The following is a 259582-nucleotide window of genomic DNA, read 5'->3' as shown; positions in this document are numbered from 1 at the left end:
CCTTCAAACCCAAGTGTGCCTGGTTTCTTGAGGTAAACCTAATTTAAAAATTGTATTGTTTTTCTTATATGTAACACAGTTGAAAAAACCAGATCACAAATCTTTGAAATACTCAGACCAATCCTTTGATCTACCACAATGTTACCTCATCATTTTGGAATCCTTAAAGCTATGCTTGGATTTGATGACCAAATCGCTGTCGGAATTTGGTCCTGAATGTGTATAATTAAAAGCGTTTGTATCCTAGTCATAAGGCTGACTCTTTATCAGTCAGTCTTGTAATCATAATCGTTAGTCAACTTAAGGGAAATCTAAGATATAATCCTGAAGTGATGAGACTGATTCCTAAACAATGCCAGGTATATAGTAGGCACTCAATAAATATTTGTTCAGTGAATTAATTTATTCACCTAAAAAAGAGTTTGACTTCAGGTAGCCCTCTGATTAGGATGGCATAATTAAAATAAACCCATTAAAGCCGAAGATACTATAGAAAGTCAGAGACAGTGATAAGATAAAGCCCATCTTATTTCTGTATATAGAAGAAACAGCCACAAATCCCTATAGAGGCTGGAATACTGATGCTGCCTGGAGTGAGATAAGAAGGAGGGTTGGGACTGGGGTAGCTAGAGGGCACACTGTGTCTAGAGGGAACAGCCGCTACTCAGCTGTAGCCAATTGTCGCCATGCAGAAATTTGAACCTAATTGGCCATTCGTCTTGTATTTTCAAGAGAAGCCAGAAATATAGACGAGAACACTTGCCATTTTAAAAGTTGGCAATGCGTTCACTTTTTTAAAAAACGCTCTGTGGTAGCCAAACAAAACACATCTGCTGGCCAGATAGGGCTAGAGTCCGCCAGTCTGAGTCTCTGCTTCCCAGCATCTTTCCCTTTCTCTACCTCCCTTGGGTTTCTCTCTATTTCCTCCTTCTTTTGCTTTCTCTCCTCAGCCTCTTGAACCACTAATTGTCTAGAAACTAGCGTCTCGGATAAAAGTGGTGCAGGGCAAAAAGACCGGAGAACTGGATGGGTTCGTAATGTCAGAACAAGGCTTACCTTGTGCAAGTCAGAAAACAGACCAGGAAGCAAGTAAATGGGCTTTGGATGTCATAAATGTTGGGGCTTATTTCATAATCTAATGAATATCTAATCACTGGAACATTAATTCTTTGGTTCTTGGTTTCTCCATCAATAAAATGGGGATAATTGCACCCATATCAACTGCACTATTATTGCAAAGCCAAATGAGATAATAGTTTTAAACGAACCTCGTCAATGTAAAGGGCCATGCAGTTATTACCCATGCAACAGTTACTAATAATGAGACACATATTTGCCCTGTGTTGCATGTTTGTTGTCACACGGTAGTTATATTCACAGAGCACCAGAAATGTGGGTAGCCAGAAGTCAGATAGTCATAAATCAAACATGCTCTAGTGAATTCTGTAAGACAGTATATAATTCAGTGCTAAATTATGTGGTAGAGACAAAGTGCTATAAAATTTCAGAGGAGAAGATTGATGACAACTAGAGTAATAAGAGTCTTCGAGCAAGTGAGACATACTAGACTTTGAACGCTGCAAAGGATACTCATAATATTACTGGGTTGTTTCAGATGTTGAAACAAATTTCACTTTAGAATTACGTTTTTATGACTATATCCTATGTAGAGCACCAAACAGATTTAGTTGTTGGTTTCCCAAACTTCATTCATTCATTCAGCTGATACTTATTGACATTTATGTGTGCCAGGTACTTTGATAGGTGTTAGGAACACATTGTACCCTTGGGGAGCTTACCATCAAGAAGTTAAGTTTAGAAAATGCTAGATTAATCCAGGTAAAACCTTTTTGGGTGAGGTTACTCTGTGTGTGTGTGTGTGTGTGTGTGTGTGTGTGTGTGTGTTTAACTGAAGGATTTCAGATCTTTTGATATCCTTGAGTCTGAAAATACACAGAAAATGGTGTATTGAGAATTATTTTACAGATTAGCAATTAGACCCAATGTTTAGACACCTGAAAAATTGTCTAGAGGTTGAAGAAAAATATTGTTAATATCATTTGAAAACATAATATTAGACTCTTCAAACATAAATTGATCTTCTGTTTCCTGCATGTATAATAATAGCCAATTTGTAGATTACAGAGATATTTGAAGGTATCCAGGAGCTCATCTAGTCTCACTGGTTAATAGGGCTTGTACGTACATAGGACCACTGTGATCAGCAAAATACAAAAACATTTAAAATTATTCAGTCATGTTGTTATTACATACTTTATCAATTTTTAGGATGTCTATCACGGAGTTGTGCTCAGTTTTTACATTTTACGTTAGACAAGGATTCCCTGATGTATGTTACCACCAGTCTTACGGACACATTACTTGTGTAGTTTAACTATTTTGCTCTATTGTTTTCTTACTAAAAGAAAACCTCAACTTAGGAGCTTCAAAATTTATTTGAAAAAATATTGGTCTCACATAAAGGTGACTACAGTGGCAGGTCTATATCTTACCAATAACTTAAATTTTGATACATGGGATTTCTATGAGAGATTTTCAATGAAATTATTGTTTCATTCTCCTCTAAATCCATAGGTCATTCATTATTCCATGCAATCCCCAATAAACAATCACCTAGTATGTGCAAAGAGTACCAAGGTTCAAGGTAGCTTTATTTCAATAACGACTGCACTTTTAAATAAGCTTTCTACTTGTTTGCTCTAATTTCATCTTCATGACTTTTTTTTTATAAAAAATGCCAAGTATCTATCCATTTTTGAGGGATTAAGTAAAAAAGCATTTAAGTGATAGTGTTTTTAAAGTAGAAAAGTCAGGTAAATTTAAGAAAAACAGACCTTCAGGAAAAATACGAAGAAAAAAATAGGCATGAAACATAAACAGCCTAAGCCAATGATTTTCAAGCAAAACTGTTTTCCAATAAAATAATTCACAAAGTTTTCCACAGGCATCTAGGTTTTTTGAAGGCAAATTATGTGTTATAACATTTAAGGTAAAATTCAGCTGCTTTTTGTACGTTAACCTTTATCCATTAACACAAATATTAATTTAATTTGGGTTGGTAAACTAACATTTTTTTGAAAATTTAAAAAAATTTCAATTAAATTTAAATAATAGAAAGCTGTACAATTTCTTCAGTAATTTAAGCTACTTTCAAGCATAGGTAGTATTCTCTTTAAATTCCTTTGAGAAATTATCTTGTTTGAAAGCAGAATGCAGGAATGCAGGAATTTTTGTCTCTACTTCTTCCTGTACCTGCAAGCTCTTTGCTCTAGCTATCTCCATATCAGTGATGTAGATTTCTAGCCATGCAGGTTTTTATTCCCACTTAACAAATATTAGTAGTAGCGATGGTAATGGCCAATACATAAAACAAACAAGTCCACAAATCAGACCAAAGCTAAACAACAACAATAACAAATAAAGTTTTCACCCACTGAGCCTAAGGGTGGAATATGGGCTAGTAATCAAAGACGTGCTTATTAAAAGGAGAATAAACATTATTTATCACCTAAATCACTGTATATCCAGACAGAAGCTTAAAGCATTTTTTAACATGTTCAGTGAAGTTGGTTTTTCATGAAAAGTAAGTTCTTTTCAAATAATTGTACAGATGACCCAGTTTGCGAGACAGAGATAGAGACACAGATGTAGAGAACAAACATATGGACACCAAGTGGGGAAAGTGGGGAGGGTTGAGGGGAAATGAATTGGGAGATTGGGATACCAAATTGTACACTCTAAATATATGCAGTTTATTGGAAAAAATAAAAAAATAAAAAGGTTAAAAAAAAAATAATAATTGCTTTACACTCCTGTACCAGCTCAGTTGCTCCACAGCATGTGGGATCTTCCCAGCACAGGGCTCAAACCCGCATCCCCTGCGTTGGCAAGTGGATTCTTAACCACTGCGCCACGAGGGAAGACCCTTCTTTTCAAGTTATTTTAGTTATTTAATATTACTATATTATTATTATAGTAATGATATTAGTATTTAAATAATTTTACTCAGTGTAAACTGAGTAAAACTAAAATGCTTAGAGTCTTTAAGATGCTAAAGTACATTATGGATTTTCAAAAGGAAGGTTAGTATTTACTGTTTATGGGATCAGAGAATCCTTTTTTACAAGACATAGGTAATGGAATTAGTGCCCTAGGAAACTAGTCTGGATTCTCTGCTTTCTACCATATAACCTCTTCTTTTAATTTTATGTCCCTCAGTTATTTCCACATTTTCAAAATTATAATATTTTTGAAGGTAAAAATAAATCATAAAACATTACATAAGGTGTAGTATTTTTGTTATTTAATGCACTTAAAATATATGAAATATATATATGAAAAAATATGTATATACACATATAGAAAAACGTAAATAAAAATGTCTAGAAAGCTATGCATCAAAGAATTTGCAGTGCTTATCTCTGAAGAGTGGCATGACTAGTAATATTTCTTTTCTTTGTTATAGTAATATTTTCCTGTAAAGTATATGTATTGAGATAATAATTTATTATTTACGTTCTTTAAATAATTATTTCAAAAGTATAGCATATATAGACTAGAAAGGTGAGAAGTATGGGCTTAAACTTGAGATTTAGAGCAAAGCATTAAGCGACCCATAAGAACAAGATAGGGGGTATTAAGATGAGGGTGTCAGAGGGGAAAGCTGTATCTCTTGCAGAAAATGTATAACTGATTCACAATGGAACAGTGGTTCGGTTGTATCCATTTGTGAGCTGGATCTGGCTTGTACCATCATCACAGGGCCAATTGTGTGCACCTCTTCCCAGGAACTCATTCAGTGACACCATGCTGATAACTCAAAATTGGCCATGGTGAGAGTATTTAAGCCACAAAAATTGGGAAACACTATAAATCAGGGATCCTGCACATCTAATCTAGAGAGCCAATTGTTAAACACCATCACCGTACTGGTTATATCCAAGTTGTTCATGCACCTGAAGTATGCATTTCTTACTGCTGCCTACCATACGTGTATCTCTTATAGTAAATCACCTCTGCTTACACTACTTAAAATCTTTAGAGGAAATGATTAGGTTAATTTGATCAATTTCAAGTTGATAAAGCAGGCTGAGGAAAAAACTTTGAGGAGTGCTATCTACTCAGTATAGAGATACTTTTTCCTCCATCTTGACTCCATCCAGCTAGCATTATAACCCTCAGAAGGAAAGAAGGAAGGAGTCACTCAACACACAGACTAATCACCTCAGATTATTTCAACCTGGAATACCTGAGGAGCTAAGGTGTTTTCTTTTACTTGGCTCTGTGAATTGACTCCTATTTTAGATTCAATTTATTTCTGTGGCCAGAGATACTTATTTTATTTCTATATTTCGTGTTAATATTGGTATTTAAACTACCAACAATCCTAAAAAAATTAAGAAAACAATTCTATTTACAATAGCATGAAAAAATAAAATACTGAAGAATTAAGGAGGTGAAGATCTCGTACAATGAAATCTGCAAAATGTTGCTGAAATAAATTAAAGATAGATAAATGGAAAGACATCCCATTTTCATAGATTGGAAAACTTAACATTGTTAAGATATCAATCCTACTCAAAGAAATCTACAGATTTAATGCAATCCCTATCAAAATCACAATGCCTTTTTTTGCAAAAATAGAAAAACCTATCCTAAAATTCATATGGAATCTCAAGGGACACCAAGTAGCCAAAAAATCTTGAAAAGGAAGAGCAAAGCTAGAGGAATCATATTTCCTGTTTTCAAAACTTACTACAAAGCTATAGTAATCAGAGTAGTGTGGTATTGGCATAAAGACAGACATTCACTTATGTGAAGTACAGAGAAGAGTCAAATTCATAGAGACAGGAAATAAAGTGGTGATTGCCAGGAGCTGGGGGCAGGAGGGGCTGGGGAAGGTGGACAGGAGAATGAGAAGTTATTGTTTAATGGGTATAGTATTTCAGGTTCGCAAGATGAAAACAGCTTTGGAGATGGATGGTGATGATGGTTGCGCAATACTGTGAATATACTTAATATCACTGAACTGTACACTTAAAATGGTTATTTAAAATAGTACATTTTATGTTATGTGTATTTTACCACAATACAAAAATTGGGGGAAAACAGTAAATTGATTTTTCAATAATTACGAAACATTGACTTTGTAGTTTTTAAAGACTTCAGCCTACACCACTTAAGCTTTCTCTTCTTTCTCACTCTTCACTCTTTATTGTTTTTGTCTTGCCTCACTTCAGGTCCTTCGGATCCAAAAAGTTCATGTTTGAAACTCTTGAAATGTGGGCACATTTATTTACAGGCCTTTTACACATAGTGAGGGTTTCTCACTTGCCCAGTTCCATCACCAGCCTGAACATGCACTGGAGGGATTTATTACAAATGAACACTTGTAGTCAGTGCCCCCTCTTTGCCTCGGGACATTCACCACCTTGAGAGGCTCCCCCAGAGATTGCTCAACCTTCTGGGACCCATTTTGCTTCCCCTAAAGGGCTGCCACTTTCCACCCCCCCATCTCAGATGTGTGCATGTCAGTGGTTTCACCCAAAGCCTAGAATAATTTTCTCCTCTGAATTGGCTTTCATTTGAAACAATATAAAGATGGAAGAATGACATGAGGGAAACGGATACTTAAAATGTGCACTAATTAGAACCCTCAGATCCACAAGTCCATGAACTCTCCACTCTGTGACTTCCCAGGAAATGATAGCCAATGACTCAGATCAGAGCATCTCAGGGGTGACCTTCCTTTTGAGTTGTTGGAAAGCGGCATTGAACTTGCACTGACTCCCCAAAGCTAGGAAATATACTCTTCACAGACGAAGCACCCTGCTGACCCCAGAAAGATGTGAAGCATAATGTGATATCTGTTAATCAGCCACCAGAGTGCCTAGGGCAAGCAGGTTCTTTACAAACCCTATTTAATGAGAGTTGCTTGATAAACTGCATCAGATGTAGAGCATAATAAAGTGAAAAGTCCTTAGAGGTCTCTCTTGCAGTTCAGCTGATGTATCACTGGGTTTCTAAGCTACCCATCTTCATTTATTAAGTTCTTACAATTGACTGGGTGCAGCGCTTTTTCATTTACAATTCTGGATCTACTAATATATTTGTCATTTATATTTCAGTAAAGCTGTTTGAGGATGGGGTAGGACAAGGAGGGGGAGAGATGGGGGAGGGGGAGTGATGGGGGAGGGGGAGTCACCACAAAGTAGGGATTTTCTTCTCAGCTTTTAAAAACGAAAATAGATTATTAAACACTAGCCTGATAATTGGTCATTGTTCCCATATGCTGGTCCTTGGGCAAAGTCCTCTGTGTACATTATATCCTTCAATACCCACAAGAACCCTGTAAGGTAAAAGTATTATAATCCCTATTTTACAGATGAATTCATTGAAGACTTCTCTTTTGGGGAGACAATAGAATTAAGTTACTTTTCCAAGTTTCTTTAGCTAGTAAAGTAGTGAAGTCACATTTCAAACCCAGGCAGCCTATTGCTATTTCATCCTTTGTATGTCCATGAATAATTTTTTAATGATGACAAAATAGGTGCACTAAAGAGTTTACTTCATTTTGAGAACTGAGAAGGAAACAAAAGAATCTCTGAAATTGAAATCAGATGTGTTCTTTCTCATCATTTATGTTTTCACCAAATAATTTTTCAGGATATCTAGATGTCAAGCACTGCTCCAGAAATCTAGGATACAAGTATAAAACAAAATAAAGACAAAACAAACAAACAAAAAGCCATGACCCTTGCTTTACAGTCTTATGTAACCCATGAACTGTAGAATTGTAGCCTTCTGGGATAAATGTAATCATGGAAGTGCATACAATTTATAGTAAGTACCTCTTCTGAGAGGCAGCAGAGGGGTATAAGCTTAATCCAGGTCTTGAAATTTTGGTCAGTTTTTTCCGGATAAACCAAGGTGAGAAGCAGAGAAAGAACTTTGCAGGCTGTAGAGACTACATATATGAAGGCAGGCAGGGTGTTATAAAAGAGCAGATGTTTTCAGAGGTAGAAGCCGCAAGGAAATTAACTTTTAAGTCAATTTGTTATAAGAAAAACCACCCATGGTAGAGTTGGAAATTTCTGGAACATGAAGGGTATCCATTAGGCTTTAGTAATTTCGAGAAATAAACATGAAACCCTTTGTGCTTTGTGGTTGAGATGTTAAAAAAAAAAAAGAACTTGAGGAGGTTAACTGTGATAGACTAGACACTTCAGGTCACAGTGTGTGACAGAGGATTGCTCAGTGCGTGGTATCTCTAAGTGGTATATCAGTAAAATGAAAATAATTTAGGTCTGGACTAAACTTTTCCTGGTAAACTAAATTGTACATGGCAACAAGACCACCTCAAGGATATTTTAATAAATGAACTAATGTTTATTAAACCTGCTTTACAAACTGTACTGTTTTATGAAAATGTCATAAACTACTTTTTTTAAATCGCACTTTCTCTTTATTTAGGAAAATGGAGCACTTGAAATGCCCAAACTTTTAATGCTCATTTTCCCCTTACAGAGTCTTATTCTTGTGAAATTGCTGTCTTACTTTTGTTGAAAAATTTTGTGTATCATTTTCAGTACCATATAAACAGACATTTCTTAGTTATCTTCTTAAATAATTTCTGGTTTTATTTTTATAGATTATTGACTTAATTTGTAAACATTGCATTAACTTTAAAGAAACTCCAAAGACAGCTTTTTTTTATTCCTAAGGCCAGAATTTCCTGAAGATTTTGAAGCTTCAGTTCATGTTTATTATGACTACCTCAGGGACTGATAGGAGTCTGAGAACATGGATAAGTTATTACAAAAAGTCCTATTGAGCTTATTTCAAGAACATTTCTATCTGTGAGGGCTAATACCCAAGGCTGATGCTATCACGTCCTGTTACTTTGAAGCATGGTAGAGGAAAAAAAAAAGGTAAAAAGAGCATTTAATTGACTGAAAGCAATGGAACAAAACACCGATTGATTTTTCTGTGTTCTTACGTAAAACTGAATGAGGTAGAAGACAAATTATCAAAATCAAAATAATATGTCCCCAGAACAGAGTTTATCATTATGTCCAGGATGGTAAGGATTTACAGAGCACTTAACTAAGCCTGAGGCCACTTAAATGTGATAAGCAGTTTTGCCACACACTTCCCTCCCTTTTTTTCTTTTTTCTTTTTTTTTTTAAGAGGGTGGGAGTAGGGCAGTCCCTGTTCTGTTCAGCTTCAGTTTAGAAAAGAAGGGGGAAGAAGTGGTCCCCTATCTAAACAGTAAGAACTTCCTAAGAAAGTGAAAGAATACTTATTCTTCGGAAATTCAATTGCAGCCTTTTCCTAGATCAGGTTTTGCTTTGGACCAGATGGTATCTCAGGTCTGAGAATAAAAACAAAATGTGTCACAATAAATCCACACTGTCATGCTCTCATAAGACATATATGAGCCTGCTTGCTGTAATCTCACTCTTGTTCTCTCTGCCCTCAGTCCCTTTTTCTGTCTCCTCCAAAAACGGTATAGAGACATATATGGTATGTTGTACAAGAAAGTAGCAGGGAGGATCAGTCATATCTTGACTGCTTGAGGTAGTGTCTTTTCCCTCTGAACTTCAGGTTTCCCTTCTGTAAAGCTAGAATAATCATATCTACTCTTCAAGATTAATATGAAGATATGCTTAGCTTATATTAAATACTCAACAGTTGGTGGCCATTATTTCTGTTATTTTTATTATTGTCATTATTGTTTTTATTACCGTCATAGTCATGTTTTGGCGAATGAATGAAAGAAATTTAGAGCTCCTCTGAGATTGTAGCATCTTTTGTATCTTTTAGACAAACACTTTCCTGGAAACAAAATATTTTGGTTTCCATAACGGGAAGATAGTATAGTGATTAGATTTGTCACCAAAATAGAAGAAATCAATGCCAACCTTGTACATTTACTTTAACCAAGAAGAACATCCTTTTTCAAACCTAATGGTGGTTGTCCCATTCAGTTTAAAATCTATGACTGACTGTAAAGTTTTTCAATGTAACTTCAAGTGAACATTTTAGGTTCAAAGTGTTCTAAAATGTATTATTTCAAGATGGCTAACAGTACTGCCTCATGTCAGCCACCAGTAGCCGCATGAACCCAGCACTTCCAGGGTCCTTCACCTCAGGCCACAAGTCCTCCTGCTTCCCTTCTCGCTCACAGGAAGAAACGGAGACCATCTCAGCCATAGAGCACAAACGCCAAGCTAATTTTCAAGCAATATGAGAGTATTTGAAAGCACTTCTACTAATTGCAATTTATGATCTCGTAGGTATAGCAGTATTTTGTTTATAGTAATACAGCACTAGTTAGGGTAGGAAAACTTCCAAATCAATAAAGAATGCTTCCTTTTAAGACTATTTCATTTCCTATGGAAGGTACTTACACAAAAGAGAAAAAAAGGTGACTTTTCAAGGAAGGGGAAAACTTGTGAATTAAACTATGAATTTTAGGGCGTTTTTAGAAAATCATCTCTTAGGTCGTGGAGGCAAAATTCAATTTTGCAATTGCTACTATTATGCACGTGTGTTCTAGAGCAACTGGCAGATAATTGCAAAATTTTGTTACAATTCATATCAAATTTTGACACTATTTTTCTTACAGCTGCAGAGTTGATATGATATATCCTACTGATAAAAATGATATTTTGTACTTGTTTTCATGTTTCAAATAAATTGTCAATCATCACTTAACTACATCTCCCACTTAAAGCACAATTTTAAGCACCAAAAATCAAATTGAACCCTTCAAATAAATGAATCCCCAGATATCACATGTTCTAAATAAATTACATTTGAATCCAATATCTAATCTTTCTGTCATAAAAAAGTCTCTAGTCATTTATGTCAAAATTGGGCCTCCCAAATGGAGTTCCTATGTACCTATTTCCATCCTCAAACCACTCATTTGGTTCACAAATCACGTAATTATGAGTACAAAGGGATCTTGGGAAGTGCAATCACTTTACTGGCACATGTAAGTAAAGCATGGATGGTCTGCTTCCATCTTAAAGCATATGCAAATGACAGAGCCACACAGCCAGGCATCATGCCTGCCCCTGTGCACAGCCTGTCATGTTGGCTATTGAATTTAGGGAGATAATCCTGTTCCTCTGAACATATTGAACAACATTTAGCAGAATTGTCTCCAATTCTATTTTTGTTTAAATGTCTTACTTTCATTTCTAAGTATGTAAACATTGAATTCTAGTACTGAACATATTTTTATCTTTTGCCTAAGAAGGTTGATGTGTTACTATATTTTATTTTATAATGAAACTGGCATATTATCCTCCGTAAATTCTATAATCCTTGTAGGGCTTTGAATCTAGGATTTGCTAAATGCGTGGCCTAACGTCCTTGAGCTTTCCTGTCCTCACCGGAGAAATGGGACTGTATTCGGGGCCGCCATGTGCAGCACAGAGGCTGTGCACTGTGCAGTGTGAAAGATGCACACTGGATACCGCAGCTCAACTATCTAGGTTAAGATACAGGTTTAATCTTTGTAACAGAGGCTCAGAATTAGTGACTGAACAAGCTATGAGTTGATTTCTCTCTCATGGGTCTATCTGATTAATTGACTATAAGCAGCTCAACATTGGCATGACAGAGTCCCAGGTCCCAGGTTCTCCTCCCTTGCTTCCCTGCCATCCCTAGGCTGTTGTCCTTATACACATGATCCAAGAAGGCTAACAGCCACATCTGCATTTCAGGCAGTGGGATGAGGAAGGAGGGAAGACAGGCCATCTTGCCATCCTTGAAGGACACATCCTAGAATTTGCTCATATCATTTCCCCTCCTGTCACATTGCCCAGAATGTGGTCATATGGTCCTTTGTGATTGCCAGAGAATCTGGGAAATGTTGCCATTTTCCCAGTAGTGATGAGCCACGAATGCAATGAAAGAATGGGTGACCTAATAGACAGACATCTAGGGGAAGTACGTTGACTATATTTCCTCATTTTCTATACTCTTGATGATCTGGTGTTTGGGGCCCTGATCCTGGAGAGAATGCTTCCCCTGCAGCTAACTAATTCCTAGAGATGGGCATGCCTTCCAATAAGAAACCAACCAATCCAGAGCCCATACCCTCAACCATCTCTTTTATCAAACGCTCACACACCAAGCTAATATCTACCCTAAATCTTCCCAGAGCCAGGGGCCAGATGACTAGGGACCACCTCTACAGCCCAGAGCCTGCCAAACTATTCAAACTATCCAACCCCAAAGTTACCCACTGAACCTACCCTGTCTTGTTCATACCTTCCCACAACATAATAATAATAACAACAACAACAACAATAATAATAATAATAATAATAAAAGGCTCTGGGTCGTGTCCTGCACTCACTCCTCTTCTGGCTTTTGACCATCCCTGGTCCTTCCCCAGGTGACCCTGTGGGGCATGTGCATCTGTTTCTAGGAATCTGCGAGTACAAACTTCTTCCTTCATGACAATCATCTCCATGTCTGCTGTCTTACCACACCTGAGTACAACAAATTCTCGGTACATTTTTAACATAGGGAGCAACTAGGGGTCTCTGCCAGAGGGCCTGTTACTATCTTCCACATACAGTACACAGGGATAGTTCAAGGATAAAGTGACTAGTGAATAATAACTTTGTAACTTTGTAGATATTAACATTCTATACAAATATAAAGACAGTTATACAATCCCGGAATAAAAGATCTTTAATATGAAAAAATTTAATTTTAATATTTATTGTGTTATGCAGTTAAAACTAACTAGCATCCCTCACCACTAACTTTTATGCTGATTTAGCCAACACTGTAAAAAGAATGGCCAGATTTGAGATGTGGAAGATGAAATCTCATCCCAGTGGTTGATGGTGAAGGGGCAAATAGAAACTACATCTTCCAAGTTTCAGACGCTGTCCGGAGAGTCTTCTTGTATTTACTTTGGTTGATTATGAGGACAATGGTAATAGACATTTCTACCATAAATTACTGAAATTTTACTTGGTTTTCCTTTTATTACCTTTAATTTTTGTCACTGAGCACACTAATAAGAAAACTAGAAAGACAGAATCTTCTATTTAGTTGCTTTTCACTATTAACACTGAGAAAAGAGTTTTTTTGTCCAAACTATTTCTCAACTGTTGGACTTCAGATGCACATGTATTGCAAGGAAAAATCTCCCAGCAAAAGCTACAACGTAAATATAATACAATTCATTTGTAGGACAGACCGGTTGTGTGGTTGACCCACAATACAAAGGAGAATGACCCAGTGTACTTGTTCATAGTGCACATTCCTGAATTCCATGCACAGAAATTCCAGTGCAGTGCATTCGGAGAAGGGCTCAGGCACCTGCAGTTTTACAAGCATCACAAGTAATTTTTTTCATGTACATTTTTGGTAACACCTTTTGAGATATAATTCATATACCATACAATTCACCCATTTAAAGTGTACAATTGAATGCTTTTTATTATATTCAGAGTTCTGCATCCATCCGTGGTAACATAATCCATAACATTTTCACTACCACAAAAAAGAAACACCATACCCATTAGCAGTCAAACCCTATGTCCCCATGCTCCCCAGCTCTAGGCAAAGCACTAGCCTGCAATTTCTCTCTATACATTTGCCTATTCTGGGCATTTCATGTACGTGGAATCATACATTATGTGGTCTTTTGTGTCTGGCTTGTTTCCCTTAGAGTAATGTTTTCAAAGGTCATCCATGTTGTAACATGCATTCATCAGTACTTCAGTCCTTTTTACTGCTGAATAATATTCTTTCATGTGGATATACCATATTTTAGTTATTCATTCATCACTTGATGGGCATGTAGGTTGTTTCCACTTTTGGCTATTGTGAATAATGCTTCTATGAACATTTGGATATGTGTTTTTGTGTACATATGTTTTCATTTCTCTCAGATATAGACCTAGGAGTGAAATTGCTGGCACAAATGAATAACTTTATGTTGAACCTTTCAAGGAGTAGCCAGACTGTTTCCCAAAGTGGTTGCACCATCTCACATTCCCAACACCAGAGTATGAGGGTTCTGAATTCTGCACATCTCACCAACACTTGTTATCTGACATTTTGGTTTCAGCCACCTTAATGGGTGTGAAGCAATATTTCGTGGTTTTGAATAATATTTTCCTGATGGTTAATCATCATCTTTTCATGTGTTTAGTGGTTATTTGTGTATCTTCTTTGGAGAAATTCCCATTCAGATACTCTACTCATTTTAAAAAAGTAGGTTATTTGTATTTTTCTTATTGAGTTGTAGAAGTGCTTTATATACTCCAGACACAAATTCCTTATCAGACAGACGATTTGCAAAATTTGTCTCCTATTTTGTGGACTGTCTTTTCACTTTCTTTAAGCACAAAAGTTTTCAATCGTCATGTAGCCCCATGTTTTAATTTTTCTGCTGTTGCTTGTGATTTTGGTGTCAGAGCTACAAATTCCAAATAATCTTTTGCAGCACAAGACATATCTTGAGAAATGCTGACCTAGCTGCAGATGGTCCTTGACTAGTTCATTCTTTTGGAGCCTGCTCTTGTGAATGTATTAAGAGCTACCCTCAAAGATAGCTGGGAAGGTTAGCCTAAGCACCCCTGTTACAAGACAGTCTTCCGTTTAGTCATTCATCTAGTAGCTATTAAAGTATTACAGACATTGTGAAAGTTAGAAAGAGGTGCCAGCTGTGGGAAGAAAGAATCTTTGGTACAAGTCTCGGTGGTAGATTTGTGTCAGAGGTGGTAGACAACTTCCCCCTCCTCCTGTCCTGTGTAGCCCTGTGCTGGGTCAGTGGCTTAATTACCAGATCTTGGGATCTATTTCAAGCCCTGCTCATTTGCTTGGCTGGACACTTGTATAGTGCACAGATTGTACAGCTGTACATGGTGGCCTGGCCACTTTATTGTGTGCTTTACTTTGTTATCTCATCAAATCCTGGTGCTAACACCTCTGTTGGATAGACATTGTTACCCTCATATGGCCCATGAGGAAATGAGCAGGTCAGTTGGCTTCCTCAAGTTTACAAAACATAGTAGAACTGAGATTTGTGCCTGTGACTTCGATTCTAACAGTCTTCCCATTATGCCACTTTCTTGTATTCTCTGTGTCACTCAAGTTTTAAGACTTTAAAGCTTGTTAAATTCCTCTGTCTGAAACCAGATGGGGAACTACGTGACATGCTGAGAACCTATTTACCTTGCCTGAGTCTGCACTCAGATCACGACTCCCTTCCCATTGCTTCCCTACATCAAACACCTGCACGTTCCATTCAGGGGCTTGGCAGGGTTCCTCTTCCTGTGCTGCGAACCATAAAAAGATCTCTTCTACCTTCACGGAGTTGCCAAAATGCTGTGAATCAGAAGAAATTCTGGAATTTGGTATGGGATTACCTGATCACTGGCATGCCTGGAAGGTTTTTATTCAAACGAGCCATAAAGGTCTCAAATATGAAGCTCGTGAACACACACAGGTACACAAGGGCACAGGTAGAAAACCAAGGGGCTACGGCAGAGGAGACTGGAGGAGAGGCTTTCATAATTCCTTCTTTGCAGGCAAATCTTTTTTTCACCCGTGAGATACATGTGGCTGTATCTTTGGACAACCTGACAACTTGTTTTTCACCTCACTGATATCTCTCACACAGCATCCTATATTTCACTGTGTGTGTGTGTGTGTGTGTGTGTGTGTGTGTGTGTGTGTGTGTGTGGAGGGAGGGCTGTCTGTTTTCTCTCTTCTCTTCAACAGAGAAATAAAAAGGAGGCCACAAGAGAATAATTCACAGAAATCCAGGATGTCTATAAGAAGTGGAACTCAGCATAGGCAGTGGATTTATTGCTCCTCCTTGTACCTACCTGAACGGGAGCAAAGGTTTTTAGAGAGAAGCGATTGGGAGGGTATGGGTAGCCTGTGTTCCCACTATGTGGTCTGGCAAGAATCAGGGTTTGGGGTATTTTGATGGGCTAAGTGATAGAGCAGAAAGTAGCTGCACTACGCTGCCTTGCTGGTGTCCCAAGGGTGGCCTGTCAGACTAGGGGACCACAGCACCAGGGGCTATGGGGCACATTAAAACTGAGATTGAGTGGAAGAGGATGAAAGAAGCACAGCTGCATCTCCTAGGGCAGCGAATTGCACAGGGGGATGTCCCTTATAGACTCTTGGAAGGTACACACGTGTCCTCCGTGGCCAGTGTTGGGACACCTGCCACACCAAGGGCATTGGCTGTCAGTCACTGTTATCCAGGGAAGCTTTCAGAATTGCAAAGAAGATTATAACAGCAGCCAGTAAAGTAAGAGGATCTTGTCCCTTTCCTTCACCCTCACTTCTGCCACTTCATAACAGAGATGCTGAAGCCAGGAAAAGACCACGAGCAGGGTTCCAGAGCAGCCTGCCCGGCCCTGTCTTGCGCCTGCATCAGAGAGGAGCAGGACGAGTATAAAAGCTGACATCCTCCCCTCCCCCGTTCATGTCCCTTGAGCTACAGAAACAGAAGCTTTGATAGAAAGAAAGCCTTAATTCACTTAAGAGATTAGTGTTTTAAACTATGTAAAAATCGGCATATATTAATGAAAAGCGTACAGATTGTTATGAAATCTGCTCAAGATTCGAGAAGTTTATTCTCCATGGGAAGGGGACATTTGATATAGTAGCTTCGGTAGTGACTGGAAAAGTAAAACCCAATAACTTCCAGGTTTTTATTTTTTCACCTCACTGAGTAGTCTGCCAAATAACCTAATTTTAAGCAGCCCAATTGTCTGCTTACCTCTGCTCTTTACTACTCCCTCTCCCAATGGTTTCTAAGCATCATCTACTCGTCTGTTCCCAAGTTAACACTGTCCTCCCTCAGGTTCTTCTGTTTGTAACCCATGCCTTCTGTCTTCGTCAGGCATCTCTGGGCCATGTTAGGAAAAAATTCCCAATTACAATCGAGTCTCTGGCTTATTCCTCAGGTGTGAGCATTCTACTTCTCCACTCCTTCCCCTTCTAAGGATGCAATTATCTTTCCCACAGGAGGTATCCTCTTCTATTTTGTTTACAGTCTGATGTGCCAGTCTCTACTTATGAATAATGTAAAATTGTTCTTTTAGATCTCAGGATACATTGTCTCAAAGAATTTAAATCATGTGGAGCCCACTCATGAGAGTGTACATTGAGGAGTGCAACATTAATGGTATTATTGTTTACAACTCCCTTATGAAAATACAACCGCTGGTTCCTCTTGGTTTGCTGGGGATTTGGATTCCTCAACTGCAAGAGGAAAAGGGATTCTCTTAGCCCCTGGAACTGGGGCCCAGGTGGAGTCAGGGCTGCCAATGGCACATGGGGAGGACAGATGGACCCAAAAAAGGGAAGCTGGGTAAGTATGGGGAATCTTCCCTGCCTGCTGCATTTTTATCCCAAGCTTCCTTATTTCTCAGGGCATTTAGAACACACTCAGCAGAGTGTTCATTCCAAATCTATTCAACACATATATCCGAGTACCTACTGTGTCCCAGGCACTGGGCTAAAGAACTGTATGTACAGCGTGACCCTGACACATAAAGGCTCTATTCTCACAGAACTTCCACCATTGACAACGTGTCTAAAGTAAGAGGACTTTGCAGAAGGTGAATTTATAGTCCTTCTAGACCATAACTTCCATGAATTTAAGATTCATTTATGATTCCCTGGGAGTTGAGATGTATGAGGGAGTCAAATTAGATTTGTGGAAGGGAGAAGAGGCACTGAGATTCAAGCTGGGGATCCTGTTAACAAGGCAGCACTGGGTGTGGGAAAGGTAACAGCAGGCATGATGCCAGTGTGGGTGGAACGTGGCCTAAGAAGGAGGAGCTGCCAGATGGCTTCACACTCCTCCCCGATATCCTAAGACTATCATCTCATCTTACCCCAACCCAGGTAGAAAACCTGTTGTTGCCAGTCCTGCAGTCCTAGCCCGTGCAGGTGGTGATTAGAATATTGAGAATTACAGCAGCTGTCATTGGTACCCCACCTGTCTCCCCTCACTGTTATTATTTCTGCATATGCTGGAGCACCTTCTCATTGCAGACCCAGCATCGTGTAGCCTGAGCCCAATATGCCTACACCCATGCAGACGTGGCAGACTTACCCCCTTGGAAATGCCCTCAGCCGACGACAGGTGTATAAATACTCCTGCTCCCTCTCTCTCAGACATGGTACCTCTGAAGTTCATGTTCTCCACGGTTTCTCAGCAACTCTTGGTGGGATGCTCCAGTTGCTTGTAGTGGCCATCTGCTGGAAATGCACCCTTCACTAGCCTCCTTCCCGGCTCTGTCTCATTCCCTGCTTCTCTGTAGATGTTTCTTGGCCTTGCCTCCCAAATAAACTTCTTGTATTCACATCCATGTTTCAGGGCTTGTCTCAGTGAGAACCCAAGCTAAGAGAGACATTGTGTTGTTCCTGTTTCTGTTAAAAAATGCCATTGGAATATGGATAGAAATCCCATTGAATTTATAGATATCTTTGGGTAGTATGAACAATATCAATATTAACGTTTCTAACCATGAACACAGGACACCTTTCCATTTATTTGTGTCTTCTTCAATCTCTTTCCCCAATGTCATTTAGTTTTCAGTGCATAAAGCTTTCACTTCTGTGGTTAAATTTATTCCTAAGTATTTTATTGTTTTTGATGCTATTGTTTTATTTATTTCTATTTTAGATAGTGGTTACTGTGTAGAAATGCAACTGATTTTTGTGCATTGATTTTGCATCCTGAAACTTTACTAGTTTATTAATGCAACAGTTTTTTAATGACGTCTTTAGAATTTTCTATAAACAAGATTGTATCATCAACAAACTGAAACGATTTTACCTCTTATTTTCTGATTTGTGTACCTTTTATTTCTTTTTCTTGCCTAATTGTCATGGCTAGAACTCCTAGTACTATTTTGAATAAGAGTGGTGAGAGTGGGTACCTTTCCTGACCTTAGTGGGAAAGCTTTCAACCTTTCACTTTTGAGTATGATGTTAGCTCTGGGATTATCATATATGGCCTTTTCATTATGTTGAGAGTAGGATAGGGATTGCCAGTGGCTGAGAAGTGGGGAAAATGGGGAGAGATTTGTCAAAGGATATAAACTTTCAGTTATAAGATGAGTAAGTGCCAGGGATCTAATGTACAGCACGGTGACTATAGTTAAAAATACTGTACTGTATGCTTGAAAGTTGCTATTAGAGTAGAGCTTTAATATTCTAACCATAACAACAATAACAAAATGGTAACTATGGGAGTTAAAGGATGTGTTAACCAAGCTTATTGCGGTAAACATTTCACAGTATATACATGTATCAAATCATCACATTGTACACCTTAAATTTATACAATGTTATGTGTTATTTCTATCTCAGTAAAGGTAGGGGAAAAAAGAGATAGATACTGTGTGAGATGGTATGGGAAAAAGAGGTAGTCACAGGCAACTACCAACAGAGAGAAAAAGAGATAAACATTCCCCAAAGGAATTGCAGAAATAGGGGATGGCAAGGGCCACTATACATTCCCAACAGCATTTTTGAGGGAAGCTTTAAATTGGGTACTATATTTAACATCAAATTATTTCAACTTTCTGAGGACTAAGAAGAATAAGAGTCTTTAGCACAATGTTCTTTTCTGTAGTTTTCTATCTACATTTGATACTCATGTCCAGCAGCCAGAGACCCTAGTGTCCTTGGAGTGATCAATTTCCTTGAATTCTTTTCTTATTAGAATGACATTTAATGCTTTCCTTCCACCATTTAACCTTGGTTTGATTTATCAACTCTGGAAGACTTTCAGAAACCTAAAATAAATTCTGAGTACATATCATCTAGCCAACTATTTTTATTATGAGAAAATAAGAAACACAATCTCTTCATCTAGAACAAAGCTAATGCCCAGGATTCAATGTCAGTAGAATATGTGTGTGAAGAGATTTTCCAGTAAAGGAAATAGGTTTGTTGGGCTACCATTCTTCCCTGATCCATTTGTAGTCGGTAACATGTTTTTAAAAGATGGCTGAGTGGTCCAACCACACACACAAATGGACACACACACACAAATACTTTGTTCCCCTCTAAGTTCATTTGCCATTGTGTAGATCATAAGCTTGACTACTCTAATAAATTAATTTTTTTCTATAGAAATTATAAACTTCTTTAGGATGGGAAGCAATTCTTACCTTTTGAATTATGCCTGAATACCTAAGGTCTAAAACAGTGCACATAAAAGGTGCTCAGTAAATGTTTGTGGAACTGAACAAAGAAAATAGAAATGAAATTGAGAGCAGTCTGTTTGTGACAAGTATTTGCTGAGTCTTATAGATGTTCCTCTCTTCTTTTTTCTTGATGAGTTATAGCAAATATTTGATCTCGTTTGTATCATGGGGTTAAAATGTGATCACTCATATTTTGTGACAAGAGCAATAAGTCCCTGACAGTCAGCTGGTCCTGCAATTCTTCTTATTGATAGAATAAAAATAGTAACTGCTGTTACTTCTGCTCCCTGTTCTGATACCTGCACTAGAGTTCTCCAAACATTCTTCTCACTGTGCAGAACTTCCTTTGTTTTCCGTCTTGCTTCCACCTTTGCTCACAGGAGGCACTAATGATGCTGTGTTGGCTTTTTGCCCCATCCTTGGTGCTTTCATTAAGCTTCTTGTCTCTGGGTCCCATTGTCCTCTAATTAAATAAATGGAGCCTGGTACTCATGGAAAATACACAGCAACTGCTAAAGTTCTGCCTCTTAAGAAAACCTCTGCATTGTTCTCTGCCCTGCCGCATAGATCCTAAGATCTCTACCGCTTCCTTGTGTTCAGAAACCAGATTCTTCCGTTTGTCTTGGTTCAGTCAAGACAGATGCTTTATAAAAAACAAAACAAAAACAAAACAAAAACCACTTATATTTGTCAGTCTGTGGGGAGGAAAAGAAAACAGTTTGAGAAAGTGACTAAGGAGAAGAGTAAGGTTGCTATCTTTGACTCAATTTAGTTGGACTGCTTTATTTATGCCTTGATCTTTTCCTTTATAAAAATGATGGCATTTTTGTTACTCTGCTCCAGGACAGCCTCCCCGGGGCGAGTGCAGATGTGCTAAGCCATTTGGATGCCGTGTGGACCGACTCAGAGAGGCTCTCTTCTCCCTAATGAAGTCATCTCCTCTCGGCAGCCCAGCCTTTCCCATCACTCTATGTTGGAACTTGGCTTTGGCTTGCATAGTTCCGTCATGATGTAGATGGTCTTCCATTTAAGTTCTGGAGAAATCTACCCAACCATGAACAGGACATTTACAGCAAAGAAAAAAAATAACTCTTTTATTGAAAGAAACATTTTACTGTAACATTTTGATTTGGAGGTTGGAGAGAAAAGGCTTGGTATCTGATTTCTGGGAAAAATCACAATTTTCATGGCTTTCTAAGGATATTTGTCTGTATTTAATTTCTCTGAATAATTTATATACTTCAGGCTAAAGTGTAATGAGATTGTCACCATCACTTTACCTTTTGTAGGATTTCTTTTACTTTTTAAAGAAAGCAACAGAGACTATATTCTTGAATACTTATGCATTTCCTACAAACCAAAGAAGATTTGAAGTGTTGGATAAAATGTCTTTCCCTAATTTGTAGAGTAATTTTTTTTTTAAATAAAGCAGTCTTAGAGGGCTGACTTCCCTTTTCTGGGGTCTTTGGAATTCATGAAAGGTGAATTTTTAATCTTTCACATTGTTTTACCATCCAGAGAGGATATGTGCTTCATTGTCCCTGGGATCAGCCAGATCAGGGACATGAAATGTGAACTCTATTTTCTGAATGTGGATGGGACTGGAACCTTGTCATTCCTACTGCAGCAGCAGATAATACGATGTCTAAGAACACTTTACTTGATCAATAAAAAAGAAGACTGAAATGTGATCCTAAAGGACCTCAGAAGGAGGTTTAGATAAAGATAATGAAATTCCCTGGAGACCTACCTGATATCTACACCCTTCTTCTCCAAGTCTTTGGCTGGCTGCCCCTGACCTCAACCAAGTTCCTAAAGACAATATCAAGGCAATGAAGCAAGGCATGAAGTTTCTGGCTTCTGGTGTCTTATAGACACCAGCACTGGGAATGAAGAGCTTGCTATATCTACACCTGGGACCATGGAGTTTACATACAGAACATCCCCAGTACAAGGACATGACTTAAAGGGGGATGCACGGAATGATATTTTCACTACTGCTTGATTCAGACAAGTGTACTGGACAAATGTTTTAGTGATAAAAGCTACAAATATATGCTTTCTCATTCAAGAAATTTTGATGGTTTTGCACACATAGGAGAATAAGAAATAACTGTTTTTTATTCTCTTTTTCTTGATGAAAGAAAGAGAAGGAGAAGAAAGAAAGGAAGAAAGAAAGGAAGGAAGAAAGAAAGAAAGAAAGAAAGAAAGAAAGAAAGAAAGAAAGAAAGAAAGAAAGAAAGAAAGAAAAGAAAGAAAGAAAGAAAGAAAGAAAGGAGGGAGGGAAGAGAATAGAAGAAAGAAGAAGGGAAAGAAAAAGAAAGAAAGAAAAAGAAAGAAAAGAAAAAGAAAGAAAGAAAGAAAGACATAAAGACATCCTCAAGGACAGTTACATAGAAATAATATAGCTGTAGTTTTGTCCTGAATGTACCATGGATGCTTTCCTTTTTATTCCTTCTTTATTATAAATAGCTAAAAGGGGAAATCTGCCTTAAAGAAAGAAAGCAGATATTCAAGGGTGTCATTTCATTCTGGTTATTTGACAGCTTGAAGAAGTGTTTAATTTTCTAAATAATAATGTTACAAGCCAAAGTAAAGAAAAGTCATGCAGTATAAATCTTTTCAACATTGTCCATGTTCTGACTAGTTATGTCTGCCTGAGAAAGTGCCTTTGCCCTGTAGAACTACTCGATCAAGGGTTGTAATGTCTATGGACATTACAAGGAACTATAAACGTTGGAGGGCTGGAGAAAAACATTTGGCAAGATAAAGGAAAATATCTCAGGATGTAAGGAGTAGCTGACCCATAATTTTAATCATGTTCCACCATGTACAGATGGTATTATTTATAGTGAATGTTAACCATTAACATTTGCTTGAGAATGGATATTAATCTGCTATTAGTTGCTTGTTTCTGCTCTAGGTCTCCTTTGTAGAAAAGTTTTACTTGAGTGTATTATGAAGGGAGAGTAGGGTAATGGAGCGATAATAAGCTTTTCAGAATGGCAGATCTACCACTTGAAAAGTGGCTTTGGGCAGGACAGTTAAACTCTTTGGAAATCAACTAGGTTCACTCACATTTAAAAATAAGAATAATAATACATATCTCCAAGTGTTTCAGAGAAAGATCTAACCAAATACCTGGGGCATAAACTTCAATAAAGGCTCTTTTATTTCATTTTTCTCTCTTTCTGAGTGAACTCATTTTGGTCATGAAGTTGCTACAAGGAGCACTGAAAAGACCACTGAACCAGGAGTCAAGAGTTGTGTGCTGGTAACAGCTCTGCTATTAATCATGTGATTTTAGGAAAGTCACTTCCTGGGCCTTAGTTTGCTTATCTGTTAAATGTAAAGGTTGAACTCCAATTCTGTTCTATGACTCCGTTATTCTAAATATATTTTAATGGACTGGAATCTCAGTGTTGGAAATGGTCATATAATAACTGTACTAAAAATAAATAAATCGTGAAAACAAATAAGTTGATTTCCAAATCCTATAATTAATGGTTATATCGTTCCCTGTAGTGAGCTCATAGATAGATAGATAGATAGATAGATAGATAGATAGATAGATAGATGATAGATAAATATAAATAAATAAAGCACGTTTTGAGGACTGAAATCCTCCTAACAAATCTTCTACCTGTTTATTAATTAAAATCGATGATCATGCAGAACACATACAACTTGCAAAATAAACATTATAACAAGGGTCTAGGCTGCTACAAGTTTTAAACTATGAGCCTAAGCCAACCTACTCAAAGAAATTCAGAGCGAAAATGAACTTTCTCCTTCAATCATCATTAATATAATTTTATAAGTAGGGACTTCAGAGAGAAGAACTATCTCATTTTCCATATTTGGAATACTTCCTATTTGTGTCAAAAGAAAAGTTTGCTCTCCACTCCACTATTCCCAGTGTTAAGCTGATGTGCGCCTTGGATTTATTTTGTTCTCATTGTATGAACTCATACTTGACTTCAAAGAAAAGGAAGATACAAAGTCCCTCTTTTCTAAGGGGCAGAAATCCTTTGTGTCAACTGGTTGACCCTTGCTCTGTCAGATCCTATTGGAAGTCTTTTGTAACACAATGCAGGGGACTCTTCCATGTGTTCATGTTGTTTACATAGTCGGTTGGGCCTGGCTAGATATAAAAATCACATAAACTCGTGAAAGATTATGGTTGCATTTCCTGACCACAAGGATGGTGACTGATATATCCAAGGAACCTCTGTTATTCAGAAAAATTGTTAAATATTCTACCACGAGGGACACTTTGAAAGATCGAGGGAAAGAGAGAAAGAAAAAAGCCGAATCTAGACTTCTGTAGGTTTGTGGCAGGGGAAGAGGATCTGTTTGAATCCGACAAGGGATTTGCTTCGGGGAATTTCCTGTCCAGCCCATTATTACCGGGGTCTTTGTAGATTGCGCAATGACGTTGGGCTCCCCATTGGGCAGCTCCCGGGAGAGGCGGTGGGGAATTCTCACACTTTCCCTCTAGGTCTCAGAAGGATCTCGTTTTCTCAGTGTCTCTTTCAGGTTGGCAGAAGCCAGGAGCCTGACACTTCTCTCAAATGGGACAGGCAGGCTCGGTGGCCGCGTGAGCACACTGTATCCAAGTTCTTTGCTGATTTTACAGAGTTTCATTTGCTCCCAAGAAGAACTGACGGTACTCAATTGTCTAGTGCTGGCCTGCCCCACAAGAGCCTGGGGGCTCCTTTCCCCTAACCCAGAACTGGCAGCACGGGGGGAGGGGAAGTGGGAGTGGGGAGGGGTGGGAGGGCAGTGGTTTCCTTGCGCACAGCGCGATGTTACTTAGTGAGTCGCTGAATGGGGAGCGCTGCTGTCCCCAAGCCGATTGGTACTTCTTGTCAGGAAGAAACGCCGAGAGGTGGGAGTGCCTGGGGAGGGAGGCAGGCGGTCCCTACCGCAAGCGCGGGGAGCTGCCTTTCCGCCCCTCTGCCTGCTTTCCAAGCCTGGGCTTTTAGGAGTGGCTGAAGCTGCGGAGCGCTTGAGGAGCCTGTGAATGAACCCTCCTCCTCTTCCTCCTCCTCCTCCTCGCTGAGTCTCCTCCTCGGTGCTGACGGTACAGTGATATAATGATGATGGGTGTCACAACCCGCATTTGAACTTGCAGGCGAGCTGCCCCGAGCCTTTCTGGGGAGGAACTCCAGGCGGGCGGGCGCAACAGCCGCGAACATTAGGTGCTGTGGACAGGCGCTGGGACCAAGATCTGCGGTCAGTCCCGCATCCTTCCGCATCCTTCAGCACCATCCCGCATCCTTCCCTAGGCCACCGCGCTTCCTATGTGACCCGCCCCGGCAACGCCGAGCCCATTCGCGCAGCGCTGAGGTGAATTTTTCCCCCAAACTGCAGTAAGCCGCCTTTCAAGGTAATCACGTTTCTTTTGTTCCCCCTTTAAAAGGAAAAAAAAGAAGAAGAAAAGAAAAGAAAAAAGAAAAAGAAAAACTTATAGGGAAAATATTGAGTTTAGAAAAAAGTACGTTGTAATTGGTAGACGGTTTTAATTAAGGCAAAGAGAACTAGCTCTGAGAAGTTGAGAATTTATATGCACTGTAAAAAATGCAGGTAACTTTCAGAAGGATGTTTGGAGAGAGGAATAGAGGGACCTTGGTGCTGAAAAAGATCCAGACAAAAGAAGCCCAGGGTGGGGTGGGGGTAGAAGGGCTAATGGAATTGGGGGAAGGGAGGGAAGGGAATGCAGAGAACCCCTAGAAATGTCGTGTGATCTTGAGCTGGAGAGGAGGGAGGGACCCGTGGCACCTTGATCCTTTTTTTTTTTTTTTCTTCTTTTCTTTTTTCTTTTTTTCTTTTTTGTTAACCTGCTCGAGGCAAAAGTTTGAATGGGGACTCCCGAGACTTGCCGACATACAAGTCCCTGAAGCTGCCTTGGTGCAGGCCACCTGGTTCCCGTCCCCTGGTGTGTGGTCAGTGCCCGGCGTTCCTGGAAAGCTGCTCCCGGGCAGTTCCTGACAGGGCGATCCGGGACCTGCGCGGACGTGACCCCCTCAGCCCGCGGGCGGTCTGGGGGGAGGTCTGGTCGGGGAGGTGCAGAGTCCCTGGTTCGCGCGTCTCTTTGGCAACTTGGGGGCTGTCAAGTATCTCTCTGGTGCCCCTGGGTTCTTTTGTCCTACGCGCGGTGCGCCGGAGCCTGCCGGGAGGGAGCAGGGGATGGGGGTGGGGTGTTTGGAGCGCCGTGGAGGTCTGCTGGGCGCCAGGGCGGGAAAAGCCTGCTCGGAATCAGTAGGGATGAGCAAGAATTTTATCTCACCCTGAGAAGCGAAGTGGAGGCTTTTGCTCGCGTCTCAACGAGCAGACCAGCGCTCAGAGCGCTCTTCAGACAAAGGTGGCGCGGGGACCCGTATCTGGGGCCTCTAGGACCAGCCCTCTCGCCCGGACTACGGCAGTCCTCCTTTTCCTTCCATTTCCCCACCCCCTCCCAGCTCTTGGCCCTAGTTGAGCAACTTTACTGGCTGATCTTGCGGCTGCGGAGAGCGAATGCCTGCAGCTCCGGGGGACGCCCTGGGTTGGAGCGCCCCACCGCCCTTCGGGGGCGGGGGCGCCGGCGGGCCGCATCCCTGGTGCGTGCGGGCTGGGGGGCATCAGGGTTGTCCAGGCTCACTATCTGTGTCACTGGGCGTCGAGCAGTCAATGGGGTCAGGCAGCGGAAAGCGAGGTAGAAAACTAGTGTCATAGCTTAAACCATTTGCTCTCGGATCCAGCTGCGCCCTAAGCAAGTCTTGCAAGTCCCCAGGAGATGCTACGGAAGGGAAGAGAAATCTAACGCGGCGCCTGGAGAGCTGTCCCGCCGTGTGCACACCCACAGGCGGAAAGACAGTCTCGCTATGTGTGTCCCGTTTCTCATCTTTGTCTCTCCCCCTCTGTCTCCATCTTCTCTGCCTCTCTTCCCCTCTCCCAGCCTCGGCCTCTTTCGCTCCTGCGTCCCCTCCCCCAAGGCTGACAAATGAATGGCTAGTGTGAAATCCCTGCCTCCCCTGTCCGCGGAGGCTGGCAAGGAGGGAGGAGCGAGGGAGGCGGTGCGCTCCTTCGGATCTGCCCCCAGTTGGAGTGCTTCAAGCTTGCAAAACCCAGATGTCTAGGAATAGGGAGTTTTGTGGTGGGTGTGGGCGCCCCCTGATGGAGAAATCCAGCACAGGTGGAGGAAAACGGGCCCCGCCCCCCCATCCTCAACCGAATCAGCCGCTTTCACAGCCCTGTATTCAAGGATGGAGGACCCTGGCTTCCCCTTTAGTGGTTAGTTTTCTACTTCGGAATCTGCGACGTAAATCTAGGGGTTTGGAGAGCCCAGGAAATAGACTTGCCTGTGCAGAGGGCCGAAGGGCCTTCTGCCAGGCAGCTGGGAGTGCGCGGCTCCCTGAGTCAAGCCTGCAGTCTGGTGGAGTCACACACGTGGCCAAGGGAGAATCCAGGTTTCAAGGAGGATGGGGGTGGGGGGGCACTTGGTGCTCAATCTTGGGCGTCACTTTAAGGAAGATCATACAGAATGCCTTACTTTCGGAAATTTTATTAAGGCCCACGACCACTAGAACCCAATGCTAGGGCCCCGCCCCAGACCATTGCCTAAGAAGGGACCCTAATCCAAGGTTTAAACTTCCTCAATTTCACAACGCTTGTCGAACGTGGAAATTTGGGAGGAGGGCGCCGGGAGGAAAAAAGAAGGGAAGGAAAGGGGCAGAGGGAAGAAAGGGAAAGAAAAAAGGAACAGAAATGGGGCACATACACGGAAACAGCCGGGAGCGGACCGGCCGGCTTCCTTTCAAGATTTTGGACTAAATTTCGTGTCTCCTTTTAAGCCATTGTCTTAATCCCAAGAGCGATAACAAACCCTACGGAAGCGGCGTGCTGGGAGGGAAGGCGGAGGAACCATCCCGTTAGGCTGGGGCTGGGGGCATCTCTGCACTCCTCAGCCCGCGCGGAGGGAAGAACCTCCCCGGGCGCTTCCCGCAGCGCCGAGGTTCACCAGCCGCCGCCACGTGGGCTGGGACTTCAGCTCCCGGCCCGAGACGGGTGTGACTTCTTGGGCTCGGAGACAGCTGCACGGCTGGACCCGCAGTCGCTCAGCGCGGAGGCTGGCGGGGCGCCTCCTGGGTCCCCGCCCGGAGCCCAGTGGGGGCGTGGCCTCAGTCTCAGCGGGACCCGGGCGGGGCGGGGCGGGGCGGGGCGGGGCGGGGAGGGCAGATCCGCGGCTCACCCTACGCTTAGGCTGTGGGTGGCTGCTGGAGCCGACCCGACTTCTATCCTGACGGTGCTAAACACTCTTATTAAATAAAAGACCACTTGAATTTTTTTCCCCCTTGCTTCTTGGAAGTGGTAGGAGGAGTTTTTGCCTTGCGACAGGAAAGAAGTAAAGATTTACTCCAAGCAAACATTTTTGGCAGAAATAAGAGACGAGTTTATCCTGTGATCCATATATTGACTTTTTAAAGATCATTTTTAGTCAATTACAGGATAATCACGTTCCAGATGTCATAAAGAGTTCGTCCAGCATGGCAAACAATTGACATTGACAGGACGGATAGATTCCATGAGCGCAAACCTTAGGGGCTGTGGGTGTAGCTCTGGTCGCTTCGCATCCGGAGCTTTAGCTCGGGCCCAGCCCATAGTGGGAGCTCAGCTCATATTTTTGAAATGACTGAGTGAGTGACTTGGGGGAATGTAGCTCAGAGTAGACGCAGCCACTTGGAGATATATTTTAGACTCTCCTACTTCCTCGCTTTATCTTGAAAAACCAGTTTTAATTATCTGTTCCATCTCCAATTCTGACATCTAATTGATTCACTTTCCGTTCCTTTTTGACTCCTAAAAGCTGAGACCTGAATTCTTTTAAGCACTGCTTGGCAATTGTGCCAAACCTATAGTGAAAATATTCCTCTAAAGACCTAAACTAGGATGTTGTGAGTCTAATATAAAAATAGGAAGGCGTCAATGGAAGCAACAACTAGTTTTCTGAGATAAAATCTGTTCCAATTTGGAGAACATGTAACTTGGAACGTGAGAGCATATCAAGCAGAAGGTCTCAGAGACTGACTTCTGGTTCTGAGTTCTCTGTAAAGAAAAGAAGATATTACAATTTTATGTGCCTGTCCCAACTAAACTGCAAAGGGTTCCATGGATTCCAAAGTGGTTAAGCAATTACTTCCTCCAGCAGGAAGTCCACAGTCCTTAATCTTGTGGGTGTGGGAAGAGGGATGAGATTCGAGACAATCGTTCAAGATTTGTGCAAGAATTTAAAGTTTTGTTTTATTTTCCTTAGTAGATAAAAAAAAAGAAATATAAACTTAGCCCTAAATTGTATTTCCTGCTTTTAATTTAAAGTTTAAAAAGAATTTTAATTTAATTCAAATTTAAAGTTTGAAAAGAATCCCCCTAGATTTATATATGTTTATCGACATAGGTTTCCTCTTTTCCTCTGTGCCTACAAACTGGAAGGAAATACCTGTGATTTCCTAAGATACCTATATCTGCACCCTTGTAAATTGTTTGGAAAGGACCTAAAAAGTTAACTTAAGGCTGAATATGATTAATGTTAAAGATATAGTCATTGTTCTTTCTTTCCTCACATTATTATGCTTAAGTACTTTGTGGTTAATGTTTGGTCAGTAACTGAACATCAGAGCCTTGAGAGCACAAAGATCAACCAATACTGTCACCCAACAGCCATATAACTAAGCTCTTTTTTCCTAGTGGGATTTAAACATTTTTGTTGACTTTATTCATGGACAAACATCAGTAGTTACCGTATTTAAAATGGGATATTGCCCTGTGACTGAACAGAACTTCTCCAGACACATGGTTCTTTTGAGGAAAAGAATGGATGACTATAGTAGGCTATTATTCCACCACCCACCTAGAGAAACCAGTTAGGACTCACAAACACTCATTGTTGGGGGTTACTGGCTCTGGTATGAGAAAACATGCTCATTGTTGCATAGGTCTGTACTTTACCATAAAACACAAGGCCTGTACTCTCTCTGATTTGGAATCAGAACAAGGAGAAGTAGAGATAAATGTCTTGGCCAAGCTCCACTTCAGTTAGTGAACGTTTGCCAGTTTCCTCTGGTAGCCTAGACATGGTTAATTACATATATATACATTTATACATTTATATTATGTATATGTTCTCCAGGGTTTTTTGACTGCCATGTTCTTATCACTGAATGTGCCAGGGGTGTTTCTATTTCAGTGGTCACTGCAAAGCATCTTCATGTAATGTTTTTATTTGTTATGCTTCCCTGAAATGCCTCTGGATAGATCTATTATCTTTAAAAGGGTGTAAATGCAGATCTACATTTAAATTGCCTTTTTTTCTGTATCTATATACATCCTACCTCAGTCTTTTAAGAATTTTAAGAGGTGTTTATGTCTATAGATTACACAGTTTGTAATAAACACATAGAATATATAAGTTATAATCTTTTTATTATTAAATTACCGAGTTGGTATTACCTGTAGTGTAGTGGAAGGAGCACTAGGCTTGGAATCAGAAAGCTTGAGTTGCATTTCCTAGTTGAGAAAACCAGGTTAAGACACAACTTTTAGACATTTGGTGTCAAAATCTATTAGACACCAAATCTGTTAGTTGGATATGCAGTTATAAACATCAAAAGGGTGAATACCTGTGAAAGGGCTTTAGTAAATGAGAACTCCACAAATAAATGGTGTTAGATATATCCCTGGGGCCCATATTGATCTAATTCTATAGTCTTAATAATTATAGCATTAACCAAATCATGTATTTCCTACTACACCTATAAAATGAGTTAGAGAGGGACATACTGTTTTAAGAATTGTCTAGTTTCACACTTGTATATGGAATCTGAAAAAAACAATACAAGTGAACTTATTTACAAACAGAAATAGACTCATGGACATAGAAGACAAATTTAGGGTTACCAAAAGGGTAAAACCCAGAAGCCGTACTAGAAAAGATAGATAAATCTAACTAATAACAATTAAATTATTTATACAAAAACAAATACATGTGGAAAATAGCAACATATGAGCGACAAAGAGCTAACAACTATTTTGATATGCCAGGAAATTTACAAAAATCTAGACCACAATCTATCAAAAAAGAAAAAAATGGCAAATGTTTTGTGCAGGCTGCTGACAGAGAAAAATAAATGCCTTAAAATCATATGAAAAATTGCTTAGTCTTATTCATAATTAAAGAAATAGTAATTAAAACAGCAATGATATTCTGCACCATTTTTTCATCAATCAGAGTCATAAAGATAAAAAAGTTTAATGAAAGTCTGTGTTGATCAAGTTGTGGGGAAACCGGATCTCTCATATATGTAAATAGGTTCATCTTTAGAAAGTGATTTGGTAATAGCTGTCAAAAAATTTTTAAATGCATATACCTTTGACCCAGCAATTCCTCTTCTAGGTATTATCATATAGATATTGGTACAAATGCCACCCAAAACAAATGGCAAGGAGGCTGTTTGCAGCATTATTTCTCATAGCAAAAATCTGGAAACACCTTAAAAGCTTATCACAGGAACTGGTGAAATAAAAGATGCTATATTCATCTAGGGGAAAACTATGCAGCTGTTAAAAATAACACAAACTGTATTGGCTGATTCAGAACATTCTCTGAGATAAACTGTATTATTTTTTCAAATCTTTTTTGGAGTATAATTGCTTTACACTGTTGTGCCAGTTTCCACTGTACAACAAAGTGAATCAGCTGTATTTACACATATATCCCAATAAATTGTATTTTAAATGTATCAAGTAGTGTATAATATGCCCCTAATTACATACAAAATGGACATATTCATCCATTCAACAAATATTTACTGGGTGTCTTGGGCATTATGGATACAGCAGTGAACAAAACATGAAAGACTGCTTTCCTGGAGCTTACATTATGAAGGCAGAGAAAGGCAATGCCCAAATGTACATATACAACGGTGAGATGTGCTGTGATGAAGAGAGAACATGAGAAAGGGAATGGAGAGTGCAGTCTGTTTTAGATCAAGGAGGAAGGGGTTCACCAGGCAGAGAACAGCAATACTGTTGGAGCAATGACACAAAAAACTTAGCCAAGTCTGGGTGCAGGAACCCAGTCACATGGTGGTGGTATATTCACATGGTACTATTATTCCTGCGAAGCAAATTCATGACACTTCATGTTTAAACCATGATATCTCTCTCAGCATTACAGCGATTCCTCCTTTGAGAAAGTACTCCGTAGCAACATGATAGACAATGCTCTTTACATCTACTTTGTGGCTGAGGTATCCTGGACAATTGGTTGTCTAGGGTAACTAATTCGAAAACTGGAAGACAAACCACTGGGTCTGCACCCTTAAGTCACCCTTTGCTCAGTGGAGCTTCCCCAAGATCAAGGGAGAATGCGAAGCATCTGTTTACTAGACCCTTGGCTCTCTCTTTCTCTGAGGCAGCCTATCACTGCCATGACCCTTATCCCCTCTGCAGACATTTCTCATGGGTAGGAATCCTGTTGACCTTGTCTCTTGTGTCTCCCAGGCAATTAAACAGCCTCAGTGAGCTGTGACTTGATTGTTCAATGACTTTTTTCCTCTTCTCATTGACTTCCCTGGAATAGAAGACTAAATATAGGCGCGGGCTCTCATCTCTCCCAGGTCTTTCTATGCAGACAGACTTGTTATCACTAACAGATAACGCTTACAAGACCCACACAGAAGAGCAGAAGAATAAAAATGGGGGTCGGAGTAGTGCTAAAAACAAAAGCTTCATAAAGTTTCATTTATTAAAATCAAAGAAGGCAAATTGGTGTGCTTTAACAACCATGACCATGAGCACAGACCTATGAAAATTAGAGAAATGGAATGATGTCCATGGACTCTAAGGAAGAGGCAGTGGGAGTATAGTTCTGAAGTCAGAACTTTGGGCATTTGAGGTGCAAACTCCGGTGGCTACAGGGAACAGGCATGGAGTGGGAATGGATGAGAGGCCAAGTGGGGCCAGCGTTAAGCTGGAGCACACAGAGCCAAGGCCAGAGGCTGCTACCTGCTTATTGCTAATGATTGGCCAGCTAGAATATGGACCTCAAGCTGCTAGGTCTGATTTTTCCAAAAGAAGACCGAGATCTGGCACTTAGTGTGAGCACTCCCATTTTTAAATGTTGGCAACTTATTTAAACATATTTATGTAAATATATTTAAAATATGACTGATTTCTCCCTTGCACTTTTAATGCACTGGCTTCCTTCCCTAGCCTTGTCTTAGTGACAGTCTTACTTGAGCAAGTGATGAGTGTACTTGTTATATAGATGAAGAACTGTTTCCTCCCCTTCCTCAAAAAAAAGTCCACTTTTATAAGGATAAAGTATGGCACAAAGAGTTAGACTTTTGAGTATCTGCCTTGGATAGGAAATCAGGATGCAGGAGACCCATTCCTGGTCAGGATTACATCTTTTCCTCTGGTTTTATTACGAGATCTGACACTCTAGATATTGACAAACATCAGATATTGTTGTCATGGTAAGTATTAAATGTATTTCAGGTGTTAATTAGCCCACTCACCCATGTTTAAAGAGATTGTTGACACTTCTCTTCAAAGTGTATTTCTAAATAGGAAATGGGGGCATTGTTCATGCATTTGGTCAACCAGCCTCCCTCAAGGGTCTACTCTGAAGCTGGCACAGTGGAAATATTGTGGGAATTAGTAAGTTGAATATGATACTGGCTCTGCCTTCCAGAAACCTACTGTTCTACTTGGGAGGTAAAACATATTTCTAAGTAATGATTCAGAGCACATAGCAATAAGTTATAGGACAATTCACTGTGAGCATGCAGTTGTACACAGCTATAATAGTAACCCAGGTTATAATTTCCAAGTCCAAGAACTTTAAATACTTTTCTTTTTTACTACTAATGAAATGAAACCGGGAAGAGAACACTGGTAGAAAGCTTGAATTAGAAATTTTAATAATAAATATTGAGTACTGAAAATACTGTATATCACTGAGCTGTATTTCATATGCATTGTTTTTTCAATTCTCATTGTACTGCTTTTCACTATTAAATAGCTACTGGAAACGAGAGTGTTAGTAACTTACCCAAAATCATGGAGTATAAGCAGAAGATTCAGAACTTGAATTCAGGGCTATTTGACAATGGAGCCCAGACTTTTAATATTAAGCTTATAAAAGACCCTCCTCCAACCCCCCCAAAAAAGAGAGAAAAAAATTAAGAAAAAATTTTCTTGAAGGACAATAGGAAATTATTGTTTTTAAGCACAATTAAAGAGAAGTTTCTTATATGAATTCAGTTAGTATTAATGGAATACATTGTCTATAATAACATTCTGTGATCCAATCTAAAATTTCATTTTGTTGGAAACTGTAGGCAATGTGAAATTGATATCTTAATTTTTCCCTGAAATATTGTTATAGTATTGAGATATAGATATATACTTCCTGCTTGCTGTGGTATCTTATTAAAAAAAGTCAGAACTGTCGAAACCTAATTTCCCAGTTAGTGTGTAATAACATCTATTAGCATATCTCAGTAATTATATGATAAATAATAAACTTAATTATTAAGGTTAATTTAGGATTATCAACTGTATACTTTTCATTATAAGTTGTCAAATGGCCTATTGATGGAAAATGTAAATATATAATGTATTAGGTAAAAAGATGGTCTTCAGGACATGTCTAGAATTTTGTAATTTTGTTTTAGAAAGGTTCTAACACATTTCAAGATATATAAAATAAAGCAATCAAATGGAGAAGAATATCAAGGGAAAAGGAATAGCTGTCGTAAATTATGAAATTGAATTTGAGCCCAAATTGGACTTGGATTCTTACAGCATTTACTTCTTTTTAATCTAGGTTTTCTTAATCATACAGAATTTAGATATTTTCTAAGGAAGTTATATAGGGCACCAACTCAAATATGTATCAGTTAGGATGCCTTCAGCGACAAGCAACAAAAAAACCCTGATTTTATTGGGTTTAAATAATAAAGGAATTTATTATCTACTATAAAGTTTGTTCAAGGGTATGGTTGGCTGTAGGTCTAACGCTTGAGCACTTCAGCGCTGCCTCTCCTGATTCTTTCTCAGTTTCATCCCAGAGGGTATCTTATATACTCATAGATGCAAGATGAATACAACAGTTTCACAAGGCATATCCTGTCTTGATAATGTCCAGTGAAGAAAACCAACCATCACTTCCTTTTTTCTCTTCTTAAAATGAATATATCTTTCCCAAGAGCAACCCCTCCATGCAAGAGCCTCTCACATCTCATTGGCCTAAATTGCATCATATACTCATTCTAAAACCAGTCATTGGCAAAGAAATGAGACCAGCGTAACTGACTTAGAATAATCAGGATCATCCCCTGGACTGGGATTTGACCCAGGTTTCAGTAAAGTATATGGCTGTGTGAAGGAGGGCAGATACGGAAATGGAATTCGAGTTTTGTTAGAAAAGAAAAAGAGGAATGGTTACTGGGTAGCCAACCAATGATGGCTGTTATAGAACAGTTCTAAATGTAACTGAGAAGGGAACAAATGTGGAGATCAAATAGCCTTTTGCAGTTCTTCTGAGCTTAGCTCTTTGATTTCTAGATGGTCCCCAACAATGGTACTTATCCTTCTCGTAATGATAGCTTCATAGAAATTTGAGCTGGAAGGGACCATTCAGAGACCCAGATCTGTTAAATGTCTTCCCCAAAGTCACACAATAAATTAATGGCAAAGCCAGGGCACAGTTTCTTGACTCTCAGTACAGGGTGTTTTCTTTCATTCTTTTCCCTTCAGACAGTTGGAATTGCTTCAAAACTCATGGCAAGCACTGGCCTTTTCTGTAATCAACAGCTTCTTATAATACATTTATTTTGTTTGTTCAGCCTCCTAGAAAGTAAATTGAGTTTGTGCTTTAAAAAGCTGCTGAGATCCTTGTTCTCTGTTCTGGTACCATGTGCATGAACCACCAGAGGGTTTCCTCCTACCTCACATTTGATGTGAATCCCTTTCTTTCAACATCTCTCCCAATTGTTTCCCCATCTTCTCTTGCTCCATCTATAACCAACTTCCTGTTTCTAAATAGATTTTGTGGTCACCCCTCCCTCCTTTGCCAGCTCCTAGCCGCTAGTTACTTAGGCCGTGGTCTATATTGTTCTTCCAACAGCCTACCCCATTGTGGTTGCCCCACACATCCACATTGTTATATGTCCCCAGTTTGGGTTCTGGAATTATTTTGGTAACTACCACATTGGGTGAGAGTCAAACTAATAATTAAAGTGTTGGGACAACTTCTCCTATTGCAAATCTCCTCCTATTTTTACAACCCAAGAGGAGCTGCTTCTTGTACTCTCAGTACATATAATGCACAGATAGCATGTGATGTATGGCCTCCCACAAACCTGAATGCTTATGACTTACTTTGTGTTTTTCTTCATTTTTAGGACAAGATGTTGATAAATATAAAAAGCATCTTATGGATGTGCTCTACCTTAATAGCAGCCCATGCACTGCAGAAAGGTGAGTGTGGTAACAAGTTTTTTAGGACTAAATGAAATAAAAATTGAAGTAGTGGGGCATGGAATGGGAATATGGAATTATTAAAATAAAGGATGAATTTTTTATCAATTCATTGCTGAACACTTTTAGCTAAAATATTATTAGGCTGAAAACAGTGGTTTTAAATAAATCAATCATAACAAAATAATGAACCAGGTGCTAAAGAAGCAAGTGGGCTTTCAGTAGCTTCCCAGATTACTTTCAGACTGCAAAAAGGCTCACATGTGGGGCTGGGCATATTTTTAAGTTCTACTTTCTTTAACACCACTCAAAAACTTTTCTATATTGAAAAAAAGACAATCAAACATTCAGGCGGATAGAGTTTGAAAAAAGTCAAGAAGATAGAGAGAGGGCTGATAGCCAAGTTTTTGCCCCCAATTCCAATTCTTTTTTTCTTCTCTTCTCCTCTCTCTTCTCCTCTCCTCCCCCCCCCCCCCCCCCGTTTCTAGTAACTGGATAAGTACACATCCACTGTTTTTCTTAGCTTTAAATTATATATCCATCTAATGAGGGTTCTGTGATTCCAAATTTGTGGACTCTGGTCCATGAAGAAAGATACTGTGCTGAGTTTCAGTGATCTGCTCCCATCAAGGATCTCTCCAGACTCAGCTTGCATTTCTTTCTCATACTCCCTTTATGCTTCAGAGTCTCTGCAGGAATTTACAATTCCATTCATAGACCTTCTTATTCCCCCTTTTTTTTTTTACATGCAATTCCTTCTGCTTGGCAGTCCCTTCTCTTGTTCTCTACAGTTCCGCTTCAGTTCATTCTTAAGACTCAAAGTTTAAGTATCACTCCATCTATTCATCCGTCCATCCTTCCACCTATCCATTTATCCATCCATCGACAGTATTGTTTGAATACATTCTATGTGCTACGTGTTAGTCTGGGTCTCCAAGGATATATCAGTGGATAGTCAAACATTGTCTTGGATTTCATCAATCCTAATCTCCTTAGTTACATGAGGTAGGCAATAAACAAGTAGACAAACAATCCAAGTACTTCTGAATAGATGAAAATAAAGCAGAGTGACATCATAGGAAATGGCAAGGGGGGAGGGGCAGGGGAGGGGGTAAGGCGTCTTTGAGAAAGTAATACTTAAACTCATGTGGGAATGATGAGGAGGAGCCAGGCAGTTAAGATCTGGCCCAAGTTAGGTATGTGTTTGAGCAACAGAAAGGTCACTGTAGTTGGAGAGCAGTGATCAAGACGAAAGTAGGAGACACAGACAGACAGATAGGCAGAGATCAGTTCATGTAAATAGTAACAGTATCTAACACTTAGAAGAGAGCTTCCTAGGAGCCAAGAACAGTTTTAATTTTTAACATTAGCTTGTTGAAACATTCATTATCCATAGAGGAAACTGAGAACCTAAGCGACTTGCTCAAAGTCACATGAACAGTAAGTAGCAGAACTAGGAGATAAATCAAGGCTGTCCAAGGGTTTGTGTGAGAGCTTTACCTCTGTTACATTTCTTATCCATATAGGGCATCCAGTCTTAGAAATGACTAGATTTTATTCCCAGGAAACACTAAAGGAAGCGCCGAAGGGTTTCAGCAGGTGCAAGACATGAGTTGATGAATGTTCTCAAAGTTCCATGTTTGCTATTCTATGCAGATTTGATTGTAGAAGAGCAAGAGTGGCAGCAGGGAGATCACTCTTAGGAGGTTATTATGGTCTCCCATGTGTGAAATGGGGCGTTTCTATCAGCCTGTGGCAGGAGAGCTGGAGAGAAGTGAATGGGATACATGGAGATGGAGGATTCAGACCAAGAAATGAATTGGATGTGGTGTGGTGAGGGCGAGAGAGGAATCAAGGAAGATCTGACTTCTGAGGTGGCTCCCACCTCTCATTCCCCTTTTCAGCCAATTTAAAAATCCTTTCTCTATGTTCCCATTGTTCCCTGTGCTGGGACAGCTATTGTAGCCCATATCACTTGCTTATGATGTTACTCTGTTTTTCTTCTCTCTAGCTTCAAGAGAGCTGTTTTTTTATTTTCTAGCAGAGTTCCTGACACACTGCTAGCACTTAATCAATTTATGCGTTGAGTGAGTAAGTGAATGAATAAATAAACAAAGTGTGAATCCCACAATGCATGACCTGGGTGGCCAGCAGAGTCTAGGCTCCACCAATCCTAGAGCCCAGGAGCTGTCCTTTTCAGCATTTTCAGGAAGTAAAGGTGAAGCTCACAGAGAAGAAAGGACAACAGCATCCAGTGAAGAGGGAAGACATAGAAAGGAGATAGAGAAAAGGAGTTGGTTTGGGGGGATAGTAATAGGAGAGAATTAGAGAGAAAGTAGTGGGAGAACCTTGAGGAATGGGGCGATTACCCCTCCACGTAGAACAAAGAAAGAACTCATAAAAGCAATAGGGAAACAAACAAACCCTTATGGTATAGCTCCTTGATGGTATTTTTAAATAGTAACAATAGCTAACAATATTGAGTGATTTTTATGTTAGGCCTTGTTCTAAGTATTTTACTTTGTTAGCCTTTTTTAATCTTAACTCACTGATGGGACAGATGCTTTTATTCTCCCCATTTGGCAAATGAGGAAACTGCAGTACCAGAGGATTTAGAGACATAGCTAATGTAGAAGATCATACATCAATTTAGCTATGGAGCCTGGAGGTGAACCCAGGCAGTCTGGCTCCACAGTCCATGCTCTCAGCCACTGTATTGTACTTTACCCCGAGCATCAAGTTCTTTGTAAATCTGTGATCACTATTAAGAGATGTCATTAGTTTGGGGCTAATTTCACAAGAATTTTTACTTTTTCATATGAGGGGTAAAAATTGAAAATGTAAGATCCATATGAAACAGACTTGCCAAGTTCATAGTGAATCCCAGAGCAGTAACTAGTTGAGTCAACACAGGTACTCTCATCTTAAGGTTTTCTCTGTTTATGTCTGGGCACTCAAAAGGTCAATAACTAATGAACACTTTGTCTATTGGTTATTGGCTTTATTTTAATGTATGAAGAGCTCTTTGCTTTAACAGTACTCTTTATATTGATTATCGAACATTGACCCAGTGATTTGGATATTCCTCTAATATTAGTAAATGGAGCCATGCACAGTTATGAGTAAATGAATGAACGAGAGAGTGATATTAATACTTGAGAGGGTGGTAAATTCTGCTATACTCACTCTGACATTTATTCGGCCAAGGTCTGTGTTTGATCAAGTTGTGTAGATAGCATTTGCATCATCTTTGCTCTGCAGAATTTATTGACAGAGAATGAAATGTAATTGATCATTCATTATTTAGACATTTCTCCCTTATGTATTCATTTAGACCACACACTGTCTGGTGGGAATAGTGAACTTTTGTTAGCATTCATTTTTATTTCTTGCACTGTCAGAATTTCAGACAAGTTCTTGCAGGTAGCAGTTTTGGGTTTTGTTTTGTTTTTTTAAACATGTGTAGTCTGTAAACATTATCCTCTGAACTACTAAATTTCTTTCTTAAAATATTTAGATTTGGTAAACTGAGTTCTTGTTACCCAGTGCATTAAGACCCAAGATTTCATACACAAAAGACTTGGCCACACAGCTTTTTGTTAATCCTGTTGTTAAGACTGTTAAGACATGAATATATACTTACATCCAACTGAAGCTTTTAATTTGCTTGTATCTGTAAACATCCAGAACAACAAACAACCCTTGGGAAATTGCCTGTTGATGTAATTTTGTTCTAATATATTTTTTCATTACAGCACAGTTATTGAGTAATGCTCTTAAGTGTCAGAAACCTCCCAATCGAATAGATTGGGCTGAATCTCCTATCTGTCCCTATACCTCTAAAATTATGAAAAGAACTATAATCTAGTAATAAATATTAAGGTATTGAAAGTCACTTATCTTAAACTCATTTTAAAGGAAATCATACAGAGTCTTACAATTTACAGCGTAATTGATGTTGATGGTAAAGATGTTTATTCCATTTAAAAAGCAATCTTTTTTTTGTGAAATTAATCATTTATAACTTTCAGGAAGGAAGATGGGATTTCCTAGAACATATGATGAATATAAATTATGAGATTTTTTGTTTGTTTTTTTGCTGTGCTTTCATTTGTTTTTTTGCTGCGTGCAGGCTTTCTCTGGTTGTAGTGAGTGGGGGCTACTCTTCATTGCAGTGTGTGGGCTTCCCATTGTGGTGGCTTCTCTTGTTGCAGAGCATGGGCTCTAGGCATGTGGCCTTCAGTAGTTGCAGCACGTGAGCTCAGTAGTTGCGGCACACAGGCCCTAGGATGTATGTGCTTTGTGGTGCTTGGGCTCAGTAGTTGTGGCTTGCAGGCCCTAGAGTGCAGGCTCAGTAATTGAGGCACACAGGCTTAGTTGCTCTGCAGCATGTGGGATCTTCCCAGCCCAGGGATCGAACCGACGTCCCCTGCATTGGCAGGCAGATTCTTAACCACTGCATCACCAGAGAAGTCCCCAGGAGATTTTTAGTTCATAAAATTTTCACCCCTTCCCTTCTCAGGACCCCTATTCTTGGCAAAAATGTACAAGATATCTTTCTGTTGTCTTCATCTCCGGAATGGGATCCAATCTTTGTGAAGTTAAATTTCAGTCTTTAGCATCTGTATCATTTCTGATGCATGTCTATGTTGAGATATGTGTTACTGATAATGCCTTTAACCACGAACACACCAAGTGTTAGATATGTATCATTTTGTCAATAAAGAAACATTATTTTACTCCACCTAGAGGCTACTATTAATGGTCATGGTATTTGCATGAACTGGAAGTTCCTTGTGCACTAATGATAATTACTATTTCTTATTACCAACAGGTTGTCTAGCCAACTAGTAAAGACTAGAAGTTGGGGGCAGGAGGGAGAGGAGAGGTATAGATTCCTATAAGAGTGAAGGAATGTGGGGTTTTTTTGCTTGTAATGGTGTTAAATTGTAGTCAATGTGTTCTTTCTCATTAAAAGTTTAAGGGCTTAAACAGAAAGGCACTCTGTGGATTAATACCTTAGAAGGGTTAGGTGAACAGAAGCCAGTTCCGCCGCACCACCCCCACCCCTGCCCCAGGATATAATCGGCAGGTAACGTTTCACTGCAAAGCGATTGCAGCTGGATTTGTCATTACAATGAAAGCCTTTGGTTCAAACACTGAACCAAAGAGGGCTCTTCAAGTGTTGGACTTCCCCCTGCTCCAGTCTACTGAAGCACTTTTTAAAATTTTCACTCCTTCTTTGAGTTTTGTTTTCATTTCCTCTAAGGTAACGTGGCAGTGATCTTACTCAGTTTTCTTCTTCTGACCTGTAGACTTAATTTTTTTCACTGTTCTTCCTAACACTGGTCCAGCCTTTTAAACCTGCACTGCTTAGCCTAGTCTCCTCTTGCCCTTGACTGCTTGCCTTCCTACACTCGCCTTATTTTATCACTTATTTTGTTCATGTTAAACACGAAGTTACAAATACTTTAAAATGAATGCCATATTTTTAGCACATAAAAAATAAGCATTATTAATCCCTGTCTTTGTTATAAAACATTATTGAAATCGTATACTATTCTCTGTATATAAAATCATTCTAATTATCTCACATATTGAAGATGTAACCAAACCCCTGTAATGGTTCTTATCCATTCACATATTTAATAGACTCAGTTTGTTAATTTAGTATTTTCTCTTTTCTCTAGTCAAAGTGGAAAAAAGCCCACCTGTTAAGGGCTCCCTCTCTGGAAAAGTCAACCTACCGTGTCATTTTTCAACCATGCCTACCTTACCACCCACTTACAACACCACCAATGAATTTCTCCGAATCAAATGGTCTAAGATTGAATCGGACAAGAGTGGAAAAGATTTAAAGGAGACTACTGTTCTTGTGGCCCAAAATGGGAATATCAAGATTGGTCAGGGCTACAAAGGGAGAGTGTCGGTGCCTACACATCCCGAGGACGTGGGCGATGCCTCACTCACCATGGTCAAACTGCTGGCCAGTGACGCAGGCCACTACCGCTGCGATGTCATGTACGGGATTGAAGACACTCAGGACACGGTGTCATTGGCTGTGGAGGGTAAGGCTTTGGGAGTCTAGAAGCAGGTTGTATAACACAATACCTGGTTCAGAAATGTGGTGAAACAATATTTTAAAGTAGCCATTGCTCAGGGTTTGGACAAGGGGAAAAAACATCAACCCAACGGTCCATGTCTTTCACCAAGAATGAACTGTTATTTGTTCCGGAGTCAAGGAAGGTGACTTTATACTAGATGTAACGAATACCTCAAGACGGTGTATAGCTCAAGAATCATTACTTCATTATTGAGACCTATCAGCGACTATTTTTTAAGACTGTAAAAGCTGATCTACATTTTAAGTTTTACTTATGTGTATATGTGCATATATATGCACACGCATACGTGTACACACGTACATATATATACATACACAAACACAGAAAAGCCCTTTTCCTCCTTTTTCTCACTCCCCTAGAATGATTATTAAAATCTTTGAATTTGCTTTTAAGAAATATAAATTATATCTTAACTTACATTGAAGAAATAAGGCACCTAATAGTGCTTTGAAAAGGCTAGGACTCAATAAACATTTGAATTGGATCAAAACAGGAACTCAGTGAATTTTTTTTAAGGTCAATATGCTAGTTGTTATCCATTGTCTTGCAATGAGATATTTTAGTTTTAGCTCCCTTTCAGTGGTGGTTTGTATGTCATTCAAATTTAAGTTAGGAGACAAAGCAAAGAAAAATTGCTTTAATTGGGTACACACATAATGCCATAGCTCTTGGAAGCAGAATATTTTGGCAAGTTATTAAGCAAAATTCTAATACCCAGACATGATGGAACAGATTTTTCTTCCAACCCTCCATTTCCCTATAAAATATTTACCTTTCAGAAATACACACAAAGGGTTTTATTAAAACTCTTTCTTGTGTAGCCAAAAGGAAATACTTTGAATTTCAGATGTGACAGATTAATTTTCTAGACATCCTTTTCCATTCAGACTCTATTGCTCTCTTCTATAAATCTATTTTTTTATGTTTTCCAGGCATCCACTAAACACCTCAGGCTCTTTGCACTTTTAACCTTTTTATCATTTACTTTGGTTAGTCTAGGATTGTTTTTTCTACTGATCTCTCTCTTCCTCTTTTTGTATAATGTAACATGCACTATATATATGTGTGTGTATATATATATGTATATATACATGGTGTCAGATACACATTACATATAAATATATATATATGTATATATGTTTTTAAAATCCCCAAAGAAGTTTAACAACTTCTTACAATTTTCATCATTAAAGAATTAGCAGTAGGTTTGCCCCTTGCCCCTCTGAAACAATGAAAATCCTCCACTTAATCTCCTTAGCCCCATGAAGTCTTCAAATTATCCCAGCAATTGCAGATACTTATACAGCCTGATATTCCCTGCCTTGGTCATGGAGGCCCCTTTGTGCCCCCTTACTGCCAATCTTCAGTGCACATGGAAGGTTTTTAATTACCAGGAAGGCTATTTGAAGCTTTGATCAACATAAAACTAGTTTAAAACCACTCAAAGTCTTGCTTAAGCCTTAGAGATCATTATAAACTATCTCTCATACTTACCATATATACTTCCTGGTAATTTTAGAGTCGTCCTATAAAGCTACAGATTTTATGAAAGGCATTGGATCATTTTTTTTGCTTTGCAATATCAGAAATGGGAAAATGAATGTTAGTTGTCAATACATCTAACTTGGTCCCTGTGCAGGTCTTTTTGTATTGACGCTGATCAGAGGTGCTTATCTGTGACATGGCTAGTCTGTTCCCCGTAGATACTTTATTGGCACATTGGCACATACCTGTTTTGGAAGAGAGACATTCTAAGGATAGGCATGTGGGAGATAGTCTTATAGCTAGAAGTCAGGGTGTTGGGGGGGGGGAGGGGGGCAGGAGAAAGAGAGAGAAAGAGAAATAACTAGGAATAAAAAGAGAGTGGAAGATATCTTGGAAACCAAAATTAATTCCGCATAACAAAAAGTCATCTTAAATGATATGACTCAATACAATCTCATCCATAAGACCGAATTACCCCAATTTCTATTTTCCAGTGACTTACTAGGCACATTAGCTTGACTCACTTTGCTGTCTCATGAAAATGAGTCACTGTATTTACTCCAGTTAAAAATGGAGTTGCTCTTGCTGAAGTGGGAGGAGAGGACCAAGGCTCCACCCCCTCAGCTGCTCTTTCCTCAGGCCTTTGGCAGTTCTTTGAGCTCTGAAGCACGGTTCAAGAATCATTAGTTTATGTAAATCCTAAAATGCAACAAAGTGGAATTTAAGGCACATATCAGGATGCTTCTACCCATGGGAGTCTGGAGAACTTTATTTCAGGCCTTCTTCGGGATAAAAATCATACATTTTTCCTGTCAAAGCTGAGACCTAAATTATGAATATGATAAACACTTACCATAGTAACCTATCCAACATTTTGAAATCCGTTATCTAATTTGATCTTCATATCAATCATATAACCTAAGCAATATTAGTTATACTTTATGGAGGAGGAAATTAAGGCTTATATATGATTAAGGTGCAAATTAGGATTGGAACAGGCCTTCTCACTCATACACAGTCTAGTGTCTTTTCCATTTTAGTATATTGTCTCTGAAAGTAAATATCAGAAAGTTTCATGTTTGGAGGAAGCAGTCTTGATGAAGGCTCCATGTGCTTCTATTGAGCTGGCCCTGAGTAAAAACATGAAGTAGGAGAAATTGATCTTGTGGCCCCCTTAATTCTTTATATCTCTTGCAGCACCTATCCCCTTTAATTGTCCAGGGTTCCCATGATAGCCTGAACACTACCTGTAATTAGGACAACTAGTCACCATTTAGAATTTAGTGGCTTAAATCTTTTGTTTTTAGATTGTTTCCATGGGAACAGAAAATTCCTGACTAGGAAACTCTCTCATGGAGCAGAATAGGACACCTAAGTTAACACCATTAATGGGGCTCCTCAGATCACTGTAATTTTGCATAGTGCTACATAAAGTAAAAATAAAGAATTATTGTGATGCTATTACCATGCGAGCAAGTAATTTGATGTATTGGTCCAATAAGAAACTGCAGAGTATGGTGGGAGACTTGAACTTGCCTGTAATTGTTTGCTGCTATCTTTGCAGGGGTTGTGTTTCACTACAGGGCAGCGACCAGCAGGTACACTCTGAATTTTGAGATGGCACAGAAGGCGTGTTTGGATATTGGGGCCACTATAGCAACCCCAGAGCAGCTATATGCCGCCTATGAAGATGGATTTGAGCAATGTGACGCAGGCTGGCTGTCTGATCAGACTGTTAGGTGAGCGGTCTGGTGGCCACCAGCTTTAATTCGTCAGTTGGGGAGTGAGAATAAAATGCTACTTACTAGTCCTTTATTTGCCCAGGTATCCCATCCGGGCTCCCCGAGAAGGCTGTTACGGAGATATGATGGGGAAGGAAGGAGTCAGGACCTACGGATTCCGTGCTCCTCATGAAACTTATGATGTGTATTGTTACGTAGACCATCTGGATGGTAAGATCTTCAAATTTCTATAGCTTCATTTGACCTGAGAAAATTGAGGAAAGACTGGGAGCGCGTTGGGATAGAGCAAGCCTTCATGCTTGTTTGGATTCCAAAGAGCAACATTTAGTTTGAATAACCGTATGATTCTGTGGTGAAATAAGCTTAAATTAAAGTGGAAAGAGAAGGAGGGCTGTGTAAATGGTTATGTAGGTCTGAAATGTCTTTAGTTAATGGCAGGTTTGCTTTCAGTCATGCTGCCATTGGACTATTTCCAATACACTTTTAGAGCATTAAGAATAGAAACTTGTAAGGGTGGTACCTATTCTTGTAAGAACTTCAGGTAAAATCCTGTGATGACAAACCACTGTGAATCCAAGTGCTGATAAACACCCCAAAGTGCAACTGAATAATGCACACTAGCCCAGGAAGGATTTTCATGGTTTGCTTCTCCTTGTGTTCACTTTGCTACACTAATATTTAGAGCAATCATTCATTCATTCAACCAATCAACTCATTGAAAGAAAACACCTACTGTGTGATAGGTACTCTGCTTATTGTTAGGACTATGAAGCCAGGTAAGATATAAACCTCACTTTGGAGATGCTTAGAGTCTGAGTGATTCTGGTGCCATCATTTCTCACTTAGCATGAGTTAGATTCTTAGAGACAAGTTTCAGTTCTCTTGTGATGATGTTATCTAAGGGCACAATGCAGTTTTAAAATAAGACACATTGAATAGAAATTTCTGTGACTTTCGAAATGGCATTTCATTTGTAGCAACAGGTATCTTAGAAGCCTAAATATATAAATAGAAGTAAGGCATTGAGTTAGACTTTTAATTTTGGCTGGATACACATGAAAAAATGATCTCAATTTTCTTATGTGTAAAATGAGGAGGTAGGACTAAATAATTTCCATAATCCCTTCCAACATTAAAATTCTATGATTCTATGAACTGAATAAAAAACCCCAGAGACTGAAAGCTAAAATATAAGCGGCTTATATTTGCCTAATGCCCTGAATTTGAATAGTATAACCTGCTTCCAAGAAGGCTGCTTAAGTATAGCTCTCTAGCACCTTAACATTCTTATTATAACTATTGCTTCAGGGTGATAAATGTGTTTTCTAAACCATAACTTCAGATACTAACAATTTCCATTTTTCACAAGGACAAAGGGAAAAGATATGTAAAATCCGTGCTATAAGATATAAATAGATATAGCTTAGCTCCTTCTTTTAAATTTAATTTTAAGTTTAGTTAACTTTTTTCATAGACTAGGAGATGGTTGGTAGGGGATTCTGATAATTAATTTGGTTATTGCTATCTCAGTAAGATGGAAATTTGTATTCAAATTCAGTAAGGTGGAATTTGTTTTATCACTGTTGTTTTCATTTGGAATAATATCTGTTAGAGTGATAGTATAAAAATTTCTGAAACACTGATAATACTGGAACTAAACCAGAGATAGTTTTTGAAAAAGTATACGTAAGATCTAATTACCTAAAAGACCTTTACCAAATATAATTGAAATGGTGGCTTTCGGGTATAAATCCATGGCTAATTTGATCCCAATATGAATAAGTATCACAAGCCAGCCTCCTTGATGGAAAGACAGGCTTATGTATTTACAACGCTACCAGAAGGAGTGCCTGGGGCCCCTCTGCGTGTCTCTTCTTCAGGCTTATCCTGAGGCAGCTACTGAAACCCCACTCTCTAAGGCTACAGAATTCCTAACTTCTTTGAAGCCCAGAGGACTTTCTGCTTCTGCAGAAGTTCCAAAAGTTCCATGCCCTCAACAAATACTGTGTGAAATCCTTTTGACAGGTCTTGGTGGTAAAAGCCCTGCCAAGGATTCCTAGCCACATTGTACCCCTTGAGAGCTGGCTTCCCCAAATCTGTTCATAGTATCATAACTAGTGTTTGGGGAAAATTGGGCTCTGTCAGAAGAGTCATTCTGAGGATGTACGTATGCATACACCACAATGAGAAGGATTTATTAGTCATATAGGAGTTCTCCACCTCCATAAACATCTCCACTTCCAGGGCAACTGCTGTTGGTAAAACCAGTCTCCGCTCCAGTATAACCCAACTGTATTTCACACACTTGTATATTTACTTGGGATAAATGTTCCTTGTATTTGATAACTGAAAACTTGTAATGTGTGAGATAGCATAACTTTAGTTGGAGTATTTATACCAAAACAACAGAATTTGAATTTTTTTGTCTTATCACATAAATGTTGAAAGAAAAAGACAAAAGAATAAGTGTAAATACAAATTCAAGCACGGGCTGAAATTTGTGTCAGCAGAGCAACAAGGTGCCCTGACGTGGACAACCTTGGGAACCTATAGCTTACCCTTCTCTGGCCTGTATTTTTCCTGTGGCCCTACCCTTTGGCTTTTCCTTCACCTGGAACAACTACCACCCTACTATTCCAATTCCCTGACTTCCACACAAGCTTCCCAGCACTTGGATGTGTCTGTACTATGGGCTCTCGTGTTCATCCCTGATCCCCCTCCTAAGTCCTAGTTGGTCTCTCTCACCTTCGCCATCTCCGATCTTTGAATGTGTGACTATAATCACCCTCCTGCAAATGTTTGCTTACTCCTCCATCTCTCCTACTAGACCATGGATTCTGGGAGGGAAGGAATCATGTGTATCCCCACTATGTCCTTGGCACATAGCAGGTGCTCCATGGATGAAGTTGAATAAAATGGATGAATTAATAATTTAACCTCCAAACTAAGTGCCCGCTCTACTCACGTCACTTTACACTTGCCCTTTGGATAACTTCACACCTCTCTGGGCTTTGCCACAATTCTGCTTCCCAGTTTTTCATTGTTCCAATGTCCCCCAATGTTCATTTAATTTCATTGCCTGTGGGAGGAATGGGACACAAAAAGACACCAAAAGAACACAAAAAAATGAAAATGATAATTTTTAATCTTGCATGTCTACCCTAATCCTCTTCTGAATTCCATACCCACATTTCTAGTTTATGAATCATTTTTGTGTCTCATCTCTGGTTTTCTGTCTTTTCTCACAAATAATCCCAGAGCCTTTAATGGTTCTTCAGGGGACCTGTTTTATAACCATCAAAGCACGTAAACACCGTGGCCATATCATTCCCCTATTAAACGTTGTGTAGTATGAATTTCCTGTTGCCTCCTACCTCAAGCAAACTGTGCCTGACCTGCAAAGCCGCTCAATCCTGGGTCGGGAGTAACCTATTCCAGTTTCCTTCTCTCCAATGTGACCCTGCATAGGTGCACCAGTCATCCACAGACCCTCTGCTAGCTCCTGCCAACAGTTCTGCTTTGATCCTCTCTGAAAACACAAGCTTCTCATCTTTCCAGCATCCTACTCTTCCCTGTACCTGTAAACAGACTGCCTCCAAGAGCCTGTCTTTGGCTTTTCCAGCTCACACTGACATATCTGATTCTGAACTCCCACTTTTCTTAGAGTTAGTTCTACATATCTGGTGTTTAATTCTTCTCTGGTTGCTTCTATAAGCTCCTAATAGTGATAAGGCCATAATCTTCTGTAACTCTCCCAACCACACCATAAAGAACCTATTCCAATAATAGACATGTAATAGTTACTAAAGAACTACTTGGTGGTAATTGCAATATTTCTCCAAAACTTTGTCTCTTTCAGAGACTGCCTCCACCACCCTACCATTTCTACAGTACTTGAGAAAAATGCCAAGCTTTGTCCACCAAACGTACTAAGGATCTATTTTTTTTTTAATTGGATCACCATGTTACTAGTTTTTCTCCTTGAATTTCTCCCTTTACTCTTTTCTGTGGTGTCTCTTAGAAATAATTCCTTCCTAGAGATATTCCTTTCTCCTTTCCAGCCTCACACAGTCAATTCCCTTCGTTGCCTTCCCAACCAATTTTGTCCTCTCTGGGATTGGTTCCTTTGTACCTATTCACAAATTACAGGTTTATTTTTCTACTGCTTCCTCATGTCAAAATCCAGGATAGCTCTGTCACCTCTATGACTTGTCTAATGCCTCCATGTCATCCTTGTGTCTGACCTAGAATGAAAAACAACCTTTTCTTTTTATTTTAATGAGCGCCTTTATATATGAAAAGCTAAAAATTTAGGTAAAAGACTGAATGTCATTAAACAGGTCTTAGAGCAGGACTTAGTTCCAGCTTCTTTAGAGGCTTTGATATGATCAAAATCAGGTATCAAATCTGAAAATTGTGTGATTTCCTGCCTGTGGATTTTCAGAGTGACCTAATTTTAATGGAATTTACAGCATGTAACCTACAGAGTATTTCACTGATGGGAGTTATTTAAGAATTAGTGGGAATTGGGTTTATTCAGTTGAAAAGCCCCATGTCAACTAAAATAGCTTCCTGCACACTGTGGTTCAGCAGATGGATTCAGGTATTGATTCGGGATTATAGAACCTCTCCACATTGGTTGAGGCTGGTGCTAGAAGATGCTGAAACTTTTTAGTTATTCTCTGTAGAACTCACAGAATCGTAGATCACAGTTATGGCTGTGGGCTCCCAAATAGGCTTTAGATATTGACACACGTTTCTAAGGATTTGAAGCTGAACTTGGAGTTGTTTTGGTTTTTTTTTTGTAAAGTATTTGAATGGTGTAGCTAAGAGCCACTGAGGAAGGTGACCAGGCATGGCACCCTGGCAGCCCCTCTGGGAAATGCGTCCCCATTTAATATGGTGACTTGAATAAATTGACTGTGAGGTAGCTCCATGGGTAGCGTAAGAAAAGAAACTATTTATTGTACGGTTGTATTGTCATTTAACTTAATTCTCACAAAAACCTTGATGGGCATTTTTTTAAAACCTTCATTTTTACACATAAGGAAACTGAGGCACAGAGGTTAAGTGACTGTTGCAGTAACTTTTCAGGACCACCAAAGATTCATTGGTAGAGCAACAGGCAGTCTTACAAACCAAGAGGGTGCAAAGTGCTCTTAAAACTCCCCCAAATCTTGGATTTCTCACATAAAAATATCCTAATTCTTATTTGAGTAATGATTGCATTCCTGTTTGGATTACAGTGATTGGAATTGCTGGATTAAATGGTAACTATATTTTTAACTTTTTGAGGAACTATTTTAAAATTCTTACTATCAGTACGTTAGGATCCTGATTCTTTCATTCTTGTCAACATTTGTTTTAATCTGCCTTTTTGATTATAAGCATCCTAATGTGTATACAATGCTATCTCACTGTGGTTTTGATTTATAGTTCCCTGATAGCTAATCGTGTGGAGCAACTTTTCCTATGACTGTTGGGCATTTACATATTTTCTTGGAGAAATACCTATTCAGAAATTTTGCCCATTTTAAATTGGGTATTCATCTTTTTCTTATTGAGTTGTAAGAGTTCTTTGTATGCTCTAGATTCAAGAGTGTCTACTGAGATATATCATTTGTAAATATTTTCTTCCATTATCTGATCTGCATTTTTACTTTTTCAATAGAATCCTTTGTCATGCAAATCTTTTAATTTTGATGAAGTCCAATATCTACTTTTTCTTTGATAGTTTGTGCATTTGGTGTCATATCTAAGAAAACAGTGCCAAATCCCCAGGCATGAAGACTCATTTCTGTATTTGCTTCTAAGAATTGTAGAAGTTTTAAGTTTTACTTTTATTTTTATCTATTTTGAGTTGTTTTTTGTACATGGCATAAGGTAAGAGTCCAAATCCATTCTTTGGTATGTGGATATTCAGTTATGGCAGCACGATTTGTTAAAAAAGAGTATTCTTGCCTCATTTAATGACCTTGGCACCCTGTTGAAAATCAGTTGACCATAGACATGGATTTATTTCTGGACTCTATTCCATTGATCTGTATGTCTCTACTTATGTCAGTACCACATTGTTTTGATCACTATTGCTTTGTAGTAAACTTTGAAATTGGAAATTATGTGACCTCCAACTGTGTTCTCCTTTTTCAAAATTGTTTTACCTCTTCCGGGCCCCTTGAGTTCCCATCTGATTTTTAGGATCAGTTTGTCAGTTTCTACAAAAAAGCCAGCTGAGAGTGAATTGAATCTCTAGATCAACTTGAGGTGTATTGTCATCTTAGCACTATTAAGTCTTCTGAAGATCCATAAAAGTGTGATGTTTTTTCCATCTTTTTTTTCCATCTTCTTTACTTTCTTTCAACAATGTTTTATAGCTTTTATAGCTTTCAGAGTGTAAGTTTTACAGTACTTTTGTTAAATTTAATTCTAAATATTTTATTCTTTTGATGCAAATGTGAATGGAATTTTCTTTATTTCTTTTTCTGATTGTTCATTGGAAGCGTATAGAAATGTAATTTATTTTTGTATATTGGTCTTGTGTATTGTATCCTACAACCTTGGTGAAATTACTTATTAGTTCTCATAGATTATTTTAATGGAATCCTTAGGATTTTCTACATACTGTCCCTTTTATTTTATAATCTTACCTTAAATAAGTAGAAATGTCTTGACATAAACCCCTTGAAACATGTGACAGTCGTTTGCTTTAAGGTTTTGATGTCAACTTCTGAAATTCTAAATCGAAAGATTTTGGAAATACAGTGGCCATTTAACTCTCAGCTGTGAAAAGTGAAAAAACCTAGGCTGATTCTCCTGTGTTGACCTGCAGCCATACTGTGCCTGTCAAACCAAATAACACATTCAATCTCATATATTTTGAAGACTCAGACATCCAGAAATTTTTTAGAACCTCTTTCTCACTCTAATTAAAATCTTACTGCTCTGTCATTGGGAAAGAATGAGATCTGACATCCTGAAAACCATAAAAATATGTTTAAATTTTAGTGGGATTTCCTGTGTCTTTAAACCTTTCAAATGACATATATAAAATCTTGTGTAATAACACATTGGCAAGTATGTGGATTCCTTTTCCCGTGAATATGACCTTATGTAGATAATGTTAACTATCACAGCAGACTGATGACAGTTCTCTAAAATTAATTAGAGGTTAAAATTTTCAAAACCCAGTGTCTGTGCTTTAAGCCACATTATGCTTCTACTTCAGCCTAAAACAAGTGAGAAATCTGAAAGGGACTGACCTGGCTTTCCAGTCTCATTACCTCCCGGATGAGAAACATTACCAGCCTAACACTAGAATTGGATGAAGTTACCTTGGCAGTCCCAGAAGTTTTCTTGTCACTGTTAACAGAAGGCTGGTTTCTGTATAGGTTAAAGGGTTAGATCTTAGAAGGAACTGACACGTTTTTGCATTACCTACAAATATTGGCTGTCAAACACTATATAGCAGTGTATGTTAGCTGTTAACTAACCATGGACAGCTGATGGAGTTTGTGATCCAAGATAATGAGTATTAGTCTTTATTGCATTGATCTTGTGTGTATAGACACAGGCCAAAAAGAGAAAGAGACAGAAAGACAGAGAGAGAGAAAGACAGAAGGAGAGAGAAAAGAGAAAAAAAAAGTCCAAAACTTTAAACTTAGTAGTAATTATGTTGGTCTTTACCACCGTAATACTTGCCATATACTCTAAGTGGTTTTATCCCATGGGCGTTTCATGTGACTACTTCCGGCTCACACACCATATCTACTTCTGTGCACATTTATTACTCGTATACCATTTTGACCCAAAAAGCAAGGAAATGTAGTAACGGTCACGAGTCTTGAACTTCCTTACAGTGAACAAAAAAAGTGAGGAAGTTCTCTTTTTAAAGGGGCAAAGAGATTCATGATTAGTTTATAAGAACTGATTTTCAGACCAGACAGTTCAGGATAGAAAGGTTATGAGCACAAACAAACAGAAGAAACGTAAACATTGATCACACTACCCAGAAAATAGACCCATCTAGATAATTGTGATGAGATCTCCTCTTTGACGACCATAGAGAGCAGCCCATCAGCTGCAGTCCAGGAAAGAACTGAAAAATTATCTGTGATCTGCTGAAGCCAATTCCCCATCTCACCTTGGTAATCTCAGGGGATTGTCAATGGAAGAAAAAGATCCTATCTTAGCTTTGCTCTGGACCCAGGCTCTTTCATAATTTTTCTGAGTTACTCCTGAGTATAAACTCTAGCTTTTGAACAGTGTAAATCATCTTGATATTTTGCTTTGTTTTCATCATTGCTTGCCATTTTAGTATGTGTCATTTTTAAGTCTGCCAAGAAATAGCTTTTCCATTTAGCAATCAGAAGTGTGGAAAAGGAACAGGCATGGTCCACTTTCCAGGGAGTCTTTTAGCAGTTACTTGTCAGATTTAAGTATTTTTTTTCCTTAATGTCTCTGATGATGTTAATTCCTATGATTAAGATGAGTTTAGTTTGTAGAATGTCACCAGATAGTAAAGTTTCACCAGCAGTGTCTTCCAGTTTCTTCTAGGACATCCCTGGAAAGTTGGAGTAACATGAATAATTCAAAGCCAGAATATTTAACTTGAAATTTTAGAAAAATAGAGGTTAAGCTACTGCATGTCTGTTTTCCATATGAACAAGCAGACTATCCTGTGTGTGAAATCCTCTATTCTGCATCCTAGTTTATATGTGTACTGATGCAAATGTATATGCGTACATGTCAGTGAATTCTTACACACAACTTAACTTGACATTTTACCCCAAGGCTAGAACACAGCCTTGTTCAATGCTAATAACGTAGGCTTTTGTTCTCTCAAGGAAGGCTTTGCTCTCTTCTCTCACTCTTCTGATAAAACTCAGAAGGAAATTTTATTACTTACATCAGAGGTCAAAAGATGCCTTTAAGATACCCTCAGGGTAGGAATTTATATAGCCTGACCAATGAAGTCCGGCTGGAGAGAGAGAAGCTAAGCAAATGCACTGAGTTGCTTTGCTTGATTCTCCGTTTGCCTTCTCTTTCTCTGTTCCTTTGGTTCCTGGTTTGGCTTTGCCTCTGGACTTTAGATTTTATCTCTTGATACATCCTCATATGATCATTCATTTTTGGAGCAAGCCTGGATTTACATTCCTGCTACTGGCCCAGACTTAATTTCTGTCTAATGTCATTAATGCTATGAATGACTAATGTTATAGTTTAGAACATGTAATTTAACCTATAAATAATTCCTGGCTATAGATTTTAAAACTGAAAGTAGATCAATAAAATCTTTGAAAATCTTAACCTCTTAACTGCTTTGCTCCGTGTAAAAGTGGTCAGTGTTTAGCCTAAAACCTGCATTTTTCTGTGGGATATGGGATTGAAAGACTTGTGCCTACAGTTAGTGACTAAGGAGAAAGCCTGCTGCTTTTATGTGCTGTACCTTGCTTGGCTTTTTGCAAAATAAGCTTCTTTTTAAGAAATGTGACACTTCTATGTTAGCTTAAATATGGTCTTGGACACTTTATCAGGGTCCCTGCTCTGTTCCAGCATCCTTTGCTCACTTGCAGTCTCTGACACAATCCTGGGAGGCAATGGACTTCATATGCCCTTTGCTTTGTTTTTTTGGCTCCTGCTTTCGTTCTGTCTGATTACCTGGTCTATGTACTCTGCTTCTATCTCAAGCAAGTTAACACATAGGCTACCAGAAACTTAATACTAAGTTATCTTTGTTATGGCTCAATTGAGATTCCTTTTCTTGATTGAGGCATACGTGTCTCTACAGCAGTGTTTTTCATACTATTCCATGAAACAGATCCATGGACTATTAAGTAATCTTCTGTGAGAAAAGGAGATTACTCTGGTCAAATGGCTTAAAAATCCTGACTTCTTTGCAGGGACTCCCAAATAAATACTACAGTATTAACTACTCTGGGAAGTCTTACAGAAATGAAACCTATCAGATAACTTGCATTTGTTTACTAAATGCCAATGTCCACAAAACCTCTTTTCTTTGGAATACCTAGTCATGTCTCAAGGATCACCAGTTTTCTGTAGAAGACATTTTTGGAAATTATATTCTTAGAACTTGGACCATAAGTTAGTAATCTTCCCAATCCACGTCTTCAACAGCAAGCTTTGAATAGGTTAATTCCGATTTAAACATCAGGTCACCTTACATTTCTATTATGTTATATTGAAAAATATGTAATGTCAAAGGATTATCTATTTAAAACCAGGCAGCTAATGAATCAAAAAGTACTTGACATGAGGTTATTTTAGTTTTGTCAATAAAAAGTAAAAATAGATGTCAGAAATCAAGGACACTTAGTAATATGAATTAGTTCAGTTATTGCTATCTGTGTCTAAGCTATTTTCTCTGTGTGTGTGTGTATTAGCTATTAGTTTAATTTTTTTTTCTGGTTTGGGTTTTAGTATGAGACTGGTGCCAGGATATTCTGGCGCATTTGAGAAAAGTATAAGATGTCTGACCTTAATATTTTGAGGTTGAAACATAGGAAGGGCAAAGTTTAGACATTCAACATGCTGCATTTGGTAGAGACTGAGTGTCAATTCTAAAGGCTTTAAGACTCAGTAAGATAATTCCATAGTATGGATGCCTCACTGTACCATCAGGTTTTTGACATGGACAAGGTAATATTTATGTTAAACAGTTATGATTTAGGAAGGCTTAGACTTTATTTTTTGGAACAGAGTTAAAGTAAGTGTTTTTCTTTTCTTTTTCTCATTCTTTTGAAATAAAACAACAATTACGTGATATATGATGACAGGCCACACATTATGTTTAGAGATGAATTGTTTTGATTCTCACCTTAAGGTAAACTCAGTTAGTGGCAGTTAAATCTTCCTTTTCTTCATCTGAGTTACATGAAACCCAATGGTGATATTGCTTTCAATAAGTTTCTAAAATTTTATTTGCAATGTTTGAAAAAATTTTACATATAAATGAAAAGGAAAATAGGTGGCCTTGGGGATAATGGAATTCAGTTAAATAAGTAAAATCATTATTTTTTGGAGATTGGATAGATGGAAATTGTATCCTCCAAAGATGTGAATTAAATAATTATTTTAATATAAAGTCAGAGTTAACAAGAGTTTTTAATGAAAAGTTCTATAAGTAGATCTTTATTGATTTAATAATAATAAGGGTATTCTCTTTTTAATCTGCCAGCACCTACTGAAACCTTTCTTTCCTTTAATACCCCAAACATGTTTGCTGTTTAAAACAGAGAAACCAGTTACCCAGAAAATCATGCCGTCATTTTTATTCATTAGCCCTTTGATCTGGCTGTATTTGGAGAAGTGGATTTCCCCCATCATATGGACGAAAATTGCTGTTTGGAGGAACAGAGTTTTACTCAGTTAATTATATTTCTCTGCCCTGCTCTTGTTGGCTGATCACTCTTGTTACTGAAAAGGAACAGTCCTCTTGCCTCCATGTAGAAGTACCTCACAGTGCAGGAAACGAAGGCATCAAAACTGATATTCCAGCTGTAATAACAAATCCAAGTGTTCCACCTTGGAGGGAAGTGTGCTGGCGTGCTGCCGTCTTTCACACTTACATTCCTTTCAGGCCAAATGCAAGTGTGATGCTGAGGTGAACGAGACTGCTGAGGCTGCTTGGGGCGACACGGTCTCTCCGTCTGCCTTTCCCCGGGTTGCTTTGAGATGAATTGCCTGTCCCAGACTCTGCAGCAGAGTTAGCGCTCTTTAATGTGCTGCCTGGGAATGGTGGAAGAAAAAGGCACCTTGTTTCTGAACAAGAACTTGAAATGCCATTTATTTAACAAATTATCAGATACATACTATGCAAGTGGTTCTCTGACCCTTAGGCTTTTAAAACGTATTAGGAGGGGAGACATTATAGGAATGGGGAGGGAGAAACTTTGTTCTTATCGTGTATTTTTGGATTTGAGATGACTGTCCTTTGCCAGCCTAGATAATTAAGGACAAAAACCCATTCTCACCCCTACCTTGCTTTTTCCAGTCAGGTGAAAGTTACTTTTCTTTCTCTTCTTCAAATAACTCTTATTGGGATTTGGCCTAGTTTCATTGGTAGTGATTTTAGATTTGTAGTGAGAAGAGTGCATATGGGTGAGTTGGCCTTTTCCCCTAATTTTTTTTTTTTTTTATGTTATAAAGCTAAGCACAGAGAGTAACGGCTCTGTTCATTTTAAACAATCGCTTGTTACATATGGATTTAGTCAGCTGAAGAGATGCTGTCTAATATATCATAGAATCGGAAAGTAACCTCAGTGGGATGGAAACAGGACCCACGTCTGCTATAATACTGGGCTATCAGTATTTTAGGTTCCTCTCTATCTCATTTTATACTGCTCCTCCTGCCTGCCATATTTGCTTAGGTATTCTCTAATTCCACCTCTTTTAGCCACTTATGTGCTCATATGTGAAAAACATCATTTAATTCACATTGCATTTATTTCAGCCAGTTGTTACATTAGTTACCCAAGTAAAATTCCAATTCAGCAAACTCTCTGGCATTTCCAGAGTATTTTATTGTGACGTGTTAAATGGTAATGAACATACTAATTGGGTATAATTGAGCCTGGCGGTGAGCAAAGGAGATGTTCCGCCTGTCTTTGTTAATCAATAAGGAGATGTAAGAAAGTCTCCAACCTAGTTAAAGCCCCTGCTGGCACATATGGTAACTTTGTGAGAACTGGAAAGGAGGCTCCTTCTGGGCAGACAGATTGCAAAAGGTATCCACCCTGAGCAGAGCCAGCAGAAAAAGAGTACCCCTTCCTCCACGGGGGCTTTGGTCCCTTTGGCTGGCTGAATGGGAGCTGATATTGGCCCCCATACCCTCTCAGCCCTGCCCAAGTGCAGGCCATGTCCTGTGTAACTATCAAGACTGCCCTGTGCCTAGGACAAGAAGGATGGAAAGAAAGAGCATTCCATTTCTGCCTCTTTCCCTTTCCCCTCTTCAAACCCTGGAGGTCTTCTTGTTTTGTTGTTTGCTTTGATCTATATTCATGGTAGAGACAGATGAAAGAGTCAGAGAATTACTATTTGATTTTAGGATAAACAAAGAAAAATAACATCAGTGACATTTCAACGCAGCTTTCTCTTTCCAGCATTCAATGTTAATAAGTACATCACAGTCTCTTTCATTCAAGAGAAAACCCCTTTCCTGGACGGTAAACCAAAGAATCAGTTGGAAAAGCTTGTTCATTTTAAAAAATTTATTGTAACTTTAATATCAAATGACTGTTTCTAAGGCCTATGGTAATATAGGTATATAAAATGAAACTTTTCTGGTGTGTGTTATTTCTTTTTTTTTTTAAATTGTGTTACTTCTTACCATGCACTAATAGTAACAAAATTAGGTAACATTGTGCTTTCTGCTTTAAAGTATCATGAAAAAAGCATTACGGGCTTTTCCCCATCTCCCATAAACAGGAAGGGACTGAATAATAACATTTAGACCCTTTCTCCTCTTCTTTTTTGCAGGTGATGTGTTCTACATCACTGCTCCCAATAAATTCACCTTCGAGGAAGCTGGAAAAGAATGTGAAAACCAGGACGCCCGCCTGGCGACGGTGGGGGAGCTCCAAGCGGCGTGGCGGAACGGCTTCGACCAGTGTGATTACGGGTGGCTGTTGGACGCCAGCGTTCGCCACCCTGTGACTGTGGCCAGGGCCCAGTGTGGAGGTGGTTTACTTGGGGTGAGAACCCTGTATCGTTTTGAGAACCAGACAGGCTTCCCTACCCCTGATAGCAGATTTGATGCCTACTGCTTTAAACGTAAGTGTTCGATACCTTCTTAAACATTACAGATTTGTTGTAAAAGTACTTCGAAGACATGCAATTGTTGTTCAACTAGCCATTGGAATGATTCCAGGTCTTGCAGTGTGTGCACGGAATGGAAACGGTTCAATGACTTTCAAAAACAAGGAAATGGAACAGCGGTGATATGGTTAATACAAGAAGTTTGACAAATGGTTTTTTAGAGAGGATGGGGCAGTGTCAGGTGAAGGCCTTAGCTGTGCTGCATCACACTTAGAACCACAGAACATGTTTCTGAGTACTTATTTTATGGTAATCCTAGTCCTTCAATGCAATTAGGTGGTTAGCGCTGTAATACTGGGGCCAACTGGGGCCGAGTTGAATCCTTGAATTCTGTTTATCTTGTCTTTGTTTGGTAACACCCTTTCTTTTAAATGCCAGAGGATTTAAATTTCAGTAATTGCAGGTGAGTACTTGGAGCTGACATGGATAATACCTAAAAATGAACCATGCTATAAATAAAAATCTTATTTTATCTCATTTTATTTCAAATAATGGAAATATGTGCCTTCGAATGCTTAATTCTCTAGTATCATATTGATGTACAGTATATGTTTTCTGCAAGCTCTAACATAAATAGGCTATCTTCAGTCAGGTTTACTACCGAAAATGGATGTTAAGTAACATTTCTCAACATTCATGATATAATTATTTTAATTTTTCAGATGTCCTTAAATTATTTTAGCGCTAGTAGTCGCATACTGTAGTGCCATGCTTGTAGAATGCTTAATTAAACAAGCAAGCAATCCAGAGTCTCACTGTGATATTTACTGTAGCATCTATATTGTGCTAGCAAAACAAAGATCTTGAATTGTTGGTGACCTCGAGTCTGTTCAAGATAGAGCCATGTTATATTGAAATACAGTGAGAATTTTTTACTAAGTTTCCAATATGTATTGTTATAGCAATACATGCAGTCATCCCTTGGGTTCAGGGCCTTCGGGGATACCAAAATCCACAGATGCTCAAGTCCTTCATATAAAATTATGTAATAATTGCATATAACCTACACACACCCTCCTGTATACTTTAAATCATCCCTAGATTACTTATAATACCTATACTATGTAATAGTATATAATACCAACTATGTAAATAGTTGCTGGCACACAACAATTTCAAGTCTTGCTTTTCGGAACTTTCTGGAGTTTTTTTTAATCAAAAGTTCGTTAAATCTTTGGATGCGGAACCCATGGACATGGAGGGTCAACGGTAACTGAAGTGAGTAGAAAATACACTAGCTTGTTTTGTAATTGGTTTCTAAAGTGAAATATACAGACATTCTTCATCAACCAAAAAGACACAGAACTGGGATGTCTGAGTAGTCAGGAAAATAGATGTTAGTGCAGCAGAAAGATGTGATTTCACATCTTGCTCTCTCCCAGCTGAGATTCCTCTGTTTGGATCTGCTATAAACTCAACTTTCTGAGTGTTAAAGCCATGTATTGTGATCAGTGTGATACAAGCTGGGCATGAAAAGCCATTGCAAATATTAGTTTTTGTTCCTAGGCCCTGAAACTACAGAAAAAGTCTTAATCATTCTCAGGAAAACAAACGAACATCAACAATAAGAGCAAAACCTTATCCCTAGAAGTAGAAAGATATTCCTTTAAGCCACCTACCCATAACAGTAGTTACAGGTATATTTTCAAGTAGTTCAAGCTTTAAAATCAATTTTACATTAAGTGACATGATTAAGGAAGAAAATCAAATGTGTGTGTTGAGAAGGGGGGGACAGGTGGGTTGGAGAGGCTAAATTAAGGAAGGAGTTGAATTATCTAGCATGACTGCCTTGTTTGATTTTATTTTCTTGTGCTTTATAAACCTGGCACTAGAAAACTTTTAAACATTTTTGTTCTCTTTGAGGGTAAAATTTAAACCAAAGCCTGTCTGTAGCCATAAAGAATTCATCCTGATGTGTTTTAAATTGTTTACTTAAGGAATTCACATGAATGTACAAAATAACAAGGTCATTACATTCAAATAGAATAGCTACCTATTAAAAATCTATATAAAATCTGAATGAAATTTGAAAGTTTAGGTCCATTTTTTTCTCCCTAATTCATTTGAATCTATATAACTTAGAAATATTATAACTGGAAAATATAATGAAGTCAAATTTTTGTTTTCTTCCCTGCCTAAGCTAAAGGCTAGATTCTTATTTAGTTCTTCCCTAAGACTCTACCATACTCAAAATGTATTCACCACATAAAATGTCAAGAAAGTTTATTCATACATAAAAGCCTTCCTTAAGCCACACACAATGTCAACAGCCTCCCCAAATTTCTAAGTCATTTTTCAAAGATTCTTTTTAAATATACAGTTTTTTTAATTTGAAAAATATTCTCAGAATGACTTGCCTGCTGTCCAGTTTCCCATGTAGTTGAGTAGTTGCTAAATCTGTGGAGTTAAAGTTGGTAAGAGTTGTGGCCTTAAGGACAATTCCAAAAGTGATTTCAGGGATGTACAGCTGGTTGGTTAAGTAGAAGAATTTAGAAATATAATCACATTTTTCTTGTTTGCTTTTACCAAATGGAGAAAGCGTTTTTAAGGCCACTTCATGGTGAATAAACAATACCAAATCTCACTTTGGTATAATTCCCTTTTCCTTCTAAAATCACTGAATAGAACTTTAATAATAATGGCTGATGATAAACATAATTAGAATCTGTTCTTGTCAAATAGATTTGGAAAACAAGTAAATTGATGTCCTTGTGAGATAAAATTTTCCTGTGCATTTCCACTTGATGATTAAATCGTGCACTTTTCATTTTTCTTTGAGCTCAGAGTTAAGCAAATTCTGTGAAATAGAGTTATACAGGGCTTTGAAGGACCATGCACACTCCCTAAGTTTAAGTGAATCAAAACCATCGAGACTCATCATAACTTCTCATTAAATATTATTAAAGATCTCCAGGACAGGGAGAAAAAGGAATGTTTCCTAGAAAACCCGTTCCAGTATCCTATTACTACCACTCAGATAGTTTTTCTAATTATCTAAATCCTTTGCATTAGAATTTGAGTCCATCTTTCCTTCTTATGTTGGAGAAAAAATCTAAATAACAGCATTTCTACCATTGAAAACAACTGTTCAGTTGTCCCTCAGTATCTCCCTGACACTGAAACAATTTCCTTTGTTTTGGAATTTCAATTTCTAGGCCTCTAATCACCTATGCCATCTTGCTTTGCACCCGCATTGTTTTTCACAGCCCTCGGTTCTATTAAACTTGAAGCTAGAGATAGTCATCTAGAGAAGGCTAAATAAGTACCCACCACTTCCTATGCTATCTTTCTAATATATTTGTTCACTTTTACAACTGACCTTCCCTTCTAACCTACGGTCAGTTTATTATCTTTTTAGTGCCCTAGATCATAATCTGACCATAGGTGTCAAAACTTATCCTTCTCTAATGGGTATTTTTAAAATGTTTTCTGTTTATTGAATATGAATCAGTTAGTTAACATTCAATCACTCAAAAACCTTGAAAACTTTAGTCTGAATTCTAATCCCATTGTTCCAACCTTTTTACTCTTTCCGCAGCCATGAACCCAGAACCAACTGATTGAATATCCAATCATTTCCCTATAACGTAGGCAGTATGGGTATCAGTTAAATCAACTATCATGCTGTTAGTAGAGATTTCATATTATATTAGGAAAATCTGCTTCATGTCTCACAATAGAAGCACTGGAGAAGATAGTCCGTAGGATATAAAATACCATAAGGACAGTGATATGAAACATCTGTGTGGCAGACAGCTGCAAATGTTGGAAGGGAGCTTTTGTGGGAAAAGAAGCCTGCTGCTTTCTGTTGGCTTCCTCGATAATGAAGTTGAAGGGACACTGGTAGTTTTCCAGGGCAAAAACGTCCTCATGTGAATCCTCCTTCTGGACAGACACTTTTAGAATAATCTGGAGTTGTGTTTTCACCTTTGTAATGGCCACCTGTGTAATAGTTATCATCAATACACTGGCATTTATTCTTAAGATATTTCTTTGTAGATATTTGTGGTTTTTTTAATTAGTTTCTTTTTTTGGAATGGTTGAAGCAAATGGCGTAGATGCTCAGATAGACTGAGTTGTGATGGAAATCAGCTGTTAAGTTGATGAAAAAGCAACCCAACCCCAAAAGGAAGTCTGAGGTTTTCCATTCCAAGTAGTAGAATTAATCAACTTAATTACAAGCAGACTTTTAAACAGGGTTCTCAAATTATTAAAAACCCTTGTTTTTGAAAACAAAGTCACAGAGACCCAGCTTTGTAAAGGAGATTCTCTGAGACATGCTACTGTCATATTACTATGGTCCAGGCCTAGAGGAAGGCAACACCAAGCAGTACAGTAATCATTCATAATGACATACAGTTATGTAGTTTTTGAAATCTGAGTCCTTCATTTTTAAAACACTCTAAAAGTATTTTCATAGCACTGTAGAAAGTTTCTAGCATAGAACTTGGGTTGGAGCATAGGAAGACCTGATTCACAGGCCCTCTTTCGGCCCTAATGCAGTTATCACCTCCTTTTAAGTGAGTTTCATCAGCCATGGAAATACTCAGAGGGAAAAAGCAAAATTAGCTTTTTTGTTGTTATAATAATAATATGGTTAAATTTTCTCTAATGTGCAGTGTGCTAAGTGTTTATATTATGTTTCCATGGGAACTTTCTCTGTATGTACATTTTACTGTTTCCCCAAAGAATGCAGTTATAAAACAAACATGATATTTGGCAGTTAAATGAGGCAACAGTTATGGAATTTCAGAGGATAGAGAATTGAATGAAAAGAAAAACAGTCAACCTTACTTTGGTTCCTTAAGTTGTTCATGTCAATCAAAATGACCAAAGCTTCCTCCAGGAAATGAGTGCAGGAAAAGCTTTCTTTAAAAAAAAAAGGGGGGAAAAAGTTGTTTAACATTTTTCTTGAAGAGTCCAATTCTTTTCCGTTTTTGTTATTTAGTTTTGTTTAATACAAAGGGATAAATAGTGACAGACTAAAGAGTTTTTAAATACATCATAATGAAATGGCCACCAAGTTTTTGTTATAAAACTGGTGCATCTGGGCTTTAAAATGGTGTGGGGAATGACCACAACTAATAACAGCTCATACCAGACAAAAAACGAGGAATCTGTTACGGCTCAAGTATGATTCACAACAAAATCACATCATTTTATCATTAAATTTTTAAAGTAGACTTTATTTATTAGAGCAGTTTTAAGTTCACAGTAAAACTGAGTGGAAGATGCAGAGATTTCCCATGTACGCCCTGCCCCCACTCATGCATGGCCACCCTCTTATCGACATCCCCCATTAGAGTGGTATGTTTGTTGCAATTGATAAACCCCATGGACGCAACATAATCATGCAAAGCTCATAGTTTACATTAGGTTTCACTCTGCGTTGTACATTCTGAGTTTGGACAAATACATGATGACATGTACGTGCCATTCTAGTATCATACAGAGCAGTTTCGCTGCCCTAATATCATTAAGTTTTGACAGAGTAGATGGAGCTCAAAAGTATCCAGCTGTGTTTTACAAGGAACTTGGTTTGGGAATTATTAAGAGTAAGCCACAAGGTGTTATAGATACTACAGTTATTACAACTTCTAACAGAAGGAGTAGGCGTTACCCATACTCGTTTTAAATCATACAGTATGTAGCAAGACAATGACTACAGATTTCCTCAGATCAGTTCCTTCTGAATCTAGTGGCAATCTGTTTTTGATTTTTGAAAATCTGATTAAAACACACACACACACACACACACACACACAATCTTTATGTGCTAAACTGCAGCATTTTCTTTGTGTTGAGATAGAATCTTATCTACAACACTGTCGCTTTCATGCATAACTTAAATGTCTTTAAACAGGCCAGGCCTTTCTATGTAAATCTGGAGGCATTATAATGTAGCATTTTTTGATGACATGTTACTTTTTATTGCCTGAGCCCGGTTCTTTCTGATGCTCAGGGGTGTTTCCAGTGATTTGTAATTACAGAGCTAAAATATATCGTGTGGGTACTTTACTTCCTGTTCTATGTTTGCATTTCCTGCTAAAAGGAAGCCTGGCACCAAGACCCTTAAGATTTACAAACATGATGTGTAGAACATAGAACAAGAGGTAGAACTACAACAATGCCAAGCAGCCTCTGCCAGAGGCATTTGGTGATGTATTATAAACGAGGCTACACTGCAGAGTTGAAAGGAATATAAAGACAAATGTCTAACACCTGGGATCAAGTGAATAGTGGTGTTAAAAAGTTTAATATCCTGTTTTCATGAAAGCCTCCACATTATGGACAATGTAATCATTGATACGTAACTTGGGTACATTTGATGTGGCTTTTTTGTTGTTTTGCAATCTGAGGCACTCCCTCTCCCCAGAGACATTATGTAGCTAGAGGCAGAAGCCTCCAGAATAGTAGTGCCAAGTTCTCCTACTAGACTTCAAGTTGGTGCTGTAGTTTCTGATAAATAACATCTCCACTGTTTCCAAACTCTGCATTTTTTTCAAGTTCTCCTTATCTTAAAACTACATAACATTCACTTACTTTAACCAAGAACAGCCATTCATACATATGGGTAAAAGCAGTGTTAACCCTTTTCAATATAAAACAAGTGATCAATTTGTTTGTTTGTTTGTTTTTGTCTTTGGTATCACTTTAAGTGTGCCTTCTGAAAATATCAGTTTGTGTTGATTAAATGTTCAATTGTCTGTCTTTGGGTTAATTTAAGTTTAGTTTTTAGACCCCCCCCAATCATAAAACACTTTTGGGTCACCCCAAAATACACAACAGCACTTAACAAACACTGGACGTACAACTTTTTATTAGTGACTTGTCTAATCAACTCTTTGAAATTATTTTTCTAGCTAAACAGAATATATCAGAGGCTACAACCATCGAACTGAATATGCTTGCAGAAACTGCCTCTCCCACTTTGTCAGAAGAACTACAAATGGGACCCGACAGAACTACACCAATTGCCCCTTTAATCACCGAATTACCTGTCATTCCAGCAAAGTTCCCTTCTGTGGGAAATATAGTCAATTTTGAACAGAAAGCCACAGTGCAACCTCTAACTATTACACACAGAGTAGCTGCAGAATCACCCACACCTGATGGGGGTACCGAGAAGCCTTGGGATGTGGACTATTACTCACCTTCTGCCTCAGGACCTCTTGGAAAGCCAGACATATCCGAAATTAAGGAAGAAGTGCCCCAAAGTACAACTATCATCTCCCATCATGCTACTGATTCATGGGATGGTGTCAAGGAAGATATACAAAGACGAGAATCAGTTACACAAATTGAACAAATAGAAGTGGGTCCCTTGGTAACATCGATGGAGATCTCAAAGCCCATTCCTTCCAAGGAATTCACTGCAACGGAAACACCGTTTGTGTCTGCAACAATGACCCTGGAATCCAAAACTGAAAAGAAAGCAATAAGCACAGTCTCTGAACCAGGGACCACAAGCCGCTACGGATTCACCTTGGGAGAAGATGATAGTGAAGACAGAACATCTACAGTTAGATCTGGTCAGGGTACCTCGGTCTTTAGCCAAATACCTGAGGTCGTTACAGTGTCAAAGACTTCAGAAGACACCACCCACACTCAGCTAGAGGAGGTGGAGTCAGTCTCAGCAGCGACTATTGTTTCACCTGTAACTATGCCTGACCGTGATGGGTCATCCATGGACCACTGGGAAGGGAAACAAACTCATGGTAGGATAACTGAAGATTTTCTCAGCCAGTATGTGTCCACCACACGTTTCCCATCACAGCACCATGCAGAAGTAGAGTTGTTTCCTTATTCGGGTGATGAAAGATTAGTTGAGGGAACATCCACAGTTATTTATCCCTCTCCACAAACAGGAAGAGAAAGAACAGAAACGCTAAGACCAGAGATGAGAACAGTTACTCATACGGATGATGAAATACAGGAAAAGATCACCAAAGATCCATTTGTAGGAAAAATAGAGGAAGAAGGATTCTCTGGAATGAAGTACTCTACAGCTTCCTCAGAGCAAATTCATCATACAGAGTATTCAGTGGGAATAACAAAATCTTTTGATTCCCCAGCACTGACAACAACAAAGCTCCCTGTGGCACCAACAGAGGCAACAGATTTGGAGGAAGGCTTTACAACAACAACTCTGATTGGATTAGAAACAGATGGCTATCAAGATACCACAAAGTATGATGAGGGTATTACAACAGTGCATTTGACCCAAAGCACTTTAAATGTGGAGGTGGTTACTGTGTCAAAATGGTCACTAGATGAAGATAATACAACATCAAAGCCTTTAGGATCCACAGAACATGCAGGCTCTCCAAAATTGCCCCCTGCCTTCTTCACCACTACGGGAGTGAGTGGAAAGGATAAAGAAATCCCAGGTTTTACTGAAGATGGAAGAGATGAATTCACTCACATCCCAGAAAGTACTCAAAAGTCATTAGAGGAGTTTGCTGAGGAAGACAAAACAGACCATGAAAAATTCACAGTTAGATTTCAGCCAACTACATCAGTTGGTATCACAGAAAAGTCAACTTTGAGAGATTCTATGACTGAAGAAAGAGTTTCCCCTATCACAGGCACGGAAGGTCGTGTTGTTCATGCAACCGTAGAAGGAAGTGCTTTGGATGAAGAAGATGTGGATGTCTCTAAGCCTGTATCTACTGTCCCCCAGTTTGCACACACTCCAGATATGGAAGGATCAGCTTTTGTTAATTTTAGTAGCACCCAGGAGCCCACTACTTACGTAGACACTTCCCATACCATTCCTCTTTCTATAATTCCTAAGACAGAATGGGGAGTGTTGGTACCTTCCATTCCATCAGAAGGTGAAGTTCTAGGTGAACCCTCTCAAGACATACATGTCATTGATCAGACTCCCCTTGAAGCTACTATTTCTCCTGAAGCAATAAGAACAACAACAGAAATTACACAGGGAACAACTCAGGAAAAGTTTCCTTGGAAAGAACAGACTCCAGAGAAACCAGTTTCTCCTCGCAGCTCTACAGCTGACATAGCCAAGGAGAAAACACCACCTTTGGATGAACAAGAGATCGATGGGTCAGCGTATACAGACTTTGAAGACAGGTTGGTGACAGGTTCTGAGAGAGTCCCAGTTTTAGAAACAACTCCAACTGGAAAAATTGAGCAGAGTACGTCTTATCCGCCTGTTGCTGTCACTGAACCCAAAGCGAAAACAGATGAAGTGGTAACACTGACACCAAGCATGGGGCCAAAGCTATCTTTAAGCCCAGGGCCTAAACAAAAATATGAAACAGAAGGTACCAGTCCAAGAGAGTTTGTATCACCTTTTAGCACTGGTGTTACCCAGCTTATGAAAGAAACCACTACTGAGAAAAGAGAGAAAACATCCCTGGATTATATTGATTTAGGCTCAGGATTATTCGAAAAGCCCAAGGCCACAGAACTCCCAGAATTTTCAACAATTAAAACCACAGTTCCAAGTGATTTCACGGCTGCCTTCAGTTCGGTAGACAGGCTTCACATAACTTCAGTATCCACTGAGAAGCCATCTCTCATTGACAGAGAACCTGATGAAGAAACAACCAGTGACATGGTGATCATTGGCGAATCAACATCTCATGTTCCTCCCACTACCCTTGAGGATATTGTAGCCAAGGAAACAGAAACAGATATTGATAGAGAATATTTCACAACTTCAAGTACTCCTTCTGCTACACAGCCAACAAGACCACCCACTGTGGAAGGCAAAGAAGCCTTCAGACCACAGGCACTTTCCACTCCAGAACCCCCAGCAGGGACAAAATTCCACCCTGACATAAATGTTTACATTATAGAGGTCAGAGAAAACAAGACAGGTAAGTTTTTGCTTTCTAGACATACCAGTCAAGGCAATCAGCATTTTATCTTGAAAATTACTTTTGGAAAAAAAAAATATCAACATGCCAAATGCTGCCATTAGAAGATAACTGGAGTGTGAAAAAAATTCTGTTTTAGCTTCATGTATTTGTACAAGAAATGGAAGAATATGTTAAACAATTTGGAAGAATGTTAGATATTGTTTTATTTTAAAAGTCGTAAGAAGCCCTGCTTTGTCATCTAATATAACCAAATCATCACTGCTACATCACTTCAGAACATGCAGAACAAAATGTTTTAATTTCAGTGTCTTTCCATGCGTTACTACTCAAGTGTAGTACTACACTGTGTTAACATTCCATTGGTCTTTAACTATTAACCTTCAGTACTTACACTGTGGATAGCTTAAAAGCGTATTGCATATCCCTAGGACTGATAGAAAGACACCTAAAGGTTTGTTTTGGTTTTTCTCTTCCATGATTTGCAGGTTTATTATACAACTTTTGGGGTGGGTAATAGGTCTGTAATTTAAATGTATTTTAAAGAAAGTTCAACATATTTTCAAGCTGTTGTCCTTGGGTATTTTAATGAGGCTTTAAATATTAAGAACAAATACAATCTGAGTTCTAGGAGATGCTGTAATCTGTTGTATCAAATATATTCTCAGAAAGTGGACATGTCAGCATTACCTCTGTTCCCTAAAAACCAGGCTGTAATGTTATTTATTTTATGATTTAGCTATTTTATCTCTAGGAATATTCACAGTGCCTTCTAATCTGCTCAAATATTTTACATATCTCTCTGAGAAAATTCTTAAAAGCTGTTTCTTTACATTGATTAATACTTGCAATTTTTATCGTCAAACATAACCTATTCCTTCCTAAAGGTCAGTCCACTCTACCTGCTAAATTCGGTAAGCTGAGTTGTGAATACATAGCACATGCGGTTCAATAGATCTGTTCAGGTTTGCTTGTCTCTTTTTTAATTTAGAAGTTAAGATCATTGATTTTAGTTAAGTTGCTGTATTTTAGTTTTAATATGTGGATTAAAGGGATAAATACTCATTTATCTTTGACCCAGCTCTGAGAAGTTGGGCTAGAAGTATGTTCTTGGGCAGGTTTTCTCTCTTACTGTTGGGCTATCCTCCTCAAGGTTGTCGTTTTTCTTAAGAGGGATGCTACCCTCATTAGCCTGCTTAGGGATGCACCTGTTGGAAACGCAGGTGGCTCTAATGTCAAGTCAGCTGGCTTCTCATGCCGTTAGATGGTAACTTGGCTTCTACCACCCAGAACTTTCTCCGTCTACAAGCTCTTGTGGGGCAGTGAACAGTAGGGAAGAGAACACACTCCCAGAATATTGATGTTAATCTCTACTTCCCAATACCGTTGAATGAGGCCAGGATTGGAGCATTATTTTCCTGCTAACGATGCTGTTTCTTGGAAACCATAACATATTTCTTCTCTCTTACATTCCTCTTCCACCTCTTGGAACTGGAGTTGGAGAGAGAAGACGGACCAGTTGCCAAGTAGTGGGAATGCGGACTGCTGTTAGTAGGGCTGGAACAGTGACAAGAAGATATGACTATGAAAAGGAAAGAAGTGAAGAGAAGCATAGGGGTTACTACGAATGCTTAATTTGAGAATTAAAAAAAAAAACTTGAATGACTAACTATACAGAAGTTTATCCCAGTTTAGATTACTCTCTTATTAGTGTAGGTACTACATTGAATCAAATGATATAGAAAATAGTAAAAAATGTTCTGCATTTAAAAACTCTTCTAAATGGGAAACTGTGCGTTAAGGTGAGGGCAATCAAGTTGCAAAATGGAAAAAGTGAAACTCAATCTCCCTGAAAGAATTGCCAGTCATCAGGGAAAAAAAATAAATCTGACTTTATAAATGGTTACTTGAAATGGAGGGTCTGAGTAACCTAACTCAGAAACCATATATACAAAGTGTGTATTTTTATCTGAATTGTAAACTTAATTCACCTGGGTCTGGGAAACACAAGTAGGTGTTTCCTCCTCTTTCTTCCACTTTTAAAACAGGTGACCGTGATTTGTCTTCAATAATTTTTGTTCAGCATTGATAACAATGGGTCAGAAAACTCTGTGGAAAGGGAATACTTGGTTATCTCTTTCGGCACAGGGTTCCAGTGAGTGTGGGGAGTCTGGGGGTGAGGATAGAACATGTCTCTATCTAGTTCCCTCCCTCCATCTCTCTCTCTTTCCCACCACCCCCACCCCCTCATCTATCCGTCTTTTTTGTGTGTGCCTTAATATATGCCGTTCTCCTTAAGACTAAAAACAGTGTTTATTGTCTTGATAAGACAGTGAGGTTGACTCAGATCCAACTTTACTTATACTCATTTTATTTGTTTTCTATGAGAAATTTAATTTTTCAAGCATTTCTTATTTTGGCAAGGGAAAACCCTAAAGCAGATGTTAAATTAATGAGTTTTAAGGCAGGTGTACATTAATAAGGAAAAATACATATGTGCCTGGAAAACCAACCTTTTTATGTATTAAGGTACATTTTTCCAAACTGGAAAATCCTTGGTACATGTACAAATTTGTATAAATCTATTCATAAACATAAAATTGAACTCTACACATACTGTATATTCAAGTAAGCAAAAATACCACCCATGCTACGCTAAAACAAGGTGTTCATAATTTTTTTGCTGTACTCAGCAAGTCATATAAATCTTGATTTTTAAAAAATTTTTACTACTGTGAAACAAAACATGCTATGCAGGACATGTTTATGTTATATTTGCTCAAATGGATCTTAATAGCAACTTAGGGTGCTATTGCTGGAGGGCAACTGTAGTTAGCAGTTAAAAAAAATCTGAAGGAACTTTTCAGCTCATAAAACTTTTATGAGCTGAAAAATGCTATAGGGTGTGTTTAACAGTGGTTCAGGGGATAATGAAAACATGACTCCTGTCTATTTCAGGAGTAATTTGCACACCTGCATTTTGAAAAATTATTGAAAGGTTTTCTTTGTGGACATGTATGAAGTCTATAGAGTTTAAAAGCATAGGAAGAGTTTTATCAATTCTGGACTTTTTTCCTTTTTTTTAATGAATGCGCCTTGAAATCATCTAAAATGTCACAGCTTAGTGTAACAGGATTCTGAATGTTTTTAAAAACTGATAGACTATACCTTTAACTCAAAGAATAATTTGGAAGTGTACAGATATTAAATTTAACATTATTGTGCAAATGCTCTTGGTTATAACCTTAAAATAGGTGGCTTATTAGTTTTTTGAAACAAGTTCATGTATACTACATACTGTTTATCGGGCCAGTTTGATACTATTTTCTTGTCAGGTGTTCTTTTTCACTAGTTTTATAATTTATATCTATCCAAATCCAAGTGTAAGACAGGTATTAAGCCAATATTAAACTAAAATGATATATATATTAAATATTGTTAAATTATTAATGAAATGGCATTAAAGTTTAATGAGATTTTGAGAAGAATAATTTTGACCTCTAAATTAGAGTTCATTTTGCTCTGTTTCCTTATTGAGAATTATGGTACTTTATTGCTTACATCATTCAGAAATAATTCCCGTATGATTAATCGCATCTGCATTTTTGTTTGTATATTAGAGAAATGTACATAGAGCTAAAGATTTATTTTCTGAATATGATGATGTTGAGGAGAGGGTAAAGAACAAAGAATGTTAGCTCTGAGAACAGGAGATATCTGGATAAATGCCAATATTTATACCGCTGATTGCACAGTCATTTTTTAAAAGGTAATATTAGCCCAAGAGAGCCTCATATAATTTTTAAAAATCACATATTTTTTTATTTTTATAGAATTCATTACATAGGAATATTTTCAGATTCTCAATTATAGGATCACATTTGTTTCTTCAAACAAAATCTTATTCAGGGCCTCTGTTTTGAGTTGATAAAAAGAATGGCTGTTCTGGTTAGTGTTTGAGGGGGGATGTCAGGAGCCCCACTTTCTTGGGACCTCTTCCTCACCCTCAGTGATAGTTTCTAAAGTAACATGCACCTCAGAACACAGCTAGAAAGAGAATGATATCATGTAGGTAATTCAAAATAAAGCAGCAACATTTAATTCCTGAATGAATTGATTTTTTTAAATAAAAACATTTTTTTAAATTGGCCTAATTATCTATCATTCTATCTATCTATCACTATAATGATACACATTTCTTAACATTTACCTTTGAATAACTGATGATCCGGAATAAAACAAGTTAAGCAAATCTAGCTTCAATCTTATTGATACCCATGTGTAATCAAAATCATTTGCGATTCCATTTCAGAGTATGTGCAGAGCAAAATCATCAAGCATACACTTAGAGCTTCATGCTTTCAGGCCACTTTTTACATATTTTATCATGTTTAAACCTCAGAGACAATTAGTGAGGCAACTAGGGAAAGTATCGCAGATGGGCAAATGGAGGCACACCGGATCTGACACTTTGGCACTGGTCTGTCTTGGCACTCCTTAGAGCATTTTTGCAGTGAGGCAGTTCTCTCCTCTGATGAACTCACAGGAATAATGACCCCTTATTGGCTCAGGTGCTGCCCTGTCCATCAGTTTCTGAAAGAACACAGACTCCGGAAAAACTGGCTTCTCGTTGGCATTCTATTGGTTTAAGAGTAGATAGCTTAGATTTAGTTTGCTGCTAATAGGGGACACTATGTATGCACAGATACCTGCTATGGCAAGAGAATAGCATGCTGAGATCAGTAGCTCTGATGGGGCTGTTTCTCTCCTGCAGAATTTTGGAGCACATCCCTGAAAGTGGATGGGGCGGGTGCCTGCACACTTGAGTGGTTCCCTTTGCTGGGCTCCAGCTGTGGCTCCCTGCCAGAGAAGCACATTTTTTTTCTGCAGGGAATTAGGATGGCTTCCCCCATTCCTCCTTGGCTGTCTAGAAAAGGACTGAGTTCTTCTATTAGTCCAATAGTGAAAAAAGAAGAGACTATCTTTCCTTTATTTCTATAGTAGGAAAAACAGAATTGATCTTAATGTTTCTAAGTTATTAGTGAGCTTAACACTGCTCTACAGACCAAAGGTTACCTTTTTACAAAGTCCTTCTGAGTGAAATGTTTTGTATGTATAATACATATGCTTCCATACAGACACACATACAAACATTCATAGAATCTCAATTTTTAAATGCTTTATAAATGTTTTATTAACCCACTAATCTCAAGGAAAAATTTAAGAAATTGAAATTGTATTTCTCACAGGTTGAGTTTTACTAATAAAGGAGATGTTCCATAGATAACTAAAGGGAACTTTGTTGTCCTCTTCCTAACACGAACCAATGCCTATTCTTTCTGAAAATGGCATTTGCAATTACAAGTTGCCATTATCAAAACTACTACTGAGGTGGGGCGTTAACCAAAGGCAAATACCACTTGGTTCTCATTGGCAGTGACCTCAAGAAAAAGACACACACTGTCTTCCAGCAGAGTGCATGCAATCAAGTGTTCTCTTCATGTAAAGCTACAACATGACTTTTTCTTTAACAGAATTAAAAGGGGACACAAAATAAACCTAAATCCATAGGCCCCTGTTCCCAAGGACTTTAAATGCATTTTGGGGAGCCAATATTAACACAATCAAATATAATTGCAGTACAGAAACATAATTATACACTAAGTATGAGGTGCTAACTGTGAATGGCAGATGAGATCAGCAAAGAAGGAATCAATGAAGGCAGGGGACTCAGAGAATATTTCATGAGAAGGAAGAGATGTAAGTTGGTCCTTATTGGAGGGGTAAATCGAAAATAAATCACCAGAAACTAGTTATTCGCCAACTGCATCCCAACAGAGGCTCACCAGTGGGGCTAAGGAGCCCCAAGTACAATCAAGCATTTTTCTAGATAGGGCTGGGATGACAAGTGGGCATCCCTGCTTCAGAAGATATATGCCTTCTTAGGAGTCACCTAGAAACCTATGCAGGTTCATGGAAACTGGACATATTCGGGCAATTTTCTCAGAAGGGAGTGTTCTCACATTTTTCTGTTTTTTAATGATTGATACTTTTTGATAAAGATAGCATCTTCTGTAAGTTATGTTGAACTTTTCAAAAACATCCCTGTGAAGTACCATGGTTCAGAGTTACACACTTGTAAAGTTAAATGGCATAAAACTATTTTTTTAAGATTTATTTCATTATTTATTCATTACTTACTTTTGGCTGTGTCGAATCTTCATTGCTGAGCATGGGCTTTCTCAAGTTGTGGTGAGCAGAAGCTACTCTTCATTGTGGTGCGTGGGTTTTTCACTGCAGTGGCTTCTCTTGTGGAGCATTGACTCTAGGCTTCAGTAGTTGCGGCACGTGGGCTCAGTAGTTGTGGCGCACGGGCTTAGTTGCTCCTTGGCATGTGGGATTTTCCCGGCCCAGGGATCAAACCCATGTCCCCTGCATTGGCAGGCGGATTCTTAACTACTGTGCCACCAGGGAGGCCCAAAACTACTTTTTAAAGAGTGGGCTGCATATTCTAAAAGGTGACGTAAAGGTTTATGGCATCTTAATTCTAGTGAAATTTGAATCAGTAGTGTTACAGAAGCAGGTGCCATAAACTGGGGGATCTAGAGTCAGTCTCTCCTTTGTTTCCTGGCGATGTGAACCTGGGAATTTCTTATATTTTCTGTCAGTTTTTTGCCGGTAAAATGGATATAGTGGAAATTATTGTATAGAAAGAATAGTATTTCCTGAATTCTGCACCGTACTCTTTTTTTCCAAGTCACAGGAATTATGAAATAAAAAGATGATTTTATATATATATGTATACATGCACATATATAAACACAGCAACATATATATGTGTATCCAAACATATATATTATTGCCATGCAATAAGTATTGCACTAGAACTGGATTTTTGAAGCACACTATCTGTGATATTCTGAATGACCATGGATAATGGATAAGCAGTTGGTTTGCTCTGTAGGATACATAGAAGAGGCCGTTGATGTAGTGGAAAGAACCTTTGGAAACAGACCTGGGTTCATGGTCAACATTGTTATTTGTGATATGTTTGGCCTTGAGTAAATTGCTTATCTCCATAGGCCTCAGTTGTTATAACATTAAAAATACGTGCTAAGACTGCAGACTCACCAGATTGCTTAAAGGAGAAAGGATCTCTCCCAGGGCTTGCCAGTCATGGTGACAGACGCATCTCACATTTACCACTCCTTAAGTGACTGGAAAGCACCAAGCACAGCGCCTGGCAAGTGGCAGTGACTTAGTACAAATTAATTCCCTCTCAGCTTCAGCACTTAGTTCATTCTGAACTTCTCCATGTAGGAAAATTTAGGTTGTTTTGTATTAAATTGGTTAAAATGGAATTATCTTAAAATTCAAGATCATTTATACCAGAGGGAGCCACGTATAATTATACTATAGTATCTGCTTAACTGCAAGAGATTGTTGAAATTTTAATCTTCTATGGACTGTGTTTGTCTAGGGTGATGTCATTTTGGGTACAAATCAGAGGCAGCTGCAGCCCTTATTTAAAATTTAAATATAGTTATAGTATTGATTCTATAGTATCTACATGTAGAATTCATTAGCTTTCTGCCCTTTTTCATGTGTGAAAATTGGGCTTGTGATTTTTGATAGCTACCAATTTAGTTGTTTTTTTTTTTTTTTTTTCAGAGAACAGATCTTTTTACAAATTCTTTATAAATTTTTCCAGGTGCTGGGCCAGGCCTCTTCTTGCATATTCATAGAAAACATGGGCATTCCCTGCTGTCTTTTTGTTGTTGTCAAGGAAACCCCTCAGTTCTCTACACAGGGATTACATTCTTCTTTCTTAATAGCTCTTAGATCATTCATTTGTGCAATGAATAAAAAATGTATTCATGGGCCCAGACAGTGTTCAGAACTTTTGGGGGGTGGGGGGGAGGGGCGTAGCCATGGGGAGAGACATGTGGTTAGAGGAGCAATAGGGATAAAAGAAACAGAAAAAGAAATGCTTTGTGAGGTTTCATTTTAATGAGGTAAAGTGAACATTTTATTTTTAAGATGGCATTACCTATTTTTGTCAGGTTACAAAATTTATAACATTGCACCTCACTGAGGCCAGTTAGTCACATACAAAAAGAAAAGCTGGTTAATAAGTGGCTTTACTGATAGAAGGATTCCAGGAATGGTGGAGGGGGTGGGAATGTGTTCTGATGAAAACCATTGTATATTTTTTTCACTTGAATGTAAGTACTTTGATTTTTTTAATAACACAATTGAGGCAATAGAAAATGTAGAGTATTCTTTCAACCTAGGGCATCATGTAGACAACTGAGATCCTATTTTATTGCATTAGAAACTGTGTTCCTTAGAGAGGTGTGCCAGTGTTTAGACTTGGAGTATCGGTCAGGAGGGAAACACTGATCTATTGGCACAGAGGCTATAATTATTCTTAAAAAGAGTGGTTTGATAGGGGGGAGGAAAATAAATTATGGTGAACCTTCTAAATATGTGCTGGAATTATTGTGATAATGTATAAAGCATTTTTCCATAAATAATTTGAAGTTCAAGTAGGAGATTTGAAACTGGAAAGAAAATCTCTGGAGTGAGAGGAAAAGTTTAATTGTATTTCAGCATCCGTGTCTTTAAAAGTTTGACATATCGTGTCACAGTACTATACCTGGACTTGCTTGCACCCAGTATATAATCAGCACACACAACCTTGACTGGCTTCTAGTGACTTTATCTTTTCATTTTATACCGCGGTATTCCAGTTTCACCGGGTGAGTTAGTTTCTTTGGCCATGTGCTGCGCATAGTAGGTTTTGGTTTTTCTAAGTTGAGAAAGGGAAATGGAAATACACTAATGTATGCTTTTGTGGAGTACAACAGAAGATACTATAATTATCAGTTTTTATTATGTTGTGATCTTATCTTGCTCTGCTCTATAGGGGAGCCATTTTACTCTCTGCAGATAAAACATTCTCTGCCCATCGCTTCACACTTACCCCCAGGAACTCTTTTAAAGGCTTGTTGAAATAAAGTCATTCAATCAAGCTACTCTGTGGCTGGGGAAAAGAAAATAATGTCATCCATAGCTTAGTTGGGAAGGAAACTTGAAATAACTAGTAAGCAACAAGAGTATGCAATAAAGGCTAGTTGCTTGCTTTAAGGAAAGGAAAAATAGAGTTAATGTGAAGTAAGTTAATAGAAGCAGCATCTTTAACAGGCAAAGTCTCAGAATTGGCTTCACAGGAAACTCTGGGCATTCATCCCCGTACTGAGCAACGATCCATTTTCCCCCGGAGGACCCAGGGTGGCACCAACCAGGCATCAACCAGCTGACTGACAGTGATGCCATCCTATAAAGGGGTCTGAGGAGCACCAGCAAATCTCCCAGGACATAAATATTGCTCACACTGCTTCTCAACCTTGGCTCTATATCAGAATCACCAGGAAGTCTCCAGATAAAAACCCACTACCCCATCCCCTACCAGACAAGTTGAATCTGAATTTCTAGTGGTGAGGATCAGGCCTTTGTATTTTTTATTTGCTTCCTTTCTTAAATTTGCTTTATTTAATTTTTAAAATATTAGGTATCTGTATTTTTAAATGTATGTGATTTTGATGCCTAGAGAATGTGGAACACTACTGGTAAAGTAAAGGTTTTCTGACCTTTGGACAGAGGCTGAAATATAGACATTCCTGGGGAAGGGGCTGCTTTAAGCCTCTGCAGGTTTAGGTTGTATTTTGCCAGTTTTAAGGAGGAAAAAAATTATGTTTAATTCAGTCTCCCCTGAGTGAAATTGTGGTCTTTCATCATGTTTTGGGAAGTGTAGCTTTTCTCACAAATGTTAAATGAACCTTGGCAAGTAAGGAAGAAAGTAGAATTAACTATCATTGAAATATATGGTTTTTTTTTTTGTTTCAGAATAATTGTAATTGAATCAAAAGTAATAGTGAGGGGTGGAGACTATATCTGGAATTACCTGGAACTGCATACCTCACTTTGCTGTACCCATATTACCTTCTCTCTATCGACATGGAAATTAAAAGGAAATAAATATGCTCATGGCTTAAGGACTCTTTTGGCTATACTGCCAAAATGAATTTGTTCACTGTATATTTACATTTGAGAAAAATAGTGTGATAAGCCTATGCAGATTCTAGATTTGGAAAGAAAAAGAATGCTAAAATGAATATTTAGACTGTGTCTGCATATTTACATTATTTGATTTTTATAATCATAAACGTCTTTAGTATTTGAGTTATCTGTATGCTCTTTTAGTTGTATCTCAGGACTTGAGCTATTATTGCAGCCAAAAAACAATTTTTCAGTCCAAAAAAAAGGCAGCTCTTTAAAAGGAAGCATCAAAGTAGTAAATGTAAACGTTTCCATTCTTGGTGATAAATAACTGTGTAGACATTCTTCCAACTAAATTCCCAAAAGAAGGGCTAAGTGGCTAGTGTATGGAGAGCATTACATGTTTAAAGGATCCCTTCACTTTAATTATAGAACATAGAAGTTAGTAAGGAAGGTGAAACAAGTATGTAATAACAACCAGGGAAGTTATAAATAAGAAACAATATGACGTAAGTCCTATGGCATACGAATTAAAGATACAGCCAGTTTGGGCTGAGGAGTTTTAGTGAAGACATTGGAGGACAGGGGGCTTCAGCTGGATCATTCGCAAATGCAGGGATGAAGTTCAAAGGAGGGTTTGTGAAGCTTTCCAAGTAGGGGGCAGGAGTGTTCTTGTTGGACAGAAGTGCGAGCTGGGAATGAGGAGGATCTTGAGATTCGGGCATGGCTTCCCTGCTTCCAACTCAGAGATGCAGGGAATGAGAACAGAGAATGAAAGGAAGAGGGTAAATACGGGGACAGTGATGGAGCTATTTGAACACCGTATTGAAGAGGTCAGGTGGAAGAGGTGACTTTTGAAGAAGGAAGTGGTGTAATTAAAATAAAATGGTGTTTGGTAAAGTTTAGTTTAGTAGCTATAATTTGGGAGCTTAGAAGGAAGTATATATACATATACACATATATATGTATGTATGTATGTATTTATGAGAGGCATTTGTTTTGCTTTAGTCAAAGCTTTTTACTTACATTTTAAATCCTTGATTTTGACTAAAGTATTTTTCTGGTGTTAAGACATCTTGTATCTATTTGTCTATCGTCTATCTATCTATCATCTATTGATCTATGGAAAGCTTTGACAACCTTAGAGAACTAACATGAAAAAGATAAGAAAAGTACTGCCCTATGGTTGGTTTTTGTTTATTTGTTCTGCTTTCAAGGAAACATTTAGAAACAGAAATAACGTGGCTTCTCTTTCATACAGCTCTTTATCTTATTGTTAAAAATGATCGAAGGGTCCAAAATTACTTGATTAAGCTCTCCAGGAAAGCCCTTACTCTTTAAAAACTGGAAGTTAGGAAGTTCCTTGGACCTCTTCTATAAGCAAGAAAAGCCCACACTCAGTGATAACTCCTTAAGCACACTTAGGCCAGATGACTGTATCTAAACACATTCTTTCCACTTGAAAGAACAGCATTATTAGAGGATTATCTGAAGTTGGGAAAAGAGATGGTTCCCATTTATCATCCCCATAACATGTCTGCCTCAGAAGTGAGGCCATCAGAAACGCTTATATTGTTTATTACCCTTTCTGGGTGTAAAATTCATGAATTGAGCAATATTGAGTTCCTTGCTCAGTACGAGAGAGCTGTCAGTGTAAGATAGTATGCTTGGGTGGTGCACCAAATGAACCTAGCTAGCAGAGCTAATAGGGAGACACGGGTCACAGAATCCAATCTTGATCTCGCAGCCTCTAGTTTAATCTCTCAGCTCTGGAGGAATTGGGTGTTGGTATAAATAAATAACGTGATTTTCAATTATTAACGTAATTAAGGATGCAAAAACAACTGACAAGATTTGGGGAGGATGTGTATATCTTGATCACTAATGTCAATTTTTTTTTCAACATCCTGAGTTGGCACCCTTTCTAGTGTCTCAAATTTTGAAAATGATGGGGAATTTAGGATGTCTGAGACAATCTAGTTGAAATATACGTTTGGTGGTTTTCTTTGCTTTATGAGGTGCCTGTTAGCTTTTTATTTTAATTAAGAACATATCAAAGGTGAATGAAATTGAAGCATTTGCTTACGTCTGGTTATTAGATTCATAGCTATGTGTCAGAAAACTTAAACATCTCAGAGAACTTCAAGTTTTCTCTATTTTAGTTCTGTAAGTGTTTCTCAAGTACTTCAATATGGCTGTCTATTGTGTTTTTAAAATAAGGAACAAAAATCTTTTTTGTTGCACATTAAAATGAAATCTATTTTAATAAAGAAATGTGATCCTAATATCTCTCTGCTGAGTAGATTGGTATATACTTACATGTAATTAAAAGCTCTTAAATTGTAAAATTCCCTATAGAGAACATGAACTTTAGCCAGCTACCTCTGCATCTTAGCAACTATGTTTTGTGTCTGCTAACAGTATGACTGGAAGATTTGTGCTATGTCTACAAAACTCTGCCATGAAGTACTTAAAAATACTTGTTGAATAATCTGAGGTCAGCTAGCAATAAAGCTTTGTGTGAAATGCTGTTAAAAAAATCTATTAACCGTGGTACCAGTATATTCAAGTCAAGCTGTTAAAATACATTCATGTAAACATAGAAAAGATTATACATACACTGTGTGGAGTTCTGTGGTCTGACTCTCGCAATCCAAATAGAAGTTATATCACCCTTAGAATAAATAGAGCTGTCTTTTTTAAGGACTTGTTCATCTAGGAGCTGGGAACATTAATTACTCCATAAGATTGCACTGTTAGTACAAAACAGAGCAGATCACAATTTTGTAATGAAATACCTGCTTTCACAATAGCACAGGTGTCCCCCTGCCACACCCTACGGAGAAACTTTTCTGGTTTGCAATAATTATAGCTCTTGCAGTTCTCTCCTAACATGCGTGGTGCGTGAGGGTGGTGACAAGAAAGGGGGGTGAATAAGTAATTTCAGAAACTAAATAAACAAAGAGGAGCAAATAGGAATATGGGTGAGATGTAGGTGGCAGTGGTAGGAAAGAATTCACCTATCTACACTAGGTAGATTTCATGAAAGTATGGAAACAAACTAGCCATGTTGGGAACAAAGTGTAGATTTATCTGTAGAGAATCTGTTGGCAGAAAAAATTATCTTCAAAGCCCTGGGCAATGAATATTTTCCTTATTCTCAAGTCAATAGTAAGACATTGGAAGAAACCATTTGGAATACAACTTATTTTAGTAATAAATACTAGTAACTTAATTGTGAAAAGATTCCTTTCAGAAAAAGGAAAGTAATTCCAACTCGCATTTTGTATCTTCGTTTTATTTAAGAATTCTCATTTAGTGGTACATTTTTACAGTACATATCCAATTGGCATTTTTTAAAATCACTGTTTATTATAATGTGCTGATAGTTCTTTGGTCATTGCCAGCTTCAAGGTATAATGAGAAGCATAAGATGAAATAGCTTAAAGTATTTCTGTATTTTCTACCATTCTGAGGCAAGTCAGATCAGGTACTTGTAAGGCAGGTGAAGGAAGGAATCCGAATTTAAATTTAATGATTGGTACATTTGCAGTATGTACACTCAAAAACTGTCCTTTTTAAAAAAAATAGGGAGAAGAGAGTTATAGTAAGGTCATTTCTCTAACCTATTGGCAAGAACACTTGTTTCAGAGAGAAAGAGAGATTTGGAAGATACCCTTGGAGGTCTTAGGTCTCTATAAAGTTGGTAAACGTGTGTCTGCCATATAGTTTCATAGATAAGAGGTACTCATTAAATTTTGTGCAGTCAGTTGGTCCTGGGGAGATAACATGTTTGGGTGGTGGTAAATTTAGTTTTACATGCAAAAACCAGTATGATGCCAAATTGTGTTGTGAGGTATATGCAAAGACCACTGTCTGCTGTGTTTGTATGGCTGTGACTGAAATATTGTAATATATATTTAGGTTAGAAAATGGAATATATTCCATCTAACAAGTGAGTCTTTTGGTGAAATTTTCTAATACAATGGTATAAAATGCTAAGAAGTCCTCATAGATTTATGAGCAATAAGAAATATCAAATTTCCTTATACAAGTGGAAAATGGACTAAAAGAATATTATACTTTGTTCACTGAACTAAAATTAGAGAATTAGAGACTATAAAGTGAAAGTTAGGGACATTAATTGAATAAAGTAGACTTAGTAAGAGTTGATAGTCGATGAAATTATTATATAAATTGTTGATTTACAATGAGTTCTTTGTTTTCTTTGCTAGAATAACATTTTATTTTAAATTACTCATTCCTTTGTAAAGCGTGTAAGTGAGCATCAGAGTGTCAGTTCCTTTGACATGCTGACATTTGCCACACTGACATGCCTCTTTGTCTTTTCTTTCTGCTTTTTTCCACCCCACTTATTTTTAGAGCCACCAACATCGTACTTAATGAAACCTCTATCTATAATTATTCACTAAGAAGATCATGGGATATGTTTATATCAGTTTTGTTTTCTAAAAAAGTAAGGAATTTATTTAGAAATCCATACAAATCTATAATAACATTGAGTATTTTTACCCTATTCCCAGCCCAGAGGTTTATAAAATAAGCAGTATTTCCTTATTATCCTTGAGTTTGGCTGGAGAAGCTTGGCTGAATGGTTAGTTTAATCTCCACTACTTGTAAAATGGTATAAAATGTGGTGGGGATTTTTTACATGCTTGACACACACCCATGCTGCTTATTGAAATTCTTTCTGTATTTAAACGCAAGATGCTGTGAGAATTTAGAAACTATATGTGTGATAATTCTTAATAGGGAATTCTCATTTTATTTACATCTAGTGAAACCTAATGAAAAGGGTTGTATGTAAAACGACACTGTAAGCAATTTAAGATAGGCATATGTTTAAAGTGCCTGTTAAATCCTGCAAAGGTGTACAGAATAGTTTAACTGAGTGTGGCTTAATTCTATTATATTCAAATAGTATTGACAATGAGAGACTGCTTGATTTGGTAATTAGATAAGATTATGGATGTGCTATTTCAAGAGATTCATTTGTACAGAAGGCATTTAAAGATGCATTCTCTCATATACTTATATATGCATATGCATATATATTCTCTCACATTCTTTTTTCTTAGTGAAAGGTAGCCATCAGCACAAGCCATATTAGATGGTGTTTATCATGTGAAGATGTTTTCTTTTAAAACATATACACCATGAGGCAATATAAAATCACAGTAACAACTGTAGTGATCTAATATTGAACAAACTTATTCTTTTTGGGAAAAAAAAGGTAAGGCATTGTCATTTCCTTAAGTTTAGCAATTAGGAGTAGTTGTAACATCTGTGGCAGAAATAATCTGTATTCATTTTACATTTTTATAATATACTGCAGTTATGCATTGAAATCATTTCTCTTCCTGGTAGAAATATTTTTAATTCATTTGAATACCTATATTCCTTTGTTTATGTAGTTGAAAGGGTGAATGTATGGGGTGGAGATATAAGGAATGATTTGTAGTGTGTGAAAGTTAAATGGGATGGACATATATATATATATAGTTAGGGAAGAGTAACCCACTCCAACACAAATAGTGTTTTATGGAGACAATACAGTGAAGATGGAATACAGAAAAGAGTTGTCTTTTTTGTTTTTATTAGAGTGAAAGGGATAAATGTAAATACAGTATATCTTCCAGTTACATAAAAGTCTTGTGGTCTTTGGGGTTTTTTTTTAGCAAGCCATAGTTAAAAAAAAACTCTACAGAGCTCCTGTTTTTAATTAATTAATTAATTAATTAATGTATTTATTGGCTGCGTTAGGTCTTTGATGCTGCACATGGGCTTTCTCTAGTTGCAGTGCGCAGGCTTCTCATTGCTGTGGCTTCTCTTGTTGTGGAGCACAGGCTGTAGGCACACGGGCTTCAGTAGTTGTGGCACACAGGCTCAATAGTTGTGGCCCAGGGGCTTAGTTGCTCCGTGGCATGTGGGATCTTCCTGGAGCAGGGATCGAACCCATGTGCCCTGCATTGGCAGGCAGATTCTTAACCACTGCGCCACCTAGGAAATCCCGTAGAGTTTTTATTGATAGTTCATATACTTCTATATATATTTATGTTGACATAAAGAATACAAACAATATTGCTACCTTCTCAATGGAGTGTTTTTCTTTTTTGACATCAGTAAATGCTAGATATTGATCCTTTTGTGCTTGGAAGGGAGCAGTTTTTGTTTTTTGGGGTTTTTTTTTACTTATTTATTTGGCTGTGCCAGGTCTTCGTTGCGGTGAACTCTTAGTCGTGACATGCAGGCTTTTAGTTCCCTGACCAAGGATGGAACCCAGGCCCCCTGCGTTGGGAGCTCAGAATCTTCATCACTGGACCACCAGGGAAGTCCTGAGAGTGGCTTCTTACAACAGGAGCTGTCTCCCTACTGATGGGGGGCGGGGGCGACTCCATCGTAATTATCCCTCCTGTAAGTTCTCAGGTTCAGCCTAAGCATGTGTGGCATGGATCAGAGCTAGACTGAAAGCTAATCCTGCAACCGTGTCCCTGGGGTCAGAGGGCGAGATACTGGGCAACCTTCCATGCTTCTCTTTGTCTTCTTCTTGGGTCAGCACACCCACAGCTACCTTTTCGCACTGCTGTGACACTGAGACTTGGACAGCTGCAGTGGCAGGACCCTCTCCCAGGACAACTGAATTCCTCTCTGATGAAAGTGAGGGTGCAGAATGTCCTCTTTCCTGGTGTCTGGACAAGGAGCTTTGCTGATGGATTTCTGGAGACAGAAAAGGCAATTGAGTGTAGTGGTTGGTACCCTGTGGCAATCTACAACATAGGAAATGTTCTGCGAAGAGGTGTTATTTAAAGTATGCTAGTTCTAATGTTTAGATGTGACTCTTGAACTTTCTTTGGAGGAAAGGTTAATAAAAAGAACAATAATTGAGCCAATCCAGTTTACCCCTCATGAAGGATAAAAGTGTAAAGGTGTGGAGGACTCTTCTCCCCTGGTGCTTTCAGTGAGCCCTTCCCGCATGGAGACCGCCCACCCCCTCTAGGGCTTCCTGCCCTTGTGTATGGGATGTGACTGCAGCCTATGCAGCCAAGTTTTGTCTCACTGTTGCACTGGGGTAGGGTTGTCATCACACAGTGAAGGGGCTATAAAGAAACCTCTCTTTAACTTTTCTAAAAACAGTCTTCTCTGGGACAAATTATGACAAGAGGCCAGAAGGAATCGCTTCTCATTTCCTTATTGAAAAGAGGGCATCCCCCTACATTAAGGAGGACAATCAGTTACTTTTTCTGTATCATCTGGTAAAGTGGTCTTAACTTTTCATTTTTTTTTTTCAGTTCACACAAAGATGAATTGCTACATTTCATGATTACAATGTGATTCCTTGTTGCATTTTTAAGGACCATTGCTTTGTTAAACAAGTTGAAGAGTTTTCATAACCTGTCGCTACAACCTTAAATTGGATTTATTTTTCCCAGTGTTAATATCAAAGAGCAAATGCGAAGACTGAGAAACATGTGTATAAGGGTGATTGCTCTTAATGTGAAAAGATTTGAATCCTTCTTTGTGTGTGTGTGATCAGCCAGCCTTGCTATCGATTTCTTCTGTCGTACACTGCCAAATCTTCTATTTAAGTATTGTGAAAACTCTTTGTTTTTTTCAGGTCGAATGAGTGATTTGAGTGTAATTGGTCATCCAATAGATTCAGATTCTAAAGAAGATGAGCCTTGTAGTGAAGAAACAGATCCAGAGCACGATCTAATTGCTGAAATTTTACCTGAACTAATTGAAATTGATCTATACCACAGTGAAGAGGATGAAGGGGACGATGAGGAGTGTGCTAATGCTACTGATGTCACGACCACCCCATCTGTGCAGTACATAAATGGAAAGCATCTAGTTACCACTGTGCCCAAGGACCCAGAAGCAGCAGAAGCTAGGCGTGGCCAGTTTGAAAGTGTTGCACCGTCTCAGAATTTTTCAGACAGCAGTGAAAGTGATAGTCATCAGTTTGTAATCACCAAAACTGGAATGCCTACTGCCATGCAAACTAATGAATCTAAAGAAACAACTGAATCCCTTGAAATTACATGGAGACCCGAGATTTACCCTGAAACACCGGAGCATTTTTCAAGTGGCGAGCCTGATATTTTCCCAACAGCCCTAGTCCATGAGGGAGAAGCGATAAAGGGGCCAGAATCAATCACAGAGAAAAGTCCTGAACTTGATCATCTGGTGCATGAACATACAGAATCGGTACCTATATTTCCTGGAGAGTCTTCAGGAGATGCTGCCATTGACCAACAATCTCAAAAAATAGTCTTTTCAAGGCCTACAAAAGGGACATCTGGTGAAGAGGCAGAAAAAAGCACTTCTACTACATATACTCCAAGTGCAAGTTCTGTATCAGCACATGTTTCAGAGGATGTATCATTTACCTTAACAGGGACTCCACGGCCTGAAGAGCCATTGTCCACGGTAGAAAGCTGGGTGGAAATAACCCCTAGACAAATTGTAGAGTTCTCGGGAAGTCCTTCAATTCCGATTCCAGAAGGCTCTGGGGAGGCAGAAGCTGAAGAAGATAAAATGTTTGCCATGGTAACTGATGTATCACAGAAAAATACTGCACATTCCTTCATTACCTTAGACACTAGCAAGATGATCACAGAGAGCCTTTTGGATGTTCCTGCAACTACCGTATATTCGCTTTCTGAACAATCTTCTGCAGTAGTGCCTACCAAACTTGTAAGGGAGATAGACACTTTTGAATGGGTTTTTAATACATCTCTTGAGGGAAAGACAAGGAAAGATGAGGAGAAGGGAACTACAGGTACAGCTTCTACAGTTGAGGTACATTCGCCCACACAGAGATCAGATCAATTCATTTTACCCTCTGAATTAGAAAGTGCAAATGAAACTACATCTAGTGATTCAGCATCTGCTACCAGGAAGAGTTTTATGTCCTGGACGACACCCACACAGTCTGAAAGGGAAACGACAAGTTCTCCTCTTGTCTTTACAGAAACAAATGTTTTAGACAATCTGGGGTCACAGACTGCTGAGCCCAGCCTTAGCAGTCAGCCTGGGGTTGAGGAAGGGCTGCCCACTGTCCCCGGTAGCCCCATCTCTTTCTTTGTGGAGCAGGGCTCTGGAGAAGCTGCTGCTGTCCCAGAAACCACCACTGTTTCTTCATTAAATTTAGAGCCTGAAATTCAAACCCAAAAGGAAGCAGCTGGCACTTTGTCTCCACATGTGGAAACTGTATTCCCTTTTGAGCCAGCTGGACCAGTTTTGAGTACTGTAATGGACAGAGGGGCTGCTGAAATTAAAAGCCAAACCTCCAAGGAAAACTTGATTTCAGAGATCTCAGGAGAGCCAGCTCATGGGGCAGAAATAAAAGGCTTTTCTACAGATTTTCCTTTGGAGGAAGATTTCAGTGGTGACTTCAGAGAATACTCGACTGTATCTCATCCCATAATAAAAGAAGAAACAGCAATGACGGAAGGCTCTGGGGATGCAGCATTTAAGGATACCCAGGTGTCACCATCTGTAATACCTACCTCAGACCACAGTAATCACACAGCTGACTCAGAAGACTCTGGTAGCATCTTGGTCAGCACTTCAGCCTTCCCTTGGGAAGAGTTCACAGCCTCAGCTGAGGGCTCAGGTGAGCAATTGGTCTCCGTAAGCAGCTCTGTTGACCAAGTGTTTCCCAGCGCTGTGGAAAAAGTCTCTGGAACAGATTCCCCACTTCTTGACCAAAGATTGGGAGAAGAAGGTGCTATCAATGAAACTGATAAAAGAGCCACCATTTTGCCAACAGCAGAAGCGGAAAGTCCTGAAGCTTCAAAGGAAGAGGAGGAAGTGAAGGTCAATGGCACAATTTCAATGGACTTTCCTCCAACTGTGGAGCCGGACAAATTATGGCCCAGGCAAGAAGTCAACCCTATAAGGCAAGGAATTGAAAGCGAAATAGTGTCAGGGGATAAGATTCAAGAAGAAAAATCTTCTGAACCCTCTCAAAGCACTGTTGCACCAGAACAAACAACTTTCCGTTCACAAACATTCCCTGAAACTGGACTCCGAACCACAGATTATTCTACACTAACAAAGAAAACTTACAGTACTGATAAGAAAATGGAGGAGGAAGGCATTTCCTTAGTCGACGTGTCTACTCCAAATCTAGATTCAAAAGGCTTGGAGTCATACGCTACTCTCCCTGAAGTTACTGAAAAATCCTATTTTTTCTTAGCTACTGCCTCAGTGACTGAATCAATACCAGCTGAAAGTGTAATTACAGGTTCAACAATCAAAGAGGAAGAAAGTATAAAACCCTTTCCCAAAGTTATGAGACCAATAATTAAAGAGTCAGATACAGAGCTTTTCTCTGGACTGGGGTCGGGAGAAGAAGTTCTGCCTACTACAGTATCATTGAATTTTACTGAACTAGAGCAAGTCATCAGCACATTGTATCCCCAGACTTCTCAAGTGCAGAGTTCAGAAACCAGCATCTTAAATGATACAACTGGAGACTATGAGGCAATGGGAAGTGTGGCAAGTGAAATCAGACCACTCACTTCCAAAACAGACAGCATTTTTGAAGATAGTGAGACAGCATCCCGCGCAACCTTACTAGAAAGTTTAAGTGACACCACAACAGAAGGACCCTTTATGGCGCCTGTCACTTTCTCCACAGACACTGAACATCCTCAAAATCAGACACATGGTTGGGCAGAAGAAATCCAGACTGGTAGATCACAGCCTACAACTGATCAAGTCTCTAACGAGAATTTTTCAACAGCAGAAACTGAAGAAACGGCAACCCCTTCCACTGATTTTCTGGCTAGAACTTATGGTCCTGAAATGGCCAAAGGATTTGTTGCATCAACACCAAAATCATCTGACTTGTTTTATGAACATTCTGGAGAAGGATCTGGGGAGTTGGATGTGGCTGATTTAGTCCACACTTCTGGAACTACTCAGGCAACGAGGCAAGGCAGCACCACATTTGTTTCTGATAGATCCCTGGAAAAACATCCTGAGGTTCCAAGTGCGGAAGCTGTTACTGTTGATGGAGTCTCAACAGTTTCAGTGGTGCTGCCTCTTCATTCAGAGCAGAATGAAAGCTCCCCTGGTCCAACTAGCACACTGTCAAGTACAAGGTCATATGAAACATCCACAGAAGGTGTTGCAGATAGTTTCCAAGACCATTTCAGGGGATTCGAGGCTTCCACGTTAAAACCTGACAGAAGAAAAGCCACTGAAAATATTATTATAGATCTAGACAAAGAGGACAAGGATTTAATATTGACAATTACAGAGAGTACCATGCTTGAAATTCTACCTGAGCTGACATCAGATAAAAATACTATCATAGATATTGATCACACTAAACCTATATATGAAGACATCCTTGGAATGCAAACAGACTTAGACCCAGAGGTACCCTCAGGACCTTCTGGCAGTAATGAAGACAGCACTCAAGTTCTAGAGAAGCATGAGGCAGCTGTTAACCTCTCTTCAACCGAGGAAAACTTTGAGGCCTCTGGTGATACTCTTCTGGCTAATTACTCTCAGGCAACACATAATGAATCGATGCCTTCTGAAGACAGAAGTCAATTAGATCACATGGGTTTTATCTTCACAACTGGCATCCCCATCTCTAGCTCAGAAACAGAATTAGATGTTTTGCTTCCCACAGCAACATCCCTGCCCATTCCTAGTAAGTCTGCCACAATTAATCCAGAGATTGAAGAATCAAAAATTGAAGTAAAAACCCTGGATGACATCTTTGAATCAAGCACTTTGTCTGACGGTCAAGCTATTGCAGATCAAAGTGAAATAATATCAACACTGAGCCATTTGGAAAGGACACCGAATGAAGATGAAGAAAAGAAATATGTAGGTCCCTCTTTTCAACCAGAAATCTCTTCTGGGGCTGAGGAGGCACTGATAGATCCTACCCCCTATGTAAGTATTGGTACTACTCACCTTATACCTCAGAGTTTAACAGAGGCACCTGATGTGATGGAAGGATCCACTGATACGTCAGCAATTTCAGCTACAGCAAAGCTCTTCTCTCAGATGACACCATCATCTCCTCCACTCAGTGTCCATCTAGGCAGTGGAGCCTCTGAACACTCAGAGGACCCCCAGCCAAGTTCTCTGCCTAGTACGGTCTCCAGCCCATCCCCAATACCCCCAGGAAAACTTGCAAATGTTGAAGTGACTTTCAAACCCTCAAGTGAAGAGTACTTTCACATAACTGACCCTCCATCCATACCACCTGACACAGAGCCTTCAGAAGATGAAAGTAAACTGAAGTTATTAGAACCAATGGAGTCTTCTGCCACAGAACTAATTCCTCAAGAAGAAATTGAGATTTTCCAAGATTCTCGAAACAAAACCAGTGTTCAGCTTTCTGGAAAAACAGTCAAGGTATTTCCCAGTGTTGAAACACCTGAGGCTGGAACTGTTGTCACAGCTGCAAGTGAAATGAAGTTAGGAGGTGCTACACTGTGGCCACATTCTACTTCTGCTTCTGTGATTTATGGGGTCGAGGCAGGTGTGGTGCCTCAGCCCAGCCCACAGACTTCTGAGAGGCCCACCATCCCTTCTCCTCTGGAAATAAACCCCGAAACACAAGCAGCTTTGATCAGAGGGGAGGATTCCACAGTGGCAGCACCAGAACAGCAAGTATCAGCGAGGATTCTTGATTCTAATAATCAGGCAACACTAAGCACCGCTGAGTTAAATACTGAGCTTGCAACACCATCATTTTCCCTTCTGGAAACTTCTAATGAAACCAGTTTCCTGATTGGCATTAATGAAGAGTCAGTGGAAGGCACAGCAATCTATTTACCAGGTAAGGGCACAACGCTGATAAATCTGTTTCCACGCTTGGAAACAGTCCCTTGGTCCTAACATATATGTGTATATAATTTTTATTGTGATGTTAAAATCAGTGAAGGTTTTTGTGTTGTTCATGTAACAGCAGGACAGGCCATAGTATTGATTGCATAATGAGATGCAGAGAAAGTAAGTATAGACTATTTGGGGGCTTTAAAGATATCCTTTGTATTCTTCTGGGTTTAAGAAACAACGTACAATTGAAACATGGAAAAATTGAAGTTGTTAATGGTATAAAAATTCAATTTGGTTTTACCCACAACTAAAGTATCGCTTTGTCTTGTGTCCCATAGTTACACATCTTAGTTTTTAAAACAGGAAAAACATTTTATTTTTAAAGAATCTCTCATGAATGGGTGCTATTATAGCAATATCAAAATCTGTCAGGCCTTTAAAAATGAGACCAGTAAATAACTCTAGTGAATACTTCACATAGTTTATGCAATATCGGTTGTCTAGTCATACTTTTGTGTAATTTCCTTGCTCCAGATAGTCTGCATAATGCTTCTAACACAGCGCCTAGCCATAATGAGTATTCATTCAGTATATATTCAAGCTCTGCCTGTTGAGAGAAGATTTCTGTGTTTTTACTAAATGGACAGGAAGGATGAATTTGATACTGGTTCATATAGACTATGTCATTGAAGCATCACAAAAAGGCCACAGCGCACATTATTATCCCCATTTAAAAGGTAGGACATGGAGGTTCAGAGAGTTTCTGTAATTTGCCCAGGGTTATAGCCACACACATCATGGCAAAAATGGGATTTGAACCCAGATCAGCCCCACTCCAAAGTAGGTGGTTTTTTTCACTATTCTTTGGTGGTTTCCTATTAATATAGTATAAAAATGAATAATTGATATTTAATGATATTTAAATCAGAAATCTTGGAATATTTACTTTGTAGAATTTATTTTCCTTTTAATCCAGCTTGATAATGTTGAAAAGTTCACTTTAATGGTGTTTTCCAAGAACAATGGAAATAACAATGTTAGTGAAATCCACAAGTAGCCTAGTTGCTACCTAGAAGAAAAAAAAAACATCAGTACTTCTAGGGCTGTGTTGGTTGAAAATATGTTTTATTTTAATGAATATGTTTTACAGCATGGCTATACTTAGAATTTTTCTTCCCATCATTTCAACCTTATCTTTTGTGCTACCAGTGCTTCAGTTTGTTGTGCTTCAGATAGAGTGAAAAAGTCATAAAGTGTAACTTTTATAAATGACTTGAAGTATTTCATGAATAAAATCGATCAAAGGTGGCTCATGGATTTTTTGTTGTCACTAATCTGTAAATGATAACCTAGTAATCTGGCCAATATTTATTCTTTTGTGATTTAGTTGAAATATACTTCAGGTTAGAGGAAATATATAGAAATCATTGGTGATAACTTTATATAGAGAGAGGGAGTTGGATTTGACAAATGAATGAGGAATGTGTATCAGTTATCCAGTCCACACTGTTTACCTAGAATCAGAGCTTGCATCTTCATTGCAAAACAAATTGTCACTTTAGGCTAATTCAGTAAACAGCAGCTCCTATTGGATTGCCTGGTCTGTCACAGTTTCAGCTTTCAGAGATGACTACAAACTGTTTAGGGAGGAATAAAATGCACAAAAACAAAACTGTTCTAATCTAAACCACTCAAAGTTCACTGCCCCCTTCCTTGCCGAGTCCTTGTCCCGTACTCTCGCATGGTGTCTCATGTCTGTGGTGGGAGTGGTGCTGTACTTCACATTTGTGTGGCACATCACACTTTACCAAGCACTTTCACTTACGTGTCATTTTGATTTTGCACTAAGAGCAGCATGTAGGTGTGTTGTTGACCATAGCCTTGTCATCTAGGCAGCGTGCTTTCAAAAGCAGAGGCTAAAGTGGTGAGGGAGATTTTAAATATCTTTAGAACTATAGGAGAGTCTTAGCAAAATTGGGGTCACTTTTGAAGAAATAGTTGCAAGCATCTGAATTAACCTAATTATCATGTTGAACCCACACATGCGAATGTGTATCTATCAAGTCTTCCTAGTAGTCCAGAATTTCCTTAACACTCAGAAAGTGTGAGTTTGACTTTCCTGGGTAGGAAAGGCTCAGTTATCTTCTATAGCAGTACCTGTTTATCCAAATAGTCATGTTTCATAAGTAGACATCTTTTCTTTGTATGCAATTATTTCAGACTCTTAGGACTTAAATTTTTGAAAATATGGTTTTTATTCCATGTATCACCTATTTACTTCAATTCTTTTGTAAAACATTTAACTCATATTTGGATTCTTAAACATTTGAAACAAGCGATTCTGGAAAAGTAGTCAAATAATATATATAAGCTATTAGTGTAAATACAGTTATCCATGCAATATTACGGAATAGTATATGTGCTTCAAATAGTGTAAAAGTACTTGCATTTAGAAAATATGTATTAAACTGTTTTCTCCTCATAAAATTTGTATCTCTGGCCTACATATTGATCTGCTAGGAGTGTCGATTTTGTGTTTTAATAAGAAACTTGTAATAAAAATTTGGGGTTTCATTTAAGGTGAGGTTTTTGTATTTGGGTTTGTTTTTATACAGTAGAGTTTAATCCATGTGTTGCTTTTCTTCAAGTATAGTTTAAAGGAGTACATTTGGAACGTGTTTTTGGAAAAAGCATATTAATGTAGCAGAAGAGACTTCAGTGCACACTTTCGAAGAAAAAGTTTCTGAGCATTAAGTGGTAAAAGGCAATAATAATTCAAATGATGGTAACAAGCCAATGCTAAAAAGAATGCATGTTCTGTGTATCCAGCCATTTCACATGAACTAACCCCGTTTAAAAGAATACATTTTCCATTCACTGTGCACATACGTGTAATCATTTTGACTAAAATCAATTGCCATTATCATGCCAACTAAATCTGCAGTAGAATATATTAGTTGCCAGATAGTTTAAAAATAATGATGATTGAATCCCAGAAATGAATAGATGCAATTTGTAATAATTAGTTATAATGCCAAGAAACACTCCAGAGAGTAAAGTTAATGTTAATTTTTGATGTGTAGTATCTCGCAGTTGCTATGATAAAGCTTATGTTTTGGTAGCAAGGAGTGGCATTTTATGCTAAAATATGTTGGAATTTAAAGATGAGCCTAATTGCTTTTCTTACTTTCCTGAACATGGAAGGACCTGATCGTTGCAAAATGAACCCGTGCCTCAATGGGGGCACCTGTTATCCTACTGAAACTTCCTACGTGTGCACCTGCGTGCCAGGATACAGCGGCGACCAGTGTGAACTTGGTAAGACGTCCCTGCCTGAAAGACTGTGGTGCTTTTCCAGAGATGTACTGGGGGAGACTTTATATTGCTTGAATCAGTCAGAGGATTTTAGAGAAACCTATGTGTAGATGAATTACATGTTAAGTGAAATTAAAATCACAGAGTAATTTAAGTAGGTTCTGGGAAAGAGGGATAGGTGTTTACTGAATTTTGTTGATATACCCAAGACTCACTGAAGCTTACTGGAGTCAGCTGTATCTTTGTGTGGTTTTTACACATAGGCTTTACAAGTATGAAGTTGCGTAAATATTGACAAAAAATTTTAATCTATCCTCAAATCTGCATATCCATAAATTATCAATTTAAATAAAAAATTTTCTTTAGGAAGTTCTATTTAAAAAATAGGGAGTTTTTATGTTTTGAGATAACTTGCTGCTCTGGTGTGGAATGGGAAAGCGCCTTTTCTGGCTGTCCCCAGAGGCCAGGCTCACCCACCTCTCCCTCAAGGGGTTGTGACATTGTTGTCCTCCTCTTTTTTGGGTTCAGAAGAATATCACTGTCTCTTTACTAAGTCAGTTCCTTTTACTCCCATTCTTATTTAGGTTTCCTTTTCCTTAATTTTTTTTTTTTAAAAGGACCCCAGTTTTGATTTGGCTAAATATAGACCCTGAGAAAAGAAATGTTGGGATCTACTGATCAGGTGCTCCTTTTAGCAGCACCGTAGTGGTTTTCTCATGATTGAGTGAAGAAGGCCCATGGGTTACACTTAATTACACAGAAATATTGAGATAAATCCCCAGCATTCATGTTAAAAGAGTGCTTATCTTTAAAAAAAAAAAAAAGTCAGCGGAGCTTGTAAGCTCTATTTGTGTGCTAATCAATGAGGATATAGAGATCGCAATAGATAACATTTAAGAAATAATTATATTTTAAATATCAAATTTACATATATGTATAAAAGCATTTATGTGGCTCCCATTCTTTTTCACATTACAATCAATTAAAAATAATTTAATGAGTTATTATATGTGAAGCTTTAGATCAGTGGCAGGCACTTAGCAAGCACTATAAAAGTATTTGCCATCCTTATAACATAATATCATTTTTCCCCAGGCCATTTCTTTAGGTAAGAACACAGTATATACCTCTTAGAAATTTAATTTACTTTGAATATTCATTTTTAGTACTTAATTAAATTTTAATTAAATTTTTAGTGGAATTGCAAAATGCTATGGAATTAAAAGGCATTCATTTCATCACAAGAGATCATAGAGGTCTGTGTTAGAAAGGTTGCGTTTGATATAGATATTAACGTTGGGGAGAATTTTGATAGGTGGGAGAAGGAGACTCAACACAGCAAACAAAAGCACAGAGACCACACACTGCAGACTGCATCCGGGGGTCTGCGAGTATTCAGAATGCCTACGTAGGGGTTTGTGGGAGGGAAGCATTGGGAGAGAATATTGGAAAGCCAGTTGGATCTAGAGAGGTATAAGAAGGTCCTGGATCCAATGTACTGAAGAGTTTTACTTCACACCCTAGTTAAGCACTTCTGAGACTTTAGCAGGCATGAGAATCACACAGAAGCTTGGTAAAATGTAATTTGTTGTTTGCATCCTCCACAATATCAGATTCAGTCAGGTCCAGGCTGGGCCTGGGAACATGCATTGCTAATGTTCTCAGGTGATGGTGATACTGCTGGTCCAGGGACCACACTTTGAGGACCACTACCCTGGATAATTGGGGTCTTTGGAATGTTTAGAAGCCAATGAGTAAAAATATCTCGATTGTGTCTACAGAAGATGACAATAAGCAAGGTGAAGGATGTATGGGAGAGGGAAGGGCCCAGAGACTGGGAGGCCAGTTAAGTATTTTCAGTGTTTCACATGTGCAGTCGTCAGCGCATGAGCCAGGATGGGGGCGTGGGAAGGCGAGGGAGGTTCTTTGTTGGTTTTAGGGCTCATGTGACTCATCTGAAAGCAATGGAGATAATGATCCCACTCTGAATATATTTGAAATTTTCTTTGGGTGGCCAGATTTAGCAAATAAAAATATTAGGAGGTCAGTTAAATTTGAATTTCAGATAAAAAAAGATAGTTTTTATTTTAGGATAAGTATGCCCTAAATATAACATGAGACATACTAAAATTTCTTTTTTTTTAATCTGAAATTAAAATTTATCTGGCTATCCTGTATTTCACCTGGTAATCTTACACTAAAGAGGATCCTTTGACCTGTTTTGAAAGTACTTTTGTGACCTTTTATGATTTTATTTCAGATTTTGATGAATGTCACTCTAATCCTTGTCGCAATGGAGCCACGTGTGTCGATGGGTTTAATACCTTCAGGTGTCTCTGCCTTCCGAGCTATGTTGGTGCACTTTGCGAGCAAGGTAAGACCTCTTGAAACACTTGTATGATGAATGGTATTAATACTTCAATTGTTAATTCTAGACAACCCTTTGTTGTAATTACTTGTTTTTTTTTTTTTTTTTTTTTTGAGCAATTTGGGCCATGCTGCCTATTCTTTTCTGGAGAGGAAATTCACAAGTTTCCTAAATACATTAGGTTTCCTGATGTGTTTATAACTCACAGCATCTGAATAATAGTGTCAATTTGATCATTACTTTGCTGATAGAATGGAATTGCAGACAGACACACTGAGCTGAATTTAAGGACATCCACCAAAAGGAATATTGTTGTATCTATTCTTCCTGGGGACAAACTAGGCATCAACCTTAATCCGTGTATGTGGCTTGTACCAAGGAGTATTGCATTCAGTATTAGTTGCCTTTATTTTCTCCCCTTAAGCACTTGAGACTCAATGGGCTTATTGTTCATAGTCAGTCATCTCTGGAGAATGAGTTAATACAGTTCTGCGAATACATTCGCCTTGGCTTGGCAAATACCACAGAAAAGATATTGTGAACCAGGTTTCTTTCCTACTGAAGAAACATCTACTTTTTCTGAATGAAAGAAAGACCTAAATTCATGATGGCTTGAATCGCATGATCCCTGTATAATGCATTTTATGGCTAACCTGAGAGTGTATTTTGGGTGGTTAATGGTAACATTTCTGAGCCCATCAATCAGAAACAGATTGCATACTCAGCACACTCAGTTTTGGAACGTCGATTTTCTCTACTTAAAGTCATACAGTGGTTTGGCTTTGACAGAAGTGCTTAATGCCAAACTTCCATTCCACCAGACAAAACGAAAATGTGTCTAATAACTCAGACACATTGGTCTGGCCCCACATTCTGCTTTGCAGCATTAATCTGGATGTCACCACAATTAAAGCAAAACTAAAGGGAGCGTGCATTGAATTGCCAATGAAAGGGGATGGGTGATGCTTGGGTTTTTGAGGGTTTTTTTTTTCTTTTTCTTTATTGCATAGGATGGGTCTGTTTTAGAATTTTAAAAGATAAATATGATAATTGGCCAAACAAGATCTTCTTCTTTAGGGAAAACAGTAAGAAAGATGCTATCTGTTAATGAAAATAAAAGGGTGAAATAACTTGAGACCTTCATCTATGTTATCGATAAAATGATTCTGGCTTCCCTTAGTTCCAAGTACAAGGAGTGATTCAAAAAATCATTTGTTCAAGTGTTTATTGAGCACCTCCTGTCTTCCAGGCACTGTTCTGGGTACTGGAGATAGAGCTCTGAACAAAACAAAGTCTCTGGTCTTGCTAACCCAGCATAATTCTTGGCAGGGAATAAGAAGAGATATTTGTTGGATACTTTTTAATTTACCATATGGTTCCAGGGTACTTCATTTCCTTTGGTTGACAGCAGTATTTCTGTGGGTTAAGTGGACCAGAAATTGAGGCCCAGGAAGTAAAAGTGATGTATTCAAGGTCACACAGCTAGTAAATTGGATACTGGGAAAAATGAACATAAGTGGCCTTGGAAAGCCCAGGTTTTTCTCAATATCTTCGCTCTTCTAAAGTCACTTTTAAAGATAAGCATTTTATTTATATGTGAATCTGATAGATTCAGCAGTAATATCCTTGGAAGGGAGTTTGGGGCCAATTACCTTTTCCTTCTCTTTAAAAGAATATTAAAAAGATTTTTTTTTTTTCATTTTTGGTACCACCCAACTTCCAGGTACATTCTATTTTATCTTAAAGCAAGTTTAACTTTCATCCACATTATTTGCTGAGAAACAGCTATCCCAGTCTGTTTACCAGATGCAGCTGTGCTCCTGTGATTTATTGCCAGGACACTGAAAGATTTTTTTCTCCTCTTTTCAGGTTGCCTAAGAACAAATGTTTTCTTCATTAACAGCAGCATTGTTGTCTAAACAGTTTTCTATCCAAATTTCGGTGATGACTGTGTTGTTGTTTCTTCAGCTGACCTTTTCTGTTCTATGCTTTAGTAACTTCACAACTCCCAGTAACTCTGAAATAGGGGACACATTTGGTGGAATGATAACAGATCTTAAAATCTAGACGCAGGTCTTAGAACCTTGGAGAGAGAGTTCTGTACACAGAGTTTGCCCCCAAAGTCAAGATACAGCTTGCCAGCCAGAAGTGCCAAAGTGTTGACAGTTTCTTAAGGCTTGAGGGCTATATGTCAGAAGTGTTGAAAACATTACCTATACAGCATAAAGAGAACAGATTTTTAGTGAGATTGTTTAAGAGTGACAGTGTCATCTTCTGTGGTCATGAACAAGTGTTGTCCTACCCTTCCTCACCTCCCCCAAAATACACAGGCAAAGCTAAATCTGGGACTTTGTAATGTAACCTATACACTATAGGAGTTTGAAAGTAATAAGAAATATTTCCAAATATAGGATAATGCTTAAGAAAACATCCTCCAAAAGAGTTGCCTTTTAATAATGATGTATCACATAGTTTTTAGATAAGATTGAGAAAACCAGCAGACTGCTTCTGATATTCTCCTTTCAAATTAGCATCCTAGAAGATGCTGCTTGACACATGGTCCCTCATTACCTAACTTGCTGAATTCATGTATAATAAAAATTAAGTGAATCAATGTGGATATTTGGCTTTTTAAAAAATAAAAACGCTTTCTGTTAGGTGTTATTTGCACATTATTTACAATCGTTGGGAAGTTACAAAAGTATACATAAATAATCTGTCCCTATTTGATTTTAGCAGAAACACTGCCCCTGTTTTTTGGATCCATGTTCTGATAGGAATATACACACCTGCCAATTGAGAAAGGCATTGTAGCAGTGTCATCATTATGTATCTAAATTTTAGGACCATTTGTTTTTTGTGTATGTAAAAGGAAAAATACTTAATCTATCTTAGTGATAAAAGACAAAGAAAACCAGACTAAAACCATTTGGTTTAATAGAGGATAAGAAAGAGTGTATAGAATGATTTTTTTTCTGATATATTATTCAGTAAGTTGGGGATCTTCTAGAATTTTAAACTGTGTGTCTTCAAATACATGATAATTTCCAAGGTTAAGGAAAGCTATGCTATTACAATATCACATCATTGACTTTGGCAGTAAGGGTATTCTAAAAAATTTTCCAATTCTCCTCCCCTATAACCCCTTCACATGTGAAGATCTGTTTCCTCCCAATCCCTCCCACCTCACCTCTGAAATCTTCTATGTGAATTTCCCAGAAGAAAAATCACTACATCCAAGTAGCCGAAATATGCTTCGTTCTTGGGTGCCGAGTGCTGCTGTTACACCAAACCACCAAGCTGTGTCTTGAGTCCTTTCCTATGAGATTTGGTGGTCCAAACAACTCTGTAATACAACTCAAAACTTCCGGTGCACGTTGTTTAAATCAATTAGTCAGCTGGCTCTAACTAAACAACAGGCCTGATAGACTAAACTGAAATAAAGACTGCTTTCAGAGATACACTGCATCTGTTGTATGATTATGGTCTAAATTACTGAAGCCAGGAAAAGATTGTCTCTCACCATGAACGCTTTCCCACAATTACAGGACAAGGAGTAAATGGAGTGAGAATCAAGAGACAATCTGACTTTCAACTTGGCCACCAAGTCAGACTTATGAAATGAGCGTTCATTTCATCTAGTAGAGTTTTGTTATCTTAATCAGTAAAATTAGGGGAGGGGAAGATGATCATTAGATAATCTGGAGTTTTCACAGTGTCTCCAATTTCATAAACTTTGCAGTTTTGTTAGTTTTTATATGTAACTAGTTCAATATCTTTGTGAGATGTTTTGTGAATGTGAAAATTATTTCTATTGATCATTTAATACATATAGTTTAATCTCATCTGTGAGTGGGCAAGTCTAAGGGAAGATTGCCAGTGAGAATGCAGTTCTAGGGACTTCCCTGGTGGTCCAGTGGTTAAGACTCTGAGCTTCCACTGCAGGGGGCACAGGTTTCAACCCTGGTCGGAGAACTAAGATCCTGTATGCCGCACAGTGCGCCAAAAAAAAAAAAAGCAAAAAAAAACCCCAAAAGGAGAATGCAGTTCTATTTGCAAGACTGCTTTCCTATGAAACACTTAAAAACTGGCAATCTAGAAAGCATAGCTGAAACTTACTGCCAGTGTAAAATTTAGACATATTTGAAAAGTGTTTTCATCTCACCAGGATACTGGTTATAGTGTGCTTGTTGCAAAAGAAAAAAATGTATGTATATACACATACACACATATATGCCTATGTGTATATGCCTTGATGGAAAGAGGGGTACTAAAGTCAGTTTTGATAAACTTCAAATCCTGATGCTTTTGCACTGGGAGTTACCTATATCCCCTCTGCTTTTGGGAAAAAGGCTCACAGTCTAGCTATATCCCAGAAGCTGCCAGCTGAAGATGAATTTTTTTCTCTTAGTAAATCTTACAAGAGCCTGTGGCCATCCAGCTCTCTCTCCGGGAAGTGGAAAAGGACTATTTCCAGAGCCTTTGAAGTCCTTATGCAAATAGAGCATTCATAATCCTTTTAGCCAGAATTCTTATCTTATCACTTAAATGATGCTCTTTAGAAAAGTTGTGTTGGTAAGGAATTAGCCCCAATTGCTTCACAAGTGAGTCAGTAGACACTACAATCTAAGGAGGTTTTGACTGGCCCCTTTTCCAGTTTTTCTCCTGCTGAAACTGGCTTTCATCAAGGAAAGTGCAGTTTGACAGTGCCTTTCCAGTCCTAAGATGTATTGCCACCCACGTGGCAGGAATCAGCTGGGCTCTCTTTATCGTAATTTCTTTATCACTGTGACCAAAGTTTGTGAATCCCTTGCTTCCAGGACATTGCATTGGTATTGGCTTGGGTCTTCTATGAAATTTTGGATGGTTGAACCAAGTTTGAATGACGTAGGTGAGTTTAATAAGCCCCTGCCTTGTTTCTTCCCAGACACGGAGACATGTGACTATGGCTGGCACAAGTTTCAGGGGCAGTGCTACAAGTACTTTGCCCATCGACGTACGTGGGATGCAGCTGAACGGGAGTGCCGTCTGCAGGGCGCCCATCTCACAAGCATTTTGTCTCATGAAGAACAAATGTTTGTGAATCGTATGTACCAAATATACATGGGTTTTCTGAAGCTTCATTCATTCTTACCAACTTCTTAGTTTTTCCTGTATCTAACTGAAAACTAGTAGCTTTCTCAGCTGTGACTCACCTTATTTAACCCTTCATCTGTAAACTAAAATCATCTCTCCTATATGAGCCCCCTACTTTGAAAAATATTCAACTGTAACATAGGAAGGCATTTCCTGGTTTGCCAGCAGTAGTAATTGAAACAGCATGCTATAGGTCAAATCATATAAAATTGCTATTTGGTCATTTTTTGACTTACAGTAATGACCATCTCTTATGCTTCCAATATAATTCTTCCCAGGCTTTTTGGTCTCTATTTTGAATATGTACATATGTTGTCTAAAGTTAAAGAGAAAATTGCTTTCAGTTATTTTTATCCCACTAATTAAAATTGAATTATTAATAGCACCCTAATCTTATACTCTGTGCATAATTGGTTCTCGTCCAAGTTTCTAATTATTTTAGACCTTAGAAAGTGGGCCTCATATTAAGAGCATGAATAGATGGAGATTGAAAGCTAATGAAACATTACCAGAGCTGTTTAATAACTCAGACTACAGCAAAGAGGGGGGCAGCTAGCTTTTATGTAGAAAATATGTAGAAATTTTTTTCTCATGAAGCATTGTTTGATGCTCTATTAAATATGTTCTCATGATGCCTGCTGTCTCTTAGAAGTCTGTTAATTTGCAATCTGGGTAGAGGTTCATTTAACTTTTTTCATGGTGTCTTTGCCTGTGACTCATTTCATGGTGGAAGTAATTATTTTTGAGGAAGTTTTGCAGCACTGTCTAGTCTAGGTGTTCACCATTAAAAATACTTTGAGAAGAAACATGTGGCTTCCAAAATGAGGCTAGCATGGGTGAGATCTGTCACATTTTATTGGTTCACTGAATTTTTGCCAATTGCACACAGCTTAATAAAAAAAATGTGGAAAGTTTCTATCATGAGTAAAGATGGGAAAAAGTACTTGATTGTAGTACACTACAAGGGAAATAATTGTCCCTGTCTGATTTGTTAATATTTCACGATATTTGCAAATTAGCTTTTTGGTTTAAAACACATTGGGCAGAGGAACAAAAGATAGACCAGCAAAGCTTTTTACGAGCAACTAAACAGAAATCCAGCTAGAAAAGAGGATGCATGATTCACTCCAAAAATAATTTTCTTTGATACATTTCATCCATATATGGGAAAGGTAATAAAAATGTTTCTGTTGTTCCCCTTCTCAGGTGTGGGCCATGATTATCAATGGATAGGCCTCAACGACAAGATGTTTGAACATGACTTCCGTTGGACCGATGGCAGCACACTGGTAAGTTGCTGATAAAAAAAATACCGATTCTAGACCTTGGTACCGTGGGTTGATTGCATGTTACAGAGGCACATTAGACTGGAGACCAGTTAAACATCTTGCTCAGGGTCAATCAGTGAAACAGACAGGGGTTAAAATAGAGTTAGTTCCCTGAGAAGGGATCCAACTACCAGTGCTCCAATCAAGGTGGCTCTCTTAAAAACAGTGTATCCGATTTCCATGGAACCAGTAAACCGCACAATCAGCAGAATTGGCTCAGATCTGTTTCAGATGGTTATCTTTGTTTTTTATAGCTTCAAAGCAAAAAGGAAAATAATAAATGTAAGAGAAAAGGTCCTTTAAAAAATACCTTTTCTTCTTACATAATTGCACTGGAAAGCTACTATAAGGCATGGCTCATTTTTATCCAAGCAGAAATGCTCATTTTTTACATCTTAAAAAAAGATTGTTGAATTATGATCTTGTAAATTTCCTTCCATTCACTCTGCTAATTATATGGTTTTTTAGTTTTTTCTACTGCTTAAAGAAAGGAGTGATTTGATAATACTGCCCACATCCTTGAGTAGGCTGCAGTAAGGTTTTTAAGTCAGGATGGGTGAAGCAGTTTTGAATCACTACTAGTAAATCCATGAGTCTAATTCTTTAGAACTAGTTCAAGTGTGGTTAGCGCTAGTGGTGGTTCTGGGCTCTGGCTGTGCGTTAGAATCACCTGGGGAGCATAATTAAAAGCCTAATGTCTAGGCCCCAGCCCAAATTCATTAAAGCAAAACCTCTGGAAGTCATATTTTCGAAGTGTTCCCTGGGTGATTCTAAAATGCAGACGGAGTTGGGATCCACTGGGCTAGACAGTTAAGTGTAAATTCAGTTCTAACTTAGATAAATAAGAGGAAAACTTGAAAATGATTTTTAAACTCTTTGTGTGTGTGTGCTTAAGTTCCGTTCATTACTGCCACTTCTCTGGATTTAATGAGTTTGGCAAAATGTGAAGTTCATTCTAGAACAGATGCCAAACTAATGATTGTTTTCAGAAGTTCTGCTCTGTCTGTTCAGGAAAGCTTCTCTGTGCTCTCCTTGGACGTGCGCGGCAGTCCATCTCTGTGTCAGTCATTGTACTTAGCGCTTTGCGCTTATTTATTCTCCACAGTAACTTGTAAGACAGGCTTTAGGTGTTTTATAGATAAAGAAAGGGAAGGTCAGTTAGGCTGACCTATTTGCCCATAGTCACAATACTATTAAGTGGTGAAGCCATAGGCTTTGTCCTAGCTGGCATCGCCTTGACTTTGAAAGGGGTATCCCTTGTCACATTTTGCTTTTAGGAACCCTAAAATAAAGCCTGGCTTGCCTTCTATCTGTCATCACTCCTTATGTTTAATCAGCACTCTTTGTCATTCGTGTCCGTAAGTAGATTTTGGCAAGATGCAAAAAAAGTAGGGGAAATAGATTGTTCATAAAATATGTTCCAAGTAAGGTATAGGATCACATCTTCTACATCAATAGCCTCATTTTCTTCTAATTGTCCTAGCTGGATGGTATATCTGTAATTGCTGCATCTGTATGTTTTCATTTTGCTGAAATGAATAATAATTTCAGGGGGATAATTTGGGTCAGATTAATAGTGGTTGGTATAACATGTCTTCTTATGTATTAATTTTAACTGAGGATAGACAATTTTGTTTTTATTAATTTGTAAGTGAACATAAAAATTAAAAGGTTTTTTTCCTGTATATCACAGATAGTTAAGACTGGTTTTATAATGTTGTAAAGTATAGGCATTTAGTAAGTTTTCCCTTGTTGAATGTAGGCTTCATTTCTGTGGGTGAAATTGGGTTTAGGATACCCAGTTAAGTGTTCCTCCCACGAATTTTCCCTTATAAATGGTCCAGTAAACGTGCAGGTTCTTGTGAGCTGTGTTACAGAAGCTAGAATGCCAAGGACTCAGGTGGCCAGTTCTGGTTGGTACTTACTTGTGCCTTGCAGACCTGGACCATGACTTAGCTCAAAGTGTACCTGTTGGCTGGGTGCCTGTATGCGCCTGCCCTGAGCCTAAACTTGCATTTGTCCCTGTGAAGTGAATGTAAAGTCTGTCGTGCGTAACATACTGACCTGACAGGCCAAGTCCCTGACTGTTTCCAGTCTGTCATTGGTTACATAGAATTGATTTGTATGTTTTCATTCTCAGCGTTTTTCTGTGTTACTAGATGTTTATTCTGGTCTCTCCATTAGCAGTACAGCTCCTCAAAGAAATGGTTCTCTTGCCTGCTTTTTATTTCTGAAGGTGTGTAGGATAAGGCCCTGTTTTCCCTGTGAGCTTGGTTAATGGGACTGAACATCGGCTTATAGCTGGCAGATGATTTGAGGTCTGTAAAATATCTTAGGTGCCGTCCTTGCCTGTCAGGTGCCGTCCAGGTGTGCTTGATTCTTCAAATTCATCCACTGTGCTGAAGCAAGCCAACTCAACTAATTTTTTTCGTCTGTTAATGGACTGTGCTGTGAAATATCCTGTGAAAAAATAATTACCATTTCCATAGTCTAGACTGGTCCTAAACTTGGTAACTAAGCGATCATTGTACTTTGTCAAAGGAGAAATATTTATCTTCCTCTGAAATTTTCAGAGGAAGATAACATAGCCTAAGATAGATAACTATACAACGTAAACAAGAACCTTACTCTTCATGAATTCACATTTTCTACTTGAAACCTAAGGGTAATGGAGAGAGCACCAAGGAAGGCCTCAATTTGAAGAAGGCAGCAAATGTATTACATAAACAAGGCAAAGTTTATCAAAGAAATGACACAAGTAAATCCAGGAAAAACTCTGACAGACCCTTGGTTTTCTTCTTCATTCACTCTTTGTGTAACATAAAAGTGTGCTAAGGAGTGTCCTTAACTTTGAACATTTTGGAACAGAAGAGACCATCTGCCCAACAGCCTTTCTCCCTCCCATTTGACTGATCTCTGGCCCACTTTCTGCTTTCCTAACCACCCTTGCCTCCATCCCTTCCTTTCAGAGGCAGCCTAGGTGTCTCTTAAACTCGTTTGTAGTTCTTTCTACAGCCACCATCCTCTTAACAGGTTCCATATGTGCTCAGGCCTTTGAATAAAATAGTTCTCCTTTGTTTCGCTGTTTACTCCAAGTGTCTTGCTTTTGAAAATGTCCCTAACAGTAAACTCTTCACTGGGAAAAGCAGTATCTGCTTACACTTGGGAATGGTGTTAACTTGACTGTGTGCAATTTCAAGGACTTTGTTTATGTTTTAGAGTGATTTCTCCCCTCTCCCCTCCACCCCCATTTTTTGTTTGAAAGGTTTATTAGAGCTTATTCTTCTTGGGAGGTAGAGCAGTATTAATACAAAAAGAACCTTTGATATTTACCATATATTATCTTTTGTTATTCAGTCTTACAGTAAAAACAAACAAGTTTATATTAGGTCTCAATTTCAATCATTTCTTTTCTTGAAGTAATTAAACTTTGCTTCCAATAAACTTGCAGTATATCATACGTAATATGATTGTCCTTTATAGCTAGACTAATTCAATTTATATGCTTATACTAAATTAATAATATTATTTGGCCAAGTTATCTCCTTTGTCCTCATTCTTCAGATTCTGATGGATTCATCCCACATTATTGGTTTCTGTAATAGGATGTTGATATCACTAATAAAATGCCAAATTCTTGCTTTTGTTGAATCTTTGAAATCTTTTTTATTATTTATTTGGGTATTGACCCAGTAAAGTTCACAAAAGTGTACTCATGAACAAAATTGGTTCTAGCCTTACCCTTGTGATTTCTATTAAGGTTATTTTCTCTTAACACATTTCAGTTTTGACTTTGTCACTTGGTTTCCTGCTAAGCAGTCACATTTCTGTTTGTCCTTTGGTTTTCTACTCACCAGTCATTCTTTAACTAGACTATTGATTTCTAACAGCAAAATGCCCCAAGTGCTTACTAGAAAGCCTGACAAATAACTTCAGTAATGAATTACTTTACTTGTCACCCAAAAAATGTCTTCAAAGACACTAAGTTAAATCATCCAAGTTAAATACACATTAAAGCTGGCGAACTTAAACAAACATTTCTTATCTAGCTTCTATACTATTAGCTGACTTTTAAGTTCTTTCTCTAACCTATTGTTAACTGAATGACTAGTCTGAAGTGTTTTCCCCCAGATCTGTTTTCCGATGCCTATGACCTTCCTCTCCCCTTGCTCTGAACTCGTCACTCCCTTTTTAATTCTGCAGATATCTTCCTCTTGCCTTCAGTATAAAATTCTGCCACGATTATCAGGACATGCTAAGCCCACTTACTCCATCTGCCACTTCCTAAGCTGTCTCATCTCAAAATACCCACAGTTCCAGGAATGAGCCATGACATCCTGCCTCTGCGGGTCTTTTCATCCACTTGCCCTCGTTCTTAGAATGTTCTTGCCTCTTGCCCTAATTTCATTTGATAAATGTTTGAATACTTTGCTTAGCCAAGAGTCACCTTCTTCCAGGAAGCCTTCCTAGCTGCACGTGACTAAGAGCTTCTCCTCTGTGTTCCAGAAGCCCTCTGTGCCCTCTTCCCATCCTACCACTGACCTCTGTAGTGTTAATTTCCCAACACTGAGCTTTCTGAGGCAGGGATTAACTTTCATCTTTATTTTTTCAGCACCTAGCAGAGTGGTTGACAAAAATAGGTCTTTGAATGATAATCGATATCCACGCATTGCTCAACCAACTCACTTTGTTATCTTTTGAGTCCTCAAAGGACCAATTAAGTCTTTTGGCTGAATCTCTATGTGACAATTTTTATCTAAATTAAATATTTTATTTAAAGTTGCATCCGTATGAAGAACATTAAAACATAATAGGTGGTACTTCAAATATGAAGAAAAGGAAAAAAATGTTTCTCAGAAACAGAAGTATGTAGCTGAGCATAATGCATCTTACAAAAGTTATTAACCCAAAGGAAAACAGATGTTCCTACTGGAAATGATGACAGTTTTGTCCCAAGAATACATAAGCTTTGGGAAGAAGAAATGGAAAGCAAACTTTCGAACGTTTAAGTTATATCAGGGCAGATTTTCCATGAAGTTTTAGAAAACTGACAATTACTCAAAACTTTGACTTTAAAAAACCTTATTATCTAAGTTCAAAATGTAGTGAAACAAGCAAAAGGAAATCTCACTCTTGCGTGTTATCAGCTCGTTTCCTTTTTTATGGGTTGCTTGACCAAGGGTGACTTGGTTGCCTAAGGTTGGACAGGGCTTCCTTTACTCATCCAATATCTGAGTCTGTTCTTTCAAGCACAGAGGGAACCAGACATCAGGGAACACTGTGGAATCACTTATGTTTCTCCACCTGTATATGTCCTGGCAAAATCATTTTCACAACTTGCTTTTCAACTACAGACTATAGGTGTCCATGGACAGCACAGTTAGGAAGATATTGGAAACTGTTAGGTGCCTTAATCACACTACTTTTTCTAACACGACTCTCTAACCAATGGTTTAAAATCAAGCTATGGATCTCAGAGATTTAAAGCTCTTACCGTCTTGCCCCCTCCTCCCCCTGACCCCAGGAATAAAATTCTCACGGTGAAATTCTCCCCAGGTCTGTGCTGCTCCCTTCTGTCTTCTCTTTCGTGAGTTCCTGCAGCACCTCAAAGCTCACCCCTCACCACTGGGGATCAGATGCTTCAGAGGATCAGATGCAGTTACTTCAAAGGAAAATGTCACCTTAGATTGTGTCGTCCGGAGGTTGAGGATTGAGCAGAACTGACAATCCAGTTCCCATTTAAAAACACTGAGGCGCTTTGGGAAGATTTGATTTGTAAGGAAAACCCAAAAAACCCGACTTTATCCTTATACATTAAAAAGAACATTTTCTGCATCTCTTTTACATCTTCCTTCTGCCACCTCTATCTTGTTAGCACTCCGTGTTACCCCGTGCAAGGCTGTTGCCTTCTCAGCTTCCTGGGAAGTAGTTACAGCCTCCTGCTCCAGTGTCCTGTTTGGAGAAAACAGAGACTTCCTTTCCTCTGCACTTTCTGGATCTAGTCAGAAAGTTCTCAAACAGTTACGAATTCACAGATCCATAAATGTCTTGTTTTCCAGCTCTAACCAACTTATCTTGCCCCTTGATAGTTATGATACAGATTCCAAAAGGCTAATCGATAGCCTTGTGTGCTTAAAACAATCCTACTTGAAAAAAGTATTTCTGGAGGATAACTGAATTTGGCTTTTTTGGGGTTTTTTCATTTTGATAAACATGGTTCAGCATTGGCAAACTAGCACACCTAGAATTTGGGACACCCACTTGCCCTCCTGGTTACGCCCGCAGAGTTGATGCAGAAAAATCGCCAAATTGGATGCAGAATTGACTTTAAATCCAGAGACTCCTTTTCTTCTTTCATAAATAAACACGCCAGTCTGTCAAAGTATGGTGAGAAAACCACAGCTTTTAAAAAGGTAGAAACAATAAAGAAATAGCCCTTAACGCAGGAAGAGACACTTAAAAGGGACAGAGAAAAAGGAGTAACACATCGCAGGTCATAAACCATTATTCTTTTTTCTGCAGGAATGTGTCATTATTACCCTTTTATAAACACAAAGGTTCATATCCTCCTCCCTCTCCCAGATGTCTTGGGTATTGAAAAGAGAATCAAGAGTATTAACTAATTCCCTGTGTTTTCTAAGCTTGTTTGTAGGTTTGTAGGTTTGAAGTGGTTGCAAATGATTTGGCAGAAAACAATAATGCAAAACAAAACCCCCAAACCAAAACCTTAAGTTTTACTTCTCCTACCTGAAAATCTTAGAAGACTTCCTGTAAAGTGTTTGCAGATGGATGTGTGTTGGCTGTGCTGTGGTTTTAGCTCTAAGTCAAATGCCACTTCTCTGTAAGCAAGTCACACTGCATATCAACATTAATTTAATTATGTTAAATCTCACAGGCTTCATTAGATTAACCTAAAAGCCAAGGAAAACATATGCTGTTTCCTCATCCTTTAACACATTACTCACGAGTAGAAGAATTTTCAGTTTCTTTTCTGAAAGACCACTGAGCTCTTAGTGAAAATTTTTCCTTGTATTGCAATTCAATTTGATTTGAAACCCAAGAACTGGTTCTTCTGATTCCACACGTGAAATATATCGAGCCATAGAGTAGTTCTAGGACACAAAACCCTCATCTCCACCTTTCCCTTCCTTGAGTGCAGATGGCTAGTGACAGGCAAACAGCTGGAATAAAAATATTTACCCACCCCCGGAAACTCATTTCATAATTGACAAGATTCTCCTTAAAAAAAAAAGAAGAATTTATCAGTGCAGTAATTCCTTCTCACAGATGCTTTCCCAACAGTGCTCTGTGAAACTTTAAAAATCACACACGGTTATTTAAATTTAATTGCTAATTAGTTTAAGGCAACGCATAACTATGGAAAAAGCCAAGAAAATGTTGAATGGGTTTGGCAGTTTCACGTTGCATTTGGATTGTTAGCACTTCCTGACCGAAGACCTGTACAAACACACTTGGGGCGAAGGAACCCACTGGCACCATTCATGGTGGGGATTAAATGCAAGTGGCTCGGTGGGGCTGTGCCTGGGGCCCCGTCTCCAAGTGGTCTCGCAGTGGGAGGAACTCACATCCTTTGGAAACTGCTGTTGATAATTACTACTTTGTAGGGCAGTGAGCTCACGCTATTACACAAGATTAGTGCTGTGCTCCAGAGCTGGCACGCTGTCTCTCCCGCTCAGAGGTTTGCCAGCTAGGAAAATAATGGGCATAGTGCCACTTTAACAACTATCAGGAGACCCTGAGTTAGTTTTTCTTCCCTTCGACGTATTCATGTTTGTAGGATCCGACTCCAGGCTGCCAGCCTAGGGCAGTGACACCAACACAAACGTCTCTTTCTCCTTTAAAACAAAGCTGCTCTTTTCCTTTTGGTTGTTCAACTAAAAGACAACGGCAAAACCATAACCTCCTTTAAAACATAAATAAACAAGAACCCAGACCAGAGTAACCTGAAGCAAGTACAAGGATCAGAGGAGGGTATATCTCTACCTCGCAGCGAGGTCATTTGCCCCAACAACTTAAATAAAACAAAATTAAATATAATCCCCCACAGACTGCAAACAAATGCCTATTGTGACCACAGCCATCTAGGGGAAAAAGGCATTTTAAAGTTACCAAATGTTTTGATTTCCCGAATAAGTAGTCCTCCTAAGCTCCTGGCAGATAACTGTTTGACCTGTGTTCTGAGAGGTGGGGGGTTGGGGGTAAACCCAGAGTGGTTATTCTGAGTTCTTTATTTAGTGCAAAGGTGGTTTCTTATCGGCATATGTTTCAAAAGGGTAAGCCGTCCTCTGGGGACTGTGTTTTCTATTTGGAGTTTGCTTTTATCCTTTGGTGGTTATCTGCTTACGCCTGGCATCGACTGCATTTGGTTGTTATTTGTGACGGTGGGAGTACAGCAGTGGCACTACTGGTTCCAGGTGATAAAAGGAGTTTGAACGCAGAGAAGTCAGCTTTTAGTACAGGTGTCACATTTTTCTAGCTAATCTACATAAGTTTTTACCTAAAAACAAACTAAATCACATGCAGACATTAACTGTGTGCATAGGTGTTTATTTAGGATCTGCCCTGTTCTAAGGATTTTAGGTGGCTGTTGTAGATTTGGCTTTGCTTCAGATGCAGTTTCATCACTGATGTAAATCATCTGATAATTTTAAAAGGCCAAATAGAAGAAAAATAAATTACTGCAGTTGAATGTTTTAGTCAAGTAGAAAATTCAGATTATAGCTACTTTGGCCTGCCACCGAATAGAATGTAGTGGAATTGGTACATACTGTTTAGCTGAGGTCTGTCTTTTAGCAAATGTTCTCTTCTTACTTTTCCTCTCAAAACTGAGAGGACATAACACAGATAATTCTTTAATCTTTTTTTCCATATGGAGTAAATAATCATGGTTTTGGGGGGATTCTAAATTGTTTTGTTAATAGTGACTTAGCTGGTAATTCAAAATGTAATGATGGATGGATATCACCACCTAGTGGCCATCTAGTATTTTGCGTTTCAAAACTTGTTCCCAGAACTCCGCTTAGGTCTCTGCAGGAATAAGTTTCTCTGTGATTTAAGTCCTTATAGCTCTGGGTTTAAAAATTCTAGTACAAATTGCATTATATTGTGAACCTGAAAGATAAATGTGAAATGAGATGATTTTTCAAATGCAACATGAAGCTACACATGGAGTCCCATGCTTAGTAAAATCCTAGCAACTGAGGCAAATATTAGGACCAATCTCTCCCGTATCTTCCCTTTATACACAGTAATAGCAGCGGAAAGTTTTCCTTGGCCGATTCCCTTGGCATGTGAACCTAGAGGCCATTTTTGGTTTTCTGATGAACATTTTTTTACAGTGGATTAAATCAGCAGTGTTTGGGGGAAGGGGGAGAAAGTAGAAAGCAGAGACTGGACTGTTCATGAAAAAAAACTCCAGATTATAGCTTGAAGCCTGAATAGATTCTCCCAACAATTACAATAGTATATTATGTCAGAGAATGGCTTTACTGGACAATTGTTAAGAGTGGTTTTTATCAATGGAATGTGTGTGATTAATTGTTTAAACATATTTGGCAAAACTCATAATAGTTCTAAAACAAAAAGTCTTTAATGGGCCATTTAAGATAATCTAAATTACAGTGAATTTTAAAGAACAAAAGGTGACTCAATCTAAACTGAAAAACTGTGGGGAAATACGTGGGTAGGTACAAGGTCAGTGATAGAGTAGGCCCTTGGCAGAGGCAGATTCAAGATTCATGGTTTCAGATGTACATGAGAGACCCTGAAGATGCACAGTATGAAATAATTTGTACTTTTTGCACAGGCACAAATTTGAGCTGTACCCAATGACTATGTAAAGGTTGTTCAATTAGCTAGCAAGTTTGTGCATGGTCAGCTCAGTTTTCCCATCTCTAGGGGTCTGTTGACGTTTATTCTACTAACGATTTAACCATTTTGGATCTTCGCTCGTATTTATGGTGGGGACCTATCTGCTACACAGGTCTGTGTGAACAAAGGCATTCCCAAAGGTTTGTCCTAGATATATCCTTCCCTGGTGCCAAGAAATACCGTATTTGTAGGAGCGTGTGTGTGTGTGTGTGTGTGTGTGTGTGTGTGTGTGTGATGGTAATAAATCTCAAATTTGTGTCCCACAAAAAGATGAACTTTAATTTTATCTAGTATGTGAAAATTCTGTGTTTATTAGAGAGGAAAAGAAACCAAGAGATTCTAAACAGTGAGTCTAACTCTAGGAGAACTAGTTAGTGCCCACCGATTATTCTTTGTAGTTATTTGACAAAATTAAGAAGTCGTAAATCTCAATGAAAAGAATTTGAAATGGGTCAAATATTATGGAGAAGGGCTAGTTGTCAAATAAGTTTTGATAAGGCCAGTTGCTTTGAAAACTTCTTAGTTTTAAGATGCTGATAAAAGGGATTTAATAACAAAACTCTTTCATGTTCCGGGAATTCTTTCTCTACTAGAGGTTGAAGCATGACCTTGTTATCTTCCGGGTTTTGATTTTTGAATTGACATTATCTTTTAAAGACAAAGAAAATCTTGATGTGGAAAAACAAACACTATTTTGGAATGTTATATGAAAGGTGAGCGTAAATCATTCTACGGTTCAAGAAACTTCCTTGATCCAACCTTTTCTTTTCACCATCCAGCTGCTTGCATATTTCCTCGTAAATCAATTTGCTTATATATGTATCACGTAAAGGACCAACTGGGACGTGACTGTCACAGCAGTAACTGACTAATACTGGATGGTCTTGTTTCCTTTCTTGAGCTGAAAGCAGTGCTCAAAGCTGAATCAAACAAATTCCTTTCGTAAAGCAAAGCAAAGCAAAGCACCGAATTTATTTCTAAATCTTGTGTATTTCTGAAATAATGCTTTTTTGAAAACTGAAGTAGAGTTGTTTTCCAGTGTTGTGTTAGTTTCAAGTGTATGGCAAAATAACTCAGTTGTGTGTGTGTGTGTGTGTGTGTATTCTTTTTTCAGATTCTTTTCCATTATAGGTTATTACAGGATAGTGAATATAGCTCCCTGTGCTATATAGTAGGCCCTTGCTGTATATCTATTTTATATATAGTAGTGTATATCTCTTAATCCCAAACTCCTAATTTATCCCTCCCTGCCCCTTTCCCTTTGGTAACCATAAGTTTCTTTTCTATGTCTGTGAGTCTATGAAATAATGCTTTTTTTAACCTTAGAAAAAAGGCAGTGATCCATCTCTACATAAGGAAAAAGGTCAATTGCATTACAGTGTTATCCTCCGTTTATTTTGTTCTTGTTTGTGATACTAGTTATCTGCTGAGATTTCAGGACCATTGATCGTGGTGGTGGTGTGTATTTTAAAGATAAAAGATTGGCTGGTATCTCTGAATGACAGTTGGGACTCCTAGACACTATGAAATCAGAGAGTCACCTTGAAAGAATATAAATGCTATCTGACTTTAGTAGGTTGCTGATAACTTTTAAAAGCAGAGACCCTACTCCCATCCCCAAACATAGCACACACATTTTCCCTCCCAGTATGTAGATTGAATTAAGTTGGAGACTTTGCAAAGAGCTGGGAAGGAGAGAATAACTCTTCAGCCATTTTGCTTGAGAAACCTAAGTCAAGTTCATCTTAGATCTGGAACTGAGGTCACTGTCTGAGAGTGGAGAACATTGGCAGGCATGAGAGGCCCATGTGCTCCAGAAGACCTGCAGGATAACTCTACACTTTTATGTTAGTATAAGACAGACATAAAAAAAAAAAGACAGAAATAAATCTTTGACAGTAAAATACAGATTATTTGGAATAAAATAATCTAAACATTTGTAAAGTTTGACAGATTGTGATGAATAACTTCAGTCTGCTCCGAGTTTCTCCTCTCAATATTAGGATTGATTCAAAAGGAATTCTCTGGTTTGTGGAGACAATTTTCATTCACGAGAACGGTACTTAGCTGTTAGGCTTTGGCCAGGGCTTTTTAGAATCATTTTATGCTTTTGGCAACTAACGCTTGAATCTGATTGGGGGAAAAGGAAAGAGAAAACAATAACTGAAAAGTTAATAAATCTAATTTAATTGAAATGGTTGTCTTTGGGGGCACATTTCTTTTTTTACACATTCAGAGAGGTAATCATTTAATTGGAACTCCAGAAGTAAGTTTTTCATATACTGTACAGCATTAAGCAGTTCATATTGGGTGTAAAGTAATTACTTCCTAATAAAATACATGTTTGTTATAGAACACGTAGAAAAGTTTACATGTGAACTGGCTTTCCTTTACACCAACTATGTGACTTTTATGTCAGTTTCCCTGCCATCAGAAGAGAACAAAAATGCAAGGTAATTTAGGGGTTTCTTTTCAGACATGGTATTGATCTAATTCTGATCTCTGAGGGAAACAACAAGAGTTCAAGGTTTGGAATGGAGAACATGAGTCTCTGAGACACAAACAGGCTGAGGTCTAATCAGCATTTATTTTTGTCAACAGTGTTAAAATGAATTCTCCCCAAGCTATGCTGGCTTTTTGGAATAATTCTTAGTTTGCCCATCCAGCCCTAGAAGAGGGTCAATCTGAGCTAGATCACCCAGGATGTTTGCTTACAATCCCAGTGGGGAGAAAAAAATCCAGATGGGTGTAGAGAATTTTTTCTCTGTTATTTCCAAGAATCTACATTTCTGTATGTATGAGATACTGTCTGTGTGAGAGAGGATCGATTACATTCTTATAACTCAGAATTGATTTCCTGAGGAGAGATCTTTTCCTAACATTTAACTTTAGTGAAAAAAATACACTATTAAAGCTAAAATCAATGATTTATTTTTTCTACTCTTTCTCCCTGCAAGTGATATTAAATAAGGCTATAAAGAATTCAGGAGGAAACAAAGAAAGTTGTTCAGAAAACTGGAGTTTCCTTTGCTAAGTCAGTTTGGCAGTAACATGGAACAAAATCAAAGCATCCTAGCCAAAATAAATCTGCACAATGGAGCAATCAGATATGAGGTAATAGTGTGACATGCCTGTGGGTATCAGACATTCTTGTAAAAACCACAGACTTAAAATTTGGTCCTGCACCATTAAGCCACAGTTCTGCCAAGCAACAACACAGAACACGGGTTTTAAGTCACTGTTGCGAGCCAAATGCAATTCCCACCCAAAACAATTAAATCTTTTACCAGAGGTCTGAGTCTGGGCAGCTTAAGGCCTGAGAATTACTTTGGTGGCATGGAATCAGAATCTCATTTCAGTGTGAAAATGAGATGGTTATTGTTCAGATCAGGAGGAAATGTCAGCTGCAAAATACATGGCAGTCGAGGGACTTGGATGACTTGAAGTAATGTTTGTTGAGGTTAGATTAAAAAAGGGTTAGCTAAGAAAGTGGTAAGTTTTTTCTGATCACTGAATAGCTCATTTTATAAAGTTCATTTTTACTGATTAGAAAAATAATTCATGCTCACTCAAGGGAGGTTGGAAAATCTGTAAGAATATATAGAATAAAATATTACCTTAGTCTCATATCACTAGATATAAACTTTATAACATTTTACTGCATTCCCTTTTGGTCTTTTGCATACACATAGACACACACATACAGCTGCATCTGAGGGTATGTGTAAAATTTGGAGTATTGTACATATTTAGTACTTTGCTTTTTATTAAACTTAACACTTCTTTTAGTATCTTCCTTCTCTTTGTATAGTCCTCAAAGACAAGATATTTAATGGTTGTATAATATCCCGTTTGTCTGGCTATACCATGATTTATTGAATATATATTTGCTCTATAGATTTTTCCCATTTACTGCTAATATAAGTAATATTTTAGATAAAATGTTCACATCTCTGATTATTTTTTAGGATAGCATTTTAGAAGTAAAATTATGAGGTCCAAGGGTAGGAACTTTTTAAGGCTCTTGATACGTATTGCCAACTGTTTTCCAGACCGGTTGTTTACTTCTACTGACTTTGTGATTGTCTTGCTTACTGTTTGCCAGCAGCAAATAGCATCTTTGATCAGGGGCAGGTGTGGATGGGGAAAAATGCAGCACACTCTGTGGTTCATTATTTCTAAATATCAAGTTATTTATTAAACAACACCAGTATCTGCCAGGGAGAGCTCCCGGCACTGAGGATACAGGAGTAAACAAAAGAAACCAAAATCCCTGTCCTCAACAAGCCTACACTCTACAATAAGTAAGTTAAATGCATAGGATATTAGAAGGTAATAAGTGTTATGAAGAAAAATAAAGCAAAGAAGGGAGATGAACATTGTGGTAGGGACAAGGAGAGGGGAGCATTACACAGTTTATACATAGTATTGGGATGCTGGAAAATTTTCCACCTTTGAGGACATTCACCGGTTTCCTGGAAGGGGTTAGTTAGAAAGTACACTAGAAAGTATTGAGCTCCAAAATCCAAATTAAGTATATGAGGAACTCTGGAATCTTTCACCATAAAAAGTATTAAATGTAGATCTTTGTTAATTTTAAGGAAGTCTTATTCTTTTGTTTATTAATTTAATTTAATTTTTAATTTTATCCTGCTTTAATACATCTGTTAAAGACAGCTTAGTTATACAGCAGCAGCAGGTTGAATGTGACCTTTATATTTGCATTGTTGTCCACTTCCTTTTCTGTTATCTATTAAAGGAGGGCAGCAAAAAAAAAAAAAAAAAAAAAAAAAGGCTTGGTGGGTGGAAGGTAAGAGATGATAAGGAAAGGGAAATAAACAAAGAAAAGGAAAATAAAGAAGTAATTAGAAACCCAGGTCAGATCAAATGTCAGTTCCTGGTTTCAGGAAGACCTGCCAGGCCGAGTGCTTTGGTGAGTGTGGTCCTCTGAGCATCTTTCCCAGGGCCACCTAGGGGTAACTCAGCGGTACCATTCAGGCTACTAGAGTTGGATTTAAATCCATATAATGTTTGGATTTAAATCCATATAATGTCTGCATTTCCACCAGAGAAGTAAAAACACCCTTAATTCTGTGTTTTGGAAAAAAATCTTTATTAAGCTTTCCTTGGTCCTTTGCAGTTTTATCACTTTTCAGAGATTCTGCTTTATATAGCAGAGGTTTCTTGTCTCCTATCTTAATTTTGGCATGATTGAGGTGTATTTTGAAGTAAAGCTAAGCAAAGAGATTGAAGGAAAAATAGAAGTTTTCTTAATCCTGAGCTTTTCTAACTTTTGTGTCTTCTCACAAATTATTTTATCAAAGATCTAAGTTTTTTCTATATTTTAGTTTCAAAAACCACATTTATTTCTAAGAAAGGAAAATTAGAGCCATTCTCTAGTATATATATTATACATTTTTAAAAGACATAAAGTTAGCCAAGGTGCTTTTGGGAGTAACTAGCAGAACCATTTTTTGGCATGCTCTGAATTGAGAACAATTGCCTTGTTCATATTCATCTACAGTTCTTTCTTCTCTGACTTTGTCTTTTTCAGACAAAATCTCTTAACTCATTGTTTTAACTACAGACTTATTTTTTTCTTGTTTTTTAATTTTTCCTTGCTTTTTAAAAATTTTTAAAAATTTTGTTGGCGTATAGTTGATTTATAATGTTGTGTTAGTTTCAGGTGTACAGCAAAGTGAATCAGTTATACATATACATATATCCACTCTTTTTTACCTTCTTTTCTCATATAGGTCATTACAGAGTATTGAATAGAGTTCCCTGTGCTGTACAGTAGGTCCTTATTAGTTATCTATTTCACATACAGTAGTGTGTATATGTCATTCCCACCCTCCCAGTTTATCCCTCCCCCCCACTTCCCCCTTGGTAACTCTAAGTTTCTTTTCTGTTCACTGACTTATTTTAAATTTAATTCAAGGAAACACTAATAGATCTATAGGCCCAGAAGAGATAGTCACATTTGCCATTGTCACATAAATCTGAATTTTTATTTCTTTCATATAAAGGAAATTTGTCTCCACCAGTCTGGTCAGCATTAGATGTGATATAAAACATGACAGTAGGCAAAGCACTTTGGGAAAGCGATACCCAAGTGGAGCCAGACACTGAACAAACTTGTCCCATATCACATTCTAGTTAAGAGACTGGAGGCTGGGAAACTGCTCTCTTATTTGTAGTCCAATATTATTTTCATTGCACTAAAGTTTGTTATTTTTGAATAGGCATAAGGACTGTGTTTTTCATATAATTATTGGTTGATATGGAGGCCACATTTTAAGGTAACAAAAAATTGAATGTAAACCTAAAAGTCCTGGATGTTTAACATTTCTAAGGTCAAGTTATTCCCAGTATTGCTGGATTACTGTAAGAGATAATACGTACCAAGCACCAGAAGAGGGATTCGTTCATTACTGGTGCTAAATAAAAGGCATATATTACTGTGAAGTGGAAGGCAAAAGATATTTCTGGTTATATGTCATTGTTCAAACTAGGGAATCAATAGGTATTATCTAAAGGTATAGATATAAAGGTAACCAGTAGAAAAACATCAGATTGATAAAATTCCTTTTAATTATCTAAACATACATTAAAGGAAAGCAAACATATATTTACAGTAAGATATATTTTTAAAAGCATTATCTTGTATATCAATATGCATAAATGTGATAAATGTTCCTGCTAAAACAACTTCCATATTAGATCATAAAGCAAAACACAACTGGATGGTGCACATAAGAATCATATCTAAAACAGAATTACTCAGAAAGGTCGAATATAAAATGATGGGCATAGGTATATTGGGTAAATACAAAAAATAAACATAGCAAACATATCAATTTATACATATCAACATATCAAAGAATTTGGATGGAAACAATTATATCCACTAAGACAAAGAAAGGTACTTTATAGTGGTAAAAATATAAAAGAAGGAATAACCATTTTATTGCACTATAATCATAACTACATAAAATTATACATCCACATAGGGGATGGAATAAAACATGATAGATTAGAATGACGAGATTATGAATTTTTTTTTCTCTAGTTGTTACACTTCCATTAATACTGTTACAATTAATAATGATGACATGGTTAAAATTCTTAAATTGAACATTGATTACATATTTAGAAATCTAGGATACCTAGCACAAAACTCCTTAGATATATCTCGCTGCCAAAGGAAACAAAATACATATTTGTTGAAGAGAGACTTTAAGGTACATATATATTCCACTCAGAGTGCAAAAATCTTTTTCTTTACCACCAAAATTATCTCAGCTAGATGGTTCAACAGAAATTGTTGTCCATTCTAATTCAATCATGTTGTAATGGCGCTGTTGCTTTTATAATATGCTCCTCTTTGACTGTCAATAGTTATCTTCTTCCTCCATTTTCACAGCAATATGAGAACTGGAGGCCCAACCAGCCAGACAGCTTCTTTTCTGCAGGCGAAGATTGTGTTGTAATTATATGGCATGAGAATGGACAGTGGAATGATGTTCCCTGCAATTACCATCTCACCTATACCTGCAAGAAAGGAACAGGTAATGATTACCCCATTGATAATGTATACTTAATCTGCATTTCAATTCTTAAGTAAATTCAGGAAGAATAAATGTCATTCTTTAAGACGTAAGCTGGATGTCGTATATGGCATCTCTTATTGCACTGGAATGGTTTACTTTTTCAATATAATTGAAAAGTTTATGTTCAGTAATGTGTTCACCTTAGATTTCAAGTGCTTAAGATAACAATGTAGCATTTATGTAGAAACACTACCTGGCAGTATTTTTAAGAAAAACAATTGCCAGCCCAAGGGCCTATAGACCTATTTATTTTGATGATGAGGGCATTAAAAAAAAAAGTAGTTGTAGAATAAATAAGTAAATAAACAAATAAATTTTTAAAAGAAACAAATAAAAAATTTAAGTTAGTTGTCAACAGTAAAAAACTGGAATGTATCATAAAACAGTGTGAATTTTTTACTTAAAAAAAAACAACTCTCGGTGCCATCTAGCCCATGTTTTAGCAGTGGTTTAAAGTACAGCGGCTGAAAACCACTGCCGTCCCTTGGTGGGGACTGTGGTCTCCAATTCATTGCAGTCCTCATTCAGACCTTTCCTCCTTTTTGGTTAAGTTCCTGGTCTTTATAGACATTTGAGTTTTTCACTCATTCCCTTAGGAGCTCAATCTGTACGCATAAACCATAGAACAAAAAAGCCATCCCTATACATATTGTTGAATACCTTCTAAATATTATACAATAAAAACATTTATGTTTATAATATAATATAATGAGAACTGCTTAGTTGACATTAAACAGGTAAAATTAAGAAAACTAATTTTTAAAAGCATTTATCATTGACTAATATGTTTGAATTTTAAGGCACACCGTATAGACTTCTTCCTTTAAAAAATACGAATTCCATAAAAATTTTTAAACCTGTTTGCAATTGATAATGGTGTTAGAACGTGAATATTTAACCTCTAGACCCAGATTCTACCCACCTCAATTAAGAGTACAAAGTACAAATGCAAAATACAAAATCCATTTGACTTATTTTTTTAATATAAAAATAATAAAACTAAAAATATACACTCTATAGATATCTTAGGAAAGACAAACACCATTGAGAAATTCTTTCAAAAGAAAGAGAACACTAAGATACACAAAGCTGAGATGAAACTCAGCTGTTACCCATGACTACTTTACTCTGCTATTCTCTTGTCTAAAGTAAAATTTATTCTGAATATCTTTTCTATGTGAGCAGCTTTCCTATGTACGTTCCTTCAGCACTTACGCGATGGAACTTGTGAAAACAGCAAATCAAGTTATTTGCTCTTTTCCCTGTTTCTAGTGTAAGAAGTCTTTAATGAACTGTTTGTCTTTATCCAAATGTCATGTTTGCCTTCTTAGGTCTCCAAATGTTCCCTGGAGTCATGCTTTTCATTTTGTGATCCAAACATTCTTATATTTCCAGTGTTATTTTTTCCTATACCAGGGTTTATCAACAGCAGCACTATTGACATTTTGGGTCAGACAATTCTTAGTTGCGGGGGGCTGTCCTGTGCGTTGCAGAATGTTTAGCATCACTTCTGCCATCTATGCACTGAATACCAGTAGCATTCTCCTCCCCTCCACATCCTCCTCCTTTGCTTTGTGACAACCATCCATGTCTCTAGCCATTGCCAACTATCCCTGGAGAAGGAGGGAGAGGAGGAAAACTGCCCCTGGTTGAGAACCACTGCCTTATACCTAAAAAGGGATTCACAAAAGTAGCATCATGGTATACATTTCCCAATGGGGAAAGATTTACACAACATTGTCTACCTCATTAAAGGAGAAAACCAAAACAAAATGAGTCGTATATTTTATCTCCCTACTATCTGATTTTTATTTATGTAGACAATTCTTTGTTAATCAGTACTCTGGGAATGTTGTGAATTTCATAAATGTCTATAGACTTTTTTTTATAAATGACGCTCATTTCTCCTTTCAGATATTTTAGACATCTTTAAACATACAGACCTAGGCCGTAATACTTGCAAAGAAGGATTATATTATATACAAAAGACAGTTGTTGTTGTTTTGTAAAGAACGCCTCAGTGCATTCTATCCACACATCTTTGGGACATCCTGCAGGTTCCTTCCAATCCCATCCATTTACTTCCCAAATCCAGCCATAGATAATGACAATTCCCTTTCTTTTCTTTTTAGGATTATCATATATGCTTGTATCTGTAAACAAATTATTTAGTTTTGCACATTTTTGAACTTTAAGTAGAATCATGCTGTTTGTATTTTGTGCCTTGCTTTTTTTGTTCAGCTTTATGTTTGTGGGATTTATCCATGTTGATGCATGTAGCTGTATTTCTTCATTTTGGCTGCTGTGTAGTATTTCAGTGTGTGATATATAACATCTTATTTATCAATTCTCCTGCCAGTGGACATTTGGGTTATAGTCAGTGTTTTTGCTATTATAAACAATGTTTCTGCAAATATTCTTGAACTTGTCTGTGGTAGATCTCTGCAAGTTTCCATAGGGTGTTTTTCCAGGCGTGAAGTGCCGAGTCATAGGATATATGTACCATCAAATTTACTAGAAAATGCCAAACTATTTTCCAAAGTGGTTGTACCAATTTGCACTCCCACCAGCAATGTGTGAAAGGTCCCGTTACTCCACATCTTCTCCAACATTTGATATTAACGGAGTTTGAAATTTTTGCCAATCTGGTGGGTATAAAATGTTCTCTCTTGTGATTTAATTTGTATTGTCTTGGATACTTCTCCCTGGATATCTTTTCATATACTTTTATTCATAGCTCTTCTTTTGTAAGGTTTCTGTTCATATCTATTGCTTATTTTTAAAAATTGATTGCTTCTATTTTATATATTGACTTGTGGGAGTTTTTTTTTAATGTCCTGGTTATTAATCACTTGACAATTATATGTTACAAATATCTACTCACTCCCAGTTTGTAGCTTATCTTTACCCTATGGCATTTTTTAATGAACAGAGTTCTTCATTTTGTTGAATTTTGCTTCATGTTTAAAAGTTTTTGTGTCTTAAAAAATCTTTATCTATCCTAAAGTCAGAAAGATATCCTATATTGTTTTTAAATGTTTTATAATTTTGTCTTTTACATTTATATATTTAAACCATCTAGAATTGATCTCCCATGGATTCTCTGAGGTAGGGAACCAAACATATATTTTTTCCATATGAATACCCAATTGTCCAAGTGAAGAAACTACCTTTTCCCCACTGCTCTGCCATGTTGCTTCCGTCAAATATCAAGCATATATGTATGTGGGTCTATTTCTGGTCTATTTGCCTGTCCTTGCCAATACCACACTCCCTGAATTATTTTGACTTTATAATAAGTCTTCATTTATAGTTTTGGAAGATATCTGTATATTGCTTTCCTCTCAAATTTAAAGACAACTTTTAATTTGTCAGAATCAAGTATAATGAGTTAACTAATTGATAATTTTTAACCTTCCATATCACTTCCATCTCATTCTATTTGATACTTGCTAGTATCTGGACCCTAGCATAGACTTTCCATATTACAATAAAAGAACTGTAGATATCCAGATGGAGGTTATCATTGAACTATATATAGAGTATAGATTATTAATTGAAAATGACATATTATTATAGAAATCTCAGTTTATCTTCTAGGAATTTGTAAAGATCAAATACATGCAAAAATATTTCTAATTTCTTAGTTATAGATAGTAGGACTTTATAATCTATTTTTAGGTTATGTCTATCTGAGTGACAATTTCTTATGGGAATGAAAATTTATGCTTGGAATATGTTTCATTAAAGACAATTTTGTTTGCTATGGGTCAGTACATTCTAAGCTGTTTTGTCAAGCAGAAGTAAATTAAAGGAACTAAGTATTTAAGTTAAACCTACATTTGTCATTGCAAAAAAATATGGTTGTAAACAACCTTTTGAACATGTATATAAATTTAATATTTGTCAACTTTTAATATTAGGATGTTGACATCCACACATCTTGGTACCAAGGTTTCTGGTAATCATTCTCCCATTGAAGATTTGCACTATTTCATGAGAGAATATGACATGTTCTTGTGAGCCTCATGATGGTGTTCTTAAAGTAAACTACGGATAGGAAATGTCATTTAGGGAAATTATATTGAAGTTAAGTTATATTTTTGTTAAAGATATATAGCAAAACACAATCACCTAAGAAACGTTAATTTTTAAAGTATATCATTTAAAACAAGTACACTAATATTGAATAAAATTTCAAATTAATACAAATTCAGTTGAGTCAATTTTCCCAGCTTATTGAATTTCAAAATTGCAAAGCTTCTTTTACTACTATTTCCTTTTTACTATTTCTATCATTGCTAAGTTGGTTGGTATACAGAATTTTTTATTGTGGGTTTAAAATGATGGTTATATATTCCAATATTTACCTTTACTTACCCTTCTTAAGAGTTGAAATTTATGTTTATAATGTAATTACAAAATTGAAGTATGAATACTATGTCCTGACTTGCTCCCTGTCTCTATACAGAAGACAGAAAAGAGCAAATAAACATAATTGAACCTGGAAATATTGTATTTATAATGAAGAGTCCATATTTTATCCATATTTTGGACATATTTTGTCCCTATCTTGAAGCTATGATGTTATTATAGATTGTAAGTTTTTTCAGGGAAGTGACAATAATGGTTAATTGTTACAAATCTATATTATTATTCAAAGTGAAGGTGGATAATAAATAAAAACATTGGGATGGTGTTGAAGACAATATCAACAAGCCGCATGGTGGCATGAGACAGGTGCCTTTTAATTTGGAATTTTTTCAGAAAAGTAGCCCTTCCAAATGGACAAATGAATGTATGACTTTATGCCCTAGGGTTCTTTCAGGAAAAAAAAAAAAAAAAAAGCACAATTCAAGATGATAGAATCTGAGATTCAAACTAGGCCCAGAGCTTCAATATTTAGTTTTGTCTTGAAAATTTTCAGTTTCTTAATCTAAGTGATTGCTGAAGGTGCTTGAGTGGGTATATATATATAATAAATTGGGTGTATATATATATAATATAATATATACCCTAAAAATTGGGTATATATGTATGATAAAGAAGGAAAGAGAGAGAGAGAAAAGAGAGATATACTCATACTGATAGAAATATTTAGGTTATTTGGAAATAACCCAATTTACTTTTCTTTAGTTGCTTGCGGCCAGCCCCCTGTTGTAGAAAATGCCAAGACCTTTGGAAAGATGAAACCTCGTTATGAAATCAACTCCCTGATTAGATATCACTGCAAAGATGGTTTCATTCAACGTCACCTTCCAACTATCCGTTGCCTAGGAAATGGAAGATGGGCTATGCCTAAAATTACCTGCCTGAACCGTAAGTGGTCCTTTAGAAAGAATGGACAACCATGCTATAACAAGTACTAGACACCCTCATTTTACGGCTACGGTATTGGCAGTTTAGGGTATGGAGCAAGTAATATTGTTGTGTTTTCTTTTCTTTCTTTCTTTCCTTCCATGTAGCATCTGCATACCAAAGGACTTATTCTAAGAAATACTTAAAAAATTCCTCATCAGCAAAGGACAATTCAATAAATACATCAAAACATGATCACCGTTGGAGCCGGAGGTGGCAAGAATCAAGGCGCTGATCCCTAAAATGGCGAACATTGTTTTCATCATTTCAGCCAAAGTCCTAACTTCCTGTGCCTTTCCTATCACCTCGAGAAGTATTATCAGTTGGTTTGGATTTTTGGACCACTGTCCAGTCATTTTGGGTTGCTGTGCTCCCAAAACATTTTAAATGAAAGTATTGGCATTCAAAAAGAAAGCAAAAAAAAAGGAAAGAGAATGAGGGCAGAATGTAACCATTTCCAGCCTACCTAATTTCTTTAGTTTTCTATTTGCCTCCAGTGCAGACCATTTTATAATGTATACCAGCCTACTGTACTATTTAAAAAGCTCCATTTCAGCACCAATGGCAATGTAAATAAGATGATTTAATGTTGATTTTAATCCTGTATATAAAATAAAAAATCACACTGAGTTCGGGCATATTTAATGATGATTATGGAGCCTTAGAGGTCATTAATCATTGGTTCAGCTGCTTTTTGTAGTTTGTTTAGGCTGGAAATGGTTTCCCTTGCCCTTTGTCAGCAAGATGGAGGACAGCTTTTCCTGGACAATTAACAAACGCAAAGTTTTGTAGGTCATTGTACCGTCTCCACCGTAGGTACAGTTGGCTTCCATGTGATGCTGAAGCCTGGCTAATGGGATCCCAACGGACTAGAGACTGCAATGTGGAACTCTTTTTTTGCCACATTCCTTTTTCTTCACTTACAAGAAAGGCCTGAATGGAGGACTTTTCTATGACCAGGAGCATTTTTTAGGGGTCAAAGTGCTAATTATTAACTCAACTGGGTCTCCTTTTTAATGGCTTTCATAAGACTAACTTGCAAGATTACAGATCAACAACATTTCAAATGGATATAGACCTAGGGCTTTGGAGGGAGGGGGTTTGTTAAAACAACACACATTCAAAGAAAGAAATTTTGTATATATAACCATTTTAATCTTTTATAAAGTTTTGAATGTTCATGTATGAATGCTGCAGCTGTGAAGCATACATAAATAAATGAAGTAAGCCATACTGATTTAATTTATTGGATGTTATTTTCCCCCAAACCTGAACATTGAAATAGTATGCTAGTTATTTTTCGGTGTTAGCCTTTATAATTCCCTCACACCATTTGGAACCATATAATCTAGATACTTTCTCCCTGATTAAATAATGTGATGGATAGAATGCATCAAGTGTTTATTATAAAAAGAGTGGAAAAGTGTATAGCTTTCAGCAAATGGTGTTTGCTTATTCTAAGCAAGGAGCATATATATAGAAATAGTGTGGGCATTGCTTCCTTTTAGGTGGAGTGTATGTGTTGAATTTTTTCCCTATCTCTTCCCACTCTGTTTTCTCCCCTTAATTTGAATAAAATGACTGCTTAAGATTACTTTGAATCATTATCCACTTAATTTAATGTTGAAAGATAATCCTGTAATGGAAAGAAAGCATTTAGGGGTCTTTTCCTAATTTTAGTTAGAACGATCTTGAGAAGACAAGACAACAAATAAAATGCAAATAGAAAAAGAGCAGACCCAACATGGATTCTTTTTCACAAAACCTCTTTTGACTTAGAGGGAACCACAGTAGCCACAATCATGCACACTGTCTTTAGGCAAGTTCCTTTGGTTGCTGCATTAAATGTGATCCACATTTGGGTATTCTAGAGCACAGAACAACTCTGTGTCTACCTATTAGGTTTTAATTTTTTCCTCTTTCATTACAATGCACATAATACATTCCTGTATTTATATTATAACGTGTATAGTGTAAAATGTGAATGGCTGTTTCTTTTTTTTTTTTGTGAATGAAAATCTAAACTCTTTGTAACTTTTTATACCTGCTTCTGTTTCACCAAAGAAACCTAAAATCCTTCTTTTACTATACTGTGACTGGTCTGGTTATTTACAACTTTAAAGCCTAATGTATACCAACATTTTTACATTCTAGATCTATCCTGGAGTACAAACTGCTGGCTTGGATGAAATGATTTTATGGCTAGCAGAGAGGTGATTATAAATGTCCCTGTAAAAATTGAGATAGTAATTCTGATAATGTTTACATCTACATTCTTAGATATTAATCTCAAATATGAAAGAAACATGCAATTAAAAAAAATGATAGGTAACACTTACAGAATTCTTCCTATTAACCAGGCCAAGTGTTTTATGTGTATCATCTCCCAACAAGCGTAGGAGAGAGGCTGTTACTGTCTGATTGATGAGGGATCAAGCATAGAGAATTCAAGTCATTTTCCTAAATTACATAGTTTGTTTGTAGTGGATACAGGTGATCTCCAGAGTCTGCATGATATTCGGTAAAAATATAAAATATTGTGTTCTCAATTGTTATATATTTAAAAGCTTAATTTACAGGCTAGAAGATCATATCTAAAAAAATGAGCAGAAGATGTCAAAAACACCAAGTTCCTATTCATCCAGATATTCATCCATCCCTTCACTTTCATTCATTCACTATTACTAAGTACTTACTGTGAATTAGGCATTGCACTAGGCCCTGGAGATTCAGCAGTGAATGAGCTAAACAGGTCTTTGCCAATGTAAGATTTTTATACTGAATGCATCCCATGCGAGTTATTTTACAGCCCATTGTATTCAATATCTTTATTGATAATTGGGAAGAACAAATTCATTATGTATTCTGCAGTTGTATAGAAGATGTCATAAAGGACAAAGGTGAGTGGAAAACTATTTTGAGGTTTCTTTCTTGGAGTTTCAAAAATATATGGGAAGTTAGGCATGATTAGATGCAGAAGAGATTCTTTTCCTTGCTGAGCTTGTCCTTTTAGTGTGCAATCTGTCATACCTTTATACAGAACTTTAAATAGAAATTACCTAAGGGAGTATATAAGAATTTGTGTTACTTGTGCACCCTTGTTAGATGTTTATAAATCCATCAAAAAAATTTTTATTGATCTAGGTACAAATAATAGAGTCTATGGGTTATTCCATTACCCACAATACTGGAATAGAGTGAGAAGTTTAAGGAGACTTGGCACTAGTCAAAGTCAGCCAGAGGTGGTTTTCTATTCATTTCTAAAAGCTAGGTTGCATATCAGGGGAAGACTGTGCCCCTACAATAGAGGGCTGTATAAACAGAGGTGGTCTTCTGGAGTAGCTGAAATGGAAAAGAGGTATGAGAGATTGTATAGGGAGGAATACATCATTTTAATGTGATAGCAAGAAGAACCTTGCTGATCTTAAGTGAATTTTCAATTATGGTACAGGAAGTAGAAACTGGATTACCCTTGAGGTAATTGTCCAGAAGTCATATATCATGCAAAATAAAGTTATGGAGTTTGAAAATGGACAGAAAAAATATAATAGTTTGCACAAAACTTCAAAGTTGATTTTGTGCATGGCCTATACATGAGTGCCTCCCAAGAAAAGAATCTCCAAGAGAAAATATATCTTAGATAAAAGCAAAAGATATTATTATCAAGTGACTAAAGACTCAATGATGACTTCAACATTTTTTAATGTGTTTCTTTTTATGTTTCCCAGTATTACAAATGCAGTGAAGTGGTTTTTGAAGAAAAAGGCCTGCAGTGATGATTTTGTACCATTTGCGCATCCTTTTTTTTTTCTTTTAACTGTGCTGTAGTTCCCATTTGCTAAACAAACCAAAATTCACCCAAATGATTCTTTTCTAAAACAAGTCTATATAGAAAGTTTATAAAGGCCTTTGAATGAGTCATTCAAGAGTGTATAATCTTTTCCCATTATTACTCATTTCTGTGTGTTTGGATCCCAGCTGGACAAGAAAGAGCAAATGCCAAACAAGAACAAGAATGGTTTTTGTTCAGATGTTTACAGAATAAGCAAAGCCTGGGTTTTAATTGGAATTTAATTCACAATTCTGTCTGAGTCCATCAAATGATCCCTGCTGAAGATTAAAAGTTGATTGCCTTAAGGCAGTAAGTCGTAAGTGATTTTTAATAGTGTTTATTCTAAAATGAATTTTTAAACTATGTACCCATTACATACTAAGTTGTCAACCAAAATGTTTTTCACCATAAAGTAAAACAATTGTAAAGGATTTTATTTGGGGCATATTCTAAATATTGCCATTCTAAAATAAACGTGTAACATCACTCTTTTAAATATATTCAGTGGACTCTATTTAAATATATAGTAGTTTGATTCCCACTATCATCCATCTAAAAAATATTTGAAGAAGAATACTCTTTTAACAGTCAGATATTTTGTGTTTTTATTTTTGGACTTGTTTTCTTTTTCAGTTCCCCCATGGAATTGTATCTAAATATTATACATTTATGTGCTTGAAAGTCTTCTATTGATTAAGCTGTGAAGATATACACATCAAAATTTGTACTTTCAAGTCAAAAACTAATTTTGTCCTATGAACATAAACGTAAATATGTAAAGTTAAAAATCTTCTCCTGGATTGAGTTATCATTGTAATTTACAGATATAGAGTTGATCAAGACAATATTATGCTTTTACAAAATTTGAAAGCTAATTACACAAATTGTAACATTTTATTAGAAATAGATCTCAGTGAGATGATTAGGGCTGTTTTTCTCAATTCACATTTCCATGAATAAATATTACCTAAAACTAGAATGTGTCATGGCTTAGCATCAATTCTATTCCTATTTTATTTTTATAGATTTAAACATTGAGAAAACTTTCCCACTTAAGTAAATGGAAATGATAGTCTTATTATGCAAAGCTACTCAATTTTTTAAAACTTCTTTCTGAATTACATGCCAAGAATCATAGTGGTCTGTCAAAAATTATTTTCAATTACCTTTCAGTTGACATCTCAACGAAGTCCTTAAATTTTCTTGGTAAACACCTGACTTAAAAAAGGATTTGATTTGTACACTGTCACCAGAGTCATTCATTTTGATTCATCCTTTTGTTTGTTCATAATTTTTACTTCCCATGTCAACGCATCCTAAGACATAGGATGGATGAAAGGTGTCTTTGATGTGGTGGCTGTTTTTAATAATGTGGGAGTCTAAAGCCTTTGGTTTTCAAAGCTTGTTCCCTGAAACAAAAGCATTAACATCACCTAGGAGCTTGTAAGAAATGCAAATCCTCAGACCCTACCCCACTGAAATAGAAATTTTGGGAATGAGGAGAGCAACCTGGGTTTTCACAAGCACTCAGGATAATTCTAATGATTTCTAAAGTTTATGAGAACTGATATAAAGAAGATGTAAAAGTAAAAGAAACAGCCTCCACCACAGACATCTTCTCAAGCAGGTGAATTTTATAGGAAAGAAGCCACATAAAAGTTGAAGTTCTGGAAATTACTTCCTTTTGTGTGCCCATATGCCCCCCTGGAGAGTCTTCATTTTGCATTGATACCTGACTTCTGGACAATTAGTCAAAGCTAATCCAGTTCCAACTTCCTGTACTGAATTGAAAATTCACTTAAGATCAGCAAAGTTCTGATCAAGCAACCCTGATTTGGAGACTACCGCTTTAAGATATACAGTCCTTTAAGTATGTTTAGGTTTTTAGTACATTATCTATCTGTATTTATGAACATGTTTGATGACTACTTTTCAAATTTCGAATGGGCCTCTGGTTATATAAGAAAAAAGTGAGAAAACTTTTCTCTACAGGGAAAACTGAATAAAGAGGCATGTTACAATACTCATTTCTTAGATCTGAAACAAAGTTTGAAATGAAAGAATTAAGACAAATTTAAAAACTGAGAAATAGAAGCAAAAAAGATATAACTTCCTAGCAATAGCTAGCCAAGAAAAGGAACTTCAGATTCAGTGGGGAGCCCTAAAAGAGGTCTAAATGGGAGAATACTTCAGAGTGAATTGATCTGTAAATAACTCCAGCTCCTAAATCAGATGACTCAAATGCCCATTAGCCAGCTTGAACCCATTCATTCAATAATGAATATGTATTGAGACTTACCATGTGCCACATACTATGCTAGATATTGGGGAAACTGTTATAAACAGGATAGGCCAAGTGCCTGTCCTCACAGGAATTTACTGTCTGATGAGAAAGCAGGGGGAGATCCGAATTCTCAAAATGTTATTGCTAAAGCCTCCATTCCTGGCCATCTCTTTGCTCTGCTCTCCATCTTCACCTGATTCCAACCATAACCATAGGCCTTAACTCATTCCCACATTATAACTTCTGTTTCTCTTTCTTCTGTGGGAAAGGAATGTATCCAGCTGATTGGATTTCAGAGGTACTTTAAGTTCTATATGTCCCAAATCGAAATATTATCCACCCCGCCTACTAGTTGTCTGCACTTTTTTTTTTAAACTAGGAGTCTAAGAGTCATCCTGGACTCCTAATTTATGCCCATATTTAATCAAGCACCAAATTCTATTAATTCCACCTCCAAAAGCTTCTCGTATTATCATCTTCTCTCTGTCCCAACTGTCCACAATATCTCATAGAGTATTACTGTTTCTAGATGCATCACTTTCAAAATGAACTTTTAAACTCCTGTTTTTCAAATATGCAATCAGAGCTTGGCGTTCTACAACTCAAAATTCTCCAGAAGCTGTTGTTCACAAAATAAAATTAATCTTACATGCATAGCAAAATGCTTTGTTGGGGGAAGGGGGGAACAACTGTGCTAGATATTATGTGCCTAAAAAAGGAATTGATTTAGAAATCTTAAGTAAATTAACATAATTAAATTTAATTAAGTTTATAATTAAACTTAAGCTTTCGTTTTTTTCTTCTAATTAGATCAGTTTGGCTTCCTGTTCAGTCTCTGATGAAAAGTTAGGTTCCCCTTGTAGCAATTGAGTACAAGATAAAAATGGAAGACCAGAAATGTTCTCTGACGTAATGGGACATGGGTTTGCCCCTCCATATACACTCTCCACCCTTCTCCTCCTGCTTTGTGTCCTGGGAGACCGACCCCCATCTCCATATAGCCCTCTGCCTCTGATTCCCTACTGCTCTTTCACCTTGACCCTTCAGGACTGAGGTAGTAAGAGCTCTCCACTGTTACTGGCCCAGGGGTACTGCACTATAAATTGTGATTGCCTTAAGCTGCCCACCTGTGTATTAAATAGTCCTTTTGTTAAACTCTCTTCAATGTGCCCAGTTTGATTGTGTCATCTGTTTCCTGCTGGATTCCTGACTAACTGTTTTTAGATGCAGTTCTTCAGGGAAATTATGGAAGTAACCCTGTCACTATCAATGACGTGATGGGCCTGCTACATTACAGTCTGGAAGCAACTACATTGGTTCTCTTGGTTTCTTGCATAGCATCTTATTGTGGGCTTTTATGAGGGTATATCTTTAGTCCTTTCTTACAACCACTAAAAGCTAAACATGTGATTGTTGCAACTGCCAGCCATTTTTTCTGCCTCAGCCATGCATAAACACAGCCACGCTGCAGACTGCTGGGTCCTGAGGCTGTGTTCTCTGGCTTGATTTCCAAAATTAAATGTGATACTCCTCAGCTTGAAATCACAAGCAAGTTCAGTATTCAATGCTTGTCCTATAATAAGGGGCAAAGGAAAGAGCAGGGGTCAAGGTTTACATGCACATAGCTTTCTCTGAGACTAAACCCCCAATATTTTTGAAGTTTTATGACCACACATGGAGAAAGTGGGAAGAGAAAGGAAGGGAGATTGCTGTTTTAAAGCTGCCAGACCATTTTGTTTCTCTGGATAGAGGTCTGCTTCTGTCTTTCAGAGAAATTTTTTTTTTCTCCCTTTGTTTTTGGAGGAGCCATTCCAGGGGGTCTCTAAGTTATACAAGTTTAAGACCAAGCTCCTACTTTGGAATGAATTGGTAAAAGGAGGAGCTGAGTTGCTCTGCATTAAAAAATAGATGTTTTCTCAAAGTGTTGTATTTTTAGACTTCATTTTTACTTTAAGAAATATTCTGTTTATCGTGTCTAGGGTCTTGATTCCAAGGAGTGGAAAATTATTGGCAGAAGAGCCTTCCTATGTTGAGGAGGGAAGCTGGTTTCAGTAATCTGGTAGCAGATGTGCTGAAATTAAGAGAAACATGTCTCTACCTGTGGAGGGGCCTGTACACTCTGGAAGTAGTTGATAAACTGCACAGTTTTAAGTGTTGTTTAGCTGTGTTAGAATTCATTACATTTCCTCACATTCTCAGCATAGTTTTGTTTAGTTAGGGCTTAACTGACCCTTTCAAAATTAAGGGATGGGCTGTGCCCTCCTATGGAAAGAGTAGAGAGGTAAAGAGATTAGCAGCAGCCTTAGTAAGCCAGGTACATTTGGTGTGACGGGGTCTAGGGTCATGTGCCTGGTACCAGAGGGCTGGCTGGGGTCAGAGTGACATGCCAGGTGGATTTATGGGACAGAGCAGTGTGCCAGGAACATTTGGGGGAACAAGTCTGCTAAATTTTTTAAATTTTTTGTCAAGTAACAAGTGGTCTTGGGAATATTGTTTGAGTGCTAAAGGGCAGTGCAATTTCTTAAAACTAAATGTGGGAATATCTGTTTGGGTAGGCTTTCTTATAAGTAATACCATTGTGTAATATGTGGCAATACTTAGGCTAAATTTTACCTTGGAGTCTCTTCTACCTTAAGATGTGAGGTGAATTAACAGGTTCTTTTATTTTGCATAAGGATATGTATGGCAAAGTGAGTAAAATTTGGTGATTTAAAAATGAGCACATAAGCGAGAAAAAAAGTAACCCAGTAAAATGAATACAAGAAAATTAGCTAAGTAATTCCGGAAAGATGAAAGTAATACAACAATACCATGCTTCTGGATAAGGATTTAGGAAAGGAAGAAGACTTGCTGGGACTTTAGAGGTTGTACTAATCTAGGCAGAGACAAAACATGTCATTAAAAAGCAAGCATTGGGATTTGGTGGTGCTCTGATTATGAAGGAGGATAAAAGAAAAATATTAATTATAGTATTTTGCATACAGCATTAGGGAAAATAGAAATGCTACAAAGCATTCATGCTAAAAAGAGAAGACAGTTTACCTGGAAAACCAAGCAATATTTGAAGCTCACTAGCAATGGGCAAATATCAGTTGCTTGGGAGTTTCTGATTGTATAAGAATGAAAAACATTTAGAATGATTTTTAATTAACTGAGCGTTTGAAAACACAAAAATAACAGCCCTGTCCATCCAAAGGAGGAGGCTCAGGATGGAGACTAGACCAAAGGATGAGAGATGCTGAAGTTACCCAGCATGAATGGACCACTGTGCTAAAGTTGGAAAATATGCATCCAGGCTGAAAACTGTGTGGGCAATGAATGCTTGTTGAATCATTACCTGAATCATAATTTCACTCTTAGACACCATGAAAACACTTTTAGGTATTTGTTAAAGTATGTCATTGCTCTTTTATTGTTCTTAATTTATTACCTAAGTAATCCCTGCTCATTGTAAATGCATTGGAAAATTCGGAAAAGCACAAATAAAAATGTAAATGTTCAAGAGAATATTTGCTTGAGGTCACTATTTTTTACCCATACCACCCCAAAGAGTGCTCAATAACTATGTGTCGAAGGTACTATTTATTGGGTGCCAGTCACTCTCATAAGCGAATTGCCATCTGTTTTCTTTCATGAGAATGTAAGCTCTGTAAGTACAGGGACTCCTCTGTCTTGATCATCACCTTGTCCCTAACACCTGCAATAGTACCTGGCATGCAGCAGGCAATCAATAAATTTTGCTAAATGAATGACTGCATCACCTCTCTTAGTAGTCTTGTTGATTTCTACTGTTATTCCTATTTACTGATGGAGATACAGAGGCCCAGGGAGATTACGCTGACAGCCCCAAGTCTTCCAGTGCATATTCTCAGGTGTGCACCTAGAAAGCCTGACTCTGGAGCTCATTCATACATTTGGTTGTTACTCCTCAGGTAAAGGAGAGCCTGTGGAAACCAAGGTCAGTGGGATGATGTTAACAATGCCATACTGAAACTAAGAAATCCCTTGTCTCCTTGCCCCTGGTACCATCAAGGGCCTGTTATGTTATATTCATTGAGCAGTTCTATTAACCAGCATCATCAGAGGCTGAGGACAGAAAAAGAAAAATGTGAGGCTGCTTCTCTCTCTGTCTCTCACCACTCTTTGCTCCAGAAATATGCCTCCCACTATTGTCTGTCACCTAAGTTAGTGGCTGAATGAATGGTAGCAGATGAGAAGCCTTTGGGATTTCTAGAAAATCATCTGAACGTTTGGAAAAAGGCAGCTGCAATTTGCGTCTAAGTCTGCAGAGTCACAGTGAATGTCAACGTCCTTTCATGCTGGGTGTCAGTCCATTGTGACTTTCACTGTTGACTATTTAACCAAAGCAAATATGTGCCATTAGAACAGAACCAGAAATTGCTTTCCAGCAATATGTGAACAAATCTCCATGCAGCCATTCAACTTGATTCCAGAGATCAAGACATTATTGCACGAAATTTGCAGATACAGCCATGTCACAGCATTCGGAGTAGTCACTGATATGCTTTTATTATGTGTCCTGAAAATGTTTATATATGTGAACATGTGAATTTTTGAAGTGAATGTCAAGATTAAATAAAATACCCAATTTATTGCTTCGAAGAAAATGTAGCAGAAAGAAAATGAAAATAATGTGCTTCAAATTTTCATACCCCTTAAAAATTATTTAGATTTAGGGTACAGATGCAAAAGTGCACATTCATTTGTGCATTCACTTTTACATTCATTCAACAAATATTTTTTTGAGTAGAAGCAACACTCCAGGAATTATTCTATTTAATTTCTTAGATTCATTTCAGACTTTATTACATTGCTTCTGACAATAGCACAAGGCTCTTCTGGTTTTTAGTAGTTGCTCCTGATAAATGAAAATTTTCAGCTGTCCAAAAATAAATTGAGAACATCCCACACCTATACTGACACCCTGAAAATATATATGATCGGCCTCAGGATCAAAGATGCTTCAGAATAAAGCAAGCTGTGTTGGCAACTAGAAATAGCCTGTGAGTTCAGAATGGAAATAAATGTTTGGGGGTAGGAAGGAAGATTTGTATCCAAGCAACAAATAGTTTGCAATAATTCTGTGATAAATAAGGACCTTCTTCTTGAATACATTGCCTCAAATATGTCTTTTAAAGTCATGTCTTCCGTCATATTGTGAGGAGATTTACAGTGTACTGACATGGTGCCGAACAACGTTTTGGCTGAACTTTCTGTTTTTATGTCCCCTGGTTAATTGGGAGTTGGGGACTGAGTAAGCACTTATGCTCTAAGTGGATGGGAGAGCCTCCTGCATATCCTGAAAGCCACTGAAAGATCGTGAGTTGACCCTGCAGAGGGTGCATTCAGGGGAGGAGTGATTGTCAGACCATGGTCACTAGACGCACAATAGGTGTGGTAGAAAGCAGATCTGCCTGAAATCAGAAGGTGTAGGATCAGGCCCCAGCATCTCCATCTACCATCTATGAGGTTTCTTGAGACGTGGTCCCAATAGAACTCAATTTGCTCACACAATGTCATTGGCTCCTAACTGCATCTAGCTGATGTTTAAAATTTGGTGATGTCTGATACACCAGGAGGAGATGATTCTTAGGAATCATGTTTTATGAATGCATTTCTATGGGGAATTTTGGTTTAGCTGAAAACTAAGGCCAAGATTTTTCCTTTTTTTTCCAGGTGAGGAAGTGAGAGGATGGGGACCTACTCCATCCCTGCAGAAGCTGAAGGCACTATTTTTATCAGAGACTCTGACATCAAGGCTTATGTCAGAGTGCTGTGCTTTAGGGACAAAACAAGCTCATGGTTAGGAGGAGAAAAGCAGGGAAAGATGAGTGACTGCAGGTAACAGACCAGGCAGCAGTGGGAATGTTGAGACACACCAAAGGAACCAGAGGCAACTTTGGGAGCTAGGGATGCCATGAAGCCCTCTGAGCATAGACAGAGAAAGAAGTCAATTTTAGTTATTTCAGCCATTGTGATTCCCTCTGAGGCTATTCCAGTGAAAAGGGCAGGAGAGGAGGCCACTAGTAGCAGAACCCTACTTACTGTGAAAGCTTACTGCAAACCATGAAAGCAGAGCTCTCTGTTAAAAAGGGGAGAACTAGGGGCTGCCTTCTCAGTGCACCAGGCGTGTGTGTGTGTGTGTGTGTGTGTGTGTGTGTGTGTGTGTATTTTTACAACTCCTCCAAGTGCTTCAGATTCTCAAACTTGAATGTGCCTACAAATCACCTGGGGACTTTGTTAAAATGCAGATTCTGCTTCAGAAGGTCCAATATGGGTTTAGGGTTCTAATAAACTCTCAAGTGATGCTGATTTTGCTGGAACGTAAAACACTTTGAATAGCAAGAGCTTGGAGCATTGGTTCTCATACTTTAGTGGGCATCAAAATCTGCCAGAGTCCTTATTAAAACGCAGATAATTGTGCCCAGTTCCCAGTTTCCAATTCAGTCGACCCAAGGTAGGGCCTGATAATTTGTATTTCTAATAAGTTCACGGGCAATGTAGCTCTGGACATGGGCATGTACGGCAGTGGTTCTCAAACCTGGCCACGCCTGGCAAACTTATAAAGCATACTCAGGTGAGGCACTCCACCCCTCCCAAGCCTCCCCACCTCCCCACCTCCCCACCTCCCCACCTCCCCAAACCGCACTCTCACAGAATTGGATCTAAATCCCCTGGATGATCCTAACGTCTCCTCGGGTTTGAGAACCATTGATAGAAGGCTTCATGGGTCACATAAAGGCTTCAGATTTTATTCTAAATATAATACCATGTACTTAGTTGGCTCTGCTTTTAGAGATGTTTTAAGGCAGATCGCTGATGAAATCCTGACAACTGAACTACATGCCTTTATCTTGAAAGGTGGATAATAATAATAGTAATCTCAATGAAGCAGACACTATATTATATCTTTTATTACAAATAAGGGAGACTCAGAAAGGTTAACCTGACAACTGTTTAATTCCTGTGGCGATATATAGTAAAAGGTACACAAATTGGTTAATTTTGAGATCTGTTCATGCCAAACTGGCTCAGTAGGTTTGCACCCACTTTCTATTAACAGTCTGTTCCATTACGGGTTATGTGGCAGAAGCTAATTGCTGGGAGCCTGTAATTTGAAGTGACAGGTAATTGAAACTTGGGTTCTGTAGGAATATCTGTGTAATGCATAATGCATTATTAAACACAAATTATTTAAAACACACGTGAAGCCAGTTGAAGTCAGCTCCACCAGTTGGTGGTTCATAATAAAATTGAAACTAGAGATAATTAACATGGGTCCAAAAAAGCTCATTTCAAGTTGGCCTGCAAAAATTATTTTTTGTCATTTGATATTAATTATGACATGGTAATATGTCTAATTTTATTTGACCCATCTACATTCACCTCATGTACTCAGAATGAAAAGCAGAACAAAGCTCTAAATCCAAAAAAGAAAGAAAATGATCTATCCCACACTTCTATTAATAGTTAATCTTCTTTACTGGATTAATACTCTGAGGTTGCCAACACAAACTTCAGTGGAAATGGTGACTCTTTTGAAAGAATATGAAATCAGATTTTAGTTTCAAATGGAATGTTTTATCTTACAAAATTTGATCACTTGATTTTTTTTTTAAATGGAGAAAAGTCTCATTAGAACAAAGGGATATATCACCAGTAGTTTATATATTACACACTATAGTAAATATAATAAAGATGTACATATAAATAATATGTAACAATCATATAATAAATACATACATATAAGTTACCTAGCTCTATTTATATGTATCTATATAATTTCCTTCCTGGTCTTTGATTCTGAAATTGTCCATCTGAAGCCTTGGATCATGCAGTAGCATCACTTATAATGATGTTTGTGCAAGAGTAGAAAGTGTGCAGATTTCAAAAAGTATAGTCAAAGTAATAGCTGTTGGTGAACGTACCACTGTGAATTGCAGAAAAGTTTCCAGAATCGTGCACGGTGAATTCCTCCAGTACAAGTAATACCTTGAAAATAACAGCTCTGACTTCCTCTGCCACCTATCTGCAACTTGGGACATTGGCAGTAAAATCCATTTCTAGCCCATTTTAATACCCTGGTGGGGACTTTAACAGCCAGTATTTACTTTTCTGCAAGAGCAACAATCTATAAAGCTAGTTATCTTTGTAATGAAAACAAACTTACCATAAGTGTAAAGATTTGTAGTTATAAATATAGATAGAAACTACAGACCTTTCTGACCCTGGTTCCTTCTAATTGGCTAGCCATAAACAAACAAACAAATAAATAAAAATAAATTCTTTTCCTAGTCCAATTTAAAAAAAAAAAGACAAGATTTTGCTAATGTCCTCTGGCCATGGAAGATACAATGGTTGTGTTTTATGCCAGGTGCATTTGATCCAGTTGATCACTCATTTAAACTCCTCCTGTAAACACTTCATTCATTTGACTTCCAGGAATCACATTGTCTTGGTTTTCTTCTACTCCTTGGGCATCTCCCTTGCTAGTTCCTCCACATCTTTTCTATTTATACTCTTTCTCTGGTTGATCTCATCCAGTCTTGTGACCGTAAATGCCATATATGTTTATAACTCAGCCAGGATATTTCCCTTGAACTCCAGACTTATGTAGGCAATTGCCTACCCTACATCTCCACTCGACTGTTAACAGGTATCTCAAATTCAACATGTCCAAATACAAACCCCCACTCTGCTCTCCTACTTCATCCAAGGAAGAAACAGAGCACTGTAAGGTAGAATAACAGTGAGGGGAGGATATTTACTTTTGAGGGATGGGAAGACCACCTTAGGGAGGTGACATTTAAGCTGAGGGAAAGTCTGAAGGATGAGAAGGAACCAGGAAAGCAAAATGTAAATCTGTGGTGGGGGAGGGCATTTCAGGGAAAGAAAGTAATCTTATGCAAAGACCCTGAAGGAGTAAAGAACATGGCGTATTTGAGAAACCAAAAGAAAGCCCATGTGACTGAAGTGAGAGATGGGCAGTTAGTTCCTGTAGGTTCTACAGCATCTGTAATGGTTAAGAGCTTGGAGCTCTAAAGCTGGATTCCTGAGGTCACATCCAGGTTTCACCTCTTAACAGTTTGTAATATTTGACACCTTAGGTAGTACTCTGTGCCTTAGTTTCCTCATCTCCTAAAATGGGGATGTTTATAGTGCCTACCCTATATGGTCGTGTTATCAATGAGCTATTGCATGAAAGTTCTTACAACAGCATCTGCAACATAGCATACATTTTAGTATAAATGGGAACATCTATTTTGAATTCAATGACTTCTCACCACATCTAGAATTGCTACTCTGGTCCACCATCATTTCTGGCCCTGCTCCTAAAACTGACTTCCATTTGGTCTCTAGGTATTTACTCTTAACCCAATACAATCCATCCTCCGACAGAAGTCAGGGTGATTTTTTTTAAGGGGAGTCTGTGTCTTCATTGGCCAGCAGGCCGCTTGAGGGGGATGAAGTGGAAGGAGTGCGAGGCCCTGATGCTGGGCAGCCGAACTCGTAGATGATTGGGAACTCGCGTAGGCAGTGGCCGATCATCTCAGGCTTGATTTCCACCTGGTTGAAGGTCTGTCCTTTGCAGACGCTCACGATGCTAACCCGCATCTCGGGCTGGACGAGCACCTCGCGCAGGGGCGTATTCACCACCTGGGGCTTCTCCGTGGGCGGTGCCTCCTCCTCCGCCTCGCGCAGGCGCCTCAGCAGCCAGTGCTGCTTCCTCCGCAGCCGAGGTCGTCGCCGGCCCCCCGCCACCCCGCGCTGTGCATCTGCGCCCGCTGCTCCTAGGACGTGCCCAGCGACTGTCCGAGGTCCGCGCCGAGGCAGGTGAATTTGTGGAAGGTCCGCTTCTTCTTCCATTCCACTTCCGCCATCTTCTCGGTGTTGCGGTGAGCCAGGGTGAATTATTTTTTGTAGAAATGTAATCATGTCACTCACCTGCTCAAAACTTTCCTAGACTTGAAGCAAATTCATTGAGAATAAAATACCAGGTTTTTTTCATGGCCCTCAGGGGTTTTCATGCTCTGGCCCTTTCCTGCCATCCTAGACTCAGGTTCCCTTCGCTCTCTGTGTTTTCTGTCTCAGTCTCATCTCATGGCCTTTATATGTCATGTTTTCTATATCTAGAATGTTCTTTCTCTAGCTCTCGATGCCTTATTTTTCAGGTCTCTGCTCAAAGGTCCTCTTAAAAATGACTTTCTTGATTATCACATCTACACAGGCACGTACTTTGGTGAAACATGTACTGTTTTATGTTTTACTTGACACTGTTCATCAGCTGAAAGTTTATTACTTAATTCGTTGTTTACTTGTTTCTTGCTTGTCTGCCTTACTAGCTCTCAGTGTAACATACTGGAGACTCAATACCTTTTTGTTAAATGAGGGGGTGCTTTTTATATTCTGAAGAATGAAAGAAAGAACGATTGAGGATATTTGCTTGGAGTTTGTGAATTATTTCCACTTGTCACAGATTCAGATGGAAAGGCTTTTTTTTTTTTTTTTTTTTTTAGTTGCCTCCCCTGTTTCTTTTCTATCAAGGATTGTGGTCTATTGCTGCGTGTTGTTCAGTATCTGAAAACCATTGTTTTTATATAGCTTATCTGTTTTTTGTTGTTGTTTAAAACAAAAGTAAATCTGGTCCCCACTTCTCTGTCTTAGTGGGAACTAAACAATTGCACGTATGTTTTTTATGACTCCAGATGGCTGTTTGTACTTTGTATGGACTTTTACAAATGGAGAGCATCTTACATAAAGGCAACTCATGCAGATCATTGTGTCCTTTCTCCATTTGTCTCCAGGTTCTTAATACCTAAGGCGGTGTGCTGCCATCTTGGGACACCAAGCACGATAATGGGAGTTCCATGAATACAAATTTAGAAGGGTCGAATAGCATTTCCTTGGTTTTTACCCTAGAGCTGATCTCTGTATGTCATATCTAGTTGGTTGAAGAGCCAGGCCAGATCGCAGAGGTGACATTTCTGGGGAGACCTATAATCCAAGATATGACTGAACCCTACGTGGTGCTTTGAACAATTCTTGCTTATTTTTCACTAAACCGGATAGGTTGCTTCAAATGTGAGTGCTAGAAAAGGGAACACGCTAAGTTAATATCTGCAAGAATTTAGTTGTTCTAAGAGTCAACACAAGGTTTTTATTGTAAGAAGGGTTCCCCCCTCCCATCTTGGAGATATATTTAAATAATAAAATTGAATATATATGGAAATTTATTCAATAGGTCTGTACTTGGAAATTTGGAATGTGGTTCAAAACAATAAGGAATAGTTTCTATAGAAAATCAGACTTCTATTACATCGATTTCTAGGCAGAATATTTCAACTTAAATATCCTGGGATTGCCTTTCTACAGACTGAAAAGTAGATAATTAGATATGAATTAATCTACTAGCACTTATACTTTCTATTTTCATTTTGAACAAAACAAATTTTCTCCATCAGTTAAAAGGCTGAAAATGGGTGATTTTATTACAGCATAGAAAATTCTGTTATTTAATCCTTTGTGTAGTGAAAGGGAAACATATAGAGAACTTTGAAAGAGACTTTGCTGTTGGTAATTGTTCTGATTTGTGGTGCCAATTTCTGCATTCAAACCTGGTCTGAAGCCAGGAAGTTGTGTATGGATATTCTTAATGTATTTTTATTATACTTATGAAAATAAGGCATGAAAAACATAATGATACCCTGGAAGGAGGAAAAAAACTAATATAGAGTGAACAACCAGTTCTAACACAAATGAGGGATATCAACTAGTGAAATTTTTATAATGTAACCTGAGTTTAGATATAAGTATAGTATTGAAAATTAGCATTCCACACTACTAGCTTGACCCTAAGGGCGCGACATCAATGTTTAGCTTTTAGGTGCTAACTTTTAACTTGGATTAAAAGCTTTGAAGTATTGATATTTTGGTTAATGAGTTGTTTAGAAGACTTTGTGAAAAATCTCATTCACCGGAAGTCTTTGGAGACACTTGCTATTTGTTGGGTAGGAAAGAGAAGGACAATTATGACAAGGCGGGAAAGGAAAAATGATTTTCTCAGTCAGACTTACATGGTCCAGTCTCCAAATGGTAGGTCCAAATAGCCCTAAAAATATTTCCATGACACTGGAACAAAATGTGAACTACATGCATTTTTTCAAGAAATGTATAAATATATGATATGCAGGAACTAAGTTTCAGTCTCTCTTCTAAATATTTTGGAAACATCAATGAACAATAACAAAAAATCGCCATAATTCCTGCCCTCTTAGGGCTCAGGTCCTATTAGAGGATAGACACAAAAATAAACATAACCGAATATATTGCAAAGTAGAAAAAGTGAAAACAATTTCAGGAAAAATAATAATGAGTGGAGTGGGGGCAGGCAAGTCAAAGGCAGTGAATGTCTGAGTAAGGTCTCATGCAAAACGTAATATTTGATCAAAACCTTAGAGGAGATGAGGTCCTTAGCTAAAATATCAGAAGAAAGTGTTCCAAGGGAGTGGTCAGTACAAAGGCTCTAAGATGGGAGACTCCTTGAAGTCATTAGGAAACAGCAAGAATGATGTGCACAGAGTAGAAGGAGCAAGGAGAGGAAAACTGGGAGAGAGATCAGAGAGATAATAGGGAGCTAGACCTTTAGGATTTACTCTGAGGAAGGAGATCCACGGTGTGAGTCTGCTCACTTCCCCATTCTTAGAACGTTCTGTCCCAGGAGACCCATTTCGTTCTCCAGGGCTAAAATTAATTCTGTACATTGGTCGTTATGGCTGAAGCTGTGCTACTTCTTATCTCAAGCAGCATCATCACTTACTTTATATTAAGGAGTGATAAGTCAACAGTATTTAACCAGTTGATGAAGAAGTTAATAGCAAAGAGAGCTTCATAAATTGCCATAGTCAGATCTCTTTTTGCGATGAGCTAGGACATGGGTCAGCAAACTTTTTTTCTGTAAAGGGGCAAAGAGTAAGTACTTTTGGCTTTGCTGACTGTATCATGTCTATTGCACTGACTCAGCTCTGCCACAGTGGTGCAAAAGCAGCAATAGATAATGTGTAAACAGATATCCACAGCTGGGTTCCATAAAAAATTTATTTACAAAACCAAGTGGTGGGCTAGATTTGGGCCAAAGGCTATAGTTTGCTTTCTCTTATGATGGAACACAGAGACTATATTAGCTTTGGAGCGAAGGCCATTAGATGAGGTGGGATGCAGTATGGTGTGGGAGAAAGAGCAGTCATTAAACTCTGGAGTCACATAGGCATGTCCTTCAAGCTCAACTCTTCTGCTTACGCAGTCCACATAGCAGGTGTTATGGGGTGAATCTGTCTGACCCTCACAGCCTGTACAAAAAAATTCATTTATTGATGCCCTAACTCCCAATGTGTTGGTATCCAGAGGTGGGACCTTTTGGAGATAATTAGATTTAGGTGAGGACATGAGAGTAGGGCCGTATGATGGGATTAGTGTCTATAAGAAGAGGAAGAGAGACCAGCACTTGCTTGCTTTCTCTCCACCATGTGAGGATGTAGCAAGAAGGCAGCCATCTGCAAACCGGGAAAAGGATCCTCAGTAGAAACTGAATCAAATCTGCAGGCACTTGATGTTGGACTTTCCAGCTTCCAGAACTGTGAGAAAAAATTGTCTGCTGGTTAAGTCACCGAGTCTGTGGTATTTTATTATAACATCCCAAGATGGCTGAGACAGCAGGCATTCAAAAATACAAGAGAATGTTTACCGGATATTAGACTTTGAGGAAAAAACATCACTTCAGAATATAATAATGACTTCAGAAATAAGAAATGTTGTTGAATAGACCATTCTCTCTCTATAAATATTGCTTCTGTCCTATTCTCTCACTTCTGTCCTTCCAGTCCTTCAGCTGTACAGGTTTATACATTTGACTGTGCCTTACCCGTCTCTTATTATCTGTTTTGTTTCTTCTGTATTTTTTTTTGTATGATCCTTCTCTTGCATATTCTTATTCACCCATCTTCTAGTTCACCTATCCTGTCTTATTGTGTTCCGTCTGCTGGAAAGCTCACCTAATGATTTCTTAATTTCAAATATTATATCTTTCCACTCTAAAAATCCATTTGATTTTTTATAAATTACAATTTTTTTACTTCTCATTCTTTTCTACCAGTTGACCAACTTTTTCTCTAGTATCTGAATCACCTGTGCATCTTTTTCCCCCCTCTTGGCTTTTAGCAAACCCAGTGTGTCCTGTGTATTAGCACGCCTCATAAGTTTGGATATTGAAGATAACAACAAAATGAATTGTAGAGACTCTGTTGATCTATTTCAAAGATAACTTTATTTATTTATTTTGGTGGTGGGGGGTGGGGGAGGGTAGGCAGATCATTCCTGCGGAGCTATGATTGAATTTTTACCTTATTTGACCTTATTGTGCAGACCTTATGTTTTACTTTACAGAAGGTTTCCCCTTCTGACATCTTCACTAAAATTTTGTTTACTGACGCATCTCTTCTTTGGTAGGTAGTAAACTCTAACCTCTGTTTTCTCAGTACTACACGCTGCTGAACTCTGTGATCAGCTTTTTGGCTTTCCAGCTGCTGTTTTCACCTGGGTTTGTAGAGTTCTGCCCGACCCATGTGCAGCTCAGGCATTGTCCAAAAATGCGTAGGGGATACATACACCATTTTCAGGGCTTTTTCTGAATTTCTCTCACTCTCAGAAATCTGCTTCTGGAGTGCCTGCCCTTGTAAGACAGCCACTCTCTACTTAGGCCCTGTTTCCTCATGATTGAATGCGGAAAACTACCTCAGGGGAAAATCCAGGGGAGACATGGAACTCACCTCCTGTGCTTCCTTCTCTCAAGGATTACAGCAGCTATATTGCTGGTTCTTCAGTGTCAAGCAGTTGTTTGGTATATTTTATTCATTTCTTATAATGGCCTTAGCCAGAGCATTAATACAGTACAAGAGACTCTGCCATGGCCAGAACTGGCTCCCCTTTATGCTTCAGCTTACTGTAATATAATTTCCATCCCATTACTCCATTGAAACTGCTCTTGCTGGAGTCATTGATGACTTCCACAATAGTATTCCAGTGGATTCTTTTTAGGCCTTACTCTATTACATCTCTTAGTAGCATTTGACACAGTTGACCACTTTCTGTCTTTGGCTTTCATACCATACATTCTTGGTATTCCTCCTATCTCTGTGGCCATTTTTTTCTCAGTCTCCTTCATTGACTTAATTCTCCTTTGCTCAGCCTTTAATGTTGGCGTTCCTCAGGCCCTCTGATAGGACGAGTCTTAAGGGCTTTTTTTCCCTCACTCTGCGTGCCCTGTGTAGGTGATCTCATTCAAATCTGATGATTGCCACAGTACGCTCGAAACTTTAAAATTGATATTTTCAGCCCAGGCCCCACTTCTAAGTTTCACAACTTAGATCTAATGGCCTACTTGAGAGCGCCACTTGGATGCCTTACAAGGTTTCCAAATTTAGTATGTCTAAAATGGAACTATTTTTGTGCTGTATGCTGACCTCCCTCTTCTTCCCGAGTTCTCCATCTCAGCACAAGGCATCCTTCACCCCTCTCCACCCTGTAACTCTTGCCAGGCACTTGGGAATAACCCTTGATTCTTCCCTTTCACTTTAATCCACCAGCTTTCAGTAGCTCACCTTTTGATCAAACTTTCAACATTATGAGAATTCATCTCTTTGCTGGCTGATGACCTTACTTTGCTTTGTCCTGGGCCAAGTGCAGTGTTCTGGAGCACCGGAGTCTTTTTTCATTAGGGTATGTGAGGGTGTAGGGGCTGCGAACCCTGAAATCTCACTGTATCCCAGCAGAGGATAGATACAGATATTCATAGGCAAGACCAGAGTCATCAGATAAAGATTAATATGCATTCTCTTAGCTTTGTTTAAGACGTTTAGCACATGTTTGGTTAGTTTTTAAATAATTTGTAGGAAACTTTAGAAATTTGGGGGCTAATTTTCTGTAGATTCTGTAAGGCTCGCCTTATGGAAAATAGTCTCCATCTAACAGAGCTGTACTTACAATTTGTGGAACTGCTGCTAGCTAGATAGGCTTCCAATTTATATTACACAGGCTGAAATTTTAGGGTTTTTTTAGTTGTGGATAACGGGGGCTTTTAGATGTATGCATGCCATGTAGTCTATGAAATGTTTTGAAAATTAACATACTTATTAGAAAGAACAATATGTTTTAATTAATGAGAAATGGTCTACGTAAAATGGTAGTCGTATTTTACATATTTTCTTCAGGACCCCTAGTCACAGCACAGTACCCAAGAGCCTGAGTGACCTTGGGTATGTCACTGACCTCATGTATAAAATGGTGATGGTAATAGTGTCTGCCTCATCTGTTGCTATGAAGCTCAAGTGTCTGAGTATTTATAAACTGCCTAGAACAGTGCCTGGACCAGGACAGACATGATAACCATTTTTTAAATAAATTAAAGTATTCCTGGCTTCTCCTTTTTAGTTTCTCTATTGTTTTGTGAAAGAACTAAGGAGTCAGGAACCCTGGATTCTTACCTGGGAGGTGTTATTGCTTAGCTGTATGGCCTTTGTGCCACTTAATTTTTAGGATCACTTGGCTTTGATTCTGCATCTGTAACGTGAGAAGTAACACTTACTGGATACTTTTCCTGGGCCAAGTACTCCATGAAGCAGTTTTCCTAGGTCATCTCATTTAATTCTCACAACGACCTCAAGATGGGTGGTAAAATAATAGCCTTCATTTCATCTGAGGCCTAGGAAAGATAATAGCTTGCCTGAAGTCACACAGCTAGTACGTGTGGCATTGGGCAGCTTGTCCGTTTCCAGAGCACAAAGCTCTGCCCACCGCTCTGAGGTCCTGAGCCTCGCTCCTCACTCCTCCCCAGTGGCTGCCTGTTTCTTACGTACAGAGCTTTCGGGCACGGACAAGCAGCCCAGGTTTCAGCCAGGCCTCTGCTTCTGCAAACCGTCTGAAGTTTCGTACGTGGGAGGAGTCCTTGAGATTGTCTCCTTGTGGAAGAGAGACTTAGCCCTTGCCTCCTGGTGCAGGCTGGGGTCCGGCCCACTTCAGCAGCTCTCTAGTTCTCTCTGGGGATGAAAAGTGGGAGCCTGGGTGGTCCTTTGGTCCCTGGCTTTTGGTTCTTCTTTGTCATTGCTTTCTTTCTAGGATGCATTTACAGTTATAACAAAGAAATCATGCAGACCCCAAGCCCTGTGTTGCTTCTTTAGTATTTTCTTCTCTGAACCAGGTGATGGCTTCCCTTGGCAGCCACGTAGCTTGACCCCCCGCCCCCCGCCACCCACCATGAAGCAGTTCTCCCCATAGTGTTAGCACTTCAACACTGAATCCCGTGTCAGTATAACTCTTTGTTGTCCAGAATCCAGATTTTCCCGGCAGTGGCCTTCAGGAGACAATATGTATGTCTATTTGTCACTTAATACTTTTGTGACCCTAATGGTCAGAGGAGCAGGCCAGGAAAGAAAGAAGCATTACAAGGGTAGAGAGTTCTCAAACCAGCAGAATCTTGATTCCTCTTAGGCCACACTGTGTGTGGGGGATGGGATCCGTCCCTGCTACACATATGAGTTTGGTATGGAGGACGTGACACCACGCAGGGTTAAGAGCACTGGTGTCAGGAAGGCTGGTCCTGGTCCAATGTTAAGGTGACATGAGACCTTAGCCAAGGCAATTAGCCACTAATGGTCTTGATTTCTTCATCTTCAAGGTGGCTGGGATACGGCTTATGATCCTTTCTAACGGTGACATTTAATGATTCTGCTGGTCCTGAGTGGAGGCACAGGTTCAGGTGTGCAGTGGGTTGAATCGTGTCCCCTCAAAGAGAGGGGACCCTGGGATCTGTGAAAATAAACATATTTGGAAATAGGGTCTTTTCAGATGTAATCAGGTTAAGATAAGGTCCTGCTGATCAGCGTGGATCCTGAATGCAATGGCTGATACCCTTGTAAGAAGAAGAGAGGACGCACAGGGACACACACCCAGAGCAGACCACGTGGAGACGGAGGCAGAACTGGAGTGATGCAGACCTGCCAGCAGGCACTGGAGGCGGGGAGGAGGCGAGGGCGGCGTCTCTCCCAGAGTCTTCGTGGGGAGGATGGGCCTTTGGCCACCTTCGTTCTGTGCTTCTAGCCTCCCGAACGGAGAGATTAAATTTCTGTTGTTTCAAGCCACCCATTTTGTGGTAAGTTGTTATGGCAGTCCTAGGAAACTAATACAAGGTGGCTATTAAATATAATTTTATTTTTCTGTAGTTCAACGTGACGTTTACTTTGTCCTTCAGTTCTCCCAGGGGGTAAACACTTAAACCCAGGCAACTGAGGTTCCTCCCACCTCCCAGGGTTGCGCCTAAACTACAGCGTGGGCCCATCTGCCCAACCCAGTTGTCTGGGAACATGTGTCGTTTCCCTGCCTGTGACTTGTACAGCTCTGATGGCTCCAGCAGCTTCCAGACTACCGCGAGGCCCAGTGGTCTCAGACAGGCAGTTTGCACTTGTGTACACCTGGTTCAGGTGTTCTGGACATTTCTGCAGTGCGTGCTTCTTTGTTGTGATGACTTAACCAGGGAAAAAAGCTTTAGCGCCCCTCTTCCCAAGACCCACCAGTGTCTCTTCTCTCATCTTTACCCTAGCTCTGCAGTCTTGGAAAAATAATTATACCCACTTCCCTCCACCTCCTTTCTTGGCACTCTCGCTATACTCTTTATCTACTTGATCCTCTGACTTCCTTACTTAGACTTTTGGGAAACAAAAGCCCAAATATATGCTGGCTCTTTTCTGTCCTGCCACATCCCTCCCCTGAGGAAATGAACCCAGAGTATTTGCTACAGGGGAGAGGGGTGAAGGAAAGTGGAAAATAGCAGTGGAAAAACAAAGAACATTAGTTGGTTTATCAAAACTGTTATCTGAATGAATGTGACATGGAGGAAAAATGTGCTCTTGAAGCCAAAGAGACGTGAAATCAGATGCCAACAATGTTACTTTCTAGCTGTAAATAGGGTAAGTTATATTTAGCCTCTCTGAGCCCTTGTATTCTCACTTACCAAAATAGGGAATAAAAGACCTACCTTGGAACTTCCCTGGTGGTCCAGTCGTTAAGACTCTGAGCTTCCACTGCAGGGGACACGTGTTTGATCCCTGGTCGGGGAACTGAGATCCTACATGCCACATGGTGCGTGCGTATGGTGCAGCAAAAAAACAACAAAACCTGCCTTCTGGAGTTATTGTGAGGATTAAATTTAGTGAGGTAATATATGCAAAGTCGTAGTACCTCCATTTAGCAAAAACACAAAGAGAATACCAACTAGCCAAGCCAACATTGTCACAGAAATGACTTAAGAGTGGGTCAGTGTCCCAGTTCTTTCCTAAGCAGCCAGCATCCATGAAGACACCAACTATTTAGCCTAAGAGTCTTTCTGCGTGCGGCCTCTCACTACTAAACAAGATGCCGCTATAGAGGCTGGCGGGCTCCTTAGTTGTCTTTCTTGTGTCAAGGAATAGCCTGAGGATGGGACCTAGATTTTCAGTTCTTCCCTGTCATCATCATTTTCAGGCTTTGGTGCACTTTGTTTTTGTGCTTTCCTGAATCCAGATAAATACTCTGCAGACAGACAAATGCCTTATATTTTAATCCACTTGGCTCTTAAACTGGAACACAGCAGAACTCTTGTGGGGAAGGAGGAGTGTTCTGGTGTTTTTTCAGAAGTTGGAGAAAACCAGCAGAGCCCTGTTGATGTTGCCAGATTTTTCTTTTCTGGCTAAGAAGTTGTCGTGCAGATGCAGAGCCACTAGATGTCACAAATGGGGAAGTGTTCTGCCCTGCTCCCTGTGGTTTTTCCTGCAAGGAGAGATGGTGATGTACTGTAATCCTTCTTTAAAAAAAAAAAAAAAATTGTTCTAAAAGAGCTAATTTTTTAGGGCAGTTTTAGGTTTATAGCGAAGTTGAATGGAAGGTCAGGAGTTTCCCATGTACCCACTGACCCCAAACATACCTGGCTTCCCCTGTTATCAACATCACTTGCCAGAACGGTACTTTTTTTTTTTTAATCAAGGATGAACCCACACTGACATATCATCATCACTCATAGTTTACCTTAGGGTTTACTCTTGTTGTTATGTGGGTTGCCCAAAATGTTTGAGTTTTCTGTTACAGAAAATCCCGAACAAACTTTTTTGCCAACCCAATATATTCTATAGGTTTAGACAGATGTATAATAACATATATCCATCATTATACTATCCTTGCTATGGTCTGAATGCTTGCGTATCCTCCCAAATTCATATGTTGAAATCCTAAACTTCAAAGGTGATGGTTTTAGTAGGTGGGGCCCTTGAGAGGTGGTTAGGTCCTGAAGGTGGAGCCCTCATGAATGGGATGAGTACTCTCCTTAAAGAGCTCCCCAGCCCCTTTTACTACATAAGGATATAAGGAGAAGTCAGCCACTGAGAAGGGGGCCCTCACCGTACCATACTGGTACCCTGATCTCAGTCTTCTAGCCCCCAGAACTGTGAGAAATAAATTTCTCTTGTTTATAAGCTACCCGGTCTGTCATATTTTGCTTTCGCAGCCTGAACGGACTAAGACAATCATACAGAGTATTTTCACTGCCCTAAAAATCCTTTTTGCTCTGTCTACTCATCTCTTCTCCCCTTGCCCCACCCCTGGCAACCGCTTATCTTTTTACTGTGTCTATAGTTCTGCCTTTTCTAGAAAGTCACATAGTTGAATTTATACAGTATTATAGGCTTTTCAGAGTGGCTTCTTTCACTTATAAGGTTACTTCATGTCTTTTCCTGGCTTGATAGATCATTTCATTGTAACACTGAATAATATTTCATTGTTTCGATGAATCATAGTTTATCCATTGACCCACTAAAGGAGCTCTTGATTATTTCCAAGTTTTGGCAATTAAGAATAAAGCTGCTATAAGCAAGACGAAAAGACAACCTTCAGAATGGGAGAAAAGATTTGCAAACGAATCAACAGACAAAGGATTGATTTCCAAAATATATAAACAGTTCACCCAGCTCAATATTGAAAAAACAAACAACCCAATCAAAAAATGGGCAGAAGACCTAAATAGGCATTTCTCCAAAGAAGACGTATGGATGGCCAAGAGGCACGTGAAAAGCTGCTCAACATCACTAATTATTAGAGAAATGCAAATCAAAACGACAATGAGGTATCACCTCACACTGGTTAGAATGGGCATCATCACAAAATCTACAAAAAATAAATGCTGGAGAGGGTGTGGAGAAAAGGGAATGCTGTTGCACTGCTGGTGGGAATGTAAATTGATACAGCCACTATGGAGAACAGTATGGAGGTTCCTTGCCAAACTAAAAATAGAGTTACCATATGACCCAGCAATCCCACTGCTGGGCATATACCCAGAGAACACCATAATTCAAAAAGACACATGCACTCCAATGTTCGTTGCAGCACTATTTACAACAGCCAGGACATGGAAGCAACCTCAATGTCCATCAACAGATGAATGGATAAAGAAGAAGTGGTACATATATACAATGGAATATTACTCAGCTGTAAAAAGCAATGAAACTGGGACATTTGTAGAGACATGAATGGACCTAGAGACTGTCACACAGAGTGAAGTGAGTCAGAAAGGGAAAAACAAATATCGTATATTAACACGTATATGCCGAATATAGGAAAATGGTACAAATCAACCGGTTTGCAAGGCAGAAATAGAGACACAGATGCAGAGAACAAACATATGGACACCAAGTGGGGAAAGTGGGGAGGGTTGAGGGGAAATGAATTGGGAGATTGGGATTGCCATATATACATTACTAATAAAAAAAATACCAAATTGTATACTCTAAATATATGCAGTTTATTGTATGTTAACTGTATCTCAATAAAAGTTCTTAAAAAAAAAAGAATAAAGCTGCTATAAGCATCCATGTGTAGGTTTTTGTACAGAGAGGGGTATTCAACTCCTTTGGGTAAATACTAAAGTGCATGACTGCTGGATCCTTGGTAAGAGTATGTTTAGTTTTGTAAGAAACTGCCAAACTGTCTTCCAGAGTGGCTGTACCATTTTCCATTCCTACCAGCAATGAATGAGAGTTTCTGTTGCTCTACATCCTTGACAGCATTTGGTGTTGTGAGCATTCTGGGTTTTGCCCAGCCTAATAGATGTATAGTGGTATCTTGTGGCTATTTTAATTTGCATTTCCCTGATGACATATGATTTTGAGCATTTTTTCATATGCTTATTTGCTATCTGTATATCTTCTTTGGTGAGGAGTCTGTTAAGATCTTTGGCCCATTTTTAAAATGAGGTCTTCTTTTATTATTGAGTTTTACAAGTTCTTTGTATATTTTGACTTAAAGCCTTTTATCCGATGTGTCTTTTGTAAATATTTTCTTTAGTCTGTGGCTTGTCTTCTCATTCTTTTAATATTGTCTTTCACAGAGCAGAAGTTTTAAATTATAATAAAGTCTAGCTTAGCAGTTATTTCTTTCATGGCTCACGTCTTTTATGTTCTATCTAAAAAAGCATCACCAGACCCAACGTCATCTGGGTTTTCTCCTATATTATCCATTAGGAGTTTCATAGTTGTGCGTTTTACATTTAGGTCTGTGTTCCTTTTTTGAGGTAATTTTTGTGAAGGTATGAGGTCTGTGTCTAGATTCAGTTTTTGCATGTGGATGTTCAGTTGTTTCAGTACCATTTGTTGAAGAGACTATCGTTGCTCCATTGTATTACCTGTGCTCCTTTGTCAAAGATCAATTACCTGTATTTATGGGTGTCAATTTCTGGACTCTGTTCTGTTCCATTGACCTGTTTTCCTATTCTTTCACCAATACCACACTGTCTTGATTACTGTAGCTTTATAGAATATCTTGAAGTTGGACAGAATCAGCCCTCCTTAAATATCGTATTGGCTATATGGGTCTTTTGCCTCTCCAGGTAAATATTAGAAGTTTGCCAATATCCATAAAATAACATGTTGGAATGTTGATTGGGATTGCATTGAACCTATACATCAACTTGGGAAGAATTGGCATCCTGTGTGTTATGCCAATCTCAACCTTTAGATAACCAGTGTGGTAGCCGGATCCAGCCTTGTGGTCCTAATTATGATTGCAAAATGCCATCAGAATAACCATCAAAGAACTTTACAAAAATGTTTATTATTTACAAGTCCTGGAAATCACATGGCACATCTGGGGGACACAGTGAGGTCACAGGTAGAGAGAGAGAGAAAGCATGGAGCTGGGGTTCTGCTTTTATTGCAGTCAAGGGTGTAGGCCTGGGGAGGGGGCCTGTGGTTTCCAGGGCTCACTCTATATCGGTGAATTTAAAACGTAAAGGTGGGAATTTAAAGCTCAGGAAGAGAAGAAATACAAGCAGTCCAAATAGTCAGTTGTTGAAATCAACCAAGATGTCTAAAACAGAGGAGTCTGGGGAAAGATAAGAGAGGTGGCAGCCTGGCTCTTTATCTAGCTGTGTGGTTCTTACTAAGGACAGATGCTGAAGACGTCAAGAGTATGGTTACATGAGGGCAAATGGCTCTTTTCTCTAGAATGGTGATGGGGCAGAAGATGGGAATGGACCAAGCGTTTCAAGGCTGGGGCTGGTCGTGGCTCGGTGTTCCACCTTGTCCAGGGATACACCTTCCTGGGGTGCCCACAGCCAATGACTGACTGCTGTATAAAGGCTTGGTCATTTCAGTGCCATGTGGGACAGCTCTGCAGGGTCATCTTAACTCCAGAACTCCTCACAGGATCCCCTGAAGCTGTTTATTAGACCCGCATCATAACTTGACTTCTCCCTCAGCTAATCCTTCTTCCTTCTCGGCCCCTCCACGGGCACTCCCTAATAAACATTCTACACACTAACCTCTGCCTCCGGAGCCAGCTTCTTGCGGAACCTCTCCTGCGTCAGTGTGCTTGTAGAGACAGCTCTTGAGCCACATTCAGGGTTTCTTTCCCTTGTGGGAGCAAGACTGAGTGTTCCCAAGAGTGAAAAGGCAGAGAGAGCAACATAACTGACTTATACTGAAGACTAGCTGTGGCACCTCTTAGCTGATTATGGTTGGAGGTGATGCCAAATACAAGCGTACATGACAGGTGTAGCCCACACAGAACAATGGGAATTAATTCCCTAACTGCAGTAGGGAATTAATATTTTATCATAGTCTAATTCAAGATAGGGGACTCTTAGTTCTTTTCAAAATTCAGTGTAAATGTCCCTGGTCCTGTTATTCTTTCTGTAGCTTCCTCAGAAGAGATCTCTCTCTTCTTTCACTTCGCTCATACAGCACTTGGCGTCAGTGTCGTGTGGAGGGGATGGGAAGTAGTGGAGCGGGGAGAGCAGTGTGCCCTGGAGGCAGGCACAAAGCAGGTACATTGTCAGCGGAGAATTTAAAAACAAGAATAAAGCAGACTAAGGGTCCGCCTGCTTTCTCTTATCACCGTGCGCTGGCAATTCTAAGCAATGACAGTAACAAAGTACTCTTTCCTCCAATGAGGAGTGCTCCCCTCTCACCCCTGTAATTCATACAGTCCTTCCTACCTCTTGGTCAACTATGACTCAGTATATACCTTAGGTATGGCATTTTGTATTTTACTGTTTACCTCAGACAATGAGTTATTTTATTTTTTAGTTTTTGGCTGTGTTGGACTTTCTCTAGTGGCTGCGCGGGCTTTCTCTAGTTGTGGCGAGCAGGGTCTGCTCTTTGTTGCAGTGCACAAGCTTCTCAGTGTGGTGGCTTCTCTTGTTGTGGAACACGGGCTCTACGTGCATGGGCTTCAGTAGTTGTGGCTCGTGGGCTCAGTATTTGTGGCTCTCGGGTTCTAGAGTACAGGCTCAGTACTTGTGGCGCACAGGCTTAGTTGCTCCGCGGCATGTGGAATCTTCCGGGACCAGGGATCGAACCCGTGTCCCCTGCATTGGCAGGTGGATTCTTAACCGCTGTGCCACCAGGGAAGTCCAGACTATGAGTTCTTTATGTCTAATTTAAGTATGGCTGATCTTTGCCCCCTCATTGTCATCTCTGTATTATCCCTATTATAATTCCTGGCCCAAAGTAGTCACCAATAATATTTAGTTGAATAAGTAAAGGGGGGTAATTCAGTTCTTCATCTACATGTGGGAGTAGCAGGTTATTACAGTGATAATAAAGCCTTCTCGCTCTAAAGCTCAATCAGTGTCCTCAATCAATGTCATTATGATCCCCTCAAACTTGATTTTCTTTTAATTTTCCACAGTTATTAAATCAAAACTCCACTTTTCCTGGTACCAACAGTGTATTGGAATCGATTAAATTGTGTAACAATAATAACTTAAACGTCACTAGTCCTTGTCCCTATCTGCCTGCTCAGGACCCCTGACCCTATTTATTCATGTATTCAATTGTGCAAAGAATAAGAATCCATATAGTAAATAAATATTGACTCCCATGTGCCAGGCGCTGGGCTAGCACCTCTGACATCTCATCCAGTTATGTCTGAGTGCCAAGTAGATGTCTTAGCCATGATCACAGACAGAGTGAAACTTAAACATTCTTACATTTCTCTTGCTAATAGTGACTTCCTCCCATAACGCAACTTCAGTGCATTATTTAATAACAATGTGTATGACTATGAATGAGTCTTTGCAAACACTCCTTCCAAGGGTGAGAAGAGGGCAGAAAAGAAAGAAAATTCTCTCTAGCCGCTCATCACCCGTCATTTCTCCAAAGTATCCTTTACCTTATGGCCAGACTTTCTTCCAGTGTTTATATGTGTTTGTCATTCTTCATCAAACCTCATCAGTGGTTTCTTATTACTACAAAATACACTCCAAACCCCATGACATTTAAGGCTAGTTGAAGGATAAAAACATACAAATAAATGTCACAGTACGAAAATGACAAACATATGGGAACGCTCAGGCTTTTTTTTCTCCCTGCCAGCTGAAGAGTGGTCTGGCTTTCCCCTGCTCAGTTTTTTCTTTTCTTTTTACTTTGAAGGAGAGTCCTCCCAGTGTCCTGTGTACAGCTGCTGGTTGGTAGGTATAGTTCGGGGTGGGAGAGTGGGCCTGAGCTTCAGTGTGTGCTCAGCCTACCAAGTGGTGCCAGGAGATGACAGTCCATCTGTAGGTGGCAGGTTTATCTTCTTTGCACAGAACTCCTGCAGAGTTGGCTTTTGTGAATGAAAATTGGGAGCAACGATGAGAAGTCTGAACGAGAAAAGAGAAGGAAAGGTGCCAGAGAGAGGCTAGGACTGTAAATGGAGGTTTTTAGGGAAGATACTGTGGGAAAGGACCAGAGCAGCTGTGGGTTGGGAGGGAACTAGATGGGGGAGAAATGGGATTTTAAGAAGTATTGCTCAAATAAAGAACCTGAGTTATCTTCGAAATTTCTTTTGTCTGCCATGGTGTTAGAAAAATCATTTTACACTCCAGACTTCACGTCTCAGTTTAACCAGCTAACCAGTTCTTTAAGGTCTGCAGCTGCCTTCCAGGTCAGTGTGTGTTGGGAGAAGAAACCCTCTCATCTTCGCATTTATCAGCTGTTTGACCTTTTGGAAGTTAACACTTTTCTTCATTTCCATATTTTCATCTGCTGTAATAGCGCCTGCCTCACAGAATGGTTGTGAGGATTAAGTGAAATCACACACAAAGTCTTATGCTCAGTATTTGGCATAGTGTGAGCGCTCAGTGAATGATAACATCCTGTTATTGTTTATGATGTTGGATGGAGAAACTCAAGCAGAATCCTTGGAAGTCTCCACGAGGAAGTTGTGTGTCCTGGCAAGCTAGATGGGACCAAGAGTAACCCTGGGGCTTGCTGAATTACAGTGGCTGGAATCAAAGCATTCTATGCCTTGCATGGTTCTTGTAGTCTGTAGACACAGCATATTTTTATATCTGATTTCTAACATGTCAGATTTCGTCTAAGTAGTAGTTTCTTATGCTAAGCCTTTCCTATAATTTTAACATTTTTCTGAGTTTCATTTGCTTACGTTTTTTTTTTTTCCTTCCATATTCCATCGTGTTTGCTTTTTCCTGCTCAATCCCACTTCTAATAGGAGGATTTAAGGATTGCAAAGCTCCTCCAAATTTGAATTTAAGAGGTAAATATGCCTGACATCTCAGCGCTCTTCTCTATAAGCCATTGCCTTCTTCCCTTCCTGCTCCCTACCCCACACTTTAGACATTTCTCCCAAGAACAACTTGCTCCTCAAGATCTCAGATCTTTCACCTTCAGAGGGGAAAACGGTGGAGGCCTTTAATCAGCTGTATCTTTTTGTTTCATAAGGAAACAACAACAATAAGAACAAAACCCACACTGCCTCAACAGCTAGTTGTGATTATAAGGCAGATACAAATTAAAATACAATTCAAACAAACAAACCCTGGGGCAAAAGCTGTTTGAGCCAGAGTGTTCCTGAGGGACTATCCATCTTTCCCTTGGTTTTCTTTCACTTTCTCCTAAATCTTGCTCTTTGATTATTGAATTACAGGGTTCTGACCTCTCATAGCATTTTCAGAGGCTTAGTGTTCTTAATCTATGGCCTGAGAATACTAGCAAGAAGGCTCTTTACTGGAATCATCCATGGAAGGGTTTCAAGGGGAAAAGACCCTTTATTAACGGTCTTAAAGATGTGTGTGTGTGTGTGTGTGTGTGTGTGTGTGTGTGTGTGTGTGTGTGTGTGTATGTGCGTGTCCATGTGCCTAAGCAGACCATTTTCTGGGAAAAGGGTCGTATCTATTAGTAAAATCCCAAAGACCCCTCCAAAATTAATCACAGTCCAAATACTTAATTCCATTTATTTCAGTTCTGTTCCTGCTTCTTTCACTGCACTTGTGTTTTCTTTTCACTCTGATAGTTCTATACAGGCATTTTAGATCTCAAAGCAGAACTACTTTCTTATTCACTGTCATTTGAGAGGATTAACTCCCAGTTTAGGGCCTGTGTAATAGACATTTCAATTAAAGTTTTCAAAGAGTATGCATGTGTGGTGATACAAAAGGTCATGAAACCCAGCTCCTGCTGTCTAGGAGTCTATACATAAAACAGGAAGGCGGGTATATTTTTTTAAAAATCACCACCACCACCACCAATCACAGCAATGCAGAGTCATATGGGGAATAATGGGAAGGGTAGATAAGGAAATTCTAAACCTCTCTGGGACAGTTAGTGTGGACTTGTTGAAATAGGTGATATTCAAATATATCTTGAAAGGCCTTGAGGAAGTTTTATAGGGAGAACAGGTGGAAATGAGCATTCTTGGCAGAAAGAGAGACAATAGTTAGTTTGGGTGTATCTGGGGCCTGAGGTAAATGGGTCCGTGTGGTGGGACCTGTGATTGGTAGGGGACATTGGAGTCAGGTGAATGGTCCCAGGTGGATGACTTGGGATTTCAGGTGAAGTCATAGATGCATATATATGGGGTGTGTGTGTGTGTCCTTACATATATGCCCATCTAGAGAATATGAGAGACTTTGGGAGAAGTCTACTCAGTTGTTGAGAACTTCCAGGACGTGGGATACGGGAAGACAGGATGAGCAGACAGAGACCATATGGAAATTGAGGAGTCCAGGATCTAGACATGCGTGCCCAGGTCTGAGGTGGAGACACGGGGACAGTTCCCTGAGCCATGAAAGAGGACCTGACTCTGCTAGAGGGGAGAGAGGCCAGCACTGCTATGCACACTGTTTGATTCTATGAGCACTTTAAAATGCAACAATGAATATAGACCCTTAACCACTTTAATTTGATTGTTTGAATTGGGAGATTTCAGCTTATTCTACCAAGAAGTATCTTGGGTTTTGTGAAGAGTATTGTGCAGAGTGCATTGTTTTAGGTCATGCAGCTGTGTTCCAAATGAAACTTTATTATTCATTGGTACAGGTCAAATGTAAAATGACTATTTTTGAAAAGGTGACTCTCACATAATTCCTTTGCATTTGAGTAACTAACATGTTCATAGATACTTTATGCTGAGCATGTCTTTGGTGCCTTGGCAAATAGGGCCACGTAATATTTTCACCGGTAAACACATTACTAATGGCAGAGCCTATAGACCACCAAAAGCAAGACTAAACATTGTAAAGTTGTTTGTACGTTATGGCTCTCTGGAAAGAACCAGACATTTGTATCCTTTGCCTAGGGCTGCTTAGAGACAATTTAGCTGTCAAATAAAGTTACTAAATGGGCTTTTAATTTACTATACATATCCGAACCTGAGGATAATGTTGTATCTGAGAACTGGCTTGTGGAAGAAGCTAAATTTGGGCTGTTATCACTGCTAAAGGGGGCAGTTTGCAGAACAATATTTTTAAGGTGGTGCTGAGATATATTTGAATTAAATTTAGTGGGCAAAGTAACTATGGAAAGATTCTGCTCTGAAAATGGCTTTTATCAAAGCCCTTTTCCATGATAAAGATAGAAAATTTTATAGGCTGGCGTTTTGTTTTTTTTTCCTCCATCAAGTAATATTTACTATTTATCTTTTTTGATGACACAGGCCTTGTTTCTTCCATCGTTACCCAGATGATTTCGTTTAAGCATGTTGCCAATGTATACCCTTAAATCAAGAAGCCCCATGGTCTTGCAGGCAGAAGGAAGTGTGGTAATGTTTTATAGGATATAGTCACAGAGTATAGGATTTGTTAGAAGTGAAGGGGGCGAGGGTGAAGAAACTGCCGCCTGAAAGTTGCTCTCCTTTGCTCAGATCTACAGCAGTCTGTGGAAATGGTGACCAATACAGTCACAGAGAGAAGACCCCCTTCCTGAGTCCTCCTAGGCATCCCCAGGAGGATGCATTTGCAGATGGGAATTAGCCAACAGTGGACCTCTTAGAGTCTGGCCCTGCAGGACTCTGAACATTGCTGTACACAGGCTTTTTCCAGAAAAACTGAACTGTGTTAATAATGACTGAAAGGTGTTTCTCCGTAGTTGGTTGTTAATATTGATTGAAAGGTATTTAAAAAACATTTTATTCATCCAATTTGACATCTTTCCATTACCACTTAACTTAGATGCTGATAATCTATGTTGATTTTTAAAGCTTTACATATCCTTTGCATTTACATTGTTAGCTAAAAGCATTTTGTCCAGAAACTTCACCAGATGGCAATTTAATTCTTTCCAAAAGTGCCTCTTGTTTAAATATGAAATCACAGCTTACACTTTTATCTAGGAACCACTTATGTTGAACACAGATATTTAAAATTTTTAAATCGTGGATAAACCTTGTCACATAAAATTGTGAATACTATATACCTCAAAATATTACCACCTTCTCCTAACAAAATTTAGTATCAGCAATGCTATTGCCCTGTATGTTAAAAAAACAAAAACAAAAACAAAACCCACCACCAACAACAAAATAACCAGAAAAAACAGTATCTTGTTTAGAAAAGTTTTCCTCCTAAAGACAAAGATGCCGTCAATGCTAGCTCAAAAGGATCAGTTTAACAGCTGGTGTGTGGCATGTAATGACTAAACATTTTTTACATAAAGATAGCATGAATCTAATACAATAAAAATTATTCAAATGGTCATAATTTTAAATTCAGTGAAATCAGTTCATCTGGGTACATATCATTTTTTTAAAATATTTTTATTTGGCTGTGCCAGTCTTAGTTGTGGCAGCCAGGCTCCTTAGTTGTGGCTCACTGGCCCCTTAGTTGCAACATCTGGGCTCCTTAGTTGTGGCCTGTGAACTCTTAGTTGCGGCATGCATATGGGGTCTAGTTCCCTGACCAGGGATTGAACCTGGGCCCCCTGCATTGGGAGTGTGGAGTCTTAGCCACTGTGCCACCAGGGAAATCCCTGAGTATGTGTCATTTAAAAAAAGTTCTCTCTTCATTCATAGCCAAATCTTGAGTTACTTAGCATGTTTGTTTTGAATCTCTGACTGCTAACCTCAGTACCATTTCTCCAGCATTCTGCTCAGCCGTTGTCTTTGTATTATCATCAGGTTGTCACCAATACTGAAAGTTTAGAATTTGCTTTGAAATTTCAGGAAGTTTCTCTGCTCTCAACACTATGAAAAAATGTATATCTGTGAAAAAAAGATTTTAAGTTCCTCTTCAGTGCTTATAGGAAAATTGTTTACCTGAGCACTTGGGGGAGAGAGGAAGCTCTCAGGGACTGTGTGAACACATTCAGCATTTGGGAAGAAAGATGCCAGGTGATACTTCAGAAAATTGCACTACATCATGAACGTCTGTATTGTTTGTCACATGTGAGGTGGCATAGTTTGAGAACAGCTGAGATACATTACATTGTATGACTAGACCAATTAGGAAACATTTCAGTCAAACCTGGAAGTTGGTCTGCTTTTAAAATTGGTAGGCTCTCACAAGTTCCACTGGGATAAGTTACACACATTTCCACTCTTCTATTTAGCAAGCAGAGGAGCACCTGCAGACTTGGAAATTTGTCTCATGACCCTAATTTCTTCCCATATTTATGAAGACCAACTCATATTAAATCTCCCAACAAAACCTGAACAAGCATCAATAACATTTCCCTGTTTACACAATTTGCTTTTCATTAAAGACTACATGAAGAGGAGAAACTCAGTTATTTTAAGATAAAAGGTTAGATTAGGTGGAACTCTGCAGATTTGCCAGCCATCTGGTTCTGTCACAAACTCCCCAGGGATCCTGAACATATTTGCAACTGAAAAGAATTTGAACTTGAATGACTTTTAAATTGGGACATAAAATGTGGCAACCCAGACTATGCACAGATGCTTAGCAAGAACTAAGGACTACCTGTTTTGAGGTTTATGCTCCATGATGTTTTCTTTTCTTCAGAGAGAACTCAAAGGGATGCAGACACTTGTTAATAATTGAATACAAACTCTTTACTTAAAATTAAAGCATACCTGTAAGATATAGATAGATAGATAGAGATGTATTTTAATTTTTATTGGAGTATAGTTGATTTACAATGTTGTGTTAGTTTCAGATGTACAACAGTGAATCAGTTATACAAATCCATATATCCACTCTTTCTTACATTCTTTTCCCATATAGGCCATTACAGAGTATTGAGTAGAGTTCCCTGTGCTATACAGTAGGTTCTTATTAGTTATCTATTTTATATATAGTAGTGTGTATATATCAATCTGAATCTCCCAGTTTACCCCCCCATGTAAGTATTTCCTACATCTCTGACTCTACTTCTGTTTTGTAAATAAGTTCGCTTTACCCATTTTTTTAGATTCCACATATAAGCAATATCATATGATATCTGTCTTTCTCTGTCTGACTTACTTCACTCAGTATGACAATCTCTAGGTCCATCCATGTTGCTGCAGATGGCAGTATTTTGTTCTTATGGCTGAGTAATATTTCATTGTGTGTATGTATCACATTTATAAGATCTATTTTAAATTATTCTAAAAAGTCTTTTGCTTTGAGTGACCTTTCTCATTTGCCAGTTTTCAGGGAAACACATTATCAGTAGTTAAATTCTTATGTAAGGAAACATCTATAAAGAAAATCCAAAGTGTTATATAGATTAGTCTAGAGACTATAAAGTAACAAATCTCATTTTCATTGTAGAATTTTCTTATTTTTTATTTTTTTAATTGAAATATATTTGACATATACCACTGTGTAAATTTAAGATGAACATGTTAATTTCATGCATTTATATATTGTAATATGATTGTCATTGTGATAATACCACTATCACATTACGTAATTACCATTTTTTTGTGGTGAGAATAAATTAAGATCTAGGAAGGGATTATTTTCATTTTCACATCAGAAACCTCTTCAGCTATCTTTCCCTCAATCAAGCTGCACCTTTTTTGAGATATTCAGTGAGTGGTATATGAGAGCACAGGCTGCTGGACCATGTAAGGAGTGGAGAAGTGTGTAGGGTGTTTGACCTCAACAAACCTGCAGTGTTTCTTTAGCAGAAATGTCACATATCAGAACACAGGGGACCAAGTCCTATGTCAGAACACAGCTGACTTTCAGTTTATAATAGCTTGTCTGGCAAACACCAATTTTAGATCTTTTAAAAACCATTAATAAGAACATTGCCTCCGCTGCCTACTACAATCCCCCATTAACTACCAAAATTGCGTTTACCTCCACTGAGGGACTGCAGTCTATACCAACACAGGCCTAGATAACAAGTGTTCCAGCATTATCATTTAAAGATGTCTCAAACTTTTCATGCATGTAATTGACAGTGATTTTGAGACAGTTGACTCTGATTTTGAATCCTAGAGGGATGATCCCTGATCAATGGAAAAAAGCTTCACTTGCTGCAGGAAGATATGCCAAGCCAGAAAAAAATATTTTTGGTTCAGATGTCACTAGAATTACATATTAAGAAAATTCAAGTAGTTCAGCCCATGCAGAAAACTCCCAAAGGAACGTGTATGACATAAATTTTACATTGTATTTGATTTTACAATTCAGTAAATGTTTGTAAACACAAAAGACCATGAATAGCCAAAGCAACTTGAGAAAGAAAAATGGAGCTGGAGGCATCAGGCTTCTTGACTTCAGACTATACTACAAAGCTACAGTCATCAAAACAGTATGGTACTGTCACAAAAACAGAAATACAGATCAATGGAACAGGATAGAAAGTCCAGAGATAAACCCATGCACTTATGGTCACATAATCTATGACAGAGCAGGCAGAAATATACAATGAAGAGAAGACAGTCTCTTCAGTAAGTGGTGCTGGGACAATTGGACAGCCACATGTAAAGGAATGATATTAGAACACACCCTAACACCATACACAAAAATAAACTCTAAGTGGATTAAAGACCTAAATGTAAGGCCAATACTGTAAAAACGTTAGAAGAAAACATCGGCAGATCACTCTCTGACATAAATCGCAGCAAGATCTTTTTTGATCTGCCTCCTAGAGGAATGGAAATAAAAACAAGAATAAATGGGACCAAATTAAACTTAAAAGCCTTTACAGAGCAAAGGAAACCATAAACAAAATGAAAAGACAACCTTCAGAATGGGAGAAAAAATTTGCAAACAAAGCAACTGACAGGGAATTAATCACCAAAATGTACAAAGAGCTCATGCAGCTCAATATCAAAAGAAACAACCCAATCAAAAAAATGGACAGAAGATCTAAATAGACATTTCTACAAAGAAGACATACAGGTGGTTAAAAAACACATGAAAAGATGCTCAACATCACTAATTATTAGAGAAATGCAAATTAAAACTACAGTGAGGTATCACTTCACACCAGTCAGAATGGCCATCATCAAAAAAATCTACAAACAATAAATGCTGGAGAGGGTGTGGAAAAAAGGGAATCCTCCTTCACTGTTGGTGAGAGTGTAAAGTGGCACAACCACTATGGAGAACAGTATGGAGGTTCCTTAAAAAACTAAAAATAGAGCTACCATATGATTCAGCAATCCCACTCCTGGGCATATATCTGGAGAAAACTGTAATTCGAAAGATACATGCATCTCTGTTCATTGCAGCTCTATTAACAATAGCCAAGACATGGAAGCAACCTAAATGTCCATCAGCAGAGGACTGGATAAAAAAGATGTGGTACATATGTACAACTGAATATTACTCAGCCATAAAAAAGAACAAAATAACGTTGTGTGCATTGGACCTAGACATTGAGTGAAGGAAGTCAGGCAAAGACAAATATCACAATATCGCTTATATGTGGAATTTAAAAAAAGGCTGCAAATGAACTTATCAATACAATACAAAACAGAAATAGAGTTACAGAATTAGAAAATAAACTTATGGTTACTGGGGGTAAGGGTTGGGGGAGGGATAAATTGGAAGATTGGGGTTGACACATATATACTACTATATATAAAATAGATAACTAATAAGGACCTACTGTATAGCACAGGAAATGCTACTCAGTACTCTGTAATGACCTATATGGGAAAAGAATCTAAAATAGAGTGGCTATATGTATATGTATAACAGATTCACTTTGCTATGCACCTGAAACCAGTGCAACTTTGTAAATCAACTGTACCTTAATAAAAATTTTTAAAAATAAATGTTTGTAAAAACATACATTTGTGAAGAATTTTGGTAATTCTTTTGAAACTACATTGTCAAGGACAGGATCATTGTGTCTATTAGAAATACAGGTACAACTACGAGGTCCAAATTTTGACTGTGGAGCAAGAACTGTTTCGGTCTTAAATTGATCACCACCAGACTGAAGAAAGAATAACTTGCTTTGTATAGAGCAAGGTATATAGTAGACTAAAGGGTAATCACCATAAGGCTGCAGACTTGGACTTTTGGACAGAATTGCTATTTGATATACTGTGCTTGAAAAGGAAATCACAAATAATGCCTATGATGATGATGGTCACTAACGATGAATACAGCATTTATTGAACACTTACTAGTGCCAGGCACTCTTAGAAGCAGTGAACTCCTTTAATCAACAGATAACCTTAACCAGTGGAATAAATGGTGAGATGAGTTTATTTCTCTCCTAATGTCAGGCGCTCATAAAAGGACTGCTGCCAATAAGGTATTAGAGTTGGGTAGAATACTCCAGGCTTTTTGGAGAAGGTCAGCCTTGACTGAACCCCTGAGAGGTGGCTGGTTTCAAGAAGAGCACACTCATCTAGCTTGGGTGGACATTACGACAGGAGCTTGGTTGTGGCCACCCTATAGCAGATGTAGCAAAGCTCCACTGGAGCTTTAGTTCCACTGGTTTCTTTAATTCTCCTTCTACTCTAATCATTCACCTTGTAATAGAAAACTCAAGCAGTTCCCAAAAAAGGTACTATTGCCTATCTTGGGGATGTAGGGAAATTTGTGTGGTGTGTTTTGAGTTGTTAGATTGATTGGAGGGGAATATCACTGGCAGTGAGTGGCTGTAAGAGTGAGGGATGTTAAGTGCCCTGAAAGGTGAGATAATCCCAGACAGTAAAGAATCATTTTATCCAAAATGCACATGGGACTTCTTGAGAAACACTGCAGGTGATTTAGGTTCTCACCAAGAGCTATCTAGGATGGCTTTATAGTGGCAGGTCTGGAATAGAGGATGATGCAGTGGGGTGGAATTTGCAGAATCAAATCTGGAATATTTTTTTCCAAGTTTTTTGGAAATTGTTAGACTCCAATGAGAATGTATTAATATTATGGCAGGTTAATTTATTAACTAATTTTTGTATAGTGCATCTTTAGTATGGAAATTTCAGAAGCAGAAGGAAAAAGAATAAACCCCGTGACTATGTTAGTGTATATCCTTCCAGGCTTTACTACGTATATTAATTGATTGCACAAAGATGAAATCATTAAGACAACACACAATTTTTTAATTGCCATTTTTGAGTATTTGCATGGAAGGGAATAAGTTTCATAGCCTCAGATCAACACTATAAATTTTATAAATTTTTGGTGATTTTAAAAGAATTCAATATGTGAAGAGACATTAAATATTTACATTTCAAACAGCAGTACGCTTTAATGATATTTTCAGTGTTTTATTTACTTTCACATCATTCCAGACAAGACTGGGAGTGGTTTATTTACATTATATGTCACAGCTGACTTGTGAAGTAGTGCTTTGGTCAGTAAAATAAGGGCATTTCTGCAGACCACTGTCACAGTGATAGCTTTCCTCCATGGATTCTCTAAGGCAGCGGTCACAGTGGTCCCCAACCTCTTGGGCACCAGGGACTGGTTTCGTGGAAGACGTGATTTTTCCACAGACAGTGGGGCGGGGGGCTGGATAGGGATGGTTCAGGAGGTGATGCAAGCGATGGGGAGCAATGGGGAGAGCAGGTGAAGCTTTTCTCACCTGCTCACTGCTCACCTCCTGCCGTGGGGCCGGTTCCTAACCAGTCCTTGGTCTGGGGGTTGGGGACCCCTGCTCTACGGCATTAGGCAACAGTCTCTCGATACGTTATGCTGTCTACTGCTTTGAGAATTTCTAAGTTTCCAAAGTTCATCCTGAACAGTGTTTTCCTACCAAACCCTGATGCCTCAACTTTCCTCCAGTCATCCTTTAATAGGGAGCCAGTTCTCAAGGGATTTGTCATACTTCAGCAATTTCCTCTATTTTTTCAGGGTCAGCTGTTATATTGTTAGTGCACCTTAGTGAGGTTAATTTGTTATTAACTGTTAGTTAATTTGTTATTTTTTTTCTTTCAAATTTAGAATTATTCTTCTTGGTAGGGAGGATACAAAATAGAACTCTGTGCTTTCTTTTTGCATAGGCAGTATTCTGATAGGAAGCCTCCATGCCTTGAGCCGCTAGTCCTTCCTTTGTTAGTCTAGAGCCAGGGAAGGAGGGCCAGGTCCTACCCCCTCTGTCATTGCTAGACCATTGGCTTCTGTGCTCTCTGGAGGAGCCAGAAAACTAAGGAAGGTGAAAAATGACTAAAGGACATTTCAAGCTAATCTATTATTGAATTGTGTTGTTCATGTCTTTCACTTGCATCAGATTCATAGGCCAATTAGAAAATCTATTATAGTTTTATTAATGACATAGTTTCTATATCTTATATTTTCTAGAATTGATGAATCAATTAGTTTAGCAGGTGTTTAATTAAAATCTGTAATGATGACTTAATTTCTTTCAAAAACCATGACCTATTCATATATGTAATGGAAGATATGATATTATAAAATTTAACAGTATTTTCCCCTGAATATTTGGATTATGAGTAACTTTTATTTTCTTTCATCTGTATTTTACCAGCATTGTGTTGACCTGTTTTGTTTTTTTTGTTTTTTTTTGGTCTGAGGGCCCATGTTGTAATGTAAAGCTAACAGTGAGTATAGGTCTTTTTCCCTGACGTATAACTAAATCTCAGAAGACATTGACTTCAATGTGGAGTTTGAATTCTTGTCCCCAAAATGTTTTACACTATTATTCTTATAGCCCTTGGATTTTGGTACTTTATATGGGAAAGAATTTGATATTAGGATACATGTGGTTTAAAGTAGGTTTTATAGAAGTGACAATAGGGCAGGCAGGCAGATAAATAGCTTATTAGAACACATTTGCTAATCTAATGGGAACTATTACTGGAAGAAAAAGAGCAAATCAAATGAATTAAATGCTTACATTTGAAGAATTTCTTAGTTTGATCAAATTCAAACCAATTGTACTATTTATAAAAATTATTTTTGATTGTGGGCTATAAATATCAATCCAATCATATATCAATGGAATGGTTTTGATTTTTCCTCTGAAGTCTGTTAAGACCAGTGTTTCTCAACTCTGGCTATATATTAAAATTAACCAGGGGTCTGCGGGAGAAGGTAAAATCCTGATGTCAGGTTGCACTCTTGACCATAATCTATGGGGAAGAGATCCAGGCCTTAAAGTATTTCTGAAACTCCGTAGGTGATTCTAATATGCTTACAATTGCTTTAATAGATTACTGAATTTTCATGTATATTGAACTGAAAGATTGGCTTTTAAAAAACATTTTTTTCTATTAGAATGGTAGAATTTGCTTCTCAGCCACTTGAAGTTTGGCTTTTATCACAGGAATAAATATCTTCCCATGGAACAAGGATGTTCAATTTGGCAGACCTCGAGTGCAGGGAGAACCACAGAGCACTTTATTTATCTTTTCCCTGGGCTCACAGCAATCATTACACGCAAATATGTTTATTTATCAGAATAATAAATGAGTGGTTCTGCAGTTCTGTTTCAGATTCACATGCAAGATTCTCAGCATCTTCAAAGAAGGGCCTTTCAAAGACTCTAAAATCTCAAACTCCCTTGCTTTTTATCTTTTTCTACTCTCTATATATGAGTTTTGGCAGGAAGGATTTTCATTGACTAAAATCAAAGGGAGAGACATTAAAAAAAAATTAAAAATAACAAAAAATCCTATATGTTGCAAGCAGGATGAAGAGCTGGCAATTGGGCTCTTTCCTTAGAAAGAAAAATATGGGAATACAATATTCTTAGAATTCTGTCACCATCAAAGAATCTTACATTTGTTGATCAAACCAATAGTTTCATTGTTAGAAAAAGAAGAATCTGAGCTTTCTATCTACCTTGGGATTACTCCCCTGAATACATGGAGCTCAGGCTGCAGTCAGATACCAACTGAATGAGAGAGCCATCTTTTAATAGCTGAGGCATGTGAAACTGGACAACCCCAGTAGACAGAGGTAAGCTGAGAAGGAAAATTGTTTGATTTCAGAAAAGACATGGAGTTACCCTCTGGGCTGACCCAGGTTGTTTCAGATGATGAGTAGCTATGGAGGTGACAAAACTTTATTGGCCTGAAAGAAATATAGGGAAAATAAATAAGCTTCGTTTGCTCTTAGAGAAAAAAAGTGTGCAGTGAATTTCCTCCTTAAGATTGGAGCAAGTAGCCTGCTGTCAGTTTCCCAAATGTATCACCTATAGAGAAGCTAAGACTCCAGAGCCATCTTAAGCTGTGCCCCTAAATAATCCTAAATGAAGGGCCCAAGAAATCATACTACCCAGTAATGCTTTAATGTAATGCTTTGTTGGGTTTTTTTGGTTTTTGTTTTTGTTTGTTTAAACTATCCTTACATACTGTCCTGGACAGGGTCTATTCTAGTCAAGAACAGTTTTAGTATTAAGCCTTGTCACTTGGTAGGGAACTAAGGGCATCACATCTGAACAGCGAACTTATTTTTATTTAAGCACAATGAAATAGGACCCTTCAATATTATTACCGAGTAGGTTTGTATACGACCTAGCCTTAATAATACAAGATTTTGATGGAAAAGTGAAGATGATATCTTTCTTCTGTGTGAGAACTTAAACACTAAAAGGAGATGATTTAATTTCATATTACCTTGGACCTTTTTCTCCAGGGTTGTTCAATGTATTCCAAATAAGTATGGGAAAAATTTTAAAGTACACTTTTCTGTTTGAAGGTCAATGTCTCAGATTGTTTTAGGTGTGTTTGCATTCAAGTCATTGCACGCAATAGACTCTTGTACCCAAGAATCCATTTTTAAATATCAGGAATATCCAGAAACTGTTTTCCACATTGAAAATTCAGGAATGGGTGGAAATATTGAAAAATATGTTCCTTGTTATTGGAGCGTAAAGTGCTAGAGAGAAGGACTTTAGTAAGAGAATTAAAACCTTTCTTTTAATTCAGTACTACTGAAGTCGTACAGTATCTCAGTATGTAAATCTAATCAATGACACAACAGATTCCTGGGATTGCTAACCTGGTGAACAAAATAAATTGTACTTTGAATCATGTAAAAAGAGAAAAAACCCAGCAGATTTGAGGATAGTACTGTTGCTGATTTAACAGCATCACAGATATACTCCTTTTTGTTGTTGTTAACTTTGCAAAATATAGGAAATGGGAATTGCTGTGTGTTTACAATTTGAACTCAAATGTATCAAAACAAGCATGGGTTAAACATCTTTTCTTGAAATAATGCATTAATAGAGTTTGACATGAAGAAAAATAGCTAAGATTCTACAACTCAGAAGAATCAAGAGATACTGCAGTAACACAAAATTGACTTTTAATGTTTGTTTACCAGTTCATTATATCTTACAGAAAATGAAAACATTTTTTTTTTTTTTGTAATACAGATTGGTTCTTTTCAGATTTGTATTCAGTAGGTATTAAATGCGTTTAAATACTGACTTCCTTTTAATCAGGTGGCTTAATGACTTTTGTATTTTTCATTTCTTTCGTTGTACATCATTGCTACGCTGGCAGTAGTGAGCTGTGATACAGTTAACTTCTCAACACAACTTGTCAGTTATCCATTGATCATTCTTGATGCATTCTATGCTGAGAACAGATAGGTGATTCCCTTTTCATCCTTCCCTTCTTAGTGGTCAGCTACTCCTTAAGACCACTATATTCTTTGGAGCGCTGAAATCAAGAAACCCAGTATGGCTGCCAGCAACCAAATTGGAATCTCCTTTGAGACTACTTCTAATTGCCAGAATAATAAGTGACTATATTATTGCATAAAATAAAACTTCAACAGGTACCGGCCCCCTTTGTATGAGAGAAAGTTTAAATTTACAAATACCATATTTGACTAGAAATCACTGTGGTAAAATATGGCAGCAGTCATTAAAAGATGGCTTCCAGTGTTAACATAACCAACTTGTTTTCATTCTTATACTGTCTTTTATATGAATCATCTCTTTTTGTTTAGGTTTTCAAATGTAGGTGTGTCAGTGAAATGTGCAGATATACTTTGTTCCTTAAATGGGCCAAGTGTTAATTATGGACAGAATGGTCAAAGCAAGATTTCCTAACTCAGATTCCCATCTCATCCCTCTGATACTCTTGGTACCCAAGTCTGAGTAGCAATTTTCTGAATTCACCAGGGTTGTACTGACTTTCTGCTAGGAATTGTGTTAGGATTACCTTTCTTTTTCAGATATTCTCAGTGAGATATCTTGAGGAATGAAGTAGGAAAATAGATATTTGGTGAAAAATGGCAAAATAAGAACATTAAAAAGAAACTCTTATTCAAGGAGGAGTCCAAAAGGGTACGGGAATTCTGATCCTTTGGGGGAAGTCAGAAGAAGATAAAAACTCTGCAGTATTCATTCTGTTAAGGTATTGTTTTTTTTACAAGCATGGAAAAATGGTGTGCAGTCAGTATAGATTTTAATCAGCTAACAGTCACTCCAGAGATTTTGATCAGCACCAATTCCTGTACTAGTATTCAAAAGTTAAGAAATGCTACTATGCCTAATATTATAAAGGTAGAATTCTGCGGCAATAACTGGAAATTATATATCTGCTTCAATAGAAATTTGTTTCCACTTGCAATTCCAATAAGATTCTTATAATGTGGGTAATAATCACTCAAGTATGGGTTTCCTCCAAAGAGCTAACCCCCATTTTTGAGGTACTAGAGTCACTGTTTTGGAGACAGTCCCTCTTTAAATAGTCTATTCATCTTACCCTAGATCATTCAGGTATTTTTAATTTAGAAGTCTGAGTTCTATTTGTATCAGCAGTGTTTGAGTTAAACCTCACAATCTCTTTGGACTTATATTTTTGTTCGATTTGCATATCCAGCCTAATGTAAAAATGTGCGTGCATACATTCTCATCTTTTACTATTAAAGTATCTGAGAATTTCCAGATATGCTTTTGATAGAAGAAATGATCTACTTTTATTTACGATACTCTGCCTAGATAATATATGAATATAGCTATGGTTTCATGGACTTCCAATTGTCCTATACCTTCCACACACATAACTCTACGTTTTTAGAGTAAATTTATTAGAATTATTACAGAGCTTTGAATGCAACCACAATCAATTCAGGAAACAGATTTATTTACTCATGTTCATGGGAGGAAAATCTACATAAAAACATTCATGAAAGCATACCAGCTATGTCATACTTGGATTATTATACTAAATCCCATTTATTAGAACTCATTGTGAAACAATGGGAAACCATGAAATGTAATTTGAATACAAATATTGGTCCCTGTGGGGTCTCAACAGTCATAAAAATATAGGAAAACCAAGCTTTGTTTAAGATTGAAGCTGCTAATGGGGGAAGTTTTTTTTTTGAAGCTGGTCTCACCCTTGCACTTAAAGCCCTGAAGATTTTAGTGTAAACTCTTTGATGACAGCTTCAGCATTTCATTTAAGCCTAATGATGATCAGCAAGAAAAATGACATCACTGACCCCATTTTCTATATGGAGAAAGGTTTAAAACTACTTTGTTGACTTTCTTCCCCAAGCACAGGCACCAGTTGGGCTTTCTAGTATATATACAAATAGGAATAATAAGAATTTTGAAAGTTGGGTTCTTATTTCTTGGTTAGGCAAGTATAGTTATTTGTTCCTTTTATGATTTGAATTTTTGTCATGTCATGTAAATAAGAAGGACATATTAAATATTTTAAAGTTATTTTTATAGGACAATAACATTTCATAGGCTAACATAAAATCAAGCTGCTAAATTTTACAATTTTTCTGTCCAGCAGTTTATCTATATAACTGCCCTGAGTAGATGCTAAATGCTGCTTAGCAATCGGCCCTTAGAATTTAAATATAACTCAGTAAAGCTACTCAAAAGAAAACAATTCTTCTCAAGCATGTGTAATTTTAATTAGAAGAAGTAGGAGTCTCTCATTGGGTTAAATATTATCTGCTTATTTTAGTTTCATACGTCATATAAATGGGATTATTAAGGGGTTTTAACTGTGCTTGTTATGCATTGGAGACCATATATATATGTGTGTGTATACATATATTTCTTTTTTGGTCAAAAGGCAGGATTTTAAAGAGTAAAATACTTTGTTGGAGCTTTGAAATATTTTAGAAAAGTGTAGATTGTTCCCTTGTGAAACTAAGTTTTGTGCAACCTCTCAGAATCTCAGTTTATGTAAAGAAGCCTGTATTTCAAATCTGTTGCTCTAATCTGTTTATTGCAGTGCATTTCAAAATTGTACAAATGTGTAAAATTTGTGCTTGTGGCAGCTGCTGCTCTGAGTAGCTTTACTTTCCTTCGTTTAATCCTAGCAATCCTCAAGCTATTGCATGCCCCGATCATGAAAGGATACTTCGTTGGGATGATGTAGCCTAAACAGTTTGGCTCTAAAGCCTCTATGTAGTGCTTCCCTTAAAATTATATTAATTTATAATATATATCGAATGATAGCTTTACAAAAACAAATTAATGAATTGGTCTTTATGAAAATGACTCTTTACAGTAAGTAAAAAAGGGTTATCACAGTTTTGGTAACTTGCATGAGTTCATATTGAAAAAAATACCTTTCACATGTTCTTAATGACTTTAAAACTGATGTGCTCTAGGGGCACACTCAGTTGTATGCTCTGAAGCAGTAGACACCATACAGCTTATGCTTTTTGTCTGGGAAACCCACAAAGCGCACTGCAGCCTCAGTAGGACTGCAGCGCCTTCTTGGCCTAGAGATGGGGTAGCGGACACTGCCGTCCGCCAACCAGCCTGCATCACAACGGTCATATCCCAGAAGTTTCCAGGCAGCGAATATCTGGCCCACTTTAGCAATCTGAGCACCATCCTTGAGACAAGCCTGCACCGCTTCGTCGTAGGTCAGCTTGGTGGGGTGAATCAGGTAGTAAAATCGGCCTGCGGAGAGAAGGAGAGAGGGTCAGTGGGCCTGTCTGTGGCTCAGCCCCACAGAGGTGGAAGGAGCCCCAGATGGAAGTGTTTCTCACTGAAGGGGGATATACAGCATTGTCTGTAAAGGTTCTGAAACATAGGATTGTCAGTTAAATGGAGTGCCCCTAGGTTGCTCTCCATTAAATTAGTTTTTTCCTTGCCCCTTAATGTGTGTTCAGACATGCCCTTTTAGAGCTGTAAAAAAGAAAAGGGAAATGACAGATGCGGTCTCTGTTAGCTAATTAGTGGCAAAAAGGGCCTTTCTGTGGCACTAGAGGAGACAGAATTCCATGTTAAAAGCAAGAGCTATTTAAATTCTAGCTGTAGCAAGACCGAAGCCCAGCACAAGTTTCTGGAGAGGCAGAATTTGAATGTGAAAGGATCAAAAAACATTCCTGACAGAAAAGTCCATTTAAAAAAAAAATCAAAAGGCCTTAAGTCCTTTTCATTACAGGTATCAATAAGACATTATTCTTATTCAAAGACTACAGTATGAAAATGCAAAACATACAGGAAGTCATTTGCCATAAATAATACAGACTCAGAATGTGAACCCAGTCTGTTCACTCACTAGCAAAGAGGATGAAGTTAATTTTTTTTTCCAGCTTCCCTCTGTAGGAGCTCTGACACCTAACCATTTCTTGATTTTACAAGAAAGAGCAAGTTAGTCTCAACCACTTATTCAACGGTGTTAATTACTGAGACTCCTTCAATTTGTACTAACTATGCATAAAATGTATAAAATTTGACATCACCTGACTACAGTGAGACACAACCATCAGTGCAAGATATTCTAAGACTTTTAGTTTCAGGTGGAATAGAATCAGACTCTCTTACCTGATTAGATATTGTAATGTGATCCCCCCTGCCCCTCTTTTAATATAGATTATTGAACTTTAAATTAATGCTTGCCAGTTCTTTCTAGACTAAGAGGACATGACTTAGAGAAAGGATAAAGGTCACAGGAATATTAATAGAGGGTTAGTTCTATCGTTTATCCCTGAGGCTGGCAAACCACAGTGCATGAGTCTGATGAGGTTTTATTAGAACACAGCCACAGCCTTCTGTTTAATATTGTTCATGGCTGCTTTTGTGTTATAACATACAAAGTTACATCAAGTAGTTGCAATAGAGACCATATGGCCCACAAAACCAAAAATATTTACTATCTGATTCTTTACAGAAAGTTTATCGATCTCTGATCCCTTGCTATTTTCCCCAAAGCGTGTCACCTGGGACCTAAAATATAAAATATTGGGGCCAGGGCTTGCCTCATGGGTGTGCGACCTGTACAGTTACACTGGGCCCATGCTTGGTTTAATGCTCTACTGTGTCATCTTAAAATTCTTAATTTTTTAACAGGGAGCCCACGTTTTCATTTTGCACTGGGCTCCACGTTATGTCACTAGTTCTGGAAGGAGCAGGATAGGGTTGGGAGTTGTGTTGCATTCAACGCATCAGTCATCAGCACTGATGCAACCTGGATCTCTCACTTCTGCTTTCACCTCCAATGTTATTTCCACTTAATTTTCTTGCAAAGTTCTCTTTATCCTGAGCTCTCTCTTTATCAGAGAGATAAAGCTCTCTCTTTATCCTAAGCTTTGCTGATCATCTGTGAGTAAATTGACATTGTAATTTAAAGAAGAGCCTGACACAGACGCCATCCATCATCTCCAGTGGAGAGATCTGTATCCCATGGAGGGCACGCAGTGGCAGCAGCATCTTTGGCAGTAAGAAAAAGACTCCATACAACGTGACAGTTAAACTATTTTATAAGAACAGTTGGATGCAGTAAAACGGAAGAATCGTGAAACTATGTACTTTTGCTTACGTCTGTGGATTTTTAAAAATTATGACCTTAAAGAACTTATTATATCTGGAGCAATACTTCAAAGCTTTTTTCCTTTTTTTTTAAGTAGATAAGATTAAAAGTTTAATGTCATGTCATAGTACGTATTGGTCTCTGAGATAGGAAACAAGGCAGTGTGGTTCATATCTTACCATTGAAGTTGGATGTAAAACAGAAGACATCATATCTGCTTTTATCTTTGTCCCAAAACCCGTAGTTCCTGACGCCGGGCACTGTGTTCTGGCCTCCACAGGGTTCTCTCGGTTTTGTGATGGGATATTGCACAGACCCATCACTGAGCCAGCCAGCATTGCACCAGTCCAGCCCACCCCGCCAGGCATCATACAGCTGATCAAAGGAGGCTATCACAGCATCCTGGTCCAGGCAAGCCTGCTGTGCCTCATGAAAATTGAGATTGTAGCGCCCCAGTCGTGGAAAATATGGGAATACCACACCTGTCCAGAGGAGAAGGCAAGGAATCATTAGTGGCACAAATAGTAGGAACTATGAGCAAATCCCACTTGATTGGAGAAAAACAGAATAGGATCTCCATCACAGGAAGTAGCAGTTGTTGTTCAGCTTGTAATGTTTTCTCATGGTCCCATTTCCCTTCAAACAGCCTCTCAGTTCTGAGCATCTCACAGTTAGCTGGTAACTTCAATGATTTACTTCTTTTGCTAAGAGTTCAAATCAAGCCTCACAATTCTCCTTTCTGAAACAATTTGTCTGCAGATTATAGTCTGCAAATAGCCCTCCCTGAGAACTTACCTTTTGCATATCTAACAAAAACCCAATTAAGCAGTCTTATTCCATTTTAAGAGGTGAGGCACTTATTTTTTACAGTGAGGCACTTCCATAAAAAGCATTGTGGCTCTCTTATTTGTTTCAGCTCTTAGTGTAGCTCTTAATCTTTTTTTTTCTGTCCTTGAACAATGCAACTAAAATAAAAGCTTTCATTTTTAAATATTTCCATTGCTCTTTTTCAGCTTCCATATTCATATATTGCACACTGAAACTGTTTTAAAAAACATTTTTATTGCAAATAGAAAAACAGAAGCTTCCAGAAGCTTGTCCTATACAAGGTAGGTACAAAATAGACATCTGCCAAAGTTATTGCCAAAGAATTACATATTTTAGAGGACAAAAACCCTTAGTAAGTGTAAACACTGTGACTTGGCATTGACTTTGCCTGGGAAGATGTAACAGCTTCCCAAAGGCATTTCTTTTGGTCAGATAATTATGGGAGGTGATTGAGCTGTCTCACAACTTTCTGCACAATTTCTTTAAAGGATAAGGACTGCATCATAAGAGAAGTTGCATCATTTGTTGGACTTTATGAAGGACCACTGTATCAAGATGCCTCCCATAGTTGCTAAAAGACGATTAATTTCCAGTGATAATTCAAGGCTTTACCTTGAGTTTGTAATATAATTAGAAATCATATTTTAGCATGTGGAATGTAAAAAACTGTTCAACTGACACAGTACTTTGCTGAATTATACCACATGTGCTGCTTTATGAGACTGCAGAGCCTATGCAGGATGGATGCACAATCCTACTGTAACCAGTACACAGGAAATGTTCTCTTTTATAAATTGTGCTGGAAGGCTCTACAAGAAGACATTTCAATAGCCTGAATCAAGTCGCATCCACTGAAGGTCTCTACGGGACACGTTTGTCCCTGTAGGGCAGTCCAGCTGGCACCATCCACTAGAGGCAGATATCCAGGAAGGCTTCCTGATCTCATCCTGCCTTCTCAGGTTCTTGGCTGAGGGATCTGTAAGCTGAATCAGAGCCAAAAGTAAAGAGGAAGAGACTCTCCTGGTTGCCTTTGCCCCCTGCAGCGATGGGGGAATGGGGTGGGGAAGGCCTGAGGACGACTCCTTCTAAGAAGGGCTGCGCCCAGGCATCCAGCTAAGAACCCAGTCAGCGCCGGGAAGGAGCTGCTCTAGTGCAGCTGTCCCCTCACGCCTTCCATCCTCTTTCCATAAATATTTAATTTATGCAGTAGAGATTTCCTCAGCAGCTAGACCTCAAGTGAGAGAAAATCTCAAAGTGTCTAAACCTACATTCAACCATTTAGGTTGAATTCCATTTAACCACCCAAATAGCTCAAGATTGTAACAGTGGAGAAGGTAGCATATTTTAACTTATAATCATTTTAAAGAGCTAGACAACCTCTCAGTTTAAATTCACCAGACTGCATTTGGTGGACTCCCATAGGCACTGGGAAATTTTTCCTGTAGTAATTTGTCCTTGATTAAGCATTGAATTATGTTTGATTCCGTTCCAAATCCAGTGTAATATATTTTTGAGTTCCTTTCAGATTTAACATAATTTCATGCAATTATTTCTCAAAGTCAAAATGAAATCCTATATTAAAATTTTACTATTTTTCAATTGTAAGAATAAATGATCAACTTATAGTAACTCAAAAGATTTACTCAGCAAAGTTTAATTAACATTTGATGATGCTGGAAAGAACACATTCCAAGTAAATCAAGGTCAATATCTATGTCCCCGCCAACATTTTAAAAGTTTCACTGTATTGTACACATTTGGTGCACACATTTCAACAGTCAGATGTTTCAACAATCCGTGGGGCATTTCTGGAACTACATGTTTGTTAGTATTTTATTTATTTACTCATTTTACTTCCAGCTAGTTAAGATTTCAACATTTAAGACTATAATTGCAGAAACCTTCTTGGCTCTGTGGAAAAATGTGCAGTTCCTACAGCTGAATTATGGAACAAATGGTGATTGCTTTCATCCGGCATTACAAAAATAAGAAAAGTTAAACTTTCATGGGTGAGAAAGAAGGGTATGTGATTATTTCCAAGTATGATTATTTTATTCTTATATGTCAAAATATAATCAAAAGCTCTTTACTTTTCCATGAAAGGCTGGTATGCAACACTACAAAGGGGATTAATAAGGAAGATACAGCTCATGGAAAAGTATAATACCAAATGAGGTGAGTAGTTTAGTCAATTGAAATATGGTTTAAAAACACCTTCTTTAAGACTTATAATTGCACAGTCCAATTCATCCTAGTTGTTGGCAAATATCAATTTGTTGCATATATGAAAGGTGTTCATGCCATGATATGTATAAAAGCTAAAGGAAGTTTCAGAAGCTCCATAAAATAAATCTTTTTAGTAATAAAAAGGTAGAGACCATGCAGAACAATTTTACCTTCCTCAGTGTCTCTCAGAGTGACTTTCAGTGCTGTGTATGTATCTGAAATTAGCTTTCTGTTTCTAAAAGTTCTCAGACTATATTTTTGTGTGTTCGGCCCCATTCTCATCCATGGAAGACCAATATGTGGCAGATTGAAAGTACAGATGTCATGTTTTTCATATGACCTGTGTATTTATTGACTGCTCAGATGAATTCTGTAGCCCAAGCTACTCATGACTTTCTAGTGACACTCTCCTTGTTATAGTCACATAAGGCTTGTCTCTTGCTGGGTGTTGTTTCTAGTAGTGTGAGTAATTTGGTTGTAATCAGAGGGCTTTACCCTATCCAAGATTCTACATGAAAAAAAATTGTGTTTCCACAGCTAATTCCAACTCATAATGTAGGTCAGTTTTTCAGAAGGGTTTACTTTTTTTTTTTTTAACCCATGTGATATGAAAAACAGATCTTAAAACACAACTAAGAGCAAGGCGTTGTACTTAGTACTCCAGGATACCTTGAGTTAGGGGTGTGGCCTCTTTCTGCAAAGATTCTATATTTTGAGAGATATATATACATACTATAGATATATTAATCTGAATCCAAGACAAACCACATAATTTGGGCATCTTGAAGAAGAACGATTTTTTTCTAATTGAGAAAATGCTTTGCAGGACATAGCATTTAAATCTGGTATTAAAGGGCCAATGTGATTAAAGACATTGTACAATTACAGTTGGAAAGGCAGCTTAATCATGCCATTTAAAATGATACGCTTCCCTGGTCTTATTTATGCATGTTAGAATATTGACAAGGAGCTTGAGTGGAACTTGCTGATTGGTAGATGGTCCTATGTAAGGATGTAATTGATAATGAAAAACCGTCAGAACCTGGAACAAGAACTAATAAATGATAACCACAAGGTGTCTCCTGTGCTACATGTGGTTTACCATAGCCTTCAAACTTTATGTATGTAATTGCTGCACCTCAAGCATCTACCCTAGACTAGGGGGAAATTGTCAAGTCCCTCACAGTGTCCATTCTCAGGTAGCAATCAGGGTTCCTCGGGTTTTATTCTGTAATAGTACTGTGGCTGTCTTTAAAAATTTTGTAATTTTACTTTATCTCATGTTGAAGTATATACAGATAAAATAATGTCCTGAGTTTTTCTTGAAAATTATTCAGTGAGAGTGGAAGTAAGTAAAGCAAGATAAAATAAGACTGGCTATATCATGACATTTTTTGAAGCTGGATGATGATATATAGAGATTCATTAAACTAGTCTTTCTGTTTTTCCCAGTGTTTGAAATTGGCTATAATAAAAAGTTAAAAATTTTTATCCCACCTTATTGCCATGCTGAGCCTTAAACCAGTCAAACTGGATGCTAACTGTCTGTGGTATCTGTTATTCACATTTTGGCCTTTGACGTGTTTCTCCCTCTTACCTGTGATGCCCTCTTTTCCCGCTTTGTCATGCTCTATACCCTGTGAAAGAACCAGGTTCACCTTTCATGGAAGAAATCAAGTGGGCTTTCCATGGCCCTTCCATTGCATGCAGGCTTTCTTATATTTGAAAGTATAAACCCATTGTATCAAACATTCACTCACCTATAAACTATTTACTGAGCATTGACTTTAGGCACTTGACTGCCTTCAAGTAGGTCCTATTTAGCAGGTGAAGGTGGCAAATGTGATTAGAGTTGCAATGGAAATCTGTTTACAGTGCTCTGAGAACATAGCTGGGGCTGGAAGGGGAGGGCTCAGGGTAGAGTTAACCTTTGATCTTTTGAAAGATTGTATTTTCTTCAGTTGTTCAGAAATGGATTCATGTATATAATGTTAAATGTGGAAACGTCAGTTATTTTAAGGCCTATCCTGTGGTTCATGACTGCTTCTGCCCTTTCTACAGTATACAAGAAAGATGGAAAAACACCCTCTGCAGTGAGGGGGATGTCACAGTCGCCATGGGCGTACCAATTAATGCAGTATGACCAAAGGACAGTCCCTAGGTCATCTCCCAAATGACTGTGGGGCCTTTAAAAATCTTGAGAAAACTTCAGAAGAACTGAGACTGTCAAACACCGCTGCCTTTCTGAAACCTCCATTCTTTTGCCCCTACAGAAACTTTCTCCTTCCTGTGAACCCCCACATCATAGTAGATAAAAGCATAGACTTCATCCAATGCCTCTGGTATCAAATTCTAGCCCTAGCTTTTACTCCTAGCCAAGTTACCTTAGGAAAGGAGCTTTCCCTAAGTGTCAGCTGTCAAGGGGCATTCCTGAAAGTGAGCAAGATAAATATTCATATGATTAGAGCTGTTTGTTTGTACCCACTTTCTTTACCAAATTCTACCATATTGTAAAGTACTTACTTTTGAAAGTATCTTAGAATCTTTAATAAGACTGTAAGATTGTTGAATGAAAGGAACCAGGATTTGGAATTTTTTCTTTCTCATGGTACCAGCACAGCACTTGTAAAAATATTTATCAGTTAAATTGGTTTCTTGGACACGTTTACTTAGCTTGTATGCATATGTGCTGATGTCTTCTGAAAGCATGGAAAACATGGACATTTGGGAGGGTGCAGGGCCTGTACAGGAAAAATTCCTCTTACAATTCCCCTTCAACGTCTCTAATTGTGTTTTAAAGAAAGTCTCAGTCTGACCGTAGAGTGTATGATCTTCTAACATGTGTTAAATCTCCTTTTTAAGTAAAGGGAGAGCTGGCTTCATGCTCAAAGCCATCAGCAAGCAGATATCCAGTTATAATTTAGAAATATTTTATACTGATTGTACTTATTTGTATGGTTTTCTTCTATGTCTGCCAAGTTATACTGGTTTCTATTTACTTAAAATTTATTTTTAAATAAGTGTAGGGAGATAATAACTCTGGCATGTGAATTAAGGTTAGGAAATACTGTGGTATGTACACATGGACTTTTAGAAGAAAAAGTAACTTAACAGATAATACAGTTCAACCTATTATTCATAGGTTAGAAGCCAATGTACAATAAAGATAAGTAACTTGCTCTGGTTACAAAACATATACTGACAAAGCTGGGACTAACATAAGCATCTGGATACTGCTAGCATCCATTGTGTGATGCCCCTTTGATAAAAGAAAGTGACCCTCAATTAATATTTGATGATTGACTGTCTTCTCTAAGCCAGTTACTTCTTTCATCTTGAATAATGCCAATGGACATGGATATTAAAGTGAATCAATAAAAACTCAAAATATAAGGTGGCATTCAATCAGGAACCAAGAACGACAACTAAGAGAGACAAGAAAAGGTCACAAAAATGCACTTTACAACATTGAGCAATGTATCAGATAAATAAAGCTAATAAATCTGCATGCATGTGATGGTATTCTGTGGGATTCTGAAGCTCACATCTTCAGTGATGTGCTAGTGGGCTAAACAGATATTTTCCCCAAAACCACAAATTTGTCCTAGAATGTGAAAGGAGCTTCTAGCAAACACACACCTATAGTTTGCATAAGGAAGGAAAGTATTTTATTGATGCAGCCAAAATTCATCCTTCCATGTAAAGAAATACCGAAATTCATGAATAAATGGTGTCTTGAGATACATGATAAACTAAGGAGAGGTGTAGAGGATGGGCTTTGGGCAGAGGGGAGACAGGATGGCACGGACACAATTCATTGTTTAGCTTTGTATACATTTTGGTCTTTGAACCTACTGAATGTATTATATATTTAAGAAATAAAACTTCCCCCGCAAATTCTTTGACCATTTGGTATTCCGTGTCTGAGACTCTGGACCATTAAAAAAAATTACGTCTTTACAAGAATATTTAAATAAATCTAGAAGTTACTTTTTGGTTAAATTAAGTTTTCACAGTTATTTTACAGAATACAATTAAATGTATTTTAGTTAGCAGAGGTCCTTCACAAAATTCGCCATTATTTTGAAACTGAGATAATTTTAGAAGCATAATTAAAAAAAAAGCCTCCACTCTGAATCTCTTAATAACTATGTAATGAGATTTAAATTTTGAATGGCATAAGACAGTTTCTGAATATTGTTAATTCAGTTCCACTGCACGTTTCTCCTACTTGCAAATAGCTTCAGTTTTGCATCTAACCATTGTGTATACATTTCAAATATGAAAGCTGGAATCATAGACAGACTGTAAATAACCAAAGAACAGAAAAATATGCTTTACGTGGACTTTTGGTTTCTCACATCAGCACTGTGATAACCACTAGACATTACTTGTCATAAAAAAATGATTAATTATCATTCCTAAATTTTACATGATTTGTAGACACTTACCTTGTAAATCTAATGCTACCACAGCAGTATCGTCTTCTAATCCTTCAATCACCTCGCACTTATATCTCCCATAATCCTCCAGGGTAAGGTCTGTGATCACCAGGGAAGCATCATCATCACTGCCTCCTTTCAGAAACACTCTACCCTGGTAGCCTCCATAGGTTTTCTTGTGGTATCCCATGGAAACAAAAACATCCACTTCCTTGAGGTAATCTGAAGTTAGCTTGGTCCACTTAATTCGGATTTTGTGAGTTCCTGAGCCGAATGCTGTAGGGTCTCGGTAAAATTTACACGGCAGTGTAACGTTGCCACCTCTATGTGAGAACACCTTGGCTTGGTCTGCTTCCACGAGTAGACGGGGGCCATTTTCTGCTATAATTGAAAAGAGAGAAAAACAGAAAAGAACCATTAATGTGCTTTTAGACTTTTTTATAATATGAAATATACTGCCTATACAGGGTATCTGACAAAGAGTAGCATTGGCGATAAGCTTCTCTGCATTGCTGAGCAGTGACCTCCTTTGAACCCCTAGAAAGGTACCTCTAGTACCTAGAGGGCAGCTACAAGGTAGTCATGTCTTGTCTTTTTTTTTAAAGAACTTTTATTAAGATATAGTTGACATACAATAAATGCATATATTTAAAGCGTACAATTTAATTTTTTTTCTTATGAGGTAGTCATGTCTTTTAAGCCACTGAAAAAAGGAAGGATGTGCATTATAATCAATGAGAAATATTGGCTATAAGAGTCTGACGTTTGAAGATGTCATCATAAATTCTATTTTTCTTCTACAGTTAAATATCAAAAATGTAGAAACAAGACCAAGAGAAGTGACAGGGAACCATAACTATTTCATCAATATAAACCCAAAATGTTCAAGCTAGGTAAATTGATCTCTCCCCAGCTGAGCTTTCTAATACAATGAGTCTGTATTATATTTATAGGAAGAGTATATGGAAACATGATTAACTTTCAGTGTACTGTTCTGGCCAAAGAACTTAGAATGTCCTCCCATCTCTGGCTTCAATTCAAATATACACCTGCGATATGCCATTCTGGAGCATTTCAAGCAACACGTGTACATTTTATTTCCACACAAAGGTTAAACATCAGAAAGGTATTTTTAGTGAATGCTTTTTAAAAAAACTCCAGATTTTGAAATATATTCCTCAAACGTTTAATATTAAAAGGGTATCCAAAGTTATTTTTATTTTCTAACTAACCAGATAATTACTTGTTTCTTTATTCCCTTAAATCTCCTTCTACACCTTCCCGCCCCCGCTGTCTGTTATGTCTCAGTTCACAGAATCCTCTTGCTTTGCTTCTGCCTTGCCATGCCTTGCCCTTTTCTTCCCTCCTCCCTCCTTCAAGGACTTTATTGCCTTCCCAAGAGCACCACGATATTCCTAGCCTGCCAAGTCAGCAGGGCAGCCGGACTCTGGAGAGCCAGCTGTTATTTTCAGATCTTGGCTTTCTCTGGGGTTTCCCCTGGTTTGCTCATTGTGCTTTTGACCTTGACGAGCTCTCTGGAGGATGTGCAAGCTTTGAAAATGAGAAAGCAACATAAGAACTCCTGGACGCACACACCTTCTCATCTACACGCAGCTTTCAAAGGCTGCCAAAGCTACCTTTTAAGCAGCCCTTCCTACTTTAGGCTGGAGGTTCTGAATAAACCTTGGTCATGAATCATTAATGGTACAACACAGATCATCAGAAGGAGTAGCCAGACAGACCTCAAAACTTGGTTATTTAATGGTGTATGTAGGATTCAGATTTTAAAGTGTCCAGGAATAGACACAGTAGTTCTATTTTTATCATAGAGCAATCAAAATTAATATTAAAAAAAATGAACATATTTCATTTATGTCAGCCCCAATCCTCAGAAACTGGACAGTTTAACCACTTTCAAAGCCATCAGTGCCCCCACTTTGAATAGATCATAAAATGAGAGGATAATGGTTTAATTAAAATGAATCACAAATCCAGCTCATTAAGCATTTCCTTTAGATTCTCTTCTTTATTTAGGCCCATAGAATCATAAGACATAAAAGGTCAATATATCCAACTCTACCTTACGAGTAATATTCCCCCTGCAACATCCCTATGACTGCATCCTTGTTCTACCTAAATATTTCTAATGTCTTCTTTCTGGGAGGAGGAAAAGGTGCTGTTTAATAAGTCTGCTCAGCAATGCCTGAGGCCCTAGGGAACATGGATCTACCCAGTACCTTGGGAGGATACCTGGAGCTGGGCCTTCCCATGCTGAGACTTGAGTTTAGACATGACATAAGACCTTCGAAAAATTGCAGTTTCACGATTCCCTCAAGCTTTTTCTTTAAAGTCAAAACTAATGCCCAAGTGCACTGGGCTAAGGGGATGTTACAGTAGTTAGGGACAAGGGCTTTGATGTGTTCGAGACCTTATTCTAATCTCACCTCTTCAATTTGCTAGCTCTGTAGCCTTGAGCAAGGTCTGCAATCCCTAAGCCCCAATTTCCTTATATGTGAATTACGAAGAGTAATATCTACTATGTATAGTTGCCCTAATAAACACATAAAGCACTTAGAATAATGGCTGACCCAAGCTGTTCCTACTGCATAGTTTTTCCACCATATTTCTCCTGTATGATACTGCCTAATATTGAGCATAATTTTGATGTAACCACCTTCCGTGGTTCCACTTATAAAGTTTTTAACGTGTGGAGTAAAATAATACATACAATGCCACCTGTGTTATATAGGAAATTTGGAAATTAGTATGTGAGGTTTAGCACAATCATAAGGTATTCCAGAGCGAATACAAGGCCTGAATGTTTTGTAAATTAAAGAGTTAAAGCACAGATCAAAAGTCTTGTACAAAGACTAAAACTTCTAATTTTTTCTGAGGTTAACTGTAAATCATCTTGTATTTCAGAAGTATAAGCTTCTGATTTTTTTAAGGTACTATTTACTTATACTCTAGGATTGTGAGTAGATGATGACTTATGTGGTATAATGTTGAGAACTAAGCAGACACCAAAAGTCCACTGGCTTCCCACAAAATAATTTTTCTAACAAGCTGCTAGAATGTATAAATTTCCACCAGTCTTATTTCTGGGGCAACTGAGGTGTTGAGGTAATAGATACCAAGAAGGCCCTGGTGAAAATTCAAAGAACCTTATGAAAGATGTGTAATGTGTAAGACTTTGAGTGACTGAGGGCCATTAATGTTCATTAAACTAAATCCCCAACATGGCCTTTAGAAGACTGTGCTTTATTAGTTGGCTTGCTTTTAGAAGCTCAATACTGCAGATTTTAAAGCATTGAGCATTGCTGGCGGGAGTGGCCTGTTGCAGAACAGGTCAGATGTAGGAAGGAGCACTGGCCAGTGAGTCAGGAGCCCTGGGTTCTGTTGCAGGCGCTAGTGGGGCTTAGTTGTTTGAGTGACAGGTCCACATCATGAGAACATTGAGCTTAAGATTCGTATCTGGCTCCCTATGGCAGGGATCAGCCAGGGAACATGCTAAGCTGGAGAGGGGAGGGGGCAGGAACAAAGGGAGCCGATAATGCTGATGGCAAACTTTGCACAGTCGTGACTAAAATAATCTGATCATTGGATTCAAAAACGTATATTGGTTTGAAATTAATGTTTAAGTCAAAACTGTTCAATCAACAGGGCAGTTGTAAAGCAAATCAAATGTAGAAGGTAAAAATAAGCCTTGATTATCAGAATGAGTATTGCTTGTCCTTTTTTTAAAACAAATATTAACTAGAGAAAACTGAGCAACGTACATGTGCACATTTTAGGGGGACTGAATTTTTTAAAGTTCCATCTGTAAGTTATAGGAATTTCGTATTTTTATTAGTGAGTGTCAGTGACAGTGACTTGAAAGATTTGATGCCCTTCAAAGACCACAGTTGTCTCCAGGGGAAACAGCAGGGCTTCATTATTATCTTACAGATTCTGCTGTGAAATCCAGAGGACAGCATTCAATTTCACCAAATTATGAAAGCAATGGCATGACCGAACAACTGATCTTTGTGTCACTCTGTAATGTAGATGAAGTCTTTTAAACAATAGGACAAAAACAGTTGCAGAAAAGCAATTTAGAAATATGGTATTGGACTATTACCTATTGTTCTCAGTTCTATTATAAGCGTAATCATTTTGGGGGGTGGGGGCAGTTCATTGCCAAAAAAATAGAGGTAACGGAAAAAGAAGGTGTTATGGGTCAAAGTTTGTCTTTTAAAAATAAATAACTTTTGGATTGTACAAAATAACCAGTCTTGGTGTTGGTTACTTTCTCATTGGTTTACAGTGAAGGAGCCTCCAGGCTTTTGGATTTCCTAGACCAATAAAATGTAAAAAGAACCCAAACATACAAAACTGAGGAATATATTTAAGATGGCTAAACAAGGACAAAAAAATACTCCCCTCCCAAGAAAAAAATTTCTACCACCATCATTTGATTTTTTATTGTGGTAAAATGTACATAACATAAAATTTGCCATTTTAACCATTTTTAAGTGTACAATTCAGTGGCATTAATTACTTTCACATTGTTGTGCAACTGAAGCAGAGTATAGATGAGCCACAGGCTGAGCAGCTGGAGTTTGTCCCCTGTGGAGAGATACTTCAAGATGAAAAGAACAGCAGGAGCAAGGAGGAGCTGAGTCCTGCCCAGGTAAGAGATAAAGAGACCACATATTTTTCATTCTTGAGGTCAAGGAAACCTTCCCAACTACACATGCGCAGAAAGGCTTCTCAGGGCCAAAAGGCAGGGGGCATCACCCCGTAGTAGGTGTTGTCAACCTACCCATAGACCTTTTTGCTAAGAGATGTGTGTGCACACAGGGGAGGACCCTGAGTTAAACCAAATACAGACTCAGAGCCAGGCAAAGCAAAATGATTGGCCAGAGGAAACCCGGAAGAAATGCCCCATATAAATGATTCAAATTACCATGAGGGCGTGACTCTCTCCCTGAGTCCGCCCATGTGTGTCAATTCATGTACTCTTTTTCCTCCTAATAAACACTTTACTTGTTTCACTACTTTCCGTCTCTTTGTGGAAATTCATTTCTACAAAGCCAACCAACCAGGGGCCTTGTCACTGGCCACTGGCCCTGGTGATCTAGTGACTAGGGTTCAGTGCTCTCACTACCATGCCTTGACTTCAATCTGGTCAGGAAGCTGAACTCGCACTTCAAGCCGCTGCAGGCTGAGGCCACCTGAGATCACAGCCACCATCACTATTTATTTCCAAAACTTTTTTATCACTCCAAACAGAAAACTAATTCCTCCCTGACATTCCAAACTAGGAAGCAGACAGTCAAGTGCCAGCTCCACGATGAGTCATTTGAAAATGCTGCACACGGTTTTAAAAATGGTTCCTTATTTTTGTGGCATTTGTTAGCACCTTGGTGGGTCGAGATGTGTAAGACTGACCCGTTGGAAGCTGTTACTTCCCTTAGGGTAGCCAACATGCCCCAGGATGAGCAACCAGGATGGATTTGTATTCTTATCCTTGTGCTTACCACCGTCTACTGAAAACAGTCACTCTGTCTCCCTAGTCCACGTCTTATTAGATCGTTCCTCCAGCATCAAAATAGTACCTGGCGTGTGATAAGTGTCTGTGACTGAAATAGACTCGTGCCGCCCAGAGCCTGTGCTCAGCTATGGCAGTAGACACAGACCCCTGCACTTGCTTTATACTGTAATATAGCTCTAAAATGAAAACACTTTATAGAAAAACTAAATGTGCATATTAAGGACAAAATATTTTAAAAGCATACAGAATGTAGACATTTGTCTCATGGTACTTTACACATTACGTTTGAGTAGGATACATAATTGAGGAAAAAGTTATCTTATTCATTAACCTTTAACTGTTTATAATTACAGTCAGCCCTGCACACTGTGTGTGCCTCATGTGGGATTCAACCGATTGGGAATCAAAAATACTTGAAAAAAAAAATGTCCAGGAAGTTCCTAAAAACAAAACTTGAATTTGCTGCATACCCAGCAAGTATTTACATAGCATTTACATTGTATTTACAACTATTTACATAACATTTACATTGTTTTAGGTGTTATAAGTTATCTAGAGGTGATTTAAAGTATAAGGGGATGATGGCTATAGGTTAGGTGCAAATACTGTGACATTTTATATAAGAGACTTGAGCATCTGAGGATTCTGGTATCTGAGGTGAGTTCTGGAGCCAATCCCTAGTGGATACTGAGGGATGACTATATCTTGTTTCCTTCAGACTGGAATAAATTAATTGTTTCTGAAATTGGTCACCGGGAGTCAGAAGCCCCCATCATTTGGCCGTGATTCTGATGTGTCTCGTCAGCTTTGCACCAGAAACTTTTACAAGGGTCTTCCCCACTGTCCCTCCCTCTCTCCATCCAGCCTTTACTGTCTTTCCAGAGGGCCAGTTGCTTTTAATTTATCAGAGACAGAGCTTTAGTTTCTTCCCCAGCTATTCCTGAAGGTAAGGACTCTGAGTGTCTCCTCTATGACGTAGCACTTCAGGAAGGGTGACCCGAGGAGGGCAGGAAAGAAGCTTTAAGGAGGATTGGTTTCTGCCCTCTGCCCTCAGCTGCTTGCTTTGAGTTCGAAATCCTGTTGCATTCATCCCTAGCCCACCTTTGCTTTCATCTGCACTTCAAACACTGACCTGAAGACATATAAGACTATGTGTGCTTCTTACCATTTGTGTAAATTCAAAAGAAATGTGTATTTGCTAAACTATATCTGAAGAAATCACTAGAAGCCCAAGAAACTAATACCCATGGTAGTCTGTGGGAAGATAAGGTAGATGTCTGGGTAGAGAGCTCCTGGGATATTTTCACTGTATATACTTTCATATTTAAAAATTTTCGAGCCATGTGTATGTATCACCTGTGCACGCACTAAGTAGAAGTGGTATAAAAATGTATTAAATGGTTTAGGGAATTTAATTGACAAAAACAAAAAAAGTGCCTAAAGTGTCCCTACAAAGACGCACAAAAAGCTGGTAGCCAGAATCACAGTATTTTGTTATAATCGCAGGATTATATTTTTGTAGAAGACCTATGGCTCTGTTCATAATATTGTTATCTTTAAACAGGTCTTCAAAACGTGAAAGGTTTATCTCATTTTCTCAATTCCTTTGAGATGCAAAGGTACTGCCTGTCATCCAGTTTTGACTACAAAGGAAAAGTCCAAAGCTGAAAATAAGGTAAGCAGAGATTGCTCTTTGCTGTAAAGTGACTAGTGCTGTTTCTCACCCTCTGTGACCCTGTGTTTTGGTCTCACTGGCTACGAGAAGACACCCCTCCCAGCACCCCCCACCCTCTGCCAGGGCCTCCCTGCTGTCTAACCACTGTGTAGTCTTTGTGCCCTGCTAGTTCTTATTCATCTACAGCTGAACCAGATTACCTAGGATTGTGTTTTCAGTTTCCTTAAATGGTATGTGACCTGCATTATCTGACGTGATGTGCTGTGAGCATTCCCTGAGGTACTGACCGCATCCGTCTTCCTTCCTGTGTGGTCAGGCCACTCGAGCTGGCTGTTCTCTTGCTCTCAGTACATCCCTCGCTGGACCAGTGCCTGCTTCCCCTACTCGCCACTCCCATGACTGACCTCCCTGCGCAGTTGCCCCAGGCCCCAGCTAATGATCGTTCTAGTGTTAGGTCAGAACATCTCCACCTTGAGAGCCGTCAAAGGGGTGGTGAGAGGCAGGCCCCGCTGCTGGTTTCCCTGGTAACTGATGAGCCAGCCTGACATCCATTCCGCTTCTAACTGGTAACCTCCCCTTCCCCTCGGCAGCTAAGACTGCGGCCACATCCTACCCGCCCTCTACCACACATGGTGGGGTGTTGCTCCGGGACCTGGCTTCAGACGTGTAAGCGCCCCAATCCGTTAAACCACTGATGTCTCTGTTGCTGACTCTGAGCTCTTTCTTCAGTCTTGAAGCTGGGCAAGTACAGGGCTTGTAGGCCTGTGGGGTGCAGCCCAACACATACCTTAAAGCTAAATTGATTCTGGGATGGGAAACAGCCCAGTGCCAAAAAGAGCGTCGTTTTGGGTGATGTTGATCATGAATGTGTACCATGTTATCATATCCAAGTTTCATAGTAAAAACTAAGGATGAGTGCTATCACTATTTTAGAGCTGAAAGGTTTTTTCAGGGACAGTGGAAATTTTTCTCTCCCAAGGATATTTTGGACAAATCTTTGCCATATAAAAGGTGAGCTTCTCTGCTGGAAATGGGCATCAAGAGCCTCCAAGTAGCTCTTGGGGGTCCATTGAACATAGTTCAAAAGTCTGTGTCTGTAAACCTGAAACTGTGTTACTATCTTGAAAAACACTGTTTCTTTTTAATTCCTTTTTCTTAATCTTTTTCAACCAGGAAGGGGTAGAGTATGGTGAGGATGTTTAGCTCTGTTCTACTGACTAAGTTCTTTGTGGGCTTCTGTCTTTCCGCATTCGTTATTGTTTCATCTGTTTTCTCAGCAGCTCTAGTTTATTGGTTAAGCACAGGCACTATGCCTCTTACATTGTGTCACTTAACCGTTGTGTGCTCAGTGTCCTCATCAGTATCATGGAGTTAAGCTACCTTCCTCCCAGAGTTCTTGTGAGGGTTCAAGGAGGTAACATGCGGAGAGCTTAGCCTAGGACCTGGCACCCTGAGTGCCCAGTAAATGTTGGCTCTTACGGACAGACATTTACTGAGTCTCCAGAGTGTGCCAGGGATGCAAACCAGCTTCTGTCTTCGACACTGTCTTTTCCTTTGCCCTTTCAGAAGGCAGTTCCTAGAAAGTGCTGATTCCTGAAGACTCACATCGCATTGGCTTGTGATGATTCGCCCAATCTAGTGGTTCTTAACAGAACAGGAACTCGTTTACAGGACCACCACCTTAAAGCCTTTCAACGAAAACCTGTATCTGTATAATCTAACTTCTTCTTGCCTCTTCCTCAATTTCTTTGGGGGTTCCAGACAGTCTTTATTTGGGATGGGGTGGGATGTGTGTATTTGTAGCTGTCACCTCCTCAAACTCCTCTTCAGAATCACTACTGTGGCCTGTAGGAAAAGTTTCACCAAGGCTTGAGACCAAATCTTTTTTTCTTCATAATGATTTGATTTCTTCTGGAATATAGTTATATCAATTAAATGGAATAAAATGGAAGCCATTTTTACCCACTGCATGGTGCAAAAGTTTTTGAGAGAAGGCTTAGATAGAGGCAGTATGGTGCCTGGTAGGTAAGGAGCACAAGAATCAGCCTGCCTGAGTTTGAATCTCAGCTTTACCTCTTAATAGCCATATGACCAGGGGCAAGCTACAGACCCTCTCTTAGCTTCAGTAAGGATAGCCACCTTTATACAGTGTGGTGGTGAGGACTAAATGAGATGACCTAGGTAATGCATTTTCTGTTGTGCATTGCACATAGTAAGTGGTTTTAAATGTTAATATTAATTTATCAGTATTATTGCCATTGGTAAGTCCAATATAACTAGTCCCCAAACTAGACAGTCATAGTAGCTTTGTCAACTTGGAGTTGTCTGCTCTTTTTAATAATTTTCAGAATTTAAATTTATCCATGTTATCAAAGATTTGTGGATAAAGAAATAGCATTTGGTTTCTATTATTTTAGACTTAAAAAATAAATTGAGTTATCACAGATATAGAGAAATTAAGGAATATAAGAAAACAAAATTTGAATGTTTCACTAATATAGTGAATGACAATCTTTGAAGAAACATACTTTCCATGATTTTAAGGGTAATACAGGCTTCTTTCAAAGGGTATGGAGAAACTGAAACATTGGCATGAGTCATTCTTCTTCTTTAGGCTGTAATTAACCACGCATTCCCTAATTATTGGAAATGTGTCTTTGTGTGGTTAAGGGCTCAAATCTACTTGTCTCTGCTCAGACTGCTTCCACTTTGTGGTGAAATGCAAGGTCAAGTTATCATAATTTGCAGAAAGGACACTTGGTTTTATACATTGGTATGGTTAGTGTCTTCACTTAGTGTGAAAGACATCAAGATAGTACTGCCCAGAGTCAATTCTGGAGGCAGAAGGGAACTTTGATTCTTTACCTGATCAACAATCATGAATTGATAGCCTATAATGTGTCAAGTTTTAAGTTCAGTGCTGAAACAAAATGAAGGGTAAGTCAAGCACAAAAGCCCAGGTGGGCAAGGCTGAGGGAAGTGAAGGGAGCACCATGGTCCAGAGAAAAACAGAGAGTGGAAGGGACCCTGCCATTGCTGGGTGCGCGTGCTCCATGCTAAAGGGCAGCAGGTACTGGTTCTCACTGATGTTGTCCAATGGGCGTGCAGGCTGAAAAACAACAGGTCTTTGGATTTTTCAACAGATGCTAGAAATGCACACATTAATGCAAATGTCTCCTATTTTTAAAGACTTGCAGTCATTTTAGATTTTTAAAAAAAGTTACATGGGGAAAATTAGCACAGGTCAATGATCAGGATTTAGACTCTGGGAAGTAAATATGTGACCTTTGTATCCTCCTTCACCCCACCTGTTGATGCTGAGGGTTTCCAAAGTCCAGATCTCCTTTCTCTGTCTGTATTTTCTCCTTCTCCAGGTCATCCCATCTAGTCCCATGGCTATAAATATTTCTGTGCTGGTGATTCGAAAACTTTCTAGCAGTGCACTTTTTCCTGAACTCCAAACTAGTAAATCCAACTACCTGCTGGTCATATATTGGATGCCAAATAACTTGAGTCCTCCTCTCCTGCCCAAACTTGTTCTTCTCCCAATTTTCCTCAGTTCATTGTATGCCTCTGTCATCCATGCATTTGTTCAAGCCAAAATCTAGGAGGTGTGTTTGATGTGCCTCTTTCCCTTAATTCCTACATCTAATCTATCAGCAAGTACTGCCATCCCTATCTCCATTTTCTTTTATTTTTTAAATTGGTTCATCTCTCTGCATCTCCACTGCTACCTGGTCTACATCCCCATGACTTCTCACGTAAACTATTTAATACTTCAAGATTCTCCTGAAGGCCTCCTCACTTTTACTCTTGACCCACCATAATCCAGTATTCACCTGGTCTTTTGTACATGTAAATCATCTTTACGTCACCCCCTTCCTTAAAACCTTTTAACCATTTTCAAGCGCTTTTAGAATAAAATCAGAACTCTGTACTGTGAACCAAGTTAAAAGTTTGATGGTCTCACTCATGCCTCCTCTTCCAATCTCATCTTAAGCCACACCCTTTTCACTGCCAGCCTGCAGTCCCTTTAGCTTCTTTCTGATTTGAAAATACCATGTTTATTTCCATCTCAGAGAATTTGCACTTCCCACTCTTTCTACATGGAATGCTTTGTCCCTGGATTTTGCTGTGACTAGCTTTTGCTCACTATTCAGAGCTCAGGCCACAGAGCCTTCTGGATGTCCCTCTAATGGGGTTCATCCTATAGCCCTCAGGGGCTCTCTCACATTTTCCACCTTAAAAACACTTTTATATTTATTGCTTATATGTTCATTTGTTTTTATGTATTCAATTACATATGCAGGCTGAATAGTTGTAAGAAAAGAGGCCAAAGCTTGCAGCACACTTTGATTTTAATATATTATGGGCAGCCTATAAATACATCTTTTAAAATAAGATATTCTCTTTACCTGTAACCATCTCAATGAAGTATCAAGCATCCAATCAGCTTTTCAGTATTCTAAGCTAATTAAAATCCTTTGTTAATGATTGTGTGATAAAAGACAAGGCAAAGTGAGGACGTAAAAATAATCGTATGAAGATTTCGGAGATTTAAAACCTGTCAGCGTAATTTATGACACTTTTCAAGAGAAAATAAGAATTGTTTATAACTCACTTTAGGGGAGAAAACTTTAGAATTCACTTCTTTAATCTTGACAAAAGCGAAAAACAAGAAAAAAAACCCTTGTGTGAGTGTTCATTATTTTTTAATAGCAGTACTATTGGTCACAGATAATCATAAATTCATTGTGAAAAAATGTAGCCATATAACTAAGAAAATAAGAAATGTATATCATATATATTGTAATTTATAAGGAAACCTACCTATCTTTAACTTACATGCCTTTCACCTGTTTCGTCTGTGCCTTCACTACCATTCAGTAACTCTGAGCCAGACAAATGTCATTTCCAGTGCTTTCCAGGAACAAGGCAAAGCAAGGAGGCAAACAAACATCATTACAAATAGAATCCTCCAGAAGTGGAAATGTCACTTCAAGGATATGTTTTCAGTTGGTGTTTCTATTTTAAATTTACGTTCTCTCTTTAGAAACAAGATACAACTCTCCTTTCTTTCCACCTCCTTCCCCTAATCTGAACTCTTGACTGTAGTAAATGCTCCCTGTTCTAACTTGCTTAGTTAATTTTGTACTTGATGGACTATGGTCTTTTCTGTGTTTTTATCCTTAATGTCCTTGTGTTGAGTGGACAGTGTTCGGAAAAAGTTAGGTAGAATTCTTGTTTAACTTAATATCGTTTAGTACACTTCACAGCATAATCCTCGAGCATGTAAAAGCATACTCCTCAGAGCTTATATGTGGGGTGATTAGTCACTGAGTAAGCACTGAAGTCAAGCAACCAATATGTTTAATTAAAATAAGATAAAAATGGCACCAATTCGTACTACTTGATAATCATTTTTGAGAACACATGTATTTAGTGCTACTACTACATTGTAGCAATACAAAATACACAAAATGTTTTTGAAGTGATTTGTATAGAACTTTTAGATTTCTTATGCTTTCAGTGTCTTCATTTTGAAATAAAAATATTTCAGTAACAAAGATCCCCCTGTGCCCGCCAGATATTTTCATTTTGATACCTCTTAACTAAATATCTTAACTTCTTAGCATTTTGGTATATTTTTGTATTGCAAAATACGTTCCTAAAAGAGTAGTTTCCATTTACCATTTAAAATAAAGAGCCAAGGCAGTAAAGAAATCTAAATCTATTCTTTCTTGATAGCTGAGAAAGTCAGAGAAACATAGCATGTTGAAATTACTTTAACATTAGGCTATTAAGCTATAGGTCGGTACTTTCGCTGAGTCAACACTGGTTCCTGCAAAGCTGCAACCAAAGAAAAAGGCTTCTCTATTTAATGGATTTTTCTGGGGGGAAAAAAAGCTTTGGGAAAGTTTCCAAATAATAATTGGCTTCCTGCATAATTTGCCAATTTCAGCACCCAGGATGGAACAGAGAAAGCAATGGCTGTTAGTGTGAATTTGTTGCTACCTGAAAATATTCTTAAATATAGGTTTTTATACCTGGAAATTTTATTCCAAAATTCATTGTTTTAATAGATGCATTATAGAATAAAATAGAATTCAGCATTTTAGGTTACTCAATAACAAGTTTAGAAATAACTCTTAAGATGTATTTTAAGGTTTAAAAAGTGAGTATGAATACAAAATTCTAAATAGTAGGAGATTTTGTTTGGTAACTAATTATTCTTTTCTTCATATTTCCACCTCTAACACCTGTTTTATTGTTTCTTGTCACCTTTGTCACCCTGATGATATTGTCATTAAGCTCACTAAGGAGATGATCTGTCCTGCCACAGAGAATAAGTCAGTGTTTTGCACAAAGAAGGCCAATGTTTAGCAAATGCCCGAATGAGTAGATTATTTCAAAAGGACACACAAATGGAAAGGAGACTAGGTTATGGGCTAGCAGATGCAAAGTTGGTATGAAATAAAGATATATATGTATATTTCTGAATATATCAACAGATTAAAGAATTCATCGAAAGCATATATCAACCTATAATCATTCCTTCTTCTATTTATAACCATTGTGTATGTGTGTATAATTGTATAAACTGTGTGTGTGTATCTAGTGTAGTAACTATATAATTGAAGAAAATTATTGCCATGTTTGACTTATACCTATAATTTAAAGAAACTGCTTTATTGAATGGCAGTTATAACCATCAGTAGTTTTATATTCATAGTGATGTCTTCCTTTCACTAGACCATAAGCTTGATGAAGAGGAAGACTGTGTGTTCTGGTCATCATTCTATTCCCAATGCCTATTTAGGTGCTTGCTTTAGACTACACATTTGTGTCCCCTCCGAAATTCATGTTGAAACTCGATTCCCAATGTGATATTTGGAGGTGGGGGCCTTTGAAGGTGCTTAGGTTATGAGGGTGAAGCCCTCATGAATGGATTTAGTGCCCTTATAAAAGGGGCCCAGGAGAGGTCCCTTGTCCCCTTCTGCCATGTAAGGACACAGAGAAAAGGTGGCCATCTCTTAACTAGGAAGCCAGCTCTCACTAGACACCAAATGTGCCAGCCCCATGATCTTGGACTTCCCAGCCTCCAGAACTGGGAGAAATCAATTTCTATTGTTCATAAGCCATCTAGTCTATGGTATTCTGTTATAGCAGGCCAAACAAATATATGTGTATGTGTGCAGTATTTTTACATATATGTATATGCCTGTATATACATTTTCCTTCTTCTCTTTTGGTTTTATTTATTTATATGATGATATTCTTATTTTGATCAAATGATAAGCCTGTGTTTAAAGTAGTAGGTTCTTGTTAGCATATTTGGTTTCATGTCCTATAGTAACCTAAGAAGACATTTTAGAATTAGGATGTTGCTAATTCTTATAATTTCATGGTGAAATTCTCTAAGATTTTATAGCTAATAATTTCGAGAGAGTATTATTAACAGTGTATGTATTTAGGCAAATGCAATTTGGAAAATAGAGTTGATAGTCATGGATTTTGCATTTGTAGCTGCAGATAGTATATCCTGCCTCAAAAAGACAAAAATAAATTATAATTCAACTTTTAATAACAGACTCATAGAATCTGGGTCCAAACACGTTTTAAGTGGAAGAGAGAACGCTTATCTAGTTCTCTCAGTAAACTCTGGCTCTGTAGATGGTTTATGATTATCCATTATTAAATTCACGTCACTCCTTTTGATCCTCTCTGCACCACCAGATCTTCACTCTGCAGATATTACATAAGGAACACGATAGCATTGCAGTGACCAAATGTAAATCAAATACTCTTCAAAGCTTCGTGCACACATTAGGAAGATTGCTGCATCGTGCCTCTGGTGGATTCTCCTGGAATATAAGACGCTACGTGCAGTATGGGAGCAATAAAAACGGCCAAACAGAATTTACTACCCAAACTCAGAATCCTCTTTCTTATCTGCTGCCTCTCATCCTACAAACTAAAGTTTCCTGAGATTTGGAAAGACTAACTAGGACTTGATCAGGAAAAGTTCCTGGATTTTGTTCCTGAAGTTATTCAACAAACGTATTGATCACCTACTATGTGCCCGGTATTAGTTTAGGTGACTGGGATACATCAGACAAAGATCCCTGCCCTCGTGGAGCTGATGTGCGTTCTTGTGGCAGGGACGGACACAGTTACATAAAAATAAGTAAAGTAGATATCCAGGACTACAGAGAAAAGGAAAAGAAGATCAGAGATAGATCAGGATGCCAGAGAAGGGGTAGAGCACAGTAGTCAAGGTGGGTTCATTAAGAAGGTGAAAAATCCCAGATTTGAAGAAGGGCAGGGGTTAGCCAAGAGAAACCACTCCTCATCAGCCATGCAACCTGGGCCAAGCAACATTTAAGCTCTGGGTCTTGATTTCCTCATTCGTGCAATGGGATATTGATCTCGATAATCTATATTAAAGTCCTTTTAAATTCTTAAATTCTGTAAACTATGATTTACTTTATGCCAACATTACAGAATGACAGCAGGGAATGAGTTAATGTGCATTAGGCCCACGCAGTGGGTCATGTGTTGCTAAATGCCCTAGATGCTACAGGATTTGAGAAGTGCTCATTATGACAGTGGTAAATTTAGAAGTATCTCATTACACTCACCCATGTATTCAGCACATATAGTAAGCACCTACTATGTGCCAGGCACTACTGTATAGCTGGAGTGTTACATAGTTGACAGTCTCATACTAAGCTGGGACGGGAGAGTGGTTTGGGACACAAGAAGGGGGAACCAACCACCTTGAGTGGGGAGTGTCTATTTCTGTGAGGCATCCTAGATCTACATTAGTTTTTCCACCCACAGAGGTGAACTTCTGACAACTCTTTCTTTAAAAAAAGCTAATTGCTTTATCTTTTGAGAAAAGTGACCATAAGTTTTATTTTTGTTGTTATAAAGAAGGGAACTCTTTTCATCTCTAAGATTTCCTCTTACTATTCTTTTAAAAAAATTAAACTAGCTTATTTGTGTTCACCTAATGAGTATATTAAGGGGAATATTACTTAAGTTTACAAAGCTTCAGTTTCTACAAGGAAAGTAAAAGTGATCAGATAATGTTTAATACTATTGAGGAAATTTAAAATTGTGGAATTAAAGAGGGCAAAGAAGGCAACTTATAAAATGTTTACTTCATTAGAACTAAGGTGATGATATGGTTCTGTTAGCAAATGAATTTGAAAAGCATGACCTTTTTCCACCAGTATTTGTGCTCCTTTTTCTATTTAAAAATCAGTTTTCTATGACACTGAAGAAATAATCAATGAGGCAATAATAATTATCATCTACTGAGAGCCTGTTGTGTTCTGGGTACTGAGCACTTTTCTATATATCACCTAATTTAATTCTCACAAAGCTTTATAGAATAAAGAGTGATTATGCCTAATTCTATAGATGACATAACTGAGACTTGAAGAGATTAAGTAAATTGCCCAAGGTCTAAAGCCAGTAAATGGCATTAGGGGAAAAACTCTTGAACTTGTCATCAGAAGATCTGCACTTGAAATACCAGAGGCAGGAAGCACTGGTTTGCTGACATGGATAAGATGCTGCCGTTAAGTATTCAGTGTAACTGTAACTATGTTGCAGCTGTTTTGGTTAATAGGCACATGGTCATAAAATTTCTCTGCTGTCCATATAAATGTCTTCTTAAAAATTATATTTTAAAAAGAATACTCATCATCTCTGAACTTCTACTGGTAATTGAAAGTCTACAAAGAGCTTTCAGACCAGATCCAAATATTTTAAAAATTGTGCTTTTGTGTGATTTAGTACTCCATATAAAATTCTTCCTAATGAACTCAAGTTTTAAAGGATTTAGAAGTTGTTTGACTAGGCACATCATGGAATGAGGAATATAATCCGTTAGTTGAGATTGTTCTAGAGGCAATATTAACAGCAGCTATCCCTTCCTGTAGAAGTATTTGAGGAACTTAGTGTCCCCCACTTTGCGGACAGTATATGCTATATAAGCTAATATCTTGATTGCAGTTTTTTAGCAGACTCCATGGACAAGTGTAATTTGCTTTCTCATATAACCAAATTGATTCAATAAAAAAAAATTAAGTGCAGTTTTATCTAAAGCTTTTCAATGGAAGCACTGCACAGGAATCTATACTTGCCATTTTTTTCCCTGGTATTCTGACCTTTTTTTTTTTAAGCCAAATTAAAAAAAAAATTTTTTTTTGCCTATATGGAATCTCCCACAACAAGGTAAGGAAAAAGCCTTCAGAAAAAAAGAATTAGGTAACTCTTATGCATAAGAGTTAAAAACGTTTTAACAAGGTGTTGCGCATCTTTATCGAGGCAGCCAAGGAGAATTTAAGGATGATGAGTGTTATTCCTCTGGTATTATTTAAGTCTGGGGAACTTAAAGTACAAAAATAAAAAATTAATGAAAAATGAGAGCTAGAAAAGGTGTCTTTGCAGTAACATGAGTTTTGAATAATTTTCTATCACTGAGAGAGACTCTACTGCTTATCAGTACAATTCAGGAATCTGAGATTCAAATTACTAGTCTAGTCATTTGATTGCAAAATTGTATAAAATTTTATGAATGTTTCGGCTCCCTTAAATTCCTTCTGTGCCATGGTTTTTTTGTTTGTTTTTTGTTTTTGTTTTCGGGGGGACCATGTGTGATAAAAGTTTTGAATTCAAGAAAATAACCCAGTATTTCAAATAAGTAATGAAGGTTATCTGCTTTAATGATTATCTGCTGTGCAATGGGTTTATTTTTGTGTTATAAAAGACAACTGAAATTATGGCAAGCCATTTGGTAGTGTTTCTCTGAAGGTCTGAGAACATGATTGTTCAATCAGAATGCTATAATAAAGTAAAAAGAAAACTTTTTGTTGGGAAAAAACTAATGAGAACAGATATTTGGAGCAATTTTAAAATAAATTTCAACTGTGGACATAGCATCATAATATCGACCCAAATTACATTTCAGTATTAACTTTCACAAGCAAAATGTAGGCCTTGTAGTTTTATTACTTGAAAGCTCAGAGCAACTTTCTAAGAATGTAAATTTACAATTAAAATGAAGTGGACTAGCAAGTCATTTTTTTAAAAAAATTGGATCATGTAGGCAAATAATCTGGATAATTCTGATACCTTATCAGCAATTCCTTTGCAATAAATTTCAACAGAGTATATAGGAATGCAAAGACTGGAGCAACAGAAGTTTTCCTTGCTGAGAAAACTTGAGTCTGACTTATAGGCTTCCTTCAGGAGTAACTTTTAAAATGTTAATATACTTTTAAAATAATATTTTTATACTCCACATGAAATTTAGACTAAATGATTTATACATTGTTAATAATATAACAGGCATCTAGTCTAGTAATGACTTGAAACCACTGCTAAAATTTATTCTCCATCGCATTTAAAACTGCTGTTGTTAACAGTTACTAGGTATTACTGTCTGGCTGAATTGACTTCTGTGACTTGATGTTAAAAGGATGTTATCCCTCATCAGAAACCCCTATGTGTAAATATCTTACGTCTCTGGGAAACAGCTTTGATTCTACTATATACAGTAAAGGAAACAACTGAATCAGCAGCTTGCATAGTAAAATTTATGATTATATAATTCCTTTTTGTGGTCCAACAGTGAAAAAGGTAAAGGTGTTAGAAACAAAGAGAACTGAAAGAGAAATGTCTGAAACAGCTAGCCATTGTCAAATTCAGAATTCTATTTGGGTTGTCATAATACATACAGGAAAATAGTTGTAGCCAGACCTACACTATCATTTGACCTTCACAAGCCATACTTTTCAACAGTGGATGCAATTTTCTGAGACTACACTTTTGACCTTGAAGCTATAACTTGATGTTTTATGTCTCTTAGGAAACTTATAATGCCTCTGGTCCCCAAACTGAGTTCATCTAAAATTCATACCATCACATGTTTAAACTGTTAAATTCTGTATAATTCTTACTTTAATTATTCAGCATACAAGGGCAAAGAGAAAAGCTCCAGCTCCTTTAGAACTATATTTTTCTTATTGCATTGAAATGCTATTGAAAGCTAAGTCTTATTGAAAGCGAAGTCTCTTAGCTTTCTTAATGCAGGGTGTCCCTCATCTGAAGCTGGGGCTGAGGAAATAGCTGCATTGTACTGCAGGCTGAAATCTTGCTACAGCTCCCAGACTTAGATTCAGCTGAGCTGGAAAGAAATATGCAGGGCAACACATTGGTCTATGGGAACTAAAGCTTTACCAAAGGAGATTTTAATAGGGTAAGTTACTTTTTCCTGAACCTTAGCTTGTCTGACTTTCATTTTCACGTTGTTTTCCTTAATGATGATTCTAACAAAATGACCTTACTTCCTATTTCTTCCCCCTTTTGCCTTGCCTTTAAATAAACTTTCTACCGTCCATTCTACTTAGAAGATAGCAACTGAAAAGCCTTGAACAATTGCATCAACTCCCTGCAGTTGGACATTCTTAAGCCAATCCACTTTAATTGTCCCTGATTCTTAACTTTACTGTAATGCAATAGCATTGTAAAGCTAGGGAGCACGTTCACCAATTAGCAGAAAGGAAAAGAAAAAGTCAATGCAGCAGAGCTAAAATTAAGAAACACTAATCAGGCATCTCAACTCTGAGTAACTTGAAATGCATTTGACTTTCATAAAAGAAGCTGCGTTTTCTTACCTTGGATGTGAATAACTCTCTCATGATCTACAGTATAGTTGTCTGAATGATCAGCCCAGCAGATTGAAATCAGCACCAGAAGAAGTAGACTCTTCATCTTTGTAGCCCAAAGAATCTTCTTCACTGTGAGAGCATCACATACAAAGAGGCTTGTGAGATTTGGAACCCTTTGGAGTGTTGCACTGCACAACTTATTACTGCCTTATCATCATAGAATGGGTCTGTAAAAATATTTAACCCGATCTGCTCAGAAAGTTACTGTAGCTGTCTTTGGGAGCTGAAGACTGCCGCTTTGAACAATTCCAGTTTCCCTAATGTAGCCAGAGTCCAAACAGTGTTTAACTCTATCTTTGCAGAATTGTAAACCTAGAAATTTATTTAGAACAGTGTGGTTTCGTTACAGAGAGTTATAGCAAGTTACAAAGAGATGTGGCAAGGATATACAGACTTTTAAAAAATATTTAAACCTCTGAATTTGAAGTATAAGTTAATAAAACAATTTGATATAGCTACATATGAATATTTATCACCCAGTTTAATTCTGAACTGAATCTTAAACCAGGGCAAATAAAGAATATTTGCATGAAACTTAACGTCATCATTCATTTTACATATGGCTTCCTAAGCAGGTTAGATTGTTCTAAATAGAAAAGAGGACGCACAAAAAATGCCTGATTAAACAGAAGCAGCACATTTGTTACAGACTCACCATCTTAAACACTGCTTGGGTCTATGGTGAATAGTTGAAAATTATAGACAAACTAGGTTAGAGTTGTGCATGCTGTCACTGCAGTCATCCTGATTGATTTTTCATTCATTTCTACCCAAAATGCTGACGCATCAACTTGGAGTGCCAGGTAGGGTCTCTGCAGTCAGCAGAGCCACGGCTGCAGGGAGCGTCCCTGCCAGCCTCGCAGGGCAATTAGGCAAATGAAGAGCTGAAATAGACAGCCAGGCGCAGCTCTGGTCCTGAGTGAAAGAGGCAGAGCCATCGCCTGGCTGTCCTTTATTGCAGGACCGATTTGATAAAAAGGGACACAATCCCCCCCAAAACTTTGTCATTGTAGGGACCCAAAAGTGATTCCAAGTGATACAAACCAGATGACCTTTGCAGTATTCGCCAGGCAAGAATTTCAGTGTGGCTCCTCTGTTTTAATGTGGAAGCTGAGGCAGATATTAACAAGGGCTTTCTTTTTCTCTCATGCACACAGCAGCCTTGACAATACTTGGCTATTTTTAAAACTGAAATTGCACAGTACTGGCTTCTCTCACTAATTTGTTTTTTCCAGGAAAGCCTGACTCCCTGGAATACCTATTAAAGAGCTCTGAGTCTGTTCCTGGAGGCCCTTGCAGGCCAGCCTCTTCTCCAGAGCCTAATGCACTACTCACAGACGTCCCCCAAGTCTCTCTTGGGACCGCAATACCTCTCTGCCTTCTCCCCTCTAAAAATCGGCATCTTTGTGATGCTTATGGCTTCAGTCTCTCATGTTTGCTTTAACCCTTTTCTTTGTCTTCATTGTGTCACAGAAAGAAGATGGTGGTTAGCAAATTGAGAAACTCAATTTAGTTTCCGAGGAAACTAAGCCTGTTACCTGCAAAATTCTATGTGATGTACTCATCTTGTTTTCAGAAGTTCACGCGCTCGCTGCTCTGAGGTTTTTTGGGAAATGATTGTCTTTTTGAAGGAACTGACTTTGTCCATAGGAATACTATTAACAAATATTACCTGTTTTCAGCCCAGAACTATGCTTTGGGTGAACAGATATAATAAAGGTGACCTTTTGGAATTTGGAATATAATTGACACAATTATAGACGGATACGTAAGACCATGGCCCAACCAGTACACGAGGTGTCCTGTGCTCTCTGCTCGCCACGAAGGAGAGGGGGACATGTGGAAGAGAGGGTGTGAGAAAAACATACAGTTTCAACTGCTAAAGAAGGGAGACATTCTAAAAAGGGTCAAGATGAGCAGAGGCAGAGAATTTGCTACATTATCTTTCACATTAGGGTGGACATCTACAGGATAATTTATAGGGAGTTGTGTACTCCCCCCTCAAAACACACACAGTTATGCATTCTGCCACGGAAGTCACCCAGATTTTTATTCATTTTTACCTAAAATATATCACATACAAATTTATCTATCTCCTTTAATTCCATATTATAGTATTAAAAATTATATCACTAAGGATTCATTCCACTGTGCTACGGTATTAACTATCCAACATCCCAATTTTAAAATGCAAACATCCCGGGGGGCGGGGAGAGCCGTGCTGGGGATAAATAATCATAACAGCATTCCTTTTCATTGAATGTCTACTATCTGCCAAGTGCTTTGCTAAGCACTGTGCATATAATGGCTCATGTAGTCCTTAGAATAATCCTGTGAGACAAATATTTCCGTTTTTCCTGACACAGACAGTCTCCTTGGCGGAGGTCACACATCTAAGAAAGCGGCAATGTTTGTATTTGCTTCAGGCAAAAGCAACACCTACTTTGAGTGTGCACTTATTTTTCTGAAAGATAACCTTAGTTATTTCTTTTGTTGCCTTTTTTATTTAGGCTGTTTTACTTGAACCTACTAGGATCTGAAAACTTTGACTTGTGTTATATGTGAATATAACTTTTTCTTCCCAAGGCTTTCATGAGAGTCATATGGTACTTTTCTGAGCGTGCATGATTGTGCCCTGTCTCGTTTATAGCACCACACTGGTGCCGTGAGCTCCACCATGGTGGCTCACAGGTGGGCACACACACATGCACTCACGCACATGCACTCACGCACACGCCATTTTTAATTACAATAGTTGAGGACATTGCACATCTTCAGGGATTTGTGATTAGAGTAGGTGCTTGTATCAGTGAACTCTCCCAAGGACTCCACACTGGCATTAATGCAGTCCAGGTAGGATAAAGTGGAAATGATCTTTGTTACCCTGGTGGTATAACAACTGTCTCACCAAAAGACGTGAAGCTAGGAAAGCAAACCTTAGGGACACAATCTTCAGGTGTTTTAGCAAACTGCAAGGACACACAAGGCACTGCGCGCTAGGCTGAAGTTCCTGAGGATGAAGGCTGTGCTGTGTGCTGGTCCTCAAAGGAGAAGCACACCGAACTGTATTTATTTGCATTTGTAATGATGTCTTCTCTGAATATCTAGCTGTTTTTGGATAAAATTTTTTCAGTTTGTGATAGGAGCAAAATTTAGGAAATTTGGGGGCTTTTATACAACCAGTTATTGCCAGCCTTGAATTAGCAACCTTTGTTCACCTGCAGCTTGCACACTGATGGTCTCTTTTTACAGCCTACCAAACCTTGCCACCATGATGCTGCAGCCAGCTTCAAGACGAGTTCAAACGGAAATGTCTGTGTTCACAGTCACAGACATGAGAGTGCTGTGATTTTACAGTTCTGCTTTGGTGACAATGGAACCACTATTTGGAAGCAAAATATCTACCCAACTTAAAAGTCTAATAATTTGACAGACACAAAGATATACAATACCAACTGTCTAATGGCAAAGTGGCCAACTGCTGTTTCTTAAACACCTACTATGTTAAAAGTATTGTATTAGGCAGTGGGGAAATAAAACCAAGTGGAAGACATGTATGCTACTGTCTGTGTCTTGAGAGCTAATGTCACGTATTTCCTGGACTACTACTACAGTGGGCCCTCTGTACCCATGGGTCCTGCATCCTCAGATTCAACCAATCTCAGAACAAAACTATTTGGGGGAAAAAAATCTAGAAATTAGCAAGAAGCAAAACTTTAATTTCAAATATTTTCATAGCATTTACATAGTATTAGGTATTGTAAGTAATCTAGAGATGAAGTATACAGGAGGATGTGCCTAGGTTATATGCAAGTACTGCACCATTTTATATAAGGGACTTGAGCATCTGTGAGTTTTGGTATCCACAGGGCATCCTGGAACCAGTTCCCACGAGGACATCTGGGGATGATTGTACAAGCTAGGTACTGTCCTTGAAGCTTCACCCACTTACTTGTTACTTCTCAGAACAACTCGACTGACGTATGTTAGTATACACCTTTTACAGTTCTGGAAGCGAGTCAGAGTGGTGAAGTCCCCATCACGTCGAGTGAGAAGCTGGGGATCTGGGCAGTCTGATGTGACCCCAGACCTGCACAGTCCACCACCATCACTGGTGTCCTGTGCACCCTGAGGGAGGCCATCAGCTCTCAACTCTTCCAAGGCTTCACCCAAGCTGGGCTGCTGCTCCTCATCCCTCTCTCACTGGGTTGTAGGCACAGCACCCATCACAGTGCTGTTGGCACGAGACCTGTGTGCGTCCACAGTTGGAATGCTTCCCCCACTGCACACCCATCCTGTGTGCCAAAAAGAAGGGTGAATGGAAAACTGGACCTGGGTGAAACAGTTATCAGAACTAAAGGAGCCAAGACTGAGGTGAGTTTTTAACACTGTTTAAAGATCATGTGTGTTATTATAAATTAGAGGACAGGCGAAGAGTTTTTTTTTTTTTTTTTTTCCTCCATTGAGGGCATAATGAAATAGACCAGGTTTCAATTTAGCATGTGAAATTTAGTTTAGAAATCATGAGAATCAATACAGAGGCTTCTAGAAACTGAATGAGCAAACCATAGAATCCGATTGGACAGATTATTTTACAATAGAGTGAATCTTCTTGGTATCTTTTAAGTCTGATCTAGTTACAGGCAGAAGAGGGTCCATGAGCAGTGGTGCAGTGAAATAAAAAAAAAAAAAGACAAAGGACTGTAAAAATATACTTTTTCATTAGGTTAAATTAATTCGACCTTTAAAAATTGTTCTTTTTTTCTGAAGTAACTTTTCTTACCTTTTTGCTGTTAGAATGGCCTTTATTTCATGGAATTATAACTTTCAGACTTTTTAAAATTGTAGATTATTTTATCCTTAGTTAGCAATATATTTTTAATGACAACCTTATGCTGGCTCATCACTTGTTTTGTTGTTGGTGGTTGGCTTTGTTTTCTGTTTTGACTCTGCAGGTGTGTAAAATCCAGGAGTCAGACCACTGACCCAAATGATGGCTAAAGAACTCAGACTATTGATGCATTTGAATTGTTCAGTGTGTGGAGGGACCACTATGTCTTTACCTAAGCCCCAGGATTTACTGCACACAATGGGGCAGAATGCAGAACAGCTTGGAATATACCCAGTGCTCAAAAGAGAAGCCATGAATAAAAAAACTCTTTGTTCAATTATACAACAATAACTCCCCTCAGGGAGTGAGTCTGTATAAACTCCAAGTGAACAAAGCATCCGCCCTGTCGTCTTACATTGTTCTATGAAAGTGCAAACTATTGAAGAAGCAGAAGAGAATTTATGATGGCCTGAAGTAGATGTCCAGCCACAGACATCGTGGTAACCTCCTACTCAGACCATGATCAGTCTGCTGCTTCCTTGGCATGATCCTTTGGCAACCTAAGAAGTGGAAAAAGTCCTAGGTCAGGAGGAAGAAAACATGAGTTATACACCAGGTATCATAATCAACACATCAGGTCTTAATTTCTTCACCTACAAAATAGTAATAATTTTTCCCCCCAAGGTGAAAAGTGTTTTTGAAAAAATATAAAAACTATGCAAACTAAGATATTGTTATCAAACTGGCATGGCTCACCTCAAACCTGATCAGTTTTTATGGATAAATGTAAGAAAAATAGCAAACTAAAGATATCTCCTTCTCAGGGGCAGGTGAGTTCTAAAAAGTTCACTGTCACTTATATGTGGCATCTAAAAAAAATGATACAAATGAAATTATGTACAAAACAGAAACAGACCCATAGACATAGAAGACAAACTTACGGTTACCGAAGGGGAGGGGGAGGGATAAATTAGGAGTCTGGGATTAATACATGCACACTACTATGTATAAAATCGATAACCATCAAAAGCCTACTGTAATTATACTCAATATTTTATAATAACCTATAAAGGAAAAGAATCTGAAAAAGAAAATGTTTATGTATATATGTCTGAATCACTTTGCTGTACCCCTGAAACTAACACAACATTGTAAATCAACTATGCTTCAATTTCAAAAAAGTTCACTATTTGGAATGAGCACAGGAATCAAACCACAGCGGAGGGCCTGGAGCAGCACTAGTAGCAGCACCAGGAAACTCACTAAGACAGCAAATTCCTTGGGCCCTGCACCAGATCTCCTGAATCAAAAACTGAAGGTGGGGCCCAGCCGGCAGTTTCACAAGCCCCGCCCCCTCCCCCAGGTGAGTCTGACACAGGCTCAAATTGGGGAACCACGTGTCTAAGCCTTTAAGAATACCAGGCATTCTTCATCCTGTGGTTGAGCTTCAGGGAGCCAAACCGAAGTTACAGAAGGATCACGCCAAGGACAAGGAAGTAACAGACTGACGGTTTCCAGACTACAAGGTCAGCATGGTGTCTGGTATTGTTAAAGCCTTTATGATAATTGAACCTAGGGTCCTCACGACTCTCAAAAACAAGCTGCATTTTAAATTTTATGACTTATTCCCTTCCTCCTCCATACTTTGAAATCAGCCTATTTAATTTCCACTTTTCCTCTAAATTTTTCATTTCAAAGGTGTTTTTTATCTTTTCTCCTGTTTTGCTTTCCTGCTTCTGTTTCTCCATGTTATCTACAAATCTTACCCATCCACTGTAACTTCCTTTTCTTCTCTTTTCCTTGTATTTATTACATTATTTGCTATTTGATGTGATCACATGATTCATCATCCAAGCCAGGGCAGAGAGTAAACAGAACTATTACTGTATGGGAAAACAGTACCATGTAAACTGGGGCTTTCCTAGGGAGACGGGCAATATGTTACGAGTGTAATGGAGGAAAGGCAGAATTTAGCTTCATTTGCTCTGTCACTTCAGTTTTGTGACTCTAAGAGAAGTTATTCAAATGCTTCAGGGTCAGAATTTTTTACCCATCGATTAGAATAGTTGATGATAAATGTCAAAGTCTTACGCACATTCGTTGTTACTATTATTCAACTTTTTCTTACCGGAGAGAGCAGGCCCTCTATTCTACTCACCTTTTAGGATTGTCCTCCCCAGTAAACAAATTCATGAATTTTTAAAGGATGACACCAATAATGCTTGTTTAAGTAGCATTTTGATTCACTTATTGCTTTTTCGGCTGGCTATTCTTTGCCAGCTCTCTCTTACAGAAATATTGATAGAGTTTGGGACAAACTCAGCAAATCTTCACTTAATCAAAGCACGTTTGCTTCAGCTGCTCATTGACCCATCTGAACCTACTGTAGCTAATTCTTGAGATGGGGTTAGACTTTTCCAAAACCAGCTTTGTGAAAGCGTTCCACAGTGGTTTTGTTTGTTGATTACTTTTCTAAAACGAACATAAAAGGCATATATAAATAAAAGCACAAATTATATCTGGTGTTTATAGTGTTCAGTCCTGCAAGTTTTTATTGAATCCCTAGAGAGTATGGAGGAAAGCAGTGCATATACATACTAATAAGCACAGTGACTTATTTGGACATTTCTTGTTTCTGAGTAACTAATAGTCTGGTGTTGCTGAACGAATAAATGAATGAGGCATATACAGCAGGATTCTGACCCTCCCAGGTTACAAACTATGTGAAACCCTAACCTTATAGTGATGCTTAAGAGCTGGGAACATTTCATTCAATGTTTATTTATGTGCAGTACCTTCGGTTGGAATTGTATTGGAGAGTAAGCAGCATAAACTATGCCTCTCCAATCTTGTGGGATAATACCAGTGGACAGGTAGATGCCAAAATCCACTCATATAACAAGAAGGAAAAAATATAAATTGTAACTATAGTAATGCCTATGTATTTACACAGGCAGTTAGTAAGACTCTCTTCCCAGGTCTTGCCAAGGAAATTCCAGACTTGCTCTCAATATATTTCAATATTCTAGTTCTAATGCTAGTGGATAATTCACAGTCTTTTGAAGGAAAAAATGTTATATGATATGGGCAAGACTTAAGGTCTCAGACCCCTGGAGTGTAGTGGACATTGCTTCAATAGCTTGGGCATGTTCCTGTGAGCTCTCTCTGTGCGCCACCTGCAGGGTTCTTACATCTACTCAAAAGCCTTTCACAGTTACATGAGATTTCTAGGTTTTTAGGGTCGGGGCATGTCTTCCATAATTAATAGTTTGTTTCTTAACCAGAGAGTTGTTAGTAGAGGAAGTCAATAAATACATCTGAAGCAATACATTGTGATGATAATGGTAACATTAAAAGAAAATAAGTCTTTTACCTTCCCTTCTCTTTATCTTTGCGGAACTTATCCGACATTTGTTGCCCCTCAAAAGTCATAATTTTACCATAGAACATGAAAAATTAGACTATAATTGATAAGAATATTACATTGCTATGCAATTAAATATTCGTCCTTCATAGAATGCAGAAAATATTCATTTTCTATCATTATACATAAAATTTTCAAAAATCAGATTACCTCATGAGCAATTCTTAAAAGATGATTAAATCTGTTGGTATATAAATTAGCAATGCTGTCACTTCTCGAGCTCACTCACAGTCTTTTTTTTATCGTCTGATTGCTAAATCCTGCCATGGTGTATTGGGATTATAATCATGAGCAAATTATGGGAATAATAAGTCCACATGTTAGAGGTAATTTTGAGTGAAATTAAAATTTCACTACAATTTTGTTTCTGGCCTACAATAATTTCCTCAGAAACCAAACAAGAAAAGTGTGTACATATGTTAGCATTGTTCTGAAAAAAGGTTTGTTTTTTTTTTTTTACTGTAAAGCATATACTTGCTAGGCATACATATACAGGAAACACATCATTTTATAGATTCATTCTTCCTTGAGTCCATGCTCAAAATTCTTAGTAGCATCAATAACAAAACATTATACTGAATAATATAAAATTAGACTTTAAAAATATTTCTCTTAATGTATAAAATCAAATGACTTACTGCCATTATCTGTAATAGTAAATGATTTTTGAATGCTGACAAAGAATTTGGCACTAAATTAAGAACTCTACAAACGTAGACATATTCCCTAGTGAACTGCAATTCAAATAGAACTTAAACACAGGCATTGTAAAGAAGGCGCTTTTAACCAGTGATGTATAGTAAACAGTTTTTTTCTGAAGCATTGTAAAAGAATGAATATATATACATATGAATATTAAGAGCTTAGATTTCTATCTCATTCTTTCCTAACATATAACAAATCTAATAGCACAAAAGTGAATAGAATAAAACAACTTCCATTTTTGTTAATCTTTTACATAATTTTAAAACCATGGAAAATAACTATATATTTTGTGCAAATATGAATAAGATGGTAAGTGTTAGGACTGCTTTTAAATGTAGGTTACATAAAAACGAGTTACTCTAGCTCATATTCACACAACTAAATAAATCCAAACCTCTTAGCTATAGGCTTTATAATTTGAAACAAGTTTTTTAAAAAATAAACTCTTTAGAAGTAGGGTCTATACAGATAGAAAATTGATCATAACATGACTTTCAACTAACTTGCTTTTGAAAGTGTTTCTAATTAAGCTAGCAAAACAATATTTTAAGGCTCCATTTCATTTAAAATTTTAGCATTTCTTACAAAGTTCAAAATTTCAACAGCTGTCAGTTAAACATTATATTAACACTAGATCTAAAAATACAACTGTAAGACAGCTTTAGTGCATCACAGATGTGACAGTAACAAGTTTTCAACATAATGCAAAACCCAACTCTAAGCTCCCCACTGAATCCCACATGGAATCCTAAACTAGTTAACAAACAACAAGAATCAGGCAACTCACAGATATTTTAAACGATGATGAGACTCTGAGAAGGTGTAGAAAGATTTTAAATATATGTCAGTTCTGATTTTTTACTAAATACAATGAAGAGTTTTATGATCAATGTTTTCCTGAGGTATCTGATCATACTAAGTCATGATAAAAACAAAAATAAATCCATGAATGATCTTTAGAGCAGAAACTTCTCTCCTCTCTGCTTGATGCAGTCCCCACCTCTTTTGGCTGTCACTTTTAAGATATCTTCCAAGACCCTGAAGCAGGTTTACTATTGGTCCACATCCTACATCAAAGCATGATCTTATCAGAATTCAGTTCGTTGGCTTATGAATAACAAAGCCCGTTCCAGTCCGACAGGCTGTGTCTACACAGCACATAAAGGGAGAATCCAGTATTCCCCAATTAACTTGGCAAATATTGACAGCTAAGCTCATTAAATCAAGTTTCCAAATTGGTTTTGTGATATAAGACATAACCCAAGAATATGCCTTAATAGGTTTTTAAGTTACAGTGATCTTTCAGTGTTTTTTAAGCTTTTAAAACTAAATAATCCTCATTTACATGTTCTTTAGCTGAGGAACTTTTTCATTTTGAAAACAACCAAAATCATTTATTCAACCTTCTTTATAGACACTGAAGCTTAGACAGTCAGAATTGACTACTATAGATTCTAAAAATATCTACATAATTATAACTTTCGTAAAGAATGTCATTTAAAACTTTTATGTAATATAAGTATTAGGCTTGCCATTGACTTAGAAGTAAATAAATAATCATCTACGAGTATAATGCACAAAAATATGGGTGGTATTATCACAAGAAGTACGGAAAGTAAGTACACATAAATCTCAAAGGTTTTTCAGTGTCCTAAATACCATAAAATTACCACCTCCACCTCTTCCCACAGACTTTCCCTTTCAATTTGCCTCCATAGTCCCACCATCAGAGTTACCAATACAAACTTCCCCAAGGTCTTTTCCATTTCAAACTTGACCATGGTTTTGTAAGATATTATGGAGAGTCTCAAGTCCATGCTAGTGAGAGCAGTCTAAAGGTGACACAGTTTCTAGGTGGGTACTGTTAGAGTTAAGAGGACAGGAGCAACCAATAAAAACTAAGTTTCATAAAAAAGAAATGGCCTTTCATTAACAATTACACAAAGATCTGAATTCTCATAAATGCCGGGTAAATGACGAGGATTATTTGTGTACTAATGACCTTTGAATAGTCTCTATCATTTTGCTAACTTCAGCAGGTACACAGTTGTATCTATATCTAGGTGATAAAATGTAATCCTGAGAGTAAAGTACCTAGAAAGCTAGGGAAATGAAAACACTGTACTATTCTTCAAAAAATGAACTGCTATCAAAAAATTGTAGAAAAACCTCACAGACTTAGCAGTTATCACCCTCAGGTGTTGGTAATAACTGCACACCTGAAAATCAATTTTAGTGCACACAATAGTGCAGATACTGAGAGAACTACTAAAGGTATAAATGTCATGGGAAATAGAGTGTCAGTGGCTGATTCAGAGTGTGCATTTGCAGACAATAGTTTAAAAGGCAAAGGCAGTGAGAAGCAAGTAGAAAAGAAACAAACAAGAAAAGAAGGAGGAGCAGGAAGGAAACTGAGGAATTGTGGGGAGGAGAAAGAGATGGAAAAGGAGAAGAAAAAGAGGAGGAGGATGAGGGTGAAGAAAAACTCAGCAGCTGGGCCGTGGAGAAGGGGCAGTGTCCTTAGAGTTAATAGATCATGAAAAAGGCAGCCAGCAGCACAGCCGCTGGCAATGGGAGGAATGACTTGAAGGACAGATATTCCCAGTAGAGAAAAACTGGCCAGATAGGCTAAGTGAACAATTTGAACAGATCCAGGGAGGGAAAAACCAGCCTGACTTATCTTAAGGGCTCCTAAATTATGTACTGTGCCACGTGAAGCCACAATGCAAGTAATTATTCATTGAGCACCACTTCATGCCAGGCAAGTAGAAATAAGGTTCAGCTTCAGATCACAGAGCAGTTACCCTTTGGGGAGGCTGTGAATCAGTAGACAGAGCAGGATGCTAAGTGCATAGTAGCATCTCCATAGGATACTATGGGAGAAAGAGGAGCTCTCCAATATGCAATGGGAATGGCACCCCCTGGAACTGTGAAACTCAGTAGCCTTGGAAGGCACCCTGATGCCTGGGAGGGGCTAGTAATCATTTCACAAAGAAGGTGACTGTTCAGCTGGATCTGAAAGACCAGAAGGACATAAGAGAAGAGGGGAAGGGATACTGCTGTCTATTAGAGTAGCACATGCAAAGGAAATCTGCTGTCTATTAGAGTAGCACATGCAAAGGAAATGAACTGTGAGAGGCTTGGGCTGCTTGTGTGACTGCATGTAGCTCCCTGTGACAGGAGAGTAGGATAATCAGAATGGACTGGCTGGACAGGAGGGCAGGGGCAGGAACAAGAAGGCCTTGCATGTCATGCTTATTTGCATTTCTCCTGATGCTCGTCTCTTCTTAACAAAGTGCCACAACCATCAAGAGTTCTTTCTCTTATTTTTACACATCTCATAATAATACCCTAAAAACACAACTGTTAGAGTGTATTTCTAAGGGAGATTTTCTTTTTTTTTTCTTTAGGTATGATTGACATAATGTTTCAGGTGTACAGCAAAGTGATTCAGTTATACTATGTATATATATCTCTACCCTTCAGATTTTTTCCATTATGAGTTATTACAAGATCATGAATGTAGTTCCCTGTGTTATACACTAGGTTCTTGTAGTTTATCTATTTTATGCATAGTAGTGTGTGTCTTTTAATCCCAAATTCCTAATTTATTCCTCCCTTACTGTCCCCTTTGGTAACCATGAGTTTGTTTTCTAGGTCTGTGAGTTTATTTCTGTTTTGTAAGTAAATTCATTTGTATCATTTTTTTTTTTAGATTCCACATATAAATGCTATCATATACTGATAGTATTTGTCTTTGTCTGACTTGCTTCGCTTAGTATGATAATCTCTGGGTCCATCCATGTTACTGCAAATGGCATTATTTCATTCTTTTTATGGCTGAGTAGTATTCCATTTTGTGTGTGTGTGTGTGTGTGTATATATATATATATATATATATATATATATATATATACCACATCTTTATCCACTCATCTGTTGATGGACACTTAGGTTGCTTCCATGTCTTGGCTATTGTAAATAGAGCTGCAGTGGACATTGAGGTGCATGTATCTTTTTGAATTAGAGTTTTCCTCTTTTCTGGATATGTGCCCAGGAGTGGGATTGCTGGGTCATATGGTAACTCTATTTTTAGTTTTTTAAGGAACCTCCATACTGTTCTCTGCAGTGGCTGTACCAATTTACATTCCCACCAACAGTGTAGGAGGGTTCCCTTTTCTCCACACCCCAAGAGGGATTTTCTTAATCGTGTCACGTATTGTCTTTACTAAGAAGAATGCAAACATAACACACTTTAAAAAGATTTCCAGTTTTTTATGAAAGTAAAATGTAAACATTTTTTGAAAGTAATGGGTTAACTTTTAGTATTGGATTCTCAGTCTTTGGAAGGCCAGATTAACATAGTATTGCTATAAATTCAATGATCAGTGTAATTATGGAACACATCAAAATTTTAATACATTTTCATTTGGGATTGTAGCAAAAAACTGTCAAGCCATGTACATTAAAGTGTTTCTAGGAATATTTTTTTAGGATATGAGAGCAGAATCCAGCCCACTGCAGGGACACATAACAGTTGGAATGCAAGCTCCAAGAATGTAGAAACTGTGTTCACCACGATATCCTCTGTGCATAGTAGGCGCTCAGAGGCGCTCTGTGCACTGTAGGATGACTGGCAGCCTGCAGTGCTGTGTAGTACACAATCTGCACAACCATATGCTACAGCTCACACACACACACACACACACACACACACACATACCCCTACACACAACTTACCTATTGAACAAATCATCACATTTCATACAGATTTAGAAAACAGTCATTTAATTTTCAGATGATAAATGAAGCACCTAAAAGTGTTTGATTCCATACGAATGTTTTACAAAAGTTTAAACCCCAGAGGACAAAAAAGGCATGTTATTAGTCTTTGTACTCCTGGCATGTAGTGAGTTTTCAGTGAGTGTTCAATGGATGAATTAAAAAGGTTGGCATTTCTGTGGTTCTAAATGCAGCTGATGGAGTGTGTTAACTATGTAATTACTAGAGTAACTAGTTACTGCATTCTTTGTGTTGTTTGCCGTGACCCTTTCTGGCCTGCCTCAGCCTCAACCTGTCATCTTTCAAGTTTGCCACTCATTTGAAAAAATAATCCACATAATCTGACATAAAAGGACCACTTCTGGCCAGGAGCATATGAGTGCCTGTACCTTCGTACAAGTATTTCCATACAAGTTCTTGAAGTCCATTTGTAGAACCACATAAGGCATAAAAGCTTTAAAGGCATTTACCTGGACTCTCATTGCTAACTGTCTACCTCCTCTACCCCCATCACCAATCCCCAGCCCATTTTATTGGTAGAAATAATTGATAGAAATAATCACACTGACAGAAAATAAACACCAGTAAAAGCCATTGAAGCCTTCGTATGAGTAGAATTGATTTTTTTTTTTTTAACTGTTTGGTCTTTGTTAGTGTGTGCTTGCTTTCTCTTTAGTTGTGGTGAGCAGGGGCTACTCTTTGTTGCGGTGCACGGGCTTCTCATGGCAGTGGCTTCTCCTGTTGTGGAGCACAGGCTCTAGGTGCAGAGGCTTCAGTAGTTGCAGCACACGGGTTCAGTAGTTGTGACTCACGGGCTTAGTTGCTCCACAGCATGTGGGATCTTCCTGGACCAGGGATCGAACCTGTGTCCCCTGCATTGGCAGGTGGATTCTTAACCACTTCACCACCAGGGAAATCCTAGACTTGGTTTTTTTTTTATCAGCATTTCCTATTTGATTTCTTCACTGGGTATTCTGGAGATTGTTTGAAATTGTACTACCACCAATGGCAGACTCAAAACAAAATGAGGGATGTACATTGAAAACTACAAAACATTGCTTAAAGAAATTAAAGGCCTAAATAAGTGGACATGTGTACCTTGTTTATGGAATCAGAAGACTCAATATTGTTAAGGAGGTAATTCTCCTCAAATTGATCAATACGTTCAACAGAATTCTTATAAAAATCCCAGGATATTTTCATAGAAATTGGCAAACTAACCCTACTGTTTATGTGTGTGTGTGTGAGATTACAAAAAAAAAAAAAAAAAACAAAAAAAAAACTAGGGATGTAAAATGTGGTTAAATAGGGGCAAAAAAGGGAAAGAACAAGACCTGAGGTCAAATTATCTTATCTCATTTCCTCCTACTTGCTAATTTAAAATTTGCTTAAGGATCATGACTTTTGATGCATTCCTTCCATGATTATCTGACCTGTGTCATGAAAAGGGAAAGGTATGACAGGTAAAACAAAGAAGCAGCTGTTGCTAGTGGTGAAAAAAGTAGAAAAGGGAGCAAGACCAGTCTGTCAAATAGAATCACCTTAGTGAGGCTCTCTGAACTCTGCTGTCCTTTTCTGCCAGGCTAAAGGAAGCCTCCCTGGGCTTAGAGGAGAGACAAAGATAGTGAATAGTAATAGCAGCCATGGAGTAAGAAGGTTCAATGTCATTGGACTTCAGATTATCGTTTCTAGCAATGAATGAATTCAGAGGCAGCCATGTCACCTCTTCATTCTGCTAATGCTGAAATGCGTCAAGTCCAATGCCAACACAGGCATGCCCCCCAGCCCCCACCCCACCTCGCCATTTTAGAGACAGTCTGCAAGTGCACTTACAAACGCTCACTGGGGGCTTCCCTGGTGTCACAGTGGTTAAGAATCTGCTTGCCAACACAGGGGGCACGGGTTCAATCCCTGGTCTGGGAAGATCCCACATACCACGGAGCATCTAAGCCCATGAGCGACAACTACTGAGCCTGTGCTCTAAAGCCTGCGAGTCACAACTATTGAGCCCGTGTGCCACAATTACTGAAGCCCACACACCTAGATCCCGTGCTCTGCTATAAGAGAAGCCACCGAGATGAGAAGCCTGCGGACCACAACAAAGAGTAGCCCCCGCTCACCACAAATAGAGAAAACCTGTGTGTAGCAACAAAGACCCAATGCAGCCAATAAATAAATAAATAAATTTATTAAAAAAAAAAACACTCACTGAACCTGCAATGCTGGGCCAAGGGGTGGGGGAGATGGTAAAGCAGGTGGGGTGCAAAGTGGCACAAAACAAAAGAAGATTATTTAAAGAAGTTCAAGGGCAGGCTAATGTTTATTTTCTTCACATCTGGAAGGGTGTGTTGTTTTTTCATTCATTCCTGAGTTTCAAGGGAAGACTTTCATTCTGTCAAAATGCCATCGCTTAAAAAAAATACCAAAAAAACAAACAAACAAAAACAAAACAAGCTAATAGGTTAAGTTGGCTGTTTGACAGTTAAGGTAGTTAAGGGGACAGGTATTTCGGAAGAAGATTTAAGATTAATATCAAGATTTCCTCTTCCAAAAGAGGAAATGTACTTAAAATAATAAAATGTATACAATAAAACTGGTATGAAAAAGGGCACCTTAGGACATACGGGGATATGTGTGTAAAAACAGATGATTGAACCTGGTGTACCCCCAAAAAAATAAAAAATAAAAAATAAAAAATAAATAAAAAGAAAAAAAAAAAAAAGGGCACCTTATCAAAAAACAAACAAACCCATGGGAAAAGAGGAAAAGACAACAATCTCATTGAATCATTAACTTCAATGATCTGGTTTAGGCAAAATCAATTTTTAAGAACTGCACAATTGGCAAATATTTTCTTAGTATGTAGTGAATGGCCTAAGGATGCATCTGCTGTTTCTCCCATTGAGAAGAAGAGCGTGGCCCTCAGGAACCGCTTGACTACCATTTGCATTTTTAGTGACAGTTTAGGAAGGTCTTTGCAAAATAACCCTTTCAGCAAAAGCATACATTTCTATTTAGTCATATGCAAAGGCAGAATAAATAGCTACTTACTGGAATCATTTGAAAAACATTTATTCAGTAATATTTTAGAGGCAAGTATATAAAATGCAGTGTGTTCACCATAATGGAATCCAAACCAGGAAAGGCCTCTTTAAATCCCATTGCATTGCATTTGGTGTCCTACCAATGTGATTAGACACTCAACTTCCCCAAGTATGATGCAACTGCCTTGATCAGAGCAATGCCCACATTGTAGTATCAGTCCTTGAATCTTCAGCATGTAGGCTGGATGAATGCCATCATGACTATCTTGCAATTTGTTCCTGTCACTTTTAATATTTTGGAACACCCTATTCTTTAATCTACATAATGGAAAGAGAAAAAAGAGCAAACATCTGGAGGATTGATAAACTTTTTTTTTTTAATGTTTATCTTTAGGCTGCATTGGGTCTTTGCTGTTGTGCACAGGCTTTCTCTAGTTGTGGCGAGCAGGGCTACTCTTAGTTGTGGTGCACGGGCTTCTCATTGCAGTGGCTTCTCTTGTGGTGGAGCATAGGATCTAGGCATGTGGGCTTCAGTAGTTGTGGCTCATGGGCTTAGTTGCTCTGCGGCATGTGGGATCTTCCCGGACCAGGGATCGAACCTGTGTCCCCAGCATTGGCAGGTGGATTCTTAATGACCGTGCCACCAGGAGAGTCCATAAACTTTTAATTTGTGCTCTTTGGTGTTAGACTATATTCTGGAAATGCATTTATATAGAACATTCCTAGTTACTGCTCTTCAACTGAAACATCAAAAGAATATTTTTATCCCTTTGGTTTTCTTAAAGTACAATTATTAGCTAGACAAGAATTTCTAAGTCACAAAATAGGCCAAATAGGACAAGGTACATTTGCTCCCACATCCCTCTGTGTTTTCCTTTGTTTCCATTTTCTTCTTTCTCTTTTTAGAACATGCTAGTGTCTGGGGCATTTTAGCTACGCATGGATCTATACTCCAGGTTCCCTCCTCAGACGTGCTCTCCTGACCCTCTCTTCCCTAGAAGCAAACCTTTCCTTTGTCTTGAGTCTTCTGATAACTCTTGCTTCTCTATTAATGCTTTTGATTCAAAGGTTTATCTTTCATAGTGAACATATTAGGCAATGAGAGAAAATTTTGTCCAAGAAGTCATCCCAAAGCCCGCCGAATTGCGCCACCCACCTTGGCTGCCTCTTCTGGGGCACAAGCTCCATTTATCTCTATGCGGCAGCGTAGTTCCTTTATTTGGTTCTCTTCACAAACTTTTCAGTGCCCACCATGGATCTGGCGTGAGCTCACTGGCACAGTCCCACTTTAAGAAGTTCTCACTCTCAATTGCAAAATGAAGCAGCTTCAAAATACTGGCATAATTGGCACATCAATTTCCTCCAGTAATTAAACACACATGAAAAGCAAATGGTTGTTGACCTCTTTTGTTGGCATCCACGATTTTGCATAATTTCCTGGGATGGTATTTGCCAAATGCAGTTCTGAGTCTTTTTGTGTGTGTGTGATAATGGGTATTTTAGGAAAGCTTATTTAAGTGGGAGACATTAATATAGATTGGGGAGAAAACAGCCCTAGAAAATGATGCATTCGGGGCAATGGTGGACAGAAGCAGGAAACCTTCTGCTTATGGACAGTGAGAAATAGCTACTAATAATTCTGCTAATAAATCCATGAGCCAAGGAAGCTAAGCTGAAGGCCATGACAATATTCATTTGTGAACAAAAGTCCATTTGGCCAGTCGCTGATGAAGGTCAGCAGCACCATGGGGAACTTAAATTCAGTGTTCTGTATTCAGGCTTAAGTACAGTTCTTAGTACAGATGTTGTATTTGCACAGCCAAAAATGCCATTTAGAATAAGCTTGCTTGAAGGATTTGTAAAGTCTACAATAGGCACGTGGTTGACCTTATTTAAATTTGCTCAGTCCACTAGCCAACCACCCCAATTATTAGGTCCCTGTTTGTAGAAGATTTTCTTTTTTCATGACAGAATTCATTTGACTGTACTTCCTATTTGGGATGGGTGGGTGGGTGGAGAAGGTTTGGGGTTGCTGGATTTAGCCAAGACCAAAACTGAGCACTAGGAGTGGTAAGTGGTAACTGTCTTTACTGTTGAACTGTTAGATTGACACAGCCAGTGTAGTACTGAAAATCAGAGTTACAGGCATTTGAGTAGGGAAGATGACTAATATTGTCAACCTGTCCTATGTTTCCCTGGAGGGAATAGCTGCCTAAATGGATATTTTTCAGGGAAATAAAAGGCCTCACAACTGAAATGGAATTTTTTTCCACCGACCAGCCAAGAAAAGGAAAAAGGAGTCTCTGGAAGAGAATGGAGTGCCCATAAAAGCAACTTCTGCTACTTTAGTATTTTGCCTAGGGCAAGCTGTAATGGGGGAATAATACTGAGAAAACATAGGGGTGATTTCAGACCCCAAAGTGGAATCAAATGTGCAGACTGAGGCTAAGTAATAGCCAATTTTCTCAGAATTGCAGAGTTCTTTATTTACTACATGTCCCCAGATATTTTAAATTTATTATATACTGATTTTAATATAGACTATCTATTTACATATAAAAATAAGCAAAAGAAGTAGTTTACACACACACACACACACACACACACACACACAATTAAACCTGGCTAATTCTAAGCCCGAATATACACATTTTTTAAAAAAATTTTTCTCCCATTGGATTTATATTGATTTTTTCCCTCTTAAAAGTCAGACAGAGAATTCTATATGAATCAACAAGAAACATGGAATTTCTCTTCATTATTTCTTAGCTTCAAAGTTAAAGGACTAAAGTTATTTTACATTTTCAGTATTAGTAGTTCACTGCTTTCTTCAAAGAACTATTTTTGAGAAGACCACCCAGAAGTTTCAACTAATTGAGGAAGCAATCTTCAGCTTACTTGAAAAGAAAGACTGCATGGGACACATTCCTGGCGCAAGTACTCTGTCATATCTATTTGGACTGGATATAATGCAAAGGACAGTCTTAAAATTTGAAAATAACTTGGTTTTTTCTTTTTGCCCCTAAAACACCCAAAGCAAGAAAATAGTTAAGAATTTCTGATACCTTTTTCAGAGATTGTTTTATAATTTGAGGTTTAGTAATGCCAGGAAAAAAAAATGAGCCACCCAAGGAGATCATAAAAGCCAAAGTCACAGATGTAGAAACAGGTTTTTAGTAGTGTGATGTGTTTCTGAATTTGGAGAAAGTGTAAGATATAATTCAAAGTGGAGCATTTAGGCCATGGAATTCTCATTAGCTGTTTGGTCATGAGAGAAACATCTGTATATGGGAACTAAAAGGCTTTGTGAAAAATATTTGAGGAACACATTGGGACCTAGAATGAGAAAAATGTTGGGTAGCGGTAGAATTAAGTTGCAAATCAATAACAAAAACATTTGTGGAATATATCCATATATTTAGAAACTAAACCACAAACCTCTAAATAACTCAAAGGTCATAAAGAAAAATCAAAAGGAACATTAAAAATTATTTTCAACTGAATGGAAGTGAAAACTCAACATATCAAAATTTCTGAGATGCAGCTGAAGGATCATGTAGTGAAAAATTTATAGCTTTACACACCTACGGTAGAAAAGAAGAAAAGTCCCAAGTCAGCGACTTCAGATTCCACCTTAAGAAACTAGAAAGAGCATATGAAACCTGATATAAGCAGAAGAAAGAATAATAAAAGCACAGAAATCAATGAAGTAGAAAACAAACAATAAAATCAATGAAAACAAAAGATGGTTCTGTGAAAAGAGCAATACAATTGATAAAACCTCTATCCAGGCTAATCTGATAAAAGATAAACAATTGATAGGGCTAACTGTACCAGGTGTTGGAGAGGATGTGGAGCAACTGGAACTCTCAGCCACACACTACTGGAGAGAATGTAAAATGGCATGATCACTTTGGAAACTGGCTGTTTATTAAACAAAAATGGTTAATTTTTTTTTATTAACCATTAAGCATTACCTACCATATACCAGCCATTCCACTCCTAGGTGTTTACTCCAGAGAAATGAAAGCATATGTCTATACAAAGACTTATGTGTTAATATTCATACCTGGTTTATTTGTAGTAGTCTAAAAATGGAAACACCCTAAATGGCCATCAACAGATGAATGGATAAACAAACTGTGGTATCCAGACTGAAATACGATTTAGAATAAAAAGGACTGAACTATTGCTATACACAACAACATGAATGAAGCTGACACTAATGATGCGTAAATGGAGCCAGATTTTTTTGAGTACATAGTAATGATTTTCTTTATATGAAATTCTAGAAAATGCAAACTAATTTTCAGTGACAGAAAGTAGACCAGTGTTTGTGCAGGAGGAAGAGGGATGGGGGAAGGATTACAAAGGGATAGCTGAAAACTTTCTGGGTGATGAACATTTTTATTATCTTAGTTGTAGTGATGGTTTTATAGGCATCTACACATGTAAAACATCATTTGTGCACTTTGAACATGTCCCATTTATGCATGTTGATTGTACCGTAAATGTAAAAATAAATACAATCATCCATAATTCCAACTGAGATTAATTTTGTTTGCATTTTATTATACACCTATCCAAACATTTTAGCCAAATATAAATGCTTTTTATTTTTGCTGAAATGGAATCAAATTATATGATCTTTTTTAAAAAGTGATTCTTTTGAGTTGAGTATATGATGGGCATCTTTTAATTTCATTAAATCCTTTTTTACATCACTTTTAACACCTGCATGTTACACTGTTGTATGTGTATGTCAAAAATATTTAAATATTATATTAAAATATTAAATAATTACCTATTTTTGGATATTTAAGTATATTTGTATTGTTTTACTAGTAAACATTATTACATAGCTTTAGGTAAATAATTATTTTCTTCAGCTAGATTCTACAATGTGAGATTACTAAATTCAAGATGTACATCCACAAAGTTGTGCAGCCATTACCACTATCTAATTCTGGAACATTTCATCACCCCTAAAAAACCCTGAACTCATGAGTAGTCACTCCCCATCCCCATCTCGCCCCATTCCCTGGAAAGTACTAATCTTTCTATATATATGGATTTATCTATTCCAGACATTTCATGTAAATGGAATCATACAGTATGTGGTCCTTTAATGACTGGCTGCTTTCACTGAGTATAATCTCAAGTTTCACCCATACGTAGCATGTACTTCATTCTTTTTATGGCTGAATAATAATCCATTGTATACATATGCCACATTTTGTTTATTCAGAAGTTGATTGATATTTGGGTTATTTGTTCACTTTTTGGCTCTAGTGAATAATGCTGCTATAAACATCCATGTACAAGTTTTTATATGAACATATTATACACCTAGCAATGGAATTGCATTTTACCATTTTATATTTCTACCAGTGACACATGAGGGTTCCAACTTCTCCATGTCCTCACTAGCACCTGTTATTGTCTGTCTTTTTAATTATATCTATTCTAAGTGGGAGGGAAGTGTATCTCACTTTGTTTTTTGTCTTTCCCTAATGATGTTGAGCATCCTTTCATGTGCCTAAGGTCATTTACATATATTCCTGGGGGAAAAAAGTCTGTTCAAATCCTTTGCCCATTTTCATTCATTCATTCATTCATTCATTTATCTATTTATTTATTTACTGGCTGTGTTGGGTCTTCGTTGCTGTGCGCAGGCTTTTCTCTAGTTGCAATGAGCGGCGGCTACTCTTTGTTGTGGTGTGTGGCCTTCTCAGTGTGGTGGCTTCTCTTGTTGTGGAGCACAGGCTCTAGGTGCTCAGGCTTCAGTAGTTGTGGCTAGTGGGCTATGGAGCGCAGCCTCAGTAGTTGTGGCACACGGGCTTAGTTGTTCCGCAGCATGTGGGATTTTCCCAGACCAGGGATCAAAGCTATGTCCCCTAAAGTGGCAGGTGGATTCTTAACCACTGTGCCACCAGGGAGGTCCCTCCTTTGCTCATTTTTAAATTGCTGTTTTTAATTGTAAGAATTATTTGTATACTCTAGATACCAGATCCTTACTGGATGTATGATGTACAAATATTTCTCCCAATCTCTGTTGTCTGTACATTTTCTTGATATTGTCCTTTGAAGCACAAAGTTTTAATTTTGATGAAATCCAAGTTATCTATTTTTTTTATTGGTTGCTTGTGCCTTTGGTGTGATGTCTAAGAAAACATTGCCTAATCTAAGATCATAAATATTAATTCCTATGTTTTCTTCTAAGAGTTTTATAATTTTAGCTTTCACTTTGCTCCATATTGAATTAATTTTTGTGTGTGATATGATGTAGACGTCCAACTTAATTCTTCTGTATGTGGCTACCTAGTTGTCCCAGCATCATTTTTTTTTTTATATTTATTTTCTTGGGCTTCCCTGGTGGCACAGTGGTTAACAATCTGCCTGCCAATGCAGGGGACATGGGTTCAATCCCTGGTCTGGTAAGATCCCACATGCCGCAGAGCAACTAAGCCTGTGCGCCACAACTGCTGAGCCTGCACTCTAGAGTCCATGAGCCACAACTATTGAGCCTGTGTGTCGCAACTACTGAAGCCCATGTGCCTAGACCTCGTGCTCCACAGGAAGAGAAGCCACCACAATGAGAAGGCAGAGCACCGCAACAAAGAGTAGTCCCTGCTCACCGCAACTAGAGAAAGCCTGCACGCAGCAACGAAGACCCAATGCAGCCAATAAACAAAAAATAAATAAATAAAATTTATTTTATTTCTTTATTTTTGCTGCATCAGGGCTTAGCTGCTGCAAGCAGGATCTTCCTTGAGGCATGCATGATCTTTCCTTGCAACTCGCTGGCTCTTCGTTGTTTCACAAGGGTTTCTCTGAAGTTGCGGCATGTGGGTTTTTCTTTAATTGTGGTGTGGGGGCTCCGGGGTGCATGGGCTCTGTGGTTTGCAGCACGCAGGCTCTCTAGTTGAGGCATGTGAGCTCGTAGTTGTAGCACTAGGGCTTAGTTGCCTTGCAGCATGTGGGATCTTAGTTCAAACCCACGTCCTCCACATTGGACGGTGGACTCTTTACCACTGGACCACCAGGGAAGTCCCCCAGTATCATTTTTTTTTTTTGAGATTGAACTATATTTTTATTCTTTTTTTTAAGCTCTTTATTGGAATAATATTGCTTTACACTCTTATACCAGATTTTGAGGTACACCAAAGTGAATCAGCTGTACTTATACATATATCCCCATATACCCTCCCTCCCGTGACTCCCTCCCACCCTCCCTGTCCTGACCCTCTAAGGCATCACCCATCATTGGGTTGATCTCCCTTTGTTATACAGCAACTTCCCACTAGCTATCTGTTTTACAGTTGGTAGTGTATATGTGTCTATGCTACTCTCTCAATTTGTCCCAGCTTCCCCTTCACCCCCCGCCCCCAGCCCCATGTCCTCCAGTCCATTCTCTGCATCTGCATCCTTATTCCTGTCGTCACTGGGTTCATCAATACCATCCACCTCATTACATATAGCTCCATCTCATTCCTTTTTATAGCTCAGTAATATTCCATTGTATATATATGCCACATCTTCTTTACCCATTCATCTGTGGATGGGCATTTAGGTTGCTTCCATGTCCTGGCTATTGTAAATAGTGCTGCAATAAACATTGCGGTACATGTTTCTTTTTGGATTATGGTTTTCTCTGGGTATATGCCCAGTAGTGGGATTACTGGATCATATGGTAGTTCTATTTGTAGTTTTTTAAGGAACCTCCAAACTGTTTTGCATAGTGGCTGTAGCAACTTACATTCTCACCAACAGTGCAGGAGAGTTCCCTTTTCTCCACACCCTCTCCAACGTTTATTGTTTCTGGATTTTGTGATGATGGCCATTCTGATCAGTGTGAGGTGATACCTCATTGTGGCTTTGACTTGCATTTCTCTGATGGTTAGTGACGTTGAGCACCTTTTCATGTGTTTGTTGGCCATCTGCATGTCTTCTTTGGAGAAATGTCTATTTAGGTCTTTCGCCCATTTGTGGATTGGGTTATTTGCTTTTTTGGTATTAAGCTGCATAAGCTGCTTGTATATTTTGGAGATTAATCCTTTGTCTGTTGCTTCGTTGGCAAGTATTTTTTCAAATTCTGAGGGTTGCCTTCTAGTCTTGTTTATGGTTTCTTTCACTGTGCAAAAGCTTTTGTTTCATGAGGTCCCATTTGTTTATTCTTGATTTTATTTCCATGATTCTAGGAGGTGGGTCAAAGAGGATCTTGCTTTGATGTATGTCGTAGAGTGTTCTGCCTATGTTTTCCTCTAGGAGTTTTATAGTGTCTGGCCTTCCATGTAGGTCTTTAATCCATTTGGAGTTTATTTTTGTGTATGGTGTTAGGAAGTGTTCTAATTTCATTCTTTTACATGTTGCTGTCCAATTTTCCCAGCACCACTTATTGAAGAGGCTGTCTTTTTTCCATTGTATATTCCTTCCTCCTTTGTCAAAGATAAAGTGCCCATATGTGCTTGGGCTTACCTCTGAGTTCTCTATTCTGTTCCAATGATCTTCCTTTCTGTTTTTGTGCCAGTACCATACTGTCTTGATCACTGTGGTCTTGTAGTATAGTTTGAAGTCAGGAAGCCTAATGCCACCAACTGCATCTTTCCTTCTCGAGATTGCTTTGGCTCTTCGGGGTCTTTTGTGTTTCCATACAAATCATAAGATTTCTTGTTCTAGTTCTGTGAAAAATGCTGTTGGTAATTTGATCGGGATTGCATTGAATCTGTAAATTGCTTTGGGTAGTACAGTCATTTTCACAATGTTGATTCTCCTGATCCAAGAACATGGTATGTGTCTCCATCTGTTTGTATCGTCTTTGATTTCCTTCATCAGTGTCTTATAGTTTTCTGCATACAGGTCTTTTGCCTCCTTAGGCAGGTTTATTCCTAGGTATTTTATTCTTTTTGTTGCAATGATAAATGGGAGAGTTTCCTTAATTTCTCTTTCTGCTTTTTCATTGTTAGTGTATAGGAATGCAAGAGATTTCTGTGCATTAATTTTGTATCCTGCTACTTTAGTAAATTCTTTGATTAGTGCTAGCAGTTTTCTGGTAGAGTCTTTAGGGTTTTCTATGTATAACATCATGTCATCTGCAAAGAGTGACAATTTTACTTCTTTTCCAATTTGGATTCCTTTTATTTCTTTCTCTTCTCTGATTGCTATGGCAAGGACTTCCAAAACTATGTTAAATAGTAGTGGGGAGAGTGGACAGTATCATTTTTTTTTAAAGTATACCTTCTCCATTGAATTATCTTGGCACTCTTATTGAAAAAATGGTACTGATTTTTAAGAACTCTTTGTATATTAAGGATACTGCTCCTTTGGTGTATGCTGAAGACATTTTCCCTCTATTTTGATTTATAGTGTTTTCTGTGTATAGAAATTGTGAACATTTATGTAACTAAATGTATTAGTATTTTTCTTAGTGATGACTTCTGCCATTATTAAATAAATATTTACCTATGTTTCCCCTTAGTAGTAGTTAATGAAAATAATATAAATAGCTTTATATGGTGCTTTATGTGTATTATCATAGCAGATTCTCAGAACTACAAACACTAGGAGTCAAATACTATCAATCACTCTATTTTAAAATGTATAATGAAATTCAAGGAGTAATTTGCACAAAGTATGTAGGTGGTCACAATAAAATCTGAATTGGGATTTAAGCTCAGGTCTACCTAACTCCATAGTGCAAGCTCCAAAATAACTGAAATAACTTAAATTTGAACTTCATCAGCATGGATATAAAAAGTTTCCCTAATACTTTTCTAATGCAGCACCTTATACACAATGCTCAATTCTATTTAAAGATTAGCTTCTCTTGATTAAGGGAAATATAACATTTTTAGTGTAGAATATGCTATTTCAAAAATTTTTAAACATGTTAAACAAATTTTTAATTCCCATGTAATATACTAGCTATGAAAGATCGAATTCACTGTTATGTGTAAATTATCAAGCAATGATTTAAAAAAGAAAGAGTAAAAAGTAAACTTGAAGTAAGCTTCCAATCCCTATTACACTTTTTATCTCAGCCCACAAGCAAAGGCTTTACAGAACCCAAATGTAAAGACCTGGCTTTATAAATAAAGATGCAGGTTGTTTTCATCTCTGATTGCCACTTTTCACTTGGCTATTTAACCAGTTAGTAAACCACCAAGGGCAGATAACCTTGAAGGAGATTATTTTCTATCAAGTGTGTCCAAAAAACTGTTTTGATGACTTTATATGGTGACGACTGTAATTAGGGCAACTTACATAGAGCCTGTTCATGCTGAATGACAAGCACTTTTCTGGTTGTCCTGATGGAGCATTTATACAGTTCAAATTGTAAATTATTAAGGCCCAGGATGCCTTTGTTTTAATTCAAGGAGAAATCCTATAGGCTGTGTAGAGAGTTGAATTTTTGATGCAAACACATTTCCCTTCACATGTGCCCTGACATACAGTTGAAAATTGTCCAAGCATACACAAAAATGCCTTACAGTGTATTGGCTGCCTGTGAAGTTGAGATTTTGATATAATTACACATCTGCTCTGTGTAGTGCCTATGAGCCTTTGATGAAGGAAGATTGCTCAGGAGCAGAGCAACTCTCTACACAGCCTACCTCTGGGAAATTAATGCATTAGCACTAATCATAACTATTTGACAGGCTAGGTTTCAGTTTTTGATATCCTAACAGTTTAAGGATATAGATATCCAATGATGGTACAACACTGTTTTCATTCTGCTCTCTGAACATTAATTTGAAGTAGTAACAATACTTAATGAAATAAAGTTGCAATAAAAGAGTGCAGATGATCAATGCTTTCTGTTTTCAAAAGAAAGGTTTTCAACTCTGCATTGACATTTATTTTCCATTTCTTTGGTGCACTGGCCATTTGTTTAATAAAAGGAGACCTTTCCAGTGACAAGGACATTATCTTATTCATTTCAATAATTCTGTGAGCACTACCAGTCAAGAGGTTTGCTTTCGTCATGTTGTTATAAATGAAGCTTTTCCTTTCAGTCTTAGAATTTCAAGACTCAAAACCTGTAAGAGCTATAAAGCTGATACTAAGAGTAATAGCAATATGGCTTAGAAGTTAGAAGAAATAAAATGATCTGTAGAGTTTGGAATGATGTGCCCAAAATAACAAAATTTTAAAGAACATAACATAATGTTTTGCATTTAGAATTAAATTGCTCAGATATGAACAGGGGAAGATATTTAACTTATTCAGTATAACTTCACAGGGCAAAACGAGAACACATGGATGGAAGTTAAGGAAGCCAATTTTGAGCAATGTCAGGAAGAAAGTTTTAGTAAGTTCTCTAAAAGTGAAATGAATTGCCTTTTGAAATACTAGGGCTTTCCGCCGCTGCAGGTGTTGAAGCAGATCAACAAACATCTGTCAGTTATATTACACAAGGGAGTCCTGGAGTGGGTGGAATATTGGAACAGATTAGGTCCTTTGAACTTTGATTCCCAATCTAACCTCTCAGGTCAGAACTCTTTAGGACATCAGATGGATAAACAATCTACTAACAAGAAAGAAAGACATTTCAACCATTAAATACAGTATAACTTATAGAAAAGTGTGCTAAGCAATGGTGGTACAAATAAAATATGAAGAAAGAATTGAGAGAAAAGTGATGAATTCCAGCTCACAGTACAGTGTAAGGTTGCCTGGAGGAAGTGTTATATTAAGGATCCTAGCAGGAGTCATACTTCAGGTGGGAGGGATAATGTGGTAAGGGATTCCCTCCTGAAAGGAGGGCACGAGCGAAGAATTAGAGCAGTGGAACTCCATGAATCTCTGGGAAGAGAAGAGAAATACTCTGGAGCTTTTAATTATCAGAATCTTTGTGATAAATTTGTATATACTTTGGCTGTCAAGACCTGTCTTTTAATGCCTTGAATAAATAGTTATAACATTGTAAAATATCTGGCATACATAAAAAAGAATGAAATAAGGGATGGACCTAGGGATTATCATACAAAGTGAAGTGAGTCAGCAAGAGAAAGACAAATATCATATGATCTCACTTATTTGTGGAATCTAAAATACGACACAAATGAACTTATCTACAAAACAGACTCACAGACTTGTGGTTGCTAAGGGGGAAGGGGTGTGGGGGAGGGAAGGATTGGGAGTTTGGGATTAAGAGATGCAAACTATTATATATAGTATAGATAAACAACAAGGTCCTACTGTATAGCATGGGGATCTATATTCAATATCCTGTGATAAACAACAAAGGAAAGAATATGAAAAAGAATATATATGTATAACTGAATCACTTTGCTGTTAAAAAAAATATATATATCCAGCGTAAATCATCAACTTCTCAATCATATTTATTTTGTCTTTGTAATCTAAAATAATATTAGATAGTGATAAAGATAGATAGGAGCCTCCCAAATTGCTTCCAGAATTTTCTTGGATAGCAACAGGGCTGTACAACATCTGAAAACAAATTAGAGGAACTGAGTCACCACTAAGATTTATCTCCGCGCAGTTCCTTCGGGGAACCAGGCCCAGTGCTGTCCCTCTAGGCTTGAGGACTTTGCTCTCAGAGAAAGTAGGCCAAGTCTATAGCATCCACCCAGAATATGATCAAGCCAACGCACTGATTTTGGGCATTTTCCTAAAGTGAAAAGAAATGCAAAATTTCCAGCTAGCTAATTTTGCTACTTGTTAGTCTATCTGAAGTCTTTTGTTTCTGGAAGCTTTAATATTCTCTCTTTGTTTTTGTCAGCAGTTTTTCCGTACCATGCCGGGCTGGTGAGCTTTTTACTTTTTTGTTTTCTGGTTTGTATCCTGTTGGGCTTTGTAGTGCTCCTTGAATCCCTGACACAGACAGTCACAAGCTATTATTTCTAAAAGATTGTTTCTGCCCCATTTGCTGATCCCCTGCTGGGACGCCAGTGTCTATAGACCACATACCTTTTATTTATTTATTTTTCCCCTCCAGTATCTTCCATCCTTTTTCTATCAGGTTTCAGTCTGGTTACTTTTTCAGGACTATTTTCCAGTTTACTAAGCGTCTCCTCAACGTGTCTAAACTTTTCTCAAACTCATGTATTGAGTTCTTAGTTGTGGTGATTATATTTTCTCAGTTCTAGAGTTTCCATTTGAATCATTTTTTTGTAGTTTCCAGTTCTTTGCTAAAATTCTTAGCACCCAATTTCTTAAACATAAAATCTGCACCTGATAATTCTAATATTTAGAGCTATTGGTCTGTTTCTACTCTCTTAATTTTTCTGGTCATTTGATCCTGTCACCTGGAATGTTGGATCATTTTAGATGAAAGATGAGGCTGGAAAGATAAGCTGGAGCTGGTCACTGAGTTTTTGCCAATTATATTAAATAACTTGGAGTTAATTTTCACAGCAATAGAAAGGCATTGAAAGGATTTAAGCAGGCAAGTCTTTTCCATTTACACTTTAGAAAGATTACTCTGGCTTCAGTGTGGGAGAATGCATTAGAAAGCAGTAAGACTGGAGACACAGAGACCAGTGGTTAAATTTTACAGGAATTTAAGAAGAGAGGATAGAAATTAGGGGTAAGGTTTATACTAATGGAGATAAAAAAGGGTGTGCGTATCCAAGAACTATTTATGGGCTAGAGTCTACATGATGATTCCCGTGTTTCTGTTTTTGGAATCTGAGTGAAGAGAAAATAGTGCTATTTACTAAACTAGATAAAATTAGGGGAAGTTCAAATTCAGGAGAAAGAAAAGGAGTTGATTTGGGACCTGTGCAGTTTGAGGTGTTAGAGTGACTTCCTAGTTGTGAGATGTTTGCAGTCGGGACACTTAGAGGAAAATTCTGGGCCGGATATAAAGCTCTAGGAGCCATCTGCGCACAGGTGAGAGCGGTGTAATGCAGAGGAGTAGATGTAAGAGCACAGGGAGGAAGTGGAGGGTGAGGGTGAGGCATCCTGGATGGAAGGTGTCCGAGTACAGATTTGCCAGGGGGCAGGAGGGCTCTCAGAAGCCTGACATAGACTGAGATGGAGTCAGCGAAGAAGTCTGTGGCAACTGCAGGAGTGGGCTGTCACAGAAGGCAAGGGTAGAGATCGTTGTGACGGGAACATGGTCACCAGCATGAAATGCCATTAGAAAACATAGGAGCATTTCATTGGCGTGGAGGGAGAAAGTCCATTGCGGTGGGCTGAGGGGTGGATGGGTGAAGGGGTGGAGAGTGAGCCCAGGGAGTTTGTGAAGTCTGGCTCTCAGGGGAAAGAGAAAGATGGGTAGACAGGATGTATATGAGATTAGGGGATGTTTTCTAATTTTAGGACAAAAAGATTTGATCATGATCAAATGTCAGTAGGAAGAAACAACCAGAATGGGAGAGGCTGAAGAATACAAGAGAGAAAAAGCCTAATTAATAGCGAATATCTTTGAAAAGGCGGGAGGATTCAGGACCTCAAGCTCAGGAAGCAGTGTCTGCCTGAGATGCTTAGTGGCAAAGGAGAAAGATCCTTTTCTGTTTTTTTCTAACAGAAGGGAACAAAGGGTGCTGTTGGTCAGGGACTACTTTTGGTGGCAGGAGAATGAGACAGTTCTTTGAGGGTTCTTTACAGATGGTTTCTCATTTCAGTACAAATTAGGCAGGCTTGGATATCTGCTGCAGGGAGTTTGAGAAGCATAAACTTTCAAGCAATATGGTAGGGCGGTCACATGGCATCAAAGATCCAGCAGACGTCAGATACCATGAAGTTGTGCAGTGGCCCCATCCTGCGGGGTGATACGAGTTTTCCCAGCAGTTTGGAGCCGCTTTGGAGCAAGTGGACTGTTAGATATATTCTGAAAAAGGATTTGGGGCTGCTGGATCCCTCTGCAGAAAACAGGACAAGGCTAATGAGAAAGTTAAGTGCGATGGACAGTGGAGAAGAAAGTGAAGATGAAAGGGAGCAAGTAGGTAGAAGGAACGCAGGAAGTCTGAGATGGAGGTTTCAGGTCAGTTCGATGAAACAGTAGTCTGACTCCAGATTTTCTAGTTTGGGTGACTGGGATTATGGTGATTTTTAACTTATATATAAGAAGACCAGTTTGCTTGAGATAGTCTCAGTTTATACCTGTTTTGCTGGAGTAATTAGTAAGGGACCCCATTTCATTTCACTTTTAAAAGTGTGCTGCTTTGGATAATAAATTAAATGTCTTGATATCTGTATAGAGCTGACATGGACCAGGCTTGGTAGAAGGGAAATAATGAGATTAATTTTGGACATGTTGAGTTCAAGGCGTTTATAGGGAATTCAGGTTAAAAGGTTAAGAAGACCAAACATATAGGCAGATACAACCTATACTCACCCATAAAACATAAATTAATACAGTATTAAATGACTTATAATACTGTGATTATCTCGAGTGATTTACTAATTTGCAGATAACACATTAAACTCCTAGAAAATATTTGCATTAAATACTTGAGGGCCCTTTCTTGGTGTTAAAATATGTGGCATTTCTGAGTAAAATGAAAAATATTAATCATGTGAGGAATAATTTTAACACTGACCAAATTGTCAATCTGGTATAACATATTGATGGACTGAGTTAAATTGGGTTATACCTCAAAACATCACAAGGTGGCAGCACAGCTACAATATGACATGTAATTAACAGGGGAAAAGATCCTTTTCAGATATTCTGCAGTTGGAATATTTAAGAGTTTATAGCCATTGTACATTATATAAATTTTTCTAAATGTATGCTCTTTCATTTAAAAGCAATTATTTATTTTATCAGTGATGCCAATTTGAAGATGTAAAAATTAAAAAGTTTTATTTTGAAGCATATGCGTTACTTTACAATATTTTAAATAGACTAAAACGCATGATCATTGATATACATTTATGGCATCCTTAAGATAGCTATTAGTATATAGGGTATATCAAACAGTAGTTATAAATGTTTTATATATTTACATCTTGATTGGTATATTGTAGTTAGATAATTTTATTTACAGTATCTTTTTAATGCATTTATCTCACAAGTGAATATACACTCAGTAACTTAATTTGTTGGCCTTTAGAAGGAGAGTGTTCAGAAATCTCATGAAGAAGTTCTTGTTTGCCATATTCTAGCTATAACAACACAAAAGGGGTGGGGCGTGGGGGTGGGTAGGGTTATCTGATTTAGCCAATGGAGAATACAGGATGCCCAGTTAAATTTGAACTATAAATAGCAAATAATCTCTTTAGTATAAGTATGTACCATGCAATATTTGGGACATATTTAAACTAAAAATCACTCAATTCTTAAATACATTTTACATGGCAACCCAGGCAGGGGGCAATGGGAGGGAGAAGAACTTGGAGGGAGAGTTGGGTGGGAATCAAGTTGCAGAGAAATCCAGGATTTTAGGCTACAAATCTGACCTAAGATTTAGAGGTCTTCAGGACCAAAGAACCAGGAAAAGAATTATAAATGGATTTGAACTAGGTTGCATTCTGTGGTGAACTCATTTATATGTTAAGCTAAACAACATGGGCTAAGGTTAATCAAGTACTCTGGTGAATTACCATCTACACCACACATTGATTACTGATTTTCAAACAAAATGCAACAACATATATTTAAAGCTAGCTCAGTTTTGGACAAAATTGAACAAATAACTGCAATTCAGACATTTTGGGATCTTACCCACATTCAGGGTTATCATTATGAAAATCTGTCATTAGAGCATGAAGACTCGGAAATGCCATTTTAATCTTGTTTAATTCAGCAAACATGTCTGGCACCTTTTATGTGCAGAGGACTAGGACTGAGTTGTAAGAATTAATGAAACAGTGATGGTATTCATCTCAGTAGACCTTTGTTGTTGATAAAAATGAAAGTTAAAATCATGTATAAATAATGGCAAACATTTTTATCCATTTTTTCCCTGAGTTTTAGTTCTTGCTCAACTGTTTCTCCTTTTGTTCTCCTCTGGAATGATCTCCTTTCTCTTCTGTATGATTTTCAACTACCATTTTAATACTAAAGACTCCCAAATATCTATTCCAGCCATGACTTCTCCCCTGTGCCTAAGTAAGTATATTTAACTCACATAAGTTCTTGGCTGTCTCATGGGTACTTCCCATATTGGACTCACCATTTTCTCCCAGAAACTTTTCTTCTTTTATTCCCAGTCTTAGTCAATTGCAACCCTCTTCATGTTATCCTCTGCCCTTGAAACATTCACAGGATCCTCAACTTCTCTCCCACATCCAATCAATGTATCCTTATTAGGTGGTGCCTTTACTGTTCCATGTCTTTTCTAAACTCATTTCCTTCCTTCAGTCCCAATTTCCTTAACTTTAGAGATTTATTAAAATTATCAATTAATTTTATTTACATTATTAATTTATATACCAATAATTACTTTTAAATCTGAGAAGAGTTTATGATTTTAATGACATTGAAAGATGAGAAGAAGACTGATAAGGAAACAAAGGTAGAATCATTGAATGGCCTGGGGTTGGGAGGTGTTCAGATATCTGAAATATAGGCATTTGGAAGAGAAGGCAGGGAGACCCCTCCAGCTTCCTGTTCAGCACAGTACTAGGCAAGGATGGAAACAACAGGAAGCATTTATAGGGCACTTATTGAACGTTATGCATTCATATCCCGCAGCTAGGTGACTGATGCAGGTCAAAGATCACTTTCCTCTAGGCTGCAGGGAAGTAGGGGAAGGAAACCAAGTCTCTTAGTCTGGGTCATTAGTCTTAGCAATTTGAAAAGTGATGAACACATCTTTATATTATAAGACCAGACCAGTATCTTCTAGAAGCAGCAATGCTGGCATAATTAAAGGAGTGTAATCAAAGAAAACATAAATAAATCTGAAATAACTAATAGCACAGAACTATCCTTATGCCCTATATCGAATATAAAATAGGAAAAATTTAAACAAATGAATCTGATCAGTGTTACTTTTAAAAAAACCAAGACAAATTTTCACTTTTTTATCTCCAGTTAGTTTTCCAGAATCTATAATCAACATTGATGTTGTAATTTCTCTGAAACCAACTGGTAAGTACCTGAGCACACATTTTAAAAAGATGTTGGCTTTGACCCATATTTTCAGCACAATAGCTAATTCCTGTGCTTGCCCTATGCATATCCCTGTCTTCCTCTTTTGGTACCTTGACTTATAGGAGTTCTAGACTGTTCTGTCTGTCTATTTGGGGTGACATAGGGCTCAAACAATAGAACATAAGAAGCTATAGGTGTTCTACCTGTCCAGGGGCAGCCACACAAGCATGGTAATGAAAGGCTGAGAGGACCCAGGCAAAGAGAACAGGAGGGTTCAAAGGGATGGGCTGGGATGCCCCTTGGGGTGGGGGAGGGAGATTGTATCTGGGCAAAGCACTGGGGGGAGGGTGGAAAGACAGGTCCATCAGGCCATGGGTTAAGGGACCCCAGGTCCTGCTCATTTCTACAAACAGGCCTTGAGGGAATCTCTCTGGCCTCACATATGGAATTGGGATAATAGAGATTGAAGACCATGCAGGACTAAATCGGCTTAATTATACACTGTGGTGTAAGGATGGGAAGGCCCCCGGATGCTTGAAATTCTTTTCACAGAAAACAAAACATTTACTTTACAGAGATAAAAGGCTTGAAATGTAAATGCATGAGTGAAACTCATTCACACTTGGGTGTAATCAGTCAGTCAAGAAGTCAATAAACAGAGAAGTATCAGATTCTCCAGGTGGGGAGCAGAGAGCAGGGGTCTCAATTTGAGGTGGGGTAGAGGGTGGGAAGTTTGGATAAGTGCCCAGGAAAGAGACCTAGGAGACTAGGAAGGCCAGCCTCACCTGCTCGGCACATTTTACGAGTGATTCATGAGGTGAGTCCATCTGTCTTCTCTACTGGCTGGTGAACTCCTTGAGCCAATGACGGTGTAACACCTAGCATGGAGGCTGGTGCACATGGTAAGCACTAAATCATTCTGTGCTCAAGCTGAATTTTAGTTCCACACTGGTGGACAGCAACTGTGTGCAAATGAATTTTTGCTTTTCCTGCCCATCCAAATAGACAGATTATTGGAACCCTTGCCCTCCTGGGGTTTTGGGGTGTCAGAGCTGCCCTCTCAGGCCCATCTGTGCCCACACAACGAAGAAACAAAGCTCTTACTCCCTCAGCTAGGAGATGGCAAACAAGGGAAAATGATTTTAAAGATGCATGCTCAAAATTCTAATACAGAAACTATGAGGCGAGAACATTTTGGTTGTTTCTGTTGCTCAAAACGTGCTTCAGGATCTCACAGCAGTTTCCACTCATTGTCATGAATGTGGACTTGTTAATTTTTCAGTATCAATGTTCATGGTATAAAGTGAAGGGCACAGCACGTAGAGCTACCACAGTGCCTGACAAATAGCAAATGTTCAATAAATGTTTGTTGAATGAACAAATGAACGCATGAATGATCGATTGAGGTGATCCCCAGATTCCAAATAAGAGAGCCAAAATGAGGAAAATTCACATCGTATAGGCGGAGACTAAGGCGAAACATTATCCATAAAACTTCGTGAGAAGTTGAGGAAAATCCACGTTTACCATAAAAAGAACTGAATATGATTAACTTACTTGGATTTTAATACAGTAAATGGAATTGGAATATAGGCATCGGCATTTAGGAACCCGTCAAGTAAACTGTGCTCTCCTTGGGTGAAGTTGGCCAAAAGGGGAAATTTCTGTTGCCCTTACAAGACTGAGGACCTATCCCCGAACTTCAGTAATTTTTCTAGGTTATTTAGAAAACTCTGTGAGTTTGTTCTGTTTGTTTTGTTTTGCAAATAGCCCCCCTGGCTTTTTTGCAATATCACCATCTCAGATATCACTCCCCTATCCCCCACTGAACTATAAAACAACTGATAAAATCTCAAAATAGTCCAGCAACATTTGCTATTGTAAACAAACCTGGTTTTGTCTGAACATAGCTAAGAGCTTTTCAGTCCCAGCAAGCCCCCCTCTAGGTCTCCAGCGCTGGAAAAAGCCATTATGCAGAGCTCCTGTGGTACAGACAAGAACCCAGTAGCATCAGACCATTTCAGAAAGCTTGGCTGGTTCTCTCTTGTAGGGTTTGTTCTTATCTAAATCAAGTCACCTGAAACCATTAAAACTTATTGTAACCGTTTCCAATCCATGACTAAAATTCCACTTTGAGGGCCTGACTTTTAGGCAATCTCTCACTAAAATGAGTCTCTGATTCACGCTAAATCACAAGGATGATGGGATGAAATTGTTACACCAGAATTCTATGTTTCTGGTTGATAATAACTCATTGGAAATGAGAATTAAGATAATACGCTTTATTTTACATGATTGTTGATGTTGATTCCAGCCATTACCTCCTATCAAGTCAGGCTATAATTTTGTGGCATTAATGAAGAAAGACTTAATGAGCAGCTCTCCTTTCACAGCGTAGGTCTCGCTGCTGTACACAAAACCAAAGTCCCCTAAACAGGAAACTTCCATTCCACACCAGCAGGCCTAACTCGATTTGTGGATTACACCTCCACAGCTCAGCAAGCAACAAATTAATCTTTTTTTTTTTTTTTCCTGACTGAGGCATTTTTCCTTCCAGTCTGAATTTCAGAACTTGTCTTGATTAATGCTGATGTGCTGAACACTGTTGCCATTAAGTCATATATCTTGCAAAGAGCCAATTGGAGTAGCAATTCATATATCTCCTGGAGAAAAGTTTTTCAAAAGTCTCCATGCAATATTCTGATGGATTAATCTATGATATCCTGATACTTCTTTCCAACAGTGGCTTTCCTTGTAATTGTTCTTGCTTAAGATTTTTTTTCTATCATGTCAACTTAGAAGCAGTGTTCCTGCTTCAAAACTACATATGGGGCTTTGCTGGTGGTGCAGTGGTTACGAATCCGCCTGCCACTGCAGGGGACACGGGTTCGAGCCCTGGTCCAGGAAGATTCCACATGCCGTGGAGCTACTGAGCCCGTGTGCCACAACAACTGAGCCTGTGCTGTAGAGCTCTGGAGCCACAACTACTGAGCCCACGTGCTGCAATTACTGAAACCCATGCCTAGAGCCTGTGCTTCGCAACAAGAAAAGCCACTGCAATGAGAAACCCGTGCACCACAACGAAGAGTAGCCCCCGCTCGCCGCAACTAGAGAAAGCCCATGTGCAGCACTGAAGACCCAACACAGCCAAAAATGAAATAAATAAATAATAAAATCTTTAAAAAAAAAACTACATATGAACAACAGGTATACATGAAGTTGTTCTGCATGATGATTTTTAGGGTCTGAAAGCAATATTTTGTAAAATATACCTCAATATCCAAAAGCAATTTTTACTCATTATCCTTTTACATTTAATGAAAAAAAATCTAAAGAATATGTATATTCTTTAGCATATACATATACATATCTGTGCTAGTATCTGTGTGCTGACCTTTTAAGTTAATCATTATTTACCCTCTTAAAATCAGTAACAGGAAACTTTACAGAAGTTTATTTCCATTTGAGAAAGTGATTCAAGATGCAAATTCTCCCCACCCTTTTTTTAAGCTAGGTCATGACATCTCTGCAAAAAAAAAAATCCAGTATTAGAAGCGAGTTATGGTTATTAAACTATATCCTCATGGCGGCAGAAAGTTGATGGTAAATTACCCAGTAAAGAGTAAACTGATTTTAAATGCAACCACTGGGAATTTAATCAACTGTTAAGTGATGCCTTGATTTTTAAATTATACAAAAGTCAGTTGCTGTATTTTCTACTCTGAGCACCTACCCCAAAGTCTGGCCTGCAGTTCGTGTTCAATGTCAACAGAATGGAAATCTCAGAATTTTTTACTGAGGCTGGTGAGGAAGCTTTCTTCGACTCATCCACTAGGTGGCACACAGGGACCATGCTTCACACATAGAACCTTTACAGACCCTCTTATTCATAGTGTAAATAAAGAGCTGCATTATTAATTTATAGCATCGTGTCCACTCTACACCTAATATTTGTTTAACCAGCTGTTTCCTCTAATCCACCTTAAACACTATTGATTAAAATCTTAAGAATATTCAGGTTTCCATTCCTCCCCATTTCTCCCCAACAACATATCATTACCTTTAAATAACAGACTAAATACATTTAAATGCCATAGACTAAGTACTATGGTTACTAATAATGAATACAGGATGTTGGAAAATTAACTAGAGGTAACAGAAGACTATAATGTAAAGGTTATTTTCAAATTTGCTCTGCATTTCACTGGAATTTTAACTGGTGGAATACTATTATTTAAAAAATGTAATCTGGAAAATAAAACACTCATGGGGCAAAAGGAAATGAAAAGAAAACCATTTCTGAAAAAGGGAGCTATTTTCTGAATATGCCTCTTGTTCATCTTTACAAAGATGAAGTCCTGTGCTACCTGAAGATTCAAAGACTTCTTCAACTGCTCAGAAAATACCAACATTCCACATCCAAGATGCTAAAGGGCAGGACTGTTTAGCAGACCATCTATTCATAAAGCATCTTTCTGCGTTCACCGAATGTATTTATCCTGGATGTGTTACCGGCTCCCAAAGGAAGGAAAAGGAAGTGAAACCACTAGGGATATAATGAATTGATTCTTCTCTGTGAAAGTATCTTCAGTTCTTCTAAATTACAGTGACAGTCATTCGTCTGAGACAGGGCCTAGCTGACAATCAATGGCTCACTGTATAAGCATATGATGTTTTCCTCTTGCTTGTTTCTCATGGAAAGCCCAGGCCCACTGAACGCTCCTCTTTGGAATATTGGCCTCTGGGTACATTCTCTTTGGAGACCAGTGGTCTGGAGGTTGTTGGTTTTCTCTTGTTCATTAAGTTATGTTTAAACTAAATTACTTTTTTTCTAGTTTTCCAATTTTTAAGCTGTTGCCAATTTTCTGAAGATGTTACCAAAACATGTAGTCATTCTCTTAGAATAAAAATTAAATTATTAAGAACAGATAGCCCCAAAGTGTCTAAAGACTAAAGCTTAAATGCTCAACTAGCCTTTGGCATACATTCTATTTTGCTGAATGAAAGAAAAGCTTCTTTATTCATAAAAATAAATGAAACTGAAGTTAAAAACTGATGTAAAGATTAAGAAATATCACGCTAAAAGTTATCCAAAGAGAACTACTGTGATGTATTTTTGGTGGAACAATATTCCCATTTTATGATTCCATTAAAATATTGAAGTCACTGAAGTGTGTATAAAGACTGCAAATTTAGTACATTGAAATAATCAAGTAGAAATGGTTACCAGAAACTACATTTGTAACGAATAAATATTACATTTCACTCAGAAATTAATTCACAGGCTTTATTTCTTAAGACCGTTAGCTTCCAAGAACCCAGCCAGTATGTTTGATTTTATGACATCACGCTGGAACGTGTACAGGAACACTTTCCACCCTAAAAACTCCCAAATGTACTGGCCACTTTGTGTATTTTTCCAAGGATAAATGAAAATAAAATAACTTATTTTCACAATAATAAACCATCTTATTTGGAACACAACAGTCATAGTCAATGGAAGAAAACAACTTCATTTCAACCCCAAAGAGTTCAGATTTGCTTAGGATGGTAAACAGCCTCAATACAAATAATTCCTTTAAGCAATTTTAAAAAGTAATCTTACCAACCATGACTTAAAATTTTTTTCAGTGCATTAAAATTACCCACCAACATCCTTCTATATATGAAAAGCATCATAATTCTATGATCTTAATTTCACAATTAAGTTGAGAAGACGAGACCAAAATTGGTAAAATCTCAAAGATTATCAATCTAACAGGTATTACTTATGATTACAGTAACTTTCTTTTTCACATAAACTTACATAGTCTCTAAAAGAAAACTCATATCTGGAATGGACATTCCCATTCCTCAGCATTTCCTTCAGCATATACTATCATTTTTTTCAGGTGTTATAAAAATGCTTGTTGAAATACAGATGGAAAAGCCTCCACTTGGAAACCATGCATCTATCAGATTTATAGTAGCACTAGCAAAAGCTGGGATACCGGACTTAATTCTTGCCCCAATCTAGACTGAGCTTGTTTACTGCAGTACAGTATTTTATCTGACAATATGCGTCTTAAAAAAAAAAAAATGTTGGGATGTCATGTTAAACTCAAAAGAAAGTTAAGAAAATAAGGAAAGTTATTTTAATGTATACATATATCGTGATAGGCATTGCTCTCTGAACTCTTAAAGGCATCAAGGTTTGACCGAAAGAGTAAAAAAATTACGGAAGTTTTACCTTGTCCTAAAATCCCGAAGTTCAGATGCTCTCAAGTCCTGCTGAAGTTGGAGCCTGGAGATCAAGTGAAGCTAGCGCTCTTTCCCCTCACCTTAAGTTTGTCTCTGGGCAAGTGTGTGTGCTGGTGCGAGTGTGTGTGTGTGTGTGTGTGCGCGCGCGCGCGCCGCGCAGAATGTCTCTTTGTGGCGCTGGATGGCAAAGGTCCTGGTCCTGGGAAGAAGGAGGCACTTTCTCACCAAGAGCAGAAGAAAAGCAAAGCAGCGTCACCAGGAAAGTTCTCCTCCCAGATCCCCTAATTACAGCCTAACGTGCACTTCATGCAAACTTCAGGGAGGAAGGGAGGGGCAGCACAGTGCCCAGACCTTGTGAAATAGCAGCCTGTTAGATGACTTTCCCCTCTGCTCAGATCCCCGAGTAACCCGCTTCTCGGGGCTTCAGGCAAAGAGGTAGCTAAAACCACAAGCCCCCACCCACAGCACACCTCCTGCGTCTGTCCAGATGGGATGGCCTCAAGGGGCTTATGAAATGATCATGGGACAGCGGGGTGAGGCAGACAAGCCAGGACCGTGAATTTTCATTTTGTTTTTTAGCCTCTGCTTAAAAGGAAAATCCAAAGGTAGGAGAGGTCCTCGCTTTTCTGCCTCCCCCTCCCCAAAGTAGATCCAGGGTAACTAAGTAGAAAGGTAATTATGACAATAGCGGATAAAGCTACCTAAACTTGAGGTACCCTTTCACCCAAATTGGCAGAAATAGGCTTTCTTGTTTACTGGACTTAGTATTGATATTGTTTGTATCTCCGTTAACAAGCAACTGCTATTGTATCCCTGGACGACAGAGCTCAAAGAACCTGGATTTATTTATAGAGTGAAGAATGCGAGGGGCAGACAGGATGGGTGGGGTTGGTTTATGGATCTATACCCAGGATTAGAACCAGATGGGTACAGAGCGCGCGCGCGCACACACACACGCGCGCGCACGCGCGTGGGCGCCCCTAAAATAACCACTGGGGAAGATGCTGGGACACGCGGGAAAACGCCTCCTGAATAAATAGACATTTATTTATAACTTCTGGGAGAGTATATAGGTCCATTGATTCCCGCCTTGAGTAACCAAGGGTTTTGGAGAGGAAATGGCTTCATATTTCAATAACAGAGCCACCTTTGATGGAGCCTAGGAGGAGAAAAAAAGAAACACACCGCAGGAAGCAAAAGGCTGTTGCAGCCGCCGGGAGGAGGGAGCGGGGCTGGCCCGGGGTTGAGGACAAGCAAACAAGCCCGAGAGGCCCCTAGCCAGGGAGGAGGCGAGACGCAGGCCGGTTTTCCTGAGAGCCTGGGGTGCAGGGTACCGTGGTTGCGGGGAGCTCAGAGGCCTCCAGGGAATCGCGGCTGCGCTCTCGGCTCTCGCCCGCCGGCTTGGGAGGCGCAGGCTGGGCTGCGGGCGCGTCGCAACAGGCGCTCAGCTGGTGCGCTGGAAGGGCAGAGGGGCTGGTGGGGCAGAGGGGCTGGAGAGCCAGAGGACTGATGGAGCAGAGGAATTGGTGGGGCAGGGGGACTTATGGGGAGATGAGCTAGTGGGCTGGGAGGCACGGGGACCAGTGAGGCAGGGACGCCGGTGGAGCAGGCGACTCGTGGGGCTGATGAACTAGTGCGGCAGAGGGGACAGGTGAGGCGAGGGCGCGAGTAGGGCAGTGAGCGCGATCTGAGCGGCGCTGTAGGCGGCGAGCGGCGCTATTGTCTTGGAGATAAAACCTAAGCTGTATTGGCGGCTTCCTTAGAAGAAGGGAGGGAAAGAGATCTTAAAAGTCTTCTTTCCAGCTTTTCCCTGATGTGTTTCACCGGTTCCTGCCCCCAGGCTCACCCTTGCCATTCGAATCTTTGGTAAATGAACACATGCGTCTTGGAAAGATTTTATTCCAAAGACAAACCAAACACCCACAAAGTCTCACTAAATGACAGTTATATTCGAAATGAAATGATTAAAAACGAATTCTCCAACAGGCAATTCAACACTTTTCATGTAATTTCAAAACCTGGGCAAGGCGCCTCTTTTCATTTTTTCTGTTTGTCCCCACAGAGAACAGGCCGCTCAAGGCTTTGCAATTTTATGTCGTTAATTTCGTGGCTATTGAGACAGCTGTTATACTGTAGGCCCCACATAAACTGCCAATAAAAATAAGGTACATCTCTGCCTTTCAACTGTGCAAAGAGTTTTTATGCCATTTCTTGTGGATGTTCAGGATGGTGTGTATTTTAAGGAACATAAAGGAATTGTACTTAAAAACAAATATCCTACAGCTTTTATATTAAAGCTCCATAAAGGTGGTGAGGCTGGTGTTGTGTGGCTATGAAATCATATAAATATAGTTTGAATACTGATCCTGTTCCCTCAGCTTAAACACCTAATTTCTGGGAGTTGCCTGGGCAGTAAATCAGATCAGCTGGTCCATCCATGGCTTGTGTTCCTTATTTTGCAGGCTTCTCCATCCATATACTTATTCCAGCAGAGCATTAAGAGAATGTAATGCGTTCTCTTCAGCAACCGTTTATTAGCTGCATAAAACCATCCGTTTTGCATCTTAGACCACAGTGAGTTGTACTAGAATTTTTTTTTTTTTTTTAATTTCAGGTAAAACCCTCCCACTTGAGATAGGCTTCCAGAGTCATCTCATCAATTCTTCCCTATCCCTATTTCCTACCTTCTTAGATAGGCTAGTTACTAGTTGTGTGGTCAGGCCACCCAAGATGGCTATTGTTCTCCTACAAACATCCCCTGCTGGACCAGACCCTGCTTTACTTAAACCCTACATACATGAGAGATCCTCCTGCAAACTTGCCTCTAGCCCCAGCTGGTGATTGTTCTAATCTTTAGATTAGAACATCTCCATCAGGACAGCTTATTAAAGGGGTGGTAAGGGGCGTGCCCCTCTGCTGGTTTCCCTGGTAACTAATAAGCAAACCTGACTTCAATTCCCCCTGTAACTGGTAACCTCCCCTTCCCCCGGAAGTGAAGCCTGCCGCCATGTCCTGCTCTCTTCCTGCCGCACACGATGGGGTGTTGCTCCAGGACCTTGCTTCCAACGTGTAAGAGCCCCCCATCCATCAAACCACTGGTATCTCGGGCGCTGACTCCAGGCTCTTGGTTAGGTAGAGGCTCGGCATGAACAGGGCTTGTAGGCTGGTGGGGTACAGGGCAACACTAGCCTCTGTTAAAAGATCCCCAGTACGGTGTTTTTAATCATAAGTGCTTAAACCTGTCAATAGTGTGTGTTTAATTTTACTGATGTGGATGCATGTATTGATATTATATACATTTTGATTCATTTGGGGGTTCACATAGTAATTATTTAAAATTTACATTGGAATTGGCTTTAAGAGTCTTTTGAAAATGATTTTTGTGCTTATGTTCAGCCTTATAACTATAGAGGTATACATCACTTTGATCAGTTATTATAATTATATATGAGGGCAAAGTCATTTTAATAAGCTGTTGTTAAAAAAATCACATCAAGTAAGTAAATAAGTACAAATCTATTTTCATGACTAAATAATTTTACAAAGATAGAAGTTGTAGAAATATATTAGAAGACCCAAATATCTTTTCAAGGAAAATCATGTCAAAAGAGTATTCTGCGTAGGGAGATGCCTTCTAGTCATTAACATTAATAATTCATGTGGAAATGTTACTGAATGCAAGTTTGTGTGCCTCCATGCTTGGTGAGGCTAAACAAGTGTTGAAGTTTGGAGCAGAGAAAGGGTTTACTGCAGGGCCAAGCCAGGAGAACGGGTGGCACATACTCAAAAACCCCAAGCTTGCAAATGGTTTTGGGGGAGAAGTTTTTATAGGCAAAATTTGAAGTTGGGGCTGCAAGCTGTGTGACTTTTTTTTCTGATTGGCTGGTGGTGCGGTAACAGGGCATTGCTTCTCAGGAATCTTGTGCTGAGCCTGAAGTTTCCATCCTCCACCTGGGTGGGAGCCTTCTTCCTCCAGAAGATCTCAAAGATACTGTTCTGTACATTCCTTCAAGGAACCAAGACCCTGCTCCTCTGCTGCACTATTGTTTCTAACTGTTCTCCCCTGTTTCTGCATTCCCTCGCAACCCTAATTAGCTATTGTTTGCATCTGCCCTTTGGAACTCAGGGAAGATCTAGGAGGCTGAATGAAACCTATTTCCTACAAACAAGAAACTGGGGACATGGAAAGGATTAGTACCTGGGAGGGCCCCACAGGGTCCTGTTCAATTTCAGAAACATGTCTTTCACGGTATAATGAGGTATTTTGGTTTTGCTTTGGAGAAGACAGGGAGAGCAGCTTTCTTAAATTACAAGGAAAAAAAAAAACCCTAAATATTTTCTTCAATATTAATTTTTAAAATGATTTATATGCTTAAAATTCATGTGAAGCTTTACTTTAAATTACCTGCCTAAGTGCTAGAGATAAAAAGCCTAGAAATTAAGTGGAAAATCAAGGTTCTGGAAAAGCAAATACCAGTTTAGAGCTAATGGATATTGAAAGGACCGTCTAGCATAATGCAAGTTTTTTTTTTTTGTTTTATTTATTTTTTTGACACAATAAACTGCATATATTTAAAGTGTACAATTTGATATTTTTTTTCTTAGTAATGTATGTATGGCAATCCCAATCCAAAAGTATTTTTTAAGAATGAAAAATAGGTCAGAATGGTGTTATAAAATGTAACTTTGCATTCTTTTGCTAATTGTAAGACAATTTGAGTAATTGAGTTGAAACATAAAATGGAATATTCAACCATTTTTGACCTACCAAGAAAGGCAATTCATCTGGCTTAACCTTAACAAACTTAAATATGTGCATAGTATAAACATTGAAGGAACATTTTCAACATTTAAAAAATATTGATATAAAATATCATGAATCTTTAATGTGTGATAAATTTGCAAGCAGAGTGGTATTCCTCTTGGCATATTACACTTCTAATGAAATATACATTTATATTCAAATGGAGATTACCTAAATTCATCTCCTTTTCAAACTGTGAAAGAGGCTGCTCTATTATCTACTGAATTTCAGAGAACTCCTTCCCAGTGAATTTGTGTTTCCCGGAATTTTTGCCTCAGGCTAATATCATACCTGGTTGAACATCTGCTAGGAAAAAGGTGCAGCTACGTGCAGTCTAAGGTACTGGGATAGGGGTGGGGAGGAAAGCCATTTGACCTTTCCTGTCTGAGGGCTCGGAACTTCATTAAAGCATCCCTTGGGATTGTGGGCATAACTGTGAGAAAGACATCATTTGTAATTAAGTCCTTCCCACTGGCTATATTCCTGTTGAACTCCATGATTAAGATACAAATTCAATATTTTAAATGGTCACAAAGCATTTGATAAAAGGTTATTTTGCTTTTAATGCAATGGGTGGGATGACTTTCCAAGGGCCCACTTTTTGTACTCTCACTCTCAAAAAGTGTCCTGCAGAGAGACTCTTCGAAAGGGCAGATGAAATAATTAGGCAATAAATTGTTCAAATGTTAAGAGCAGAGCCGTTCCAGAAGCTAGTGAGGCCACATGAATATCATACCAAGTGATAAATATCCTCACCTCCTGAGAGTTAAGTGCCTGCATGTCTTCCCACTTGTCTGTTGGACTGGTTTTGGTTTCACAGCATCCTTCTTGTAATCCATTGTTCCCTCAGTGTGTTTCTTTTGTCCAGAATGCCCAAACTCTTAATTTTTCAATACATTAATTTCTATTTGATTATTAACTACTCCTTTTGCAGTAGGGCCCAGGTTTAGTCTCATCTGCTTTGTTGTGCTGTATTGATTGTTAAGAAATTTCTTCCCCCAACCCCCATCCCATATTACTCTTGAGCACTCGTTGGCCAACTTTATACTGCCTTGCATTTTATTTATATTTTTAGGTATTCAGTTGTTTTTAAAATCAGGCGTGCTGTAAAAAAAAAAAAACTCTCTGAGGGACGATATTATATCTTTGCATCTCAGTTTCTAGCACTCAGCCTTGCTTGGTAGGAGCTGATCAAAAAATATTTATTGCTGATGTTGAAGATGACAGTGACATCTTTTATATTCAGGAAAGAAAATAAGAACAAATGAGGAAAGCTAGTTATTGAATAAGCTAGTTCAGAGTACTTTGCATCTAATAGCCAGTGGCATAAATAGTAAATCATCAGAGGTTGTTTAATAATTTGTATCATTGTTATTGATCTCATAGAATTAAAGGGAACATAATATTTTTCTTCCATGCTTGGCTGATGAGTGATTGCATAAATGATAACAAAGGTAAAATATTTTACTCTTTTAAGAAACCAGGTTGTTAGTGACAAAATAAGGTTATTGTCTTAGAATTACAATATCAGCCACTTGAATATTGATTTCTTTGCTTGTATTTATAGTTATTTTAAATTTAGACCAATTATAACTATCAATAAATGTAGTCCTTATTGCATTTTCTTCTTGCTCTTTATAACCTTCAGAGAAAAGGATGTCAAGTCTAATTGGGCTGGAGTGATTTATATACAGTTTTTCTTTGGGTAAAATGGGTGAATTAGCTAATGCGTCAAGGTTAGCACAGGGCAAGACTACTCAGGAGAGACTAAAATGTAGCGCTTTGATTATTGGCAAGTGGAGGAAAATAGTCCAGCTTTGTCAGAAAAATGGAAAGTCAGGAATATATTGTATCAGAAGCTGATGAAGAAGAGTTTCAAAAGAAAGAGATGGGTTAAGTGGCAAGCTTAGAGACAGGTCTACTAAGACTAGAAGAGAACATTAACCTAAATACTTAGAACAACATGCCTCTTAGTGAATTTTGATGTTAGTGGTTTCGAATAAACATCTGGATGTTTTTATAATTGTATATATCAGTCTGCACTAAACTTGATAGGTTAAATCCATTTTCTTCTTAACATCACTAGAAATACAGAATTAATTCTTTCTTTACATCCAAGTTTTACGCAGGCACTAGGCAGTATTTAAAATAGCTAATGTACCTATCAATATCTATATATTAGTGTATCTATCATAGGTATACCCCCCCTTTTTTCTTTTTCTTTGTTTCTTTTTTTTCTTTCTTTCTTTCTTTCTTTCTTTTTTTTTTTTTTGCATTAAGGTCATTAGAAAGCTCACTTGTGGTTTATTTTAAGCACTGAGGAAGTAAAAGGATTTTGGAGGGAGCCTTTGAACAGTGCATGTGGAAATAGTCTTACATGCATTTATCTTCAACTTCCTTTCACAGACCAGCTCAGCCAATTGATGCTACTGTAAATAGGAAATCTGCACTTCTTCCTTAACCACAATCTAGTTGTTCCAACAAATGGCTAAATTAAGGCACGAAAGGTTAAATTGGAAGGAAGACTCTTATGAATAAACAAAGAAAGGAAAGAGAGGAAGTATTTCTCTAATTTTTGTCTAATTGCTACTGGCCTTGTTGCTGAATGCACTGCAATTCTTCAGTGATCCTGTCCTAATGTCAACTAGAGAATATTCACTTGCTGGTGCAAATGCCTGGTGTTGGATCTCTTTTGAGCTTAAAGGCTAGTAATTTGGGAACATGAAAAATTTGCAAAGTTGAGGTGCCTATCATCCCATCTTATACATGGGAAGAAATGTCAGTAACTTTAGAATCTGGTGATCTCTAGGAATTTTTTCCTATTAGTGTTGTCTATTCTAAACTCTCCTGACCCCCTTCCCATAACACATAGATAGAAATAGAATGTGTTTAGAAAGAAAAGTAAGCTGAAACGATTTAATTCAATCCTTTACTTTCTGGATAAGTAAACTGAGTCTGCTGAGATTAAGGAATTGTCCCAGAAATTAAGCTCATTTCCTGATATAAGTCTGTGAATTGTCACAGCCACCCATTTCTGCAAATCGGAGTAGTACTTAGGATGCAGTTGTGATTAATGTACTTCTTCTAGAACATAGCTAAGACTTATTTCTTCCTGTCCATTTGTTACCTTATATCTCTATTATGGAACTTTGCACAGTTCAACTCATTAGTTGGGTGTATCTCTCTCTCTCATTATACTATGAGCACCTTGCTTGTTCACGTCTAATTCATTCTTAAATCTTCCAATGTTGCCTCTCCCATCTCAAGCACAGTGCCTTGCACATGTAGGGGTAGAGAAAAATTTGCTGAGTTGAATCATGTCAAAACCATAGAGAAAGCATGTTAGCAGGGAGAAACTGGAAGGTGATTTATAGTTGAACTTTTCAGGTTTATCTTCCATAAAAAATAGCCATATGTTTTGCTTTAAAACCTGACTTGACTCATTTTTATGCCCTTTATTTCTTCCCTCTTAGTTTCTTTCTTCAACATTTTAATGTCTCGCCACACAAATGCTTGATCTTTCCTACTAGTTGGAAGTTACCGTGTCAGGAATCTGTTGACTCTGGAGGGAAGTCTGAAATGTTTCTCACACCTGTCAGCTCTTTTTCATTTTGAATATCCCTTATATGACCCCTACTCTCTTGTTGTAGCATCCTGGTGCTTTCCCTGACTGGGCTCTCCTTTGCAGGGGTCCATTTCTGCATGCCTATAAAACTAATTTCTTCTGTCATAGCTCTGAACATAGCACTTCCTTCGTTAAAACTTTTTGATGAGGCTTGCTGGATAGCTGAGCTCTAAAAACCTAACATGTGTATTTAGTTTTGTGACCTATGCGTTAAAATCTACACTGCTTTACTGTACGTGGCCTGAGAGTGGCGTTCTTTACTCTTTGAATTAATTGCTTTGTTTGGAGGCTATTGAAACGACCTTTGCATCAAGTTGAGTGCATATATCAATAGTTGCTCATCAGACTCTGGCAACTCCTAAAATATATATTTTTCGTTACTGAATTACTATGCATGAATTTTCCTAAATAGGTCTCCGCTGAGTGGAATTTTGTACTCAAATTCCATAGACAGTCTCTATGCTCCATTTCTATATTATCTAGGCTCATAAAATAATATATATTTGTAGAGAAAAAAATACTTGATAATTTTGTATTATGGCTTGATCACTTTATGGGTTTTCTTGTGGATAAAAGACTTTGCGTTATTTGAGTATTACTGATTATTTGAGTACTACTATTAGAATTGTGTGCAGAGTTCAGAAGCCCCCTCCCTCAACTGGAATTTTTGTAAAAAAGGAACAAGCAAACAAACAAACAGTGTGCATTGCCTTCTTGAGATTCTATTTCTTTTCAAATGACAAATTTTCAGAGCAGTTTTATGTTCACAGCAAAATTGGAAGAAAGGTGTAGAGATTTCCCAAATACCCTCTGCCCCCACACGTGTGTAGCCTCCCCCGTTGTCCACACCCCCCATCAGGTGGTATATTTGTTACTAATGATGAGCTTACATTGACACATTCTTATCACCCAAAGTCCACAGCTTACCTTGGAGTTCACCCTAGGTATTAGATATTCTGTGGATCTGGACAAATATGTAATGACATGTATCTGCCATTTCAGTATCATAGAATGTTCACTGCCCTAAATATCCTCTGTGTTCCACCTCTTCATCCCTCCTTCCACCTAACCCCTGGCAACTGCCGACTGAGTTTCCATTTTTAATGCCTCTAGATAATTTAAGAAGCTAACAGTGAGCTTCTGTGAGATCCCATACTGAATGAAAGTTTGTAGTCCTAGAAGCACTTAAAAAACACAAATTAGGGAGCTTTAAAGATGTTATTTACTTCAAAATATGCCCTAATATTGTCTCGTTCTATATAGAAGGGGAAAAGTCAACGTTTTCAGGTAAAATAATTCAGTGCATCATGGGTATATTCCTGGCTCTCTAATGAGAGTAAAGCTTCCTTTCTGCCTAGGAGACTGTCATGCAGACTGCTTCACTGCCACTGATACTCACTAACTTTCTTTCAATCTTTGTTAATGGTATTTTCTATTTTGTAACTTTGCTATTAAAAATCATGAACTGTTTTAATCAGCTATATAATTTAAAGTGAAATTAAGGTTCATAGCATTATTTTCATTTCAGTGTAAAATATGTATGTCATTTGTGACTACCCTTTTAAAAGCTAAGAAAATGACTTTCTAACACCATTCTTTTTTTTTTTTATAATTAAACTTGAAGCATATTTTGTCTCACTGATTCTTCAAAGTTTTGGCTGTCAAAAGATATATTTTTCCTTAGAGTTTAGAGGGAAAAAAGCACTCTTAAATAATAAAATACTTAATTTTAATGCCTGTAATCTTTCTGTATGCTCTTATCAAAGAATGAGAAAAATAACAGACCCATGACTGTAATTTCCATTCTTTTCTTTACTTGACCTCTAGGAAGGGGAGTAATTTGATGCAATTCACGTTTGTTGTTTTGATGGGATGACTATTTTAGTTAAGGTTTTGTTGTTTTCATTCCAAAATGAAGTAGATTTTACTCTAAATCATGGAATGGGCAACCACAATTAATTGACCAATAAAATAAAATAACAATGATCTGTTCTTAATGCTTTAAGTCATCTAGTTTGTGTTTTTGTATCAAAATATTCATCAATTCAGGTTATTTTCATTTATTCTGTCATCATGCAGACAATGGAAATAATAATAGAGTAAAAGAATATATATATATGCTTTTATTCTGTGGCAGAAACTGGAAAAGGGTGCATTACAATAACTGTATAGTTTTGAGCTTAGTTGGACTTGTACTTTTTTATTGGTAAAATGATTCTCCATAGAAGTCTTTTGTCCTCCTGTCCAACAGAACACATGTTCTGTAAGGGAAAGGTTTATAATTATGAATCTTTGATGCTTGGAAAAATTCCAATCGGGCAGTAATTTTGGAATCTTAATTGCCTTGTAGGTAAATTTTTGTTGATTTTTCTCAGACATCTTATGATTCTCTCTTCCTAAAAAATGTTTACCAGCACAATTGATAAAAGGGGCTGTAATCGCTTATTTTTTTTTTTTTTTTAGTTTAGTTTATTGGCTGTGTTGGGTCTTTTTTTTTTTTTTTTTTTTTTGGCTGTGCGCGGACTTTCGTTTTAGTTGCAGTGAGTGGGGGCTGCGCTTCGTTGTGGTGCGCGGGCTCGTTGCCGTGGCTTCTCTTGTTGCGGAGCACGGGCTCTAGGCATGTGGGCTTCAGCAGTTGCAGCACATGGGGTCAGTAGTTATGGCTCACAGGCTCTAAAGCGCAGGCTCAATAGTTGTGGCGCACGGGCTTAGTTGCTCTGCGGCATGTGGGATCTTCCTGGAGCAGAGATCGAACCCGTGTCCCCTGCATTGGCAGGCGGATTCTTAACCACTGTGCCACCTGGGAAGCCCTCACTTTGGTTTTTGTTGGTACTTGAGGAATAGATTTTTGGGAACAATCATCCATTTAATCTGCCAAAA

At 38.2% G+C, this 259582-nt stretch overlaps 2 protein-coding genes and 1 pseudogene across 3 annotated transcripts; 1 reads left to right on the top strand and 2 right to left on the bottom strand.

The window, feature by feature from the left end:
• The first annotated feature begins 25367 nt into the window (after nucleotides 1–25367).
• Nucleotides 25368–128957, top strand: VCAN (versican). 2 transcript variants are annotated; one of them, XM_057739874.1, is made up of 15 exons: nucleotides 25368–25644; nucleotides 36704–36779; nucleotides 42470–42847; nucleotides 45954–46128; nucleotides 46214–46341; nucleotides 59626–59919; nucleotides 66828–69812; nucleotides 87511–92712; nucleotides 95916–96029; nucleotides 98287–98400; nucleotides 103322–103480; nucleotides 104737–104819; nucleotides 122176–122320; nucleotides 127499–127681; nucleotides 127828–128957. In XM_057739874.1, the coding sequence occupies exons 2-15, from the start codon at nucleotides 36710–36712 to the stop codon at nucleotides 127953–127955; spliced, it is 10158 nt and encodes a 3385-aa protein (XP_057595857.1). In that variant the 5' UTR covers nucleotides 25368–25644; nucleotides 36704–36709; the 3' UTR covers nucleotides 127956–128957. The 2 variants fall into 2 exon arrangements, with proteins under 2 accessions (XP_057595857.1, XP_057595865.1); XM_057739882.1 differs by lacking the exon at nucleotides 66828–69812 and having other exon boundaries at nucleotides 25400–25644.
• A 14336-nt stretch (nucleotides 128958–143293) lies between these two features.
• LOC130844175 (40S ribosomal protein S15-like) lies at nucleotides 143294–143738 on the bottom strand (annotated as a pseudogene).
• A 33080-nt stretch (nucleotides 143739–176818) lies between these two features.
• HAPLN1 (hyaluronan and proteoglycan link protein 1) lies at nucleotides 176819–248344 on the bottom strand. Its single transcript, XM_057697715.1, has 5 exons — nucleotides 248263–248344; nucleotides 207178–207300; nucleotides 187284–187655; nucleotides 179958–180260; nucleotides 176819–177923 (listed from the first exon to the last, which is right to left on the bottom strand). The coding sequence occupies exons 2-5, from the start codon at nucleotides 207272–207274 to the stop codon at nucleotides 177634–177636; spliced, it is 1062 nt and encodes a 353-aa protein (XP_057553698.1). The 5' UTR covers nucleotides 207275–207300; nucleotides 248263–248344; the 3' UTR covers nucleotides 176819–177633.
• Nucleotides 248345–259582: the final 11238 nt, after the last annotated feature.

This window comes from Hippopotamus amphibius, chromosome 1 (genome assembly GCF_030028045.1).
Source record: "Hippopotamus amphibius kiboko isolate mHipAmp2 chromosome 1, mHipAmp2.hap2, whole genome shotgun sequence".
Lineage (NCBI taxonomy): Eukaryota > Metazoa > Chordata > Mammalia > Artiodactyla > Hippopotamidae > Hippopotamus > Hippopotamus amphibius.
This window is presented reverse-complemented; position numbering and strand designations above follow the sequence as displayed.

Excerpts from the sequence above, each read along its gene's own strand:
- VCAN (XM_057739874.1), top strand. The coding sequence starts at position 36,710 with ATGTTGATAAATATAAAAAGCATCTTATGGATGTGCTCTACCTTAATA. Across the intron at positions 59,920-66,827 it reads TGATGCCTACTGCTTTAAAC|CTAAACAGAATATATCAGAG; the intron begins GTAAGTGTTCGA and ends TTATTTTTCTAG. Across the intron at positions 69,813-87,510 it reads GGTCAGAGAAAACAAGACAG|GTCGAATGAGTGATTTGAGT; the intron begins GTAAGTTTTTGC and ends TGTTTTTTTCAG.
- HAPLN1 (XM_057697715.1), bottom strand. The coding sequence starts at position 207,274 with ATGAAGAGTCTACTTCTTCTGGTGCTGATTTCAATCTGCTGGGCTGAT. Across the intron at positions 187,656-207,177 it reads GAGAGTTATTCACATCCAAG|CAGAAAATGGCCCCCGTCTA; the intron begins GTAAGAAAACGC and ends TTTCAATTATAG. Across the intron at positions 180,261-187,283 it reads GGTAGCATTAGATTTACAAG|GTGTGGTATTCCCATATTTT; the intron begins GTAAGTGTCTAC and ends TCCTCTGGACAG.